The sequence below is a fragment of the Schistocerca serialis genome, chromosome 2 (genome assembly GCF_023864345.2).
Source record: "Schistocerca serialis cubense isolate TAMUIC-IGC-003099 chromosome 2, iqSchSeri2.2, whole genome shotgun sequence".
NCBI lineage: Eukaryota > Metazoa > Arthropoda > Insecta > Orthoptera > Acrididae > Schistocerca > Schistocerca serialis.
In genome coordinates this window covers 506719223-507007580 of record NC_064639.1, presented here as the reverse complement: position 1 = coordinate 507007580, position 288358 = coordinate 506719223, and the positions used below count along the sequence as shown (strand labels likewise).

Genomic DNA, 288358 nt, shown 5'->3' with positions numbered 1-288358 from the left:
CGGAAAGCGTTTGACTCAGTGCCCCACTGCAGACTCCTAACTAAGGTACGAGCATATGGGATTGGTTCCCAAGTATGTGAGTGTTCGAAGACTTCTTAAGTAATAGAACCCAATACGTTGTCCTCGATGGTGAGTGTTCATCGGAGGTGAGGGTATCATCTGGAGTGCCCCAGGGAAGTGTGGTAGGTCCGCTGTTGTTTTCTATCTACATAAATGGTCTTTTGGTTAGGGTGGATAGCAATGTGCGGCTGTTTGCTGATGATGCTGTGGTGTACGGGAAGGTGTCGTCGTCGAGTGACTGTAGGAGGATACAAGACGACTTGGACAGGATTTGTGATTGGTGTAAAGAATGGCAGCTAACTCTAAATATAGACAAATGTAAATTAATGCAGATGAATAGGAAAAAGAATCCTGCATTGTTTGAATACTCCATTAGTAGTGTAGCGCTTGACACAGTCACGTCGATTAAATATTTGGGCGTAACATTGCAGAGCGATATGAAGTGGGACAAACATGTAATGGCAGTTGTGGGGAAGGCAGAGAGTCGTCTTCCGTTCATTGGTAGAATTTTGGGAAGATGTGGTTCATCTGTAAAGGAGACCGCTTATAAAACACTAATACGACCTATTCTTGAGTACTGCTCGAGCGTTTGGGATCCCTATCAGGTCGGATTGAGGGAAGACATGGAAGCAATTCAGAGGCGGGCTGCTAGATTTGTTACTGGTAGGTTTGATCATCACGCGAGTGTTATGGAAATGCTTCAGGAACTCGGGTGGGAGTCTCTAGAGGAAAGAAGGCGTTCTTTTCGTCAATCGCTACTGAGGAAATTTAGAGAACCAGCATTTGAGGCTGACTGCAGTACAATTTTACTGCCGCCAACTTACATTTCGCGGAAAGACCACAAAGATAAGATAAGGCAGTCATTTTTCCCTCGTTCTGTTTGGGAGTGGAACATGGAGAGAAGATTCTAGTTGCGGTACGAGGTACCCTCCGCCACGCACCGTATGGTGGATTGCGGAGTACATATATACAGATGTAGATGTAGAAATTTCAATATCTAGCTACATTATCCGTAGCGTATAATCACATTTGGAGCACTGAAGGAATATCTGAACATCGGTATCAACCATTAGAACACAAAGGTTTACATTTACATCGTAAATGAAATGTAGAATCGAATGCGTCGATTCTTAATTGCAAACACAAACACTCCTGATGTTTGATGAAGGTTTCACGGGTCTCCAGCCGGGTGCTAGCGTTGATATATCAAGACGTTTCGGGAAGTGTCATACTACACATCTTCCGGCGAAGCGTCGAGATTGGCGGAGAGTGGGCTATTTATACGCGTGGTCTCCCCCCTCCACTAGACCTCGGGAGGCTGCGGTGGTCCGGCCGCGGGCGCGCGGTGGTGGGGGTAGCGGCCGGCCCGGATGCTGGCGGGCGTGCTCCCGACCGATTGCCGCTATCGCAGGGTTCCACGCTGTGCTTAGTTGGTGTCCTTCATCCCTGTTGACAAGGTTGTCGTGAACCCTTATTTCTAGGGGTGCTTTGATAATACTTTCCCAGAAGCCAGATGCTCGTCACAGCACCTTCGTGTTTTCGAAGTTAAAGGTGTGTTCTTCCTTTATGCTGTGTTCTGCTATGGTTGATTTTTCTGTGTGTCCTAATCGCACACATCTGATATGTTGCTCACAGCTTTTAGATATACAGCGCTGTGTTTCTCCAATGTACTGTTTTCCGCATTCACAGGGGATGGTGTATATTCCTGGCGTGTTAAGTTTCAGTGAGTCTTTGGAAGAACCTAGGTACTCCCTCGTCTTCGGTGGTGGGAGGAGAACGGTTTTGATATTGTGTCTCCCCAAAAGTAGTGCAATTTTGGCCGAGAGCGGACTCAAGTACGGAAGGTACGCGAGACGTTTGTCTTCTTCTTCTTCTTCTGCGGTTCTCACTAATTCTATCTTCCTTTTTAGTGCCCTGTTGATCTGCGTTTCGCTGTAGCCATTGTGGCGGAAGACCTCCCTCATGTGTTGCAGCTTGGGTGGTAGGCTGCCTTTGTCGCAGACGGCGCGCGCCCTATGTACCAGGGTGGTCAGCACTGTCTGTCTTTGTGCTGGATGGTGGCAGCTTGTTGCATGAAGGTATAGGTCCGTGTTTGTCTTCTTCCTATTCACTGTATGGCCTAGTGAACGGCCTGCCTCCGCTCTTAATTAGTATGTCAAGAAACGGGAGGCATCCATTTTCCTCCATTTCCATCGCAAGTTTGATATTCGGATGCATGCTGTTGAGGTGATCCATTCACTTATACTTCTGATATTTGTCAATTACATCTCCATCTACCACGAATGAGAACAACTGTTTGAGTACACCGTATGTATTTTTTGCCGTAGAAACAGAATATGTAAATAAAATGGAGGAGAGGTTTTCCAGTTGAAAATACAAAGTTCATCCCGCCTACCCACCAGGGGTGGTTAGGAGGTGGACAGTTGTAGCACAGATAGATGTCCCATTTACTAATACAACCTTTTCACCTACGACAGTTTTTTCTATTGTGCACCTTAGCTCGACGACCCTTCTTGAAAATCGGAAGAGCGGATATTTTCGGATAGCTTCGTTCCTCCTGCGACGTACAATACTCTGCCAACAGAAGAACATACATTATGCTGAACTGTAGAGGTATCTCGCTAGCCCTAGTCGCCCCTATTCTATTGAGCGGCTTTTATTTGCTATCCCGCGGGCACTGATATGTGTCGTCTTGGGACGATTGAATGGAGGAACAGTAGTATGATATTCAATACTTAACATAATTCCGGAAAATGGAATTTATTCTCTCTTTCTGTAACCGTCCGTTTCGGTGCGAGTATAGTCACTGAGTGCGTGGAGAAATGACTTTGAGACGTTAACTAGCTTACAGTAAGATCAAAACTTCTTAGAATTTCCAGTCAAATAGATAGGCAGAATTTATTTCGAATCCATTGAACGCTCTACGTTTGCAGCACGTTTGACTTGGTTTGGTTTTTAAACAAAAACCAACAAAACAGAACAGAGTTTTAACGCAGATTTTGGCTCAGTCTAAATCTGCTTTAAAAATCTATTCTAGGACTAGCTTTCTAACATGTCTATTGAACCACATTTTGCTCAGCACGTATCTGTCTAAGGCATATTGTACAATACTCTTGAACTTCGTCCATTTATATTGAACCTCTGTAGCCGCAGAAATGGGTGTTTGGAGTTGTCTGCTCAGGTAACCTGAGTTCTGTTTCTTGTAGGACTTACTAAGCAGCAACATGTTACTGCCTTTCTTTACATTCTTCATCATTTCAGTAGTTCTTGATGTTGTTGTTGTGGTCTTCAGTCCTGAGACTGATTTGATGCAGCTCTCCATGCTACTCTATCCTGTGCAAACTGCTTCATCTCCCAGTACTTACTGCAGCCTACATCCTTCTGAATCTGCTTAGTGTATTCCTCTCTTGGTCTCCCTCTTCGATTTTTACCCTCCACGCTGCCCTCCAATACTAAATTGGTGATTCCTCGGTGTCTCAGAACATGTCCTACCAACCGATCCCTTCTCCTAGTCAAGTTGTCCCACAAGCTCCTCTTCTCCCCAATTCTGTTCAATACCTCCTCATTAGTTATGTGATCTACCCATCTAATCTTCAGCATTCTTCTGTAGCACCACATTTCGAAAGCTTCAATTCTCTTCTTGTCTAAACTATTTATCGTCCACGTTTCGCTTCCATACATGGCTACACTCCATAAAAATACTTTCAGAAACGACTTATGACATTTAAATCTATATTCGATGTTAACAAATTTTTCTCTTTCAGAAACGCTTTCCTTGCCATTGCCAGTCTACATTTTATATCCTCTCTACTTCGACCATCATCAGTTATTTTGCTCGCCAAATAGCAAAACTCATTTACTACCTAAAGCGTCTCATTTCCTAATCTAATTCCCTCAGCATTACCCGACTTAATTCGACTACATTCCATTATCCTCGTTTTGCTTTTGTTGATGTTCATCTTATACCCTCCTTTCAAGACACTGTCCATTCCGTTCAACTGCTCTTCCAAGTCCTTTGCTGTCTCTGACAGAATTACAATGTCATCGGCGAACCTCAATGTTTTTATTTCTTCTCCATGGATTTTAATTCCTACTCCGAACTTTTCTTCTGTTCCCTTTACTACTTGCTCAATATACAGATTGAATAGCATCGGGGAGAGTAAAACCCTGGCTGACACACTTCCCAACCACTGCTTCCCTTTCATGCCCCTCGACTCTTATAACTGCCATCTGGTTTCTGTACAAATTGTAATTAGCTTTTCGCTCCCTCTATTTTACTCCTGCCACCTTCAGAATTTGAAAGAGAGTATTCCAATCAACATTGTCAAAAGCTTTCTCTAAGTCTACAAATGCTAGAAGCGTAGTTTTGCCTTTCCTTAATCTTTCTTCTAAGATAAGTCGTAAGGTCAGTATTGCCTCACGTGTTTCAACATTTCTACGGAATCCAAACTGATCTTCCCTGAGGTCGGCTTCTACCAGTTTTTCCATTCGACTGTGAAGAATTCGGTTAGTATTTTGTAGGTGTGACTTATTAAACTGATAGTTCGGTAATTTTCACATCTGTCAACACCTGCTTTCTTTGAAATTGGAATTATTATATTTTTCTTGAAGTCTGAGGGTATTTCGCCTGTCTTACACATCTTGCTCACCAGATGGTAGAGTTTTGTCAGGACTGGCTCTCCCAAGGCCGTCAGTTCCAATGGAATGTTGTCTATTCCCGGGGCCTTGTTTCGACTCATGTCTTTCAGTGCTCTGTCAAACTCTTCACGCAGTATCGTATCTCCCATTTCATTTTCATCTACATCCTCTTCCATTTCCATAATATTGTCCTCAAGAAAATCGCACTTGTATAGACCCTCTATATACTCCTTCCACCTTTCTGCTTTCCCTTCTTTGCATAGAACTGGGTTTCCATCAAAGCTCTTGATATTAATGCAAGTGGTTCTCCTTTCTCCAAAGGTCTCTTTAATTTTCCTGTAGGCAGTACCTACCTTACCCCTAGTGAGATAAGCCTCTACATCTTTACATTTGTCCTCTAGCCATCCCTGCTTAGCCATTTTCACTTCCTGTCGATCTCATTTTTGAGACGTTTGTATTCCTTTTTGCCTGCTTCATTTACTGCATTTTTATATTTTCTCCTTTCATCAATTAAATTCAATATTTCGCCTGTTACCCAAGGGTTTCTACTAGCCCTCGTCTTTTTACCTATTTGATCCTTTGCTGCCTTCACTATTTCATCCCTGAAAGCTATCCATTCTTCTTCTGCTGTATTTCTTTCCCCCATTCCTGTCAATTGTTGCCTTATGCTCTCCCTGAAACCCTGTACAACCTCTGGTTCTTTCAGTTTATCCAGGTCCCATCTCCTGAAATTCCCACCTTTTTGCAGTTTCTTCAGTTTTAACTGTAAAGTTCATGACCAATAGATTGTGGTCAGAATCCACATCTGCCCCTGGAAATGTCCTACAATTTAAAACCTGGTTCCTAAATCTCTGTCTTACCATTTTATAATCTATCTGATATCTTCTAGTATCTCCAGGGTTCTTCCATGTATACAACCTTCTTTCATGATTCTTGAACCAAGTGTTAGCTATGATTAAGTTATACTCTGTGCAAAATTCTACCAGGCGGCTTCCTCTTTCAATTCTTAGCCCCAATCCATATTCACCTACAATGTTTCCTTCTCTCCCTTTCCCTATTCTCGAATTACAGTCACCCATGACTCTTAAATTTTCGTCTCCCTTCACTATCTGAATAATTTCTTTTATGTCATCATACATTTCATCAATTTCTTCGTCATCTGCAGAGCTAGTTGGTATATAAACTTGTACTACTGTAGAAGGCGTGGGCTTCGTGTTTATCTTGGCCACAATAATGCGTTCACTACGCTGTTTGTAGTAGCTTACCCGTAATCCTATTTTTTTATTCATTATTAAACCTACTCCTGCATTACCCCTATTTGATTTTGTATTTATAACCCTGTATTCACCTGACCAAAAGTCTTGTTCCTCCTGCCACCGAACCTCACTAATTCCCACTATATCTAAGTGTAACCTATCCATTTCCCTTTTTAAATTTTCTAACCTACCTGCCCGATTAAGGGATCTGATATTCCACGCTCCGATCTGTAGAACGCCAGTTTTCTTTCTCCTGATAACGACATCCTCTTGAGTAGTCCCCACCCGGAGATCCGAATGAGGGACTATTTTACCTCCGTAATATTTTACCCAAGAGGACGCCATCATCATTTAATCATACAGTAAAGCTGCATGCCCTCGGGAAAAATTACGGCTGTAGTTTCCCCTTGCTTTCAGCCGTTTGCAGTACCAGAACAGCAAGGCCATTTTGGTTAGTGTTACAAGGCCAAATCAGTGAATCATCCAGACTGTTGCCCCTGCAACTACTGAAACGGCTGCTGCCCCTCTTCAGGAACCACACGTTTGTCTCGCCTCTCAACAGATACCCCTCCGTTATATTTGCACCTACGGTACGGCTATCTGTATCGCTGAAGCACGCAAGCCTCCCCACCAACGGCAAGGTCCATGGTTCATGGGGGGAGGGGGGGGTCTTGATGTTATAATGGCGTTATTGTGGATGATTCCCAGTTATACGTTAAATGAATCGAGAAGTTCGTAACTCTTTGTATCCAAGAGATATAAGATGTTATCCTTACGTGTCGATTCGCTCGTTAATTGCTTAATTTAATTTTCGGATAACTTCTCACGATTCCCTGTCGCTGCTAGCCACCATAACTCGTTGAGTTTCTCAGTCTATAACTGGTAAACTGAAATTTCCCTCTATCTCTATAACATGATCATGAAATTTACACGCAGACTTCTCCAAGGTTTTCCCTAAATTTGGAAGTTTGTGGTAAGGACTATGGGATCAAACTGCTGAGGTCATCGGTCCTTAAGCTTACACTCAACTTAATATAACTTACGCTAAGGACAACACACACACTCATGCCCGAGGGAGGACTGGAACCTCCGACAGGGGGGGGGGGGGGGGGGGGGGGGGAGCCGCGCGGACCGTGACAAGGCGTCCTAGACCACGCGGCTACCACACTCTTTTCCCTAAATGTTACACCACTAATCTTCGTGAGGCAGGATGCCTATAAAAGCTTCCAATTACTGTATTTGATCGAACTTTGACATTTATCTTAACCCATACTATTCCGCATGTGGAATATATAAGTATCTCTCCGTATTCACTGAAGAGCCAAAGAAGCTGATACACCCGCCTAATATTGTTAGGGTCCCCGCGAGCACGCAGAAGCGCCGCAACACGACGTGCATGGACTCGACTAATGTCTGAAATAGCGCTGGAGGGAAGTGACAACCATGAATCCTGCAGGGCTGTCCATAAATTCTTCAGATTATGAAGGAATGGAGATCTATACTGAACTGCACGTTGCAAGGCATCCCAGATATGCTCAATAATGTTCAAGTCTGAGGAGTTTAGTGGCCAGCGAAAGAGTGTTCCTGGAGTTACTCTGTAGCAATTCTGGACGTGTGGGATGTCAGATTGTCCTGGTGGAATTGCCTAAGTGCGTCGGAATGCACAATCGACATGAATGGACGCAGGTGATCAGATAGGATCTTACGTATGTGTCACTTGACAGTCAGATGTGTCAGGAGCGCCATATCACTCCAACTGCACACGCCTCACACCATTGCAGAGCCTCCACCAGCTTGAACTGCTCTCTGCTGACATGCAGAGTCCATGGATTCATGAGGTTGTCTCCATACCCGTACACGTCCATTCGCTCGACACAACTTCAAACAAGACTCGTCCGATCAGGCAACATGTTTCCAGCCATAAACAGTCCAACGTCGTTGTTGAGGCGCCAGACAAGACTAAAGCATGTGTCGTGCAGTCATCAAGAGTACATAAGTGGGCCTTCGGCTCCGCAAGCCCACATCGATGATGTTTCTTTGAATGGTTCACGCGTTGGCACTTGTTGATGGCCCAGCATTGAAATCTGCAGCAATTTGCGGAAGGGTTGCACTTCTGTCACGTTGAATGATTCTGCTCAGTCGTCGTTGGTCCCGTTCCTGCAGGATCTTTTTCCAGCCGCAGCCATGTCGGAGATTTGATGTTTTATCGGATTCTTGATATTCACGGTTCACTCGTGAAATTGTCGTACGGGAAAATTCCGACTTCATCGCTGCCTCGCAGATGATGTGTCCCATCGCTCATGCGCCGACTATAACACCACGTTCAAACTCACTTAAATCTTGATAAAATGCCAATGTAGCGGCCGTATACTGCCTGTTTAGATAACTCTGTATTTGAATACGCGTGCCTATGACAGTTTCTTTGGCGCTTCAGTGTATTATCGTATGATTTACAAAATTGTTAAGGCTTTCGTGGCCACTTGTTGACAAACTTCCTATTGGAGATCTCGGGTTCTTCGGCCGACGTTCATCTGATAATTTTACTGACGTTTCGCCAGCACGAGTGGCTGGCATTGTCAAAGCTTCACCCTCCATCGCCGGTGGTGAACTGGAGCCGAGCTCGCGGCCGCAGACTGTATGCACCTGGCGCTCCAACATCCGAGGGCTTCTCCGCGGTCATTTCATTGCTACCTGCGACGGTTGTTCGCTGCAGTACGGGAAGCCAAGATTCGAATGACTGGACGATCAATCAACACCCGGATCAAAGAACATGAGCGACATTGCAGGTTGGGGCAGGTGGAGAAATCGGTTGTGGCAGAACACGCACTGAGTGAGACCGACCACGTAATAAAATTCTCTGACACGGAAGTTCTGGCTGTAGAGAAGCACTATCACAACTGCTTGTTCAGGGAAGCTGTAGAAATACGAAAACACGCAAACAGTTTGAACAAGAAAGAGGAAAGCCTTAAGGTAAACGGATCCTGGCTTCCCGTACTGCAGCGAACGACCGTCGCAGGTAGCAAGAGGAGAACCGCACCGGAAATGACCGCGGAGAAGCCCTCGGACGTTGGCGCGCCAGGTACATATAGTCTGCGGCCGCGAGCTCGGCTCCAGTTCACCACCGGCAATGGAGGGTGAAGCTTTGACAATGCCAGCCACTCGTGCTGGCGAAACGTCAGAAAAATCATTAGATGACCGTCGGCCGAAGAATCCGAGACAGAAGCCAATAGGAAGTTTGTCATCGTATGATTTGCTATGAATGACAACACATACAACACTGTTGTAATAATGTACAATATTTCTTAAACCGGTTTTCGACTGTTACGCCATCATCATGTAAATATGTGGTGCAGTGAAATTTTGTTGGATCAGTGACTTGAAACTAGCGCATCTACAACGTATCTCCATTTCCAGGGATGAAAAATGTGAACGTTGGATTAAGGAATAAAACAAAAGGGATTAATTCAGTGTAAATGTGATGTAATATTATTTATCTACGATAAAATATGTGACACATTAAGTAATGGACTATATACAAAGTCCAATAGTTGTTCATAGAAGAAAATAAACTGAACAATAAACTTGTGCTGCTAAATAAAACAATGTAAATTACAAACAGATAAGACATACTAGTAAGATTAAATAGGTAAGTGAAGCAGCTGTGTTTATTGGAAGTAAGACTTTTTAACACAGCAAGAGAAATGAAGTAACTGAAACAAAGGAAAATGGGACATGTGAGTAAGAAGGGTAACGTACAACATGGTCTGGATGTGATTATGAGCAGAGTCTGCAGTTAGAGGTGGTGAGTAAGATAACAGTGTTCTAATCATTCAGTACTAAGCTCGGACTGACGAACATAGGTTTATTAATTTCCATTATTTCATCTTCCTTCCTTTATGGATGTGATGTAATATTTCATGTTTCACCTTCCAGCTATGGCCTTCTTTAAGCAGGTTGTCTTCAAAAGTAGAACCTCTTATTCTAAGCTTCCAGCTATTGTGGTGTTCCATCAATCGGGTGTACATTGCCCTACATGGCTACAGCTGGTCAATATAGAATTTGCCACAATTACAAGTGATTTAACACGTTTCAGATTCTTCCAAAGCTCGAGTGCAGTCGTTGCCAACGGGCAAAAAGTGTACAAACGGTTCAAATAGCTCTGAGCACTATGGGACTTAACATCTGAGGTCATCATTCCCCTAGACTTAGAACTACTTAAACCTAACTAACCTAAGGACATCACACACATCCATGCCCGAGGCAGGACTGTAGCAGCCGCGTGGTTCCGGACTGAAGCGCCTAGAACCACTCCGCCACAGCGGCCGGCGAAAAGTGTGCAACTGTGTTGTGTACATAAAATGGTGTTTTTACGTCCATGGGATTAAGCTTTCCGCCTATATGCAGTGAGACATATCCTAACTATAGGACTGTAGATCATTTAATAGTGGTGGGTAGAGAACAGGGTAAAGAAGAGAGTACACCTGTTTCTGCTTTTTGTGTATTATGGAGTCTATCAAGGTAGTGGGGTATCCATTGTTTGCAGCTATTTGTTTCATTGTGTTTAATTCAACTTGGAAGTCGTCTTCACTCAAGGGGATGGATCTTAGGCGATGTATCATTGAATTAAAAGCAGTATTTTATTAATCACTGCATGTTGAGAATTAGCAGGATTACAACATCTGTAATGGTAGGTTTCCTATGAATTTTGAAATTAGGGATATAGTCACTGGCGTATACTGTTATATTTAAATAATTTACGCAACTACCTCCAAATTCCATTGTGAATTTTATGTTGTTGTGTTTAGAATTTATTTGTTGTTCAAATGTGTGTGAAATCTTATGGGACTTAACTGCTAAGGTCATCAGTCCCTAAGCTTACACACTACTTAACCTAAATTATCCTAAGGACAAACACACAGACACCCATGCCCGAGGGAGGACTCGAACCTCCGCCGGGAGCAGCCGCACAGTCCATGACTGCAGCGCCCGTAGACCGCTCGGCTAATACCGCGCGGCGAATTGATTTGCTTGAGGCACTTTTGAAGTTGTCTGGTAGTTCCTGTCCATATGCACAACACATCATCAACATACATAAACCAGTATCCAACCTTGGAAGAGAGTGGATTATTTTCCCAAAATTGTTTTTGTGTATGTTTATTGCTATATTAACTTTCTTCTAACGGGCGTCCTACATATCTTTGTGATATATATCTAAATCCTAATTTAAAATTTCAAGACTTCTGGTTCGAGCCAGCTTTACGTCTGTAGTACTATGCGGACATTATTATCAGACACAGGTATACTGTCAACGTAATGCCGTGAGCAGCAGCGAGAACAGGGAAAGACAGGAAAGAGATAAGGGCACAGACGTCGCGGCACATATCTTCCTGGTAGCGCGGAGAGTGACGAAGCGTTTCGTGCGGTCACCAGCACCAGCGCGGCATTTATTCGGATGACGCACAGTGCTAACAGTGGGCGTAAGCTACGGTCACTGAATTCGCTGCGTCTGAGCTGACAGGCAAAGGTTCCGCATATTGCAGCTACATGGCGCTTCAACGCCTGCGTAATTCTCTGAAAGACTGCAACTAAATTACGAGGGCTGTTCGGAAAGTAAGGTCCGATACGTTGTGAAATAGAAACGACAGTGAAAATCCGATGAAGCTTTGCACCGATGTGTTGGGCAGTATCTCTAGTACGCTTGTCGATCGGATCATGACGCTCTTTTCACTTCTGAGCACACAGAGAACACGTAAATATGCCTAGAACAATAGTGTCTCCCACCAAGTATGGGTGCCCACAGCGAGATTTCTCCTGATTTCATACAACCCCAAATAACGTGCCTGCCATGCATTTCCTTCTTCGTGACAGTTCACGGCCGCACACAGCAGGGCCACTGAGGACGCCCCTACAGCGGTTTCGATGGGAAGTGTTTGATCACCCGCCTTACAGCCCGGACTTGGCTCCCTATGATGTTCATGTCTGCACTCATGAACCGCTGGCTATGAAGACAAAAGTTTGGCACAAACAATAAGTTGCAGACCAGCGTAGAGAAATGGTAGAAAGCACAGGCGGATGCGTTTTAAAACTAGGTTACTGGAAAGTTAATACAACGTGTAATATTAGTAATTTTCGCCTCACAAACATTAATATACGCTCAATAGTAAACGCCTGATGGCCTAAAGTTATCGAACAATTGTAAAGTAAAAGAAATGAATCATCGCATAGCAGCGACAGAACCTGTTATTCTTTATCTTTGTCGTTCTTGCGCGGTGCCAGTAAATCTCTATGTACATGTATCGATTAATGGTATAAAAAAGAATTCTGTTGTTTCAAGACAAATGAGGGTTTTGGCGCCTCACCCTTTACTGTTTGTATTCCATGAGACGCGGACGCGGACATGCTGCGTTCCACAACTGTATTTTATATTTGATGTGAAAATATTGAGTGAATATGCTAATTGTTATTTTTTCCAATCAGAAAAGATGTAGTTTCTTGTAACTGATATCGAACAGACAGCATCAAGAGGACATTTTGACTGTTATGTTCAAAGTATTTAACCACAATGGACATCTATTGTAATTTAATATGAAAAGGTACGTAGCATTAAAAAAAAAAGTGTGTTAAAGATAAGTGTGCTTATTTTGTAAATTAACCTTGATGAGTCCATCTCCTTATTTACTTAACTGTTAATTATTTTGTGTTACTTCATCATCAGAAATTACGATCACGCTGATGGGCCGAAGGAACATTATCGTTTTCCTATTATTTCTGAACCAACTTTTTTTTTAATTGTGTAGTGTTGCATTTCTTTTAAAGTCTATAAATCTTCTGGTCCCTTAGTGTTGTTCCGGGTATGACTGTATCGCGACTATAAAAATGCACAGAAATGATAATGTTTCTTCCGAGCGATCTCAAATATATATATCAATATGGTGCTCTTATTCAGGTATTTAATGGTCAACGTATGTTATTATAATAGCGTAATAAATCCCTGATTCTGTTGCCAAGTGGCCCACCAAAATATTCACTTTTTCGACATTAAAAAAAAGTAAGAACAGGGACTTGATCAAAAATCATTTCATGTATGTGTTTATTAATTTTTCAGTGCTTGTTCTAGTAATTGTTTCATTTTTTTCATGTGGATGCAATTCAACCGAGAAAGAGAATTGGGAAAACCTTTTAATTAATTCAGAAGAACAATTGATGAAATTACCGAAAAACGCGAGTATTCAGCCGTATCACCATCAAGACAGCCATAATAAGTCAAATTTTTATACGCAGTAGCCAAGCTTTCGTAGTGACGTAGCATCTTTCGAGTTGATCAGAACGTAAACCTGTCTTTCCTTGCCTTGAAACAGCTTTATCTCAATTTGTTCATAGTCCATTCTTATGTAGTTAAATTCAGTGAAAGTGTACCATTGTTGTCAGTGCAAAAAAAAAATTACGATATGGCGGATAACTACGCTCAAAACTGGTAAAACGTGTGATATTTCATTTGTTTGTAATTAGTAGGAACCATCTTGTCTTCTTGGCGTAAATGAACGTCAGTTGTTACCCAGAGTTAAAATTTCATCTTAGGTCCCAGTAAGCCATAGCACTACGTCACCGACAGACGACTGACGGCAGTGACAAACAGTATCTGTAGCATTTTGACGTTTGACAAATAATTCATGAACATGGCTGACGGTAAACAGCGGACACAAACAAAACCAGACGACAGCGGTGATGCGAATGGACCTCACTATCCATTACGATCACGCGCGATAGGTACACGAGCGGAGGCAGAAGCAGCCTCGACCGAAGTTTTAGAAGCTGGTCCTAGTGTGCAAACTATTCCCGCTTTTGAAAAAAATGACTTGGCTGCAATGATCGAAGCAATAATGGAACGCAAGTTCGAAAGTCAAAGACAGAGAGAGGCGCAAAGACAGGAACGTGAAAAGCAGGAAAAATTAGATGAAAAGGCCCGCGAAGAAAAAGAGAAGGCCGAAAGACGGCATAATAAAAATCAGGTCCTTACAAATCTGTGCAACTCAGTACAAGCAGACATAAATTCAGTAAAAACAGATCTGCAAACGGAGATAAATGACCTAAATACACGGTTAAATTCGGTAAAGGCCGAACTAAAGGCAGACATACCAGCTGATTTAAATACCCTATTGGGTAATGTCCAAAGCCAAATCAGTAGTCAGATCACGATCATGAGGCTAGAAATTGACACACAAGTAGAGTCAAAAATAGAGGATATTTCAAAACGGTTAGATGAAAAAATCGAAGCAGCCAAGGGAGAGATAAATTCGAAAGTGATGGAATATCAAAAACAAGCTGCGACCTTAAAAGAAGATTATACTGCAATCTCTGATGAGGTCAAAGGAGTTAAAACCGCAGTAGACACGATCGAGAATGTTGTTGATGATCTTTCCAAACAGATTGAGACTCTTAATGTAGAGGATCAAATAAAGAATACTGTTAAGGCACACGCTGAAGCATTGTCCGACCACTACCAAGAGTGGATTAAAAACAAAAACGGATTCATAGGAAACAAGGTCAAGAACGAACTCAGGGAAACGGTCAAAAACGTGGCCTTTGAAATATTGGCAGCCCCTGGAAAAACAGGAGACACGGTGATGTCAGAATTAGGCCAGATAAGACGAACGTTAGCTCAAGATTTACCTGAATGGCGTCAACAGATAGTTGATGAAGTTCGTACACTAAAATGTCAAGTTGAAAATTCCCCACCTCCCGTGTCAGGAGACTGGAATAATTCACCACGAAGTAATGAACAACAGAGGGTACATTACCGTTCACCATTTGATAACGCTCAAACTCATAGTTCTATAGAAGCACAAGTTAACCAGGGTACCAGCCCACCCACTTTTGTCAGTTTGATGCAGGAGGAAAGCGTGATCAAACATCGTATTTTTCCGACCTTTCACCCACAGAAAAGAGAAATTCATCCTATAGTTTTCCTCCGAAATTTTTCAGGAATTTTCCCGAATAGCTGGAGTGACCGCCAGCGAATTCAATTCGTTAGTGGATTTATCGTAGGCGATGCTGCCTTATGGGGAACCGAAATGGTCGACTCTTGTAAAAGTTACAAAGAGTTTGAACAGATGTTTTTAGCTAAATTCTGGAGTTCTGGTGTGCAGCAGCGCCTGAGAAAAGAGGTTTACAACGCCGAAGTGTTTAACAGTAAGCGCGGTAGTTTGAGAAAATATTTTGAAAAGTATTTAGCGAAAATCAAGTTCTGGGATTCGCCGATCACCGCCAAAGACGTTATTATGATTCTAAAAACTAAGCTACCGATTGCGATCAGAGAAAAGTTAGTAAACGTGTCTGAGGACGATACGGACACTTTCCTATCTGTGTTAGACTCGTTAGATCTGATTTACGAGGACGCTAGAGTTGATGTTGGCAACGCCCACTTCAGTGCAGGCGGCCAGCACAATACAGAATACGCAGGCAACAATGGTGGCCGAGAGAAAGCGCGTCACAGCGACAGCCAGTACCAACCCCACAACGGTTTCAAAAATAAACACACTACGTACTCCAACAGCAAATACAAAAATAAGTACAATAACGGCCAGAGATACAATCCAATATATAATTCGTCACAACCTCAGTACGAAAATGCACATTATAACACGCAGCCCCAGCAATATGGAAACACGCAACCGATCAACGGTAATCATCAAAACGATCAGTCTTACGATTCAAATCGTCAGTGGAAAAGAAATAAATGGCATAATCAAGGTGGAGACCAATGTACACCTTCCAGTAACGGTTACAATCAACACAAGCCACAGCAAAATACCTATCAGCCACAAAATATACACTTCACGCAACAAGCGAACGGACCTTCGGGAACTCTGAAGCCTAAACGCCCGCATAACACGCAAATTTATTATGCGCAAGCGAATACGCCAGGACAACAAGATCCGTTTCCAACCGAGTTCGTACCACAAAACCAACACCAGTTCCAGACGGAAGAAACATTAAGAAATATAAATCAGCAGGAAAGTAAGCGTCGAGCGGAAAATTAAAAGCAGCACCTTTGAGCCTCCTAGACCATGCTGCAAGTTTGAATGGGGGCACCCTGTCCCTTAGTCCACACGAAATTAAAGCAATTAGGTATGACATAGAGACAAACTTACGGGATGATCTAGTAGCAGACACTGAGACGAAAGACAATGATGACGTATGGGACGAACAAGTTCAAGCTTCCATAAGAGTATCAATTGCCAACATACCAGTAACAGCCATTGTAGATACAGGAGCTAATATAAATGTCTTATCTTTATGTTTATTTAAGCAAATATCCTCTGTATGCAAAGTTTTATCACTTCCAATTCAAGGTTGCACCGTATCGGGAGCAATTGGTCCACTAACACAACGTGTAAATCTTCAGACTCAGCTTCAAATCCAGATAGAGTCTATTTCAGTAACGTGCATTTTTCTTATTGTTAAAAACCTATCAGTGCCATGTATCCTGAGTATGGAATTCTTGAGGCAGACGAAAGCTAAAATTGACATCGAGTGTGGAATCTGTACTCTAGTAGCGAGCCAGCAACAAGTAACTGTAAATTTGTTAAGAAGTAAGGTGAAGACAAACTTTGGGGTGCTTCAAATAGCAGTACGGCCATGGACTAAAAGACAACAGTACAGTCAGACAGAAGACATGACAGATCTTGAAAGTGTTAATGACGATGAGTATAAAGACCTAATTCCCGGTCAGAATGAATTATACGGTAAAGCTAGTGAGTCCATTGAATTATCCAAACAACAGAAGAATGAGCTTTACAATTTATTAACAGATTACGTTCAAGTATTTTCTAAGAAACCTGGACTAATAAAAGGCTTTGAATATCGAATGGATGCCCTGCCCCATTCAACCTACTGTAGAACAAGCTATTCCATTCCATATGCGAGACGCGAAGCTGTCAAGTGCGAGATCAAGAAAATGTTACGCTGGAATGTGATAGAAGTATCTCATTCACCTTATTCGAGTCCTTTGTTGTCTGTGCTAAAATCAGATGGTAGCGTAAGGCTAGTCCTAGATGCAAGATTAATCAATAAAATTATAGTACCCATAAGAACGAGACCAGAGGCTCTTGAAGAGCATCTGCAGAAGTTTCTTGGAGTTAGTTATTAGTCAGGACTCACTTTAAACCATCCCTGTTGTTAAAGAAGAATCGTAAGTGGCAACACATTTATGAAGGTCCCTTTGTGATAATGAGGAAACCACACATTGGTAGCTATTTGTTATCTGACCTGCCACGAATAAAATCAAAGGATTGTTCCACCATCAAGATTTAAAAAAATTTTATAACGCCAGGAATTAAGTTAATTTAAGCTGTAAGAAAATTCTAAGGTATTGGAGATCAGGATGAGTAACAAGAACGGAACTGAACTGACTATGGACGTTAACCGGTGCTGAAAGGAAACCTTATGTATTAAAACAACGCGTCTGGAAAATAAAATACAGAATAAGTTGTAGACAAGTATTTACATGAATAATCTTTATGCAAACAGGAGGACATGTCCTAGAGGCGATTTTCAATTTTAGTTATAAGTTAGTATGTAAAAAAAAAATGGTGTACTCGAGAGGTATTAATTAGCCCCGAGGTACTAAAATGAGGAAAGAGGAAGGAGCGAATAATGCACTTCTCTCGCTAAATAGTAATTTGAGAATGAGCGGGAAGGAGCGAATAATGCACTTCTCTCACTAAATAGTAATATGAAAATGATGATTATATGTGCTTAGTATTAGTAAGTGAAATTTAATCGAGGGCAAATTAATGACCTGTTTTAAAAGGAAATACTTAAACGTCCAGACAAAAGAGGAAAGTTGTAAGAAAAGATTCGATTCCATGAGGTTATTCCCTGTTTTCAAATGTGACGTAAATAAGGCACCACCTGTTAGCGCAAAACAGTCGGTAGATTTAACTTGTAAATTCCAGCACAGTGCTGTGCCAGCGATAAAATAACATCTCTTTGAAGTGAACAGATACCTAGGATTAAGCATGAACAGATTGATAACGCAGTGCAATTGTTCTAAAAAGGCCTGACGTTAACCTTAAGTAAAAGCGTGATGGAATAAAAAGGAAGTTTATTATATAACGCAAAGTAAGATGAGTCCAGACTATAAACAAGCTGAGTAAAAGAAGATATGAGTAACAAGGTTTATTATGGCAACTTCACGGTACTATTGAGCATTAGCGATACTGCAAATTCACAAGCTAGCAGCACGTAGAATAAGGATCTCGCCCAAGCTTCACAGGTAGCGACAGCAGCAAACAACAACACTCTAGTGAGAGGCTTATATATACAAATGATAATTAATACCCAAATGCGTAATGCATAAACTTGACTTAGTCTAAGAAATGAGCAAAGAGTAGTAAGCAAGCTGCAGCAAGATACATATTAGATATACATGCTTGAAGTGATAGATTTTATTTTAAGTGTGCACTGCAATATTTATTGTTTTCTCTGTGATTATGTGATTATTGAATCCCTTTCCTAAGTGCAAATCCTTTAAGATCCTTGATCCTATCCACTCCTCAGGATCAACTTGTAAAGATGCACGTGTGCTTAGGAAGTGAGGCACTACATATAAAAATGAGTAGGTTCGCGACGCGCATATTGCTTTTGTAATGCGCAAGGTAAATTAAATTTTCGACCTGATTGAGGAGTAATTTAAATTCTGTCGACGATCAGCGAGTAGGCCCGCTTTTCCCACCTTTCTTTTTTCGACTGTTTGTATTTCTACACGTAACTCAGAGGCGGAATTGCTATTTTCAAATCTGTCCTCGAACTTTCTTTAAAGACAAGCACATACGAGAAAAACTTTTGACATAAATGAAGCTCCCCTCACAAGTCACTAAATAAGACGAGCACTAAAAAAAAATGTATTGGTCCTACAAAACGAATAAGCAAGCGTGATAAAGATTACTATGAAGGAAATTAATTTGTAAAGGAGATTGGAATGGATTTGGTCAAAGAAAAAGGACTTATAATAGCCTACCTGTGACCGTAGGCTTAAATAAAAAAAAGACTAATTAAGAAACAATTGTTTTGATTCAAAGTGGTCAATTAGATTATTTCTCGATTTAAATGAACTCTTGTAAATATTAGTATGTAAATCAACTTGTAAACACCGTGTGATGTTATGACGCGAGAATTTCTGTTAATACACCGTTCACGCAGACGCTCACCACAGTGCAAGTGAAGTTTTAAAGTTCGACGATTTTCAGTGGCAATATTCTACTGCACCACATGTGTGAAAATTTGGTTGATGTGTGCAGTGTGTAATAATCAGTGTCATTCCACACATGCAGTTGCAGCGGTAGCTACCACTTACCTGTGAATCCGTAACTGGATAGTGGACAGGAAGTGATGTGAGGCAGTTTCGGTGGCAGAAGCTCCCTCCAGCAATCTAAAAAGCACAAAGCCACGATCCGCCGAACAAAAGCGACGCAGGGCACCTCAAGCGCGAAATCAACGCTCTGCAAGAAAGCTCCGGTCACGTGCGCGCGCACAGACTGAATTTCAAGATTGCTCGCAACGGTGGAGGCGGACAGCCACCACGTGACGAAATAATGTAAACGTTCAACCGCCAACACAGTTGCTGTGCGCTACATTCTGTAGCAAAAACATTCACACCCAGTACTGAAAACATTTTGTATGTATCATAAACCTTCCGAGAGACTCTAAGATAGAGAAGTTAACGTAATTATTATAATGACTGATTGTACATAGAGACAAGTCACAAGGTCACCTCTGAACACTGTTGAAATGTAAACTTTGACGAGAGGTCACGATACGAATGAAAATAAGCACACGAAAATACGTCAAAGGATCCGATCCTTCCTATATCCCATCCCACATGTATATAAAATTAGTTTTGTAAGCTATTCTAATATAAGATATTTTATCTGTTTCATATGTGAAATAATTCGGAGAGCCACACTCGAGCCCTGAAAGTGAAAGATATGGACTTCCTTGTCGAAGCCATCACCAGTGGCCGCTCTACAATCCAAGTCTATCATAAACAGTGTATGTGCGACGAAAATAAATGTATAATTAAGTGCGACGACGGACAAGGCAATCAATCGACAAGACGATGACAATATAATGAATACTGTCAAAACAGAAAGTTGTGTACCAGTTGTGATAGTCAAATTACTTTTGCAACGATGAAAAATGAAGTGTGACTCTATTTCCTTATAAATTTTGTAAATATGTGTACTTATAGCCTTAATTTTAAGAATCATCAAGATAGACTGAATCCATACAAACACTGATAGAAACACAGAACAAATTCGCAATGATCCACCGTCAGTAATTACAAATTGAAACGTTAATTCCTTTATTATGGAATGAATATGAAATGAAACTTTTAATAACCTGTATGTTACATCCGCAAATTACAAATATTCCAATGGGCATGAGGATGAAAGTAATACCTTCGGTATTCCTTCCCTCCTCATGGGAGGCAGTGTAATATTAGTAATTTTCGCCTCACAAACATTAATATACGCTCAATAGTAAACGCCTGATGGCCTAAAGTTATCAAACAATTGTAAAGTAAAAGAAATGAATCATCGCATAGCAGCGACAGAACCTGTTATTCTTTATCTTTGCCGTTCTTGCGCGGTGCCAGTAAATCTCTATGTACATGTATCGATTAATGGTATAAAAAAGAATTCTGTTGTTTCAAGACAAATGAGGGTTTTGGCGCCTCACCCTTTACTGTTTGTATTCCATGAGACGCGGACGCGGACATGCTGCGTTCCACAACTGTATTTTATATTTGATGTGAAAATATTGAGTGAATATGCTAATTGTTATTTTTTCCAATCAGAAAAGATGTAGTTTCTTGTAACTGATATCGAACAGACAGCATCAAGAGGACATTTTGACTGTTATGTTCAAAGTATTTAACCACAATGGTCATCTATTGTAATTTAATATGAAAAGGTACGTAGCATTAAAAAAAACGTGTGTTAAAGATAAGTGTGCTTATTTTCGTAAATTAACCTTGATGAGTCCATCTCCTTATTTACTTAACTGTTAATTATTTTGTGTTACTTCATCATCAGAAATTACGATCACGCTGATGGGCCGAACGCAGCATGAGGCAGAAGGAACATTATCGTTTTCCTATTATTTCTGAACCAACTTTTTTTTTAATTGTGTAGTGTTGCATTTCTTTTAAAGTCTATAAATCTTCTGGTCCCTTAGTGTTGTTCCGGGTATGACTGTATCGCGACTATAAAAATGCACAGAAATGATAATGTTTCTTCCGAGCGATCTCAAATATATATATCAATATGGTGCTCTTATTCAGGTATTTAATGGTCAACGTATGTTATTATAATAGCGTAATAAATCCCTGATTCTGTTGCCAAGTGGCCCACCAAAATATTCACTTTTTCGACATTAAAAAAAAAGTAACAGTTCTTTTTATTTTCGTCCCCCAAGAACAACGCTACAAACGCTATGACAAATGTCTTAAGTCTGAGCGGCAATTATGTAGAGAATTACCTGGAAGGTGTAACAAACTGTTGGAAATAAAACATTTTTGACTTTCACTGTGGTTTCAATTTCGCTACCAAACGGACCTTACGTTCCGGATAGTCCTCGAAAGCCAGAACGTCCGAAGGGGGTGATATATTTTATGCCAATAAATAACAATATAGAGGTGCAACCATCCTTAAGTTACGATCGCTAGAACGTCACGTATTCTGAATGTGACAAATAAAACGAATTTAAACACTATGTTGGTGTACGATCTGTTAGCGTCTATGTTACTCTGGCATAATTTTTTCAACAGCATATTTAAACCTCAGGTCACACAAGTGGCATCATGACAGGTTTGGGTGTTTTACCAAGTCATCATGAGATGATCTGTTCAAACAGAAAGAACGGCAAAACTAAGATACAAGGAAACAAAAATTTCAAATCAAATTAACTGTTGTATGCAACCTTAGGCAGTTGAATGGCGTAACTTGGTAATCCATCAACCAGAGAGTTCTTCTGAAACTAAAAATACCTGCGTCGTGGTTGTTGGTGCTGACGGCTGTAGTGGTCTACATACAACACAAATTTGTTAACTCTTAAACAGTAAATGTAACATTAAGAATACTCACACTGTAAAACTGATTGCGAGTGAAAGCGTTCTCAAAGTGATAATTAGTAAAAAAAAAAAAAAACCTACCTAACCACAGGTGCAGATAGGCTAGACGGACACTATAAGCTGGATCGACGACGCTGGCCTTGAGAAACGATGCGCAAATAGTAGCTTCATTTATCATTTCTTTCCCATGCCTCTTATAGTAGAGTAACTTATCAGTTCTCTCATAATGACTGTTTAGGTTACACCAGAAAACTTTCTATGCATTGAAGAATCGAAGTCCCATATATAAAAACAGCTTGTAGCTACTGGTTACTTTGTAGTTGAAACAATGTGTTAAATATTTCAAGGTAAGCATATAAGTGAGAAAAGATTTCGAAAAGGTTCGAAATTATGTTTAAAGTTTGTTGGTTGTCGATAAGTGCTATTATTGTCAAATACTGAATAAGTATAGTCTGGGTAATATGCACTCGATTTCAAGCAAAAATTAGTTTTTCACGCATCTCAGAGTTCACGACGTCATATCTCCTGAAGTATGTGTCGTACAGTGACATAACTTTGCAGGTACATAAGTGATATATGTCGATACTGTCTGCAAAATTATTGCGCATAGAGGTATTAGAGAAGACGTAATAAATTTAAACGCCATACCTGATGTTGAAGTGTTACTGCATGAACAGCGAAAATGTAGTGAGCGATAAACTTTTCCCTTTTGGTTAATTTGTGGGGGTTGTTATGGAGATAAACTTTCTAAATGTTTTGAAATTATCTTTAAAATTCGTTCGACGTCGTTGAGCCCTCTCATTCTCCAATACTGGATGTCTATAGTCTGAGTAATTTGCGCGGCTTGAGTTACACTGCCTCAAAACGTATACCCACTTTTTGACTGCAATGCTTGACTTACTGTGTTAAGTCCTTAAATTAATACACTGTCGAAAAAAATCGCAACACCAAAAAATGGAAAGAAAGAGACTGGCATACTTAGCCTATGCAGACGACACCTGTTTACTCTCTAGGTCGGAAGAGGAGTTGGAGCAAATGACCAAAGCACTACAGGAGGCTGCCAGCAAATTTGGGCTAAACATAAACGAAGCCAAGACACAGTACCTCGTTATGACACGTGGTCATTGTCACACTGCCGATAATCTACAATCACTGCAGGCTGGGGACCAGTCCTACAAGAGAGTGCAAGAATTCAAATACCTAGGGGCACTTTCTACTGAGAACTCGTTATGTGAAGCAGAGATTAATGCCAGAATACAAGCAGGAAATCGATCTTACCACAGCTTAGCACAACTGCTTCGCTCCAGATATCTCTCCAGACAGTTCAAGATTCGACTGTACAAAACCCTGATCCAGCCTGTTGTTCTATATGGCTGTAAGACATGGAGTATCCGGAAACAGGACTTCCGTAAGCTCCCTGATTTTGAGAGGAAAGTGCTTCGGAAGATCTTCGGTCAGGTTCTGGATGCAGATACAGGGGAATGGAGGATCAGATACAACCAAGAGCTTGAGGAACTATACCAGCAGCCCAACATAGCAGGAACTGTCAAAGCCAAACGAATGCAGTGGGCCGGTCATGTGGCCCGGATGGAGGATCACAGATGGTCTCGGAAGCTCCTGGATTTCACACCTACAGGAAAGAAACCGCCAAGGAGACCCAAGAAGCGTTGGAGAGATAGACTCCATGAAGATTTAAACCAAGTGTCAATGGATGTGAACGGATGGCGGATAGCAGCAATGGACAGAATACAGTGGAGGAGGAAACTTGTAGATGCGTGCGGTCCACTGGGCCTGATCACGTAGTAGTAGTAGTAGTAGTAGTAGTAGTAGTAACATATTCACTTGATTACCATTGCAAGATCACGGGTTAATGTAAGCACGAGATAAGCCATTGCAAATGTGAAGTTCTCTTACATTAATAAACGATGTAGCCGCCAAAGAGTTGAATGCAAGCATGCAAACGTGCATGCATTGTGTTGTACAGCTGCCGTACGTCAGTTTGTGGGATGAAATTTCATGCCTGTTGTATTTGGTCGGTCTATAAAAAAATGGTTGAAATAGCTCTGAGCACTATGGGACTTAACATCTGAGGTCATCAGTCGCCCAGAACTGAGAAATACTTAAACCTAACTAACCTAAGGACATCACACACATCCATGTCCGAAGCAGGATTCGAACCTGCGACCGTAGCGGTCACGCGGTTCCAAACTGAAGCGCCTAGAACCGCACGGCCACTCCGGCCGGCGGTCGGTCTATACGGGGACGGCAAATGCTGTTTGTGGTTGACGCTGGAGTTGTCGTCCGATGATGTCCCATGTGTGCTCGACTGGAGACAGATATGGTTATCGAGCAGGCCAAGGCAACATGTCGACACCCCGTAGAGTATACTGCGTTACAACGGAGATATATGGCAGAACGTTATTCTGTTGGAAAAGATCCCCTGGAATGCGGTTAACGAATGGCTGCACAAGTCGAATCACCAGGCTGACGTACACATTTACAGTCAGGGTGCGTGGGATAACCACGAGAGTACTCCTTCTGTCAAACGAAATTGCAGCTGAGATCCGTAACTAGAGGTGTGCGTCCTGGCTGACAGGTTGGTTGCAGGCCCTCAACTGGCCTCCTTCCAACCAACACACGCCATCACAGGCACCGAGGCAGAATCAGATTTCAGCAGAACACGCAACAGCCCTCCACTGTATCCTCCAATGAACTCTCGATTGACCTCACAGAAGTCGTAAATGGCGGTGATTTGAGCTAGTGGAATGCAAGCTACAGGGCGTCCGTCGCAGAGCTGTGCTTAAGTAACCGGTTTGTAACAGTTCGTTGTGCCAACTGCTACTCAAATTAGCCGGCCGCTGTGGCCGAGCGGTGCTAGGCGCTTCAGTCTGGAACCGCGCGACCGCTACGGTCGCAGGTTGGAATCCTGCCTCGGGCATGGATGTATGTGATGTCCTTAGGTTAGTTGGGTTTAAGTAGTTCCAAGTCTAGGGGACTGATGACCTCAGATGTTAAGTCTCATAGTGCTCAGAGCCATTTGAACCATTTTTTTTTTTTTTTTTTTTTTTTTTTTGCTACTCAAATTGCTGCCTCAGATGCAGTACGATGTGCCAGAGCCATACGCCGAACAAAATGGTCTTCCCTCTCGGTGGTGCCACGTGGAAATGCGGAGCTCTCTCTTCTTGCGACCGTACATTCTCCGTGACCACAACTGCCAGCAATCACATACGGTGGCTACATTCGTGCCAAGTCTTTCTGCAATACTGCAAAAGGATCACCCAGCTTCTCGTAGCCCTATTACACGATCTCGTTTAAACTCAGTGAGGTGTTGATATGCCGTCTTTGTTGCCTGAAAGACATTCTTGACTAACATCAACTTACCAATTACATTCTCAATGGTAACTAACGCTCACGACCATTACAGCTTGCATTTAAAGCAGACCTGATTTGTATCCCCATACTGCCGCTCTTACGTCACTGCTGCTAAATCTGAATAGACATAATCTTTCAGATGTAGAAATCCACCTACTAACTTTCGTTTATGTCGTACAACTCCTTTGTGGAGTTGCATTTTTTCCGCCAGTGTATCATACCTCTAAAAGAGTAGATTATGACAGCATTTTAAATTTTTAAATTCGGTCAATAATTATGTGAAATATTGAAAATCAAATTTTTGTTGCTCTTGGAAGCCATCAGATAGCCAACAAGCAATTGGGATACGGTGACCGTCCACACGATTAGTCGTTTAGTGATACGGATTTGCGACAGCCATAACCTACCTTGCTTAGTGTAGGTGTAGACACAGACAAGCCGCTGCAAGATGACCAGACCTGCTTCTTAGAATTTCTTAGGAATACTGTAAAGTGCATTTAGAGTTTGGTGTCAGAGTGTAGGTTACCACTATCAGAGAAGAGATTATCACCTTTAGATATCGTACATACGAGGTGTGGCTATAAAATAACGGGAAATTTGCTGGAAAACATTTTACTTCAAAACATACAGGTTTAGTTATTGTCATCCTTGATATACTTCTCTCTTCTATCCATACAACGCTCCATGCGAATTTTCCATTGATGGAAACAGTGCTCGAAGTCTCCTGTATGAGCTCCTTGATGGCGTGTGCCGGCTTTTTTTTCACTGCTTCAACCGATCGAAATCTTATTTCTTGTAATGCAGATTAGACCTCGAATAAAAGATAAAAGTCAGATTGCTATGTCAGGCGAATAAGTTGGTTGATCTAATACTGGGATGCTATACTTCGCTAGAAACCTCTTAACGTACAACGCGGTATGAGGCGATGCATTGTCTTGAAGCAGAACCCATGACTTGTTCTTCCACAGTTAAGGTCGTTTTCTTTCTTATTTTCTTGCGGGGGTAAGCAAGAATCTCAAGGCAGTTATGTTGATTAATAATTCGAACTTCATTATCCCAGTGAACATACACAACTCCATGAATATAAAAAAAATCATCATCGCTTTGAATCTTCATTTGTTCATTGGAGCTTTTCTCGCTCTCGGTGAGGTTGGGCCCTTCCAATAAATGGACTGGCGCTTGGTTTCTGGATCATAACTGAAAAACCAAAACTCGTCCCACGGTACCACTCTTTCCCAGAAATTAGGATCATCGGCAGCGGTTTTAAAAATGCCAGTGCAAACATATTCAAATTGGTACAAATGGCTCTGAGCACTATGGGACTTAGCTTCTTAGGTCATCAGTGCCCTAGAACTTAGAACTACTTAAACCTAACTAACCTAAGGGCATCACACACATCCATGCCCGAGGCAGGATTCGAACCTGCGACCGTAGCGGTCGCGCGGTTCCAGACTGTAGCGCCTAGAACCGCTCGGCCACTCCGGCCGGCTAAACATATTCATAAGCTTATTTTTGTTCGATCGTCAGAATTTTCGACACCAATTTCGCACACACTTTTCTCATGTTATGGAATTGGTTATGTAACTTGCCTTACGCATTTTTGCCAGCTTCCACTGTTTCAGCAATCGATCGAATATTCAACCGACGGTCATATCGAATCAGATTACCTGCTTTTACGATATTTTCAACCGGTTTTAATGTTGAAGGGCGTTCCGGGCGTGAATGATCTTCAACGTCTTCGTGGCTATCGAAAACTCAAGTACCGTAAACCGGATATACTTTGATCGCTTTTCGGATTCAAATATTATTATCATGACTGTTTTTTAATTTCCGCGATATTTATGTCAGTGATCATAGGGGATAGTATGAAAGGTAGTACAATGCATTTTCTAAAATGCAGAGAAAGTAATAGAAAAACAATGAAGCTGGTCAAAATTACCATGGATTTGGGGATACATTGTTCGGCCTATATTTCCACCACAGTTGTCAGCTACCATTCCATTTATAGTCAATATTTCAAAAACACAATGAAACTTTGATCACCCATAAATAAATATGTTGATCTAAAGTTTTTCTTAAGTAATATATTAAGCCTCATAAAAGAAAAACACCTAGTACGGTACATAAATGGATGTAATCCATTATTAAAATTATAAATATATTGATAGGTATTAAGCAGGAGCACGACATGCATAGTTCCAAGTTTAGCTGAGTTTAATACAGCCATTTTAGGCTTGAATCGTCGTTTCAAAACATTCATTGCAGTTAGAACTAAGGTTATCTGTTCTTCATTTACAGAGACAATATCTGGCATTTGTGGCCTAACAAATTTCATTCCTTGTTTCCGAAGATATTTGACGTTCTCTGTTGAACCTGAATCACTGCTTGCAGTTTGAGGAATGTGTGACTGACATTTGTTTTTCTTAGTTGTAGCACACTAACAACTAAAGATGTGTCTTCGTCTGTATACTGATGGTTAGTGCATGTATTCCTTAATTTCACATTGTCACTGGCATCAACGCCGTTTAACAAATTGTGTAGCTGTAATCCAGGGATAATAATGACCAGTGCTCAAAGTAACCCCAAAACAGAGAAATCATGTACATCATCTCAAAAATAGCAATATAGTGGCAGAACAAAAAATAATCAGTTGTCTGTTTTGAGTATTTAATCGAGTAACATGCATGATATACTTCCAAACACCGATCGCTCTGCAGTAGGCCTAAATGATATCGGAGCATTTTTCACAACATATTTTCACACATTTTTCCGTATACAATTATAGGTCGCAACAGGTTCACCAACTGTTGCGCAAGAAAATCGGCACTACAGGGCCCCATTTAGAGTACATTGATGGGACTTTACCACCAAACAGTATATACGAGACACCCAACTGAGAGCCAGCAGAGAGCTGTAAGGCTTTTGGTGTGTGAGCGATCAAAGTAACCAAGGCGGTCAAAGTATAACCCGGGGTTACGCTACTTTATAAATAGTCGTCAGTAAAAGATTTCAGTAGCAGTATTTCTAAATTGTGAGTCAAACTTCAAGACAACTCGTTCCTCTGTTATTACACTTATCATTTTTGTGACAAAACAACAGCTCTTAAGAAAACGAAGGCCAGGGCCACACTGATTTATCTACAGAGAGCAGAGACGCCGCATTAGATGAGAAGGCTTCACACTTCACAGCAACTGGTCGTTCATCTTTGACACATTCGTACATATTCTGTGACAGCATCAGTCCAGTTATTATGTAGGCACACCTCGTATGTAAAACTGCCGGCACAAAATAACTGACAGCGTCTTCGGAGACAGTCCGCCTCCGAATCTGAGTGATCAGAGCGGTTAACTGCCAGGCGGACGACCCGCGTTCGATTCCCAGTACTGCCAAAGATTTTTTGTTTTTCTTTCTTGACAGGACTGGAAAGGGATACACTTAGCCACGGGAGGCCAACTGAGGAGCTCCGTGCCCGACTAGTAGTGACTTCAGGTCTCAAAAACTTACAACGGCCGGGACAGCTGTGTGTTCACCCCACGCCACATCCGATAACTCCGTTCGCGGAGGATGACACGGCGGTCAGACAGTACCGATGGGCTCGCCAGAGCTTGTGGACGAAGTTAGTTCTGAGGGACAGAATAATAAAAAAAAGCGAACTGAATTTACTGGAGAATGAGCTAAAACAAAACCGAAAATAAACGAACTGTGTCTTGCATATCGCAGACTTTCTTTGCTATCATCACAGAAAGCAAATATTTCTATTGTAATTGTGTCCTGCTAGCCTAACCCAACCCCCACGAGAGTGCGCAAGAGCTCGCAGCAGATTAAGCACCATATATTCGTCAAAAAGTAGAACTGACAGAGAAGTTGATAAGTCTTTGTTTAATTCTGTGACTAATTGTTCCTTTTTGGAGGAAAAGCTCCATTTCTGAGTAAAATATCTTGCGTGCTATCTAGGATAACAACATATCGTCAAGAACTGCAACGACGTACACAAATGTAACGAATCACAGAGGCGACAATGCATATTGTTTGGGCTTCAAAACATTACAATAGGTTAGATCCGTACAGCAAGAAGTACGAAAGTCCTTGTGGACGCTTCAACTTATGTACAACAGTACATTTGTAAGATTCCCTCTTGATTACATAAACGGCGTTGAGATTTTTTTTGGACTTCCAGGCTTCTCTTCATTCGAGCAATGTTTTCTGGTGTCACAGTCCGTTCTGGATGGTTATGTTTTTTATTCGCTACAAAGCCCGTTTCGCGCCATTTGGACACTACGTTGTGCATTACAGGCTTTTCTGGAGATTTGCCAAAACACCTTGCTTGTGCAAACATGTCTGCAGAAGTTTTTCTCGAATTGTGCTTCACACAACACGTGACAGTGAACATGCGCTCTTTTACCATGAGCACCATTTTATGTTGCATTCAAACTGCTCACTTAACTCCCCTCACTCATACAGGCGTAGTGACACAGTGATGCATTCGATACGGAGCATCTGAGAGATGCACAGGGCAAACATGCGATAGCAAGTGATTCGTCCATCGAAGTCACGGTTCCCAGCATTTTATGCAGTGGGCACTTTACCTGTTCATTAACAAGGTTCAAGCCCCTGTCAGTCTCATAAATATTTTCCAGCCAGTTTTTTTTCCCCAACAAGCTACTACTGGATAACGCTTTTCTAGAAGGGAACTGAGGAGTCCTATGAAATTTTCTAGAAGTGCACAAATGGTACTATTATTGTTTTCATGGAACTCTTTAGTCAAATAACAAATGGCTCTGAGCACTATGGGACTCAACATCTTAGGTCATAAGTCCCCTAGAACTTAGAACTACTTAAACCTAACTAACCTAAGGACATCACACACACCCATGCCCGAGGCAGGATTCGAACCTGCGACCGTAGCAGTCCCGCGGCTCCGGACTGCAGCGCCAGAACCGCTAGACCACCGCGGCCGGCAGTCAAATAACAACCATGGTAACCTCATAAGTTCACTGAACGACAAGTCGGGAACAGAAAAAGTCTTTATTTAAAAGCGAGCGCATCGTAATTTTTTTTGCGTTACTGATGCTGGTTTATTTATTTATTTATTTATTTTAAGATAATCGACAGTTCAACTGGCAGTGCGCAGGTACTTAGTGTTCACGCAAAACATTGTGGTCGGCGGATGCGCGGTCGCCAGTGGCGGGGCACTCATGGGGGGAGGGTGGCGGTGGGGGTGGGGGTTATGGGGAGGTGCTGTACGGGAAATGCCGAGCGCTGGAGGGGAAGTGCCGTTCTAAACTGAAGCTCACATTTTTTGTAAATATTAAGAGGAGCCCCTCCACATCCACACTTACTCGGTAACCATTTAAAAGGATCTGTCATCTCTTCTCTGGTTAATATCTAAAAATAATTCCAATGAAAATGCTGCAATTTATTTTTGCTTGTCTTGTTAATCATTTGTAACTTTCAGAGATGCTTCATGAGTGGCGAGTAAAACCAACATGTTTCTCTTGTAGATACATTAAAATCTGATTTTTGGCTTTAGCCAGAACACAGTGGAGTTCACAAAATGTCACCTTACTAAAATGTTGTGCAGATATGGCTGCGAGAGAATTCTGAAACAGATGTTTATTAAACGAGGAACTGAGGAAAAGTAAGGTCAGTAGCTTATGAGGAAGCACATCCTCACTACAAAATAAAGATATAATGTCTTCAGTTATGTTGTTCCAAAACCCATAGTATTTATCCTTTCACCAGATATTGATAGCCCTTAAAAATTTAATTCTCTCATTAAAAGAGTCTGTAGTTAGTGGAATAACATGGTAGATAATGAAGCTTCGCTTAATAAACATATGGCAAAGTAGTCTCCTCTTTGCGTGCTTCCATTTGCCAAAATCTCTTTTCAGTATCTAAAATCGTTTATGAAACACGAGGAACGTGGTAGATATTTCACTCTGGTTTAATCGCTGGCGCGGCGCGATCGCAAATGAGTGTGCTACATCAGATCAGTTTTCTCGAATCTGGTGACAGTTTGAGACTTGCACACAAAGTCTAAAGAAAAATTCGATATGTTACCTAAATGTTATAGGCAGCAAGGTATTATGTAATATTTATCACACGCAAAGTCATAGCGACCCTTATTTTTCATTGCAAACTTTTTAGAATTCCTCACAGTCTTACATCCACGTAAATATCGCAATAACTATTATCATTACCGACATGATGGTCACATCATCATTAACATGACATAAAAAGCCATAAGTAGCGCAAAAATGAATTTTCTTATGGAATAATTTCCGTAAAATCGTTTGATAAAAATTCCATGGCGTGTGCCTCGAGTCTGTCATCGCCTATCGGCCGAAAGATGGCAAACACTGCAGCCCCCCGCCCCCCTTTCCCCTTCTGAACAAACGAATGAACTCGCCCAGCGCTTTTGACGAAATTTGGTCACCGTGAGAACTCTGCTTGTTGTTACGCAACAACAACATGCGTTTTCTGCACAAATTGCAGATTTCAGTTTACTGGAAAGAGTTCCACTACAAAGAGCGCTTTTTACATTTGTACCCTCGTCAAATAATATTAAACTCAAATACGATCTTGAGAAATACGTCGTTGGCAATAAAGGCAGTAATGTGTCGCGATACAGACTAGGAGATACGTGGTAGACAGGTTAGAGTGAAATGGAACAACAAAAATGGAACAAGAGCAGTATGCGTATTTTATAATTTTTCTGTCATTGCTCCTCTGGCTGGCTTGATTCGGCTCGCCACCGCATTTCTCTCTCACGTATCAGTCTCTTCACCTTAGAGAAGCAGCAAGTACGTCAACTATAGGTATTTGAGAATTTTTATTCACTTGTACGCATTAAAGACAGAAAGCTCAATATTCAGGTGTCACATAATCACCAAGGAACCACATACTGGCCTGGTTAAGTAGTTGCACAAAGGCCAAGATGTACAGGTTTATTTTGTGTTTCTAATCGGGGAAAGCCACAAAACTACAAAGAGATACAACACAGTTCAAGATACAATTTTGGTCGGCGTGAATATGCTCATTCTGTGACTTGTTTAGATTTGATGTGATGATTAGGAAGCAGAAATTTTATTTGAGACATTCTTTTGAAGAAGTTTAAGGTGGTTGACTTTCGATGTACAGGGTGGAGCATAGGAAACACATGTTTTTTGAGCCGCTAGTACGCGGCGACGAGAGGGGGTATTGACCTTGAATGAATGTTAGCAGACTGCCCATACTATGTAATTTCAGTCGCTATGGAGCGTTGGAGCGTAGAGCATCGTGTGTTCGTTGTCAAGCAGTACTTTAGAAACAATGATTCTGTAGTCACAGTGCAACGTTTTTTCGTCAAAATTTTAGAGTTAGACGTCGAGGTGCAGTGCCTGGTCGAAATACTGTACTCTGATGGGTTGCAGTGTTTAGAAGTACTGGATCTGTGATGAAAAAAAAAAAAAAAACCACCTGGTCTTCCCAGTTCAGTTCGTACTTCGGAAAATGTAGACCGAGTGAGAACAGCAGTTCTTGCTAGTCCGAAACGATCGGCTGGACGACAGGCTGTAGCGCTGGGTATGTCACGTATTTCGCCTCACCGCATCTTACATGATGATCTTAAGTTTCACCTGTACAACATAATGATCGTCCAGCAGCTTAGTGAAGGGGATTTTGTGCAACGCAGAGAGTTTTGTCGCGTAATGGACGGAATTTTTACGGAAGATGCAGATGCTACAGCCTTCATGAGTGATCAAGTACATTTTCACGTAGAATGTTACGTCAATGTTCAAAATTGTCGGTATTGGGCGCCGAAGAACCCATATCAATTACACCAAAGACCTCTCCACAGTTGAATAGTAACGGTGTGGTGTTGCATTTCAAAGATGAGGATAGTTGGACCCTATTTTTTTGAAGAGGAAGGGACTGCAGTTACTATGACATCAGCACACTACGTTAAAATGTTAAACAACTTTCTTCGTCCAGAACTTGAAAGGTGTGAAGTGAACGTGAGAGAAATATGGTTTCAGCAGGACGGTGCCACAGCTCACACGGCGAGAGCATCAATGGAAGTGGTTCGACAAATGTTCCCAGGACATGTTATTTCGAGATATGGTGATGTTTACTGGCCCCCTCGCTCACCCGATTTGTCGATATGCGACTTCTTTTTGTGGGGATACTCGAAATCAAAAGTCTACATGAACAAGCCCGCACAATCAATGACGTGAAGAATTCCATTCGTCAGGAAATTGAAGCCGTGCCGAATGAAATGTTGGAGAGAGACATGCGTAGCTTTCGGGAGATGATCCAAATTTGTATCCAGCAAGAAGGACGTTATCTACAAGACATTATTTTTCGAACCTAATTAAAGTATGTATATTTCAAAACTACATTAAAAAGTCTATCACTTAATGCTTGTTTTTATTATTTTTATCAGATCGTGTACCAGTCATTCAGTAGTGAAAAGCATGCGTTTCCTCTGTTCCACCATGTAAAATGAGCAGGCGATTAACTTCATATTTAACTGATAGGACCCAAAGACTCATCGTAGATAACTGATGCAACTCTTATGATGAATCTCCTTCTGAATGGGGACAAACAGCCACTAGCAGTCCATAGATTCACTTCTGGAACCGCTCCTGTTATTGATATACATTGAGGTGTGAGGTTTGGGATACCACCTAATATCGTTCCAGACCTCCTTTTGCCCAGCGTAGTGCAGAAGCTCGACGTAGCAAGGATACAAGTTCCCTGCAGAAATAGTGGGCTGTGTTGCCTCTACAGCCGTTAGTAATTGCGAAACTGCTGCCGGCGCAGAACTTCGTGCGCGAACTGACGTCTAGATTATGTCCCATAAATGTCCAGTGGGATTCACTCTGGACGATCTGGGCGGCCAAATCATTCGCGCGAACTGTCCATAAAGTACTTCATACCAATCGTGAACAACTGCGCCGCATTGACGTAAGATCGGTGACTGTAATCATGACGTCCATAAATGGCTGCAAATTGTCTCCGGGTAGCCGAACACAACCATTTTCAGTTAGTGATCGCTTCAAATGGTCAATTCCTTGTAAATACAGCACACACACCGCCATGGAGCCACCATCAGTTTGCACAGTAACTTGTCCACAGCTTGGCTCCATGGCTTTGTGGGGTCTGCGCCACACTCGATCCCTACCCTCAGCTCTTACCAACTGAAATCGGACTCATCTGGCCAGACCAAGGTTTTCCAGTCGTGTAGAGTCCAACCGATATGATCATGAGCCCAGGAGAGGCGCTGCAGGCGATCTCGTGCTGTTAGCAAAGGCACCCGCGTCGGTCGTCTGCTACCATATCCTATCAACGTCAAATTTCGCCGCACTGACCTAACGGATACGTTCGTCGTACGTCCCACATTGATTTCTGCAGTTATTTCACGCATTGTTGCCTGTCTGTTAGCACTGAAAATTCTACGCAAACGCCACTACTCTCGCTCGTTAAGTGAAAACCGTCCGCCAGAGCGTCGTCCGTGATGAAATGTAATGCCTAAAATTTGATATTCCCGGCACACAATTGGCACTGTAGATCTCGGAATGGTAAATTCCCTAACGATTTCCGAAATGGAATGTCCCTTGCGTCTAGCTCCAACTACCGTTCCGCGTTAATTCTGTTAATTCCCGTCGTGTGACCGTAATCACGCTGGAGACATTTTCACATGAACCAGGTGAGTACAAATGACAGCTTCGCCAATATACTGCCCATGTACACTTGGTGTATGCAATACTACAGCCATATGCATACGTGCATATCACTATCCCATGAGTCATCACCTCAGTGCATATAAATGACTTTTCATGTTACATTCATAAAGCAGTTTGTTGACAATGCAAGCATCATAATTAATTCCAATAGAGCTGTACAACACAAAGAGCGATAAATGAATTATTGAAAAGTAGTATTGGTTCGCTCTCGGTAAATGCTCTATTACTTAAATTCGAAAAAAAAAAAATACCGTTCATTCAGTTCTGTACAAGCCAAGATATATGAGCATCAATAAGGACGCCACACTTGAGAAAAATTATATGTAAAACTCATTGTTCTAAATTCCTGGATGTGCTTATTAATCAGAACTTGAATTTGAAATTACGCGTCATGGAGCTTCTGAAGCGCTTGTATTCAGGAACATTAGCTCTACGTCTAATTGCTGATTTGGATAATGATACTAGGTAGTTAAGAATAAATGTTTGCCTCTCCATCACTTTGTTTAATGACAATATGAAGCTTGTCGTTGTTTGACACTACAATCTTCTAATGATGGGGTCACTGAATTTCACCCTCGTCACCTGTCAAATGGTTATGGTCAAGGCAAGACAATCTTTGTCACCGATTGTCCAACAAGCATATTTCCCATACTTATAGGCTTTCGAGAGAACTCATCCACCAGTTGTGCTTTCTTTGTTTATGTAGTTTCATCGTTTTCGTAATACGTACACATCATCATCCACAATGATGGTAGGAGCAATGCTATTCATATTAATGTACATGACTCTAATCCTCATGAAAGGGTGATAATGAGTGGAAGACTACGGAAAGACAGTTGCCTAGTTGATTATGTAGCTACAGACTGGCACTCAGTGGAATTACCAGTCAAGATCCTATTGTCTTGCAGTTGCTAAGGGACAATGGTGACGCAGTCTGATTTCCTGTATCAAATTGTGTGTCAGCCTTAAGACTTCATGCTTCGAGGAACACAGTGAACCTGCTCATGATGCAAATTAAGAGAATAACTTTGTATGATACGAGTATTTGAAGAGGTCTTGTCGGCATTGAGAAAGAAGTCGATTCTAGGGTTGCGGATCACCGCTACCCGACGACAAACATTTTGTGGTGACGCTTCGCGGTCCTGTAGCATATACGTTGCAATATGCAAGCACCAATCTTACCTTTGAAGTTCTTTATTTTCGCGCATGACGCAAACTGCTTTCCAGCTTTTGTATAATTGATGTCAACATGACTTACCTAGAAAAGAAGAGAAATGAGCTATTAATATATTATGCAAATCACTGATAGTAATAAAAAATGTATAAATATATCGTAGACTGATTACACATAATAAAAAGCTTCCTCATAGTGTTAACGAAATAAATTATGAAACTCAACCTTTCAAAACAGTGCAATAATTTTATTGAACATCTGTTAATATAATCGCAGGTATGCTCAATATTCTTTAATTCGAAGTACACATTTCCTGAACGCAACATGTACCTATTGCCCGCACCAGTAAATGTCGTACCACAGTAGTCACCAGGGCCGGTTTAAAGCCCAAACGACATAAGCCTCCGCTTGTAACGCCAAGCTGCGTGGGGCGCCAGAGGCGGCCTGCTGCAGGATTTTTATGCAGCGCTCTGGTAGTCACAGAAAAGAAACGTCAGTTTCTTAAGGAAAATATTATCCTATCTTCTTAGACGGCGGATTTGCATCCGTAAAGACCGTTATTTTCAGTATATGTGCACAGGCCCCCACTTGCTTTTTGTCCCTTAGGTACCGACCACGTAATTAACATAATTATTCCCGTGTATCACTTCCTGTTGCTATTGCTGGAACGTTCAATATTGGGGAAGGCTTTCAACTTTGTTCTGATGCACTCAAAGGGGTATTTGTTCCTATTCATCGTTCAGTGTGGCGAACAGTTGGTCCTAGGTTTTGGACGAATAAGCGCGCAGTTGCAGCGTTATGTCGTCTTAAAGGTTGTCAATAGATTTTCACGTCGGGCTGCAAGTATTCCAGTCCAGACGTTTTCCTCTGATCCACGATAGACTAGTCCTCACTTAAAAAGAACAGTAGCATCGTCATACTGATGTACAAAATATTAAATTGTTGCGAAAGGCAAGCAGTTGTCTACAATATTTTCGTGAACTCCATATTCAGGCTGCTATCGACCAAATTAACGGTGGCACAAGCCAGGTCACCATATCATCTCCACTGTGTTCCACCATGGTCAGGAGAATTGGAGTGATTGCCGTTGAACAGGCAGTAACCACAGAGCACACATGTAAACAGAGCAGCCTTCGGGTCGCGCTAGGCGTGTAGAGCAACCCATTACTATCTGGGAACCCACAACAGGTCTCTCCACGCGAAACGTATCGTGCGGTAGACAGAGAGAAACATCATACCGTCTGAATTGCCTTTAAAAAATTGTTTTCCGTAGATGAAGCAAAGCTACGTCCGTTTCTGTAGTTAGTTTCTCAGTAAAACTTTTAGTTTTCTCGTAAAAAAATAAAAACTATTGTTTTGGGATTTGCGTGTTCTCCGCTGTGCACTCTCTCTCATTCGATTTTGAGGAAACTATGCGGTAAAAAAATATTATTTTTCCGCAGCTTATAACCACACATTCCAACTTGATAATGAACTTGTTTTCTTTTCGTTACGGCATATAGTTATTGTGATAGTTGCAAGTAAAGTATAACACCACGTATATTTTGAAAAGTTTGTAGTGAAAAATTTAGTCGCCGGCCAGTTTAGGTTTGGTGGGTTTTCGGACATGGTTGCCGCATACGAAATGTACCTAACATATGGAAATTGTTTTTTTAACGGTGGAAGGAGGGCCATCTCTGTTTCCATTCTCAAGAAAATACGTGAGACGTATTGGAGATACCTCGCGAAGAGGTTGGCAGTTACACTCCACATGCGCGGCTGTTGCCACCTGCTATGCGAAGTGCGGAGCTGCCTCGCATATCTCTTCTTCGTATGCCGCCGATACAGAACGAAGCTGGAAGTGAAATAAATGTTTAATGACATGAAACGACACCGGAAGTCATTAGTTCATGAAGCTGACTGTATGTTTTTTTAAAATATATGCTGCCTGGTTTCAGGAAACAATGTTACCTGTGTTACTGAATTTATTCGCTCATTTATTATAACCTATTCATTTCGCAATTGTCGTTTTAGCTGAGTGCGCTGCGAACTGTTGGCATGTTCTGCTACTGGTTGTTTCGATATGGTTCAAATGGCTCTGAGCACTATGGGACTTAACATCTTAGGTCATCAGTCCCCTAGAACTTAGAACTACTTAAACCTAACTAACCTAAGGACATCACGCATATCCATGCCCGAGGCAGGATTCGAACCTGCGGCCGTAGTAGTCACGCGGTTCCAGACTGAAGCGCCTAGAACCGCTCGGCCACTGCGGCCGGCAGTTGTTTCGATTGACAACGAGCGATATAACTGTGCTCAGTCAAAATGTTAAAGCAGTTCCTGAACTGTACTTCGTATAAGTACAGAAAATGCAACAAACATACGTTAACTCACGTCTAGAGAAAAACAATCGAAATGAACAACTGGAAAAGAAGACTTGTTTTACTGTCGCAAAATGCAGCTGTGTGTGTAGGACACAACGCTACTTTCGGTTTTAAAATATTCTAGAGAAAAGCACAGGAAAGAAAAAAAAATAAAACGAAATTTGTGTTACTGTCTAATAACTTGAGTGAACGTATAGTGTATTAATGCATTATTCTAGAGAGAAGTGTATGAAATTAAGATGAAATTGTTGTTTTACGATCTAATAACTGGAGTTGGAGATAAAAGCTTTAGGTTTCTTCCCATTTTTCTCGTTTTCTCTCGTTCTATAGAAGTATGTGCACCATGCTACAATATCCTCTCTCTCAACCAGAAATTTCCTGTTTGTACACTTTTTTAATAACGAAGCAAACCTTTCTGTCTCTCTTCTGGACAGAAATGAACTTCATCGCTTATCAACACTTTTCCATTTGAGCATACTCTACGATAATATAAATTTTCATAAGGACTATCCATTTCAGCTGACGCTAAGCATACGCAGAAGTAGTAACGGACCGTGACTATAACGTGACTGTACAATGCCGAGGCACGTGTTTCAATCGTGTACTGTCGGATACTGTCGGACGCTTTTGGTCCTGCCTGTACGTAAAAAAAGTTTACTTTCACGTTCTGCCGTTTGCAATAAGTTGAAAACTAACAAATCTAAAGCAAACTCGACAGAAAAGCGAGAGAAAGCAGTGAATAAACAAGCAGACACAGGGAAAATAGCAGCGCGACTGGTGCTGCGCTAGGCGCATACAGCCTCCGGTCCTTCGCCACCGTAAAGGCCGCTGTAATTACTTTTATGCTCTGTGGCAGTGACTGAGTACAAACATGTTCATATACGTGCCAAACTGTCTAACAGGACTTCATCACTCCAGTAAAGATACTTCCACAGCTCAACAATCCAACGATGAACATTTTTCAACAACTCTACCTGTCAATCATTGTGAACTTCGTGCCAAAGAGTACTTTACGTTTTACAATATATTAAGCTTATTTCCTGCTCCATTCATAAATACTGTGTGGGAAGAAGGAGTGCTTTGATGGCTCTATGCAAGCCGTTATTTATCTGGTTTTACATGCACGATTTCTGCTGGATCGGTTCATATTTGGTAGAATAAAATTCTTAATTTCTACCCTGAAAGATGGTCCAGAAGCAGCTTCTCACGAGATGTACGACGTCTGTCTTCAAAAGTCTGCCAGTTATGCTGTTTTGGTGCTCCTGTTACACTCTCCCACTACTCAAACAAGCCCGTGACCATTCGCTCCAACCTTCTTTGAGTACGCTCAGTGTCCCCTGTTAGTCCGATCTGAAATGGGTTCCAATTATTCAATGAGTGAGACAGGAATTACATTGAAAACCATGTGAAAACTTATTTTAGTACTCAAAACGGATATAATCATGAACAAGTCAGTCGTGGGCGCTGCATTTTTGTGGATTCTAGATTTCAGTGTCATCATCATCATCACTATCATAATCATTAACACTATCGTGTCCACTGGACACTGAACTTCTGTTTATTGTACCGCCGCACATTGCAAATCGCATTCGTTGGCATCAGTGCCTAAAACCACGTGCTCCGAGGATATCTGAGGAAGCTAAGGGAACTAGCAAAACTTTAAAAGGTACATTAAAATGAAAAAAATCCGCGAACATACCCTATGCGTCTACTTTTCATGTAGCACACCCAATGCAGCCAAAGTGTAAAGACCCATTTTCGCTATAAATTGCTGCTCACAATAAAAAAAATCATGTTACAAAATTTCCTAAGTCGTAATCTCGTACATAACTGTACGAGCCTGACCGCGCCCTCGTACCTCGTACAGCAGGCCACAAATCTCGTATTTGTACGAGGAACCTCGTACGTTTGGCATCCCTGCTTCCCTCTCAGAGCTGTTGCGTAATTTCTTTATTGTTACACGTGACGGCGGCGCAGTGTCGAACTCTGCTTGCCGTCGTCACTGCTCTACCGTAATGTTTTTACATTTCCAACAATACTTAAAAAAGCATTTTCTTTGGTCCAAGGACAAGTTTCTAGCCCTCTTGTTATTTACGTGTAGTTAGAGGAACCAGAAAATAAACATAAGAGCAACAAATAAACGGCTACCCACGCTAGCGACGAGACTACCATGCTGCACAGTCGCAATTGGATCATATTGTTATATATGTGACGTCGGTTCTGTCGACCTTGTTCCTCAGAACAGACGCAACACATATAATAATATACACTCCTGGAAATGGAAAAAAGAACACATTGACACCGGTGTGTCAGACCCACCATACTTGCTCCGGACACTGCGAGAGGGCTGTACAAGCAATGATCACACGCACGGCACAGCGGACACACCAGGAACCGCGGTGTTGGCCGTCGAATGGCGCTAGCTGCGCAGCATTTGTGCAACGCCGCCGTCAGTGTCAGACAGTTTGCCATGGCATACGGAGCTCCATCGCAGTCTTTAACACTGGTAGCATGCCGCGACAGCGTGGACGTGAACCGTATGTGCAGTTGACGGACTTTGAGCGAGGGCGTATAGTGGGCATGTGGGAGGCCGGGTGGACGTACCGCCGAATTGCTCAACACGTGGGGCATGAGGTCTCCACAGTACATCGATGTTGTCGCCAGTGGTCGGCGGAAGGTGCACGTGCCCGTCGACCTGGGACCGGACCGCAGCGACGCACGGATGAACGCCAAGACCGTAGGATCCTACGCAGTGCCGTAGGGGACCGCACCGCCACTTCCCAGCAAATTAGGGACACTGTTGCTCCTGGGGTATCGGCGAGGACCATTCACAACCGTCTCCATGAAGCTAGGCTACGGTCCCGCACACCATTAGGCCGTCTTCCGCTCACGCCCCAACATCGTGCAGCCCGCCTCCAGTGGTGTCGCGACAGGCGTGAATGGAGGGACGAATGGAGACGTGTCGTCTTCAGCGATGAGAGTCGCTTCTGCCTTGGTGCCAATGATGGTCGTTTGCGTGTTTGGCGCCGTGCAGGTGAGCGCCACAATCAGGACTGCATACGACCGAGGCACACAGGGCCAACACCCGGCATCATGGTGTGGGGAGCGATCTCCTACACTGGCCGTACACCACTGGTGATCGTCGAGGGGACACTGAATAGTGCACGGTACATCCAAACCGTCATCGAACCCATCGTTCTACCATTCCTAGACCGGCAAGGGAACTTGCTGTTCCAACAGGACAATGCACGTCCGCATGTATCCCGTGCCACCCAACGTGCTCTAGAAGGTGTAAGTCAACTACCCTGGCCAGCAAGATCTCCGGATCTGTCCCCCATTGAGCATGTTTGGGACTGGATGAAGCGTCGTCTCACGCGGTCTGCACGTCCAGCACGAACGCTGGTCCAACTGAGGCGCCAGGTGGAAATGGCATGGCAAGCCGTTCCACAGGACTACATCCAGCATCTCTACGATCGTCTCCATGGGAGAATAGCAGCCTGCATTGCTGCGAAAGGTGGATATACACTGTACTAGTGCCGACATTGTGCATGCTCTGTTGCCTGTGTGTATGTGCCTGTGGTTCTGTCAGTGTGATCATGTGATGTATCTGACCCCAGGAATGTGTCAATAAAGTTTCCCCTTCCTGGGACAATGAATTCACGGTGTTCTTATTTCAATTTCCAGGAGTGTATATGCGCAATAGCGGAAATGGTAAATTCAGTGTGAACGCACATGCTGCCCAAATTCTCGCAGGAATCAGGTAAAGCTACGAGCAACGAGGATAATGGACGGTCGACGCTACGTGTGTAGTGTGCGACCAGTTGAGAATCTGCGTTAGAACGAAAGCGTGTCAGGATATCCGAAGCTGTTAAAAGGCTACTCGCCTAAAGCGGGAAATCCGGCTTCGAGTCGCTGTTGTGAAGATATAGATAATTATGAAAGATAATTTTTCTTCTTCTTTCTTTTCTTCTGCTTCATTTACTCTGTACATATGTCTCTGATCGTTTAGAATATTGGCTGTTTTCTTCTATAGTGTGGAATTCAGCTCTTTTTGCTTTATTAATGCATGAATTGTTTTAACTGAGTATGCAGAAGTGTCAGTGTACGTATGATTTTCTTTGTAATGCTTTTGTGAAATACGCTGTGTGAAATCAATTGTAATATTCAGCGCTATTGTATGAACTGTGACGCCGGAGCGATATCGCTATTAGCAGTCGAACATAAACGTTTGGCGGGTCAGCGGGTGTGCAGCGTCGTGACGTGCGCGGGTGTATGTTGTGTAACCATGTTAGACAGAAACACACAAAAATTAATGGCCGTGAGTGTTTTAAAACTGTACGGAACGTTAGGAACAAAAACGCGTGTGTATGGGACATTGCGATCGTGCGCTTGTGATTAAAAGAATACAACTGTAGATAATGTTATCGTCTGTAAAATAATTCATTGAGGAAGAGGAAGCATCAGTTGTAATTTCATGGCTGATGAAGTCACAATAATTACGCTGCCAGCATCACCAAGTCGCTGCTGACGTCGCAATGCTTCTCGACAAAAAGATAAGCTGCAACGCTAAGCGTCCTCTCACCGTAAAGACTCAAGGAGTTTCGTGTAGTATCAAATGTGATTTCTTTCTCTTTTACGACAAAGTTTTCTCAGCATTTGTTTTCCCGAGAAATAAATGGAATTTCTGTAAAGCGTGTTCACTACCAGCATTGACATTGTTAAGTCCACTACTAGTGGTTGTTATTACTATTTACTTTCTCTGTCTTATTTATATATTTTATTGTAGTTATTATTGCATGTGATTTGGTTCAAATGGCTCTGAGCACTATGGGACTTAACAGCCGAGGTCAGCAGTCCCCTAGAACTTAGAACCACTTAAACCTAACTAACCTAAGGACATCACACACATCCATGCCCGAGGCAGGATTCGAACCTGCGACTGTAGCGGTCGCACGGTTCCAGACTGTAGCGCCTAGAACCGCTCGGTTACCACGGCCGGCGCATGTGATTTACGTGTTCTTTTGGAGGGATGTGTTTTCATGAATGTGTGTAGTTATTTTATGCAGCACATTTACGTGTTTTTGTTGGGGTAACTCATTGGACAACACTATCCGCATATGTGACGTCAGGTTGACGTCACGCGCAATATCGACAATCGCAGGAACTGCTACCGACTTTTACTAGCGTTCGACACAGACCGATCACAATATTAAATGCACGCTTATCGATTTTATAAAAACACGTCATTCTTGGTGTGATTCATTATAATTATTGCTATAATTAAGCGTCTCATAATGATTTGTCAACGGTTAATGTGTTCATATAACAGTGCTGTCTGAGGAGTGAGTTGTTATCGTCAATATTTTACAAATTAAGCACGAAACACGCTTGTATTATAATCTGCAGTACATCGTCTCAAGGTAACGGAGCACTGAAAATTTATAACAGACGCGTCACCATGACCATTAAATGTCAGTTAATAATGCATTAATTATACAAGCCTTCAAGAGATACCATGATAATCAAGACATGAAACATGCACCGCCTGAGTGAGTGCTAGCGTAATGGATAACGTCGCGGTTTCTGGAATCATTTTTATCTCATGTCAGCGTTGTTAACACATCTGGGACTTCCTTATGAATGTAATACAAATATGTTCTGCAATATTGTATGTTATTTGCATTTTTGACTGTTTGGAGAAGAAAGGATGAAATAAATATTTAGGGCTTTCCAAGTATATGGTTAGGCACGAACCTAACAGGACACGTCAACTGCCGCGAGTGAAACGAGGAGCAATTACATTCACATTCTCCTCGTCACAAAAATTTCGCTATTTATTTCCGATTACGAAGCGATTTCAAATTGTGTGGTTAGGCAAGAACCTAAGAGGGCAGCTTAAATGGCTGCGAGTGAATCGAGGAGAAATAACACTCATATTCTTCCTTATCACAAAGTCGTTAAACAGCTGAACTATCGTCGATATTACGTCTGACGTCAAAATGACGGCTCGTATGCGGGAAGTGTTGTGGAACAAGTTCAAATGGCTCTGAGCACTATGGGACTTAACATCTGAGGTCATCAGTCCCAATCACAATTAGGCGGCTTGTCCGCTACTGATATAAGCCACGCTATAATGGGAATTTTGAATCTGACAGCTGTCAACTATATAAACTGGGTTTACAGTTGGTAAAACGTCATATTACAACATACTCATAACAAAGTACGAGTTTATTTGGCTGTTACAATTATAACTGAACAAAATTATAGCCATTTTCTTAATTATTTTCGAATTAATCTACAGAGATTTGGTTTGTAATGTTCTTTTGGTGTTTGCTTCCAAACTCTGACATGGTTATTTTCGTTAAGCTTAAAAGTGAAACTTTTTTTTTTATTAAGTAATTGAAATTCACGGTGAAAATTACACAATAGATCTGTGAAAATAATTTTCTTCGTATATGGCTCAGTTCGTGAAACGACTAGATAATACAGCATGTTATGACTTAATTTCGTTACACTACGAGTCATTTTCTTCGCACGGTCCGGCACAAATTTTAACTTGTCGCCGTTGGATTTAATTCTATTACCAAATGCCACTGTGATGTGCATTTACCTTAAGTCGTGACAACTGGATCAGGTTATCATTAGCATCTCCTCAATTATTACAGTGCAAACAGTGTAAACCTCTTTATGGGACACCCTGTATTTGTAAAACAGGTGCTGAGGACTCAACAACAGCTGCAGTTTCTTTCAGAAGTTTATCTGGTCAGTGATTTGGAATCTTCACCCACAGCCACATATTCTGCCGCCATTGAAAAAGCGCCACAGTGCTGTAATTTACTTTTCCATATAACTTGACCTCCATGGAACTCGAGGAGAAAGCCACTAGTTGATCGTCTTGCGCATTTATCCCCACCACAATCAGCACCACTGTAAGCTTTCATGCTACACTCCTCATTATTCTCAATTTTAATGCCCTCTCAAATAGTTGATTGAAGTTCTCTGACTACTCGTATGAGCAATGCAGAATGTCCGAAAGAAGAGACACCACGTATTCATATAATGCAGAATGTGTCTGTGCTGAATGCAGAATATGTCTGTGTTGGTGAGTCTTGAATTTCCGATGCAACGTAAATATCGTATGATATCTGCTCTTGTACCCATCGTTAAACGCACCAAAATTTCTCCATAGGGCTGAGTGTCATTAAAAGGAGGTGACTCACCCCGTATCCATCGTGGTTCATTTTATTGCTCTAAAATAAACTGATTTTATTTTAACACCGTCGTCCTGTTTCTTGATTTGTAAACTCAGTTAATAATCAACATTTTCTACAGTTATCTGAAAACATTTACCCGACTGTTCAACTGTTACATCAATGGAAACCATAGCCAAGCAGTCATCAACATAAAAAAACAGTATGAGGTTTTAACTATAGACGGATCTGAACAACTCTCCCGTAGATTACATTTACTGAGAAATTAAACAAGTCATTCATACCTGTATTTTGAGGGTTGTTTTGTACAGTACGGATTCTTCCGCAGTTAGCGTACAAGTACTGCACCGTCATCAGAGCCCTCTCGCTGATACAAGTAACTTTTTCCTGTAAAGTGCCATTGAAAAACTGACTGGCGAAGAAAATGGGACAATCGGACGGTTTATCCTGATTTAGGTTTTCCGTGATTTCTCTAAATCGCTGCCGGCCGCGGTGGTCTAGCGGTTCTAGGCGCTCAGTCCGGAACCGCGCGACTGCTACGGTCGCAGGTTCGAATCCTGCCTCGGGCATGGACGTGTGTGATGTCCTTAGGTTAGTTAGGTTTAAATAGTTCTAAGTTCTAGGGGACTGATGACCACAGATGTTAAGTCCCATAGTGCTCAGAGCCAACCCTAAATCGCTCCAGGCAAATGCTGGGATGGTTCCTTTGAAAGGGCACGGCCGACTTCCTTCCCCATACTTCCCTAATCCGATGAGACCGACGACCTCGCTGTTTGGTCTCTTCCCACAACCAACCACCACCACCACCGGTTGCGACACATAAAAACAATAGTCAGAGGACATCGCGTTTCTACGTTCCGCGAAGTTTACTGCTTTGTATTTTTCTCCATTAAGAGCTGCTTATCAGTGTTTGCACTAACCTGATTTTTTGTCGATTTTTTACAGGATATTACCGTTATTATTATGGGACAGAATTTGGCCCTTGATAACAATATTGTCTGCGAAAAGTTGGTGATTGCAGCTGTTACTACTCGCTGAGTCATCATTTTACAATTCGGATGACAACGGTTCTCTTGTATTACCTATCGGCACATCAGATATTACTTCAGCGGATGGTACTAATAGACTAAGAGACAACACCACGTAACTGATTCTATATCGATTTGTCGCGTAAAAGCAGAAGAATGCGCAACAATAGCACGTTGTTGTTGTTTGTTAGGTATCTCTTCGTGTTGGGAAGCAGTTCTCGAGTCAACACTTCAATTGATGGAAATGAAAGGCTTATCAGAAAACGATTTTTTTTAGCGAGAACAAAGTCGTTGAAAAAGGCGCATGAAAGTTGATGATTTGTTTTTAAGAGGCACTTTCAGTTGCCTGTCACTGCACCGTTCCGAGATCCTCTGAAGGCCTACCTTCATTGCCCTACGGCCTTCTGGCATGGCAGGGTCACTGAAGGCAACAGCATCCTCCGCGAACAGCCTTGCGGAGCTTCCGAAATTCCACTTAGGCGGTTCTGCATGTTAACAATTACGCGGAATTCACATCTTTTTGTACTGTGTTTCGCTTACATGATGTTCTTTCAGCTATGTTATCATTGCAAAAGGTGAAAATTCATCATTTCATCGGTTGCCATTTGATCTAAATGCAGAAAATTGGGACAGTCAATTATGAGGCATTGTTTTCTCAACGACAATTTTTTGATATTAGTACTGTTTCTTTATACGAAAATCCTGACACCTTGTGTAATCATTGCTACTATATCTTTCTTGATTCTTCCTACTTTACCTATTCTATGTGTCAGAAAAACCCATCCTTTTTGGGATTCCGTAGCTCATTCGGTAAAAAAGGAACCGCTGTAAGACCACATTGTTGTCTATCCATTTTTCCGTATGTTAAGACCCCTTCTTCTCAGGAACGGGTAGAGGTACAAAGTTGAAATTTATGTCAAATACTAATGTCGACCGTCCCGTGGCGCTGTAAATAATTGAAAGTTCTAAGTCAAAGCAATCAAAAGATACGGCCAATGTGACACCCATTTTGATACTCGCAAACTCATTCATCCAGATCTGTAGATGAACTGTCTACATACTTGTACGTCTCGGTCCTCGTGGTCCAGCAGTAAACGGCGAGCGTGGAAACTGAGGTCGCGAAGTCGAATCCCGGTAGGAGCATGGCTTTCTCAACCTACCCTTCACATCTTAACGATGTGAGGTGTCGCCAGAAACAAAACTTGGTTCGGATTCCACGATACAAAATAATTCCGGACTTGCACCAGGCCACTGCGCCTCACGAAATAACAAAAGTTATTATTAGTGGTATTATTATCATCAGTCTACACAACTAAGTTTGTACGCGAGTCCTACTCCCTCTCGTCTGGTTTTTCTCCCTTCTGTGTCTTGGCCAAGTTTAACGTTTAGCCATCCGGGAAGTTCACCTGCTGTGCAGACCACTGTGACTCAGATCAGCTTTGTGGTTACACTATCGTTGGTTCGATAAGCCTTTATGTGGTTTTTAAGTGTTTTCGATTAGGCTCTAGACAAATGTCCAGATGATTCTCCATTCTCTCTTCTGTATCTGTTGAAATCGAATACAGATAGGTCTGCAACGAAACTTAGCACGCATCGTTGGGAGACGGTACCCACAACATTGCTCTCTTGGGATAAGTGACGCTTTGTACCTGTAACGAGGGAATCCATGGAGCGATCGACCTACACGCTCGCGCGCATACACACACACACACACACACACACACGCACACACACACACACAAACACATCGTCTATTCCCGTTACTACGATATCTTGTCACATATGGGAAAAGACACTGAAGGAAAAGGAGAAGACTAACGCAGCTATCCTGTGCAATTCATAATTTGTGAAATCTCTCTTTGTCAGACGTAATTTCCCTTCGTGGTGTTCTCTACACTTGTTCTGCACTCAGATTCACTCAGTCCTCTCCGCTGACTCATCCTGACAACAGAAGACGCACCCATGCCGTTAACACATTACGCGTTTCCTTTCACACGCCTGGGCGCACACTCTGACGTAGCCTGTCTTGACGCAGCGTTCTCAGCGGAGTGACGGCATGGTATACAGCTGTGAGCTGCTCTTGTATCCTTTGGAGCACAGAAAGTGGCTGCGAAAAATCGTTCCAGAGGAATTTTCCGGCACAGCACTGACGCTAATGAAATGCAACATGCTGTTTTTTTGTATGGAGCTGAGCACACGCCGAAGAGCAATTATTATTCGAAACTTTACTTAAAAATTGCCGTTTTTGTTTGCTAGACCCATCCCAAGAAGACACACAAGCTTTTCTGCAACTAAAATACGCTGTTATCAGCCTTGGATACACCAAATAGATCCTAAACAGGGTTATTTTTGCAGGATGTCACTGTAACTGAAAGGTCAACCTGCATGCTTTCCATGAAAAGGAGCAGAGATTCGAATCCGTTTTAAGTTTCACCAGTTCTTTTTTTTTCTCTCCCTTAGTAACAGACACGTGCTATATAAAAAAAGGACCAGTTGCGGGTAGGACTCGCGAACTGGGGGTTCTGTACAAACAAGTTTATGTGTAAACACAGTTCATCCACACTGGCAATCGAGAGACTCGACGATTTTTGTCTGTTATCGACGCTGATACCGGAAAAAGATCGATCCCAGGGATTCTAAGACTTTCGAGAATGTTTCGATAACAAATGATAAAAGAAACTTTTTTCGTGTTATACAATTACAAATTACTTTTTTCCTTTACTTGTACTGTGAACTCTTTCATCTTGTCAAATTTCATGATTGTACGTTAGGGGAACAACGCTGTAGGTTTTTTAACTCGATACGTCTGCCCAGTCTCATCAAATTACAAATTTTTTTTTCGTCTGATATAATTACAAATTAACAATTTTCTGATTTTTTTCTTTGGTCCTATTGTGAAACCTTGCTCCTTCGAAAATTTCGTGATTCTATGTCAACAAGAACTACCCAGTAGGTTTCGATGACTAAGGTTGAGTGTGTCAAAATATGTGCCAACGGACGTATCTTTTGGATGCATTGACTTCGAAGCTTGCTTTTATTACACCGCCGAGTGACTATGTACCTTAGTATTTGACTTTAATTCCAACTTGATGCGTCCTTCCTGTGCTGAGAAAAAAGAGGGCTAAACAGACGGACGGACAGACATTTTTTCTCCTTATGAAATAATTACAAATTCTCAACTTCAGGTTTTTTTCTTTACTTGTACACTAAAACGTTGCTTCTTTCCAAATTTCATGCTTCTAGACTAAGAGTAAGTATCCTATAAGTTTTCACGATTGAGTTTGCGAGTATGAAAACATGTGACATAAATGGCCATATTTTTTGACTGCGTTGACTTCGAAGCTTACGCTTATTATACAGCCAAGCCACCACAGACCTCAGTATGTGACTAAAATTTAAAACTTGATACGTCTGCGCATTCCTGAGAGAAAACGGTCTTAAGAGACCGACGGACAGACAAAGTTTTATAATAAATGCTAAAAAGGTGTTTTTCGTGTTATATAAATACAAATTAGCAGTTTTCGGACTTTTTCCTTTGGTGTCAGTGTGAAACTTGGTTTCTTGGCACATTTCATGGCTGCAGGTCAACGGGAAGTACCCCATAGATTAAGATGAGTGAGTTTGCCACTATAGAAGTATATGACATGAATGGCTGTAACTTTGATTGCGTTGACTTAGAAGCTTCACTTTTTTACACCGCCAAGGCAACGCAGAGTTTAATATCCCACACAAATTGCAACTTGATATGTCTTCCCCGTTCCGGAGAAAAAGAGCTTTGAAAATACAGACAGACAATAAACTGATCCTATAGGGGTTTCGTCTGCACCTAATTAGGTACGGAATTCTAAAAATAGCGTTCTCTTCCGATGATGTGCAGTTAATTTTCCACAGTAGATGTGACATGACAAGTCAACGAGGATCATTTGAGGTGGCAAATGTGACCAAGCTGGCCGCAAAGTCTGCTGTTAGCCTGTAAGGTGGCAGATTCTAGCACCTTACATGAGATTTATTCAGAAAATAAATGACAAATACCATAAGGACAGGCATAGCCGTTAAACAGAACAATACTAATACCAACAAACGAACGTTCATACTGGTACGTAAGATTTTGAGAACTGTGCATATTATCACTGGGAAGGTGGTTTGGACGGACACAGGAAAGAGCTGTTTTGAGCTGTAGAACAAGCGAAGTGGCCGGCGGCTGGCCGGAGCTTCACACGGCGGCTGCTTTGGCGGCAGAGTGGCACCAGTGACCGCAAGGGGCACCAGACGAACCTGAGACCACACAGGTGGAAGGAGAGACAGAGCGTGCATGCGAGACAGAGTGTTACTGCCTCTCGCCGCTGCGGCTATACAACGGTTGGAACGGGACACAAATATGGCGCGCCCATGAAAGGTCAGAGAACCGTGCGAAATTTCAGAGTCCTGATTGGCCGAAAACGCGTAGGAATACATGTGAGAGGAACTGGAAGTCTGGTCAGTGAATGGAGGCCTAGACATAGACAGGCGTCTAAAGCTAGCGAAATGAGGGATGCTCAACTACCGGACCTACCGATAGATGGCTCTACCAGCAGATTACTGTAGTCTGTACTGTCCGCCATATTCGAATTTGGCAAGAAGTGTCTCTCGGTCTGTACGGTGTATAAGGAATTAAGGGTTATCGAAATGGTAATTTCTTGTTCCGTTTTCAATTGTACGAAGCGATGGAGTAAGGAAAGTGACTTACCATTTCACAGGTAATAGGACCACCGATACAATATGAAAAAAATACAGACTTAGTGCGTTTGCTAATTCGATGTTTTTGAACAGGTTTCCTCTAAAGCACCCAGAGCTGCTAAAGAAGTGGATTACTTCCGTGAAGCGGAAAGATTTTAATCCCACGTCTTGCAGTTTTCTTTGCGGAAACCATTTCCGACAAGATGATTACGTAGTGAGCCCTGGAACGTGGAAGAAACGTCTCAAATCCAAAGCAGTGCCATGAGTTTTCGACTTTCCGACACATTTGATGCCACCAAATAAACAGCCACGACGACATGTTGTTAGGATTTTGAGTGACAACGATGCTTCTCCATTTGAGGTAGCTAATTAATTTCCTTGGCACTATGTGTGTGCTTTTTACTTTTGTGAGTTTATTTCGTACGGACACAAATGGGCTACATAGGTCTAAGCAATGTTGTAATACAGGTCCATATTTTTGTTTTTAGCGTTCTGGCATGGAATCCGTGCTCGATTTACCCACTGCAGAAGCTACTGATTGCGTGGAGAATGTTGTCAATGAGAATTCTTCCGTGGAAAGCATGTCCCATTTGTCCAATGCAGAAACTTCGAATTGCGTCGAAAACATTAGTATAAGGATGTTTTCACACCCCCAAAGTTTTCTTATAATATCTTTTCATCAAGCCTTGAGTTATTTCAATAATATATAACGAAATTATTTCTTTATTTCAGAGTGCAGTTGGTTCTTTAGTAATTGATTGTGGTATACAGTCGAAAGTAGAAATGGAAGACAAGGCGACCGAAAATTGCAATTTTTTTCTCAGACATTGTGCATGAATTAAAACGTAAACTGAAGTGCGTCCGTGAAAAACTTCGAAGAAGAGAGAAGAAAGTGTTTTGCATGGATGACACAATAAGTTCATTGAAGGAGAAGGGGCATCTTCCTGAGAAGTTACATAACTTCCTCAGTCATCAGAAAGGAACACAAGTGGAATTAGTGCGCAATTTAGTGAAAAACTATCTCTCGTCAAAGGGTAATAGATACACAACAAATGTGAAAATGACTGTGTACTTTTATTCACAAGCAGCATATGAATACCTGCAAAAATTAATGCCTCTGCCCCATAAATAATTGATTTCCAAATGGGTGGCAAGTGTAGACTGTGTACCTGGCTTCTTAAAAGATGTTTTTTAAGTACATTGACTTGAACCCAATTGTAAGGGACCAATTCAGTGATTCAAGCCTAATTGTAGACAGTATGGCAATTAGGAAGGAAGTAGTATGGGACTAAGGAACTAAGTAATATACAGTATTTTTAGACTTTGGTGGGGAAGTGCCTCAGTAAAAAGAAGTAATTGAGGCATCTGAGGCCCTGGTTCTATTAAAGGCAAATTTAAATGCCTGATTGCATATTTCTTTATCAACAGTGTACAGGCAAATAATAAGGCCACACTGATAAAATCTGCTTAGAGAAGCTGTATAGTTCTGGCATTAGGGTTTGGTGTGTTACATGTGATGGCTGCAATGTCCTCATCCTGTGGAAAAATACAATGTTTATTGTATCTTGGACATGTGTCATATGATTAAGTTAGCCAGAAATGCTCTAGCAGAAGTATCTGCTATCGAGTCTCCAACTGGCATTATTATATGGCATTTCATTGAGCAATTGAGCAAGGTACAACAAGATGGAGGTATGACATTTGCCAACAAACTATCAGGACAACCTATAAGTTATGTAAATAGAAAAATGAATGTTTCATTAGCTGCACAGTCTTTGAGTTCTAGCGTGGCAGATAGTATAGAGTTTTGAGGAGGGTTGGTGAACCAAATTTTAAAGGAAGTGAAGCAACAGTAGAATATTTGTATTATATTGATAGGATTTTTGATATTCTGAACTCCAGAAATCCATTAGGTAAAGGGTATAAGAGCCCCCTGAGAATTGACAACAAATCTTATTGGCTTGGTATTTACAGAGACACTGAAAATTATATCAAATGCTTAAAAATCATTGGTGTTCCATTGCTGCTCCATGCAAGAAATACTTTTGCTTTTGGGATAATTTTCAATACGCAATCAGTCAGGCACATAGCTCTGGCAAGTATGCTTCGTGTTGAATCTCCTCTGAAGTATTTGCAAACATTTAAACTGTCACAAGACCACATAGAGCTTTTTTTCCTGCATTCGGTCCGGAGGTGGTTGGAACATCAATCCAATTGCATACCAGTTCAAATGTGCCATGAGAAAGTTGCTCTTGGGTAACAGTGTCACTGCAATGAATGGGAATTGCTCAAATTTTAATGTGTATTGTTTACCACCTGTTTATGATTTTCATGCAAGAAAGCATGTAGTAGAAAGTGATGAAAGTGCTGCGGAAAATGAAGTAGAGAAGTGGTGTGCACTTCTTGATGATAAGATTAAGTTCTCATTTTACAAGCATAACATACTCTATTATATTGCAGGGTATGAGTCATTGCCCTTTCAAGGCAGATCACATGCAAAGACTGTCTTCACATACTGAAGCCACCAGTAGTTAAATCTGCATTAGAATGTGATGCTCTCTATGCTTGTCCCAATATGGCCAATAAAAATACATTTGAAAATTTTGTTAACTGGGGAAAACTGGTTAAAACAAGTGACTGCGTGTACTCTGTTGTAGAATACTCAGAGAAACTGTTTCAGATGTTTGTGATTGTTGCGGATATGCGACAGAAATATATACAGGCCAAGATTTTGCATTGTGTTAAAAATAAATTTGTAGATTACCCATTTCTTGCTCTTGGTCATGATAACCATTATGAAATTGGGATTGAGGACTTACATCAGACTCAACTAGTTTGTAAGATTGCATCCCTATACTCCTGCATACACTTAAAAACATATGGAAAAAAAGTGTGCTGAGAAAATTTTAAACAAAAAAATCAAGTATAAGGCAGAAGTTAAATAAACTCATATTTTTTAATCATGTATAGTGCTCAAATAGGAAAAGATTATGTAATGGGACATTCCATGCAGATGGGTGTGACATTTTGACAGATTTTTTAAAACTATTTTGCCCATAGATTTGTTGTTGTGTAATGATGAACTTCAAAGGATGAATCACATTGAAGTAAAATTAACTCTTTACATCCTGTGTAGATATTGTAACAAAATTATAATTGTTTATTATATAAGCTTATTTTAAGATGTTTGGTGTTACAAAATATGCACTTGCATTAAAAACAGGTGATTTGTGTGAAATTAATGAAAAAAATATGCTATGAAACTTATTTGACAGATGGCTTTCAGTGTGAGAAAATAATTCCCTCAATAACTAATGTTAACTTGAGTTTTCACTTTAAGAAAACAGTTTAATCACAGGATGGGTGTGACCTAATGGAGTATGCAGTAGCCCTATGTTTCAAACAGTAATGTTTGTGGATACTCTGCAACATAAGAGCAATAAAATTGTTACTCTGTTAATTCTTGTTTTAATAATTCCTAGGAGGTCTTTCTATTATATTTTCCTGTGTTGAGGGGGGTGGTGGGGGGGGGGGGGGGGGAGAGAATGCAAATAATCATATAGAATTATCTTTCTAGCACTACAAAGTACAGAATACAGTGATTACAGTTACACTTGGAAATCTAGGAAATTTCAGTATTCATGTTACATGCCTAATTTTCATCAACATTTTCCTTAATTATAGAGTTACACTTTATGCTGATTTGAACTGTGTTCTACATGTTAAAAAGATTTTGTTTGGTCATAGTGATAAAAGCATTTCATTTTGTTAGTTCACGTGTCCCATGCGGAACTGAAATTATCAAGTTATGATGACAAAGGAAGGAATTAACATTAAGGAATCTTACTTCACAGAAATTATGTAACAATGGTTACACTTTTTGCTAGTTAACTGTAACATAAACCATTTAGTTTTCCATAAAGAGTGAAAGCAGTAGCATGAGTCATGTAAAGAACGAAGTTTCCCATAGAGAACTAAAGTATTTTACGTTTGAGTTATTGCAGACCCAAAGTATTGTGCTCTTCATATTTCATCTACATCTACATCTATACTCCGCGAGCCACCTTACGGTGTGTGGCGGAGGGTACTTATTGTACCACTATCTGATCCCCCCTTCCCTGTTCCATTCACGAATTGTGCGTGGGAAGAACGACTGCTTGTAAGTCTCCGTATTTGCTCTAATTTCTCGGATCTTTTCGTTGTGATCATTACGCGAGATATATGTGGGCGGTAGTAATATGTTGCCCATCTCTTCCCGGAATGTGCTCTCTCGTAATTTCGATAATAAACCTCTCCGTATTGCGTAACGCCTTTCTTGAAGTGTCCGCCACTGGAGCTTGTTCAGCATCTCCGTAACGCTCTCGCGCTGACTAAATGTCCCCATGACGAATCGCGCTGCTTTTCGCTGGATCATGTCTATCTCTTCTATTAATCCAACCTGGTAAGGGTCCCATACTGATGAGCAATACTCAAGAATCGGACGAACAAGCGTTTTGTAAGCTACTTCTTTCGTCGATGAGTCACATTTTCTTAGAATTCTTCCAATGAATCTCAACCTGGCGCCTGCTTTTCCCACTATTTGTTTTATGTGATCATTCCACTTCAGATCGCTCCGGATAGTAACTCCTAAGTATTTTACGGTCGTTACCGCTTCCAATGATTTACCACCTATGGCATAATCGTACTGGAATGGATTTCTGCCCCTATGTATGCGCATTATATTACATTTATCTACGTTTAGGGAAAGCTGCCAGCTGTCGCACCATGCATTAATCCTCTGCAGGTCCTCCTGGAGTACGTACGAGTCTTCTGATGTTGCTACTTTCTTGTAGACAACCGTGTCATCTGCAAATAGCCTCACGGAGCTACCGATGTTGTCAACTAAGTCATTTATGTATATTGTAAACAATAAAGGTCCTATCACGCTTCCCTGCGGTACTCCCGAAATTACCTCTACATCTGCAGATTTTGAACCGTTAAGAATGACATGTTGTGTTCTTTCTTCTAGGAAATCCTGAATCCAATCACAAACCTGGTCCGATATTCCGTAAGCTCGTATTTTTTTCACTAAACGTAAGTGCGGAACCATATCAAATGCCTTCCTGAAGTCCAGGAATACGGCATCAATCTGCTCGCCAGTGTCTACGGCACTGTGAATTTCTTGGGCAAATAGGGCGAGCTGAGTTTCACATGATCTCTGTTTGCGGAATCCATGTTGGTTATGATGAAGGAGATTTGTATTATCTAAGAACGTCATAATACGAGAACACAAAACATGTTCCATTATTCTACAACAGATTGACGTAAGCGAAATAGGCCTATAATTATTCGCATCTGATTTATGACCCTTCTTGAAAATGGGAACGACCTGCGCTTTCTTCCAGTCGCTAGGTACTTTACGTTCTTCCAGCGATCTACGATAAATTGCTGATAGAAAGGGGGCAAGTTCTTTAGCATAATCACTGTAGAATCTTAAGGGTATCTCGTCTGGTCCGGATGCTTTTCCGCTACTAAGTGATAGCAGTTGTTTTTCAATTCCGATATCGTTTATTTCAATATTTTCCATTTTGGCGTCCGTGCGACGGCTGAAGTCAGGGACCGTGTTACGATTTTCCGCAGTGAAACAGTTTCGGAACACTGAATTCAGTATTTCTGCCTTTCTTCGGTCGTCCTCTGTTTCGGTGCCATCGTGGTCAACGAGTGACTGAATAGGGGATTTAGATCCGCTTACCGATTTTACATATGACCAAAACTTTTTAGGGTTCTTGTTTAGATTGTTTGCCAATGTTTTATGTTCGAATTCGTTGAATGCTTCTCTCATTGCTCTCTTTACGCTCTTTTTCGCTTCGTTCAGCTTTTCCTTATCAGCTATGATTCGACTACTCTTAAACCTATGATGAAGCTTTCTTTGTTTCCGTAGTACCTTTCGTACATGATTGTTATACCACGGTGGATCTTTCCCCTCGCTTTGGACCTTAGTCGGTACGAACTTATCTAAGGCGTACTGGACGATGTTTCTGAATTTTTTCCATTTTTGTTCCACATCCTCTTCCTCAGAAATGAACGTTTGATGGTGGTCACTCAGATATTCTGCGATTTGTGCCCTATCACTCTTGTTAAGCAAATATATTTTCCTTCCTTTCTTGGCATTTCTTATTACATTTGTAGTCATTGATGCAACCACTGACTTATGATCACTGATACCCTCTTCTACATTCACGGAGTCGAAAAGTTCCGGTCTATTTGTTGCTATGAGGTCTAAAACGTTAGCTTCACGAGTTGGTTCTCTAACTATCTGCTCGAAGTAATTCTCGGACAAGGCAGTCAGGATAATGTCACAAGAGTCTCTGTCCCTGGCTCCAGTTCTGATTGTGTGACTATCCCATTCTATACCTGGTAGATTGAAGTCTCCCCCTATTACAATAGTATGATCACGAAACTTCTTCACGACGTTCTGCAGGTTCTCTCTGAGGCGCTCAACTACTACGGTTGCTGATGCAGGTGGTCTATAGAAGCATCCGACTATCATATCTGACCCACCTTTGATACTTAACTTAACCCAGATTATTTCACATTCGCATTCGCTAATAACTTCACTGGATATTATTGAATTCTTTACTGCTATAAATACTCCTCCACCATTGGCGTTTATCCTATCCTTGCGGTATATATTCCATTCTGTGTCTAGGATTTCGTTACTGTTCACTTCCGGTTTTAACCAACTTTCCGTTCCTAATACTATATGCGCACTATTTCCATCAATAAGAGATACTAATTCAGGAACCTTGCCCTGGATACTCCTGCAGTTTACCAATATTACGTTAACTTTTCCTGTTTTTGGTCTCTGAGGACGGACGTTCTTTATCAACGATGATAATGTCCTCTCTGGTAAGCCGTCAGGTATTTTATCGTTTCGCCCAAGGGGGGGTCACTCTAACCTAAAAAACCCCCGTGTGCACGCCACACATACTCTGCTACCCTAGTAGCTGCTTCCGGTGTGTAGTGCACGCCTGACCTGTCTAGGGGGGCCCTACAGTTCTCCACCCAATAACGGAGGTCGATGAATTTGCAACCATTATAGTCGCAGAGTCGTCTGAGCCTCTGGTTTAGACCCTCCACACGGCTCCAAACCAGAGGACCGCGATCGACTCTGGGCACTATGCTGCAGATATTAAGCTCAGCTTGCACTCCGCGTGCGATGCTGGTTGTCTTCACCAAATCAGCCAGCCGCCGGAAGGAACCAAGGATGGCCTCAGAACCCAAGCGGCAGGCGTCATTCGTTCCGACATGTGCTACTATCTGCAGCCGGTCACACCCAGTGCGTTCAATAGCTGCCGGAAGGGCCTCCTCCACATTACGGACGAGACCCCCCGGCAAGCACACCGAGTGCACACTGGCATTCTTCCCCGACCTACCCGCTATTTTCCTGAGGGGCTCCATAACCCGCCTAACGTTGGAGCTCCCTATAACTAATAGGCCCGCCCTCTGTGACTGTCGGGACCTTGCCGGAGAATCGGCCACTGGCCCAACAGGCGAGGCATCCTGTGGTGGCTCGGAAACGATGTCATCACCACTAGGAAGCACCCTGTACCTGTTGGAAAGGGGTAAGGCAGCCGCCACGCGGCCAGATCCCACCTTCGCCTTTCGGCCAGGCACTCGTGAGCCCACCACTGTCCGCCATTCACCCTGGAGTGATGGCTGACCGGTAAGATGCTCACTGCCGGAAGACGCAGCGACATCAGGGGTTCCATGTGATTCCAAGGCCACCGAAGTAGGCATAGGTCTCACCACAGTTGCCCCAACGCCACTACGAGCCGACGCCTGCGCCTCGAGCTCGATGAGCCTAACAGACAAAGCCTCCACCTGCCCCCGAAGAGTGGCCAATTCTCCTTGCGTCCGCTCACAACAACCACAGTCCCTACACATGACTATGTTTACCCTACTCTATACGGTGACAAATTCCCAAGATAATCTTCTGATGAGCTACTCTGATAATCAAGAAACACTCACTGAAATACGAGACGCGAAAACTACGCTAGGTTTTCCCAGAAAAACTATTTAAAAGCTAAGCGCAGCAAATAAGTACAAAAACGCTTTATACAAACAGTACTCGCTGCTGCTGGTGCTCTCGCTCTGGCTGTCACAAGACAACTGCTGATTCAAGTGACTAGTGGCTAACGGCCGCGAAACAAACAAAAGACGGTTTTAGGGCGCTTTCTGTTCTAAACGATCAAGAAAACACTAAGAAATCTAACACGAAAACTACGTAAAGTTTTATCAAGAACTGTTAGTTACTATGCAGAGCAGATAAACACAAATAGAATCCCTTCCTTAGTGGAAGGTCGTAAACAAAATGCAAAATAAACGCTTTATACAAACAGTACTCGCTGCTGCTGGTGCTCTCGCTCTGGCTGTCACAAGAGAGATTTTGGTTATTATTGCAGTACATACAGTATTAATGTAAACAGAACAGTATTCTGCATTTAGTACATGCATAAAAGTTATCTAATACAGAATTTCTGTTTTAAAAAGTTTGTAACTCAAATACACAGACATTTTGGAATCTGTATATACATGTGTGTAGCAAGGTACTTTTCATGTGCCATGTGGAACCTTTAATTTTCTGGTTTAAATATAATTTATATCATGAATTACCTTTAATACCAACAATGTCTGAATGCATTATTTACCATTTAGAAAAAGAAATATAAGTGTACAGAATAACAAACCTCATGAAAAATGCGAGAGATTTTTCTGTACAGAACTTGGAATGGCTCTTTATCAATAGCAAGTAAAAAGAAGGCTTCTATTAAATGTTCAAAGAAACCAGTCAGTACCTCTTAATTCACCATAGAGATGATACAGTAATAAAACAATTACTTTTTTGCAGAATTTCGGCTAAGTATTATAAGTGTGAAGACCTATTCAATTAGTATTTGCTTTACCAATAACCTGTAGTACAAGCCCACTTATAAGCAGGTAATTATGGGAGTCAAGAGTTATGTTACAATTAAAGATACTGACTGGGATTACGTGCTCACAAAACGTTGTAGTTGCTGTATAGTTTATGCTGTATGTGATGTACCCAATGTGATTCCTGGAGGACATAATATTCTGTTATCCTATGGGAGTGCACTGGTACCACACCTACTGAAAGAAAGTTTTGCTGTGGAATAGGTGTATCAGACGTCTGTGCCAGAAAACAGATCTCCACGGTGACACCCTCATGTTCTTGGTATGCTATTAGCTATTATTACAGGAATACTCTTCACATGGTGGAGGGAGGGAGGGGGGAGAGAGAGAGAGAGAGAGATGGGAGAAAATCATGTTCTTAGGAGGAGCAAGCTTTACAGCAGTATATGCTGTTAAAAGCATAGTGAGATTTTCTTTTTCATCATTTCCAACATTGTACACAACTTTCTTGCACTTTTATGTTATCACATTTTTCCCTCGAGAAAGGAGAACAGAGAGGAAACAATAAGGAATTTAAGTGAGCTTTCATAAGAACTGAAAACTTGTGTCATTTGTTATTTTCAAAATGTTACTCTCTTTCCAATTACTGTTCTATTTCTTAAAACCAATTCTGAATTTCTCAGGTTATTACATATTATTTACTGCACATTGTCCAGCAATACTTCTGTTGTTAGTGGATAGTTTGGCACTACCTTTGTGCCACTGGTATTGGCTAGTGTACTTTTGCAGATAAGAAAATTGACTGGACTAGAATGTCCTGTCAGTATAGGACAAATTCAGACAATATGGAACTTTTTACACTAAATTTGCAATATAATGTCACCATTATCTCACACAGATTGTAGCAGCCTTTTGGGGTGCCTGTCTGGCCAGCTTCTGCACATTTCTCTTTCAGGTTTGGCTTTGCTTGGGTCCTATACTGACAACCAGTCATTCCAGTGATTGACACCATGTCAAAGACTGGAACCAAGATTCACAGAAATCAAATTCCATAGTTGTAATTCGTAGTGTAATTAATTTTGCTCACTGACATGTTTTGAATTCAATTTTAAAATAAAACCATGGTACCAGTCATTGTTTGGGTGTCAGACTGGAAATTTACAGTTTTAAGAGACCCCAACCTTAAAATTAACAGCTGTGGCTCTGAGCACTATGGGACTTAACTTCTAAGGTCATCAGTCCCCTAGAACTTAGAACTACTTAAACCTAACTAACCTAAGGACATCACACACATCCATGCCCGAGGCAGGATTCGAACCTGCGACCGTAGCGGCCGCGCGGTTCCAGACTGTAGCGCCTTTAACCGCTTGGCCACCACGGCCGGCTTAACAGCTGTGATCGATGTTATTTTCAACAAGTTCCTTCACTTCCTACATCATCATGGATAAGTCCAATATAATATTATTACTAGACTTAACTTCCAAATGATACAAGTCATGCATTTAAGATGTGCCTTAACGTTGGCCTTTGTGTTTGTCTCATTTAAATGTACTTCTCGTCTCATATCAAAGACTGAAGCACTGTCAAAAACTGGTGCTTCTACCTTATCACTCAGTTAAAATACACCATGCCACGTACAGGCGTTAATAAAATCATGGCATTTAAATTTCTGATCAAAGAGAGAGCCAAATTCGTAAGTGAATGTTGCAATTACAGTGTCAGCATATATACAGATCGGTAATGCATCACTTCAGATAAAGAGAAATAACAATTTTTTTCCATTTATACGTAATTAATACTTTAATAGTTCAGTTGTAATTTCCGTTGTCAGTAAAGATACCCCTAAACAAACTATGTCAACTTTTTTTCAAGAGACATTACTGTTTTCCACACTTGATTTTCCGAATTATACCTGTAGTTAAAAGCTTTGGCAAGTAAGGTAATTTGTTGACACTTAAATAGTGTTTTAAAATGGGCTAATAAGCAAAGCACTCAAAAATTAATAGTAAACGATTTATAGGTCAGCTTGTCAAACTTCAAAACACACTCCAATTTTGGAATTTCATAGCAGAACTGTCACTGTTTTTTCTCGCTACATTAGAAACACTTCATTATGTTGATGTGTAGATATCTAGAACATCCAATATAAAAGACTTATGAGGGCGCAGAACGAAAAACATTTTCATCTGTGTTTTGACACTTAGTTTTTTGCCAAATTCAGATATGGCGGACACCAGTGATCTCTGGCAGACTCTCAGTGATATGATCTTTGGCCAGCACGCGCTAGAGCCATCTGTTGGTCCGGTAGTTTAGCATCCCTCAACGCCTGTTAGACATAGGTTCGGAGATATTGCTGGCACTGCGACCAGTGATCCCTCTCCAGTTGTTTAGACTTAGTGCATACGTCTCCACAAGAGCAGGCTCATCTCTTGCTCTGAGAAGAGAAAACAGATTTGTGCTCACTTGTGGCATTCGAATGCAACATTAAGTGTTCCTTTGCTGCTGCGTACCTGAGTCTACCAACTATTCCTGGCATTTGTGCAAGTAGATTGTGTATCGACTCGTGACGGACTCCGCAACTGAGGACTTTACGGTCAGGTGTTTTCGGACGGAAATCAGGTCCACGTTTTTAGATAAAGTCGAGCTTTCACAGGGGAAAGACGACATTACGCCGGTGCCTGGGACGACCGTCGTAATCTTTGCACTGAATTATGGTGATATTAGCACAAACAGCTGGCAAAGTAGGGCACTGTAATTGAAAATGAGTACGTGTTCCACTAGCTCTTTGCTTAAGCTCTCTGATTTTGTGTCCGTCTAGGTGTAGATTCAGTAGAACAGCGAATTGCGTGAGCAGTATCAACCAACATAAGTTAGGGAAAGGGGCACGATGAGGAATAGAGTTTCCATTGTGCCAATGGTAGGGTAGTTAGTATAGGGAGTTCATTTGATTGGTGTTGTAATGTCTTAGATTAGTAACATTGCTCATCCTGTGTTTAATTACTAAATCTGCTATTTGATAACATGTTGTTGTTGTGGCCTTCAGTCCAGAGACTGGTTTGATGCAGCTCTCTATGCTACTCTATCCTGTGCAAGCTTCTTCATCTCCCAGTACCTATTGCGGCCTACATCCTTCTGCATCTGTTTAGTGTATTCATCTCTTCGTCTCCCTCTACGATTTTTACCCCTCACGCTGCCCTCCAGTACTAAATTGGTGATCCCTTGGTGCCTCAGAATATGCCCTACCAACCGATCCCTTCTAATAGTCAAGTTGTGCCACAAATTTCTCTTCTCTCCAATTCTACTCAACACCTCCTCATTAGTTATGTGATCTACCCATCTAATCTTCAGCATTCTTCTGTAGCACCACATTTCGAAAGCTTCTTATTCTCTTCTTGCCTAAACTATTTATCGCCCACGTTTCACTTCCATACATGGCTACACTCCATACAAATACTTGCATTAACTACTTCCTGATACTTAAATCTATACTTGATGTTAACATATTTCTCTTATTCAGAAACGCTTTCCTTGCCATTGCCAATCTACATTTTATATCCTCTCTACTACGACCATCATCAGTTATTTTGCTCCCCAAATAGCAAAACTCATTTACTACTTTAAGCGTCTCATTTCCTAATTTAATTCCTACAGTATCACCCAATTTAATTCGACTACATTCCATTATCCTTGTTTTGCTTTTGTTGGTGTTCATCTTATATCCTCCTTTCAAGGCACTGTCCCTTCCGTTGAGCTGCTCTTCCAGGCCCTTTGCTGTCTCTGACAGAATTACAATGTCATCGGCGAACTTCAAAGATTTAATTTCTTCTCCATGGGTTTTAATACCTACTCTGAACTTTTCTTTTGTTTCCTTTACTGCTTGCTCAATATACAGATTGAATAGTATTGGAATTTGCGCAGCTGAATAAGTATTAAGGAGAAAAAAGGACGTCTTACTAATAACTATATTTGCACATTCAAGAACAAACAAAATTACAGCGAACACAACAGAATAATTAGCGCACACAAAGAGTGTTAGACAATGTCAAAGAGGTCTATTTTACACAGTGCACTTTGCGCCGTCACACACGAAATATATCGTTCACACAATTCCAACACCCATCCTTGAACTTATGTTTTGTGTGTTGCTTCCACAAGATAAACCAAATAGTCCCACAATCTTCTCAAACTTCTCCCTTTCCAAGGGTTTGGTCAGAAGGTCAGCTAACATGTCTTCTGTACGCAGATGTCCACGGCAATGTTCTGTCGCTCTACGTGGTCCCGAATGAAATGGTGCCGTATATCAATATGCTTTGTCCTAGCACTAGTAACATCAATTTTAGCTAGGTTTATGGCTCCCTTATTGTCACAGAAGATGGTTGTAGGTTCCTCAATTAAATTGGGTTCTATTTCACTTATTAATGTTCGTAGCCATAATGCTTCCTGTGTGGTGTAAGATAGTGCCATATACTCGGCCTCTACAGTGCTCAATGCAACAGTTTTTTGCTTTTGACAGGACCATGATGTGAGGCCCCCCATTAATTTAAAACAGCAGCCAGTGGTGGAGTATCTGTCTCCCAATTCACTCCCCCAGTCCGCATCGCTATATCCCTCTAGTTTTGCGTTACCCTCTATATGGTATTTTAACTCATAGCTTGAGTTTCCTCTTAGGTATCGGAATATCCTCTTTACAGCTTTCCAGTGCTTTTCCTTTGGGTCTCTGCAATATCTGCTCACTGCATTGGTGGCCAAAGCAATGTCGGGTCGTGACGTTTGAGACAAATATAACAGACTCCCTACTGCTTCTAAATAAGGAACATTCTTGTCACATTCCACATCAGTCTCATTTACACTTCACTCCTACTTCCATTGGAGTACTTATGGGTTTGCAATCACTCATGCCAAATTTCTTTAATATTTTTTCCATGTATGATGATTGACTTATGCTCAATTCTTGTCTTTCTTCATCCTTAGTAATCTGCATACCTAAATAACGTTTGACTTCTCCCAAATCATGCACCTTAAACTTGGTTTGCAGCTGTTTCTTGAAAATTCTCATTTGGCCTTCACTTTCAGTCAGGATAAAGAAATCGTCCACCCATATCGCCATTACTATTATTTCTTCTTTTCTCCCTTTATGGTAACTGCTGGGATCTGCCTTGGATTGCTTCATATTCATATTTATTAGAGTTTCATGTAGACATCGATTCCAGCAACGTCCACTTTGTTTAAGTCCATAAATACTTTTTCTCAAACGCCAAATCTTTTTACCTTCTGACCTGGTTTTTATGGCTTCCCTTGGTGGAATGACATATATCTCCTCCTCCAATTTCCCATTTAAATATGCCGTTTTAACATCCATATGATGAATTATTAAATTTCGTTTTACTGCCAAGGCTAAAAGGTATCTCAATGATGCATACTTGACTACAGGCGAAAAAGTTTCTTCGTAATCTACCCCATGTTATTGTGAATATCCATTTACCACAAGTCTTGCTTTGTATTTTGATGATGAGCTTTCAGGGTTCTTCAAATTGAATACCCATCTTGCCTGCAGTGGCTTCTTATCTCCTGGCATATCTACCCATTCAAAGGTTTCGTTCTGATATAAAGATTCTAATTCTCTCTTCATCGCTTCTTTCCATTCTTGAGAGTTTGGGCCACTCATTGCTTCTTCTGCTGTTCTTGGCTCATCATTAAAAGACTGTGCTGTATACATCTCAAAATCCGGATATTCCTTCGGTTTTGGCACACGAGAAGAACGCCTTACATTGTTTTCTTCATGTTTTTCATCCTCTAACTCATTGTCATCATAAATTGTATCCATTTGTCCTTGGCTGTCGTCTTCCTCTTCTTCACTTCCTATTTCCTCACACAAGGTTTCACCTTCTGAACTAGGTGCAGTTGACTTAGTGGTTTTGCTCTCTTTTGAATCCTTTCTATTTTCAAAGAATATTACATCTCTACTTGTGATAATCTTTTTAGTCAATGGATCCATTAATCGGTAGCCCTTTGAATTTTCACAATAGCCTACAAAAATATACTTTTTAGCTTTCGGATCCCATTTTCCTCTTAGCTGTTTTGGAATATGTGCCATTGCATCACACCCAAAAACCCTTATATTGCTTAGATCAGGTTTCTTTCCTACCCATATCTCATAAGGGGTTCTATTCTTTAATGCTTTTGTAGGTGATATATTGTTCAAATATACAGCTGTTGACACTGCCTCTGCCCAAAAATCTTTGGATAATTCAGCGTCAGTCATCATGCTCCTTGCTTTCTCAACAATGGTCCTATTAGCCCTCTCAGCAACCCCATTTTGAGATGGGCTGTACCTTACGATAGTTTGATGCCTGATTCCCTTTTCTGCCAGAAGTTTCTTCAATTTCTCGTTAATATATTCTCTCCCATTATCAGACCTGATGATCTTGAACTTCTTTCCCGTCCATCTTTCAACCATATTGCAATATTCCTCAAAGATATCTCTCACTTGGTCTTTAGAACTAAGAAAATAAACATGAGTATATCGTGAGTAATCATCAATAAACGTAAGAAAATAATTACTCCCACCTATGGATTCACACTCCATCGGGCCACATACATCTGTGTGGATGAACTGTAAGACTTCTGTGGATTTACTCTTACTAGTCTTGAAGGGTAACCTTGCGTGTTTTCCCTTTATACATGTCTCACAAGGATCCTTGGACACACTAAAATTCTGTATTCCCTTTACCATATCCTTTATTATAGACATACTCTTTCTATTTAGATGTCCAAGCCTCCGGTGCCATAAAAAACCTTCTGCTGAATATACTGAATCACTAACATTTTTGTGTTTACTGTCAATGGTATCCAACTTAAAAATACCCCTTTCGTTACTTGCTGTAGCTATAACTTCACCACTTTCACTGATTACTCTTGCACCCTGCATGTCAAAAGTGACTATTTCCTTTCTTGACAATTTCCCCTACAGACAGCAGGTTAGTTGCCACATTTTTCACATAATGAACATTGCGTGCTGTAACCATATCTGATTCACCATTTACACTTACATGTAGATCTACACTCCTGGAAATGGAAAAAAGAACACATTGACACCGGTGTGTCAGACCCACCATACTTGCTCCGGACACTGCGAGAGGGCTGTACAAGCAATGATCACACGCACGGCACAGCGGACACACCAGGAACCGCGGTGTTGGCCGTCGAATGGCGCTAGCTGCGCAGCATTTGTGCACCGCCGCCGTCAGTGTCAGCCAGTTTGCCGTGACATACGGAGCTCCATCGCAGTCTTTAACACTGGTAGCATGCCGCGACAGCGTGGACGTGAACTGTATGTGCAGTTGACGGACTTTGAGCGAGGGCGTATAGTGGGCATGCGGGAGGCCGGGTGGACGTGCCGCCGAATTGCTCAACACGTGGGGCGTGAGGTCTCCACAGTACATCGATGTTGTAGCCAGTGGTCGGCGGAAGATGCACGTGCCCGTCGACCTGGGACCGGACCGCAGCGACGCACGGATGCACGCCAAGACCGTAGGATCCTACGCAGTGCCGTAGGGGACCGCACCGCCACTTCCCAGCAAATTAGGGACACTGTTGCTCCTGGGATATCGGCGAGGACCATTCGCAACCGTCTCCATGAAGCTGGGCTACGGTCACGCACACCGTTAGGCCGTCTTCGGCTCACGCCCCAACATCGTTCAGCCCGCCTCCAGTGGTGTCGCGACAGGCGTGAATGGAGGGACGAATGGAGACGTGTCGTCTACAGCGATGAGAGTCGCTTCTGCCTTGGTGCCAATGATGGTCGTATGCGTGTTTGGCGCCGTGCAGGTGAGCGCCACAATCAGGACTGCATACGACCGAGGCACACAGGGCCAACACCCGGCATCATGGTGTGGGGAGCGATCTCCTACACTGGCCGTACACCACTGGTGATCGTCGAGGGGACACTGAATAGTGCACTGTACATCCAAACCGTCATCGAACCCATCGTTCTACCATTCCTAGACCGGCAAGGGAACTTGCTGTTCCAACAGGACAATGCACGTCCGCATGTATCCCGTGCCACCCAACGTGCTCTAGAAGGTGTAAGTCAACTACCCTGGCCAGCAAGATCTCCGGATCTGTCCCCCATTGAGCATGTTTGGGACTGGATGAAGCGTCGTCTCACGCGGTCTGCACGTCCAGCACGAACGCTGGTCCAACTGAGGTGCCAGGTGGAAATGGCATGGCAAGCCGTTCCAGAAGACTACATCCAGCATCTCTACGATCGTCTCCATGGGAGAATAGCAGCCTGCATTGCTGCGAAAGGTGGATATACACTGTACTAGTGCCGACATTGTGCATGCTCTGTTGCCTGTGTCTATGTGCCTGTGGTTCTGTCAGTGTGATCATGTGATGTATCTGACCCCAGGAATGTGTCAATAAAGTTTCCCCTTCCTGGGACAATGAATTCACGGTGTTCTTATTTCAATTTCCAGGAGTGTAGTTTCCCAGCCAGGTGACACTGGAGCTTGTTGCCATCAACAGTAGATATTCCCGTTTGAGTCTTATCTTTGATGTCATAAAGAAGTGATTTATCTTTAACAATATGCACAGATGCACCTGAGTCTAAAATCCATTCCATGTCACGATTACTCATCCCACCAAAAGAATGAAAACATGAGAGTGCCTTACCCTTGTTATTGATCCTTCTCTCTGGGCTATCAGTGACATACCTCTTTTGCTGAGTGTCTGATCTTGGGCTTACTTTATCTTTGCACTGAGACGCAATATGTCCCATCTTCTGACATTTATAGCACCTCACCGGTTCTCCCTTTTTATTTTTTGAGTAGAGAGCAGACGCACCTTCCTTCTCCAATATACAACAGCTTGGAGCACTCTTTACGTCCTGCAGGATTTTCACCTTAACACTGTCGCCTGTGATTGGTATACCCGAGCTTTCAAGTCCCATAATCATAGGTGCATACCTTTCGGGCAGTCCTGCCAACAGCAATGTTCCTATCCATTCGTCAGCGATCTCGAATCCGATGTTTCTCAGTCGGTTCGACGTGGTTATTATTTTGTTAACGTATTCGTCTACACTCTTACATTTGTCCAGACGAGTGGTAATTAACTCGCGTAATAATCCTATTTTTCTCGTAAGACCACCATCCGCGAATGCACTTCGTAAATTGTCCCAGACTTCTTTCGCTGTAGCAGCTTTTTCAACGTGAACATAATTCACCGAATCAATCAGTAATATCAATTTTGATTTTGCTTTCCTATCCTTACTTGAATAATTCTGATCTGTGGATTTCATTGTCCCATCTACCACGTCCCATAGGTCGTCTAAACGTAAATACGCTTCTACTGCGAACTTCCAGGTTGCATGGTTTTCGCGACCTATAAGTCTTTCAATCTGTGGAATTTGTGTCGCACTCATTCTTAACGGTAACTTGCTTTTTATTGCCGTAAAGAACACCGAAAAATAATGCGGAAAAAAATTGCGATCGTCTTGTAAGGATAACTCGCACTTCACGTAAATTGGAACTTTTCCAATACTTTCTCCCTACTATTTTATTGATATACTTATTCCAAATGCACGCTGGGTCCATAACCTATTGGAATTTGCGCAGCTGAATAAGTATTAAGGAGAAAAAAGGACACGTTACTAATATCTATATTTGCACTTTCAAGAACAAACAAAATTACAGCGAACACAACAGAATAATTAGCGCACACAAAGAGTGTTAGACAATGTCAAAGAGGTCTATTTTACACAGTGCACTTTGCGCCGTCACACACGAAATATATTGTTCACACAATTTCAACAAATAGCATCGGGGAGAGGCTACAACACTGTCTCACTCCCTTCCCAACCACTGCTTCCCTTTCATGTCCCTCGACTCTTATAACTGCCATCTGGTTTCTGTACAAATTGTAAATAGCCTTTCGCTCCCTGTATTTTACCCCTGCCACCTTCAGAATTTGAAAGAGAGTATTCCAGTCAACATTGTCAAAAGCTTTCTCTAAGTCTACAAATGCTAGAAACGTAGGTTTGCCCTTCCATAATCTAGCTTCGAAGATAAGTCGTAGGGTCAGTATTGCCTCACGTGTTCCACCATTTCTACGGAATCCAAACTGATCTTCCCCGAGGTCTGCTTCTACTAGTTTTCCATTCGTCTGTAACGAATTCGCGTTAGTATTTTGCAGCTGTGACTTATTAAACTGATAGTTCGGTAATGTTCACATCTGTCAACACCTGCTTTCTTTGGGATTGGAATTATTATATTCTTCTTGAAGTCTGAGGGTATTTCGCCTGTCTCATACATCTTGCTCACCAGATGGTAGAGTTTTGTCAGGACTGGCTCTCCCAAGGCTGTCAGTAGTTCTAATGGAATGTTGTCTACTCCCGGGGCCTTGTTTCGACTTAGGTATTTCAGTACTCTGTCAAACTCTTCACGCAGTTTCATATCTCCCATTTCATCTTCATCTACATCCTCTTCCATTTCCATAATATTGTTCTCAAGAACATCGCCCTTGCATAGACCCTCTATATACTCCTTCCACCTTTCTGCTTTTCCTTATTTGCTTAGAACTGGCTTTCCATCTGAGCTCTTGATATTCATGCAAGTGGTTCTCTTTTCTCCAAAGGTCTCTTTAATTTTCCTGTAGGCAGTATCTATCTTACCCCTAGTGATATGCACCTCTACATCCTTACATTTGTGCTTTAGCCATCCCAGCTTAGACATTTTGCACTTCCTGTCGATCTCATTTTTGAGACGTTTGTATTCCTTTTTGCCTACTTTATTTACTGCATTTTTATATTTTCTCCTTTCATCAATTGAATTCAATATTTCTTCGGTTACCCAAGGATTTCTACTAGCCCTCGTCTTTTTACCTAGTTGATCCTCTGCTGCCTTAACTACTTCGTCCCTCAAAGCTACCCATTCTTCTTCTACTGTATTTCTTTCTCCCAACTCTCTACAACCTTTGGTTTAGTCAGTTTATCCAGGTCCCATCTCCTTAAATTCTCACCTTTTTGCCGTTTCTTCAGTTTTAATCTGCAGTTCATAACCAATAGATTGTGGTCAGAGTCCACATCTGCTCCTGGAAATGTATTACAATTTAAAACCTGGTTCCTGGATCTCTGTATTGCCATTATATAATCTATCTGAGACCTTCCAGTATCTCCAGGCTTCTTCCCTGTAGACAACCTCTTTTTATGATTCTTGAACAAAGTGTTCGCTATGATTAAGTTATGCTCTGTGCAAAATTCTACCAGGCGGCTTCCTCTTTCATTCCTTACCCCCATTCCATATTCACCTTCTACGTTTCCTTCTCTTCCTTTTCCTACTACCGAATTCCAGTCACCCATGACTATTAAATTTTCGTCTTCCTTCACTATCTGAATAATTTCTTTTATTTCATCATTCATTTCTTCAATTTCTTCGTTATCTGCAGAGCTAGTTGGCATATAAACTTGTACTACTGTAGTAGGCGTGGGCTTCGTTTCTATCTTGGCCACAATAATGCTTTCACTATGCTGTTTGTAGTAGTTTACCAGTATTTGTATTTTGCTATTTATTATTAAACCTACTCCTGCATTACCCCTACTTCATTTTGTATTTATAACCCGGTATTCACCTGACCAAAAGTGTTGTTCCTCCTGCCACCGAACTTCACTAATTCCCACTATATCTAACTTTAACCTATCCATTTCCCTTTTTATATTTTCTAACCTACCTGCCCGATTAAGGAATCTGATATTCGACGCTCCGATCAGTAGAACGCCAGTTTTCTTTCTCCTAATAACAACGTCCCCCTGAGTAGTTCCCGCCCGGAGATCCGAATGGGGGACTATTTTACCTCCGGAATATTTTACCCAAGAGGACGCCATCATCATTTAATCATACAGTAAAGCTGCATGCCCTCGGCAAAAATTACGGCTGTAGTTTCCCCTTGCTTTCAGCCGCTCGCAGTACCAGCAAGACCGTTTTGGTTGTGTTACAAGGCCAGATCAGTTAATCATCCAGACTGTTGCCCTTGCAACTACTGAAAAGACTGCTGCCCCCTTCAGGAACCACATGTTTGTCTGGCCTCTCAACAGATACCCCTCCGTTGTGGTTGCACCTACGGTACGGCTATCAGTATCCCTGAGGCACGCAAGCCTCCCCACCAACAGCAAGGTCCATGGTTCATTATTGATTACATACCATAATTAAATTTATTATCATTCCGTAGGTTGTAAACCACTCATTGAGAATAAAAGTTTTATTGACAGAAATTATGTTTCAAAATTGATGGAAACGGTAATGGGGGGTATTATTCGCGCAGTTAAACAGAGCCAAAGTCGGATAGTACTAAATAAGTAAGGATGTTTAATATACATTATACTCCTGTACGTTGCAAGCCCACACATTTGGGGTTATTCTGACGGATGGTTATTCAGTCTATAATACAGAAGAAGCGTACATTGAGGTTTTTATGATGATTGCATTAATGATTCCAGCAATGGGAGGCAGCAATGAATGACTCATCAATGTCGATGCGCTTTAATACTCGGATTGGGAACGATACAAAAGTAGTTCTTCGAAACGGCTTCAGATCAGCAAGCCCCAGTTTTCGAAAAGAATAGAGTCTCGTATTATCGTTCAGGCGGTATTACGATTAACTACAGCTCTAAACTGTATTGTTATTATGTATGATATCTTATTCTGTAATTACTGCACTATGTAAACTTATTCCTAAATTTTAAATATTTTTAACTGTCCACATGACAAATTAAAAAGTTTCAGGCGAGGATTTGACCCCAAGACTTCGTGTTCGGCAAGCAGCAGATCTAATCGCTGCTCCAGTTATTCAGTTGAAAGTACAATATAAGCGCCAGCCAAGTGAAAACGAGATAGATGGAGAAAAGTATGTGAACAGTTTTATTGCGTCAAAAGTAATCGCAATAACTATTAATACATTTATCCCACTGTGAGACAAGACATTTAATACCTTCATGGAAAAATATTGGAGGCTGCATACGGAACCATGATTGTACGGAGAGTGAACGTCTTCGTTCGAAGCAAATCGACGGCCACGACTGTCTCCCTTCATGGTTCCAAAAATATGGAAATCGCATTGCAAGAGAACGGGACTTACAGAGAATGTGTAAGAGCCCTCAAGTATCTAGGGTTCTTTCGAGTACGCTGCAGAAGTTTGTCTGGGAAGCCCTTACACGTCCTCCATCAGTTCTGATCTCTCCCCATGCGATTTCCATATTTTCTTTTCTAGCACACACAAGCACCCTTTTGGGAGGTCCCAAGAACCATTTATCCATCATGACAAAGAAAGAGATACGAAATATTTGACTAATTTAAATTCCCAATATATATTCTGAATATAAGAGAGAGAGAGAGCAGGAATCAAATGCCGTTAATCACGCGGGGTAGAATGAATAATTAATGATCTAATACATTCGATTGACAGTTTTGACCCTGATAAATGATTTTCTTTGCAATGCTGTAGCGACCAAGACAGGGGACTATCGTAGGAGAAGGTCCGCATAAGTTTCAGCTTTCTGAATGCCAAATTAGTAATATAATCCCAAGATGATGTTGAAAAGACAGATGTTAGCCGCTGCATTCAAACTCGATTCTCAGTAATGGTCCGGCGGATAGTGACACTGTTTTTGGCGTGGGTCTCGTCTGGAGACTCTTCAGAATGACCAACGTGAAAGCTTCAGGGGTCACCCACGCTGTTCGTCTGACCCACCACAGGAGGAAAGCGCTGTCTCCCTAGTCAGGGTGGCAGTACATGACTATTTTTTACGAGTGTAGCAACACTAGCGTGTCGTACCAGAGGTGATAAAAGCGGGGGTCGCACACTCCGGTGCCCCACTCTGAAGCAGTTTCTGGTCGCTATCGATTGGTTACAGTTTATCGAAATACTGGCATCCAAGGCAGCATCCATATAAGTCGAAACATTTTCTCGATATCATTACACCGAAGCCAGACGTGTTCGGTAAAGATGCGAGTAAAGTCCGATCACATTTCTCGATAGTGCGCGCCAGGGTGGCGGTTGCGGCGCAAACACGACTTCATTTCTGGACCTGTGGGCGGTCCGTCGACGACCCTACAGTGCACTGATGATTACGAAACATGATTCGCAAATTGCGGAACTAAATCGATTTCACCTGAACTATTTACCTGTGACATACGAGAATTTGTGCCGGATTGGGACTCGAACTTGGATTTCCTTCTTAATGTGAGTGATCGTCTTAACCACTTCGGCTATTCGAGCATGCCTCCAAGGCCGACCCAAACTTGCATATGACACACTTGTCTTCACACACACACACACACACTATATAATTCGTGACAGAGACGAACAATCGATATGAATGTACTTGTACAATCTCTCTTTTGATAATTCACGTCCTTCAGACGTGCATGCATATGCGTGACCATCCACAGCTGCTGCTTAAATATTACGAAATTTGATTCATAAATTGAGAATCTAAATTGACTTCAGCCGCACTGTTTATGGGCGTCACGAAAATTTCTACCTGACCGGCACTCGACCCCGGATTTCCAACTTAACATGAGCAGTCGCCTTAACCATACGTTTTTGACGAGCAGCTATGGGTCATCATACAGTGTTTGTTTTGCATGTCTGAAGAAACATCGGTTAACGTGAATTGTCAACATACGACAATGTATAATTACATAATAAGTATTAGATTCCTCGTCGGGTTAACACGACGATCACATCAAATGTCCCTCTCTTGTGGGAATCGCATAATGTGTGTGTGAGCATTAGAAGATGTGGACAAGATTGGATGGGTTCTGGAGGCGTGTCCCGACAGCCGAAGGCGTATAACTGAATTGTCGGCACCGGTATTGTACGATAACGTTGTTTTTTCTAGATTGGTTCCTTCTAAATACTGCGTACGTTTTTTTTTCGGAACGTTGGATCAACTGACCCTGTTAATTACTTCCCTAATTCTTGCACTAATTTTCCGTGGTTAGGGTGCTGGAGCCATTTTTAGTCAGGAGTTGTGGATTATCGACTATTCCTGTATAGTGAATGTCATTTCATTTTTCTTGTATTGCCTGGCAGCAATACACCGATTTTAATTCAATCTGCAGCATTTCAGTTACTTTTCTGGCCCTTCACCTGTCCCTAAATAATCTTGATCATGATGCGCATGAAACACCTGTTTTCGTTTGCGAGTTCTGATGCTACCGATCATGGTAACATGCAGTTTTACAGTTATCTGTGGAATCATAGAATGCACTATCCGAGTTATAAGTACATTTTGATCAACTGTGTTCCATCTTTTCTCTTAATTAAACTGGACACGAAGAGTGGCGACTTTACGATGTAACCGCCTCCCTGGGCATCACAAGCCTGGAACAACTCAAGCATTGACAGCAAACGCTCAGGCGCTACATGCCAACTTGCTGTCACTATTCTGTTGGGTTTACTGACAGTCCCACTCGCCGTGATATGTCTGTCGTCGCACCGTTCGTTCTGTAATAGCCAGTGCCAGTGGCCGTGGCAGTGACAGTGACGATTCGAGGTCGGATACTTGAACTATCTCGTTTTCAGTCCGGCTATTTCATTCATCAGGCGTGCCTAATAGTCAATAGGCTGTTCGTGACCGCGTCATTGCTCTTGTGGAGAAAGGGAATTTGACAACGTCGGAGACTGGGGTAAGGCGTAGTGTTCCTGAATGCGCAAAGATCGAGGAAACAAAATCGGGATAGTGGAGAATCCAATTGTCTAGTGGGAATTGGACGATGGCATGTCACACCAGTCCAGAATAATGAACTTGTTGGGTAATTCCCCCCCCCCCCCCCCCCAAAAAAAAATTAAAAACATTAGGTGTCATGTAATATTTTGTGTAATGTAATATCTTGTATAGACACCTTTTATTAACCTGACACGTTCCACATCATTACGAAGTGTCGTATTCATGATCTGTGGACCAAGTACTAATCTAATCTAATCTAATCTAACACATCACGGCAAACCCTTTCTTAACAGAACGGATCTTCCAATTAGCTGGATTAGGAAGAAGTGAGGAGTGTTACCATTTGTCAAACATGCAAATCTAAAGAAAAGACTGGCACACTTCCTTACCATTAGTTGGTTATATTCAGGAAGAAATGGCGAAAGCCAAGAACAGTTTAGAAAGGCAAAGAGATGTGAGAGTAATTTGACATATGTGTCTCAGAATCTATGGGAAGCGTGAACAACTACCTTCTTCATCATCAGTTCTTCAAATTTTGGCACAAGTTTGAAAACTGTGACTCACATTTTTTTCAATATTCACTACGATTTATTTTTCGTGTTGATGACTGCCGATGCTGAAAAGCCTTTCTCACGTAAGTAGGATGTTGCAGAATTACCTGCTTGCGGATACTCCCGTGTCGCCGCGTTCCAAAACTCAAGCAGTGGTCAGGAAACGAACTTAGATTTCACTTTATTGTCTGAAGAAATACCAATAAACTGCTTATGTATTCAGTGGTGAATGTTGTTGGAAGGAACTTTGATACAGTTGTGTTGATCAGCGTCTTCTCGAAAGCACCTCAGAAAGCAATCACTGAGTTCATTTAAATAATCTGTGAACAACTGGAAAAATCAATTCCCAACAGCAGTACATGTAAAACCGAAGTTGAGGTAACTGTCGTCATAGTCACTGCATTTTCGTCTATTAATGTGTTTAGAACAACATCATACAAGAGCGTGCTGAAAAGGAATGCGTCCGTTTTTTATGTGAAAACTCGTAGAGCTTTTTAAATAACACAAACATTATTAATGCCCCTGGGAGCCGTGGCGTACAGTTAGAAACCGCTGCTATAGACAACAGCATCGTCCGCAAATGCCCACCGGAGCATCCAACAATCTCCACCAGATCCTTAATATAAATTATGATTAGCAACGTCCCTACAACACTCCCTCGGAGTACTACCGAAATTACCTGCACGTTTGTCGATTTTATTCTGTGAAGAATAGCGTGTTGTGTCTGCGCGGAAATCCCGTATCCAGTCGTAAATCTGGGCCGATACTCGGTAAGCTCGTATTCTGTGTCGAATGTCTTCAGGAAGTCAAAGAACACGGCGACCACTTGGGCCCCAGTGTCTGCGTCGCTATGAATCTCACGAAGTGATCTGAGTTACACAAGATCTCTGCGGAGTCCATGTAGGCTTTTATCGAAGAAATTTTAGTTCTCCAAGAACACGATGATTCTACAACAGCAGCAAACGACCATTCCCTTCCGCCTCCCACTGCCCCCATGACTTCTACTTTACCATTTACAGCCGTCCTACACACTTGGCTAACTGACTGCCTTTATCAGGGAGATTATTACGCAGTTATTATTATTGCAATGCTGTGGATCTGTTGTCAAAGCATTGAAAATTACGGACTGTCACGAGTTAAGTGATTTTTATAACGAACAACTATCCATCATGAAGTTACAATGAAAAGAGGAAATCGTCGAAAGCAAAATTTAGCAAAATTTAATTTATTTTCTTGAATAGCTATTTCTGTGTGAGTGGCGCACAGAATGTTACAACTCTAAAGGGAGTCGAATTACGCTCACACTCGGTGCCCATCGCGAATTTAATTAGCGCATCCTCTTTGCGTTGAATCGGTAGGCAGCCAAATAGGTAGGCCACTCACTTCGACGACGACATGCATGGCGGTCCTGTCGAGTGCTCGTTGACTCCCCCCGCCAACTGATTGCTTGTTAGTCAACGTTTGGATCGCAACACAACAATGATTCTGCGTCGCATGGATTCGGCAAGTCCTACATTGGTTGTCGGAGGTATGTGGCATCAGATGACCACGCGATAACACGACTGTAAATTACGGGCTGTGAGCTGCCGTCCGATAGCGTTCTAGACACATTCCGTCGGTTTCAGATCAGCTGAATTTGGTGGTCGAGAAATCAATGTGAGTTCACTATCGTACACCTCAAAGCAGTGTAGCACGATTCTTGTCATGCGACATTGTCAGTTGTCCTGATAGAAGATGCCATTGCTGTCGGGGATGACATCAAGCACGAAAGGGCAGATGTGGTCCATATTAATATTCACGTATTCCACAGCTATAACGCCTTGTATTACAACTATATGTCCTGTGGATGTCTAGGTGAATGTTCCGTGCAGCTTAACACTGCCACCAACCGGCATGTGCCCATCGTGTGTTCCATGTTTTGGCAGCCCTTCGCCTGGATGAGGGCATACATGGACACAACTATCGACATGGTGTAGCACGTGTAGCGAGAAACATGATTCACCCGATCCGGCGATATATTTACATTGATACACGACCCAGTCTCCATAATTCAGAGCCCTTTGCAAATCGTAACTGACGATATAGCTGAGTCAATATGGTAACGCAATGGTTGTTGATCGTCAGGTGTGAAGCCCCTCGTTCAATAATGTCCGCTGAACAATGTGCTCCGAAACACTTTTGCATCACCAGCATTGTACTCTGCCGTGAGATCTGCCACATATCGCCTCCGATCCTGCTTTATAGAGTGGGTAAGTCTGCGACCATCGTGGTTTGTGATGAGGCGTGGACGTCCAACACCATCCTTCAAACACTTACCATAGCTGCTCACGACTGCAGCTCGCGAATAGCGCTCGTTACCAGCGCCGGGCCGTAACAATCTGCCCTTTGTCACAGTCGCTTGAATCAGTGTATTTCGCTATTTGTAGTCCATACCGTCGCTGGAATTGCTCCCCATCCGTCTCTTCTCCTCTTGCAGACTTTCCTTACTTTGTCACGTGCCCGCAACGACACAAGGCGGTGGGCAGTGGTCACAATGTACTGGCTTATTATCAGCGTAATTCACAGACCATTTTGTTACAAAACGTACTAAGGCTAGTTTTAATAAGATGATGCAAGGCTAATACTATTTAATACAAGTCTTATGGTTCAAATTGCTCGAAACACTATGGGACTTAGCGTCTGAGGTCATCAGTCCCCTAGACTTAGAACTACTTAAACCTAACTAACCTAAGGACATCACACACATCCATGCCCGAGGCAAGATCCGAACCTGCGACCGTAGCAGCAGCGCGGTTCCGGACTGAAGCGCCTAGAACCGCTCGGCCACAGCGGCCGGATCAAGGTTTATTATTTAGTTAAACTAGACGTATGTCTTAATAAATTTGTGTTCTGAAAATAAATCGATTTTCATTGGCAGACCATGTTGTCCGGTTATAAGTCAAAGTTGTGTCTGAAGTGTTCTACATTTCCATACAGCCATCCAATGACCATACTCCCCTGTCGAGAGCACCGTCGCCATCGAAAAATCTACTGGCGCTGTTGGTCTTATGTGATAAATCGTTTATGGATCTTCATATCATTAACGCTGCCGTTAGACTTTCTTGGGATTCACCTATCATGACTCTCGTATCTGATGAGCATTCGAAGTCCAGTGTAATGTAGGGGTTTCTGAAATTCCAAAAGTCTTTGATTCTATATCATATCTGGGAAAGTACTCCATATGCTCGCATCTTCGTTTTCTATCGATAGTGCAGTACATAGCCGGGCGTGGTCGGCACTTGGATGGGTGACCATCCAGACCGCCATGCGCTGTTGCCATTTTTAGGGGTGCACTCAGCCTCGTTATGCCAATTGAGGAGCTACGCGACCGAATAGTAGCGGTTTCGGTCAAGAATACCATCATAACGACCAAGAGAGCGGTGTGCTGACCCCACGCCCCTCCTATACGCATCCTACCCTGAGGATGACACGGCGGTCGGATGGTCCCTGTAGGCCACTCGTGGCCTGAAGACATGAGTGCTTTCTTAATATAACAAGAATATTAATTGCATTACATCGCTTCATGGTACGTCCCTTAAGCATAACTTCCAAGAATTGCAGTTCAGTGAAATACATCTGTTGCAAAGTTTTCTTCCGGTTAATTTGAGAAGAGAACGCATTACGCAGTTGATTTGAGACTTACAATAGCAGCAGACTCTCAAAAGTTAGACAGAGTCTTCATTTACGTGATGTAACACCGAAGTGTGCACCGACTGCAACCTGTATTTCACTCAGATGTATGATCGTGAACACAGATCTGCAGACTATGTGAACCGTGCACACCTTCGCTACATCAAAGTACCAGGTAACTTATTTGGCGCCGGCCTCGCGACACACGGCGCGAGATGGCACGGGCGTGCCTGCCGAGCTGGCCTGAGTCTCTCTACGTTGGCTGAGGGGGAGTCCGCGCTTACGTCTAGCAGGAGGCAGTTCCTCGAAGAGCAGCAGCTGGGTGGGGAGGAGTGGCGCCCTTCCGCGACGGGACCGCGTCCATTATGCAAGTCGGGTCGCGGAGCTTGGCCGATGTAGACGTCGGCAGTAGCCCGAGAGATTGGTTGCCTGCAGCAACGGCAGCACGGCAGAGCGGTGCAAACACGAGGACGTATCCGGTGAGCATCGCATTCAGTGCTGCGGAACTGATTTTAACCCATGGTGTAAATCCCCTAGAATAAGACAGATTTTGCTCGCGGGTACATTCGTGAATCTGAATTCAGCCAGTGGTTATAGAGCGACGGCGGATGTGACCTCCGTGAGTTATGCATGTTGTTGTTGTTGTGTCTTCAGTCCAGAGACTGGTTTGATACAGGTCTCCATGCTGCTCTATCCTGTGCAAGCTTCTTCGTCTCCCAGTACCTACTGCAACCTACACCCTTCTGAATCTGTTTAGTGTATTCATCTCTTGGTCTCCCTCTGCGGTTTTTACCCTCCACGCTGCCCTCCAGTACTAAATCGATGATCCCTTGATGCCTCAGAATATGTCCTACCAAGCGATCCCTTCTTCTTGTCAAATTGTGCCACAAACTCCTCTTCTCCCCAATTCTATTCAATACCTCCTCATTAGTTATGTGATATACCCATCTAATCTTCAGCATTCTTCTGTAGCACCACATTTCGAAAGCTTCTGTTCTCTTCTTGTCTAAACTATTTATCGTCCACGTTTCACTTCCATGCATGGTTACACTCCATGCAAACACTTTCAGAAACGACTTCCTGACACTTAAATCTATTCAGCTGCTCTTCCAGGTCCTTTGCTGTCTCTTCCAGGTCCTTTGCTGTCTCTGATAGAATTACAATGTCAACGGCGAACCTCAAAGTTTTTATGTCTTCTACATGGATTTTAATACCAACTCCGAATTTTTCTTTTGTTTCCTTTACTGCTTGCTCGATATGCAGACTGAATAACATCTGGAATAGGCTACAACCCAGTCTCACTCTCTTCCCAACCTCTGCTTCCCTTTCATGCCCCTCGACTCTTATGACTGCCGTCTGGTTTCTGTACAAATTGTAAATAGCCTTTCACTCCCTGTATTTTACCCCTGCCACCTTCAGAATTTGAAAGACAGTATTCCAGTCAACATTGTCAAAAGCTTTCTCTAAGTCTACAAATGCTAGAAACGTAGGTTTGCCTTTCCTTAATCTATTTTCTAGGATAAGTCGTAGGGTCAGTATTGATTTATCTTTAACAATATGCACAGATGCACCTGAGTCTAAAATCCATTCCATGTCACGATTACTCATCCCACCAAAAGAATGAAAACATGAGAGTGCCTTACCCTTGTTATTGATCCTTCTCTCTGGGCTATCAGTGACATACCTCTTTTGCTGAGTGTCTGATCTTGGGCTTACTTTATCTTTGCACTGAGACGCAATATGTCCCATCTTCTGACATTTATAGCACCTCACCGGTTCTCCCTTTTTATTTTTTGAGTAGAGAGCAGACGCACCTTCCTTCTCCAATATACAACAGCTTGGAGCACTCTTTACGTCCTGCAGGATTTTCACCTTAACACTGTCGCCTGTGATTGGTATACCCGAGCTTTCAAGTCCCATAATCATAGGTGCATACCTTTCGGGCAGTCCTGCCAACAGCAATGTTCCTATCCATTCGTCAGCGATCTCGAATCCGATGTTTCTCAGTCGGTTCGACGTGGTTATTATTTTGTTAACGTATTCGTCTACACTCTTACATTTGTCCAGACGAGTGGTAATTAACTCGCGTAATAATCCTACTTTTCTCGTAAGACCACCATCCGCGAATGCACTTCGTAAATTGTCCCAGACTTCTTTCGCTGTAGCAGCTTTTTCAACGTGAACATAATTCACCGAATCAATCAGTAATATCAATTTTGATTTTGCTTTCCTATCCTTACTTGAATAATTCTGATCTGTGGATTTCATTGTCCCATCTACCACGTCCCATAGGTCGTCTAAACGTAAATACGCTTCTACTGCGAACTTCCAGGTTGCATGGTTTTCGCGACCTATAAGTCTTTCAATCTGTGGAATTTGTGTCGCACTCATTCTTAACGGTAACTTGCTTTTTATTGCCGTAAAGAACACCGAAAAATAATGCGGAAAAAAATTGCGATCGTCTTGTAAGGATAACTCGCACTTCACGTAAATTGGAACTTTTCCAATACTTTCTCCCTACTATTTTATTGATATACTTATTCCAAATGCACGCTGGGTCCATAACCTATTGGAATTTGCGCAGCTGAATAAGTATTAAGGAGAAAAAAGGACACGTTACTAATATCTATATTTGCACTTTCAAGAACAAACAAAATTACAGCGAACACAACAGAATAATTAGCGCACACAAAGAGTGTTAGACAATGTCAAAGAGGTCTATTTTACACAGTGCACTTTGCGCCGTCACACACGAAATATATTGTTCACACAATTTCAACAAATAGCATCGGGGAGAGGCTACAACACTGTCTCACTCCCTTCCCAACCACTGCTTCCCTTTCATGTCCCTCGACTCTTATAACTGCCATCTGGTTTCTGTACAAATTGTAAATAGCCTTTCGCTCCCTGTATTTTACCCCTGCCACCTTCAGAATTTGAAAGAGAGTATTCCAGTCAACATTGTCAAAAGCTTTCTCTAAGTCTACAAATGCTAGAAACGTAGGTTTGCCCTTCCATAATCTAGCTTCGAAGATAAGTCGTAGGGTCAGTATTGCCTCACGTGTTCCACCATTTCTACGGAATCCAAACTGATCTTCCCCGAGGTCTGCTTCTACTAGTTTTCCATTCGTCTGTAACGAATTCGCGTTAGTATTTTGCAGCTGTGACTTATTAAACTGATAGTTCGGTAATGTTCACATCTGTCAACACCTGCTTTCTTTGGGATTGGAATTATTATATTCTTCTTGAAGTCTGAGGGTATTTCGCCTGTCTCATACATCTTGCTCACCAGATGGTAGAGTTTTGTCAGGACTGGCTCTCCCAAGGCTGTCAGTAGTTCTAATGGAATGTTGTCTACTCCCGGGGCCTTGTTTCGACTTAGGTATTTCAGTACTCTGTCAAACTCTTCACGCAGTTTCATATCTCCCATTTCATCTTCATCTACATCCTCTTCCATTTCCATAATATTGTTCTCAAGAACATCGCCCTTGCATAGACCCTCTATATACTCCTTCCACCTTTCTGCTTTTCCTTATTTGCTTAGAACTGGCTTTCCATCTGAGCTCTTGATATTCATGCAAGTGGTTCTCTTTTCTCCAAAGGTCTCTTTAATTTTCCTGTAGGCAGTATCTATCTTACCCCTAGTGATATGCACCTCTACATCCTTACATTTGTGCTTTAGCCATCCCAGCTTAGACATTTTGCACTTCCTGTCGATCTCATTTTTGAGACGTTTGTATTCCTTTTTGCCTACTTTATTTACTGCATTTTTATATTTTCTCCTTTCATCAATTGAATTCAATATTTCTTCGGTTACCCAAGGATTTCTACTAGCCCTCGTCTTTTTACCTAGTTGATCCTCTGCTGCCTTAACTACTTCGTCCCTCAAAGCTACCCATTCTTCTTCTACTGTATTTCTTTCTCCCAACTCTCTACAACCTTTGGTTTAGTCAGTTTATCCAGGTCCCATCTCCTTAAATTCTCACCTTTTTGCCGTTTCTTCAGTTTTAATCTGCAGTTCATAACCAATAGATTGTGGTCAGAGTCCACATCTGCTCCTGGAAATGTATTACAATTTAAAACCTGGTTCCTGGATCTCTGTATTGCCATTATATAATCTATCTGAGACCTTCCAGTATCTCCAGGCTTCTTCCCTGTAGACAACCTCTTTTTATGATTCTTGAACAAAGTGTTCGCTATGATTAAGTTATGCTCTGTGCAAAATTCTACCAGGCGGCTTCCTCTTTCATTCCTTACCCCCATTCCATATTCACCTTCTACGTTTCCTTCTCTTCCTTTTCCTACTACCGAATTCCAGTCACCCATGACTATTAAATTTTCGTCTTCCTTCACTATCTGAATAATTTCTTTTATTTCATCATTCATTTCTTCAATTTCTTCGTTATCTGCAGAGCTAGTTGGCATATAAACTTGTACTACTGTAGTAGGCGTGGGCTTCGTTTCTATCTTGGCCACAATAATGCTTTCACTATGCTGTTTGTAGTAGTTTACCAGTATTTGTATTTTGCTATTTATTATTAAACCTACTCCTGCATTACCCCTACTTCATTTTGTATTTATAACCCGGTATTCACCTGACCAAAAGTGTTGTTCCTCCTGCCACCGAACTTCACTAATTCCCACTATATCTAACTTTAACCTATCCATTTCCCTTTTTATATTTTCTAACCTACCTGCCCGATTAAGGAATCTGATATTCGACGCTCCGATCAGTAGAACGCCAGTTTTCTTTCTCCTAATAACAACGTCCCCCTGAGTAGTTCCCGCCCGGAGATCCGAATGGGGGACTATTTTACCTCCGGAATATTTTACCCAAGAGGACGCCATCATCATTTAATCATACAGTAAAGCTGCATGCCCTCGGCAAAAATTACGGCTGTAGTTTCCCCTTGCTTTCAGCCGCTCGCAGTACCAGCAAGACCGTTTTGGTTGTGTTACAAGGCCAGATCAGTTAATCATCCAGACTGTTGCCCTTGCAACTACTGAGAAGACTGCTGCCCCCTTCAGGAACCACATGTTTGTCTGGCCTCTCAACAGATACCCCTCCGTTGTGGTTGCACCTACGGTACGGCTATCAGTATCCCTGAGGCACGCAAGCCTCCCCACCAACAGCAAGGTCCATGGTTCATTATTGATTACATACCATAATTAAATTTATTATCATTCCGTAGGTTGTAAACCACTCATTGAGAATAAAAGTTTTATTGACAGAAATTATGTTTCAAAATTGATGGAAACGGTAATGGGGGGTATTATTCGCGCAGTTAAACAGAGCCAAAGTCGGATAGTACTAAATAAGTAAGGATGTTTAATATACATTATACCCCTGTACGTTGCAAGCCCACACATTTGGGGTTATTCTGACGGATGGTTATTCAGTCTATAATACAGAAGAAGCGTACATTGAGGTTTTTATGATGATTGCATTAATGATTCCAGCAATGGGAGGCAGCAATGAATGACTCATCAATGTCGATGCGCTTTAATACTCGGATTGGGAACGATTCAAAAGTAGTTCTTCGAAACGGCTTCAGATCAGCAAGCCCCAGTTTTCGAAAAGAATAGAGTCTCGTATTATCGTTCAGGCGGTATTACGATTAACTACAGCTCTAAACTGTATTGTTATTATGTATGATATCTTATTCTGTAATTACTGCACTATGTAAACTTATTCCTAAATTTTAAATATTTTTAACTGTCCACATGACAAATTAAAAAGTTTCAGGCGAGGATTTGACCCCAAGACTTCGTGTTCGGCAAGCAGCAGATCTAATCGCTGCTCCAGTTATTCAGTTGAAAGTACAATATAAGCGCCAGCCAAGTGAAAACGAGATAGATGGAGAAAAGTATGTGAACAGTTTTATTGCGTCAAAAGTAATCGCAATAACTATTAATACATTTATCCCACTGTGAGACAAGACATTTAATACCTTCATGGAAAAATATTGGAGGCTGCATACGGAACCATGATTGTACGGAGAGTGAACGTCTTCGTTCGAAGCAAATCGACGGCCACGACTGTCTCCCTTCATGGTTCCAAAAATATGGAAATCGCATTGCAAGAGAACGGGACTTACAGAGAATGTGTAAGAGCCCTCAAGTATCTAGGGTTCTTTCGAGTACGCTGCAGAAGTTTGTCTGGGAAGCCCTTACACGTCCTCCATCAGTTCTGATCTCTCCCCATGCGATTTCCATATTTTCTTTTCTAGCACACACAAGCACCCTTTTGGGAGGTCCCAAGAACCATTTATCCATCATGACAAAGAAAGAGATACGAAATATTTGACTAATTTAAATTCCCAATATATATTCTGAATATAAGAGAGAGAGAGAGCAGGAATCAAATGCCGTTAATCACGCGGGGTAGAATGAATAATTAATGATCTAATACATTCGATTGACAGTTTTGACCCTGATAAATGATTTTCTTTGCAATGCTGTAGCGACCAAGACAGGGGACTATCGTAGGAGAAGGTCCGCATAAGTTTCAGCTTTCTGAATGCCAAATTAGTAATATAATCCCAAGATGATGTTGAAAAGACAGATGTTAGCCGCTGCATTCAAACTCGATTCTCAGTAATGGTCCGGCGGATAGTGACACTGTTTTTGGCGTGGGTCTCGTCTGGAGACTCTTCAGAATGACCAACGTGAAAGCTTCAGGGGTCACCCACGCTGTTCGTCTGACCCACCACAGGAGGAAAGCGCTGTCTCCCTAGTCAGGGTGGCAGTACATGACTATTTTTTACGAGTGTAGCAACACTAGCGTGTCGTACCAGAGGTGATAAAAGCGGGGGTCGCACACTCCGGTGCCCCACTCTGAAGCAGTTTCTGGTCGCTATCGATTGGTTACAGTTTATCGAAATACTGGCATCCAAGGCAGCATCCATATAAGTCGAAACATTTTCTCGATATCATTACACCGAAGCCAGACGTGTTCGGTAAAGATGCGAGTAAAGTCCGATCACATTTCTCGATAGTGCGCGCCAGGGTGGCGGTTGCGGCGCAAACACGACTTCATTTCTGGACCTGTGGGCGGTCCGTCGACGACCCTACAGTGCACTGATGATTACGAAACATGATTCGCAAATTGCGGAACTAAATCGATTTCACCTGAACTATTTACCTGTGACATACGAGAATTTGTGCCGGATTGGGACTCGAACTTGGATTTCCTTCTTAATGTGAGTGATCGTCTTAACCACTTCGGCTATTCGAGCATGCCTCCAAGGCCGACCCAAACTTGCATATGACACACTTGTCTTCACACACACACACACACACTATATAATTCGTGACAGAGACGAACAATCGATATGAATGTACTTGTACAATCTCTCTTTTGATAATTCACGTCCTTCAGACGTGCATGCATATGCGTGACCATCCACTGCTGCTGCTTAAATATTACGAAATTTGATTCATAAATTGAGAATCTAAATTGACTTCAGCCGCACTGTTTATGGGCGTCACGAAAATTTCTACCTGACCGGCACTCGACCCCGGATTTCCAACTTAACATGAGCAGTCGCCTTAACCATACGTTTTTGACGAGCAGCTATGGGTCATCATACAGTGTTTGTTTTGCATGTCTGAAGAAACATCGGTTAACGTGAATTGTCAACATACGACAATGTATAATTACATAATAAGTATTAGATTCCTCGTCGGGTTAACACGACGATCACATCAAATGTCCCTCTCTTGTGGGAATCGCATAATGTGTGTGTGAGCATTAGAAGATGTGGACAAGATTGGATGGGTTCTGGAGGCGTGTCCCGACAGCCGAAGGCGTATAACTGAATTGTCGGCACCGGTATTGTACGATAACGTTGTTTTTTCTAGATTGGTTCCTTCTAAATACTGCGTACGTTTTTTTTTCGGAACGTTGGATCAACTGACCCTGTTAATTACTTCCCTAATTCTTGCACTAATTTTCCGTGGTTAGGGTGCTGGAGCCATTTTTAGTCAGGAGTTGTGGATTATCGACTATTCCTGTATAGTGAATGTCATTTCATTTTTCTTGTATTGCCTGGCAGCAATACACCGATTTTAATTCAATCTGCAGCATTTCAGTTACTTTTCTGGCCCTTCACCTGTCCCTAAATAATCTTGATCATGATGCGCATGAAACACCTGTTTTCGTTTGCGAGTTCTGATGCTACCGATCATGGTAACATGCAGTTTTACAGTTATCTGTGGAATCATAGAATGCACTATCCGAGTTATAAGTACATTTTGATCAACTGTGTTCCATCTTTTCTCTTAATTAAACTGGACACGAAGAGTGGCGACTTTACGATGTAACCGCCTCCCTGGGCATCACAAGCCTGGAACAACTCAAGCATTGACAGCAAACGCTCAGGCGCTACATGCCAACTTGCTGTCACTATTCTGTTGGGTTTACTGACAGTCCCACTCGCCGTGATATGTCTGTCGTCGCACCGTTCGTTCTGTAATAGCCAGTGCCAGTGGCCGTGGCAGTGACAGTGACGATTCGAGGTCGGATACTTGAACTATCTCGTTTTCAGTCCGGCTATTTCATTCATCAGGCGTGCCTAATAGTCAATAGGCTGTTCGTGACCGCGTCATTGCTCTTGTGGAGAAAGGGAATTTGACAACGTCGGAGACTGGGGTAAGGCGTAGTGTTCCTGAATGCGCAAAGATCGAGGAAACAAAATCGGGATAGTGGAGAATCCAATTGTCTAGTGGGAATTGGACGATGGCATGTCACACCAGTCCAGAATAATGAACTTGTTGGGTAATTCCCCCCCCCCCCAAAAAAAAATTAAAAACATTAGGTGTCATGTAATATTTTGTGTAATGTAATATCTTGTATAGACACCTTTTATTAACCTGACACGTTCCACATCATTACGAAGTGTCGTATTCATGATCTGTGGACCAAGTACTAATCTAATCTAATCTAATCTAACACATCACGGCAAACCCTTTCTTAACAGAACGGATCTTCCAATTAGCTGGATTAGGAAGAAGTGAGGAGTGTTACCATTTGTCAAACATGCAAATCTAAAGAAAAGACTGGCACACTTCCTTACCATTAGTTGGTTATATTCAGGAAGAAATGGCGAAAGCCAAGAACAGTTTAGAAAGGCAAAGAGATGTGAGAGTAATTTGACATATGTGTCTCAGAATCTATGGGAAGCGTGAACAACTACCTTCTTCATCATCAGTTCTTCAAATTTTGGCACAAGTTTGAAAACTGTGACTCACATTTTTTTCAATATTCACTACGATTTATTTTTCGTGTTGATGACTGCCGATGCTGAAAAGCCTTTCTCACGTAAGTAGGATGTTGCAGAATTACCTGCTTGCGGATACTCCCGTGTCGCCGCGTTCCAAAACTCAAGCAGTGGTCAGGAAACGAACTTAGATTTCACTTTATTGTCTGAAGAAATACCAATAAACTGCTTATGTATTCAGTGGTGAATGTTGTTGGAAGGAACTTTGATACAGTTGTGTTGATCAGCGTCTTCTCGAAAGCACCTCAGAAAGCAATCACTGAGTTCATTTAAATAATCTGTGAACAACTGGAAAAAATCAATTCCCAACAGCAGTACATGTAAAACCGAAGTTGAGGTAACTGTCGTCATAGTCACTGCATTTTCGTCTATTAATGTGTTTAGAACAACATCATACAAGAGCGTGCTGAAAAGGAATGCGTCCGTTTTTTATGTGAAAACTCGTAGAGCTTTTTAAATAACACAAACATTATTAATGCCCCTGGGAGCCGTGGCGTACAGTTAGAAACCGCTGCTATAGACAACAGCATCGTCCGCAAATGCCCACCGGAGCATCCAACAATCTCCACCAGATCCTTAATATAAATTATGATTAGCAACGTCCCTACAACACTCCCTCGGAGTACTACCGAAATTACCTGCACGTTTGTCGATTTTATTCTGTGAAGAATAGCGTGTTGTGTCTGCGCGGAAATCCCGTATCCAGTCGTAAATCTGGGCCGATACTCGGTAAGCTCGTATTCTGTGTCGAATGTCTTCAGGAAGTCAAAGAACACGGCGACCACTTGGGCCCCAGTGTCTGCGTCGCTATGAATCTCACGAAGTGATCTGAGTTACACAAGATCTCTGCGGAGTCCATGTAGGCTTTTATCGAAGAAATTTTAGTTCTCCAAGAACACGATGATTCTACAACAGCAGCAAACGACCATTCCCTTCCGCCTCCCACTGCCCCCATGACTTCTACTTTACCATTTACAGCCGTCCTACACACTTGGCTAACTGACTGCCTTTATCAGGGAGATTATTACGCAGTTATTATTATTGCAATGCTGTGGATCTGTTGTCAAAGCATTGAAAATTACGGACTGTCACGAGTTAAGTGATTTTTATAACGAACAACTATCCATCATGAAGTTACAATGAAAAGAGGAAATCGTCGAAAGCAAAATTTAGCAAAATTTAATTTATTTTCTTGAATAGCTATTTCTGTGTGAGTGGCGCACAGAATGTTACAACTCTAAAGGGAGTCGAATTACGCTCACACTCGGTGCCCATCGCGAATTTAATTAGCGCATCCTCTTTGCGTTGAATCGGTAGGCAGCCAAATAGGTAGGCCACTCACTTCGACGACGACATGCATGGCGGTCCTGTCGAGTGCTCGTTGACTCCCCCCGCCAACTGATTGCTTGTTAGTCAACGTTTGGATCGCAACACAACAATGATTCTGCGTCGCATGGATTCGGCAAGTCCTACATTGGTTGTCGGAGGTATGTGGCATCAGATGACCACGCGATAACACGACTGTAAATTACGGGCTGTGAGCTGCCGTCCGATAGCGTTCTAGACACATTCCGTCGGTTTCAGATCAGCTGAATTTGGTGGTCGAGAAATCAATGTGAGTTCACTATCGTACACCTCAAAGCAGTGTAGCACGATTCTTGTCATGCGACATTGTCAGTTGTCCTGATAGAAGATGCCATTGCTGTCGGGGATGACATCAAGCACGAAAGGGCAGATGTGGTCCATATTAATATTCACGTATTCCACAGCTATAACGCCTTGTATTACAACTATATGTCCTGTGGATGTCTAGGTGAATGTTCCGTGCAGCTTAACACTGCCACCAACCGGCATGTGCCCATCGTGTGTTCCATGTTTTGGCAGCCCTTCGCCTGGATGAGGGCATACATGGACACAACTATCGACATGGTGTAGCACGTGTAGCGAGAAACATGATTCACCCGATCCGGCGATATATTTACATTGATACACGACCCAGTCTCCATAATTCAGAGCCCTTTGCAAATCGTAACTGACGATATAGCTGAGTCAATATGGTAACGCAATGGTTGTTGATCGTCAGGTGTGAAGCCCCTCGTTCAATAATGTCCGCTGAACAATGTGCTCCGAAACACTTTTGCATCACCAGCATTGTACTCTGCCGTGAGATCTGCCACATATCGCCTCCGATCCTGCTTTATAGAGTGGGTAAGTCTCCGACCATCGTGGTTTGTGATGAGGCGTGGACGTCCAACACCATCCTTCAAACACTTACCATAGCTGCTCACGACTGCAGCTCGCGAATAGCGCTCGTTACCAGCGCCGGGCCGTAACAATCTGCCCTTTGTCACAGTCGCTTGAATCAGTGTATTTCGCTATTTGTAGTCCATACCGTCGCTGGAATTGCTCCCCATCCGTCTCTTCTCCTCTTGCAGACTTTCCTTACTTTGTCACGTGCCCGCAAAGACACAAGGCGGTGGGCAGTGGTCACAATGTACTGGCTTATTATCAGCGTAATTCACAGACCATTTTGTTACAAAACGTACTAAGGCTAGTTTTAATAAGATGATGCAAGGCTAATACTATTTAATACAAGTCTTATGGTTCAAATTGCTCGAAACACTATGGGACTTAGCGTCTGAGGTCATCAGTCCCCTAGACTTAGAACTACTTAAACCTAACTAACCTAAGGACATCACACACATCCATGCCCGAGGCAAGATCCGAACCTGCGACCGTAGCAGCAGCGCGGTTCCGGACTGAAGCGCCTAGAACCGCTCGGCCACAGCGGCCGGATCAAGGTTTATTATTTAGTTAAACTAGACGTATGTCTTAATAAATTTGTGTTCTGAAAATAAATCGATTTTCATTGGCAGACCATGTTGTCCGGTTATAAGTCAAAGTTGTGTCTGAAGTGTTCTACATTTCCATACAGCCATCCAATGACCATACTCCCCTGTCGAGAGCACCGTCGCCATCGAAAAATCTACTGGCGCTGTTGGTCTTATGTGATAAATCGTTTATGGATCTTCATATCATTAACGCTGCCGTTAGACTTTCTTGGGATTCACCTATCATGACTCTCGTATCTGATGAGCATTCGAAGTCCAGTGTAATGTAGGGGTTTCTGAAATTCCAAAAGTCTTTGATTCTATATCATATCTGGGAAAGTACTCCATATGCTCGCATCTTCGTTTTCTATCGATAGTGCAGTACATAGCCGGGCGTGGTCGGCACTTGGATGGGTGACCATCCAGACCGCCATGCGCTGTTGCCATTTTTAGGGGTGCACTCAGCCTCGTTATGCCAATTGAGGAGCTACGCGACCGAATAGTAGCGGTTTCGGTCAAGAATACCATCATAACGACCAAGAGAGCGGTGTGCTGACCCCACGCCCCTCCTATACGCATCCTACCCTGAGGATGACACGGCGGTCGGATGGTCCCTGTAGGCCACTCGTGGCCTGAAGACATGAGTGCTTTCTTAATATAACAAGAATATTAATTGCATTACATCGCTTCATGGTACGTCCCTTAAGCATAACTTCCAAGAATTGCAGTTCAGTGAAATACATCTGTTGCAAAGTTTTCTTCCGGTTAATTTGAGAAGAGAACGCATTACGCAGTTGATTTGAGACTTACAATAGCAGCAGACTCTCAAAAGTTAGACAGAGTCTTCATTTACGTGATGTAACACCGAAGTGTGCACCGACTGCAACCTGTATTTCACTCAGATGTATGATCGTGAACACAGATCTGCAGACTATGTGAACCGTGCACACCTTCGCTACATCAAAGTACCAGGTAACTTATTTGGCGCCGGCCTCGCGACACACGGCGCGAGATGGCACGGGCGTGCCTGCCGAGCTGGCCTGAGTCTCTCTACGTTGGCTGAGGGGGAGTCCGCGCTTACGTCTAGCAGGAGGCAGTTCCTCGAAGAGCAGCAGCTGGGTGGGGAGGAGTGGCGCCCTTCCGCGACGGGACCGCGTCCATTATGCAAGTCGGGTCGCGGAGCTTGGCCGATGTAGACGTCGGCAGTAGCCCGAGAGATTGGTTGCCTGCAGCAACGGCAGCACGGCAGAGCGGTGCAAACACGAGGACGTATCCGGTGAGCATCGCATTCAGTGCTGCGGAACTGATTTTAACCCATGGTGTAAATCCCCTAGAATAAGACAGATTTTGCTCGCGGGTACATTCGTGAATCTGAATTCAGCCAGTGGTTATAGAGCGACGGCGGATGTGACCTCCGTGAGTTATGCATGTTGTTGTTGTTGTGTCTTCAGTCCAGAGACTGGTTTGATACAGGTCTCCATGCTGCTCTATCCTGTGCAAGCTTCTTCGTCTCCCAGTACCTACTGCAACCTACACCCTTCTGAATCTGTTTAGTGTATTCATCTCTTGGTCTCCCTCTGCGGTTTTTACCCTCCACGCTGCCCTCCAGTACTAAATCGATGATCCCTTGATGCCTCAGAATATGTCCTACCAAGCGATCCCTTCTTCTTGTCAAATTGTGCCACAAACTCCTCTTCTCCCCAATTCTATTCAATACCTCCTCATTAGTTATGTGATATACCCATCTAATCTTCAGCATTCTTCTGTAGCACCACATTTCGAAAGCTTCTGTTCTCTTCTTGTCTAAACTATTTATCGTCCACGTTTCACTTCCATGCATGGTTACACTCCATGCAAACACTTTCAGAAACGACTTCCTGACACTTAAATCTATTCAGCTGCTCTTCCAGGTCCTTTGCTGTCTCTTCCAGGTCCTTTGCTGTCTCTGATAGAATTACAATGTCAACGGCGAACCTCAAAGTTTTTATGTCTTCTACATGGATTTTAATACCAACTCCGAATTTTTCTTTTGTTTCCTTTACTGCTTGCTCGATATGCAGACTGAATAACATCTGGAATAGGCTACAACCCAGTCTCACTCTCTTCCCAACCTCTGCTTCCCTTTCATGCCCCTCGACTCTTATGACTGCCGTCTGGTTTCTGTACAAATTGTAAATAGCCTTTCACTCCCTGTATTTTACCCCTGCCACCTTCAGAATTTGAAAGACAGTATTCCAGTCAACATTGTCAAAAGCTTTCTCTAAGTCTACAAATGCTAGAAACGTAGGTTTGCCTTTCCTTAATCTATTTTCTAGGATAAGTCGTAGGGTCAGTATTGCCTCACGTGTTCCACCATTTCTACGGAATGCAAATTGATCTTCCCCGAGGTCGGTTTCTACCAGTTTTTCCATTCGTCTGTAAAGAATTCGTGTTAGCATTTTGCAGCCGTGGCTTATTAAACTGATAGTTCGGTAATGTTCACATCTGTCAACGCCTGCTTTCTTTGGGATTGGAATTATTATATTCTTCTTGAAGTCTGAGGGTATTTCGCCTGTCTCATACGTCTAGCTCACCAGATGGTAGAGTTTTGTCAGGGCTGGCTCTCCCAAGGCTGTCAGTAGTTCTAATGGAATGTTGGCTACTCCCGAGGCCTTGTTTAGACTTAGGTCTTTCAGTGTTCTGTCAAACTCTTCACGCAGTATCATATCTCATAAAGCAGGATTAAAAATGAGTGAGAGTGTGACGTCTTCTCGGGGCGAGAACTGATTCCTCTTAAGTGAGCCCACTGGGTCGTTTTGTTTAGTTCGAATCAAGTACGCAGAGTTTATGGTCTCTTTCATCTTAGGCTATTGATCGGAAAATTAAGACACGACATCGGACTGATTGTTGGAGCGTGCACATGTGAAATTTTGAGCTTGTTAATTACTAGTAGCAGATTATTTGGTGTTCAATCATTATTCCCCGTTAGACGTATTGTTCAATTAACAAGGCGTTATTGCTTGATTGTAATTGTTTGGTCTTTGCCCACTGTTCTCATGACCTATAATTACCCGACCTGAAAAATTATTAGGTTTCCATTTACATTAGTTGGTTTCTTGGCAACTTGTAAATGACCCTTTCCCTTCTGTTTTAGTTCTTAGTGTTCGTATAATTCAGGGCTCTGCGTGAAAGATACCTTTTCGGTTTACATATTTTTTTATAGTTTTCACGTGGTTTTATAATTCAGACAGGTCAGAGTGTAAGGTCTCTTTTGAGTTTACTGCAAATTGGTATCACTGACGTTCTTATAATTTTTTAAGGCAACGTTAATAATAAAATTAGGTATTTGGACCTTTAAAAATTGTATAGTTTGGTACAAACATTATCTTCTAGCAACTAACCACTACCAGATTTTCGCTAGCTGCGCCATTTCACTATCGTTATGCTTGCGTATAAATGTGAATATTGCTGTTTCTTTAAATTCATTTTCCACTACTTTCAGAAAAGTTAGGCCTCCTGTAATTTTTTTCCTCGGTTGAAGGTATTTACCTTTCTGCCTTGTCTTACTCATCACCATCCGGTTTCATGGTTATACCTGTGGACACAGCGGCAGTGTCGGATATATTGTTCACAGCTTATGAAAGAGCGCCTTTTCCTTGCTGGAATGTTTGGCCAGTCAGCCCACTAGCTCATCCATGTGGACTGGTCCTCAAGCAAGCAACTAAATAGAGCTTGCAATACAGTTCCTTAGTTTCCATGTTAATTATTCTGTGAAAGTTAACTGAGAAATTTTGAAATTGATATGCAGGGCCTTAGGAGTAAAGTGCAGATGTTGTGATAACTGGTACTTTAATATGTACCCACTTCAGTGTGTTGTTTCTTCTGTGCCTCTAACAGTCTTCCCCCAAACGTGTCACATAATTGACTACCATGTTTCCTGCAGTATCATAACTGTTCCACTCAGTGGGCATTACCTGTCAATGTAGACTAGCCGTTTTGCCTCTACGCATTCACACTTCAATACCTGACCTGCTACCCAGGGAAAATAAGCATTAATGTCTTGCTCTTGGCACATTTACTTGGAGGTACTAACCAACTATAGTTATTAGTCTGTAAATGAAATAAATACTGAAGTAATGTTGTTCAGTACACTGTCCTCAGTCATCAATAAAAGTACTTCACTGTATGAATATTAACAGTTGTGTCTGGTAACTTAGATGGAGACATACAGTACCAATCGCTGTCGCCAGTTCAGTATGAGGTCATACACATTAAAAAACCGCTGATTTCGCTGTCACTGATTACAAATTCGACGGAAAAGGCGACGCCGTCACACACTATCTGTAAGCGAACAGTGTCGTAATTATGTCGTATAACAGCCGCCACCAAATAACAACCAGAGCAAAGTTCCAGCCATAAGGAAAGTTCAACCGCTACGTCCCTCGAAACCACCGCCTCGAATTATCACCAGCCGACCGCAGGAATCATGAGATTGAGAACTATACTCAGATTAACCTTGTATACTAAAAAGGACTTCTAACAACTTTCTTGTATGTTATTGGTTTCCTTTTGTACATTTGTCTACATGTAGCTGAATGTTTGTTCTTCCATTTGTGATGTGTAACTGAAGATAAAGGTTCGCTTACAGCCGAACTGTCTGCTTTCATGATTCGTGGCCTGGAATACCATTTGTTTTCATAATAGGTTGAAGCGTAACTGGAGGATATAGGCGTCCTCTGTTTGACAAGTACATTAAGTGGGTCTTAGGAATTAAGTGTCTGTGCTCTTGAGCACGTTCATGTAAACTCGTGAAGAAGCATTAAAGGCAGACCAAAAAGCCAGCCCACTCTCATTTCCTAATTACCACCGTATCTACTTCGTTAGTCTGACATCGGAGTTATTCTGTACCGTCTCCAACCATAGAACTTGGAAAATCTCAGCTTGATGCACGTTTGTCTCTCTTCTTGTATTTAGCTTCTCACGTGCCTAAGACGGATTACCTCAAATCCTGCGTCATCCACAATAAGACTGAGATTCAATGTATATTGCGACCTGTATTGGGTTACAAGAGTATCAGTGTTATCTGAAATAAGGTAAAATGGTATAAAAAGTGTATTTTCCTATTGCGCTTACAATTGTATTTTTAGGCCTGTCGTTCATACGCGAGAATTGTACGAAAAGAGTAACATAAATTTCTTTTTCATTTATTTCATTGTATATAGCGTTAAAACCAACCAGCCTTGTGTGATAAGTGTGAATGTTGCCGAAGATTACTTAAACAACGAATAGTTTGCGAAAATTGCAGGTTGTGGATTCAATGGGACAGATGCAAGAAAAAGAGAATGGGGTGAACAGTGGGGCTCTTCCGTGGAATTATTGTAGGTTACGCCACAAAGACCGGAAAATCGAGGAACAGCAGGCCAAGATATGTGCCCTTCAGACAGAGTTAGCAAACACGAAATTTGAATTACAACAGCTAAAGAGGGAAAAAGAGAAGGGGTGCTGCGAAGAGGTAGCAAGTTGGCAAATTCTAAATTCTGTCTGGCAGTATATTTCGCTTGCTATCAGAAGTAGAGAAGGAAGCGCCTCATCTAGGTGAAGAGAAAAATATGCTAACAAACTTACAGATGAGTCAGGTGAAAAAAAGAACGCACCAAAACAGGGACATATTTCAAAAATTTAACCTATGCTGTTGGGGCCTGCCTAACCACACACGTGGAAATCACGACATGTTCGGAAATAAGAGTAAACAGCCAAATACTTTTCAAGGCAGAATATGGATGTCAATGCTGCTCGTTCCACTCGCACCAATTTGGGCTGTCCTCTTTGGTTTCTAAGTGAGAACACCCTCGGAAGAAAAGGAGCCAAATATTTGTGAGAACCTACACTGAAGAGCCAAAGAAACTGGTACACTTGCCAAATATCGTGTAAGACCCCCGCGAGCGAGCATGTAGAAGTGTGGCAACACGACATGGCAAAGACTCGACTGATGTCTGAAATAGTGCTGGAGGGAACTGACACCATGAATCCTGCAGGACCGTCCGTAAATCCGTATGAGTACGAGGAGGTGGAGATCTTTTCTGAACAGCACGTTGCAAGGCGTCCCAGATATGCTCAATAATGTTCATGTCTGGGGAGTTTGGTGGCCAGCGGAAGTTTTTAAACTCATAAGAGTGCTCTGGACGTGTGAGGTGTCGCATTGTCCTGTTGGAATTGCCCAACTCTGTCGGACTGCACAATGGACATGAATGGATGCAGGTAATCAGACAGGATGCTTACGTACGTGTCATCTGTCAGAGTCGTATCTACACGTATCAGGAGTCCCTTATCACTCCAACTGCACACGACCCACACAATTACAGAGCCTCCACCAGCTTGAACAGTCCCTTGTGCAGGGTCCATGGATTCATGAGGTTGTCTCCATACCCGTACATGTCCATCCGCTCGATACAATTTGAACCGAGGCTCGTCCGACCGGGCAACATGTTTCCAGTCATCAACAGTCCAATGTCGGGATTGACGGGCCCAGGCAAGGCATAAAGCTTTGTGTCGTGCAGTCGTCAAGGGTACACGAGTGGGCCTTCGGCTCGGGCCTTCGGCTCGGGCCTTCGGCTCCGAAAGCCCATTTCGATTATGTTTGAATGGTTCGCGCGCTGGCACTTGTTGATGGCCCAGCATTGAAATCTGCACCTTTTGCGGAAGGGTTGCACTTGTGTCACGTTGAACGATTCTTTTCAGTCATCGTTGGTCCCGTTCTTGCACGATCTTTTTCCGTCCGCAGCCATGTCGGATATCTGATGTTTTACCAGATTCCTGATGTTTACTGTACACTCGTGAAATGATGGTATGGGAAAATCCCCATTTCATCGGTTCCTCAGAGATGCTGTGTCCCATCGCTCGTGCGCCGACTGTAACACCACGTTCAAACTCACTTAAATTTTGATGACCTGTCATTGTAGCAGCAGTAACCAATCTGACAACTGCGCCAGACACTTGTTTTATATAGGCGTTGCCGACTGCAGCGCTGTATTCGGCCTGTTTACATATCTCTGTATTTCAATACGCATGCCTGTAATAGTTTCTTTGGTGCTTCAATGTAGATTAGATGTGTTGGTATAATTCCTGTGCCAAAAAGCGATGTTGCTATTGGCTGATAGGACCTCGTGTTTTGTGCTTTGACTCTGTGCTGCGATTGGCTGACGAGATCAAATGTCCTGTTCTGAGAGAGCTGACAAAAGAATATCGTGCATCGGAATCTCGATTTTACAGTTTCCGAAGTTAAGGTGACATATTTGGTTGATTTGGTATTTATACTTGAGTATTACGATAGTATGCAGTTTCAATGAAACGTTGCATTAAAGATCTCTCAATAACACGTTTTTAGAATAATATGTTGCAGAAAAGTGGCAGGAAGAGCGATGCGGTATATAATATCTCCAACAACACACTAAAAGTTGTAGTCCCATAATATTTAACGTTCTTAGTCACTTATCATTAACTCAGGGTGCTTTCCCTGAAATATTGAAGTTTGCCATTGTTAGCCATCTCTATAAAAAGGATGACTCCACAGATGTCAACACTACTACATAATTTTCTAACATTTTTGAGCAGGTGATGTACAGCATGGTTGCCAACTGTCTGTGTATTAATAGGGTACTTAGTCAATCAGTTTGGATTTCAAGAGGTCTAAACGACTAAGTCTGCGAATTTTACATTTACTGAGTACATAGTAAGATCTCTGAATGATAAATCACTTACTGAGATCTTCCGTGACGTATCGACGGTATTTGATTGTGTGAGTCATAACATTCTATTAGAGCAATTAAGTTTTTATGGAATGTGCCTGACATAGTTCTCATTTAAGAAACGGAATGCAGAAAGTTGACTTAAGCTGTTCTAGTAATGCAATGAGGGACGTCACATCATCTGCATGGCGAGAAATTATAATGGGAGTCCCACAGGGTTGTATCATTGGCCCACTATTGTTCTTGCTTTACGTTCGGGAATTGCCGTTTTGTTTGAATCAGCGATCCTGTCTGGAGACGTGACGAGCGTTATTGTGAAGCCGAGCAAAGACTCATCAACAGAGAAAGTAATAAATGACGTTTTATGCAATTTTGTCATATGATGACATAGTTGGAGACCGTCGCTGTTATTTGAAAACAAATGTTGATGGTGTTGAGACAGCAACCAGCCACAAATTTATTTTAAGTTTCTTTATTCAAAAGGTATCACTTCCGGTTTCCAATCATTAGAATTCATCGACAGACGGCTTTCATGATTTCATTAGAACATGTGGTGCGTTTTTTATTGATTAGTTGTCGTTAAATGTCTTGTCTGGAGTATTTTTTTCATAGTTTTAGTTTTATAATGAAAGCATGAAAGTCGTCTGACGATGAATTGTAATAATTCGAAACCGGTAATTGTACCTTTTGAATTAAAGAACTTAAAATAAATTTGTGGCTGGTTGCTGTCTCAACACCATCAACAATGATGTTTTTGTGATAGTATGTTGTGTAATACCATTCAGTAATTTACTTTCTGGGCCAGTGTTCTTATCTGCATACAGTGCATATCTGTGAGTGGGCTGTCAACTTGACAGTCTCTACACAGCTCAAAACTTGAATGATGCGTTCCAAACGAGCTCTTTCTGGAGCTCAGTTCTGTCTTTCGAACCGTAAAATGTCATTATTGTACGAGGGCTGTCCAGAAAGTAAGTTACGATTGATCGCGAAATGAAAATCACAGTGAAAATCAGAAATGTTTCATTTGTAACAGTTAGCTACACCTTTCAGCTACTTCTCTACGTAGTCACCATTCTGACTCAGACATTCGTCGTAGCGTTGTACCAACTTCCCAATACCCTCATCATAGAAGGCAGCCGCCAGTGCTTTCCGCCAATTCTCTACGCTGGCCTAAAGCTCGTTGCTGTGCCAAAATGTTGTCTTCATAGCCAGCGGTTCGTTTGAGCAGAGATGAAACTCAGTGGGAGACAAGTACAGGCTGTACTGTGGGTAACCAAACATTTCCAATTGAAACGATGCAGGAACATCTTCATTGCCCCTGCAGAATGAGGCTGAGAATTGTGTTGAAGAGGAAACCGCACGACAGTTATGTAATGTTGGTTGCATAGTTTCAGGGGAAAATTCTCACCAGGCCCTCGTACTTGGCGGGAGACACTATTTTATATAACATCTTTACGCGCTCACTAAGAGCTCAGGAATGAAAAGAGCGACATAATTCTACCTAGAGTCATACTAGAGACACTATCCAACACATCTTTGCAAAGCTTTATCGGATTTTCATAGTCGTTTCCATTTCGCGACCGATCGTAACTTACTTTCTGGACAGCCCTCGTATTTTTGTGAAAAATCATTTATATTGTTGTGCGACTCACGTGACCCATTTGCTTCACAAAGAGGTGTGCTTATAATTGTATTCTAGTAGGTACAGTATACGAGTGGACTTGAGAAAGTAAATTACACATTGTAATGGCAGCCTAAGTAACTTTCATTAATTGCTGCATTATACTTCGAAGTGACACTGTTACATGATGCTGATGCTTGTTACATGATGCTGATGCTATCTTGCAACATAGTCAACCAAGTCTCTGTAAACAACGATCGGAATGTTCTACCAATCGTTCAAATTTTGGATTATTATTTATTCCTGTCAAAAGTACCAGGACACAGAGTGTGCTGATTCAAAAATTTATATATTTGTAGACATGAGTAATTCAAAGACATATAAACGTAATAAAATTAACACACAGGGAAAAAAGAGTAAGAAATCAATATTTACATAATACACAAATAGTAAAAAATCAATATTTACATAATATGCACAGGAGTCAGAAATAAATTTTACATAATAAACACATTTACACTAGTTGTGTCCAGTATTTGGCAACGTTGACTGCGTTGCTACAAGCCAAGGGCAGTTCCAGTCCTGTACAAGAGTATGGGGAGCGACGACACTTCAGGATATGGATTGTAGTTTATTCATCTCCACACTCGCCTTGTGCGATGTCCCATTTCTTCAAGCTGTCCTTCGTTCTTGCAACGCCGGATCACAGTCTGTTCAAGGACTTCCATGTGCACTATCTTTCCTGGTGACCAGGTGGCAGAGTTTCTTCACTTACGTCTCGCTTTGGATGGACAGGATGTCTTTTCCTCCACAGTTCAACCCTGGCTATACTTTGCTCTCCGTCAATTGGAACAGAAGACTGTGTAAAGTTCTTCCTGGACTTCAGTCGAGGTGATGGTGACTGATGTTCGTGTAAGGGATGGGTCGGGTTATTTCAGACCTTTAGCCTCTCGTTGCTAGCAGCCATCTCGCGTCTAATATCGGGTGGGGCTGTACCTGCAAGTGTATACAGCTTCTGTATTGGCGTTGGTTCAGACAGCCTGTGATCAGCCTGCAGGTTTCGTTCAGGGCGGAGTCCACTTTTTTTTCATGTGAAGAATTGTACCACACTGGAGCGGCATATTCGGCAGCGGAGTAGCAGAGTGCTAGGGCAGTTGTTCTTATTGTCTGGGGGTGTGCACCCCAACCAGAACCAGTCACCTTGCGCAGTAGGCAATTTCGCGATGAAACCTTGGATTATGGTTGGTGCAGTGTGCCTTGAAGGTCAGAGAGCGGTCCAGGGTAACACCAAGGTTAACTGGAGCACTGCAGTGTTCCAACTCCTTTCCATTCCATTTCACATTCAGCTGTCGAGAAGCTTTTCTGTTCTTCAGATGAAAAGCACATGTTTTAGTTTTTGATGGTTTTGGCTTGAGATGATTTTCTTCACAATTTTCTGAGAGAATCTTCAGAGCAGCAGTGAGATTTTCTTCTACTGTCTCAAAATTCTTACCCTGAGTTGCCAATGTCAGGTAGTCTGCATATAGAAAGCTTCTTGTGTGGAGAGGAAGTGGTTGGTCATTGGTGTAGATATTAAACAACATTAGTGCTAAGACACTGCCTTGCGGGAGCCTATTCCTTTCTGTTCTCCATCTGCTCCATCCGCCTTGAAATTCTACAAAGAAACGTCGATTCTGCAACAGGGTGGCAACGATTTGCGTAATCCTGAGGTAAATATACCAATGGATAAATACGCACATCTTGATGAGCTCAGCATAATAAAACAAATCGCTTCAGCAAATGGCTATGATGAAGTGTTAATTGATAACCTTACGCAAAAAAGGAAAAACAATAATAAACCACCATCCACACATGAAATGAAAAAGAAACCCATGGCTTGCATACCTTTCACAGGAAAACTTTCCTACAAAATAGCAAACATTCTCAGACCACACGACATTAGCATTGCATTTACAACACACAACAAACTGCAACATACACCGAGACACAATATATAAACACAGACGGAGAAACACCCACAATAAGGCATCTACAAAATAATATGTAATACCTGCAGATCCCTCTATATAGGCCAAACTGGGAGAGACTATCAAACAAGATGTAATGAACACATAAATGTTTACCACACTAAAAAACATAATAGATCAGCAATAGCTACCCACATAAAAGACACAGGCCAGTCACTCCATGATATTCCGAATGATCTTCATATATTACATAAAAAGAGTAAGGAACACCAAATGGACTTATATGAAGAACTGGAAATCATCATTCATGGCACAGTACATGGAGATGTATTATTAAATGATAAGCTTGAAAGTAATAATGTTAACTTCTTCAAAAACTTCTCCAAAATTAAATGTTTATTTCATTAATTTAATAGTTTTAATTAAATATCGATGTAACATTCTCCATATTGTCAATACATCTAGATAAAAGTCCTTATCTTCACTAAAGGTATACAGGGTGTTACAAAAAGGTACGGTCAAACTTTCAGGAAACATTCCTCACACACAAAGAAAGAAAATATGTTATGTGGACATGCGTCCGGAAACGCTTACTTTCCATGTTAGAGCTCATTTTATCACTTCTCTTCAAATCACATTAATCAAGGAATGGAAACACACAGCAACAGAACGTACCAGCGTGACTTGAAACACTTTGTTACAGGAAATATTCAAAATGTCCTCCGTTAGTGAGGATACATGCATCCACCCTCTGTCGCATGGAATCCCTGATGCGCTGATGCAGCCCTGGAGAATGGCGTATTGTATCACAGCCGTCCACAATACGAGCACGAAGAGTCTCTACAGTACATTTGGTACCGGGGTTGCGTAGACAAGAGCTTTCAAATGCCCCCATAAATGAAATTCAAGAGGATTGAGGTCAGGAGAGCGTGGAGGCCATGGAATTGGTCCGCCTCTACAAATCCATCGGTCATCTGTTGTTGAGAAGAGTACGAACACTTCGACTGAAATGTGCAGGAGCTCCATCGTGCATGAACCACGTGTTGTGTCGTACTTGTGAAGGCACATGTTCTAGCAGCACAGGTAGAATATCCCGTATGAAATCATGATAACGTGCACCATACTGACTAAACTAAAATGAGCTCTAACATGGAAATTAAGCGTTTCCGGACGCATGTCCACATAACATATTTTCTTTCTTTGTGTGTGAGGAATGTTTCCTGAAAGTTTGGCCGTACCTTTTTGTAACACCCTGTGTATTACTGTCTTTGAAATTGTAAGTAGTTTAGCTTAGATTTTATCTCTCTGGAAAGATGTTAAGAGTCTTTGAAATTGTAAGTAGTTTATCTTAGAATTTAAAACTCTTTGGAAAGATGTAAACAGGTGTTTGTGAAAATGCTAAGTGGTGATTTACCTGTTACTGTGCTCTATGTGCCAGAAAATTAAATCGCCAACAGAAATGTAAGTAAACGTATTAATATATTACCTAATCATGCTATTGGCATAATGTACACACTGTAACAGATTTATCCTTCAACACAGATTTATTTTTCGACTCTTAATCCCACTGATACACACAGCTAATACGCATAACCTATCAGCTGATGTATAAGTAACTGTATAATGCACCTGATGATGGCAGCATGCTGCCGAAATGCATTGTGCTAGTAAAATATTAGTAAAAAGTGACTGGAGCAGTATAAATTATTTCACATAATGTTATAATACAGTCGCAGACTCAAACAACATTCATATAACATGGATAAATTTAAAAAAAATATTTTCATATTTCTGAGATGAAGAAAAGGAAGAAAATCCTTTGGTAAGTTTCCATTCCAATCGTTTACTATTAAAAATACGATGGGTTATAGGGTTCAGCCAAAATTGCAACAGAATTGGCGATTTATTTTATCTGAATTGTTCAATGTTTCTCATTTGAACGAACATCATCTGTTATGAGAGACGGCTACATTTCTCTTGCTGACTGGCTTGTCTTCTTTTGCCAAAAGACAGTAGAAATTCATAAACTCACCTTGCAATAGCTATTGCGACAGAATCTTAAAACACTGACGTGTTAAACAACCAAAAGGCGACCGGAGAGGTCAATAACTTACAGAAACCTCATTGTGTCGATTTGCTGTAACACAAGTAGAAATTTCATTTGTTTTCATATTAGCAAATTCTTTTTACAAGCTGTCAGTGACTTTTTAAAAATTACAATACGGGATTTCAAAAATTAAATAAAAACTGTAGGTTCAGCTATATCGGCTTAGATAAGAAAGTTCCATATGTTAATCATATGGAAAAATACTGTTCCCGTTGTTTGCTATCATTTGCCAAAACCTCGTTTTGATATTTCTAATGGTTTAGGAGATATGAGGTATGCTACGAATGTTTCATTCTCAAGCGTATGCGGTCGGAAGTGAACGTGCCACATAAAATCCATTTTCTCGAGACTGGAGACAGATGGAGACTTGCCAAGTCGACACGTAAATCCAATATCGTAGCTAAATTTCATTCACAGTGACATATGATGTAATATGCAAAACGCAAAAGCGTAGGGATCCATATTTTCCACTGCAAACTTTTTCGCGCGTCGCGCTCTCCTTACTCAAATGCTAAAATCACGGTGAGTATGACCATTGGCGAGATGAGGGGCACTTCACCATGAAGCTGGCGTATAAAGCTATGTGCAGCGTAAAAATAAATTTTTTTACCGAATACTTCCTGTAAAGTAGTGTGGGAAAAACTGCAAATCTAACGGAGAGCGCATGATGTTATACCCGTAATGGCACTGCAGAAAGCTACTACACTCCGCTAAACTCAGGACACTACAGTGTCGGCTCGCGTTCTAACGTCATCAAGCGTTCTGCCAGTTTCCCGATGCGCTGCACGCTAGCCATAGCCTAACACAGAAATAGTTCTCGAGCTTCTCAGAGGAAAAAAAAAAAAATATTTGCCAGTTATTTTGGTCTTGAGTTGCAGAGCTGAGTGACACAAATGGCATATCAGGCCTATCAAACGATACTGGAAAACGTCAGTGGGTTGCAGAGAATGTCATGAGTAACAAATTGAGGACAGAAACCCGCGTCCGGAAACATCATCCGTAAACGCTACAGATTATCGAAGCTATAGGCGCCGGCACTTGCCTCGGGAACAAAATATGACTTTGTACGGATCGTAGGCGGAACGTCTCTCAATGTTGTTTGTTATTCAGTGATCCCAACTGGCTGCCTTGATTGCCAGTACAGAAGACGGATCTAGCTGCAGCGTAGACAGGCCTTGTCTTTTGAGAATACGATGTTCGTTGCCTCATTGGATGGCGGTTTTGGGATTAGGTTTCTATTTGCAATTTATTTTTCTCCTATATACACTGGATATTTCAGAACGTTCCAGGAGGAACGTAAACTGCGGATGAGGACTTGTGTCCGAAACTGTGATCCACCGAGGCAACAGAGCATCGCAATCATAGGCGTCAAGGGCATCCGACGAAGCTGCTAGATCCATTTTCTCCATTGTCGATCGTCGCAGTCAGTTGCTATGGAAACTTGTGGTAAGGCCTTATGGGACCAAACTGCTGAGTTCATCGGTCCCTTACACACTACTTAATCTACGCTCATGCTCATAAATTAAGGATAATTGCAGAACGTAGTGCCACACAACGTGGAAAGTTGAGAAAACCGTCCCGAAACATATGTGCTACAAAACACCACTGTTTCCTGCACATGTACGCCGACATCAATATCGATATGACCACCATGCATACGTACACAGGCCGCAAAACGGGTTGGCATATTCTGGATCAGGTGGTCGAGCACCTGCTGGGGTATAGCCTCCCATTCTTGCACCAGTGCCTGTCGAAGTTCCTGAAGTGTCCTAGGGGTTTGAAGGCGTGCAGCGATACGTCGGCCGAGAGCATCCCAGACGTGCTCGATGAGGTTTAGGTCTGGAGAACAGGCAGGCCACTCCATTCGCCTGATATCTTCTGTTTCAAGGTACTCCTCCACGGTGGCAGCTCGGTGGGGCCGTGCGTTAATATGCATCAGGAGGAAGGTGGGACCCACTGCAGCCCTGAAAAGGTGAACATACTGGTGCAAAATAACGCCCCGATACACCTGACCTATTACAGTTCCTCTGTCAAAGACATGCAGGGGTGTACGTGCACCAATCATAATCCCACCCCACACCATCAAACCACGATCAGGTCCCTTTCAAGGACAGTAAGGGGTTGGTATCTGGTTCCTGGTTCACGCCAGATGAAAACCTGGCGAGAATCACTGTTCAGACTATACCTGGACTCGTTTGTGAACATAACCTGGGACCACTGTTGCAATGACCATGTACTGTGTTCTTGACATCAGGCTTTACTGGATCTCCTGTGACCAGGGGTCAGTGGAATGCACCTTGCAGTTTCCGGGCGAATAAACCATGTATGTTCAGTCGTGTGTGGACTGTGTACCTGGAGACAACTGTTCCAGTGGCTGAGGTAAGGTACCGAGCGAGGCTACCTGCTGTACTCCGTGGCTGTCTGCGGGCACTGATGGTGAGATATTGGTCTTCTTGTGGTGTTGTACACTGTGGACGCCCCGTTCTGTAGCGCCTGGACACGCTTCCTGTCTGCTGGAATCATTGCCATAATCTTGAGATTACACTTTGTGGCACACGGAGGGCCCGTGCTACGACCTGCTGTGTTTCACCAGCCTCCAGTTGCCCTAGTATTCTACTCCTCATAACGTCATTAATATGTGTGCTGCCACGTTCCACTTCAAGGTAGTGTGCTATATTTCCTGGCGTGAAAATTATGGCAGGAATGGAGACGAATGGAACCCCAAGTAAGAAGAAAACTGCTCACAATAAATATTCTGTTGGCGATACACACAAATGTGTTATTAACCAGCATGTTCTAAGACATTACAAACAACTATTTCACAGTTTCTGTTGCACAGAAGTGGGTCTCAACGGTGACTATAAAACTCCGAGAAAAATTATTCTTTCCTTGGGATTTCGTTTTAAAAGGTGCCTAGATAAACGAGACATTATGTGCGAAATTAGCTTCAAAATAGACAAAGTGCATTGAAAACTATATATTTAAAAAAAAAAAAACATCAGAACTAAAGCGGCCAATGGTTTCTTCCGACAAAAAGTGGATTCATACATATTACACTGTAAATATATTACTAGGAAAGTGATATTATGTGGGCACTATATCGTGGCAGTTTTAGGTGGGGAGTGTTGGTTGCGTAAGATACAGGTAGCGGTCGGGTCTGAGCTACCACTGCCAACCGCAGCGAACAGTTGCGCTGTAGCCACTACCGAATGCTTTGTGCACTCCAATTTGCTTCGCAATGTGGATTCTTGTTTTTTTTTATTTAAAAAAACTTAGAAATGAATGAAGAGACTAATCCTGATGCATAAAGGGTTTCTAATGTGATTTTCGTCACAAGAAAAGGAATCGGCGATCCCTATCACCGTTATGTCGGTTCTACTTTCGTGGAAGCGCAGAACGCGGACGTAGGATGGCAGCCCGTAGAGAGGGTTCCTCTCCCCTCGGACAGTCCAAGTTCTCGTTTGTTTATGGTTGCGGCTAACTGTCACGATATACTGTCCGCATAATAGTGTCCCACAGGTATCGGCAAACTAAAATGCCGGTCAGTGCTTAATTGTTATGCTTTACAGAGCTTTGGTGAATAAATATGTAGCGTGTGACGTCACTGCACTTGTAAGAATACGCTGCTACTTCCTAAATACGACACGTAAATACCCTGGACAAGTCTTGAATGTGACGAATTCAGTAAAAAAAAAAAAAAAAAAAAAAAAAAAATTGAACGCAACTGATTTAAAAATTAAATAATGATCGATGTAAAATGATAACAGAATCGTTGTGATCTAGCGATTCTATCAATATGTTACCACCTTATTGTGTTTTCGGGCTGTTAACCAATTCGTTTTTCATTATGTGAGATTCGTGCATGTGACGTTCAAAGTGAAACACACTCACATCACTGAGCTTTTTTTATGGTGGAAAACAATGAGCTGCAGCATCATACAAAATTTGATAAAAAATTTAAATATAATCAACACATCCTTCAAATTAATTACGTTAAGAAATGAATTAAATAATGGAAACAACACAAGTCTACGTTTTGTATGCCCAAGAATAGTTTTTAAACAACATTAATTGTTACTTTTTGCCGAAAATTTTCTCTGTGCTGTGTTGATATACTGTTTGAACTGTTTTAATGTCAATCAGAGTAGTTGTACTGATACAACTGCTACAGAACATGTGCTAGCTAGAAATAAAAATTTGGGAAATGTGCATGTGATATTTATTGGTGAAATGATTGATTTATTCAGATTTGTTATAGATGATATGATTCATCCCGATTTGTGTTAAGTAAACGTTATATGCAGGGTATTCACTAACACGTGGGAAACATCTTGGGAATGGACACAGGACTTAAAAAGAAGCAAAAAAGTCCATATTACTTACTGTCAAATCCTACCAGTTTCTTAGTTTCAAATACTTTTTTGTTGCTACATGTTTGTTTAGTTTGTCTTTTTGGTATAATTTCCAACTTTGGGGGCATTTAAGGGCATATTGCATTCACTACCAACTGCAAATGTTTGCATTCTCCGCCAGCGTGTTCAAGAGGGATTTCAGTAGATACAGTAGACACCAGGAATATGGGGGCGCATAAGGCGTTTAGAAGCCTGTGTTGCAGCTATTGGCGGAGATTTTGAACATTTAATTTAGCCATCAGAAGATAACATCTGAAAAGGAAAAATACATGCAGAACCAAGATGAAAATTTGAAAACAAAAAAAAAAGAAGGAAACGTGAAAAAAAATAAAATAAAATAAAATAAAAATTGACCCTCCTTATATATTAAATTTCTTGCTTCTTTTCAATTCGTAAATCGATTCCCCCGTTCCCCATCTTTTTTTAATACTCTGTGTAAGGTAAAGACGCAAAGTACAACAAACGTTGCCAGTAGACTCAATACTACACCTTCACTTACACTCCTGGAAATGGAAAAAAGAACACATTGACACCGGTGTGTCAGACCCACCATACTTGCTCCGGACACTGCGAGAGGGCTGTACAAGCAATGATCACACGCACGGCACAGCGGACACACCAGGAACCGCGGTGTTGGCCGTCGAATGGCGCTAGCTGCGCAGCATTTGTGCACCGCCGCCGTCAGTGTCAGCCAGTTTGCCGTGGCATACGGAGCTCCATCGCAGTCTTTAACACTGGTAGCATGCCGCGACAGCGTGGACGTGAACCGTATGTGCAGTTGACGGACTTTGAGCGAGGGCGTATAGTGGGCATGCGGGAGGCCGGGTGGACGTACCGCCGAATTGCTCAACACGTGGGGCGTGAGGTCTCCACAGTACATCGATGTTGTCGCCAGTGGTCGGCGGAAGGTGCACGTGCCCGTCGACCTGGGACCGGACCGCAGCGACGCACGGATGCACGCCAAGACCGTAGGATCCTACGCAGTGCCGTAGGGGACCGCACCGCCACTTCCCAGCAAATTAGGGACACTGTTGCTCCTGGGGTATCGGCGAGGACCATTCGCAACCGTCTCCATGAAGCTGGGCTACGGTCACGCACACCGTTAGGCCGTCTTCCGCTCACGCCCCAACATCGTGCAGCCCGCCTCCAGTGGTGTCGCGACAGGCGTGAATGGAGGGACGAATGGAGACGTGTCGTCTTCAGCGATGAGAGTCGCTTCTGCCTTGGTGCCAATGATGGTCGTATGCGTGTTTGGCGCCGTGCAGGTGAGCGCCACAATCAGGACTGCATACGACCGAGGCACACAGGGCCAACACCCGGCATCATGGTGTGGGGAGCGATCTCCTACACTGGCCGTACACCACTGGTGATCGTCGAGGGGACACTGAATAGTGCACGGTACATCCAAACCGTCATCGAACCCATCGTTCTACCATTCCTAGACCGGCAAGGGAACTTGCTGTTCCAACAGGACAATGCACGTCCGCATGTATCCCGTGCCACCCAACGTGCTCTAGAAGGTGTAAGTCAACTACCCTGGCCAGCAAGATCTCCGGATCTGTCCCCCATTGAGCATGTTTGGGACTGGATGAAGCGTCGTCTCACGCGGTCTGCACGTCCAGCACGAACGCTGGTCCAACTGAGGCGCCAGGTGGAAATGGCATGGCAAGCCGTTCCACAGGATTACATCCAGCATCTCTACGATCGTCTCCATGGGAGAATAGCAGCCTGCATTGCTGCGAAAGGTGGATATACACTGTACTAGTGCCGACATTGTGCATGCTCTGTTGCCTGTGTCTATGTGCCTGTGGTTCTGTCAGTGTGATCATGTGATTTATCTGACCCCAGGAATGTGTCAATAAAGTTTCCCCTTCCTGGGACAATGAATTCACGGTGTTCTTATTTCAATTTCCAGGAGTGTATTATGGAAGATACGATTATAAGGGGTACCAAGCGAAATTTCTGACTGGACTGAGGATTTCTTGGTAGGCAGGACGCGGTATATTATCTTGGAAGGAGAGTCGTCGATAGATGTAACAGTAACTTCTGTTGTGCTCTGGAGAACTGTCGGGACTCTTGTTCATGATGTTTACTAAAAACTTTGCAGAAAGTATTAGTAGAAACCACAGACTTTTCATATAATATGGTTATCCCCAATGGAGTATTGTCTGGATAGACGCACACCATGCCGTGAAGGCTCACTTACAAAGTTTCAGAACCCAGCTGTAAGCAAGGAACCTGGGAACACACGAAGGCGAGCTGAAAAACGATGCATAGGAATTATTTATGTGCAAACTCTGAAAGCTTTTTACATAAAGCAAACGTTATTAACTTTCTACATCCTTATCCCATAAATTTATTTCTCAACATAGCCACGCTGGCGACGAACACATTTCTCCCAGCGAGAGACCAGTTTGTTGATGTCGTGACTGTAGAATGTCTGACTTTGGTGACGGAGCCACAACCTCAGCTACGCTTGCGCCGCTTCGTCACTATCAAAACGAAGTCATCGAAGGTGTTCTTTAAGTTTTGGAAACAAATGGAAATCGGATTGGGTCAGATCAGGACTGTATGGAGAAGGGTCATTATAGTGAACGCGAGGCGTCAGATCTTTGCAGATGTCGCGGCGCTCGCGTGTCTAGCATTCTCGTGCTGAAGGAGACGGTACTCCATGTATGGGCGAACTCTTCCAATGCGAAACTCGATTACAGCACGCTGTTTCTCACGCACCGATGTACTTACTTTACACACCGTTACGTTACACACGTTTCTGAGCGGTCTAGCGGCACAGGGGTGCAAATATGCAGGCGTGAAGAACGAAGATGTAGATTGTATTAATAACTTTCGTAACTTTCGCGTTATTTAAAATCGTTTAAAAGCTTTCACATAAGAAATTCGGGGATTCGGGGGCATTGCTTTTCATCACGCCCTCGTACTGCAGTCTTTACACATCACTCCCTTAGGGATCGCAAAGACGATATTAGATTACACACATTGCGCCAGAGGTTGTTACGCAATCATTCTTCTCGCTCTCTAGGTGAATGCAACGGAGAAAAGCCCTAGTGACTGCTTCTACCTTGCGCTTCAGTAGTTCGGAGAGCTGTAGGCGTAGATGTAGATACATAGTGTGGTCAAAAATGGTCTGAAAAGCTTGTAAGGGTGGTGCAAGGTAGGTTATGCTGAGAAGTAAGTGATCAGAAAAAGTTTGATATATTGCGCCGTTTCCGAATTAATTTGCATTGACGCCGTACAGGTACAGATATCGGACCTATATCGGAAGGATCGAATCTACCCCTACACTCCTTTGCTACAGCGCAGCGGCATCGCCCCTTAGTTCCAGAAGAGAGAGATCGGCACTTGGAGATCTTTTGGCGCCAAGGACTCAATCAGTCAAGCAGGAGCAAGCCTGCAGGGCAGGTCACGAAAGCTCGTACTCGGCACATCACGCGTAAAAATGTGAATTACTTTTGCGATATTGTGGAATATGGTCACTCGAGGCTGAGCATGCTTACAAGGCAGATTCCGAGTGCCTGCGCTTCTCGCTATGGCGCATAAACCTGAAAGATTGTAATGCTAGTCGCAATAGAGTTAAAACGCGAGTGGAACAAGTATGTGTGTAAGTGAAGTTAGACTTTTGGACGTCAGAATTGTATTTCGTATCTGGGAGACTTCTTACGTAATGAAAAGGCGATCATACAGTAATGAATGCTTGTGGCGGCGATTGTAGTGTGAACGCAATTTGAACCACTAGCGACGTGTTACCTGAATTTATACTGAAATTCACTGAGGTGACACAAGTCATGGATTAGCGAAGTGCACATATACAGATGGCGGTAGCATCGCGTACACGGGGTATAAAAGGGCAGTGCATTGACGGAGCTGTCATTTGTACTCAGGTGATTCACGTGAAAAGGTTTTCGACGCGATTGTGGCCGCACGACGGATATGAACAAAGTTTGAATGCGGTATGGTAGTTGGAGATAGACGCATGGGACATGACATTTAGGAAATCGTTAGGGAATTCAGTATTCCGCGGCCGACTGAGTTAAGAGCGAGCCGAGAATAGCAGATTTCAGGCATTACCTTTTACCATGGACAACGCAGTGGCCGATTCACATAATGACCAAGAGCAGCGGCGTTTGCGTAGAATTGTCGATGCCGACAGACAAGAAACAATGCGTGAAATAACCACAGAAATCATGCAGGACGTATGACGAACGTATCCGTTAGGAAAGTGCGGTGAAACTTACCGTTAATGGATTAAGGCAACAGACGACCGACGCGAGTGTCTTTGCTAACAGCAGCAGCGCCTCTTGCGGGCTTGTAACCGTATCGGTTATACCCTAGACGACTGGAAAACATTGGATGATCAGATGAGTCCCGATTTCAGTTTGTAAGAGCTGATGGTAGGGATCGAGTATGGCGCAGACCCCACAAAGCCATAGGTCTAGGTTGCCAACAAGGCACTGTGCAAGCTGGCGGTGGCTCCATAATGATTTGGGGCTGTGTTTAAATGGAAGGACTGGATTGTCTGGTCGCACTGAACCACTGGGAATGGTTATGGTCCGCTATTTGGAGGCCACTTGCAGCCATTCATGGACTTCATTGGTTCGAAGAACATTCTGGACAATTAGAGCATATGATTCGGCCACATAGATCGCCCGACACGAATCCCATCGAACAGTTATGGCACATAATCGAGAGGTCAGCTCGTGTAAAACATCCTGCACCGGCAACACTTTCGCAATTATGAACGGCTAGAGACGCAACTAGACTTCAAACGACTTGTTGAGTCTATGCCACGTCGAGTTGCTGCACTACGCCAGGTAAATGGAGGCCCGACACGATACTGGGGCGTACCCCATCACTTTCGTCACCTCGGTGTAAATAACTGTACCGCAAAAAAATGATCACATATAACGTCTCCAATGTCAAGGTATATAATCATAGAAGAGTGTCGGAGCATAGATAGGGCGTGCATCGCAGGCTCACGGGCAGAAATTTAGTTGTTGGTGCATGTACCTTGGAAGTCAGTTCGCCCTCTACGACTGCCTGCTTAGTGATGTTTGATGCCTAATTTTACTAATCAGCCAGAGTACAGCAAGTCATAAACACCTACCTATAATCACCTTTAAGAAAGCAATAAAGTAGAGTGGTGGCTTACAGAGTTAGCCAATCAGGTCGGTGGAACCGCAAATCCAAGTGGCACGCCAAATACAATTAATGTCAGTTGTTCTCATAGCAGAATGATAGCGCACGAGACTGCTCAGCATTTGGTTCGGCTTCGATCCTTATTACCGTCCCATGAGCCATTACTGTCGCCTTTTTGTTCGATTTTAGGAAGCAAAACGAAGAACGCGTTTGGCGACGCTGTCTCTGGCGGGTCGCTTGAATTTGCGCGCTTAACGGCCTGACTGGCTAAGTTCACTGCTGATTAACTCGAAAACGGCGCAAAGTATCGGTTTTTTGCTTAACAATTATTTCTCAGCAAAACCTACCGTGTAACATCCTTACAAACTTTCCAGACTTCCAGACCACCCTGCATAGTCAGAAAATAGAGTAAATTTTAAGTGTGCTTTCTAAGAGTCACGCAGACAAATTTTACAGATGATACCGCAGAGCTGACAGTCAGCGCTTCTGCGACGATAAGAAGCGGCGTCGGGGCGAATGACGACGCAAACCGCCGCGAGGCGATAACGAGTGCTTCCTGCGGCCGTCCGCACCCAGTGCTCCAGTCGCGGCGGCCATGGCAGCTCGGCCGCCGACGCTGCACCAGCTTGTGGCGTTGTTGCTGGCGATGACGCTACTGCTGCCGCCTCTGTCCACAACAGCGAAAGCAGCTGCTGCTCAGCCTGCCGAACTCCGGTGCATCCCTCCGGGGGCAGCAACGGTGGCCGTCCCCGGATGCTCCTGGCGACAACACTCGCCCCATGTGGAGTGCTCAAAGTTCCCACCTGACGCGCCCGCTCCCGGTCGCGCCAAACTGAGCCTAGATGTTGGAGGCGGCAACTCTATCGACCCGAGGTCAGCCTTCTGCGTCACACTGACACGCTTCCAGAGAAACAGCTGCGACACCTGCTTCGAGAGCCTGGAATTCCGGAACTTCACCGTGGGTTGGGCTGTAATTGGCCCCCAGTGCAAGGAAAGGTGAGTGTGGCGGCTCGGCCCTCTGCAAGGGTATATTGATGAATCCAGTAAATTTCTATGAAAATGTGGCAGATTTTTAAAGCAATGTGTGCGTGTGTTGGTAAGTGTGTATCTTGTAAAGATTTATTCCAAAATTGTTAAGGCTTTCGTCGCCACTTGTTGGTGTGGCAGGGGGCGAAAGACATTCCGGAGGGCTGAACGGAAGGCCTCTCCAGTTTGTCTGACGAACCGGTTTCAGGTTCTGTCTCCGGCTGATACTGATCTTCGGTCAGACATGGCTGCTTGTCCTGTTCCAGAGGTTGCCCCTCAGGCTGCAAGATCCGGGCGGTCGCAGAGGGTGGGCTTACTGGTAGTTGGGAGCTCCAACGTCAGGCGCATAATGGGGCCCCTTAGGGATATGGCTGCAAGGAAGGGGAAGAAAACCAATGTGCACTCCATGTGCATACCTGGGGGAGCCATTCCAGATGTGGAAAAGGTCCTTCCGGATGACAAGAAGGGTACAGGGTGCACCCATCTGCAGGTGGTCGCTCATATCGGCACCAATGATGTATGTCGCTATGGATCGGAGGAAATCCTCTCTGGCTTCCGGCGGCTATCTGATTTGGTGAAGACGGCCTGTCTCGCTAGCTGGATGAAAGCAGAGCTCACCATCTGCAGCATCGTCGACAGGACTGACTGCGGACCTTTGGTACAGAGCCGAGTGGAGGGGCTGAATCAGAGGCTGAGGCGGTTCTGCGACCGTTTGGGCTGCAGATTCCTCGACTTGCGCCATATGGTGGTGGGTTTTCGGGTTCCGCTGGATAGGTCAGGAGTCCACTACACACAAAAGGCGGCTACACGGGTAGCAGGGGTTGTGTGGCGTGGACTGGGCGGTTTTTTAGATTAGATGGCCTCGGGCAAGTACAGAAAGGGCAACAGCCTCAAAGGGTGCGGGGACCAGGCAGCAATTGGTATTGTAATTGTAAACTGTCGAAGCTGCATTGGTAAAGTACCGGAACTTCAAGCGCTGGTGGAAAGCACCGAAGCTGAAATCGTTATGGGTACGGAAAGCTGGCTGAAGCCAGAGATAAATTCTGCCGAAATTTTTAGAAAGGCACAGACGGTGTTCAGAAAGGATAGATTGCAAGCAACGGGTGGTGGCCTGTTTGTCGCTGTTAGCAGTAGTTTATCCTGTAGTAAAGTAGAAGTGGATAGTTCTTGTGAATTATTATGGGTGGAGGTTACACTCAACAACCAGGTCGGGTTGACAGAGGAGATAGAGAAGATCCAAAGAATAGCGGCGCGTTTCGTCACAGGGTTATTTGGTAAGCGTGATAGCGTTACGCCGCTGGTGGCTGAGCGGTTCTGGCGCTACAGTCTGGAACCGCGCGACCGCTACGGTCGCAGGTTCGAATCCTGCCTCGGGCATGGATGTGTGTGTTGTCCTTAGGTTAGTTAGGTTTAAGTAGTTCTAAGTTCTAGGGGACTTATGGCCTCAGCAGTTGAGTCCCATAGTGCTCAGAGCCGTTTGAACCATTTTTGATAGCGTTACGGAGATGTTTAGCAAACTCAAGTGGCAGACTCTGCAAGAGAGGCGCTCTGCATCGCGGTGTAGCTTGCTGTCCAGGTTTCGAGAGGGTGGATGAGGTATCGAATATATTGCTTCCCCCTACTTATACCTCCCGAGGAGATCACGAATGCAAAATTAGAGAGATACGAGCGCGCACGGAGGCTTTCCGGCAGTCGTTCTTCCCGCGAACCATACGCGACTGGAACAGGAAAGGCAGGTAACGACAGTGGCACGTAAAGTGCCCTCCGCCACACACCGTTGGGTGGCTTGCGGAGTATAAATGTAGATGTAGATGTAGACAAACTGCCTATTGGCTTCTGTCTCGGGTTCTTCGACCGACGTTCGTCTGAATGATTTTACTGACGTCTCGCCCGAGCTCCCTCGGACATTGGCGCGCCAGGTACATACAGTCTGCGTTCGCGAGTTCGGCTCCACTTCACCTCCAGCAATGGAGGGTGAAGCTTTAACAACGCCAGCCACTCGTGCTGGCGAGACGTCAGTAAAATCATGAGACGAACGTCGGCCGAAGAACCCGAGACAGAAAGTAAGTTACGATTGATCGCGAAATGAAAATCACAGTGAAATTCAGAAATGTTTCATTTGTAACAGTTAGCTACACCTTTCAGCTACTTCTCTACGTAGCCGCCGTTCTGACTCAGACATTCGTCGCAGCGTTGTACCAACTTTCCAATACCCTCACCATAGGAGGCAGCTGCCAGTGCTTTCCGCCAATTCTCTACGCTGGCCTAAAGCTCGTTGTCTGTGCAAAAATGTTGTCTTCATAGCCAGCGGTTCGTTTGAGCAGAGATGAAACTCAGTGGGAGACAATTACGGGCTGTATTGTGGGTAACCAAACATTTCCAATTGAAACGATGCAGGAACATCTTCATTGCCCCTGCAGAATGAGGCTGAGAATTGTGTTGAAGAGGAAACCGCGACAGTTATGTAATGTTGGTTGCATAGCTTCAGGGGAAAATTCTCACCAGGCCCTCGTACTTGGCGGGAGACACTATTTTTTGTAACATCTTTACGCGCTCACTAAGAGCTTAGGAATGAAAAGAGAGACATAGTTCTACCTAGAGTCATACTAGAGACACTGTCCAACACATGTCTGCAAAGCGTTATCGGATTTTCATAGTCGTTTCCATTTCGCGACCGATCGTAACTTACTTTCTGGACAGCCCTCGTATTTATGAAAACCTAACGAAAATGTTTCTAAAGCTCTTACCGCCTGCCACCCTCCAAGAAAGCTGGAACTCCATCTAGTGGACGGTAAGGACCCGGTTGGGACTCGCTGTTCTAAGGGAACATCCTCAAGCATTCCTGCATGTTGACACCGCAGAAACCTCAAGTAATTCCGTCCATTGAGTTTGCTAGCATGTACAGCCCAATAAGACGATCATCTGTTACAGCCAAACGTACGTTTGTCAGCAGCTTGCTGTTGCATCCGCTGACAAAACACTAGTCTAAGACACAAGTCCACCTCACGAAGACATCGAACTCTTTGGGCGTGGTACGGGTACATTGCACTGTGATGCGTTATTCTCCAAACACTACTGTGGCTCCTTCCAGAAATTTGTGTGTCAAGTCTCCTTGCCGAAATTCCTGGGGAGCGTTCGACTGTTTTCAAATGGTTCAAATGGCTCTGAGCGCTATGGGACTTAACTTCTGAGGTCATCAGTCCCCTAGAACTTAGAACTACTTAAACCTAACTAACCTAAGGACATCACACACATCCATGCCCGAGGCAGGATTCGAACCTGCGACCGTAGCGGTCACGCGGTTCCAAACTGAAGCGCTTAGAACCGCACGGCCACACCGGCCGGCCGACTGTTTTCAGCACATCATCTTCAGGCACAGGTGTAATTCCCGCAAGCCGACCCGCTCTTGCAGCATATGCAAATCTCCCAGTTTCCCGTAAGCTCTGATGCACCAGTGTAAACGTTCAACTCTCAAACTCTCGGGGTGCTCTCGGGCACAGTATGTTTCTTGGTACAAGTGTGTAGTCACCCGTGCATTGCCGTTAGCCCTATCATACATGAAATCCTTTTTCGCATACTCCTCGTTAATATAATGTTCCATGTTACCAGCAACGCTCATACAATACAAGTGACGCTGCGCAAACAGTTCACATGAGTGGCGCATTGAAGGTGTACTGTATTAGTCGACTACGATATTATTGCACCTGGGAAGTGAGGTCGCTTCGCATTGTACCTCGCGAGATACATTGAAATACTTGATATATGTGTTACTGTGGAAGTAAGACGATTCGTAAATCCTTGAATTAACTGGTGAAATTTAAGACCTACCCTCACTGTGTGGTAAAAGTCCGAAATTTCTTGTTATATGCGAAGATTTCGAACTTTTACCAAGAGATGTTGGTAAATCTCAGAATGTAAACTGATAAAACCGTATTCATTAAAAATCATCTTAGCAATTTATTGAAATAGTTTGTATTTATTATAAATTTATGTATTCCAAACATTCTTGCATTCCAATGTGATTATAATGAGCAATATTCCATATTAGTGAAAAATGTTGTAAAAAATGTTACCTTGTGAACGTTAAATTTTGTTGCAACAAGGCTGACTAGTGTGGCATTTCGAATTACATAATATGAAAGATGATTTACACAAGCATTTTTTAACTGAAAACTTTTTTAAGCAACTGCACTTTTTGAACCCTTGTCCTCTACCAAAAGATTGTTTGGCAACCACGTCCCATAGGCTAATTTCTTCTCTTGCTACTTCTTCGATGTTGATAAAATTTTCCTTGCATAATGTAAATTGGTTCCTAGTGTACCATGACTTCCGTTTTCCAGCTTTGGTACCAAGTTGATAATATTCGTCATCCTGGATATTTATCACTACTGCTATTGTAGATTTTGCATCAATTTTTGCCCTAGTACTTTAATTCTCACATTCTGTCCAACTGAAGGTTTTGGAATTTTGTTACATGAGGCTGCTTCCATTTTCTTTACCTGCAATTGAAGACCTTCTTTGGCAGCTTCTTGGATCCGTTTCACTTTATGAACACTGTTGGAAGTTGTCAGCGTCTCGTCATAATAATCAGCTGATGCCGGTGTCTCGTTGTTAACTGGCGTCAAATCCTATGTCCATGGTGCTTCCTCACCTGCTGCAGCCGCTTTTTCTACCTAAGTTCCTTCTGTTCCAGTGCTTGATTCACAGACATAAATTCCTTGGCTGTCATTTTCAATTTCCTGTGAGTCAGTGGGAGTGGTGTTTAACATTGTTTCCAAGTCTTCTTCAGTGTTTATATTTTTTATTAAATCACGTGGAACAACTGAGGTCGCAATGCCCATTATCATTGGAATCCCAAACATGGCTTCATATGGTGAACATCTGATCCCTTCATGGTTAGCCCTATTTTTCATGGCTTCCACAAACCTCAGCCCTTCAGACCATTTTGAAGTTTAATTTGTTTCTCATCCAAGTTGATAACATATTTTCGATATCTTGATTTGCTCTTTCGACTGATCCCTGAGACTGACTGTGCCTCAGCTTCCATGGACTATCTTTATATCACTTCACAACCCACATATACTTTGAATGTCTTGGTTACAAACCTCTCTACCATTATCACAATGAAGGATACTTGGCGCATCAAAGATGGTAAAAACATCCAAATGGTGATATGCTTACTTCATCAACCCTTTTCGAAGTTAGTGCACAGAGGATAACAAATTTTGTCAAATGATCTTGGTATACAAGTATGAGCTTACAATTATTGTCCGGGTTTGCCTGCATGTCAATTAAGTCAATTTGGCATGTGAATTCATTTCACTGTGTATGATAGGTTTCACAACAACACCACTTTTCAATGTTTTTTGGTTTGTCTGCCATGGTTCACATAATCTCAAATAAGTAACGAGTGATTCAAAAGTCTCATTCTTGTACTTACGATTCATTTCCACAATCAACAGTTTTCGGCCGCCATGGTATAGCAATGTATGTCTCATGTAGTACGTTAAACAGTTCATCGAAACGATCGTAATAACGAATTTCTTCTTTTCCAGCAGACACCGATGCTATGAGGTTCTCTTTACCTCCGATGTTGAGAACATCATATCGCTTCAAACGTCTGTAGTGAACAGATTTTTGATTGGAAACGATTTTTACATTTTTCATTTTACTTAACAGAATATTATATCGCTCAGCAGTTGTCCTTCTTATTGACTGATTCACTTAAAAGTTAGTAAAATCTGTTTCGCATAACATAACTCATTGTGATGCAAAGCTGCAGAAGAAACACCATTAAAACGAGTCGCAAAGATGACCGTACGGACGGTGCTCGACTCTGACTGAAATTACGCAGCGGTGAGCGGACTGAGAACTCATAAGTGCCAACAAAGAAACTTATCTGAATACAAAATTGGCAACAATGAAACTTGTCTGAACCTGCACGACGGAGGCGGAAGTCTTCGATCCAGCTTTTACCAGTTTGCATTGGTAAATCCTCAGATTTACCAATTTCTCTCGGTAAAAGTTGGAAATCTATGCATATAACAAGAAATTTCTGACTTTTACCACGCCGCGATGGTAAGTCTTAGGTTTCACCGATTAATTCTAGAATTTAGCAATTATCTTACTTTTACAGTAACATGTGCACAACTGCCTTGAAATAATTCACATGCGTTTTCGTTAGTCACCACTGTAATTGCTTACAGTAAAAGCCACCACGTGTTTCCGATAATGGCCACGGGAGGCCAAGTGCAATAATATCCTGGTGGGATAATACTGCCGTATCCATTCTGTTTACAACTCCACGTCTCTAAAATATAAACAAATACACACCACGGACAGGCATGTAGGGTTTGCACAGAATCATGTCAGTAGTGTGTGGTAATCTTAAAACTTGCAGTTATCACGCAAACGGTTCGTTTTCAGACCTATGATTACCGGCACTTTTTTGCTTCTTGTTACATGTACTTTCGACCGTATGCATTTACGCCATTAATTATGACACATCATGTATATTCCGTAAGCCTTACGGTGTGTGCCCCAGGATTTCTGCTACCATTACCTTTTCACCGTTCCAAATTCCATTCACCAATGGCCCGTGGGATGACTGACTGTCGGCAAATTTCCGTATGAGGTATTATTTCTTTCATTTTTTCGTGATGGTCATTTCGTGAGACGTATGTGGGAGGAAGTAAAACACTGTGTGATCAAAAGTATCCGGACACCTGGCTGAAAATGACTTAAAAATTCGTGGCGCCCTCCATCGGTAATGCTGGAATTCAGTATGGTGTTGGCCCACCCATACCCTTGATGACAGCTTCCACTCTCTCAGGCATACGTTTAATCAGGTGCTGGAAGGTTTCTTGGGGAATGGCAACTCATTCTTCACGGAGTGCTGCACTGAGGAGAGGTATCGATGTCGGTCGATGAGGCCTGGTACAAAGTCGGCGTTCCAAAACATTCCATAGGTGTTCTATAGGATTTACTTCAGGACTCTGTGCACGCCAGTCCATTACAGGGATGTAATTGTCATGTAACCACACCGCCACAGGCCGTGCATTAGGTTAACAGGTGCTCGATCGTGCTGAAAGATGCAGTCGCCATCCCCGAATTGCTCTTCAAAGTGGGATGCAAGAAGGTGCTTAAAACATCAATGTAGGCCTGTGCTGCGATAGTGCCACGCAAAACAAGGAGTGCCAGCCCCCTCCATGAAAAACACGACCACACTATAACACTACCGCCTCCGAATTTTACTGTCAGCGCTACACATACTGGCAGATGACGTTCACCGCGCATTCGCCATATCCACACCCTGCCATCGGATCCCCACATTGTGTACCGTGATTTGTCACTTCACACAACGTTTTTCCACTGTTCAATAGTGCAATGTTTATGCTCCCAAGCGAGGCGTCGTATGGCATTTACCGGCATGATGTGTAGCTTATGAGCAGCCGCTCGACCATGAAAGCCAAGTTTCCTCACCTCCCCCTAACGTTCATAGTACTTGCAGTGGATCCTGATGCAGTTTGGAATTCCTGCGTGATGGTCTGGATGGATGTCTGCCTGTTACACATTACGACCCTCTTCAACTGTCAGCGGTCTCTGTCAGCCAACAGACGAGGTCGGCCTGTACCCTTTTGTGCTGTTCGTGTCCTTTCACGTTTCCACTTCACTATCACATCGGAAACAGTGGATTTAGGGATGCTTAGGAGTGTGAAAATTCGCGTACAGACGTATGACACAAGTGAGACCCAATCATCTGACCACGTTCCAAGTCCATGGGTTCCGCAGGGCGCCCCATTCTGCTCTCTCACGATGTCTAATCACTACTGAGGTCACTGATATGGAGTACTTGGCAGCAGGCGGCAGCACAATGCACCTAATATAAAAAACATATGTTTCTGGCGGTGTCCGGATACTTTTGATCACATAGTGTATGTTGTCCGACGCTTTCTGGAATGTATTTTCTCGTAATTTCGGTAGCAAACGTCTCCGTGATTCACTCTGCTTTTGTGACTTCTGTCACTTCAGTTTTGTTGGGAATATATGTAACGCTCTCACGATGAGTAAACAATCCACTGCCGAAACGCTCCGCTCTTCATTGGATCTTTTCTCTTCTGTTAATCCTACCTGGTAAAGGCATCAGACTGGTGAAAGTACTCACGAATCGGTCGAGTGAGTGTTTTTTAAGCATTTCTTTCATGCACGAATTACATTTCCTTATGTTTATCCCAATGAATCTCAGTCCGGCACCTGATTTTGTTACTATTTATTTTACGTAGGCATTTTATTTTAGGTCGCTCCTGATGGTTACTAGTGGGTATTTTGCAGTCATTTGTCGCCCTTAGTATACTCTAACAGTAGTATATCTCTACGTCTGTTAATGTGCAATACGAAACTTATGTTGAAGGTCAACTGTCAGTTCTTGCACCTATCGTCCATCCTGCGCACGTCTTCTTGACACCTTAATGCTTTACTGGACATAGCACTACTCAATTTGATATGCCGTTACCTTATCCGACCTTGTAATTGAGTTACCCAGCCCGTTGGAGAGGGATTTCAAGTTTAGCGTGAGCACCGTACTGTGGTTGAAATTGTCATATTTCACATTCACCAGTCGTTTTCTGAGGTGAAAGGACCAATAGGTGATAGAGAAGAAAAAAAATATAAGACTAGGATTGAACCGCAGCCTTCGTATTGTAGTCTGATACTTGCGCTCTTAGGCATAGAGCTATCTTCATCCATCTGATACCTCGTTTCCTTTTTATAATAAACTTGTTTCTGGATTTCGTGCATGTTTACTATACAAAAAACTTTATAAATTGTGTAATATCTGCAATTACAAAGTCAATCCCTGTCGCTTTGGATGTTCCTTATTTGGAACAACAGCCACCGTCTTCACTGCCCTGTACTTTACATTTTGGAACAGAAGTCGTGTTAGTGCACAGTACAAGTAAATACACAATAGCGTTTATTCTTGTACGCATGGAAAAACTGCTACAAATGTATTAAACTGCTATTCGAGGAGCCGGCCGGGGTGGCCGTGCGGTTCTAGGCGCTTCAGTCTGGCACCGCACGACCGCTATGGTCGCAGGTACGAATCTTGCCTCGGGCATGGATGTGCGTTATGTCCTTAGGTTAGTTAGGTTTAGGTAGTTCTAAGTTCTAGGGGGCTGATGACCTCAGATGTTAAGTCCCATAGTGCTAAGAGCGATTTGCTATCGAGGAACCTCATGTGATCATAATTAAGCTTCACAAAAAACCAAACGATACACCGAATGATGCACGATATTGCTCTCCCAGCATGTCGTATTTGAATTCTTTTAGCTCAAAATATTTATTGTTACAGCCTCAGATGCAATTAGTCACACATGATAAATAGTTTCGATCACGTAATGATCAGATTCAAATCTAAAAATAAAATTAAATAAAACTTTATTAAGTAGCTAGTTAAGGGGAGATGTAGCGGAAAATGTGAACGTTAGTTTAACAAATCTTTACGGGCATAGTAAGACAGAGATCTGAAATTTTACATGTGTAAAGGAAAAGAACTGTGTTTTAATAGAAAGGATGGTAAAAGAAAATTTTATTGTAGGTTCTAAGAACGTTGTAAGATTAAGATCATTAATTTGTATTTAAAACTCCATTATTTACAAAATTTTGAATTTTAGAAAATCAAAATTAATTATATCTTGCTAACGTGCAATCCTGTAAATCAGAATTTAGTTAAAGGGTGTTATATTTTTAATTTCACTGAGGCAGCTACATGTTGTCAACAGTTCCTGAAATATCATGGCATTATATACACTTTTTTATAAATGCTCCTAATCATGCAAAAAATGTAAAACGGGGAAAATGGAGTTTTAAGATGTAGTTCCTATGTTTCAACGTATAACAGGTTCATCTGTATTTTAAAATTGTCCAGCTTCTACTCTGTCTGGCCTGTATTTTGTATTTTTAGAGCAGGCAGAACTCTGACAGCTGCGGTGATCCCGCTCTGATCGATCATGTAAAATGCTTTTGCAATAAACACACCTGGACCTCGCCAGCTATCTGCAGCATTTCAGTTCCGCCAGTGTATCCGTCAGTGAAACATAAAATTGCATCATCGACACCTGTTTTTAGCACATTAAGTATATAGAATGCAGTTTTTGAGCATCTAATCGAAATTAAGTTATTGAGTCTGTCATTCACATTCTGAAAGTTCCAACGAAGTCACAAATCGGGATTTCCAAAAACTCTTAATGTACCGGTAGGCTTAATTGCCATCATAAGAGGAGCATAGTTTAAGAAAATAAATAGCCCACTCAATACGCTTAACTGCCTTTAAATCGTCTGAATTTTTCGTAATAGTTCTCCCACAAAACACACGAAGGAAATCCATTTTTTTTAGAGTAATCCTATGTTTCCCTCCTAGCAGTTTTTCCATCCTCAAGCGTATCACCTGCCTTCTGCTTTAACAAGCGACGAAACCTACTACCAACTCCTGTTTGGATGCGCACAACTCATTCTAAATTTACTATTGCGGTATTATGTGGTTTATTATCTTTTACAGCTTTGAAAGACGAAGAATCCCCACCACTATCACCATTTCACAAATGTCTGAAAAGGAGAGCGTGGCTGTGAATGCAGGGTTAAACAGTTTAATTTTCTAAATGCGTTTATAATACTGTTATCTTGATAAAATTTGTACCCAACATATATTAATCTCCGTAGATCAAGAAAAAATATTTCCGAAAAATTGATTTTCCGAATCTAAATGTATAGTATACTTCCTTAAGTAGATAACGAAGATAAAAAACATTTGAAATTTCAGATTCTTAAAATTGTAATCTATGTTCGAGATGTAAAATTTCTTTAAAAAGAACACAGTTGTACGCTACAAAATAAAAACAGGGCTATAGGTAGTAGACTTGCGACAACATGTAGGGGAATCTAGCGTTTTATTAATCTTACTCTGTGTCATACAGATGCTGGCGTTATAGACGAGAGCTAGGGGCCGGGCACGAGGGGGGGGTGGGGGGGTTGGGGGGGGGAGGGGGGAGGTGGGCGGGAGAGAGGATAATACTGTGTGGTAATGAAATGTTACAAAGAAAAGATGTAAAGCAATTAATTTTAAACTAAGACGCTATTTAGATAACTCACTTAATATTCGTATATGACACTTTTTAAAAATTCACGATTAAATTCAGACAATGATCAGAAACGTTGAGTGCGCTCTGTTTTCACCAGAGGGCGTCTGAGGTGTGCGTTTGCTGCATGTTTACATTGGGATCAGTCTCCCCCGGTCGCGCTGTCAACATCGCCGCCTGCTAGTGCTGAGGGCTGATAAAGCCGTCGGCACACGAACCGCCGTGCATCCGAGCGTTGAGCGTGCCGAGTTTCTGACGTCATAGCGTGGAACAGCACGTTCGGGAGTCTTTCCGAACGTGCAGAGCAATATCTAGCATGTGAGATATTCTCAGCGTGCGTCTGAGCGTTGACCAATCAGATGGCACAATGCTACCTACGTCACACGCACATCTCCCTTCAGCACACAGCTGTGAGGCGCCATATTGGCGTTCAGTTCAAGCCTATACGTATATATGCCGTTTCTGAGCACCAGGAAATTGAGAATCACTCGAAAACACCTTGATTAACTGTGTGACTCGTTGCAATAAAATAATGAGAAACGTCATATTCGTGGCAAAAGAATTATTGCAACTTGCGTATTATGAGATACGTTATTTGAAGGTAGCGACACACTGAGGATCCATCAAAATTCCATTGTTCTTGGTAAAATTTGTTATAATTAAATTTCAGGTAGTAACATAGCTACGATTAAATCATTTAGCATGTGGTAACATGTTAGAATTGGCCATAGATAAATTGTTGTCACTTTAGCGTAGTGGGTAGCGTCAATGATTCACAGCCAGAAGGGTGGTAAAATAATGCTTCGAGTCTCGCGAAGTTTAAATATTTTTCCTAGCATTCGCGTATTTAATGGGTTCTGATGCTTTATTATTAGTTTAATGTCAGTATATACCACATACTTGATGTTACATAAATATAAGTTCACCTTTTTTTGAGGAGTGAGTTTCTTCAATTGGCTTAATCTACAGGACTTGCATAAAGATATTTTGTTCCTTTCTCTTTTGAGTTTCGTAATTTACGTCTTTTAAAGATTCTGCTACTGGGTAGGAACAGTGAGCAAGTAAGAATGAATTACCTTAGGGTTTTACCAAAATTTAGCAAAAATAAAATAACGTTTATTTTAAGTGGAGAACTATTGCAAATTTGTGTCTCACTGTTTGTAATGGAACATTTATAAGTCTGTGTCCTTATTGATTGGACACGGTATTTTCCTTTTGTCTTAAAACATGTACATCGATATTGAATTTTTTGTGTCTATTACATACAGAGCAACGTGACCAGGATATGGACAATGGAGGAAATATGCGTTTTAATACACCTAACGTCGGAATTTTGAGCACGCCCGTTGAGTAAACAGAGTGGTTTACGAATAGAAACATCCCACAACTGCCGCTGGAGTGCGTCGCGATCGCGTGGACCACGTTGGGGCCCATGCACAGTATGGACAAGTCACATCGTTCCTGAGCGTTCAGCAGCACGTTGAACTCGGCACGCTCAACGTTGACGTTCGACAGCACGGTCCGTGTGCCAAAGGCTTAACGCCGTTTTCCGTCGAGAGAGGAGGCAGCAGCTGTGCAGGCTGCTGACCGAGCCGTCAAAGTACGTCGTCAAAGTTCTTGAAGTTACATTTGGCGAATGACTATTTCATCTGGTCCTTTCAGGCGATAATGTCCATAGATCTCAAGTTTTTCCGAACGTTCAAAAAACTTTCCTTTAGACGCCGTACTCAAAATTTCAAGATATGTCTCTGATGGTCCTGCCGACTGTTTAGTATCATTTACATGATCTCCAAATGCTGTCCCCGAAGAGAAGTGTGTACTTTAAATCGAATCTGAAATGTTCTGACAGTCCGACCTGAACAGGGTGTTTCAGTTGCTCCTCCCGATATCGTTTTATGCAAACCGCAATTCAGTATCTTTTCTTTAAAACCCACGTACGTCCTCGCTCGCTGCGGTCACACTGTTAGTCCTAGAGAAAAAAAATCAACAGGAACTTATTGTAGGAAATGTAATGTAGTTGAATTCTGTACTGAGATACATTTTCGCTGGAGGCCGTAGTCTTCGAGTTATTCTAGAAAAACGTACAAAATTGACCTTCAGACGCAGCCCCACTCACACGCTGATCTCCCACCGGTCAGGATTTCTAGCATGCTGTTCATGGCACATCCTCCTACCATTGTACAAAAATTTTCGACTGTACGAATTATTTCTCATATTCGACCGTTTTTTGATCTTCACTGAATAGCATTATTGCGCCACCTGCTTAGTCGAGCACTTAAGAATTGTAAACCTGACGTTTGCGTAAATTTTACCTAACAATTTTGTGAATTTTAGCAGCATACAATAAACAGTTATATAATTCTGTTCGTCAGGCCTTCTGATTGTAAGGGTTAAGTTTGGATCGAATAGTCAACGTGATTAGTTTTACTGTGACGTTCACAAAATTCATCTGCCTTTCATTACCCTGACGGGGACATTCAAATTAATAATGTTAACGAAATAGCAGATTATGCTGATGGCGCAAGAGCCCCACCAACGGAGATCGAAAAAGTCGAATATCTTGAATAGTTCGTGTAGCCGAAAATCCTTGAACAATGATAGGAGGGAGTGCCACGTACAACATACTAGAAATCGTGACTGCTGATGGATGAGTTTGGTGGTCGAGGTGCGTTTGAGGGTCAGTTTTGTACGTTTTTCTTGGATAACTGGAAAACCGTGGCCTCCATCGAAAAAGTATTCAAGTACAAAATTTAACTACATTAAATTTTCTACAAAAAGGTCCTGTTGACTTTCTTTCTGTAGGGTTAATAGTAGCGCATAGCGAGTGAGAGAATATGAATTTTCAGGCGTCGCCAGATATACATTGGTGTCCAGAATTAAGGCAACAAACAACTATTTCCCCTTCCTGTGTCTAATTCACGATATAATCATGCAACTGTCAATAGATGTCTCTACGATCGCTTTCTGCACGGAAGAGTGCATTCCGGTCATAGGACAACTGCACCAACGATGACTACAGGGAACCTGTCAAAGAGGGTGGTGTTTGCCATGTAGTCCCATATCCACAGTTGCCTTTGTACCCAGTCACAGACGATGCAGTATGGCACAGACAAGACGCCTACCAGGCTCTCTGCGATGAATGGCCATGGGAAGAATGGAAGCAGAACAGTCGCAAATTGATGTGGCCCGATGACTTAATGTGAATCGTTCTGTTGTTTCGCAGATGCGGTGACAGTTTATACAGACCGAAACTGTATTCCGAAGACCTGGGCAGAGCCGACCACGAGTTACACAGAAAAAGAGGACCGTTTTTTGGCTGTAAAGGCAGGACAGTACTCTCTTAGCGCTGCACGGCTACTGGCCTCTGAGCCCACACCATCCACTACACGTGTTGTATCGAGGTAAACGGTGTAGAGAAGGCTTCGGCAGAGTGGCCTTTGTTGTAGGTGACCTTCTGTATGTGTATCTCTGAGGGGTCTTCACAGGAGGGATCGTCTGAAGTTGAGTCGTTCACATTCCACCTGGACGGTCAAGCAATTGGCCAATGTTCTCACAGATGAGTCCCGACTTGGTCTGGGGAGTGGTTCTCGACGAATTCGCATCTGGAGGGAATGTGGAACATGATTTCGGGACCCAAACATTTTTTAAAGAGACCGACATCAGGAAGATCGCTAATGGTGTGGGTACAGATTATGTTGGTCACTCGAGCACGTCGTCATGAAATTGTACTGGGGAATCGGCAAGGTTTAATTGCTGTCAAGTATCGTGGCGAGAACTTGGGACCTCATGTGCGGTTACTGCGAGTTGCTGTGGGCCCAGACTTGGTATTACTGGACGATAATGTTCGACGTCAGAGAGTACGGGTGGTTGACGGTTTCTTGGATATGGAAGATATTGCCTGCATGATGTGACCTGCTCGCTCTCCACATTTGAATCCCATAGAGGACATCTGAGGTGCACTTGCGAGAGGGGTTGCACTACGTCCCTGCAGATCAACTACTCTGCAAAAGTTGCGAGCAGCTGTGCGGGAAGAATGGGTGTTATTGCCTGAACATGAGATTGGTGACATCATTCACAGCGTGGCCTACGGTTGTCAGGCCTCTATTGATACCAGAGATTGTCAAAGCCCATACTGAGCACATTAATCAGCTGTCGGAATGTGTGCAAATCCATTACGTTGAGAAAAAAAACAAAGAACATTTTTGTCTTCCGTTATGCATGTTACAGTTGTTTTCGTTCTGTATTCTTTACATTGTTTCTACTTTACTAGCACACGTTTACACTGTTTTGTGACAAAATAAATGCAACCTTGCAAAATTTCCGTGTGTTGTTCAAATTTGAACACAAGTTTAGAATTGCAGGTAGCATAAAACGACATCGGTAGGGGCAGCTGAATCATCCTGTAGCTGCTTGTGACAGTCGTTGCATTTAATATTATACACATCTGATGCACTAAATTGAGAACTTAGCTTAAAATCAATATTTCACTTGAGCAAAAGCCTATTCTTAACCCGACTGTTCAAAACTCTTGAGCTATTTTATCTGATACCCTCACTCTCCAGTCTATAGACATATAGATTTTTGCACTAGATGTTCCACTTTTAACGTTATCTATATGACGCAGAGTGAGATTAATAAAATGCGTGATACTATTGAATGTTGTCACAAGTGTACTATAGTGACTTTCCTTTTATTTTATAGCTGATGGCTGTGTTCTTTTTAAAGAAATGTGGCTTTTCATAGCTCTGATTAACTGGAGGCAACTTTTAAAATGATAAATACTACCAGCCTACGCTGTCTACTTATTTAGTTACAATTTATGGATTTAAAATTCAAAATATTTTAAATCTGCTTTATCTACTTAAATAGTCAATTTTCAAGGCTTTTTTTTATTTTATGTTTAGATCTGGAGTTGATTATTACGCGATCGAAACTTCTTATAATGTAAGGCTAATTGCAGCTGCCGGCCGAAGTGGCCGAGCGGTTCTAGGCGCTACAGTCTGGAACCGCGCGACCGCTACTGTCGCAGGTTCGAATCCTGCCACGGGCATGGATGTGTGTGATGTCCTTAGGTTAGTTAGGTTTAAGTAGTTCTAAGTTGTAGGGGACAGATGACAAAAATGGTTCAAATGGCTCTGAGCACTATGGGACTTAACATCTGTGGTCATGTCCCCTAGAACTTAGAACTACTTAAACCTAACTAACCTAAGGACATCACACACATCCATGCCCGAGGCAGGATTCGAACCTGCGACCGGAGCGGTCGCGCGGTTCCAGACTGAAGCGCCTAGAACCGCTCGGCCACACCGGCCGGCGGACAGATGACCTCAGATGTTAAGTCCCATAGTGCTCAGACCCATTTGAACCATTTTTGAATCGCAGCTGAGGCTGTTATAATAAATGTATTAAAAAAAAAATCCTTCACACTATCCGCCTGCGGGCTATGGAGAAACTCACGATATGGCAACAGCGGACCATCAGCACCTGTTCAGCTTCAATGTTTGAGCGGCGAATATTGGCGACTGCCTCATGAGACAAGTCATTATCGCCGCAGCAACTCACGCGCAAAGCATATACGCACACCCTGTGAGTGACCCTGCCTCTCCTGCTGGAAGCCGTACCTTTGGTGGTACGGAGAGTTACGTGGCTACAGCATGATGCTGCTCCAGCGCTCATTGCCTTCTTAAATGTGGAGATTTTTACACTGGTACGGGCAGAGCACTCCCACCTGCATGATGTCTTCACAGGTGTGCTTTCAAACATACACTGCCCAAGATTGTTTATCTCCACCTGCAAGTTGTTGCACCTGCTTTTGAGCGCATTTCCGGCCGTATGACAGCTTTTCGTCCTTATCTTTTCGGATAGCATTTCCCGCAGTTGGCCCCAAAAAATGGTTCAAATGGCTCTAAGCACTATGGGACTTAACATCTGAAGTCATCAGTCTTCTTAACTTAGAACTACTTAAACCTAACTAACCTAAGGACAGCACACAACACCCAGTCATCACGAGGCAGACGCGAATGGATGCAGGTGATCAGACAGGATGCTTACGTACGTGTCACCTGTCAGAGTCGTACCTAGACGTATCAGGGGTCCCTTATCACTCCAACTGCACACACCGCACACCATTACAGAGCCTCCGGCAGTTTGAACAGTCACCTACTGACATGCAGAGTCCACGGATTCATGAGATTGTCTCCGTACCCGCACACGTCCATTCGCTCGATACTATTTGAAACGAGAATCGTCCGACCAGGCAACATGTGACCAGACATCAACAGTCCGATGTCGGTGTCGACGGACCCAAACGAGGCGTAAAGCTTTGTGTCGTGCAGTCATGAAGGGTACACGAGTGGGCCTTCGGCTCCGAAAGCCCATATCGATGATGTTTCGTTGAATGGTTCACACGCTGACACTTGGCGATGGCCCAGCACTGAAATCTGCAGAAGTTCGCGGAAGGGTTGCACTTCTGCCACGCTGAACGATTCTCTTCAGTCGTCGTTGGTCCCACCCTTGCAGGATCTTTTTCCGGCCGCAGGGGTGTCGGAGATTTGATGTTTTACTGGATTTCTGATATTCACGCTCGTGAAATAGTCGTACGGGAAAATTCCCACTTCATCGCTACCTTCCAAGAGATGCTGTGTCCCATCGCATGTGCGCCGATTACTTCACGTTCAAACTAACTTAAATCGTGAACTAACTAAAATCTTGATAACCCGCCATTTTAGCAGCAGTAACCGATCTAACAACTGCGCCAGACACCTGTCTTATACAGGCCTTGCCGACTGCTGCGCCGTGTTATGCCTGTTTATATATCTCCGTATTTGAATACGCATGCCTATACCAGTTTCTTTGCCGCTTCAGAGCTGATTCGATCTATGAAAACATCTAGTCTTACGACACTAGATATCGATCAGGCTGCACTAAACAGCTAAGGTGCCAACAAATACCTCCAGCCTTACAGCAAATCAACTAGTTTATTATTCATACGTCTATTGCTCCATGCCTTCCATTATATAGTATCAAGCACCGAAAATTTTACGTTGCTGTACTGAAAGTTCCTTCACTTATCATACTCTGATTGCCCCAAAGACCACACATGTGTGCGTTATTTGAATTCATGTTATCATTGTCTGAAACACCAATGTTTGTCGCAAATTTGAGTAAACTTCTTTTCGGCCAAAGTATTAGAAACAGGTTTTGCTCAGAGAGTCGTCTCTACTTTTCCACTGCATCTTCAATAATGCTGTGGAAAAACTTTCAGCAACGTGCACGTGTGCTTGTAATTTTTGAAGTATATTAGCAGATAGAGATGATAATCATTGATAACTAAAAGCCGAAGATGGTTTGAACGTCACAGTGCTGTACTTGGCTCGCATTGGAGTTATGACCAAGCCTACCTACCGTCTCTGGATTGAGTTGCCGAGGTAGCTATAGAGCGACCAAAAACTTCACGTGGCCTCTGAACCACGGTGCAACTGGGGTGGGTAGTCTTAATCAAGGAAAAAGTAAGATTCTCAAGAGACTAAGGCGCTTTTATCAAATTAGAGTTCACCGCCCACTTCTTTCTTTTGTTATGCGGAGCTCAACGTGGACGCACCTGTTTTGTGAACATCTCTTCGTTTCGTTGCTGCCGTGTTGCAGGATCAGAGGGCCTTGAAGGAGCCTTACCATTTCGTTCAAATCATTGTTTTTTAGAGATGGTTTTCCATCAGCTACTCCATCTTCCCTCCAACGACGGTAATTTCTTACAACGATTCTCATACATTTGCTCCTGATATAGGTTGTTTTCGAGATTGATTGTCAATGTTTTCCCCGTTTTAATTTCCACTGTTCATATCCCAGATTTCTCTAAGTTGTGGAGTTCATCTACAATTGACCTAAAACAAACAAAAATAAGACCTCTCCTAAAGCGAGATACTTATTTTTGTTGTAAATCAGTGTACCCAAATCGAAAGGCTTTTAGGTTAATACAGTTTATAGCAGACAGATGTATTATTCACGATACTTTAAAACTTGGGCAGACAATAATAGAAGTGCAAATACGTGTTTGAGTAAGCTCTCTGTCGAACAGTAAACCTCTTTTGGCTAACATAAAAGTGTAATGTAGTAAAAGCAGTGCTCTTATCTTCTCCCAGTTAGGCTTCTTTCTCTTTTCCTTTCTCTGTGAATCACGCCACTTTCTTCCCCCTTATGTTCTTTAACTGGGTATGGCCATGTTCATCTTTCCCTCCTTCCTTCATCTCTTTCTCTAAGGGTCATTGCTGCTAGCACTCGTAACTAGAAACATGTGTGTATTTTATATGTAATATTATATTTATATGTAATATTTATATGTAATATTAATTTGTAAATATAATATAACATGCTTAACGTAGCATATGCCAAATAAAATGCGAGGGCTATCCAGAAAGTAGATAAGGTTTTCACCCGCTGCAAAAAGAATGGGCGGGGCTAGCGTGGCCACATTGTTGAGTGAGTGCTTGTCCGTTCAGTCGGCATCAATCCGCGCACAGTAATAGTTAAAAACTTTAAATAATAAGGCAAAGCAATCACATGAGGAACAGGAAAAATTAGAGTGTGAGGCCCGTATCGTTTCACGCTATTTCGCAATAAAAGTTTTAAATGCCGCAATTGAAAATCCCGTGAGTTCTAAATCGATGTCAGTAATCAGGCTTCTGTTGGCAAGAAACCACAAACCGATTGAAATTTATCGGCAACTGTGTGAAGTGAACGGAAACAACTTAATCACTGAAGGTGTTGTGCGCCAGTGGTGCATTAGGTTTAAAAGTGGCCGAACTAAGGTTCACGATGTAGAGCGGGGTGAGCGGCTAAGCATTGTGGTTGATGAACTGGTCGCGAAAGTCAAGAAATTAGCCTGTTCACAATCCCAGAGCTCTCGTCTAGTCTTCTACAAATTTCACGGAATTTGTTGGATCACATCGTTGCTCAGAGGCGAGGCTACCACAAATTTTGTGCAACATGGGTACCAAAAATCTTAACAGAAAACCACAAGAACCAGCGAATGGCTGGTCTTTAGTATTTCTGGACTCTTACGAAAAAGGTGGTCAATAATTATTTGATCGAATCGTAACTGGAGACGAGACCTATGTGAATCATATGAACTGCGAGACTAAATTGGAGTGGGGCTACGCAGTTCCTCCCCTCTCCCTCCCCCTCCCCCCCCCCCCAAAAAAAAGAACAAGAGAATGCAAGCAAACGTTGTCTGCAAGAATGCTCACGGCGACTGTTGTTTGAGCCAGGAAGGGTGTGCTCCTTGTCGTTTTTCTTGAGCGTGCCATAACAATAAACTCTGCGAAGTATTCGCAGACTCTGGATTACTTAGGAATAGCAGTTCAGAATAAGCGCAGAGGAAAGTCGAGCTCAAAAATTTTGTTCTTGCATGACAACGCTCGACCAAAGACGGCAAAAAGGATTTAAGAAGTACTCAATGGTTTAGTGTGGGAGAAGTTGCGTCATCCGCCGTACACTCAGGATCCTGCAGCCAGTGACTACGATCTGTTTCCAACGGTGAAGACCCGGCTCGCAACGCAGCGCTTTGACGACGATGTGGGACTAACTGGCTGAAGTCTCAGACGGCAGAACAACATGACAGTGGTATTTTAAAACTTATGCGCCGCCATGATAAGCGCCTAAATTTGTGCAGAGTCTCTTGAAAAGTAGTACTTCAAATGAATATAACAGCACTTTTCCCAGCATTATGTTGTTTTTCAATACGGAAACATAATCTGCCTTCCGGATAGACCTTGTATGTAGAACGCCTGGTTTGATGTAAGAGAGGATCTGAGAACCATAATGTTGCCAGGTTAAATAAATCTATACATAAAAAGTAAATAAATACGGAACTAAAACAACGTTCAGAACGAATTGTTAGCTACTCATATGGTATGCAACAATGGAATAGCTGCAGCACTTCCTGACTTAACAGACCAAGCGGCGGAATGCAGTGGATAACGCACTGGAATGGCATTCGGCCTTTGAAAGTGCACGCACGATTCTCCTTCCCCACCTTTGAAAAAGTCCGCGCTTGTCACCGTCTCTAATGACGTCGACGGGAAGTTAAACCCTGGTCTTTGTTCTTGCCTTAGTGGCACTAACGTAACATCACTGAGCTAACGAAATGCTTTCTACTCGTATAGACTGAGAAACACGACGTTCTAGTTACTGAACAGCAGTCCCAAGTCTTACAGGCGCCAAACATTTGGTAGAAGACAGTTATAGTATCTTACAGTGATAATACGTTATTATTCAAAGCAGTCCAGAGAAAAACTGACCGAAGTAAAGGATAACTAGTAATTAACGTGCCGTTGACGACGGGGCCATTAGAGACGGAGCAAAAACCAAAAATGGAGAAGGGTTTCAACGGAAATCGGCTATTTGTAACGTAGTTAGAAATTTTTTTGCTATTGTTACTTAAAAGTAGGTGAAATTTTTCATATGCTATTACGTTGCAGCTAAAATAGTGGGTGAAGGTGCACCGCAGAGAACGAAAAACGGTTCGCTTGGGAGGGAGGGAAGGTAACTCCATTTTGGGTCTCATAGGTTCCCACTGTTTGGAGGTTTTCATCAAATGAAGAAATTATATGACTTCTAATAAATTATCTGGTCGAGCTGGAAAGAAAGTACTACACGAAAATTTTGAAATCTCTCTTGGCTAAAATATTTACCTTGGCAGGATTATGTGGAGAGAGAAAAAACCGTTTTTGCAAAGTGAGTGTTCTTTATCTAATCTTTTACCAGAATTATCAGACAAACCTCGTATATGCAGGGTGGTCCATAGACAGTGTCCGGCCCATGAATGTTTTAGTTGGGCCACTTTTTTCGCTTTGTGATAGATGGCGCTGTAAGAGTCACAAACGTATAAGTACGTGGTATCACGTAACATTCCCCCCGCGCGAACGGTATTTGCTTCGTGATACATTACCCGTGTTAAAATGGACCATTTACCAATTGCGGAAAAGGTCAATATCGTGTTGATGTATGGCTATTGTGATCAAAATGCCCAACGGGCGTGTGCTATATATGCTGCTCGGTATCCTGGACGAAATCATCCAAGTGTCCGGGCCGTTCGCCGGATAGTTACGTTATTTAAGGAAACAGGAAGTGTTCAGCCACATGTGAAATGTCAACCACGACCCGCAACAAATGATGATGACCACGTAGGTGTTTTAGCTGCTGTCGCGGCTAATCCGCACATCAGTAGCAGACAAATTACGTGAGAATCGGGAATCTCAAAAACGTCGGTGTTGAGAAGGCTACATCAACATTGATTGCACCCGTACCATATTTCTATGCACCAGGAATTGCATGGCGACGACTTTGAACGTCGTGTACAGTTCTGACACTGGGCACAAGAGAAATTACGGCACGATGACAGATTTTTTGCACGCGTTGTATTTAGCGACGAAGCGTCAATCACCCACAGCGGTAACGTAAACCGGCCTAATATGCACTATTGGGCAACGGAAAATCCACGATGGCTGCAACAAGTGGAACATCAACGACCTTGGCGGGTTAACGTATGGTGCGGCATTATGGGAGGAAGGATAATTGGCCCCTATTTTATCGATGGCAATCTAAAAGGTGCAATGTATGCTAATTTCCTACGTAATGTTCTACCGATGTTACTACAAGATGTTTCACTGCATGACAGAATGGCGATGAACTTCCAGCATGATGGATGTTCGGCACATTGCTCGCGTGCGGTTGAAGCGGTATTGAATAGCATATTTCATGACAGGTGGATTGGTCGTCGAAGCACCGTACCATGGCCCGCACGTTCACAGGATCTGACGTCCCTGGATTCTTTCTGTGGGTAAGGTTGAAGGATATTTGCTATCGTGATCCACCGACAACGCCTGACAACATGCGTCAGCGCATTGCCAATGCATGTGCGAACATTACGGAAGGCGAACTACTCGCTGTTGAGAGGAATGTCGTTACACGTATTGCCAAATGCATTGAGGTTGACGGACGTCATTTTGAGCATTTATTGCATTAATGTGGTATTTACAGGTAATCACTCTGTAACAGCATGCGTTCTCAGAAATGATAAGTTCACAAAGGTACATGTGTCACATTGGAACAACCGAAATAAAATGTTCAAACGTACCTACGTTCTGTATTTTAATTTAAAAAACCTACCTGTTACCAACTGTTCGTCTAAAATTGTGAGCCATATGTTTGTGACTATTACAGCGCCATCCATCACAAAGCGAAGTGGTCCAACTAAAACATTCATATTTCTTTACGTAGTACGCGAATATGCAATAAAAATGGGGAACCCTATTTAAAAAAACGCAGCTGATATCCGTTTGACCTATGGCAGCGCCATCTAGCGGGCCAACCATAGCGCCATCTGGTTTCCCCCTTCAAGCTAGACAAGTTTCGTTCTTTGTAGTTCTTTCGTTTGACGCTTATTTCGTGAGATATTTGGCCCCGTCACGATCAATGGACCAGCCTGTATATTTTTACTTGGCAATTTACAAACGTGAGATGTGAGATTCGTTAGTTTATAGTTATTACATTTATTAACTCACGCTTGCTCCGGTAGGATTATGACAATGTTTATGTATTACCACGTCATTTGCAGGGACTGCCTGATTGAAGTGTACATCCTGGAGAGTGTTGCAGCCCTGAGTCCTCTAAAGTACAACAGTACTTCGACGGAGTTTTGGAATTTCACAAGCCCAGTGTTCAGAGAACATGAAAATTTTTTTAGCACTTTAGCTTTCAATGGCATTACCATGAGGTATACACGCTGTTCCATATCTTTAACGAACATCTACAATTTGGGAAAGACGAGCATCGAAAAATTGGTGCTCTACAACAATGACAATATCAGCACAGATCTGAAACTGGGAATGATGCCAAAGTTGAAGCAGCTCACAATCGCAAATAGCTCCATTCTAGACTTCCCAGAGGGTACGTATTACCTTCTTCTTAGAGCAGTTCTGCTTAGTGATGAGAAACACTAACACATGCATGCACACTTTCATAACTAATATTTACGCACTTCTCTGCCTTGCTCCTGTCCTGCGTACACCCAGGTCACAGGAAGGTGGCGATATTACTCTCTATGGAAAGAACAAATCTCAATATTTCAATAGATCAGTCACAAGGAATATCAAGCAACTTTCTTCGCAAAGTAAACTTAAAAGTTGGTAGTCCATCAGTGTTTCAGCATTTTCCAAACAGTCAGCCATGATGATACGTTACGGGTTCCAAACAACAGACAAAACTATTCCAGTCGACAACTGCCTCCGTAGCCATGGTCACCAACGTACACCGGAGTGGTGATGCTCAACTCTCAGGTCGATAGTTCAAATGCTGGTGCTGGAAAAAATTTTCACGCTCATTATTTGACCAGCAAGGTAAGGAGAAATAATAGATTAAAATTCCTGAACATTAGACTTCGTGCCAATGTTCTGGATCAAATTCCAAACGTCTTCTCACCGTCTGATGGAGCGAAGGCACATATCATTGATGGGTGATCCGATGGTCAGATTGGCACGTTGAGTTGTGTGGCCCCCTTGGTGCTATTCGAGATGGGTAGCCCGTGTCTTGACAAGCAGTATCACCCTCTTATACGCATCCAATAAAATACCTACACTCAACTAAGAGCTCTTGAAACTTAGCAGTCCCTCTGTAGTCTACAGTGGCGCAGAGTATTTTAGTGCTTACATTTTCCTGTATTGAAGATTAGCTGCTGCATTACGTGCGACATGATAAAATAAAGGCGAAAGGAAAAAATCGGTATCAGTATAGGGATTACAGGACATTACTGTAGGGAATTGCAACTCAGCAGTGACATTCATCATATCATTCCCCATTCTTTTGGCTAGAAAACCCTATTTTTCAACAAGATATCCCTTCAATGGAACGGCCTTACGCCAATTCTACTGCTCGGCACGGAGCCAGCGTCTGGAACCGCGTGGCCGCTACGGTCGCAGGTTCGAATCCTTCCTCGGGCATGGATGTGTGTCATGTCCTTAGGTTAGTTAGGTTTAAGTAGTTCTAGGGGACTTATGACCTCAGAAGTTAAGTCCTATAGTGCTCAGAGCCATTTTTGGAGCCAGCGTCTTGCGGCATAAATAACCTCCCCATCACCCACGTACTGCTACCCGCGGAATACATACTTCATTGAACCACAAAGATCGAAGTCGGAAGGTGCGAGATGAGGGAAAACTGTCCAATCAAGTTTTGTGAGCTCCTGCCGGGTGCGTATCCTTGGGTGAGGCCTTTGGTTGTCATGGGGAAGGAGCAGTTCGTTACCATTTTTGTGACGACGAACGTGCTGATGTCGTTATTTCAGTTTTATGAGGGTGGTACAATACACACCAGAGTTGATTGTTGCACCAGAAAGGAGGACCTAGAACAGAATAATCCCTTCAGAGGCTCAGAAGATCGTGATCACGAGTTTACCAGCTGTGGGTGAAGCTTTGAACTTTTTCTTCGGAGGAGAGGTGATCTGGCTGCACTCCATGGATTGCTGTTTTGTTTCCGGTTCGAAGTGATGAACCCATGTTTCATCGCCTGTGGTAGTCGACAAAGAAATTGTAACGATCAGCCTCACAACGCGCAAGTTATTCCGCACATATTGCTGTCCATGATCTCCTGTTAGGCGGTGAGAAACAAAGCGGGAACGCACATTTGAGTACCCCAACTGGTGGACCAGTGTGTCAGCACTGCCGACATGTTTGAGATGCGTCGATCTCCTAAAATTAGTGTCCGCCCGTTTCAGTACTGCAGGATTCACAGCTGTGTGCAGCCGGCCGTCACGCGGGAGATCCGTTGCGATGATGACAGACGACGACTCACCTTGCTTTTATTCAGTGTCAGGTCAATGTACACATTCCACAAGCGCCTACGAATATCTGCGATGCTCTGGCTTTCCATCAAAAGAAACTCAGTCACAGCTTTCTACACTACTGGCCATTAAAATTGTTACACCACGAAGGTGACGTGCTACAGACGCGAAATTTAACCGACAGGAAGAAGATGCTGTGATACGCAAATGATTAGCTTTTCAGAGCATTCACACAAGGTTGGCGCCGGTGGTAACACCTACAACGTGCTGACATGAGGAAAGTTTCCAACCGATTTCTCATACACAAACAGCAGTTGACAGGCGTTGCCTGGTGAAACGTTGTTGTGATGCCTCCTGTAAAGAGGAGAAACGCGTACCATCACGTTTCCGACTTTGATAAAGGTCAAACTGTAGCATATCGCGATTGCAATTTATCGTATCGCGACATTGCTGATCGCGTTGGTCGAGATCCAATGACTGTTAGCAAAATATGGAATCGGTGGGTTCAGGAGGGTAATACGGAACACCGTGCTGGATCCCAACCGTCTCGTATCACTAGCAGTCGAGATGACAGGCATCTTATCCACGTGGCTGTAACGGATCATGCAGCCACGTCTCGACAGATGCGGACGTTTGCAAGACAACAACCATCCGCACGAACAGTTCGACGATGTTTGCAGCAGCATGGACTATCAGCTCGGAGACCATGGCTGCGGTTACCACTGACGCTGCATCACAGACAAGAGCGCCTGCGATGGTGTACACAACGACGAACCTGGATGCACGAATGGCAAAACGTCATTTTTTCGGGTGAATACAGGTTCTGTTTACAGCAACATCATGGTCGCATCCGTGTTTGGCGACATCGCGGTGAACCCATATTGGAAGCGTGTATGCGTCATCACCATACTGGCGTATCACCCGGAGTTATGGTATGGGGTGCCATTGGTTACATGTCTCGGTCACCTCTTGTTCGCATTGACAGCACTTTGAGCAGTGGACGTTACATTTCAGATGTGTTACGACCCGTGGCTCTACCCTTCATTCGATCCCTGCGAAACCCTACATTTCAGCAGGACAGTGCACGACCGCATGTTGCAGGTCCTGTACGGGCCTTTCTGGATACAGAAAATGTACAACTGCTGCCCTGGCCAGCACATTCTCCAGATCTCTCACCAATTCAAAACGTCTGGTCAATGGTGGCCGAGTAACTGGCTCGTCACAATACGCCAGTCACTACTCTTGATGAACTGTGGTATCGTGTTGAAGCTGCATGGGCAGCTGTACCTGTACACGCCATCCAAGCTCTGTTTGACTCAATGCCCAAGCGTGTCAAGGCCGTTATTACGACCAAGAGGTGGTTGTTCTGGGTACTGGTTTCTCAGGACCTATGCACTCAAATTGCGTGAAAATGTAATCACATGTCAGTTCTAGTATAATATATTTGTCCAATGAATACCCGTTTATCATCTGCATTTGTTCTTGGTGTAGCAATTTTAATGGCCATTAGTGTACTTGGAACGCACCTCCGGTACAGATGCCATTTTGAAGACTATGTATAGGCCGGCACCTATTGGAACTTCATGAAACTATCGGAGATGAAGCGAGAATATTCCCCGATGTCCCGCATCAAATTCCGCGTCTTTCCGACCGTAACTGGCCGGGAAAAAATGTGATGCATTACTTATCGAACGCCCCTCGTAATACCATGTTCCTGACAATATGAGTGATTGTGGAATGAAACACCAAGAGAGTTAAACCTGCTGCCGGCAAGTAAGCAACCTCTCTTGAAAAAAAAAAGGAACGTCCAGCTTAACGTCCTCATCTGACGAACGGTTCGTTATTAGTAACATGATAAGGACGCAATAAAGGCGACAGAGTAGAGAAGTCTGGGATTTAACACAGCGCATTAGCGCACACTCTGGGGTTAATGAACTGCACACTGTAAATCAACACTGGTGACGACAATTACTTTCCCCAGCAGGACCACTGTCGACTGCCTCCAGTCGAAGGACACCGCGCAAGGGTGCTTTAAAAATCTTCAGACTGACTCATTGATGGAGATGAGAGACCAGATTAGTGGCCGTCCAGTAACCCAATAACGCCCAATGAGCAAATCAGGCCGTATAGGGAACTGACTGTCACATTTACAGTAATTTGCGAAGATGAACGACGAGCGCAGAGTCACTGTGTAGTGAGCAGGGATATAATGCTAAGGACACAGTGGAGGGGTTCTGAGGAGAAACGTCACGTCGGAAACCCGAAATATTATAAGTAGACCGCATGTTCTAGAACTTCGCATACCACAATTGTCTAATTAGAAAAGTAAGTACCCAGAAGACATGGTCGGATGCCAATGTAACTTCGTACACGTACATACCATCGGCGGGTATGTAAATGTTTAGAGTGGAAATTCTCTATGACCGGTAGGATGGCCAGCGGAGTTAGTGTTGCTCGCTTTTGGTTTTGGTACCTGCACTCGTAATGTATACAAGCGGCTCGAACAGCGTCAGATGTTGAGTCATTCCTGTGAAGGACATAGAGATGCCGCGTACTGGTGTGACACGGCGTTATCAGAACTTGCCAGAGTTTGAAAATGACCTCATTGCATGTTTCCATTTGGCCAACTGGTTTAAACGTCCAATATCCAGATTTGTGGGGCGCTGGGATACGACAGAGTCCTGAAGTTGGACTGAATGGGACGTGACAGCAGGCATACTCGTCATCAAGGTCTCATTCTGTCACATGAAACCACCAACGACATTGTAACCCCTTCTCATCTGCACCTGCCATCCAAGAAGAAGTAATGGACACCCTGCAATAATCTGAGTCTTTGTTCAGAGACTAGCTGCTGTCGGACTAGGGAATTGTCAGCCCATGCGTAGGCTGCCGTTAATACAACACAAACGACTGCCTTTGGAGTGTTGCCGTGACCGGGGAACATGATGGCGTCGCGTTAAGCGATGAATCGCGGTTCTGCTTTAAATCGGATTACCATACGCGGCGAGTAAGGCGGTGGCCTTGAGAGAGGTGCAAATCTTCTAATATTTTGTAGAGGCACAGCGTTGTTAATTTTGACGTGGGGAGCCATCGGGTGTAACATCGGCTCGCGACTGGTAGTGACTGCCGAAACTCGGCAAAGTGATACGCCACGGACATCCTGCGTCCTTATAAACACTGAAGAGCCAAATAAAGTTGTACACCTACGTAATATCGTGTAGGGCCCCGACCTGGCATGGACTCGACTAACGTCTGAAGTAGCGCTGGAGGGAACTGACACCTTGAACCCTGTAGGGCTGTCCATAAATCCGCGGTACGAGGGGGTGGATATCTCTTCTGAACAGCACGTTGCAAGACATCCCCGATATGCTCAATAATGTTCATGTCTGAGGAGTCTGGTGGCAAGCGGAAGTGTTTAAACTCAGAAGAGTGTTCCTGGAGCCACTCTGTAGCAATTTTGGACGTGTGGGGTGTCGCATTGTCCTGCTGGAATTTCCCACGTCCGTCGGAATGCACAATGGACGTGAATGAATGCAGATGATCAGACAGGGTGCTTAAGTACGTGTCACTTGTCAGTCGTATCTAGACTTATCGGGGGTCCCATATCATTCCAACTGCACACATTTCACACTATTAAAAAGCCTCCATCAGCTTGAACAGTCCCCTGCTGACATCAGGGTCCATGGATTCATGAGGTTGTCTCCATAACCGTACACGTCCATCCGCTCGATAAATCTATACGAGAATCGTCCGAGCAGGCAACATGTTTTCAGTCATCAACTATCTAATGTCGGTGTTGACGGGCCCAGGTGAGACGTAAAGCTTTGTGTCGTGCAGTCAGCAAGGGTACACGAGTGGGCCTTCGGCTCTGAAAGCCGATATCGATGATATTTCGTTGAATGGTTTGCACGCTGACACTTGCCGATGGCCCAGCACTGAAATCTGCAGCAATTTGCGGAAGGGCTGCACTTCTGCCACGTTGAACGATTCTGATCAGTGTAGTTGATCCCGTTCTTGCAGGATGTATTTCCGGCTGCAGTGATGTCGGAGATTTGATGTTTTACGGGTTTCCTATTACTCACGGTACACTCGTGAAATGGTCGTACGGTAAAACAACTGCGCCACACACTTATTGTCTTATATAGGCGTTGCCGAACGCAGCGCCTTATTCTGCCTGTTTACATATCTCTGTATTTGAATACGCAGGCCTATACCAGTTTCTTTGGTGCTTCAGTGCATTACCTCTCATTTGACTAATTGTGGTGTCATTTTGCAACAGGACAATGATCGTCCACACATGGCACTTGTCTCTATAAACTGTTAGAGTAATGTTGAGGTAGTCCTCTTGTGAACAGGATCCCCAATCTGTCCCTGACGGAACGTGTGGGGGTCCAACTCAAATGGCTCAAATGGCTCTGAGCACTATGGGACTCAACTTCTGAGGTCATCAGTCCCCTAGAACTTAGAACTACTTAAACCTAACTAAAATAAGGACATCACACACATCCAAGCCCGAGGCAGGATTCGAACCTGCGACCTTAGCGGTCGCGCGGTTACAGATTGCAGCGCCTAGAACCGCTCGACCACTTCGGCCGGCGGTCCAACTCGTACAGCAACTCCATCCCATTCCAGTGTCAAGGTTATCAAAGATCAGCTATAGTAGCCATAGGCCAGCTTACCTCAAGAAAGCTTACAAAAGAACAAAGTAAAAACCTTTCTATCTCATAAGTTAGAGGTGCCATGGCTCGGAAAGTGATAAAATGCTAACAACAAAGTTTATACATTTCACAAAATATTTGTGATATTACTGAAATGTAAATACTAATATTCAAACTTACTATCGGCTTTTCTTCTCAGAACAGCACTAGGTATTAACTGTAAAACTCGCTGCTTCTCGTTTTTCTAGCAATCTCTTCGGAGAGTGTCTTGCCGCAGCTCTCCTTGCTATCCTGGGCAAATCTTTTCGTATCTGCATAACTCTAGTTAGCATCCCACATCCATTTGAACCTGCTTACTGCATTCAAAGATTTGACACCCTTTACAAATCTTACCGCCCCTCCCCCCCCCCCCCCCCCCCCCCCGCCACTCAATTCTCTCCATTACCATAATAATTATTCCTTCAAACCTCAGGATGTCTCCTATCATGCTTCTTCTAGTCATGTTGTACATAAAAACTTCCCCCCCCCCCTTTCCCCCCAATTCGATTCCGCATCTGTTCGTAAGTTACACCATTTACTCACCTAATCCTCAGAATTCTTTTATATCAGCATATTTCAAAAGATTCGCACCTGGTCTGTTTATCGTCCGCATTACACTTTCCTACAAATAAGAACAACCAGGAAAGACTGCTCAACACTTAGAATTGTATTCGATAGTTGGTTTCTCAGTTTCAAAAACCCTTTTTTTATTTCTCTTCTATATTTTACATTCTCTATGGTCTGGATCGTGGAATGTCAGATCCCTTAATCGGGCAGGTAGGTTAGAAAATTTAAAAAGGGAAATGGATAGGTCGAAGTTAGATATAGTGGGAATTAGTGAAGTTCGGTGGCAGGAGGAACAAGACTTCTGGTCAGGTGACTACAGGGTTATAAACACAAAATCAAATAGGGGTAATGCAGGAGTAGGTTTAATAATGAATAGGAAAATAGGAATGCGGGTAAGCTACTACAAACAGCATAGTGAACGCATTATTGTGGCCAAGATAGATACGAAGCCCACACCTACTACAGTAGTACAAGTTTATATGCCAACTAGCTCTGCAGATGACGAAGAAATTGAAGAAATGTATGATGAAATAAAAGAAATTATTCAGATTGTGAAGGGAGACGAAAATTTAATAGTCATGGGTGACTGGAATTCGAGTGTAGGAAAAGGGAGAGAAGGAAACATAGTAGGTGAATATGGATTGGGGCTAAGAAATGAAAGAGGAAGCCGCCTGGTAGAATTTTGCACAGAGCACAACATAATCATAACTAACACTTGGTTTAAGAATCATGAAAGAAGATTGTATACATGGAAGAACCCTGGAGATACTAAAAGGTATCAGATAGATTATATAATCGTATGACAGAGATTTAGGAACCAGGTTTTAAATTGTAAGACATTTCCAGGGGCAGATGTGGACTCTGACCACAATCTATTGGTTATGACCTGTAGATTAAAACTGAAGAAACTGCAAAAAGGTGAGAATTTAAGGAGATGGGACCTGGATAAACTGAAAGAACCAGAGGTTGTACAGAGTTTCAGGGAGAGCATAAGGGAACAATTGACAGGAATGGGGGAAAGAAATACAGTAGAGGAAGAATGGGTAGCTTTGAGGGACGAAGTAGCGAAGGCAGCAGAGGATCAAGTAGGTAAAAAGACGAGGGCTAGTAGAATTCCTTGGGTAACAGAAGAAATATTGAATTTAATTGATGAAAGGAGAAAATACAAAAACGCAGTAAATGAATACAAACGTCTCAAAAATGAGATCGACAGGAAGTGCAAAATGGCTAAGCAGGAATGGCTAGAGGACAAATGTAAGGATGTAGAGGCCTATCTCACTAGGGGTAAGATAGATACTGCCTACAGGAAAATTAAAGAGACCTTTGGAGAGAAAAGAACCACTTGTATGAATATCAAGAGCTCAGATGGAAACCCAGTTCTAAGCAAAGAAGGGAAAGCAGAAAGGTGGAAGGAGTATACAGAGGGTCTATACAAGGGCGATGTACTTGAGGACAATATTATGGAAAGGGAAGGGGATGTAGATGAAGATGAAATGGGAGATATGATACTGCGTGAAGAGTTTGACAGAGCACTGAAAGAGCTGAGACGAAACAAGGCCCCCGGAGTAGACAACATTCCATTGGAACTACTGACGGCCTTGGGAGAGCCAGTCCTGACAAAACTCTACCATCTGCTGAGCAAGGTGTATGAAACAGGCGAAATACCCTCAGACTTCAAGAAGAATATAATAATTCCAATCCCAAAGAAAGCAGGTGTTGACAGATGTGAAAATTACCGAACTATCAGTTTAATAAATCACAGCTGCAAAATACTAACACGAATTCTTTACAGACGAATGGAAAAACTACTAGAAGCCAACTTCGGGGAAGATCAGTTTGAATTCCGTAGAAACACTGGAACACGTGAGGCAATACGGACCTTACGACTTATCTTAGAAGAAAGATTAAGGAAAGGCAAACCTACGTTTCTAGCATTTGTAGACTTAGAGAAAGCTTTTGACAATGTTGACTGGAATACTCTCTTTCAAATTCTAAAGGTGGCAGGGGTAAAATACAGGGAGCGAAAGGCTATTTACAATTTGTACAGAAACCAGATGGCAGTTATAAGAGTCGAGGGACATGAAAGGGAAGCAGTGGTTGGGAAGGGAGTAAGACAGGGTTGTAGCCTCTCCCCGGTGTTGTTCAATCTGTATATTGAGCAAGCAGTAAAGGAAACAAAAGAAAAATTCGGAGTAGGTATTAAAATTCAGGGAGAAGAAATAAAAACTTTGAGGTTCGCCGATGACATTGTAATTCTGTCAGAGACAGCAAAGGACTTGGAAGATCAGTTGAATGGAATGGACAGTGTCTTGAAAGGAGGATATAAGATGAACATCAACAAAAGCAAAACAAGGATAATGGAATGTAGTCTAATTAAGTCGGGTGATGCTGAGGGAATTAGATTAGGAAATGAGGCACTTAAAGTAGTAAAGGAGTTTTGCTATTTGGGGAGCAAAATAACTGATGATGGTCGAAGTAGAGAGGATATAAAATGTAGGCTGGCAATTGCAAGGAAAGCGTTTCTGAAGAAGAGAAATTTGTTAACATCCAGTATTGATTTAAGTGTCAGGAAGTCATTTCTGAAAGTATTCGTATGGAGTGTAGCCATGTATGGAAGTGAAACATGGACGATAAATAGTTTGGACAGGAAGAGAATAGAAGCTTTCGGAATGTGGTGCTACAGAAGAATGCTGAAGATTAGATGGGTAGATCAGATAACTAATGAGGAACTATTGAATAGGATTGGGGAGAAGAGAAGTTTGTGGCACAACTTGACCAGAAGAAGGGAACGGTTGGTAGGACATGTTCTGAGGCATCAAGGGATCTCCAATTTAGTATTGGAGGGCAGCGTGGTGGGTAAAAATCGTAGAGGGAGACCAAGAGATGAATACACTAAGCAGATTCAGAAGGATGTAGGTTGCAGTAGGTACTGGGAGATGAAAAAGCTTGCACAGGATAGAGCAGCATGGAGAGCTGCATCAAACCAGTCTCAGGACTGAAGACCACAACAACAACAACATGGTCTCTCCGTCGCCAGTTACTACTTTCAGTGTCTCAGTTTCTACTGTAGTTACTTCAAAATCACCTGATCTAATTCTAAGACTCTCCATACCGCTTGTTTTACATTTAGTTATGTTCATCTCATAAACTCTTTTCAGGGCACTGTACATCCCCTTCACCTGATCGTCTAAGTCCATTGCCATGTCTGACGGACTTACAATTTCGTCAGCAAATCTTTAAGTTTTTTTTCTTCATAAACTTTAATTCATTCTCGGGTTGGTGTTCGATTTCCCTCACTGCTTCCTCAGCGTTAAGATTGCATAATGTGAAAGGCAAGTCTCAATTCTTTTTCTATCACTGTCTCCATTTCACACCCTTCGAACTCTAGTGCCTCGAGTCTGGTTTCTCTACAAGTTGTAGATAATCTCTCGGTCACTGTATGTTATGCCTGATAACTTCACAGTTCCAATGAGTGTATTCCAGTCAACAATGTAGAAATCTTTTTCTAAATTTACAAATACTATAAATTCCAGTCTGCCTATTTCCTAAAATATGTTGTAGTGTCACTGTTTCTTCATACGCCCTTCATTTCTATCTTACGTATCCCACATATCAGGTGGAATATATGAATGAAGACTAGTTCTCGCAAGGATCTGGAGCCAAATGTTTATTGAATCGAACACTGGCAATAGCCACGAAAACTATAGGAAAGGACTTAAAAAAAGCATACTCTCGACCTTCTGTCTTTAACGCTTCTTAAATTTTGGCAAACGAATCCAGCAGTGTACACAGGTAACGTCTAGTACATACCATGTTACGAGAATTACCGTTTCTCGCAACGCTGATTCGGCGAATTGTGTTGTATTTACAACAAACTTTACAGAGAGTTAGAGTTAGTGCAAGAAGATGCAATTCAGTGAATCTCAAAATCGCAAACTCTTGTAGGCAGAGCAATCCTGCCTTGTCTATACTGATCTTCTATGAAGTAAGAACGGAAAAGGCCTCAATTTCATGGCTACCAAATAAAGAAACATTGTAGCCTACTAACATAAAGTTTGCAAACCGCTTAGGGAAAAATAGTTTTCATGGTCTTAACTATGTTGATAATGAATTGGCGCCTCTAGTAGTAGACAATCTCTTATTCAAAAGCGGAAAAAACTTTAAATATTAGCGAAATATTTTTCACAAATGCAGTGGCTTTGAATGTGAAACTGAGTTAAGACAGTCACCACTTCACAAACGATATTTAGTTTCGCTCACGTATTTAATGAAAACAGCCACTTTTAAAAAGAATCGAAATCTGATTGTCACGTCTCCACTATACAACAGTAATCTGCTACTCACACGGAGATCTAACTGCCGAGAAGAAGGCATAAGAAATAAAATGTATTGCCTACGGGCAGATCGTTTTAAGGAAAATGCTTGGCTCTCTGAGAGAGATTTACTCACGAGAGTGGAAAATGTTGAAGAAAAAACTACAAAAGAATTAATATCTTAAACCCCCTAACTGTCGGCAAAACAAAATAGAGAATAGTCATTTGCACAAGAAAGGCAATGTGGATGCCAGAAAGCAAAGTGACCATAGATACATTCTTGGTAGCAGTTCATTGCAGAAGGAAACAACCAAGACAATACTGACAAAAATATTTCAGAAATGACTCACGAAAAACGAATGGATAATGATAGCAGGACCAAAGAATTGTACTGGGGTCTGCAATTAGGCCGAATGATTGAAAACAATTTCTTATACCTAAAAATCACTTTATGATTACTGACCAATTAGCAACAACCTGTCGCCAAGAAACCTATGGGATACATTGTTCGCAATCAAATGTCTTATCGTTGAATATCTCCTAATTTTAATGATGATAACGGTAGACTTTCTTACGCAGCCAGTATGACATTCCAGCGACTTACGGAGAAGGATGAGAAGACAGCCTAGCGCGTGCAGTTTCAATGAAGCTCACAATTTGGCGCTTTCGTTCAGAGTCAAGTGGAAGGATTGAACCAGAAGAGACATCGAAAGTTCTGTGACAAGTTAGACTGCAATTTCCTTGACTAGCGCCATAGGGTTGAGAACTGTAGGGTCCCCCTAAATAGGTCAGGTGTGCACTACACATCAGACATTACTCAGGTAACTGACTGTATATGGGGTGCACACAACAGTTTTTTTTAGATTAGGCGACTCTCCATCCAATCCAGATAACGACAGCTGTAGGAAACACAGAAGTGTCAGTGTAAGATCTAAAGAAATGCCTCCCACAAGTAAGAGTATTAAAATCCTAATGGTAAACTACCGAAGCATTCGCAACAAAGTGCCAGAGTGGGAAGCGTTCATGATAAGCAGTGAAGCTCACATAATACTAGCTACAGAGAGCTGGTTGAAACGTGAAATTGATATCAGAGAGATTTTTGGGGAAAATTGAAGTGTGAAGCGGAAAGATAGGTAAATAGGAAATACGAGTGATGTGCTTGTCGCAGTTGACAGGAAACTCAGATCCAGCGAGATAGAAATTGAAACTGTATGTGAGATTGATTGGGCAAGACTCAGTATCAGGGGTGGGCATAAGATGATTGAATCCTTCTATCGCCCACCAGACTCATCTCCTGATGAAACCGAGAACTTTAGAGAAAACCTCAGTTCACTTGTACGCAAGTTCCCCCATCATACGGTAATCATCGTTGGTGATTTGAACCATCCAACGAGTAATTGCGAAAACTACAGTTTTCTAAGTGGTGGGCGTGATAAGACATCCTGTGAATCTTGACGAAATGCCTTCTCTGAAAATTGCCTAGAACAGATAGATAGGAACCCCACTCGTGATGGAAATATATTAGCTGTAATGCCAACAAATAAAACTGACGTCTTTGCGGATATCCACATAGAAACTGGTATCAGCGGCCATGACGCGGTTGTGGCAACAATGATTACCAAAGTAAAAAAAACAACTAAAACAAGTAGAAAGATATACCTGTTAAGCAAACTAGATAAAAAAATCAGTAGTGTCATATATCAACCAGGAACTTGACACTTTCAGCACAGGTCAGGAACATGTATAGGAACTCTGGCTCAAATTTAAAAGAAAAGTTGAACAGTTCACAATGGGAGGGAACCACCATGGTAAACAGTCACTGTAAAGAAACTTCTAAAGAAATAGAGGTTACTGCATAACAGATGTAAAACAAATCGTAGGGTTATAAATAGAGAGATGCTAAATAAAACGCATTTGGCTGTCAAGAGATGCCTTCAGATACTGCCGTAGCAGAATATTGTCAAATGATGTTTCACAATATCCAAAGAAATTCTAGTCGTATGTAAAGGCTGTTAGTGACACCAAACTTAGTGTTCATTCCATAGCGAATGAGACAGGGACTGAAATTGATGGTACCAAAGCTAAAGCTGAAACGCTTAACTCCGTTTTCAAATGCTTCTTTACGAAGGAAAACCCAGGAGAATTGTCTCAGTTTAATCCTCGAACAGCTGAAAAGACGAGTGAAATAAGTATTAGTGTTGAGAAACAGCCGAAATCATTAAAATTGAACAACGCTCCAGGCCCCGATGGTATCCCTCTCAGATTCTATACTGAAGGCGGCTGAGTTAGCCCCTCTTATAACTATTATCTACCGTATATCATTCGAACAAAAAACCGTGCCCAGTTCCTGGAAAAAGGCATAGATCACACCCGTCTACAGGAAGGGTATTAAAAGTGATCCACAAAGCTATCGCCAATATCCTTGACATCGGTTTGTAGTAGAATCTTAGAACATACTATGAGCTCAAAAATAACGAGGTATATTGAATAGAATGACCTCCTCAGTGCCAACCATCTACAGCTACATCTACACGATTACTCTGCTATTCACAATAAAGTGCCCGGCAGAGGGTTCAATGAACCACTTTCAAGTTGCCTCTCTACCGTCCGTTCCACTCTCGAACAGCACGCGGGAAAAACGAGCACTTAAATTTTTCTGTGCGAGCCCTGATTTCTCTTATTTATCGTGATGATCATTTCTCCCTATGTAGCCGGGTGCCAACAGAATGTTTCCGCAATCGGAGGAGAAAACTGGTGATTGAAATTTCATGAGAAGATCCAGTCGCAACGAAAAACGCCTTTGTTTTAATGACTGCCACTCCAATTCATGTATCATGTTTGTGACACTATCGCCCCTATTTCGCGATAATACAAAACGAGCTGCCCATCTTTGTACTTTTTCGATGTCATCCGTCAGTCGCACCTGATGCGGATCCCACACGGCACAGCAATACTCCAGAATAGGGCGGACAAGCGTAGTGTAAGCAGTCTCTTTAGTACCTTCTAAGTGTTCTGCCAATGAATCGCAGTCTTTGGTTTGCTCTACCCACAATATTATCTATGTGATGGATCCAATTTAGGTTATTTGTAATTGTAATCCCTAAGTATTTAGCTGAATTTAGAGCCTTCAGATTTGTGTGACTTATCGCGTAATCGAAATTTAGCTGATTTCTTTTAGTACTCATATGAATAACTTCACACGTTTCTTTATTCAGGGTCAATTGCCACTTTTCGCACCATACAGATATCTTATCTAAATCATTTTGAAAGTCGTTTTGATCATTTGATGACTTTACAAGACAGTAAATGACAGCACCATCTGCAAACAATCTAAGACGGCTACTGAGATTGTCACCTATGTCGTTAATATAGATCAGGAACAATAGAGGGCCTATAACACTTCCTTGGGGAACGCCGGATATTACTTCTGTTTTACTTGATGACTTTCCGTCTATTACTACGAACCGTGACCTTTCTGACAGGAAATCACGAATCCAGTCGCACAACTGAGGCGATACTCCGTAGCCACGCAGTTTGGTTAGAACGGTGTCGAAAGCCTTCTGGAAATTTAAAAATATGGACTCAATTTGACATCCCCTGTCGATAACACTTATTACTTCATCAGTATAAAGAGCTATTTGTGTTTCACAAGAACGATATTTTCTGAAACCTTGCTGACTATGTGTCAATAAATCGTTTTCTTCGAGGTACCTCATAATGTTCGAATACAGTATATGTTCCAAAACCCTACTGCAAATCGACGTTAGTGGTATAGGCCTGTAATTAAGTGAATTACTTCTACTTCCTTTTTCGGGTATTGGTGTGACTTGAGCAATTTTCCAGTCTTTTGTTACGGATCTTTCTGTGTACAAGTGGTTGTATATAACTGCGAAATATGGCGCTATTTTATCAGCATACCCTGAGAGGAACCTGACTGTTATACAGTCTGGACAGGAGGCCTTGCCTTTATTAAGTGATTTAAGCTGCTTTGTTACATCGAGGATATCTACTTTTGTGTTTCTCATCTTGGCAGTTGTTCTTGATTGGAATTCAGGAATATTTACTTCGTCTTCTTTGGTGAAGGAGTTTCGGAAAACCGTTTTTAATAACTCTGCTTTAGTGGCACCGTCATCAGTGACTTCACCGTTGTTATCGCGCAGTGAAGGTATTGATTGCGTCTTGCCACTGGTTTGCTTTATGTATGACCAGAATCTCTTTCGGTTTTCTGCCAGATTTCGAGACAGAATATCGTTGTGGAAATTATTAAACGCATCTCGCATTGAAGTACGCGCTATATTTCGAACTTCTGTAAAACTTTTCCAAACTTGGGGATTTTGCGTTCTTTTAAATTTGGCATGGATTTCGAAAACATCGATCATGTGGAACAACTCGCACTTTTCTCACATGACGTACTGAAAGCTTTGGATCAAAGCAGCCAGGTAGATGCAGAATTTCTTGATTTCCGAAAAGCATTTGACTCACTACCGCACCTATGCTTATTGTTAAAAGTACGATAATATGGAGTATCAAGTGAAATTTGTGACTGGATTGAGGACTTTCTGGTTGGGAGGACACAGCGTGTTATCTTGGATTAAGAGTCATTTTTAGATGTAGAAGTACCTTTGGGTGTGCCCCTGGAAGTGTCTTGGGACCCTTGCTGTTCATGTTGTATATTAATGACTTCGCCGACAGTATTAATAGCAAAATCAGGCGTTTTGCAGATGATGCACTTATCTATCATGAAGTACTGTCTAAAAGAAGCTGCATAAATAGTCAGTCAGATATTGATAAGATTTCAGTGTAGTGCAGAGATTGGCAACTTTCTCTAAGTGTTCAGAAAAGTAAAATTGTGCACTTCACACAACAAAACAATGTAGTGTCCACTGACTATAATATCAATGAGTCACTGTTGGAATCGGCCAACTCATACAAATACCTAGGTGTAACACTTTGTAGGGATATGAAATGGAATGGTCACATAGGTTCAGTCGTGGATGATACAGGTGGCAGACTTCGGCTTATCGGTAAAATACTGGGAAATTCAATCAGACGAAAGAGGAGATTGCTTACAAATCAATCGGGCGACCGGTTCTAGAATATTGCTCAAGAGTGTGGGACCTGTACCAATGAGGACTAACAGGGGCTACTGAACGTATACAGAGAAGGATAGCACGAATGGTCACGGGTTTCTTTAATTCGTGGGAGAATCTCACAGAGATACTGAAGGAACTGAACTCACAGACTCTTGAAGACAGACGTAAACTATCCTGAGAAAGTCTGATAATGAAATTTCAAAAATCGGCTTTAAATGGTTACTCTAGGGATATACTACATTCCCCTACGTATCGCTCACATAGGCATCGTGAAGATAGGATTAGAATAGTTGCCGCACGCACAAAGACATTCAGTCATTTTTCCCGCGCTCCATACGTGAATGGAACAGAAAGAAATCCTAACTGGTACAATGGGACGTACGCTCTGCCATGCACCTCATTGTGGTTTGCAGAGTATAGATGTAAATGTAGACGACCACATTGATTGAACTAATGATCTAAAGTATACCACAAACAATTGGCTGGCTATGCAATTTACGGTTCCCGATTTCAATAAGGCGTCTGGTATTGTTAGATGTATTATGTGATTTTTCCGGATGAGATTTTTTTTTCCAGTAGTACAGTCAATTGGTTTCATAGCTACATGAACAACAGACAGTACTACATTAGTGAATAATTGAAAAGTCGTGTTCTACGCTTCTTGTTTCAGGTGTTTCAGGCCGTTGCTCTACGCCCTATACCTCGATGCTATCTTGATTTTTCAATCCTTTCATAAGCTTTCATTTGTCTGACGATGATCACCAGCTACATTTTAGCTACAAACTTGGGGATGATTCGTTGTCTAGACTGGCAGAAAATCTCGGCTTAACATAACTTGCAAAGAAACCTCTGCTAGGTCCATTTGTAATCCAGACTCAAACAGTGCATATTTTCGCGACTGTTTGTCTCACTTTCTTCTAGATGGCACCCACTTTTGATAACAAAAACCAGCGTAAATTTTAGATACGATCGTAGAAGAGTACCTTACATGGGCAGGAAATAGGACGAAACATTATTTTCTGTTTGTGTGCTCCTCAAAGATTTCTTAAGATTTAGATATCCTTATTAATGCAGAAACTTACAAGAACTCGTCTTGCGAAATCTTCACCGCTGTAACGCAGTTCTACGTGTGCGATATGTAGGCTACAACTATCTGCTTCATCACCCTACTGTCTGATACGTTTAACTAGGCCGGAGTTGACCGGACAAGCAGTATGATTAACACTGTTCCTCAGCCTAAACTTACCTTGTATACCTCACCTCCTACCTCACGCACAGTATCTGCTGCATCAGCATGACAACAGTAGGTCTGGTATGTTAGCTGTACCTGTCCATAAGACAAAAATATTTTGAAACTACCTCTTCACGGTCACTATTAGTTTCTCTAAGCAACTAGCCCTTATGACCCAACACTACGATGGCATTAAGAAGAAACGGAACAACTTTCTGATAACGCCACACCAAGGTCGTCACAAAAACAGCAAAAATAATCTCTCTCACAGCGCAGGAGTGAAGGGAAGCGTGCCTTTTTATCTCATTGCTTTTTATTGCTCACTTTGTTTTTCGCTTCTCATTCACAGTTAATCATTCTATTTCATTACCTTCTTTCACAGTTAGTAATTCTACCTTATCACACTGGACTCGCATTCGGGAGAACGACGGTTCAGTCCCGCGTCCGGCCATCCTGATTTAGGTTGCGAGGTGCCGGGGCTAGCAGTGTATTTAACACTAAATTCAGGAATCTACATATGTAAATGATGCTCTAAGCCCCCCCCCCTATTCTAACTCCGACTTTTGCTGTTGCACAAGGATAAAAAAAATATACGCGAACTGACTGTAATCTACCCTGCAAGTGGAGTAGAAAAGAGTTTGGCACCTGCAATAATTTAATTTGATAAATAAGTTAAATAAAGGAAGGTTTCATTTAACGTAGTGAGAAATGATGGGTTGCTCCACCGATTAACAGAATGAAAGTTCTGTCCAAAATAACAATATGATTTATTAAGACTAAGCACAAAATAATAAACAACAACACATGCAACATTTATAATACATCAAATTGGCTCAAATTGAATACTCAAACAAACGCTGTGAAGGTGAAGTTGTCCCTAAACTAGATTGTGAGGTTTATGACGAAGTGGTATGTGGAGCCAATTTCTTGCCACTCAAATCCTAAGAGAGACACACAGCTAACCCAACATTAATTGCTGCTATTCAAGACACAACAAAGTTAGAAAAAAGACGAACAGGCGCGCTCTGCTGAGCTCTGATTATCATCTAGGAAAATCCCTATCTGCCGGTGCTGCGGACATACATTACCAAACTGTCTTCTTATCTGCCAGAACACGATCTGGCGTAACGGAGGCGAGGGCTGGTTGCTTCGACGTCCTCGACCGAAAGGCGAGAGCCGACTACTCCAGAGCACCCGTACATGCCGAACACAGAACATTCCCGCCCCCACGACAGTGGCCGTGGTTAAACGTTCCAATCAGCAACTCGAAAACCGGCGGAAAATTCCACTCCATTGCCGGAGCACTACCATTCCACCAATGGAGATTCTTGGCGCCAATTTCTGCGCTGATTTTTGCTGCGTCACGGAGCTATGCCCTGAGCAAGACAATCACAGTTACTATTTTGCAGAAAGCGCGGGAATTTTCCCGCCACAACTGCCTGGGTACACAAGTCATTCCCACGCCTCGCTGGTAGCCCGCCAGAAAGTGTTTTCGCTAAGTTTCTGCGAAGTAACGGAACCTCTAGCCCAGCCGCTACTTCAGGCCTCGGCGGGCGTGTCTCTTGACAATGTCGGCGTCTGCAAAGCATTCACTCAACTTCCTCACACCCGTCGGCTTAGCAGAGCCCGCCTGTCACCGGACCACCTGGGTGACGAGAGAAGCTGCGTGGGAAGTCCGCGCGTGAAGGAATAGCAGCTTTTCACCGGAGAATCGTAAGATAGAAATATGAGAGGGGGCTCATGCCACCTCTCAAGGTTTTCCGTGATTTTCCTAAATCGCTCCAGGCAAATGCCGGGATGGTTCCTTTCAAAGGGCACGGCCGACTTCCTTCCCCGTCCTCCCCTAATCCGATGAGACCGATGACCTCGCTGTCTGGTCTCCTTCCCCAAACAACCCAACCCTCTACCTTATCGTCTTCCTCTCTTGCCTCATCGTTTGCATTCATCTGTTTAATCTATTTGTATTCTTCACTTTTAGAGCTAATATAGTCCAGTCATATTATTATTATTATTATTATTATTATTATTATTATTAGAATTATTATTATTATTCCTGGCTGATACATCTGGAATTGCCCTGGCATTCACTTCGCCTATTTTCTATTAGAAATGAAAACAACAAGTCAACTGCGTTTGTAACGAACTATCGAAAAAGATTCATTTCCATGTATTCGTGAAAACACCTTTGCAATAATGAAACAGTTTCTGTACGCTTTGTGCAGCTGCTTCGCTTGTCTACAACGCGATTTTTAAAGGTCTGTATGGCAACATCTCTTCGTAGTTCTATAGACGACCATTGTTTTCACCTACAGACGTTTGTGCTATCAAAATCCTGCCAGGTGTCAGGGATTTCCTTAAGTTGACTCAATCGTAGGAGTGTGTTGGCAGCAAAGAATAAATGTATTAAAACTTTATGCATCATGTGGCATTTCTTCACGCATCTCACTGTTTATGTCGTCATACATCCTGAAGTATGATGGTTAGGTGGTTTTTATCCCCACAGCGGTTGTTGCCTGAGAATAAGGGATATGTTTACCAAGTTTGGTTGCCATCGGTCCAGCAGTATAGAAGATGCAGAACATAAACATATACATACATAAATCCATTTTTATAATATATTTTGATATTATTATTATTGTTATTATCTACATATTATTATTATATCTGATTATCTTATTATTATTATTATTATATGCTTGTTGTCTGATAGTTATTAACATTAATTTATTTTAGTTTCACTGCCAGCCTTATCATTTGCAATAACCAACGTGCGAAGGATGCATGAGTAGATATAAGGGAGAGCCTCATGGCTTTAGTTTTGCCATGTAAAATAAATGTGTATTAAAATACAAGTCACTTGAAATCAGAGATTCAGAAATTATAAAAGGCAAAGCTGAAGACTTTTGTCTTATAGGCAGTTAGGCCATCGTCTATGTTTCCGTACTTCATACTGAAGTAACCATCGTAAGGTCTAAAGACGCAGACAGTACTTCCCAAACTGTTTATACACTCCTGGAAATGGAAAAAAGAACACATTGACACCGGTGTGTCAGACCCACCATACTTGCTCCGGACACTGCGAGAGGGCTGTACAAGCAATGATCACACGCACGGCACAGCGGACACACCAGGAACCGCGGTGTTGGCCGTCGAATGGCGCTAGCTGCGCAGCATTTGTGCACCGCCGCCGTCAGTGTCAGCCAGTTTGCCGTGGCATACGGAGTTCCATCGCAGTCTTTAACACTGGTAGCATGCCGCGACAGCGTGGACGTGAACCGTATGTCCAGTTGACGGACTTTGAGCGAGGGCGTATAGTGGGCATGCGGGAGGCCGGGTGGACGTACCGCCGAATTGCTCAACACGTGGGGCGTGAGGTCTCCACAGTACATCGATGTTGTCGCCAGTGGTCGGCGGAAGGTGCACGTGCCCGTCGACCTGGGACCGGACCGCAGCGACGCACGGATGCACGCCAAGACCGTAGGATCCTACGCAGTGCCGTAGGGGACCGCACCGCCACTTCCCAGCAAATTAGGGACACTGTTGCTCCTGGGGTATCGGCGAGGACCATTCGCAACCATCTCCATGAAGCTGGGCTACGGTCCCGCACACCGTTAGGCCGTCTTCCGCTCACGCCCCAACATCGTGCAGCCCGCCTCCAGTGGTGTCGCGACAGGCCTGAATGGAGGCACGAATGGAGACGTGTCGTCTTCAGCGATGAGAGTCGCTTCTGCCTTGGTGCCAATGATGGTCGTATGCGTGTTTGGCGCGGTGCAGGTGAGCGCCACAATCAGGACTGCATACGACCGATGCACACAGGGCCAACACCAGGCATCATGGTGTGGGGAGCGATCTCCTACACTGGCCGTACACCACTGGTGATCGTCGAGGGGACACTGAATAGTGCACGGTACATCCAAACCGTCATCGAACCCATCGTTCTACCATTCCTAGACCGGCAAGGGAACTTGCTGTTCCAACAGGACAATGCACGTCCGCATGTATCCCGTGCCACCCAACGTGCTCTAGAAGGTGTAAGTCAACTACCCTGGCCAGCAAGATCTCCGGATCTGTCCCCCATTGAGCATGTTTGGGACTGGATGAAGCGTCGTCTCACGCGGTCTGCACGTCCAGCACGAACGCTGGTCCAACTGAGGCGCCAGGTGGAAATGGCATAGCAAGCCGTTCCACAGGACTACATCCAGCATCTCTACGATCGTCTCCATGGGAGAATAGCAGCCTGCATTGCTGCGAAAGGTGGATATACACTGTACTAGTGCCGACATTGTGCATGCTCTGTTGCCTATGTCTATGTGCCTGTGGTTCTGTCAGTGTGATCATGTGATGTATCTGACCCCAGGAATGTGTCAATAAAGTTCCCCTTCCTGGGAAAATGAATTCACGGTGTTCTTATTTCAATTTCCAGGAGTGTACTTAGCTGCAACTGGGAACCAAGAAGATGCGCCAGGAGCAGCAGAAGTTTTTTTACACACAGTATTTAGTTTAGTTTTCATTCTGACGTGCTTCTAAAAATAAATGAACTGGATTTGTGTATTTTACTGTGTTGACTGGTGTGTACCAACGTATTCTAAGTTCTTTCAAAAATTTTAATGGATTTGCATAACGTGAGCTTAGTTTGGAGTATAGTATAAACCAGAAGTGACATGGTAGATACATAGTGAATCTAGTGACTACTTGGGTCAATGTTGCATTCCTTGAGGTATAGGCGAACACTAATGAAGGATGGATAGGGACTGCACCAGTTGTGCACGGATGCACAGTGAACTGGTCGCTGTTTGTGAATAGCTGGAAGTTAAACTGGCCGCTGTGTGCACGCTTCAGACCGCTGCCCAGAGCTGCGGCGGCGATGGGCCACCTGAGACGAATGCTGTGGCACCTATAGTGTGCCTACAGCGTCACCTGGGATCCCCAATACCGCAGCACCTTCTGATTCACTGAACCTGGCTGGTCCACACGCACCTGACGGTGAACGGCGAAGCGTGGCAGGGAAGCGAGTCTCAGCACCGGAGGCGAAAATGAGTATTGGCCGCACCGCCGACCTCTTGCACCTTAAAACCAGTTTTGAGGTATTGCCCACTGCTGAAAGTATATCTGAGCCAGCAAAGGGCGCTTCGTCTGTTGGGACTGGGGCCGATTTTCCTGGAAGGCCCGAACAACGTATTAGATGTGTGATGAAGCCCCTTAGGATTGGATTGGATTTGTTGGGGAAGAGACCAAACAGCGAGGTCATGGGTCTCATCGGATTAGGGACGGACGAGGAAGGAAGGAAGGAAGTCGGCAGTGCCCTTTCAAAGGAACCATCCCGGTATTTGCTTGGAGTGATTTAGGGAAATCACGGAAAACCTAAATCAGGATGGCCGCACGCGGTATTGAAGCGTCGTCCTCCCGAATGCGAGTCCAGTGTTGCCCCTTAGGGAAACAGCGGACAGTTCGACATGGGAGGCCAGTGTTCACTCTGTTTGCTTGCCGGTGGTGTGGGGATTGGGTGTGGGGGTAGGGAGTGGGGGGGGGGGAGGGTTACATCCAAGATTCGGAGAATGCTCTGGCGGCAGTGCTTGAGCGCTCAGGGTGCACACGGCTGCAAATTGTGGTTAATATCGGCACGAATAACACCTCCCACTTAGGTTCAGAGACCAACCTTGGTCTCTCGGTTCCGGGACGTCTGCAGACACGTCTTCGCCCTGGGATCTCACTGACTGGAGGAGAACTGTCTTCGGTGTAGTCCACTTCGAACAGAGCATCGATGGCCAGTTATGACGTGTCGGGAGACGCCCCGAACAGCAATCGGATACTAAACTGACTGTCACCTACCATACCGCCCAACAACTAGGAATGATGATCCGGGTGCCATTTCATTTCGTAATAGGACCTCGTTGGTTGTCATCCACTGCATTCTCACAGCATAGCGTACGTCGACGATATTATATATATGTTATGCCCCGTTTTGCTGCCCCTCATGGCAAGCCATCCTGGGATTACGTTACCCGCACACTACGAGAGTTTCTAGTGCTTACCAACCGCTACATTGGCCAGCAATTGGGAATTTTGGAACGTTATTGGGCAGGGCTCCCCAAACAGATAGGGATTTTGGCGATTTAACAGGCCAATTAGATAGAATTTGGCACTAAATTTGATATGACCTCCAACAACTGTCAGTCAATGCCAAGCTGAATAACAACTTGCATAAGGGCGAGAGGTGGACCAGCGCGTTATTGACGTGCACGATTTCTTTCTCTGGAATAAATCATCCAAATTTTCTCAAACTGTAATCAGTTATTTGTCCATATATGTATGTCATGTCTACAGATTTCCGTCCCATACGGATAATTCCTTCGTGGTGCTTCTTTTTTTTTGCCTTGGAATGTACAGCGATACAAGAATCAGAGCATGGAACTGTTCGCACAGTGCAGGATAGTGTGTTCCAGAGGTGGGTAGCAGCAACGGAGGAGCAGTTTGCGAAAGTTTTCGCTTTATGGATGGCCACAGCTAGGGCACTAGATAAGTGAGACCTTCCGTTTCGATCATGATATGACGGGTGGGTAATCTGTGACCCGAGATACTCGTGTGCATGACCACGGAGGAGCCAATGAAGTAGGCTTAAAAGGAGACCGCGCCTACTCGTCGTCACCGATTTCGTCCACATTTATGGTATATGCAAGGCTTGGTCAGAAATGATAGTGATGGTAGTTGGAGCTCCAGATGGCCAAGCTTTTGGAAAAAGTAGCATTTTTGGTGATGGTTGGGCGAGGTATGGGCCATTTATATTACAGTAGTTTACAGGCAGCGGTTGTAGCGGCGGGAAGAGCAAAGAACGGAAATCCGAAGGTCGTAGGAAAGAGCCCCTACGACGAAGCCTTTTCTTAATCATCAATTTTTACGCTATTTATTCTGGAAATAGCCCGAAATATCAACAAATTAACCTATTCATATAAGCGCAATATGGTATACCCCTTTCTGCAACGTTATTGCCAGCAGACTACATATGCTTAAAACACAGTATTGGCTCTTTTTTGGACCAAGGGTTCAAAAAACGGTGGGTGAGTAGGCGGCGAAATATAGAAATGTCGTCATTACTTTGTGCACTATACAGAATTTTTTTGGCTGGTGCGATGAAGCCCTACGTGAAAGAGTACAGACTAATTCTGTTAATTCACCCGATGGGGAGACAAGCAAATCCACAATTATACGTCGTGGTCTTTCGAGATGTGGGCGAACTGTTATCGTGCAGTATTACAATGATTCTCCCCAAAAACACTCCGCTAGTGCAACACTGCGATGTTCACTTTTATTGTCAGATCAAGAATTTAATCAAAAAGCTGCAAAACTGCTCTCATCTCATCGAGAAAGAAAAAGAAATCGGACCCCAAGAAGGCTGCATCAAAATGCATTTAGTTGTATATCATCAGCTATCGTCGCCAATATTTGCCGAAATGATGCGTTACGCATGGTTTGATGCCAATTCGTTCGAAAAAAGACACCCATTCATGAGCTTAAACCAAGTTTGTTTTTCTATAGAAACTTTAAAAGAACTTTGTAATAGTAAAAATGCATCGTTTGTAACATGTCCAAGATGTCGAGAAAGTTACTGTTCCCTTTACTATGAACATCACCCCAGCATGTGTAAATCATCAACCATGAAATAATAAAAGTATCCAACTTTGTATACGAAGTTCACATGTACGCCTTATAATACCTTCCTGGAAATCTATTTCCAATCCCAAATTTTCCTTTGTCTTTTCTTTTCATGCCTTTTACGAAAATACTAGCTGGCGTACCTGGCTTCTCTCGGGGAGTTCATATGAGACTGTGTGGTAGTTGGAATAAGGGATAATATGTAAAGTATAAGAGGTAAAAGAATTTTATTGAAAACTTATTCTATTTACAATACTTTTCAAATCACAAGAGATAAAAAAATTGTTAAAAACGTATTCTAACTATTTACAATACTTGTTGATATTCGAATTTCCTACTTGCGAGCAAGCTACTTATAGAGGACAGTGAATGAAGCAGGAGCCTTCGCGGTTGTTGAAGCAATATTTTAAAGTATGTCCTTGCGCTTTATTAATTGGAGATCTGTAGGCTAATCTGATGGAAAATTGCAGTCTTTTAAATTGGAATGGCAGAGATCACTCGTATTCTCGGGATAAATGATGTGTGTCCTTTGTATTACCGAGTCATAAGTTCGGCTTCGATTATGTTATTCGATAGGTGTTTGACTATCATCTTTGTTCCATTACATAGTTTTGATGAGTTGAGATTTCTTAGTAGTGTGATCACGGGCGCTAAAGACTACAATGTTGAGCGCCCATAACACGATATCCATCCACCAGTGTGATCGGAGATGCAATTTTAAGTCGAAGGCAGTGTAATGGCATTCCTGGTACTTGGAAAGAATCAGAAAATTTGTAGGGAACTTCACACTTCCTTCAACGGTTACCATCGTGACGATCGATTTGTGTATCGTGTCTTCACCGAGAATCTTCTTTATAATATTAAAGTTGATATCGTCGACAATATTATTTTCAGTTGCCAAAATTGCCCTTTCAAATAGCCAGACCGGATTGGTATAGTCGTGAACAATGTTTGGATAAATTTGGTGGACGAGTTCATTTTCGGCAGTGGCTATGTTCCAGAAATCGCTGTTGAGTTTAATGAGGCCGCTCGTGTGGCCAGTAGGATATTTGCCCTCACCTATTTGTAAAAGCTGTTGAGGAAAATGTTTCATCTTTCGATAGTTCAACTCTCATATTTTTGGTTAGTCGTAGTATTTACATGTGTCACCAGAGATGAGATATTTTTAGCTGTTTTGCTGGTCTTGACTTGGGCATAACTGTAGGTGTTTAGAAAATCTCCTGACAGTACGAGTAGAGCTCCTCCCATGACTTCAGCGTTTCCTCACAAATCTCATAATGCACTATCCATTGCTTCAAGTGAATTTTTATGTGCCATTGTACATTCATCCCAGAAGATAATTTTAATTGATTTTGAATTTACCTAGTCCAGGTGCCCTCGAGATTTTACATACCGGGAATTATTCTTCTGCTATATTTAGTGATAGTTATAGGGCGGAATGTGGAGTTCGTCCTCTTACCATAAGTGTGACTGCAATGCCGGATGATGCTAGTGCAAATGTGATTTGTTGCTTAGTATCTATTTCCCCCAGCAGTAGATTTATTAGTAATGTTTTCCCGATGCCGGCTGGAGCGTTCAAGTAAATAACTCCGCCAGTGTTGATGTCGATCCGGTCCATGATAACGTTGTAAATTTCGTTTTGTCATTGAGCAGCGGTTTGTTGTGAGCAATGTATTGAAGAAATTCGTTGACGTTGTGTTTTTTTTTATAATTTCGAAGATTAGCACACTGACAGCATCTTTTCGTGGTGCTTGCAGCCCATGTTGTACTAAGCTCTTGTTGTTTATTGCTAAATATTTACATTCTAGGTTAGTGAGTGTTCCATTGAAGATGTTATTGTTTACTTCGATGGTAAGTTCAGGATGAGCTTGTCTGATTTGGTCGGTGTCATCACTCATTCTCTCTTTGAAGGAGTCCCATACATCTACATCTACATCTACATCCATACTCCGCAAGCCACCTGACGGTGTGTGGCGGAGGGAACCCTGAGTACCTCTATCGGTTCTCCCTTCTATTCCAGTCTCGTATTGTTCGTGGAAAAAGGATTGTCGGTATGCCTCTGTGTGGGCTCTAATCTCTCTGATTTTATCCTCATGGTCTCTTCGCGAGATATACATAGGAGGGAGCAATATACTGCTTGATTCCTCGGTGCAGGTATGTTCTCGAAACTTCAACAAAAGCCCGTACCGAGCTACTGAGCGTCTCTCCCGCAGTCTTCACACTGGAGTTTATCTATCATCTCCGTAACGCTTTCGTGATTACTAAATGATCCTGTAACGAAGTGCTCTGCTCTCCGTTGGATCTTCTCTCTCTCTTCTATCAACCCTATCTGGTTCGCCTCCCACACTGTTGAGCAGTATTGAAGCAGTGGGCGAACAAGCGTACTGTAACCTAGTGCCTTTGTTTTCGGATTGTATTTCCTTAGGATTCTTCCAACGAATCTCAGACTAGCATCTGCTTTACCGACGATCAACTTTATATGATCATTCCATTTTAAATCACTCCTAATGCGTACTCCCAGATAATTTATGGAATTAACTGCTTCCAGTTGCTGACCTGCTATATTGTAGCTAAATGATATGGGATCTTTCTTTCTATGTATTCGCAGCACATTACACTTGTCTACATTGAGATTCAATTGCCATTCCCTGCACCATGCGTCAATTCGCTGCAGATCCTCCTGCATTTCAGTACAATTTTCCATTGTTACAACCTCTCGATAGACCACAGCATCATCCGCAAAAAGCCTCAGTGAACTTCCGATGTCATCCACAAGGTCATTTATGTATACTGTGAATAGCAACAGTCCTACGACACTCCCCTGCGGCACATCTGAAATCACTCTTACTTCGGAAGACTTCTCTCCATTCAGAATGACATGCTGCGTTCTATTATCTAGGAACTCTTCAATGCAATCACACAATTGGTCTCATAGTCCACATGCTCTTACTTTGTTCATTAAACGACTGTGGGGAACTGTATCGAACGCCTTGCGGAAGTCAAGAAACACGGCATCTACCTGTGAACCCGTGTCTATGGCCCTCTGCGTCTCGTGGACGACTAGCCGTTTTTGGATCCGATGGGTTACATGTTGTTAGAATTACGGCGAATAGGTCTTTCATTTGTTCAGCTTAGGCTGTGAGTGAGACTTCTTGTAGTGTAAATCCCCAGTGGTTGTCGTTTTCCAGTAGTCCTCAGCCTTGGCATGCTTCTCTGTACGTCTGGCGTAGGTAACCGTCAGCAGCGTTGAGACCGTGGAACTTGTTGATCCCCGTGTTTCGCGTAGCAACAACCGGAGCTAAAAAACATTCGGCGTTGTTTGGATGTGTATACTCGGTCTAGTGCGCCAGTGTTCATGATATCTGAATGATATCCTACTGAAATTCCTTGTTTTCGTCGTCGAAAGATTTTTCTTGTTGTGTTCCAAGTAGCCAACGTCGACGTATAATAATGTTTTCACGAATGGATACGTTTGGCACAGTTTCTAAAAAGCTGTTAATGTTGTGTTCTGAGGTAATTCGCTTGCAGTTTTTGTGGCGGTATCTTCTGTGAATTAAACTTTCTGTCCATTCCTCAAATGTACTGCTGGATGTCGCACAGTTGGTTCGCGTTCGTGTAGGGGAAAACCGAAAATCCGTCACGATACTGTTGATGTATTTTCCAGTTTGGTACATGGAGACCTCGTCGTTTCTGCTTTGTTGTTCGCTATCTTTGGCTATTTGAAATAGTGCATTATCACTGCTTTTGTTCACACGCTTGCAGGCATATTTGATGGATTTCACTGAATTGCAGTATTGGTTGGTTGGTTAATTTGGAGGAGGGGCCCAAACAGCGAGGTCATCGGTCCATCGGATTGGGAAGGATGGGGAAGGAAGGCTGCCGTGCCCTTTCAAAGGAACCATCCCGGCATTTGCCTGAAGCGATTTAGGGAAATCACAGAAAACTTAAATCAGGATGGTCAGATGCGGGTATGAACCGTCGTTCCCCCGAATGCTACTCCAGTGTGTTAACCACTGCGCCACCTCGCTCGGTAATTGTAGTATTCTACATTCATGTGTACTTGGAACATTTTTGAAAGTAGTGTGTTTATGGTGCTACCCACTGATTTTCTGTTTCCAGTTCGTCGCTGCCTCATATTCGTATTTTTGTTGTGAACCCTCCGTTTGTTGGTGATCGTCTTCTGTATTTGGGATAGCCATCAACTCCGGTTTGTGTATCGTCCAAGAATGGTTTTGGTTTTTTTTTTGTACATTTTCCGTCATTCATACACGGCGAATTGGGGTTTAATGGCCCGCATGGTCGGTGAATCATGTTTTTCACTAGTATGTCGTACCGTTCCAGATGTTCTTGTGGATTGGGAAATTCAGCTTGGATGATTTTGTCCATATCTGTTGGATGAATTCTGTTGTGTAGCCGCCGCGCGGGATGGCCGCACGGTTTTGTGTGTGTGTTGTTCTTAGCACAAGGTAGTTTAAGTAGTGTGTACGTCTAGGGACAGATGACCTCAGCAGTTTGGTCCCTTAGAAATTCACACACATTTTTTGTTGTGTGGCCGTATGAGACTGTGTGTGAGAGGCAGTCCTTGTTTTTGCCATTCGATTATCTACATTCAGCATCTAACGGTTCCAAAGACGTGGTATTTTGTGATGACTTCAATAAATGTCGTTTATTTTCGTCGGAAAACTCGGCTTGTGTTGATCCATGAGGGATTGTCTGTATCTTTGTTGTTCTTTGATTTCTAGCCACGACGAGTTGCGTGTGCATTTAATGAAGAGGTCAGGTCATCCATAGTTTCTTATATAAGTCATGGTATCTTCAGTGTATTTGTATGATGAGGGTGAGATCACCATTGTTCCAATGTCGTCAATGTTTCCGTGATTTACGGTTGCGTCTCGAAGGTGGATGTATTATTCCGTGCATAGTTTCTTCTGATTCTGTCTTATGTAAAACATCCGTTCCGCTTCTATTTTTTGTCTACATACCCACCAGGAATTGTTAGAACAAACGGCGAGTGTTGAGAAAGTGGTTGTATATTTCATTGTCTCTTATCATTGAGTGGTAAGCATAGAACTCCTTGGAAGTGACTTCTTTATTTGTTTCTACGCCTGTTTCAGGTTAAACTTGTTTTACATTAGAATGTTATCCGTCCTCTCCGTCCAGAAATATTGATGTATATAGCGGGGCATCATATGACCGGTGTGTTTCTACAATGCATTGTAGTCCTTCTCTTCTTCGCTGTACAATTGTCACGGCTTGTGTTTTCGTTGTCAACGATTAAGATGGCGACTTCGTCTGTGGTGCATTAAACCGAGTTCGTGTTCTCCAGTGGTCTTTTGTCAGCTCGAATCACAACTTTATAGTCATCAGATATCATTCGGCCTCGAGCTGATTTGAAGACGTTAACCAGTTGATTGCATTCGTGTAATATCCTCTGTACATCTCGGACTACTTCTCGTCTCAGTCCACTGATATTTGTGCATGGTTGATCAATTTCTAAAAAAAATGGCTCTGAGCAATACGGGACTTAACATCTTAGGTCATCAGTCCCCTAGAACTTAGAACTACTTAAACCTAACTAATCTAAGGACATCACACACATCCATGCCCGAGGCAGGATTCGAACCTGCGACCGTAGCGGTCGCGCGGTTCTAGACTGAAGCGCCTAGAACCGCTCGGCCACTTCGGCCGGCGATCAATTACTATTTCTCAAATTCCGATGACATATACATGCAGAAATTTATGGTCGTTTTGGGCAGTGATAGTAACGATTCCATGTTGCGATAGATTTGTCCTTCGATAGAAAAAAAACATAGTCGATTTCATCTCTGTTCGTGTTAATCGAAGTGGCGCCGAAAGAAGTCATTTTGAAACAGGCGTTATACGCTTTTATATTTTGAAGAAAGTGTTTTGATTCTGGAGCTTCCCCGGTCATATAATGTAAAAATCCTGCGGAGATGCTTCCAGTGGTGGTAACTGAATTTTTCCATTCATGCAACAGAATCCTCACGAGTCGGCCAGAGTGGCCGAGCGGTTCTAGGCGCTTCAGTCTGGAACCGCGCGACCGCTACGGTCGCAGGTTCGAATCCTGCCTTGGGCATGGATGTGTGTGATGTCCTTAGGTTAGTTAGGTTTAAGTAGTTCTAAGTTCTAGGGGACTTATGACCTCAGCAGTTGAGTCCCATAGTGCTCAGAGCCATTTGAACCATTTGAAGAATCCTCACGACCCTCTCTTCTCGCGCACCAACCGCTCCTTGGAACCTCCGCTAAAATAAATGGCAGATGTTTTGCTCGACCCACGCCAGAAGTAATATTTTCTCTAAACGCTTGGCCATCTGGAGCTCGCACTTCAGCCACTTTCATTTCTTGCTGAGCCCTGTGTATACAAGGGGATTTCGGATAGCAATACAACACGCTCTTTTCTCGGCCAGTTTCAAGTGAAAAAAAGCAATATTTGTTGTGGGCCATCTTGGAATGTACAGGCTTCAGTTCCTGTAGTTTAATGGAGTTCCGATAGGTGGCGACGCTGTTGGTAGCCTTCTACATGGTGTCTGTAATGGAAGAGCGTTACAAGCAGAGAGCTGTCATGGAGTTTCTTTTGGTGGACAACCAGAGCATCGCTGATATTTACAGTCACCTGCATAGTGTCTACGAAGACCTGGCAGTGAACAAAAGCACAGTGAGTCGTTGGGTGAGTCCTCTGTCATCATCGAAGCAAGGTCGCGCACACCTGACCGATCTCCCGCGTGGGCCGGCAACACACAGCTATAATGCGAATGAGTAGGAAAATCAAACCCGTAATGTTCGAATACAGCATTAATAGTGTCCTGCTTGACGAAGTCACGTCGTTTAAATATCTGGACGTAACGTTGCAAAGTGATATGAAATGGAATGAGGATATGAGGATTGCGGCAAGAAAAGCGAATGATCGGCTGCGGTTTATTGGGAGACTTCTAGGAAAGTACGGTTCATCCATAAAAGAGGCCGCATGCATCCTGTTTTTGAGTACTCCTCGAGACTTTGGGATCCGTACCAAGCCGAGTTAAAGGAAGACATCGAAGCAATTCAGGGGCGGGCTGCTAGATTTGTTGCCGGTGCGTTCGAACAACACGCAAGTGTTACGGACGTGTTGCGGGAACTGAGATGGGATTCCCTGGAGGAAAGGCGACGTTCTTTACTAGGAACACAATCGAGAAAATTTTTAGAATCGGTTTGTGAATATGACTGCCGAACGATTCTGTTACCTCCAACATACATTGCGCGGAAATACCACGAACATAAGATACGATAAATTAGGGCTGGTACGGCAGCATATAGACAGTCGTGTCTCCCTCGTTCTGTTTACGAGTGGAACAGGAAAGGAAATGACTAGTAGTGGTACGGGGCACTCCGCCACGAAACTTAGGTGGATTGCAGAGTATCGATGTAGGTGTAGATGCGGATGTGACTCCTGTGATACTGGAACGTGCGGACACTCTCATTCGAAGTGATCTACGTATCACATTCAAACACGTCGCTAACTGGACGTTGGTAGAGCTGACACATTCTTCCACCAGCTGGGGTACTCGAAGGTGTGTGACCGTTAGATTCCTCGCCGCGTAACATAAGATCACAGACAGCAACGAAAGACCATCTGTTTAGACCAATGAAGGATGCACTCTGTGGGAAACAGTTCGTAGATGATTAGATGGTTACTTATGCAGCAAAACGGTGTCTCCGACCTCGACCTGTAGAGTGTTACCATGCGGACATAAGGCCCTTCCAGGAATGTGACATAAGGCCGTCGCTTTCAACGGAGATTGTGTTGAAGAATAGGGTTTTATAGCCAGAAGAGTGGGGAATAATGTTGTGTATTGGAATCCGGAACAAAATCACTACAAAAAAAGTAAAATTACCAAATAAGCAGTAACCAGTCGCAAAATCATGTTTTATTTATTTACTTTCGCAAATGCTAACACCGTTTTACGTTTTGGCGTTATGATTAACTTTTGCTCTTCGATAATATGATAAATAGTTTTAAAAAATTTTTAAATGCTTTTTAAAAAATTTTCTATAGTGTGCTTCTCACCTATGTTTGTTCCTTTTTACTAATTTGTACTTTCGGTTTTTGGCGTATATAACTGTACTATGTGGTTCACAAAATCTTTGTCAATATATCCATTTTTTGTAAATATTTTAGTATTTTATCATTATATTTTATCTCACTTTGTATATCATTTCTTCTTTTCATTTTTATTTTAGCTGTATCTTTTCGCATAGAGGGCGGGTTTGCTTTGCAGCGCCCCCTTATGTTTTCTCGTTGTTATAGTTAATTCTCGATGTATCACTTTATGCTTGTCCTCTGCTTAAGACTGTGTTACTACTCACGGCACATATTCGTTGAAAGGTAAACTTATATGTGCATTTTAAATGGTTTAATGCGTCTATATACATTTAATTGGTTTTACGTTGTTTTATGTACATTTATTCATTTGGTCACTGTATTCGTAGGACCGATGATGGCTGTTAATCACTTGAAATCGATTTAAAAAATGCAAAAGTAAATAAATAAAACATGATTTTGCGACTGATTGCTGCTTATTTGGTAATTTTATGGTTTACGGTCGCTGCACAACTTGGGAACCACATGGAGCCCACCATTCATTACAAAAAAAAGTGTTGCATTACTTACTGAACTCCTCTCGTACTATTAAAATCGGCGATAAGGAGTAGGCGTAGTCCCCCTGTTAGGGTGCGGCAGTCACGTAACTCGTCTGTCCGCAACAACCTGAGTTTATGTAGTACTGACGCCGTAAAATGGACAGACGTTACGGATGTAACGCATACAAGCATTCATGGTTAGTTCTAACCGAGTAGAGGTCTCACTATTCGTGCCAAGTTGGGTTATATCACGACAGTGGAGGTCCGGTATAAAGAGTGATTGCACATCTTTACGTTTTACGCCCCGTAGAAATACGTTCAGAAAGTGTTGAAGGCATAAAGGTAAGCAGAAGTGTCCGTGCATGTGGCCGCAGTATTACCTGCCCAGCTGAGATGCTCATCTGAAGTTACATCTAAGTTCTTCCCTGTTTGGTGATGGATATTGGAATGCGGTCGAGAAGAAAGGAGCGAACAGTTCGCAGAATTCAAAACAAATAATTTGTAATGGGATACTACAATTACTTGGGACATTTTCACATTTAGGTTAAGCCCTCAGTTCTGCGCCCATCGTACCACTGAAGACAGACCAGCATCCATCTGGCCGAACGCAGTACTGACATCTACATCTACATCTACATGGATACTCTGCAAAACACATTTAAGTACCTGGCAGAGGGTTCATCGAACCACCTTCACAATTCTCTGTTATTCCAATCTCGTAAAGCGCACGGAAAGAATGAACACCTATATCTTTCCGTACGAGCTCTGATATCCCTTATTTTATCTTTGCGATCGTTCCTCCCTATGTAGGTCGGTGTCAACAAAATATTTTCACATTCGGAGGAGAAAGTTGGTGATTGGAATTTCATGAGAAGATTCCGTCGCAACGAAAAACCCCTTTCTTTCAATGATTTGCAGCCAAAATCCTGTATCATTTCTGTGACACTCTCTTCCATATTTCACGATAATAACAAAACGTGCTGCCTTTCTTTGAACTTTTTCGATGTACTCCGCCAGTGCTGTCAGCAGTATTCTAAAAGAGAACGGACAAGCTTAGTCTAGGCAGTCTCCTTAGTAGGTCTGTTACATTTTCTAAGTGTCCTGCCAATAAAACGCAGCCTTTGGTTAGCCTTCCCCACAACATTTTCTATGTGTTCTTTCCAATTTAAGTTGTTCGTAATTTTAATACCCAGGTATTTAGTTGAATTTACGGCTTTTAGATTTGACTGATTTATCCTGTAACCGAAGTTTAACGAGTTCCTTTTAGCAGTCTTGTGGATGAATTCACACTTTTCATTATTTAGGGTCAACTGCCACTTTTCGCACCACCCCGATATTTCTTCTAAATGGTTTTGCAGTTCGTTTTGATCTTCTGATGACTTTATTAGTCGACAAACGACAGCGCCATCTGCAAACAACCGAAGATGGCTCCTCAGATTGTCTCCCAAATCGTTTATATACATAAGGAACAGCAAAGGGCCTATAACACTACCTTGGGGAACGCCAGAAATCACACCTTTAGGTCTGACACTTGAAAGGGGACCATCAGACGGATTTCGATAAGTCCTCGGTATATTGTAGAGACTCATTTCTTGAGTACCTGGGTAGTGGCTTTTAATGCGATATCTTCGACGCTGAAGAGTTTTGCGTACCTTCTATATCCATTAACAATAGCTAAGTTTTGACGAAGCGAGCGTAGTGCAGCGGCCACGGTTCATGCCTACCGCGCTGGAAGTACGTGTTGAAATACTGTCCACGTACTTCTTTTCTTTCAATTTCATCGCTCAGAATATCACTGAATAGTGTATATCACGCAAAAGTATTCAAAAAATAGTCATTTCAGCTGAAGTAATTTCGTTAATAAATCAGTCATTCCAGCACACTTTCTTCCAATGTCTAATCCGTTTGTACTTCGTAGTTCAAACATCTGAAACGTTCTAAAGAATTCGCAGCGATGGACGCTCCATTAGCAGCCGCTACAGACGAAAGTACTCATCCATATTTAAGACCTCCATTATGTGCTATGTTGGTGTATAAGTTCATAGTATTTTTGCTTTGCGTGTTGGTTATTCCCTATGGCTTCATCTATCGATTATCCCTTTTTATTTTTAGTTCACTATTGTTATTTGTCTTTACGTATTGTCACTTTGTTGTTTGAAGATAGCGAGTGGATCTGTGGACTCTAGAAAATGGCGTGCCAAGTGGAGAAATCGGAACATTTCGGACATACCCTTCCGTTTGAGTTCAGTTGATGGGTAACACCAGCGGAGGCAGCCAGAATCGTTTGCGCCGTTTATGGAGATAATGCCATTGGACAGATCACGGTAAGAAAATGGTTTTCTCGTTTTACGGAGGATAATTTCGAAATTAGCTACTGTCCACTTTCAGAAAGACGATAGGGGTCTAATGAAGATCGTTTAAGCGCATTAATCCACAATCATCCATATCAAAGTAACTGGCATATGTTGACGAACTGTTATCATTCCATCATCGTGTGAAATTTTCATGCAGAGGAGATGCTAAAAAATCGGGTGTACGGTTAGCGCGTGCTCTAAGCTAAAATCACAACAATCAGTGGGTGGCCACATGTACCTCTGTTTGCTCGTCATTAGTTGGCTGGTGAACACCGACCATTCCCGTCCTGAATTGTCACTGGTGACGAGAAATGGCGTCTTTATGCTAACATAAGAAAAAGAAGGGAATGGTTGAACCCAAACAAAGCAGCAACGCCCCGTACAAAGAGCTGCGCGCATCCACAAAAATAATGATATGCATCTGATGGAACAGTGACTGTTGCGTACCACGAATTGCTTCTCCGGGTGTAACCGTCACTGCTCACATTTACTGTCAACAACTGAGACCTCTTGGTGATGCAATCAAAGAACAACGACCAGGAAGACTGTGTGAAGTGGTGCTACTCCACGACAATTCCCGCCCGCATTCTGCAAGATTGAAGAAAAACGCTATACAGGAGTTGGTTAGGAAGTCAGTCCGCACCCACTTTATGCACTTGACCTTGTATCCTCCGATTGTCACCTTTTCCGATGTCTATCTAACAACCTTCAAGGAACTTGTACTCAAAACCACGTAATTTCTACAGTCATTGAATCGAAAAATTACCCCACCATTGGCAAACTGTTATAAATAGTGAGGGGAATGTATTATTGACGACTAAAGTCTCTGTTATTTGTATTTGCTGTGTTTATTAAACTTACAGAAAAACGCTGTGACCCTGTGCACCAACCAAGAATTAATACTGATCAAACAGGATGCCAGTACCAATTGACGTACAATAGGTCCCTTGCGTAACACGGAGCGAAAATCTTCTCTGTGCAGAAAAGAGTTGAACAAGATTAGGCATTCCTTTAAAGTAGAATGTCCTATAATTGCGTGTTCTCGTATGCGGTAACTGCTCGGGAAATTTCGTCGGATTGTCCAAAAAAGAGTTCACAAGTTGTCTCACAAATTAAAAAAATGAAATTGTGACCTGCATGAAGTCAGGACGGTTCACTAAAGTGCTGTACGAAGATTTTTTAAATCTGTCATTCTTCCCCACATGCCACAAGATGAATTACTTTACCGCATTGATTTGTGGGGAGGGCAGACTGATCAGACACTTTACAATCGAATCTTTGCATATGAAAGAGAATCATGCATCTGCACCGTAAGAATGATCCCGCCAAAATGAATCTACTCTGCTACCTGCAGACAGGTCAAAATTCCCCCCCCCCTCAAAAAAAAAAAAAATACTACCGACTTGCTCAAGACTAATAGAGAAATCGCGTCGAGGGAAGATTTCATAAAAACGCATTGCTTAATTCTACATCGGTTCCGTCCATCAGCTTTCACAGGAACGATCAAATACGAGTGGTTTGCATCGAAGCTGTTCGAACAAAGAACAATCTTTTTGATTAAAATGAACGTATTTTCCGGTAATGTTTCTGAACCATCGCATGCCTGCAAGGCAGTAACTTCCATTATATTTGTTCTAACATTCTGCGTGGTGTCTGTTGTTCTATGTCGTGTCTCCCTACCACTTTCGCGCAACGACGCTCTGAGCGTGTTTTTTTTTTAGGGAATTGACTAGTTTGAACCTGGAACCTATTGCTGGTAAGGAGACGCCAGACCACACATGACATGTAGAGTTCAGAAGAGTTCAGTGAGACTAGCGATGATATAACCAAATACTTAATGATTTCAGCGTCAGCGTAAAAGAATCTTAATACTAACTAAATTTAGTGGAAGGGGTTCAAGGCTTACCTATTTTTGGTTAGCTGGTAAAATAATGTCGAAAAAGCAGTTAAGTTTAGCATTGGAAATTTTATTCTACTCACAAAACATTGTTTATAAATTGCACTATTGATAAAAGGAAGTGTTTTAATACAGGATGATAAAAAGCAACTGCGTTCAACAAAAATGTGAACGGATATTCCCTGAATGGGTTTCCAAGTTCTACAATGGATCGAAGGATGACCTATGCCATATCACATCTATAATCTAGGTATAAATTAAGCTTCACAAAAGAGAAAACTATCAAAATGGTCTACAGTGACCCTCAATTATCTTTAATTACTTATCTAACTTATCTAACTTACAGTGGCTGATGTGGCTTCTCAATAATTATAAAACAGAGAAATCATCGCATTTCAGATTTTAACTTAACGTAGCAAAAGTGAATACCATGAGATTTAATTGACGATCGACACTAGTATTACGTAAAAAGGGGATGTAACAGATGAGACTTCTGCAGTTCTGAGTGAAACCTTACGCGCTTAAAAATGCGGCATCGCATGTGTTCATTACCTTGTCGGTGTTCGTCAGGGGGCGGCGGCTGGCGCAGCTCCATACAGCTCGCCGTCTCGGAAGCAACTCCCTCCTAACTTCTCCTTACCACAATTTACCGAAGTTGGTTTAAAAAAAATTATCTGGCTGTGTTTTCATCTGACCAATCAGGGTCTCAATGTTAACCTTAAGCTCCGTCTATCCAATGAGGAAAGTTATACTTTTCGTGGTGGGGCAATGTTTTTAAAGTTTGCAACGTAACAGAGACGCGAAAAAGTCTCACGCTAAAACTTGCAGCTGGTGTGGCCCTTTTAGTGTTATCATAAGATCTATACTGTTCCTCTGGAGGGCTCTATCTTTTAGCATGGGCTGGGGGGTGGTCCTGGCGGTTACTTTTCGTGGTGAGGCAATGTTTTTAAAGTTTGCAACATAACAGAGACGCGAAAAAGTCTCACGCTAAAACTTGCAGCTGGTGTGGCCCTTTTAGTGGTATCGTAAGATCTATACTGTTCTTCTAGAGGGCTCTATCTTTTAACATGGGCTGGGGGGTGGTCCTGGCGGTTAGCTGGCAACGTGGGTGTCCGTTCCTTATTGTAGGGCCTTCTAGCTTAACATGGTTCTGCTCTCGGCTTCTGTTTTCGTTTCTCCCTCGGAATTGCGTCTCTCTCACGGTGGGAAGGTTTGACATGCATTTCGGCATTCTTGTGTTAGTCTGTGGTATTCCATTTGCTCACTCGTTACTCATATTACTTTGGTTAATTTAATGTCATGATTTATTCGGAGCTATGTGACATACTACTGGATTTGCTTATCATGTCAGTGTTTTCATGGAAGGAGTTGGATTTGCCTGACAGCTTACATATCACCACCTTTCGAACTTAATTTTTGCACTGAAGTTAAGCAATGATTGAATTGTTGTCTAAGTCAGTCAAAAATTATTCCTTTATCTAAATTTTGTTGCCTTCTGTTCAGCCACGTTATTCTGGTTCTATGCTAGTTTATATTACTGATTTATATTTTTATATTCTTCCACATTATTCTCGAAAATATGTTTGTATTGACAAGAGAAGAATATTTTTATGCTATTATTATTATTATTATTAATTTATAATTATTTTCTTTCTTTATTTAAGTGTGAAGTTTGTTTTTTAAGAAGTTTGTTATCGAAAGTGAGGATTCTTTCACATCGATTTTCTTAGAAATTTTTTTTTATAAATGTAGTAATTAAGTAAAATCTATTCCTAACACATTTTCTAAATATCATGTACAAGTAAAATGTTTTTGTTTCTTGACACTCATTTCAACATTGTTACAGTAACAAATAAGAATTATTTCCACGAATTGCTTTGACAAAGAAATATACATACACAAGTATTGAGATATTATCCTAACAAATGGTACAAATGTTAAAAAGAAGGGAAAACATCCAACAAGATAATTTTTTATTCTTTGTTGTTATAAGGAGAAAATAAGTAAAATATAATTATTCTTTTATTTTTATTAGGTGAAAATAAGTGGCATATAGTTTTAGTGTTTATTATGTCTTACTTTTGTTCTTTATATACTGTACATTTCAGAACTAAAGACTCATTTTAATCAATAGTCTCTTTTTACTTACATCCATAGTCAATGACTGTTTTTTGTAGTTTATTAGCTGTGTGGTGTGCTTAACTTATTTAGTTTTTCACACATTTCTTTTGCACAATTCCTACATCACATAATTTGATTTCACACATTCACATAATCCTATGAATGTTTAAGCATGAAGTTGGCAAATATTTTTGCACGAAGGTGACGGACTTGAGCGAGATGGATGTGGACAAGTATTTGATGTACAGCTTTGTTCGTCGTTCCTTGTTGGCTTTGCAAGTGTGTGTTGCTGTTGTGGAGGTCGCATAATGGAATGGAGCTGTGAGTGCAGAATCTCATGGTTTACTGGCTTTGTATGTGTGAAAGTCATCGTTATGTGTCGCTGAAAGCCATCGTTTTTCATTGTAATACTTTGCAGACGACTTGTTTGCAATAGGATAGGAATTTGGGAAGGTATGTCATCTATTCTTCACCCATCTTCTTTCTTGGTCTCAATCTTGCGAATCTTCAACTTCTGTTCTTCCTGCTTTTTCTCTGCTTCTTACTTGATTCTTGGTTCTTCTCTGAGCAGGATACGGAAATATTTATTGATAACTAGTTGCTTTGAAGTTCTCCTCTTAGTAACAGTTTGATAAATTGTTTGGGCATGTCATTTTTACTTAGTGGAAGTTTTCTTCAGTTTTGTGCATCAGCGTGCTGTTTAATAGCAGTACTGTGACTTTACACATATTTTTTTGCCAGTGGTGTCTTGCCCAAGCGGTCTTCTCGTCACGCCGTTTTTTGCTCGCTCCGCTGAGTGGGGGCGTTCCAAGACCCACTTTGCCTTCCGTGTTCCGCCACTCTGTGGTTCCGTGTTCTGTCCCAGCAGGGTTCCGCCACTCTGTGGTTCAGCAGATTTACTGCCCACTTTGGCTACAAGGGCCCTGTGTTGGTCTTGCTGTCCTTTCCCTTCTCTCGACGCTTCTGCCTTGTAGGAATCGTGTCTTGCTAATTACATCTTTTTCTTTCTTGATACTTCTTGCGTTGCAACTTGTGGGTCATTGCATCTGGTCTTCGCTGGAGTTTTTACAATGGCTCTTCCAAAAAGTTTTATTTATAATCATCTAACATATGTCTAGTACCTACATTGTTTTATGCCTTCTTAAAAAGCTTTACAAATTTCGGCGCCCTTTCCATGTTACAATTCTAAGATATTTTGAGTCTTAACTTCAACAAGAATCCTCAAATTCGTTTTTTATTTTGTGTAGTGTCGTGGTGTATAGCATTTTAGTATTTCATGCTGTTAGACTATCTACGTTTTATCCCTTCACCTTAATCTATGGTACTATTGGTGTAATTTTTGTTTTTGTTTTTATTGCAACTACTTTCTTTTTCCCACCTTCCTCTCTCTTCATTCTTCTTTCTCCTGACGATCTTATCTGCAACATAATCTTACCTGATTATTTACCAGTAATAAAATTAATCTTCAAACTTTTTGATATGGCTCACATGGTGAAGTCCTAAGGTTTTGCCTGTTTTTGGGTTCATTAGTTCCACAGCATTATCATGAGCAATTCAGCTAATTATGACTGGTCCTTTGTATGCAGCGTAAAACTTATGTATTTTGTGTTTCTGTTTCCTGGAAAGATGGTGTGTTCTTACAAATACTTTCTGGCCTACTTAGAACGTTCTTTTAATTGCTGTTCTATCTCCTCTTTCTTTTCTTTTAATGGCTGCCTTTCTGACGTTGGAGAGTGCTGTTGCTATGACTTGTTTGTGCTGTCTGCTTGGTACAATAGGAAATCTAACATTTTCTCTGGTTATGTTTGGGGGTTCAATATTTTTAAGTACAGTAACTGGAGGTAGTAGTGTAGTGCTATGTGGCATTTCATTTATTACTTCTTGAAAATCTTTAAGGTATATATCCCAAGTGCTGTGTCTTTTGCCTGCATATAATCGGCATACAGTGTCTATGTCTTTCATAGGTCGTTCTGCTGGATTTACGCAAGGTTAGTACTTAGATATGTAGATGGGTTTTATTTTGTGTTGTTTTAAAGTGTTCTGCCATTGCACTGATTTGTATTGTGGGCCATTACCCGAAATTATTCGTTCCACTCGACCTACTTGTCTGAGAAAATCTTGTCTAAATGCTTTACTTGTAGTAAGACCTGTTGCCCGTTTTAATGCTGTCAAGGTAACATATTTAAAAGTAAGTTCCAAAACGACAAATATGAAAATATATCCATTTTTTGTATGTGGGAGGGGCTCCATCAAATCTGTTGCAGCTATTTGTTTTAATTTTTTAGGAATTATTGGAAACATAGGTGGTTTGGTTTGGAAAGTGACGTGTTTAGCCCTCATACATTTTTTGCATTTGACTAATACTGTTCTAATTCGTCTTTCCATATTAGGAAAATGGCTTATTTGTTTTATTTTTAAAAAGCATTTCTTTGGTCCAAAGTGGCCATTACTTAAATGTGTATACCATATGTACTTATTAATTAGTTCATCTGGGATATAAATTAACCATTCATTCGTTGCAACATTTCGTCTAAAAAATAAAACATTGTTTTTTACAAGATAGTGCTGTCGAATGTCTGGAAAATCCTTACTTCTAAACTTGTGTTTGATTCCTAGTATTTCGTGATCCTTGTCCTGTTCTTTGCCTATGTTTTTCAATTCTGTCGTAATGTAGTTTTCGAAAGGTACTTGTTTCATATAGTACGTTGTAAACTGGTCTTCTGCTGCTTCTAAACCCATGTTATTGGATGCACCCTGTGGACATCGTGATAAAGCATCTGCTAATACATTTGCTGGTCCTGGTATGTGTGTAATAGTGAAGTCAAATTCTTGTAGTATTAACATAAATCTGGCTAACCTCCGATGAGTTAGTTTGGTGGATAACAGAAATTCTAATGCTTTGTGGTCAATGTATACTTTTGTTTTTCTTCCGAATAGGAAGTATCGAAAACGTTGGAAGCCCCATACAATGGCCAATGCTTCCAGCTCCGTGACTTTATAGTTTTTCTCGCTTTTTGTGAGTACACGACTGGCAAATGCAATTGTTATATATGATCTTAGCCCTGCCTGTTCGTATTCTTGGAATCAAACAAATAAATTTTTCATAGAATCCGGTGAGACCTAGAAATCCTCTGAGAGTTTTCTTATTATATGGAGTACAGAATTCTTTGATTGCCGTTAGTTTTTCTGGGTCGGACATTACCCCTTTCTCTGAAATTATGTGTCCTAGAAATTTGACCTCTCGCCTTCCAAATTTGGATTTTGTTATATTTACTGTGACCCCATGCTCTTTCATGATCTGTAAAAACTGATTTAATGTGTCGTTGTGATGTTCCCAACAGGGTTCTGCTATAATCACGTCATCAACATAACAAGTAATTTTTTGTAAAATTTCAGGACTGAGTATAGTATTAAATCCCCTAATAAACGCTGATGATGATATGTTTAAGCCAAATGGCAATCGTTTAAATTGGTAACATCTACCGAATACGATAAATGCTGTAAATTTTCTACATTCTGGGGCCAATTCTATTTGCCAGAAACTACTTCGTAAATCAATTGATGAAAATATCTTAGCACCGTGGAAGTTTTGCATCAATTCCTCTAATTTTTCTGAGCGATCTGTCTCAGTGATTATGACTGTGTTGATCTGTCTGGAATCAAGCACTAACCTGATGCTCCCATCTCGTTTTTGTACAATATGGAGCGGGCTGTTATATGTGGAGGTAGCTGGTTCAATAATATCATCATCTAACGTTTTTGATATCTCCTGGAATACTTTATTCCTGTAGCTTAATGGGATTGTATAGGGTGGCACTCTAAATGGGTTGTGCTGTTTTACTTCAAACTTGCACTGAAAGTGTTTAATACTGCCAGTCTTAGGTAAAAATACCTCTGCTTTATCTCGTAAAATACCCTCTAATTCTCTTTTACTGTGTTCCGAAATACCTTGAACTACTTGCAGTTTTCCGTCGATTTCTTTATGGACTTCTAACATGAGTTGAGGCGATTCCCCTTTTTGTGCATACCATTCTAATTCTTCATCCTCTTTATCTCGCATCATTCTTAATTGTTTGTTTATTTCTTCTAATTTTAGCTTTTGCTCGAAGAGAAGTGTGATATTCCCGAATGTTACGCTACCTTTCCCCATATCTATTATCGCTAGTCTCTCATTTAAAAAATCTGCACCTATAATCGAATCTACAGTTAGTTTAGGTATAATCACGAAATTGGCTTCGATCTTTTGACCTTGACACGAAAGAGTTAACCTTGTTTGTCTCGTAACTTCCGCAGCATTGTTTCTAAAAGGACCTCTTACTTTAATCTTACGTGTTTTCAGAACTGACATTTCCTCATTGGCATTACACTGCATGAATAAATTTTCTGAGATCGCAGTCAGTTCACTTCCGCTATCAATTACAATATTGACTGGGATATGCTTTACCATGGCCTTCACAATTGGTTGAATGTGAAAGGGTTGGTTCTGTTCTTCTTCTAGCATCAACGAATCCTCCACTGAATCATACATGAGTATTTTCAGGAATTTCCTTTGTGAATTCGAACTTTCTGTAGGATAAGCTTCGACTGCTACTTCTCTCTCTTTTATTTCCTCTTCTATATTTCTTCCTTCATTTACGCTTTCTTCAACATCCTCTACATTTTCCTCATCCTCGTCTATCTTCTCCTTCTTCGTCGCTACTTCCACATAATCGCATCTAAATGCTCTAATTATCGCTTCATAACTTCCTTCATTATATACGTTGGGTTGTGTGCCCACTCGTAACTTATTTTCAACTTCTGTCGACTGCGCGTTATCCTCAATGAATTCGCTTTCCCTGGTTTCCATCTCAAATAGCTCTGCAATACTCATTACTTCGTCCTTTCCTCCTACATTCGTTGTGCATGCCTCTGGTAACTCATCTTTCTCGTCAGTATTCTCCCAACACGATATTGTTATTTTCCTGTCTTCGTTTTCATCTGGGCCCTGCGGATTTGTTTCCTCCTTCTTCTCTTCTCGTGATAAGATACTTACTTCTCTGTTCAACGTGCTGCAATTGTCCTGGGTCGGTGCGTCATTCCCTTTGGCATGGGCGCTTAGCTGTCAATTCGAACGTTTTTCGGGGTTTGGTGGTCTTACCTCCACCTCTTCTATCTGTATTCTCTTTTCTTGCTCCGCTTGTTGATACTGGTTTCTTTGTTGGTCGGTCTATTGGCGCTCCAATACTCATTCCGGTTGTCGTTATTCCATCTGTGAAGGTTGTTGCCGTTCCTGGGTGAATTATAGTTATTGCCATATTCTCTTCTAAATACATAACCGGTTCTTTGTTGAAATCTATTGTCGTTTCTTGGTGCGAAGTCATCACGTGGTTCGTAATTATTGTTTCTTCGTACTGTGTCTTGTGGATTCCACTGCTTTTTGCTTTCGTTTTCACGTGCGCTTCGTCTTTTTCTTGCGTCATCTTCCGAAAATGTGAACTCTAGTTCCTTTAGAATACCTTTAAATGCTTCGACGTCATTGCCTCCGCGACCTACTAATGATTGCTGGTATTTCAATGGTAACTTCATCGCGCATAATTTAATCAACTCTCCGTCACTGTATGGTACATCTAAGCATAGATTTTTCTTTGCCATTAATTCGAAAAATTTCACGGGACTCTTCTCTCCTGAATTTTCAAAATATGGGTTCTGTAATAATTCGTACTTCACTCTGTTCTGTGCTTCACTGGACCAATATCGTGAGAGAAACTTCTCTCTGAACTCTTCGTACGATCGGCATGTCGCTGCAACATTCTGCATGGTTTCTGCGACTGTTCCTGACATGTGTGCACATATAAAGTCTAATTTGTGTGCTAGCGTCCAGTGTTCTGGTAATCCTACTCGGAATTGATCAATAAAAATTCATGGATGTAATGAGTTTCCTTCTCGAAAGTGTTGAAATTTTCTGACTGTGAGGAAATGATCGTTGTCGTACTTCGTCATATTTCCATATGAAATTCGCGATTCTTCGCCACTTTTGTTTCTGATCATTTCTCCCGTCGCTCTTTCCGGTTGTGGTCGATCTATTGGATATTGTCCACTGTAACTTTCGCGTACCCTTGCGTAGTATCGTTGGAGCGGTACGCAATAATTTTCTTCCATCGGTTGTGAACGTTTAGCTGAATGCATTGCACTGTACTCTTCGCGACCTGGCTTTCCATGTCAGGTGTTGGTTCGGTATCTTGTCTGGCTAACCTTGCCGCTTCATTGCTCGATCCAAACTGTCTTGAAACATACATTAGTGGTTCTGCATGTGTTTGTGGTGCCGTTTGTTCATCAAGAATTACGAAACGTGTTTGTTGCGGTGCAGGCTGTCTGATTTCACGTATGTTATTTTCCGCCTGTGATTGGAATCGAAAATGCATGATATCTTCGTTAATTGCTTGTTTTTCCGGTGCTGTTACAGATACGGATGTGGTCGCAGACTCAGTGCTTGTTCGATCCTGTTCACTAAGCTCTTCAATGGTTTGCAACAACTCTATTCGCAATTTCTGAAATTGTTGCTTCGTTTGCACTTCTATTTTGACTATGCGGTTGTCATATCTTTTCAGCGCTGCTTTTGTGATACGTTTGTGTAACACACTGTTTTCAACAATTTCACGCGCTGTACCTGCTGCTTGTCTAGTAATTACGTTTATCTGTTTCTCTAGTTTCTTGACTTCTCCCTGGGTGTTGTTACGTAATGTTTTGATCTCGTACTGAGTGTCATTACGCAATGTTTGTACGTCCGCTTGTACCTTGTCAATGTCTGTTCTCAATTGATTGTGACCTGTTACTAAGTTTCCTATCACTTCTCGAGATTCTTTTGCCTCGTCTTCAATATAACTTAGGTGTAACTGAACTTTTTTGTTTTGTTCTTTAATCTCACGCATTTGTCTCGTGGTTTCTGCACTTTGGTTCGTCGTTTCTGCATCCTGAATTTTAATTTGGTTCGCAATTTCTTTATTTTGTCTTGTCATAGTTTCCGTCATTAATTGTAATAATTCTGCCAGATTGGTGGGTCCTATTGCGTTTTCTTCCGACGTCCTACGCTCTGTGTTTTCGCCCAAGTGTTGGTTTGCAACCGATTGCATTGAACTGTGCGGTGACACGTTTCTGCTCGAATTCCTTGTACTCTGTGGTAAGGGAGCTCTGATTACTTGTACTATGGGTTCTACATATTCAAGACGCAAGTTAGAATCCTCATCGGCTGTCTCTCTACTTTCCTGCTCCTCTGTCGTATGCTGACCTAGGTTTTCTGTGCCTTGGCGTACATTATCCTCGTTATGGTGCGTTATCTGTCCTATTTCTCGCGATACTGCATCGTCTGTTGTATTGTCCTCTATTCTCTGTCCATCTTCATGTTGGGTCTCTACCTCAATTCGGTCAAGGTCTCGATCTGCCATTGCTAATCTTTCCGAATCCCTTATTTTCTGTTTTAAAACCAATTCACGCGCCCTACTTCGCGTCAACATGCACTCATACGATCTCGCGCGTTTCATAAACTTTTTGCACACACGACTTGACAATCCATTCACTTACTTGTTGGGTCAGAACCAACTTGTGAACGATGTATCCGCCACCTGTGCACTTGCATTGGAGAGAAAACTTAATTCTAACAATATTAAAATTCATAACATAATTATGCTATTGTCTCTGCTAGAGTGTCTCACGTTCTATTGAATACTTTCTTACTATCTATCACTGAAGCTACTGTTTTCGACTACTTATAACTTAAGGAAAAAAATTTTGTTACAAAAATTTTTCAACAAGACATTTTTCTGACCTAGTTAGGCATGTGGTCGACTTTCAATCATGGTATTTTACCATCCTGGCAGGGTCGCCATTCTCTAACATTCTGCGTGGTGTCTGTTGTTCTATGTCGTGTCTCCCTACCACTTTCGCGCAACGACGCTCTGAGCGTGTTTTTTTTTTTTTTTTTTTAGGGAATTGACTAGTTTGAACCTGGGACCTATTGCTGGTAAGGAGACGCCAGACCACACATGACATGTAGAGTTCAGAAGAGTTCAGTGAGGCTAGCGATGATATAACCAAATACTTAATGATTTCAGCGTCAGCGTAAAAGAATCTTAATACTAACTAAATTTAGTGGAAGGGGTTCAAGGCTTACCTATTTTTGGTTAGCTGGTAAAATAACGTCGAAAAAGCAGTTAAGTTTAGCATTGGAAATTTTATTCTACTCACAAAACATTGTTTATAAATTGCACTATTGATAAAAGGAAGTGTTTTAATACAGGATGATAAAAAGCAACTGTGTTCAACAAAAATGTGAACGGATATTCCCTGAATGGGTTTCCAAGTTCTACAATGGATCGAAGGATGACCTATGCCATATCACATCTATAATCTAGGTATAAATTAAGCTTCACAAAAGAGAAAACTATCAAAATGGTCTACAGTGACCCTCAATTATCTTTAATTACTTATCTAACTTATCTAACTTACAGTGGCTGATGTGGCTTCTCAATAATTATAAAACAGAGAAATCATCGCATTTCAGATTTTAACTTAACGTAGCAAATGTGAATGCCATGAGATTTAATTGACGATCGACACTAGTATTACGTAAAAAGGGGATGTAACAGATGAGACTTCTGCAGTTCTGAGTGAAGCCTTATGCGCTCAAAAATGCGGCATCGCGTGCGTTCATTACCTTGTCTTTGTTCGTCAGGGGGCGGCGGCCGGTGCAGCTCCATACAGAGCGCCGTCTTGGAAGCTACTGCCTCCTAACTTCTCCTTACCACAATTTACCGAAGTTGGTTTAAAAAAAAATTATCTGGCTGTGTTTTCATCTGACCAATCAGGGTCTCAATGTTAACCTTAAGCTCCGCCTACAAAAATTCTGTCTATCCAATGAGGAAAGTTATACTTTTCGTGGTGGGGCAATGTTTTTAAAGTTTGCAACGTAACAGAGACGCGAAAAAGTCTCACGCTAAAACTTGCAGCTGGTGTGGCCCTTTTAGTGTTATCATAAGATCTATACTGTTCCTCTGGAGGGCTCTATCTTTTAGCATGGGCTGGGGGGTGGTCCTGGCGGTTACTTTTCGTGGTGAGGCAATGTTTTTAAAGTTTGCAACATAACAGAGACGCGAAAAAGTCTCACGCTAAAACTTGCGGCTGGTGTGGCCCTTTTAGTGTTATCGTAAGATCTATATTGTTCTTCTGGAGGGCTCTATCTTTTAACATGGGCTGGGGGGTGGTCCTGGCGGTTAGCTGGCGACGTGGGTGTCCGTCCTTTATCGTAGGGCCTTCTAGCTTAACACGGTTCTGCTCTCGGCTTCTGTTCTCGTTTCTCCCCTCGGAACTGCGTCTGTCTGACGGTGGGAAGGTGTGACATGCATTTCGGCATTCTTGTGTTAGTCTGTGGTATTCCATTTGCTCGCTCGTTACTCGTTTTACTTTGGTTAATTTAATGTCACGATTTATTCGGAGCTATGTGACATACTACTGGATTTGCTAATCATGTCAGGATTTTGATGGAAGGTGTTGGATTTACCTGACACCTCACAATGTGTGGTGCTCTATGAATTTGTGATTTCGTTTTTTTGCGAAAAATACCATCCAGAATTCTGTTCTACCACAGGAAGCGAAGCGAGCAATGGTGAGTAAGACGATTCTGTAATCACTTCTACAACAAACGTGATACACGTTTTAGAAAGTCTGTTATGGACTAATTAATGAAATTACCACGGCGAAAATGACTACTTTTGAGTAAGTTTGCATGAAGTATACATATACTGAAGCACCAAAGAAACTGGTATAGGCATGCGTATTCAAATACAGAGTAACAGGCAGGTCGGCAACGCCTATATAAGATAACAAGTGTGTGGCGCAGTTGTTAGGTCGGTTACAGCTGCTACAAAGGCAAGTTATCAAGATTTAAATGAGTTTGACCGTGACGCTATAGTCGGCGCACGAGCGATTGGACACAGCATCTCCGAGATGGCGATGAATTGTGGATTTTCCCGTGCTACCATTTCACGAGTGTACCATGAATGTCAGGAATCCGGTAAAGCATCAAATCTCCGACATCGCTGAGGCCGGAAAAATATCCTACAAGAACGGGACCAACGACGACTGAAGAGACGCGTTGAATGTGACAAAAGTGCAGCCCTCCCGTAAATTGCTGCAGATTTTAATGCTGGGCCAGCAACAAGTGTCAGCGTGCGAAACATTCGACGAAACATCATCGATATGTGCTTTCGGAGCCGAAGGTCCACTCGTGTACCTTGGCGACTGCATGACATAAAGTTTTACGCCTCACGTGGGCCCTTCAACACCGGCATTGGACTGTTAATGACTGGAAACATGTTGCCTGGTCGGATGAGTCTCGTTTCAAATTGTATCTAGCGGATGGACGTGTACGGGTATGGAGACGATCTCATGAATCCAAGGACCCCGCATGTCAGCAGGTGGAGGCTCTGCAATGGTGTGGCAGTTGGAGTGATATGAGACCCCTGATACGACTCTGAGGTGACAGGTATGTAAGCATCCTGCTGATCACCGTCATCCGTTCATGTTGTAACAACAACAACGCTGTACTATTGTACATATAAATATTATGTTTTTTTTTCTCTTCTGATTCTTCGATAAATTAGTGTGAGTGATGTTCTGATTTCATTTCTTTTTTTTTTTTTTTTGCTTTTTTTGTTTCTTGCCATTGTGTTAAGAAAACTGTAAACAAATTTCGATGTGAATATTAATGTTTATGTCAAATGTCAAACAATATTGTAACAGAATTGAAATGTAAGAAACGTTGAAACTATTGTAAGATGTTAAAATTGTAATCGTGCGTCTGGTCCATACAATAGGCAATGTATTAGGATATGTAGAATGCAAAACCTCGGGTGAATACCCTGTCTGTAGGGGAGCGGTAAAAGGTGGATGGCAGGCGTAGTTGGGCATTGGCCTGAGCAACACGTTCTGGATCGAGGAGGCTCTCCTGAAAGACGTAGTTTCATTGAGATCGGATATGCTGTTCCGACGCCTATACAGCATGGCAAAATTCCATAGGCACTAAATGGAAAAGTATTGCGACGCTATGAAGAAATAAAGTGCCGATACATCAAGAGCTATAGCTGTGGTTGTATGTGTGCTCTATGCCCGCCATCTCGCCGCCCGCCAACCGCCGCATCGATACGAACAGGTTAAAAACTTTTAGTACTGTATTCGTGTGGACCAGTGTTACTTTTGTTCCACACTGTTCAATAACAACTTAAATTTTACCAGAACTATCCTATCATTTAATTATCCTCACAACTAACCAAGCCAAGGTCCTTTCCATATGTTGTGCAATCCGAGTGTCCCGAAATGAAGAATTAAAGTTTATGTTAATAATAATTACCTGCAGACCTAGCTATGTTAGAATGATGTTTAAAGAACTTTTTTGTTAATGAACAATAGACGAATAACAAAGGTCTGACAAAGTTGGAAGATAATTTTGATATTGATTTAGTAATGAAGCTTAATTATTTCGAGACAGATATAATGGTATTTAAATGAGCAGGAAATAAGAAAAAAGGAGTAGTAAATCATATATTGGAAATCTTGAGGGCATAATGATTTCAGTAATTAATTGTTTTAATACAGTGATCATAACAGTTTCAAGGTCCCCCCCCCCCCCCCCTTTTTCTTATTCGTTTGAATTCTGAAGTGTACTGAACTGATTTGACCAGCAAAGTTAAAGTCAATTTAAAATCCAAAATTTATCAGTGTTTTACCTTTATCAAAATTGACATAGTGTGTGTGTTTCGAAAGTGCTATTTCTAGGGTAACCTATGCCCGATTTTAATCAGATCAATAGACAGTACGAAGTTTTGTAGAAAACATTATAGTGTAATGTTGTGTATTTATGGTTTATCCATATTAGTACAGAAAGTGAAATTATCAGTTCAGTAGATTTTCTGGTTCTAGAATTTACCATATTATGCAGTGTTACTACGTGTTGTTTTGCACGAACGTACATCAACTTGTACAGGGAAGAAACTCAGTTAATGCCTAATTAGGCTGGCGACCGTATTATTATCAAATTGGTAGCATCTGCTGTGTTGTTTCTTGCCCGTCCTGACGTGCAGTTGCATTTCAAACTTGCTTGACGTATCATTGTTACTACAGAGTGGGTGTAAGTCTGATTTTGCCTCCATTCAGGTACACGCGGTCAACATATATCCGAAAATCCTTTCTCATAAGGTGATGCCCGTCAGCTTACCATAGTACAGGCTTTAAAGAGTATCGTGTGCCCAAAGCGCAGCGTTACAATGTCCATTGTGCATTCCGACGGACATGGGTAATTACAGCAGGACAATGCGACACCCTAAGCGTCCAGAATTGCTACAGAGTGGTTCTGAGTTTAAGCGCTTCCGCTGGCCACCAAACTCCCCAGACAAGAACATTATTGAGCATATCTGGGATGCCTTGCAATGTCCTTTTCAGAAGACATCTCCACTCCCTTGTACTCTTACGGATTTATGGACAGTCCTGCAGGATTCATGGCGTCCATTCCCTCCAGCACTACTTTAGACATTAGTCGAATCCATGCTACGTCGTGTTGCGGCATTTCTGCTGGCTTGGTCGAAATATAACTAATGTTATGGAATGTCGAATCCATGCTACGTCGTGTTGCGGCATTTCTGCTGGCTTGGTCGAAATATAACTAATGTTATGGATATACGAGGGCTCTCCGGAAAGTTGGGAATGACCGATCGCGAAATGGAGAGTACAGTGATATTCCAATGAAACTTTGCACAGATATGTTGGGCTGTATCTCTAGTATGCATGTTGTTAGCGCCACGTCGCTCTTCTCCGTTCTGAGCTTGTAAAGGTACGTGGAAAATAGCGTCTCCTGCCAAGTATGGGTGCCTGCCGGGAGATTTCGGATTTAATGCAACCCCACATTTCCTTCTACAAGGCAGTTCTCGGCCGCACACTGCCTGGCCAATGAGGACGCCTCTGCACCAGTTTCAATGGGAAGCGTTCGATCACTCGCCGTACAGCCCGGAATTGGCTCTCTCTGATTTTCATGTCTGCTCAGATGGACCAGCGGCTATGAAGGCAACATTTTGGCACAGACAACGACCTGCGGTCCATTGTACAAAATTGTCAGAAAGCACAGGAGGCTGCTTTCTATAACGAGGGTACTAGAAGGTTGGTATAATGCTATGGCAGTTGTCAAGTCGGAGCGGTGGCTAACAAGGGAACCTCCCCATCGCACCCCTCTCAGATTTAGTTAGAAGTCGGCACAGTGGGTAGGCCTTGAAAAACTGAACACAGATCAATCGAGAAAACAGGAAGAATTTGTGTGGAACTATGATAAAAAAGGCAAAATATACAAACTGAGTCGTCCACGCGCAAGATAGGCAACATCAAAGTAGTGTGAGCTGAGGAGCGCCGTGGTCCCGTGGTTAGTGTGAGCGGCTGCAGAATGAGAGGTCCTTGATTCAAGTCTTCCCTCGAGTGAAAAGTTTAATCTTTTTTTTCAGATAATTATCAAAGTTCAGGCACTCACACATAATCAACTTCGCTCTCCAAAATTCCTGGACATGTTCAGATTTGCTTGGACATATGCAGGATTTGACGGTCTACACACGGAAAAATTTGAAAACGTTAAAAACATATGTTCTGACAGAGCACACGGAAAACTGTACGACTGTGAAACTGTTGCAGTAATTTGTTGCAATTTATGTGACAAACTCTTATGTTTTCATCACTTTTTTGGGAGTGATTATCACATCCACATGAAAACCTAAATCGGGCAAGGTAGAAGAATCTTTTTACCCATTCGCCAAGTGTATAAGTTAAGTAGGTCGACAACATATTCCTGTCATGTGACGCACATGGCGTCACCAGTGTCGTATAGAATACATCAGACGTGTTTTCCTGTGGAGGAATCGGTTGACCTATGACCTTGCGATCAAATGTTTTCGGTTCCCATTGGAGAGGCACGTCCTTTCGTCTACTAATCGCACGGTTTTCCGGTGCGGTCGCAAAACACAGACACTAAACTTTTACAGTGAACAGAGACATCAGTGAACGAACGGACAGATCATAACTTTGCGAAAATAAAGAAAGTAAATTTTTCACTCGAGGGAAGACTTGAACCAAGGACCTCTCGTTCCGCAGATGCTCACGCTACCACGGGACCACGGCGCTCCGAATCTCACTCAATCCTTGATGTTGCCTATGTTGCGCATGGTCTACTCAGTTTGTATATTTTGCTTATTTTATTCATAGTTCCACACAACTTCTTCCTGTTTTCTCAATTGATCTGTGTTCAGTTTTTCAAGGCCTATCCACTGTGCCAACTTATAACTAAATCTGAGGGGGGTGCGATGGGGAGGTTCCCTCGTAAGTAGAGGCATAGCTGGAAGATGTAGGCAACTGTTGCAAATAAAAAAGTTTTGATTTTCGCTGTGATTTCCGTTTCGCCAGGAGTCACTCCTTACTATCCGAACAGCCCTCGTAGATGGTACGCACAAAACGTCAACATTGACTTTCTAGGAAACTATAGGCCGTCGCATTAAAAGTCGTTAGCCAGGCACTCATGTTAGATCCCTCTACAACATTTCTAAGAGATATCAAAATCCGTGATTAACAGGTGTGATGGTGCTCTTGTCAGATGAAGCTGGAGATCGCCAACAAGAAATGGTATTTACGGGACGACAAGGTGGTGTCATTGATCTACATGGAGAACAACAGTGGGCCCACGACTAATGTTCAGAGGTGTGTGAATTCCTCAGGGATCAAACTGCTGAAGTCATCCGTCCCTAGACATACACACTACTTAAACTAATTTATGCAAAGAACAACACACACACACACACACACACACACACACACACACACACACACACACACATGGCCGAGGCAGGACTCGAACCTCCGGTGGGAGCAGCCGCGGAATTCGTACATGGCGCCTCAAACCGCGCGACAACTCCGCGCGGCCCCAGGACTGACTGTTGTGCCATTCCTGAGGTAGCATCCTTCCAGGATAACTTTTTATTCCTACAGAAAACACGATAAACTGTCGACATATACATTACTATATATTTATATGGGTATGGTGTCAGTTCTTTCGTCCATGTCCGAAACAACGGACACCATATCCATGTAAGTATATAGTTCTGGCAATACCGGCCACGACCTTCTTCTTATGTGCGGATGCACACATATTCCCCGAACTCTTACGGGACTTGGTAAGAATTTCTTCCACGAGTAATGAGTGTTTTGGGGTGGGACACTACGAATGTAGTGTGTGGACATAGAAGGTGAGAATGTGGGTCTCGCGGGAGGCGTGCACGAGATAGTCCCTGCAGTCGCACTATCCTCTGTGCCCTCGGTGGTGTGTTTCTCCTACCTTCCTTAATAAAAAAAAAAAAAAAAAAAGAAATGGATAAAGCGTCTGTCATGTAAGCAGGAGATCCCGGGTTCGAGTCCCGGTCGGGGCACACATTTTCACCTGTCCCCGTTGAGATATATCAACGCCCGTTAGCAGCTGAAGTTATTAATATAATTCTAATATACATTACTGTTTGTAAAAAGTGAAACACACAGAAGCAATGGCCTGTGACACGCCCAGTAAGTGGATCTAGAACAGGTGAACCAGTATAAGTGATTTACATGGCACAGAGGTGGTGTGCACGTAGGCCCAACAGCGCTCTCTTTTGTGTGGCCAGACAGATAGTTGTTACGCAACGCTCAGTCAATGCGGAACTGTCATACAGAACAGAAATGTGAAACAAAGTTCCACTTTGTCCCGCCGGCATCACAGTGTGGAATATCGGCACGTGAGTGCATTCGAACGGGGCATAATTATTGGTCTCAGGGAGGCGGGTGTGTCGTTCCATGACTCTGCGACTCGTAGAGGGCGCACTGCTTCAGCAGTGAGGCGCATGTGGTATCTGTGTAGAGAAGAGGGCCGTACACAGAACTGACAGGGACTGGAAGACATAATGCGACTGCAGCGTGAGACGCCTGTCATGTTGACCGCTTGGCCGTAATGGACAGAACAGCTTCATCCACAGTGCTGGCGCGACATTGGAGCACTGCATCGGATGTGGATATGTCTGCGTCGATGGTCCGAGCCGTCTACATCTACATCTACATCTACATCCATACTCCACAAGCCACCTGACGGTGTGTGGCGGAGGGTGCCCTGAGTACCTCTATCGGTTCTCCCTTCTATTCCAATCTCGTATTGTTCGTGGAAAAAGGATTGTCGGTATGCCTCTGTGTGGGCTATAATCTCTCTGATTTTATCCTCATGGTCTCTTCGCGAGATATACGTAGGAGGGTGCAATATACTGCTTGACTCTTCGGTGAAGGTATGTTCTCGAAACTTTAACAAAAGCCCGTACCGAGCTACTGAGCGTCTCTCCTGCAGAGTCTTCCACTGGAGCTTATGTATCATCTCCGTAACGCTTTCGCGACTACTAAATGATCCTGTAACGATTCTTCCAATGAATCTCAGTCTGGCATCTGCTTTACCGACGATCAACTTTATATAACCATTCCATTTTAAATCACTCCTAATGCGTACTCCCAGATAATTTATGGAATTAACTGCTTCCAGTTGCTGACCTGCTATTTTGTAGCTAAATGATAAGGGATCTGTCTTTCTATGTATCCGCAGCACATTACACTTGTCTACATTGAGATTCAATTGCCATTCCCTGCACCATGCGTCAATTCGCTGCAGATCCTCCTGCATTTCAGTACAATTTTCCATTGTTACAACCTCTCGATACACCACAGCATCATCTGCAAAAAGCCTCAGTGAACTACCGATGTCATCCAAAAGGTCATTTATGTATATTGTGAATAGCAACGGTCCTATGACACATTCCCCTGCGGCACACCTGAAATCACTCTTACTTCGGAAGACTTCTCTCCATTGAGAATGACATGCTGCGTTCTGTTATCTAGAAACTCTTCAATCCAATCACACAATTGGTCTGATAGTCCATATGCCCTTACTTTGTTCATTAAACGACTGTAGGGAACTGTATCGAACGCCTTGCGGAAGTCAAGAAACACGGCATCTACATGTGAACCCGTGTCTATGGCCCTCTGAGTCTCGTGGACGAATAGCGCGAGCTGGGTTTCACACGACCGTCTTTTTCGAAACCGATGCTGATTCCTACAGAGTAGATTTCTAGTCTCCAGAAAAGTCATTATACTCGAACATAATACGTGGTCCAAAATTCTACAACTGATCGACGTTAGAGATATAGGTCTATAGTTCTGCACATCTGCTCGACGTCCCTTCTTGAAAACGGGGTTGACCTGTGCCCTCTTCCAATCCTTTGGTACGCTACGCTCTTCTAGAGACCTACGGTACACCGCTGCGGGGCGGGCTGGACTTGTGGCTCGCATGCCGCTGCGTCGGCTTCCATTGATCAGAACCCTCCAATGCCGTAAACTGGAATGGGCACGTGAACGCCGAGACTTGCGTGCTGAGTGGCAAAATGTAGTGTTTTTGGAGGAGTCTCGCTTCAACTTGTCCTACAATGATCGCCATACACGCGTTCGACGCAGCCGTGATGAACGCAATCGGGCAGACTGTATCGTTGAGCGTCATAGTGGACACACGCCAAGTGTGATGGTTTAGGGCGCTATGACCTGTAACAAACGATCTCGCCATCTATGCCTTGCGGGAAATCTGAACAGCTACCGCACTGCTCCTCCTGCAGGCCGTTCCACATGTCACATTTCAGCTGGACAACGCTCAACCGCATGTGACGAGGAATGTGCAAGCCCTCTTCGACGAATGACGGGTACCACTGCTTCCATGGCCTACCCATTCGCCTGACATGTCGCCTATCGAACATGTCTACGATATGGCCAGTCAGCAATTTGTTCATTCAGGACCTCCGCCAGTCACAGCTGAAGTTTTGTGGACGCACATTCAAACGGCATGGCAGAATATTCCCCAGCAGCCTATTCAAGCGGTCCTAGATTCCATGCCACGACGCGTAGTGGCTCTCACTGTAGCACGTGGTGGCGCTATTCCATCCTGAATTTCCGTAGTCACAGTGCACGTACAGGTCCGTAATGCCAAATGTTTGCATAGCGTCATGACCCAAGTCAGTGGAATAAATTTTATTGTGATCACATCTGTCGGTCTTGATGTGTCTCTCTCTCTCCAAACAGTAGTGTAGTTCAATATTACTGACCTGTTGTTGTTGTTGTTGTTGTGGTCGTCAGTCCTGAGACTGGTTTGATGCAGCTCTCCATGCTACCCTATCCTGTGCAAGCTTCTTCATCGCCCAGTACTTACTGCAACCTACGTCCTTCTGAATCTGCTTAGTGTATTCATCTCTTGGTGTCCCTCTACGATTTTTACCCTCCACGCTGCCCTCCAGTGCTAAACTTGTGGTCCCTTGATGCCTCAGAACATGCCTTACCAACCGGTCCCTTCTTCTTGTCAAGTTGTGCCACAAACTCCTCTTCTCCCCAATTCTATTCAATACCTCCACATTAGTTATGTGGTCTACCCATCTAATCTTCAGCATTCTTCTGTAACACCACATTTCGAAATCTTCTATCCTCTTCTTGTCCAAACTATTTATAGTCCTCCATACATGGCTACACTCCATACAATTACTTTCAGAAACGATTTCCTGACACTTAAATCTATACTCGATGTTAACAAATTTCTCTTCTTCAGAAACGCTTTCCTTGCGATTGCCAGTCTAAATTTTATATCTTCTCTACTTCGACCATCATCATTTATTTTGCTCCCCAAATAGCAAAACTCCTTTACTACTGCAAGTGTCTCATTTCCTAATCTAATTCCCTCAGCATCACCCGACTTAATTCGACTATATTCCATCATCCTCGTTTTGCTTTTGTTGATGTTCATATTATATCCCCCTTTCAAGACACTGTCCATTCCGTTCAACTGTTCTTCCAACTCCTTTGCTGTCTCTGACAGAATTACAATGTCATCGGCGAAGCACAAAGTTTTTATTTCTTTTCCATGGATTTTAATACCTACTCCGAATTTTTCTTTTGTTTCCTTTACTGCTTACTCAATATACAGATTGAATAACATCGGGGAGAGGCTACAACCCTGTCTCACTCCCTTCCTAACCAATGCTTCCCATTCATGCCCCTCGACTCTTATAACTGCCATCTGCTTTCTGTACAAATTGTAAATAGCTTTTCGCTCCATGTATTTTACCCCTGCCACCTTCAGAATTAGAAAGAGAGTATTCCAGTCAACATTGTCAAAAGCTTTCTCTAAGTCTACAAATGCTAGAAACGTAGGTTTGCCTTTCCTTAATCTTTCTTCTAAGATAATTACTGACCTAAAAATGATAAATTAAGGAACTTGAATTAGTTTGAGGAAAACAAAAAAGTCAGTCTCGTTTCAGTGTCTGATTACTGTTTTTGACAGATGCGCACGTCCTGATGCCGGCGCTGGAAAGACTGGACCTGAGAGACAACCATCTGACATCGATACCGGCGGCCATTGCGAGCATGCGGAAGCTGGAGGAGCTGAACATGTGCGGGGCGAGGCTGCGCCGACTGGCGGGGCAGCTGCCGCCGCTGCCGCGCTTGAGGGAGCTCGGCCTGCGCAACACTGGCCTGTGCTGCCTGCACCAGGAGCAGGACGCCTTCCGGGGGGTCCCCAACCTCGAGCTGCTCGACATCTCGCAGAACCAGCTGACCTCACTGGGAGGGGCACTGCGTGGACTCAGCCAGCTGCAGTACCTCGACGTCTCTAGAAACCAGCTGACCGAATATCCGCAGCTGTGGATACAGGACTGCAGGGACGGACTTCTCAGCTTTGCGTTCAATCACCTGCGAACGCTACCAGACTGCAACAGTTTCTGCCAGAGCAGTAAAGTGCTGCTCCTTGACGTCGAAAACAATCAAATTTCTTCCTGGGATGGCAGTCCTGACATGCTGAGGTAATGAGATTTATGTCTAATGTATTAACCCAAACACATGATAATCTACTGTCATTTACGAGAACACGCATAGGAAGCTCTTGCGTACCCAAGGACTTCATTAAAACACTTCTACATCTACATCTACATCTACATCCATACTCCGCAAGCCACGTCCGGTGTGTGGCGGAGGGTATCTTGAGTACCTCTATCGGTTCTCCCTTCTATTCCAATCTCGTATTGTTCGTGGAAAAAGGATTGTCGGTATGCCTCTGTGTGGGCTATAATCTCTCTGATTTTATCCTCATGGTCTCTTCGCGAGATATACCTAGGAGGCAGCAATATACTGCTTGACACCTCGGTGCAGGTATGTTCTCGAAACTTCAACAAAAGCCCGTACCGAGCTACTGAGCGTCTCTCCTGCAGAGTCTTCGACTGGAGTTTATCTATCATCTCCGTAACGCTTTCGCGATTACTAAATGATCCTGTAACGAAGCGCGCTGCACTCCGTTGGATCTTCTCTATCTCTTCTATCAACCCTATCTGGTACGGATCCCACACTGCTGAGCAGTATTCAGGCAGTGGGCGTACAAGAGTACTGTAACCTACTTCCTTTGTTTTCGGATTGCATTTCCTTAGGATTCTTCCAATGAATCTCAATCTGGCATCTGGTTTACCGTCGATCAACTTTATATAATCATTCCATTTTAAATCACTCCTAATGCGTACTCCCAGATAATTTATGGAATTAACTGTTTCCAGTTGCTGACCTGCTATTTTGTAGCTAAATGATAAGGGATCTATCTTTCTATGTATTCGCAGCACATTACACTTGTCTACATTGAGATTCAATTGCCATTCCCTGCACAATGCGTCAATTCGCTGCAGATCCTCCTGCATTTCAGTACAATTTTCCATTGTTACAACCTCTCGATACACCACAGCATCATCCGCAAAAAGCCTCAGTGAACTTCCGATGTCATCCACAAGGTCATTTATGTATATTGTGAATAGCAACGGTCCTACGACAGTCCCCTGCGGCACACCCGAAATCACTCTTACTTCGGAAGACTTCTCTCCATTGAGAATGACATCCTGCGTTCTGTTATCTAGGAACTCTTCAATCCAATCACACAATTGGTGTGATAGTCCATATGATCTTACTTTGTTCATTAAACGACTGTGGGGAACTGTATCGAACGCCTTGCGGAAGTCAAGAAACACGGCATCTACATGTGAACCCGTGTCTATGGCCCTCTGAGTCTCGTGGACGAATAGCGCGAGCTGGATTTCACACGACCGTCTTTTTCGAAACCGATGCTGATTCCCACAGAGTAGACTTCTAGTCTCCAGAAAAGTCATTATACTCGAACATAATACGTGTTCCAAAATTCTACAACTGATCGACGTTAGAGATATAGATCTATAGTTCTGCACATCTGTTCGACGTCCCTTCTTGAAAACGGGGATGACCTGTGCCCTTTTCCAATCCTTTGGAACGCTACGCTCTTCTAGAGACCTACGGTAAACCGCTGCAACAAGGGGGGCAAATTCCTTCGCGTACTCTGTGTAAAATCGAACTGGTATCCCATCAGGTCTAGCGGCCTTTCCTTTTTTTAAGCGATTTTAATTGTTTCTCTATCCCTCTGTCGTCTATTTCGATATCTACCATTTTGTCATCTATTGCACAGGAGCTTACTAGAGAGAAGGTTGGAGTCAAATAGGGATACTTACACAACTTTTATTGCTATAGAAAAGGTATTTGACAGTATGAGCTGGAAACTATTTAATCCATGTATGGATCAGATCACATAAGATGAACGACTGTATCGACATTTTCACCAAGACGGACCAACAGCACACACTGACTTGACAGCCTCGTCAGGAATGCATAGGGTTTTTGGTGAAGAGAGAACAATCAACAGATACTGTTTAGTTTCCTGCCCATCCAGATCGCCTGATACCTTTCCCTATGAAAACTCTTAAAGATCTTGGAAGATATACATTTACACTGGAAACATACGGTAGATGAACAATACTAAACATATAAAAAAACAAACAGATATGGCGAGAACATTACAAAGCCAAAATCAGAAATAGGCTAAGACAAGGATGTTTAACATCTTCATGGAAAGGACTATAAGGATCTTTTAAGAAAAAAATATCAGGATTTAAAGTGAAAGGAATTCCTATTCACTCACACAACTGCAAACAGATGAAAATAAACAGCAGCAGCAACTCATGCACTCAAAATTTTGAACAATTATTAAGAAATTGGTCAGGTGTGATTAATACTCGCGCACTGATGGTTCCATGTATGTACACAGAAAGTTTGTCCATTCGCGGAATCGAGCGTATTGACGCTTTTAGCCTTTTTGGACAGTAATACTGGCAAGATATCGGTCCCAGGGATTCCAAGACTTTCGGGAATGTTTTAATGTCAAGTTTGAAGACCGCTAAAAAGTGACAAAGGAAAAATTCTTCTCACGATATAATTATAAATTAACGATTTCGGATTTTCACCTTTACTTATTCTGTGAAAACACCTTGCCAACCTCATGAGTTTATGTCAAGGGGAAGTACCTTGACAGTCTTGATAAGTGAGCTTTCGAGTATCAAATTGTGATATAAGAGGTTGTATCTTTTGATTGAAGTGACTAACAAGATTAACATTTTTGCACCGCCAAGGGATCGTAGACCTTAGTATGCGACATAAATTTGAGCCTGATACGCTAAATTATCAGACGGAGAGACAGATAAACAGATGGAAAAAAAATCGTGTTATATAATTAGAAATTCAGAATTTTCGGATTTTTTCCACTTAACTCTTACTGTGAAACTCTTACTGTGAATCCTTGCTTCTTACCAAATTACATGATTAGAGGTCAAGGGGAAGTACCCTATAGGTGTTTAAGAGAGAGTTTTGAAGTATCAAAATATGTGACATGAATGGCCTTATGTTTTGACGGAATTGACAGAAATTTAAAATTTTTTCACCAGCAAGGGAAAATAGACCTTAATATGTGACATGAATTTCAACTGATACAACTTCTCGTTTCTGAGAAAAAGGGCTCTTAACAGTACGACAGAGACAGACAACAAAGGCACGGAACCCTGAAAGTAGCAATCAGAAAACCCCTATCAGTAATTTCTAGAGCCACTGCATAATCTCAAGATTAGTAATTGCTGAGCAATGTCTCCTGTCAGAATCACAACAAAATTCTTACATCAAACTGTCCACGGGATAACCAGTATCCCCAAGAAAGTATTTAACCCATTTGCGGATCAAGATGAACGACTGTATCAACATTTTCGTCAAGACAGAGCTACAGCAAACACCGACTTCACAACCTTGTCATGAATGCATGGGGTATTTGGTGATGAGAGCACAATCAACAGGTGCAATTAAGTTTCCTGCCCATCTCGTTCGCCTGAAACCTTTTTCTGTGATTTTTACCGGTGGGACAAAGAATGGTCAGGTGTACTCAAATAACCACTGGCAGAGGAGTAGCCAAACACTGCAAACGCCGTTGCCGCTGTAAGCAGCTACAGTTATCTCAAAGACTGATGAATCCAACACAGCACCGCATCGACGTCAATGGTTGCCACTTCCGGCATCTTCTGTGATGATCATCAGCGAGGGTCAATCCTGCCGTTCTAGGCAGTGTTATTTTCTCTCCCCTATATAGGACGATGTCAGATCATAAAAATTGCCTAAGACTCAGGCACCAACATCCAAATTAATTTTTTGAATGTATCTATATGTACGGTAATAATCGAAGCTGACAAAATAAATTAAAATTTGTACAAGGACGTCCCATTACGTCCAATGCTGAAGTGCTTGTCAATATCGGAGAGCTCTGGCAGTAGTGACAATATGTAAGGGAAAAACGAACTGAAGTTTGTGTTGGGAAGGGCAATAAGCTTGGGTAGTACGTGGAGGAGTGTTGACCATCGTACTGAGGTGGTGTAATGGTTAGCATTTCTTCCTAGCAAGCACGAAAATCCGGGTTTGAGTCCCGGTCACAGCATAAATTTTAATTCATTTCGCCTGCTTCGATCATTATAGTAGGTAATAAAAGGAGACTGAAATGTCTCAGGGAGACATTTAATTATAATATCTATATGTAACTATGTACATACGCAGATGAGCCAAAACATTGTGACCACTTCCCACCACGGAGTTCTTAACTTTTCATGCGCTAGTAGCTTCCACTGACCACTCACCTACTTGGTCGCAGGCAGTCTTATATATGATTATCAAAAATGAATGTAGAAAATGAGAGGGCTGGTATAGTGGGTCATAATAAGCACATTTCACATAGCATGTCCGCATCTCTTTACGTACGGCGCTAGGCGTCGTTGACGATCGTCGAGCTCCACCAAGAGGACACACACCACATCCATCCGAGCCGTCATAGTAGCAGGTCTGCAGGCCAACGATTTCAATGTGTTTGTGACATCAAGGTAAAAGAGAGGTTGGGTTCAAGGTTTATGATCTTTATTTGCAAACGCTGTAGTCGACATAGCTGTGGGTATTCCAGGCGGGACAGCACTACAGGTTTTCTTACTGGAACGTGAACGTGTTGCTTTTGGCTGTGCAAATGCCTGTTTCCTAGTTATTGCACAGAGGGTAGCACCTGTGCACACTGCGGGGTCTGGTTCGCCCTTCATCAGTTTGCTATCAAATGAGGTCAGTCTTTCGTTCGTTACTGTGTTGAGCGGACAGGAAACGAAGGACTCGTGAGAGGACAGACCTGTGCTTACGGGGCGGCGGATGGAAATGCTCACGCTGCGCGACGTTTGTACTTTCGGAGGTTATCGAATCATCGAGTGCCAGATCCACGCACATGTACTGTCATTCTCAGGTCCCTACGACAGACAGATTCACTTGAGGTACATTTTCTTCACTGTCATACTCTCGTAATGACGCATGAGCATTTAAGGCCTACTTCGGAACAGGTGTATTCTTTTGTCGTTACAGGCGTGAATGTCCGACGGACGAGGTCGTCAACGCACAGTGCGTACACCAGGACTTCAAGAGGAGGAGCCTTCAGAAGGTTCACGATCTTAACCCAGACGTTTTTCCACGTCGAACTGAATTCTGCCAGTGGTTTTTGCAAAGGAGTGCGATTCAGCCGGACTTCACGAACCGTGTACTTTTACGGATGAGACATCCTTTACACGAGAGGGTTTGTTTAACAGCCGCAATCAACACATGTGGGCACGGGAAAATCTGCACCAAGATCGCCTTGCTGTCAACATTTCTGCCGGCTGGGTAAGCGATAGTCTGGTCGGTCCATACGTGTTCCCCTGGCGACTGAACGCAAACAAATAATCTTTTTACGAGAAACTCTGCCAGAGTTGTTGGAACATGTTCTGCTCAACATGCGACAGCGAATGTGCACCTGCGCACTTCGCGCATGCAGTGCAAATGCGTTTGTGTGACAATTTTGTTGAGAACTGCATAGGGCTCGGTGGCATGGCCTGTACATTCTCCCGACTTGACGCCCATTGATTTTTTGTTCTGAAATCTGTTGTCAATGGAACACCCACTGACGATGACGAAAAGCCGATAACGCGCGTTATGGCGGCCTCAGATTCAAATTCCACTTTGCCAGAAGTGTTTGAAAGAGTGCAACAGTCACCCCAGCGGCGTTGCACGGCGTGCATTCAAGCAGGACGTAATTTTGGGCACTTCCGTAATATTTCCAAATAAAGGTTATAAAACTTCACCCTGATTTCTCATTTACCTTGATGCCACAAATACATCGAAAACGTTGCCTTGCAGACCTGCTACCATGGCAGCTCGGACAGCATGTGAACATGGGTTGCTCTATACGAAATATGCTGATGACCCACTCTACCGGCTCTATCATTTTCAAAATTCATTTCAGGTACACCGTATATACATATATATAATTTCTGTGGTATCCTGTCCGAAGTGTCCGAGATAACAGAACCACATTGTTTTATACAGTGGCCTTAGATATCACATTTCGAAGAAGAGACCGACTCCAGCCGTAATCAGGCCTTTACCGCTTCAACCATCTGGGCACGCTTCCCGTCTGACGCCAGTTCTCGATTTGCGATACGCTAGTACTGTCCACAATCCATTTACCTACTTGCTAGCAACATGTTCTATATTCTCGCAAGTGGCACGAACCCAGTTGTGCATCCGCACTGAAGTTATCCTCTTGCTGGAACACAGGACTCGGTGCGAGCAAGTAGGTGGATGGACGATGGATGCTACTACCATATGACAAGATGACCATTTGTGTCGGACCGAAAACATGTGCGGACGTCAGAGGCGGTTAAGGCAATTGTTCGCGTTAAGCGGTAGGTCCGGGTTCGAATCCAAGTCCGTTGATGCCCAATTTCTTCTGGAGCTGATCTATCCTTTAGAATGTTATATTTATGGCCGCTGTATTAAACGACAGTGCAGTGTCTGTTGTGTTGAACATACCCGACAGAGCAACCACCACACACACATATAAACTGCAGAGCCAAAGAAACTGGTACACCTGCCTAATATCGTGTAGTGCTCCCGCGGGCACCCAGAAGTGCCACAACACGACGTGACATGGTCTCGACTAATGTCTGAAGTAGTGCTGGAGGGAACTGACACCATGAATCCTGCAGGGCTGTCCATAAACCCGTAAGAGTACGAGGTGGTGGAGATCTCTTCTGAAAAGCGCGTTGCAAGGCATCCCAGATATGCTCAGTAATGTTCATGTCGGGGCAGTTCGGTGGCCAGCGGAAGCGTTTAAACTCAAACAGCGTTGCTTGAGCCCCTCTGTAGCAAGTCTGGACATGTGGGATGTCGCATTGTCCTGCTGGAATTGCCAAAGTCCGTCGGAATGCACAATGGGCACGAATGGATGCAGGTGATCAGACAGAATGCTTACGTACATGTCACTTGTCAGAATCGTATCTAAAACGTATCAGAGGTCCCATACCATTCCACCAGCACACACCTCACACCATTACAGAGCCTCCACCAGCTTGAACAGTCCCCTGCTGACATACGGGGCCCTTGGATTCACGAGGTTGTCTCCATAACCGTACACGTCCATCCGCTCGATACAATTCGAAACGAGACTCGCCACACCAGGCAACATGTTTCCAGGCATCAACAGTCCAGTGTCAGTGTTGATGGGACCAGGCGAGGAGTAAAGCTTTGTGTCGTGCAGTCTCAAGGTTACACGAGTGGGCCTTCGGCTCCGAAAGCCTATATCGATAATGTTTCATTGATTGATTCACACGCTGCCACTTGTTGATGGCCCAGCCTTGACATCTGCAGCAGTTTGCTGAAGGGTTACACTTCTGCCACGTTGAACGATTCGCTTCAGTCGTCGTTGGTCCCGTACTTGCAGGATCTTCTTGCGTCCCCAGCGATGACGAAGATTTGATGTTTTACCTGATTCCTGATACTGACGGCACTAGAGGGAGCTGTAGAGGGTGAAAACTGTAGAGGAAGGAAGAGATTGGAGTACATCCAACAAATAATTGAGGTCGTAGGATGCAAGTGCTGCTCTCAGATGAAGAGCTTGACACAGAAGAGGAATTCGTTGTGGGCTGCATCAAACGAGTGAGAAGACTGTTGACAAGAAAAGAAATGAACACGTGTCAGCTGTTTTTGAAGCCTTGTTCTCCCCACAATAGTTATATGTGGGAATGTGCAGTTCCACTGGTAGTTTATTGAGAATACTACCACTGCCTCTGCTGATGCGACTCCTGCCACTCATGCTGTGCTACAGCAAGGTTTGAAGTTTGTGCACCCTGTTGTACATCATAACACTTGCATCCACCCAACTGTTGTGCAAAGCAAGGAAGCCAAGGACTTCAATTAATGCCTTGTTCCCTCGACGTTTTATGACATGATCTGTGACAGACACATCTGGTTCAGAGTTTCTCTGTAATTCTTCTGTATGAAAACTCCCGGCAACTTCTTCACCTTCAATGTCCTTTGAGATTTAAGTTCTAGGAGTTTTTTGTTGCACTGTAAATACATCAGCAACCTGTTCGGTAGGTACGATTCCTAGAATTCTATCTTTTACTTTGGAATACATGCTATATCATCTATATTAAATTTCTGCTTATGTGTATCCAGCATTTTTATCGATTTTATAGTGTATTTCGAAGCTCATAATAGTAACTGAATTCGTTTCATTTTTATTGCATGGTGTGTACTTCATTTATACAGTCAAATTATATGTGGGAGAATATCTAGCCATCTGTATGATCCTCAAAGTGTACAATGCGTCCACATTTGGTGTTTTATCATTCTGTTTAAACATTCCATGATATCGATTTCATGTTGAAGAATGTTAAGTAATTGTGTAATCCATACCACCCCATTACCGTCTTGAAGTACCTATTACAGAACTCACCTCCATGATTGGGTTGAAGGTTGTCTGGGCAACGATAAGTTCCTGTCTGCAGCAATTGTTCGAATATCTGTGCAAATTGTTTCCCCATTTTGTTTACCACTTACATTCAGGCAAATTTATGTATCAATAGCCATTAATATATATTTGAAACCTTTATTTCTGTTTGAATATTGCTTCATATCTACAATATGTGCTTGCCAGAAGATGTGCAATCCTCATATTGTAACATGTGTTCGTGGGAATGTTTTGCATGTCAGGTTTTGGAGTTCTCAAACTACTATTTCTGTAATTATTCAATGATGTGTCATTCTCTTAACTCACAAATGGTTGATTTGATTTCATTCATGTGTACTGTATTCCCAGCTGATGCTGTGAGCAGTCGTACCTGTTCTGTTTTTTCGCTGGGGTTATCATAGTATATATACCGTAGGGATCGATTGATCATCTTTTTATGTTTAAAGTATATACCTTCGATGCTGTTACGTGTATTATCTGGTGTCGGATCAGTAATGGTTTTGTATTCTACACTATTGGACGTTTTGGCCCTCTACTGGTGTTCTTATCACAGAAGTCAAGAGTAATATTTTACCATACATTTGTAGCTATTTCAGTAAATAATTCTCAAGTCTTCAAGCTCTTAGGAATATTAGATTCAGTAAGCTAGGTGTTTTTCCAAATTGTCTTCCAACAACCTGTCTTATGTACTCAGTTAAATTTATAGTTTGTGTTACCAGATATGTGGCTTTCCCTGCTGACTCCATGTATTTTATCTGTCTTAGCATTGCTGTGACGATTAATGATTTCGGCAATGGCATTTTCTTCTTCTTCTTTCATTTCGAGAGGGGATCAAGAGATTTAGCAGCTGGTTTAAAAATTTCTCTGAGAAACTGGTCACATTCCAAATACCCTAACCTTAGCAACCGTAATTTAAAATTATTTTAACTACTTCACCTGATGTCCCTGTCAATTTATTCTTTCATTCAGTCTCTGTTAATTCTTAACATCCAGAAGTTTTTCAATTTCGATTAACTTCAAAATGGGTCTAATAGCATTAATATAATTTTCTATATCTGCTAACGGATTTCCAATTAACACAGTCCTTGCAGCAAACATACTGACTGTCTTCCCCATGTCCATGAATTTTGAGATAAGTTGCTCCCCAGTCTTCTGTGTACCAATTTGCTGATTAGTTATCACAAGCACCATGTCAACCAGTCTAGTCAAGTTTGCCTTGATATTTTAAATACCTTTTCCAATTTTCCAATCATGATATTTAATACCACGCATACTGTTTCAACTTTTGCACCCACATTTGTATCAATATTCTATCTAAGTATCCCTCATCTCCCAGACTGAATGCCTGACATGGATATGATTTGTTTGTGGTGTAATGGTCACTGATGTACTTACTTCATTGTTTAGTGTATATAGTAGTTTAAAATAAAATCATGGAAGTTTCGTCTATACAATCTGTCATTTAATTCTCTTGTTTTATCAGAAACCTGTTTCTTGCAATTCCAAGAAACTCTTCACAGAGTTGTAAATATAATGTCAGTTCCTATATGCACTTGATAAATGTATTTCAAATTCATATTATCCAGTGTGAAAGCTATAATAAGATTGGAATCATCCCGTACTAATCGTTTCAGAGTCCTCGAATATATCTGACATCAACCCTCACATGATACCAAAATAGAAATATTTCCATATTTGATCCTGGTTTTCCACAGAAACATCATCAGATATAAATACAGTTAGATATTCCTGCTTTCACTGAATGTGGTGTATGTTACGCCGTTGATGCCATTCTATATCTCCTGTAGTAGCTGGTATCTGGGCTAAAATAATATCTTTTTTAAAAATACTGGCTACTTCAAGTGTTTCAGAATGATGTACTTATTTCTAAATATGAATCTTATTATAAACTTTATGATTTGAATGTGGGCTGTGAAACTGATGGACCTCCTCCTATAGTGAGGGTTGAAAGCAGGATAAATAATACTAATGTTTCTCTTAAAAAAGATGTGCAGTCACTATAGTGTGTTTCGGACTGACGAATGGTGGCATTGTACACAATAGACCTTGAGCAGTTTTGTGCCTCCTCTAACAAATCAGCTACTGCTGCACTTTGGAAAAGAAGAAAACCACAAGTATTTGTGAAATTACATATACACAATGACCAATGAATAATGAGAGGAATGGTTAGTACTTACATGACAAATGACCTACTGGCTTCTGTCTCAGCTCTTCGGCTGAAGATCGTCTGATGATTCTTCAGACGTTTTGCCAGAGTGAGTCTGGCGTTGTCAAAGCTTCACCCTCTATTGCTGGTGGTGGATTTGAGCTCGCAGCAAAGATTATAAGTGTCTGGCGCACCAGTGTTCAAGGGCTTTGCCATGGATCTCACGTTGCTACCAACAACAGTCATTTGCTGCACCACAGGAATCCAAGATACATTCAACTTGAGGGTTCCTTCCCTCCTGTTGAAGCTCTTGACAAGTTTTTGTATTTCTATAGTTCCCCTGAACAAGTGAGTCTGACAGTCCTTTTCTACAGTAAGAACTTCCATGTTGGCAAATTTTTCAAGTACTATGTGGTCAGTCTCACACAATACATGCTTTGCCATGGCTGACTGTTTCACCTGCCTAAACCTGCAGTGCCATTTATTTTCGATGATCCTGGTGCTGACTGACTGTCCAGTCATTCGAACATACACTTATCCAAATGTGCATGATACGGAACTACCCGTGATCTAGGGGTATTCCCTGGTTGATCCTGCGGCCGGCCGCGGTGGCCGTGCGGTTCTAGCGCTGCAGTCCGGAACCGCGGGGCTGCTACGGTCGCAGGTTCGAATCCTGCCTCGGGCATGGATGTGTGTGATGTCCTTAGGTTAGTTAGGTTTAAGTAGTTCTAAGTTCTAGGGGACTGATGACCTAAGATGTTAAGTCCCATAGTGCTCAGAGCCATTTTAAAATGCCGGCACGGTAGCTCAGCGTGTTCGGTCAGAGGGTTAGCTGCCCTCTGTAACAAAAAAACTGAGTTAATGGATCAACAACGAACTGAAACGGGTGTCTTTCGATGTCCGCGCCGAGCAGATACAACGAACTAAAATGAACAAAATGAGATTTAAAAAAAAGTGATGAAAAAATTAAAAAAAAAAGGGGTAGCGTCTTTGATTCATAATCAAAACGTCCTCGGTCCCGGGTTCCATCCCCGCCACTGCTCAAATTTTGATAAATAATCAGCATTGGCGGCCGAAGACTTCCGGCATAAGAAGTCAGCCTCATTCTGCCAACGGCCTTGCCAAAGAGGGCGGAGGAGCGGATAGAGGTTCAGGGCACTCTCTTGTCCTATGGGTGGGAAATTGCCCCTAAAGGCGGAAGACTCAGCAATGATCAACGACATGAGGATGCAGAAGGCAATGGAAACCACTGCATTAAAGGCGAAAGAATCAGCAATGATCAACGACATGAGGATGCAAAAGGCAATGGAAACCACTGCATTAAAGACACGTAACGTGTATCCACAGGACATGTGGCCTGTAATTGAAGAAGTGTCATGATGATCTCTCCATTGGCAAAAGATTCCGGAATAGTCGTCCATTCGGATCTCCGGGAGGGGACTGCCAAGGGGGAGGTTACCATGAGAAAAAGATTGAATAATCAACGAAAGGATAACGTTCTACGAGTCGGGGCGTGGAATGTCAGAAGCTTGAACGTGGTAGGGAAACAAGAAAATCTGAAAAGGGAAATGCAAAGGCTCAATCTAGATATAGTAGGGGTCAGTGAAGTGAAGTGGAAGGAAGACAAGGATTTCTGGTCAGATGAGTATCGGGTAATATCAATAGCAGCAGAAAATGGTATAACAGGTGTAGGATTCGTTATGAATAGGAAGGTAGGACAGAGAGTGTGTTACTGTGAACAGTTCAGTGACCGGGTTGTTCTAATCAGAATCGACAGCAGACCAACACCGACAACGATAGTTCAGGTATACATGCCGACGTCGCAAGCTGAAGATGAACAGATAGAGAAAGTGTATGAGGACATTGAAAGGGTAATGCAGTATGTAAAGGGGGACGGAAATATAATAGTCATGGGCGACTGGAATGCAGTTGTAGGGGAAGGAGTAGAAGAAAAAGTTGCAGGAGAATATGGGCTTGGGACAAGGAATGAAAGAGGAGAAAGACTAATTGAGTTCTGTAACAAGTTTCAGCTAGTAATAGCGAATACCCTGTTCAAGAATCACAAGAGGAGGAGGTATACTTGGAAAAGGCCGGGAGATACGGGAAGATTTCAATTAGATTACATCATGGTCAGACAGAGATTCCGAAATCAGATACTGGATTGTAAGGCGTACGCAGGAGTAGGTATAGACTCAGATCACAATATAGTAGTGATGAAGAGTAGGCTGAAGTTCAAGACATTAGTCAGGAAGGATCAATACGCAAAGAAGTGGGATACGGAAGTACTAAGGAATGACGAGATACGTTTGAAATTCTCTAACGCTATAGATACAGCAATAAGGAATAGCGCAGTAGGCAGTAAAGTTGAAGAGGAATGGACATCTCTAAAAAGGGCCATGACAGAAGTTGGGAAGGAAAACATAGGTACAAAGAAGGTAGCTGCGAAGAAACCATGGGTAACAGAAGAAATACTTCAGTTGATTGATGAAAGGAGGAAGTACAAACATGTTCCGGGAAAATCAGGAATACAGAAATACAAGTCGCTGAGGAATGAAATAAATAGGAAGTGCAGGGAAGCTAAGACGAAATGGCTGCAGGAAAAATGTGAAGACATCGAAAAAGATATGATTGTCGGAAGGACAGACTCAGCATACAGGAAAGTCAAAACAACCTTTGGTGACATTAAAAGCATCGGTGGTAACATTAAGAGTGCAACGGGAATTCCACTGTTAAATGCAGAGGAGAGAGCAGATAGGTGGAAAGAATACATTGAAAGCCTCTATGAGGGTGAAGATTTGTCTGATGTGATAGAAGAAGAAACAGGAGTCGATTTAGAAGAGATAGGGGATCCAGTATTAGACTCGGAATTTAAAAGAGCTTTGGAGGACTTACGGTCAAATAAGGCAGAAGGGATAGATAACATTCCATCAGAATTTCTAAAATCATTGGGGGAAGTGGCAACAAAATGACTGTTCACGTTGGTGTGTAGAATATATGAGTCTGGCGATATACCATCTGACTTTCGGAAAAGCATCATCCACACAATTCCGAAGACGGCAAGAGCTGACAAGTGCGAGAATTGTCGCGCAATCAGCTTAACAGCTCATGCATCGAAGCTGCTTACAAGAATAATATACAGAAGAATGGAAAAGAAAATTGAGAATGCGCTAGGTGACGATCAGTTTGGCTTTAGGAAAAGTAAAGGGACGAGAGAGGCAATTCTGACGTTACGGCTAATAATGGAAGCAAGGCTAAAGAAAAATCAAGACACTTTCATAGGATTTGTCGACCTGGAAAAAGCGTTCGACAATATAAAATGGTGCAAGCTGTTCGAGATTCTGAAAAAAGTAGGGGTACGCTATAGGGAGAGACGGGTCATATACAATATGTACAACAACCAAGAGGGAATAATAAGAGTGGACGATCAAGAACGAAGTGCTCATATTAAGAAGGGTGTAAGACAAGGCTGTAGCTTTTCGCCCCTACTCTTCAATCTGTACATCGAGAAAGCAATGATGGAAATAAAAGAAAGGTTCAGGAGTGGAATTAAAATACAAGGTGAAAGGATATTAATGATACGATTCGCTGATGACATTGCTATCCTGAGTGAAAGTGAAGAAGAATTAAATGATCTGCTGAACGGAATGACCAGTCTAATGAGTAAACAGTATGGTTTAAGAGTAAATCGGAGAAAGACGAAGGTAATGAGAAGTAGTAGAAATGAGAACAGCGAGAAACTTAACATCAGGACTGATGGTCACGAAGTCAATGAAGTTAAGGAATTCTGCTACCTAGGCAGTAAAATAACCAATGACGGACGGAGCAAGGAGGACATCAAAAGCAGACTCGCTATGGCAAAAAGCATTTCTGGCCAAGAGAAATCTACTAATATCAAATACCGGCCTTAATTTGAGGAAGAAATTTCTGAGGATGTACGTCTGGAGTACAGCATTGTATGGTAGTGAAACATGGACTGTCGGAAAACCGAAACAGAAGAGAATCGAAGCATTTGAGGTGTGGTGAAAATTAGGTGGACTGATAAGGTAAGGAATGAGGAGGTTCTACGCAGAATCGGAGAGAAAAGGAATATGTGGAAAACATTGATAAGGAAAAGGGACAGGATGATAGGACATCTGCTAAGACATGAGGGAATGACTTCCATGGTACTAGAGGGAGCTGTAGAGAGCAAAAACTGTAGAGGAAGACAGAGATTGGAATACGTCAAGCAAATAATTGAGGATACTCTTTGATCTTCTTAGTCTTTACACCATGTCAGCACAATATACGGCCGATTCAGTCTTTCACTCTGGGAATGTATGGCAGAAAGTCTGCACCTGGCATAATAAAATTTGCCGATATCGAAGTTCTTGCTGTAGACAAGAGCTGTCACATACACTTGTTTAGGGAAGCTATACAAATACAGAAACATGATAATAGCTTCCACACGAAAGGAGAAAGCCTCAAGGTGAATGGATCCTCGATTCCCGTGCTGCAGTGACCGATCTTTGCAGGTAAGAAGGGGAGAACAACAGAGGTAACGACCATGGAAAAGTTCCTGGACGTTGGCACGGCAGATACATGTAATCAGTGGCCAAGAGCTGGGCTACAGTCCACCAGCAGCTTCGACAACGCCAGCCACTAGTACTGGCGAAACGTCAGAAAAATCATCAGACAAATATTGGCTGAAGAACCAAGTGAGAAGCTAACAGGCAGTTTGTCAACAAAATGGCAATGAAAGCCTTAACAGTTATCTAATACTTCCATGTTAGTTTTCCTCCCCTGCCTGGCTGCTTTTGATATTGCTGGCGCTTGATCCTTTCACTGTGGTATACAGATGACCAGTGACGAGGCCCACCTAATTGTCCTAAAGAAGGGGGAAGGAGAGAGTGAACCAACAGGAGGCCTCAAGAGAAGTGGGAACCATGTTAGCTGAGCTCGTTTCTCCAGCCAAGAGGACAGTAGCCCTCTGATCTTCCTGCCATCTTTAAGCGACCCAGTTCGCCTAGAGAAGCAGGTGGGGTAGAGGGGGGAAGGAATGAGGGGGAAGGAAGAAGGAAGGAAGGGGAGGGGAGGAAATGTGGCAGCAATGCAGAGTGATATGAAATGCCTACTGGACACTATTGCCTTACTTGTCACTGCTGAAAATCACATAATATAAAGACAATACCAGCAATGTTGCTGAATGCACAAAATATTTGCAGAGACTGGTATTATTAAACAGAGCATATGGAGTATATCATCGCCAGCTACAGTACATGACATTATTTAAACATATGGTGGAGGGAAAACAAAGGACGTCTTGTAAAAGCAATTGTTATAAATGTGATCTGTTAGAAAAAGAACGTTTTCTGCAAGACAAGCAGTTGTACAGTGAGGGTTGTTAATTAAAACCGATATTCAAACAAGAACAAAAGTAGCTAACTAACAGAAATTATTCAAAATACTACTTTGTAAGAGTCGAACTGAATTGCTGCCACTTAGGTGAGGGCAATTATATACATATATACACTCTGGGCTAGAACGGCGATGCAGTATGTGATTCACGTAGGCACACTTCACAAAGCTTAAGGTCTGGCTTCAATCGGAACCCAAGAGAAGAATGAAATGATTTATCGGACGTAGCTGAGCTCATCTCAGTTTAGTGCAACAGATTGAAACTGCAGTGCATTCCCTAAATCAAGAAGTATGTAGAGATCTCACTGGCAGTGACAGCAACATTAGTTTAGATAGCTTAGCGACAGGTAGATGATGACAGTGCGACTAACCAGAGACAAGTACGAGCGTAAAGATGCTAAATTTTGACTGTTGTAAATCCAATTCTTACAACAAAGTGTCTGATTGGCCTAATGTATCCAAAGAGTGTCACGTAAGGCATGTCAGTCGTCTGGATACCTGGCTAGTCCAACGAGCTAAGTGAAGTATTCTTGCCACCCCAGATCATGTTCACAAAAAGATGCTTGCTTCTTGGGAGTTGACATATTAGCGTCACCTTAGTGTGTTAATGAAACAAGGCAAAAAGCAGACTCATTTCAGGCTTAACGGCTGCTTAGAACTTGACATGTAGACGTGTTGCGAACACCTGCTCTGATGGGCGAACATTAATAAAATCGACAAACTGTAGGGGCGGATTAATGCCTTAAAATGGACGAAAAAAGGTCTATGGACAAGTATCTGGAAATGGACGGTGTGCGTGCAATGACAGCAGACCGTCCCAGAACACAGTACAGAGCTATATCGCGTCCATGTCAAAACAGATCTTCAAAGTGGCCTCCATGGGATGCAGTGCTCTCATTCAGACTTCGCATCATGGATTTCCGCACTATTTCGCACATTCTGCCCTCTCTCTTAATAATGTCAGAGGCGTTGTGAACACGCTGTTGAAGGGTCTGAACATGGGGAACTGGTTCAGCATACGCAGCGCTTTTTAGATGCCTCTGCGGTAAAAATCAGGGGATTTAAGTCTGTTGATCCAGCAAGCCATGCTACAGGGCATCCACATCCCATCTGACTGGGTAAGATGATGTTGACGTGTCAGTGAACTGTAATGCAGAAGTGGGGTCGTGGCCCATCATGGAGAAACCCAATGATTTGTCATATTGCCAAAGGCACATTCCGAAGCAGTCCAGGCACAGTATTTCCCAGAAAGTCCAGATACGTTCCTCCATCAAGATGCTGTGGAATAGTAAATGGTCCAGTTATTTGGTCACCAAAAATCTCTGCCCACACACTGATGCTGATGAGATATGTCAACCAGTTACTGAAGTTTTTCTGTAGCCGATAGATGACGATTATGCAATTGATGATGCAACTTATGGTAAAGCTTGCTTTGTCGATAAAGAGGACTGAGCCGGCCGCGGTGGCCGTGCGGTTCTAGGCGCTCCAGTCCGGAGCCGCGCTGCTGCTACGGTCGCAGGTTCGAATCCTGCCTCGGGCATGGGTGTGTGTGATGTCCTTAGGTTAGTCAGGTTTAAGTAGTTCTAAGTTCTAGGGGACTAATGACCACAGCAGTTGAGTCCCATAGCGCTCAGAGCCATTTGAACCATTTGAAAGAGGACTGATGACACAAGTCCCATAATTGTGATGGTCTTGTGTAAAAACCATCGAAAAAATGTTTCCTGTAGAGGGAAATCTGCTGCTGATAATCCATGCACTCATTGCATGTGATAGGGATAGTAGCAGTTGTCATGGAGGATACACATAAGCGTACTTTGGTTTACACCATGTTGGTGGGCAACATGCATGGAGCTTATAATAGGGTTAATGTCAATAACCTGGAGAATCCAGTCCTGCAAATCTGGTGTACGGACAATCTGCCACCTCCCTGTCTGTTCGTCTGTCTGAGAGGACCCATGATCACAGAAACGTCCAAAAAGGGCTTGAAATGTTGAATGATGTGGCTGGTTGGTGCCTGTGAGGGGACTTGTTTTGGTATAGCCATGCTGCCTCTCGTCCATTCCCAGCTGCTGGGCCGTGCACAGAGATCATCTCGTCTTGCTCCCGACACGAATACCGAACCATTCTGTTGCTTATGGTATGCTACGTCAGTCACACGGCCCGCAACACACGAGGAATACACGGCACGTTGTCAGAGGAACTACCATTCGCCAGCACCATGTATCGTGGCAACGATACATTTCTGGACATATATTCGTAGGACCCTTTTTCTTCCGTTTCCAGTCATGAATCCGTCCCTGCAGATCGTCGGTTTTATTAACGTTCACCATACATAATGCGAAAAGATGCAACGTGTGCACGGCTGAAAAGTAGTAGTCTCCGTACGATTTTCAGGTGCGTCTCGGCGCTGCACTTGTCGAACAACACGGTGTCGGAGCTGAGCGCGACCATGCTGCGCACTCTGGACGCGGTGAGCGAGGTGGAGCTGGCGCACAACCCGCTGCGGTGCGCGGGCTGCCCGCTGGTGCGGCTGCAGCAGTGGCTGGTGGGCACGGCGGTGCGCGTGCTCGGCACCCCCGGCGGCGGGTCGGCGGGCCAGGCGCTGCGCTGCGCCGCGCCGCGCAACGTGGCCGGCATGTCGGTGGCGGCGGTGCCGGCGGACCCCGCCTCGTGCCGGCCGCCGCCGCCGGCGGGCGCGGCGCCGGGGCTCGCGCTCGGCCTCTCCCTGGCCGGCGCCGCCGCGCTCAGCACGGCCGCGCTCGCCGCCGCCTGCTACCGCTACCGCTTCGAGGTCGCCTACGGAGCCCACCTGCTCAGGATGCGCATGCGCGCTAGCAGTAGTCGGCGACGAGCCAAGGACGTCTCCGGCACCCCCTTCGTGTTCGACGCTTTTATCTTGTACAGGTACGAGATCCCGTCGCTTGTCGATAAGAAATTTTGAGAACAATGAACCGAGCGATATCATTCGTGTGAATTGACAACAGGCTACATCAATGTGGCGGACATAGACCATGCGTCTCAATCCATTTAATTACCCGAGGGGCAGGTAAACGCCAAAAAAATCTACCCTAGACAATCATGAACGATAATTCACATATTTGAAATTTGATCCACTAATAACAGTTTAATTTTACTGTTGTGATACGTTTTCTATAGCTGTTTGTAAAAATTTACCTTAAGAACAACAAAATGTTAGTATTAAATGTGGTCACCACAGCTAACCAACACCCCCTTACAGTTTACACTAACGAGCCAAAACATTACGACCATCTGCTTAATAGCTTGTTGTGCGATCTTTGTAACACAATAGAGCAACGTTTCTGCGTATCATCGATTCTACAGGTCGTTGGTAGATTTGTGAACGTGTGTGGCACCAAACGTCAACGCACAAGTGATGTGATCCCCTTAAATAAATGGCCGCTGATTTTTTACAAGGTTGTGACGTCCGCTAATGGTCCATACGGCTTCCAATGGGTTCATATCAAGCGAATTTGGTCGCCGACACATCAACGTGAGTTCATAATCGTGCAGCTGAAACTACTGCAGCACGGTTTTGGCTCCAGGAGTACGGTTCTGACTGAGAGACATAGACAGTTACACTGCTGAAAGATGATATAGGCATCCGGGAAGATCAAGCATGAAGCGATGTAGATGGTCAGCAGCTGTCAGCTTCTCTTCGCTGGCTACCACGGAGCAAGAGAGTGTCTCTCACAGGGCAATACTATTCCCAATGGCCTGTGACAATGGCGCGATACACGTTTCGAGCCACTGTTCGCCTGGAAGATGCGTTTGTGGAATGTCCATCGACTTGGTGTAGCAAAAACGTGATTTATCCGGCGAGCCGAGACGTTTCTATCCATGCACGGTCTAATCTCGATCATCCCGTACCCAGTGAAACGGTAATGGGCGATGTCGTTCGGTCAGCATGGGAACACGCAGGGGTCGCCTGATGCAGAGCTCAAACGCGGACACCAAAACTCTTGTGGGTGCACCAATATTGTACTCTTTCGGCACAGATGCCACACATCGCCACCTGTCCTTCTTTACAGAGTAGGCAAGCATCCGAACCCCACATTCTGTGAAGAATCGTCGACATTCAATCATTTTTCTTCACTTTCTGTAGATCATCACGATGCATGCATGCATCATATGAGGTTAGTGGTGTATGACGTCATGTGTCCTGTGGTGTGATTGGTGATAGTTCAAGCCGGGCGGGTGCCGTGTTGGTGTTGTGTGTTTGCAGAAGTAAAGTACAGTCTTTCGTCTATGTATTCATACTCACAGACTAAAAACATGACAAGTTTGGTTGATGCACTGCATTAAAGACCTCTCCAAAACATGTCGGTTTTGGTATGATTTGCTGTCTAAAAGTGTGGTGAAAAGTGGCATTGGTGAATAAGACTTGTCATTTAATGGTTTCATCTGACATCACATCTAGGGCACAAGTTCATTTGTCAGGTAATGAATGTTCATTTTAAGGTGATGTTTGAATCTCAGCCTTGAGAAGAAAATTGACGATCCAGTTTCAACATTAAATAACTATCAGCTGCCTATATTAGTAGGTTCAATGAACTCTCTGCCAGGCACTTTATTGTGAATAGCAGAGTAATCACGTAGATGTAGACTGTAGCTCGTTAACATTCGACAAGCTTCGCCATTTTCGACACACTCGTTCACAGGCTCCGAGTAGCAATAATCTGCCCTATGTCCAAATCACTGATCTCCGTGGATTTTCCCATTTGTGGTCCGTTTCGTCTCTAGCATGGTACTCCAGCCCCCTTTGCTCCGCTAACATTCATTCCTTACCGTGTCACGCTCCTACAACGCCAGCAGCTGGCATCCAACTTCGCGGCGGGTAGTGGTCATTACGTTACACCTTATCAGTCTAAAAGTTTGATAGTCGGTGGTTCAACATTGGTATAACTTCCTTTTAATTTTCGTAGTATCTCTTGAAACAGTTCTTGCCTGCTCCCAGACAAAAAAAGTTATTTGCACACTCAACGTATTCACACAGTTCGGACCAGGGTTTTTTCCTGAATTGCAAACTGCACATCTTATAGATAATGAGTGAATAAGCTGATGTTCACTGCTTTCGTGCCAAATACGTTCGTCTACGTGTGGCTTGTGTGCCTTGATTTGAGATGGTGAATTATTTTGGTATAGAGAGGATGAAGCAGCAGCCAATGAAACTATTTTTGGAGCCAAAAAGCTTTTTACACTTCAGAGTTGGCGGTAGTTCCTAGAACAGACCAGAAATTGATTTTTTATGCACTTCGCAACAATAAAAGAACTAACTGACAGCACGATAGCAACAGCGCTGAGGTGTCAAAGTCATTGGATGGCGATACTCAGATATGCAAATGGCGGTAGTATCGCGTAAACAAGGTATAAAAGGACAATGCATCGGCAGAGAGCTATCATTTGCACTCAGGTAATTCAAGCGAAAAGATGTCCGACGTGATTATGGCCGCACGACGGGAATTAATAGACTTTGAATGTAGAGTGGTAGTTAGTGCTAATGCATTGGTCATCCCATTTCGGAAATCATTAGGGAATTCAATCTTTCGAGATCTACAGCGTCAAGAGTGTGCCGTGAACCAAATTTCCGGCATTACCTCGCACCACGGACAAAACAGTGGCCGAGGGCCTTCACTTAACGATCGAGAGTAGACGCGTTAACGTAGTCATGGCTAACAGAAAAGCAACACTCCGTGAAATAAGCGCAGAATGTGCGATGAACGATTCCGTTAGGACAGTGCGGCGAAATTTGGCGTTAATGCGCTCTGGCAGCAGGCGACTGACGCGAGTGCTTTCGCTAACAGCATGACATAACCTCCATCACCTCTCCCTGGCTTGTGACCATAGACGACTAGCCTGGTCAGATGAGTCCCGATTTCAGTTGGTAAGAGATGAGTCCCGATTTCAGTTGGTAAGAGCTGAAGGTAAGGTTCGAGTGTGGCGCAGCCACAACGAAGCCATGGACCCAAGCTGTCAACAAGTCACTATGGGAGCTTGTGCTGACTCTTTAATGATGTGGTCAGTGTTTACAATGGAATGTGCTGGTTCCTCTGGTCCAGCTGAACCGACCATTGACTGGAAATGGTTATGTTCGGCTGCTCAGAGACTGTTTGCAGCCATTCATGGACTTCATGTTCCCGAACAATGATGGAATTATTTTGGATGACAATGCGCCATGTCATTGCGCCACAAATGTTCGCGACTGTTTTGAAGAACGTTCTCGACAATTCGAATGAATTGATTTGGCCACCCAGATCGCCCGACAAGAATCCCATCGAACATTTTATGGAAATTTGTGTTAAGGTCTTATGGGACCAAACTGCTGAGGTTATCGGTCCCTAAGCTTACGCACTACTTAATCTAACTTAAACTAACTTAAGCTAAGGACAACACACACACACACGCCCGAGGAAGGACTCGAACCTCCGACGGAAGGAGCCGCACGGAGCGAACATTTGTAAGACGTAATCGAGAGGTCAGTTCGTGCACAAAATTTTGCAACGGCAATACTTTAGCAATTACGGACGGCTATGTAAGTACCATGCCTCAGTATTTCTGCAGCGGACTTCCAACAACTTGTTGAGTTCCATAACACGTCGAGTTGCTGCACTGAGGCAAAAGAAGGACCGACATGATATTAGGAGGTGTCCCATGACTTTGACAACTCAGTGTATGTAAGGCTACTACACTGCATTAGAGCCTACACGTTACTACCGTTATTATTATTGGCGGCAGTGGTGGTATTCGCAGCTTGAAGACTTCCAGTTTCTGTCAGTCCAGAAGTAAGGAGTCCAGCAATCAACTGATTTACAAATGACAAATGAAGTGCATAAACTGTAATTTGGTTGATTTTAAATTTGTATGTAGGGTGTGGGTGAAGCAAGAGTCAGTAAGGAGAGGAATGGTGGAGCGGAATCACGTTTTGTGACAAGTGTTTACCCTCAATGTGGATAGTTAGCTTCCTCTTCCGAAAAGGAGTTGTTGGTAGCACTCACTATGCTCTGAAAATTGCTTCACTGTAGTATAAAAAGGGTTATTAGGAATAAGCGGTTCCAGAATTGCTACACTGTAGTATAAAAAAGGGTTATTAGGAATAAGCGGTTCCAATTGTCTCATTGATCAGTAGTTCATGGTTAAAAGAAACAGCTACCAAAAGGGAATATCATTTATATTTCACATTTTAGAAACGGAAATGTACTAGCTTATACCTGACTAAATTCAGGGATAACGGTCTCAGAAAGGTTGGGGCTACTGCTCGATGACCAGGACTGTCTCCAGTCAAGCACATGTGGGACATTATCGGACTACAACTCCAGCGTCATCCACGAACAGCATTAACCTTCCCCGTATTAACGGGCCAAGTGCAACAGCCATAGAACTTCATCCCACAAACCGTACAACACAATGCATGCACGTCTGCATGCTTGCATTCAACACTCTGGCGGTTACAGCGGTTACTAATGTACTAGTATTTCACATTTGCCTTGGCTTTTCTCGCGCATACATTATCCTATGATGCCGAAATGTCACTCACCTAGACAAATTTGTTCCCCAAATTTCGTTACTCTACATTAACTACTTTTTGTTGTTGCGATTTTTTTTCCGTCTGTGTATAATAAGGCGGTAGAAAACCCAGAAGAATTTTAATCATCATAGTGACAACACTGTCACCAGACTGCGATGGGAGCACTTAACTCTTGGAAGGGTGGGCATCATTGTAACCTATCACATAGGTAGACACTATGAAAAAAATGGCTCTGAGCACTATGCGACTTAACTTCTGAGGTCATCAGTTGCCTAGAACTTAGAACTAATTAAACCTAACTAACCTAAGGACATCACGCACATCCATGCCCGAGGCAGGATTCGTACCTGCGACCGTAGCGGTCGCTCGGCTCCAGACTGTAGCGCCTAGAATCGCACGGCCACTCCGGCCGGCAGACACTATGAAAAGGGCAGTGGTCAGTGCTGCTAAGCACATATTTTTCTCAGTCTACCACTCAGGGGCATTTATTCCGTCAACTAACCATCTAATTGTTCACTAAAGTTTCAGTAGATGGCACGAGAATCACAGTGCAGACTTTCGCCGAGTATTTATGACACGAGCTGATATTCAAGTCTTGTTGGTGTTGTTAGTGGAAGTGTCCTGCATTTCTCTAGCTCTTCTTTATACGTCTAATTTTTGTAGCAACTGACATTCCATAAATCTACATGTAATATTACTTTTTATTCGAACAGAATTTTCTATACTTCACAGACGGGTTTTCGTGTGGTTAGTGGCGCTAACCACCGCCATTCTTCTCCATCTGGTATGTCTCGCTGAAAAAACGAGGAACAAAGGAATAACGCAATGATGAAAACGGAGACAATGACTCGACTAAAATATGTGGTTAGGAAAATGTTGATAAATTCATTTGAGAATGTATACTCTCCGGCACACTGTGTCCTTTGTAAATGCTAGTATTTTAAAATAAATTATGATTATTGGTAACTTATGTAATCAAAATTACAGACTTATGAAATAGTGATAATAGTAATGGTCTTTAAGATTGTTTAACTTCGTGACCAAAACGCAACTGCGCCGGCCGCGGTGGTCTAGTGGTTCTAGGCGCGCAGTCCGGAACTGCGGGACTGCTACGGTCGCAGGTTCGAATCCTGCCTCGGGCATGGATGTGTGTGATGTCCTTAGGTTAGTTAGGTTTAAGTAGTTCTAAGTTCTAGGGGACTGATGACCACAGAAGTTAAGTCCCATAGTGCTCAGAGCCAAAACGCAACTGCGCCGTTACAATTTTTGTACCTTAAAAAATTCTGTTTTACCCCTTAGGGGATAATTACCACCAGTTTGGGAACCCCTGCTGTAGAGCATGTTGGGTTACAACAGGCCGCGCGGGTTTAGCCAAGCGGTCTAAGGCGCTGCAGTCGTGGAGTGTCCGGTTGGTCCCGGCGGAGGTTCGAGTCCTCCCTCGGGCATGGGTGTGTGTGTTTGTCCTTAGGATAATTTAGGTTGAGTAGTGTGTAAGCTAAGGGACTGCTGACCTTAGCAGTTAAGTCCCATAAGATTTCACATACATTTTTTTTTGTTACAAGAGCAGTATGTGGCCGAGCGTTATCCTGTTGGAAAACGCCCCCTGCAATGCTGTTCATGAACGCCACCACAACAGGTCGAATCAGGTTGCGTGGGATAAACACAAATGGCTCAAATGGCTCTAAGCACTATCGAACTTAACATCTGAGTTCATCAGTCTCCTAGACTTAGAACTACTTAAACCTAACTAACCTAAGTGCATCACACGCATCGATGCCCGAGGCAGGATTCGAACCTGCGACCGTAGCAGCAGCGCGGTTCCGGACTGAAGCGCCTAGAACCGCTCGGCCACGAGGATAACCACGTGGGTGCTCCTGCTGTAATACGATACCGCACCCCAGACCATAACTCCAGATGTAGGTTCGGTGTGTGTAGCATGCAGCCAGGTTGCTGCAGGCCCTCAACTGGCCTCCCTCTAACCAACACACAGCCATCACTGGCACCGAGGCAGAATCAGCTTTCAACAGAAAACACAACAGGCCTCCATCCTGCCCTCCAGTGAGCTATTCCTTTACACCACTGAAGTCGCAAATGGCGGTGGTTTGTGGTAAGTGAAATGCACGCTACAGGGCGTTGTTATTCGATGTCACTGAAGTAGCCGATTTGTGACAGTGCGTTGTCTGACTGTGGTGCTAACAGCTGCTCAAATTGCTGCTGCAGGTCCAGTACGATGCACCAGAGCCATACACGGAACACGATGGTCTTCGCTGAGGTGTTGATACTGGACTCGTTGTCGCCTTAAAGGCATTCTTGACTAACATCAGCTTACCACGTCCAGTCTCAAAGATAACTAACGCTCACGAACGTTACAGCGTATATTTAAAGCATTTTGATTTGGAACCCCATGGTGGCGCCACTCTTATGCGACTCGTGTGAAATCTAAATAGACAGCATCTTTCTGATACAGACACTCCTACCAACTTTCGTTTACGTCACGCAACTCCTTCGTGTTGCGATTTTTTTCCGTCAGTATATAAAATACTTTAATTATCAACTGTAAAACCAACGTTTCGACCGTATTACAGCGGCCTTCCGTAGGACAAGACTGGTTTTCGTGGAGGAAAGGTGCCTCTATGTATTGCAGACGATCAGTACGTCATTTTTGTGAAACTTTACTGACCCTAGAATATAATCTACATCTACATCTACATCTACATCCATACTCCGCAAGCCACCTGACGGTGTGTGGCGGAGGGTACCTTGAGTACCTCTATCGGTTCTCCCTTCTATTCCAGTCTCGTATTGTTCGTGGAAAGAAGGATTGTCGGTATGCCTCTGTGTGGGTTCTAATCTCTCTGATTTTATCCTCATGGTCTCTTCGCGAGATATACGTAGGAGGGAGCAATATACTGCTTGACTCTTCGGTGAAGGTATGTTCTCGAAACTTTGACAAAAGCCCGTACCGAGCTACTGAGCGTCTCTCCTGCAGAGTCTTCCACTGGAGTTTATCTATCGTCTCCGTAACGCTTTCGCGATTACTAAATGATCCTGTAACGAAGCGCGCTGCTCTCCGTTGGATCTTCTCTATCTCTTCTATCAACCCTATCTGGTACGGATCCCACACTGCTGAGCAGTATTCAAGCCGTGGGCGAACAAGCGTACTGTAACCTACTTCCTTTGTTTTCGGATTGCATTTCCTTAGGATTCTTCCAATGAATCTCAGTCTGGCATCTGCTTTACCGACGATCAACATTATATGATCATTCCATTTTAAATCACTCCTAATGCGTACTCCCAGATAATTTATGGAATTAACTGCTTCCAGTTGCTGACCTGCTATTTTGTAGCTAAATGATAAAGGATCTATCTTTCTGTGTATTCGCAGCACATTACACTTGTCTACATTGAGATTCAATTGTCATTCCCTGCACCATGCGTCAATTCGCTGCAGATCCTCCTGCATTTCAGTACAATTTTCCATTGTTACAACCTCTCGATACACCACAGCATCATCTGCAAAAAGCCTCAGTGAACTTCCGATGTCATCCAAAAGGTCATTTATGTATATTGTGAATAGCAACGGTCCTATGACACTCCCCTGCGGCACACCTGAAATCACTTTTACTTCGGAAGACTTCTCTCCATTGAGAATGACATGCTGCGTCCTGTTATCTAGGAACTCTTCAATCCAATCACACAATTGGTCTGATAGTCCATATGCCTTTACTTTGTTCGTTAAACGACTGTGGGGAAATGTATCGAACGCCTTGCGGAAGTCAAGAAACACGGCATCTACCTGTGAACCCGTGTCTATGGCCCTCTGAGTCTCGTGGACGAATAGCGCGAGCTGGGTTTCACATGACCGTCTTTTTCGAAACCCATGCTGATTCCTACAGAGTAGATTTCTAGTCTCCAGAAAAGTCATTATACTCGAACACAATACGTGTTCCAAAATTCTACAACTGATCGACGTTAGAGATATAGGTCCATAGTTCTGCACATCTGCTCGACGTCCCTTCTTGAAAACGGGGATGACCTGTGCCCTTTTCCAATCCTTTGGAACGCTACGCTCTTCTAGAGACCTACGGTACACCGCTGCAAGAAGGGGGGCAAGTTCCTCCGCGTACTCTGTGTAAAATTGAACTGGTATCCCATCAGGTCTAGAGGCCTTTCCTCTTTTGAGCGATTTTAATTGATTCTCTATCCCTCTGTCGTCTATTTCGATATCTACCATTTTGTCATCTGTGCGACAATCTAGAGAAGGAACTACAGTGCAATCTTCCTCTGTGAAACAACTTTGGAAAAAGACATTTAGTATTTCGGCCTTTAGTCTGTCATCCTCTGTTTCAGTACCATTTTGGTCACAGAGTGTCTGGACATTTTGTTTTGATCCACCTACCGCTTTGACATAAGACTAAAATTTCTTAGGGTTTTCTGCCAAGTCAGTACATAAAACTTTACTTTCGAATTCATTGAACGCCTCTCGCATAGCCCTCCTCACACTACATTTCGCTTCGCGTAATTTTTGTTTGTCTGCAAGGCTTTGGCTACGTTTATGTTTGCTGTGAAGTTCCCTTTGCTTCCGCAGCAGTTTTCTAACTCGGTTGTTGTACCACGGTGGCTCTTTTCCATCTCTTACGATCTTGCTTGGCACATACTCATCTAACGCATTATGTACGACGGTTTTGAACTTTGTCCACTGATCCTCAACACTATCTGTACTTGAGACAAAACTTTTGTGTTGAGCCAACAGGTACTCTGAAATCTGCTTTTTGTCACTCTTTCTAAACAGAAAAATCTTCCTATCCTTTTTAATATTCCTATTTACGGCTGAAATCACCGATGCCGTAACCGCTTTATGATCGCTGATTCCCTGTTCTGCGTTAACTTTTTCAAATAGTTCGGGTCTGTTTGTCACCAGAAGGTCTAATATGTTATCGCCACGAGTCGGTTCTCTGTTTAACTGCTCAAGGTAGTTTTCAGATAAAGCACTTAAAAAAATTTCACTGGATTCTTTGTCCCTGCCACCCGTTATGAATGTCTGAGTCTCCCAGTCTATATCCGGCAAATTAAAATCTCCACCCAGAACTATAACATGGTGGGGAAATCTACTCGAAATATTTTCCAAATTATCCTTCAGGTGCTCAGCCACAACAGCTGCTGAGCCAGGGGGCCTATAGAGACATCCAATTACCATGTCTGAGCCTGCTTTAACCGTGACCTTCACCCAAATCATTTCACATTTCGGATCTCCGTCAATTTCCTTCGATACTATTGCACTTCTTATCGCTATAAAAACGCCTCCCCCTTCACTGTCCAGCCTGTCTCTGCGGTATACATTCCAATCTGAGTTTAGGATTTCATTACTATTTACGTCTGGTTTCAGCCAACTTTCTGTCCCTAGTACTATATGAGCGTTGTGACCGTTTATTAATGAGAGCAGTTCTGGGACCTTTCTGTAGACGCTCCTGCAGTTTACTATTAGCACATTAATATTGTTATTCCCTGTTGCATTTTGCCTACTCCTACCTTGCTGCGTCTCAGGAGGCGTCTTGTCGGGCCTAGGGAGGGGATTCTCTAACCTAAAAAACCCCCATGTGCACTCCACACGTACTCCGCTACCCTTGTAGCCGCTTCCGGCGTGTAGTGCACGCCTGACCTATTCAGGGGGACCCTACATTTCTCCACCCGATAGCGGAGGTGGAGAAATTTGCACCCCAGATCTCCGCAGAATCGCCTGAGCCTCTGGTTTAAGCCTTCCACTCGGCTCCAAACTGATCATGACCAAAGGGAGGGGATAGGAAAGTAGCTATTCGTGGGGCAGCCGGCTTTGAAGTGATTCGCGACAGTCTGCAAGCCAGCCCTTGGTTTCTGGTTGGCATGTCTTCCTGGTGTGCGCGGAAATACACTTGACAGTCCCTCTAAACGTGAGACCGCACTGAGCAAAACTACACTTCAGCAGAGCGGCGCGGCACAACGCCATTAGATATTGTTTCTAAGTAATCGTATGAAACAGAATGCACTAGGCAGCAGCGGAACTGCCCCACGCAGCACTGCGAAGCAAAGTTGACCAACTGGCCAACAGTGACGCGCCGTGCGGAGTCGCGTGCTTCCGTTGTTGCTAGTGCGGAGTAGCAAGTGTCGCAACACTGCACGTCACTCAGATCGAATCTCTCTTGGCTTGCCAAACGAAAGTCTGTTTACCAAAACGGCGTTAGACGAGGAAAAGCTAATTGTATGTATAAGCGAATATCCAGAGTGATATGGCCTTTAAAAGGAGCGTTATAAGAATAGTACCAAAAAAAGAAACATTTGGAAACACATTGCCAAGGAAATGGGAGTAAACATAACGTACGAGTACCTGCAAATCGAATTTTATTTTATTTTGAGAAAAGAACGATTAGTACTCTATTATTTAGTATCACGTGCCTATTATTACATTTTTTTACTGCTTATTGTCTGTTCGACGATATCCCTTGTTTATCATATCGTTTTGCCAGACCAAACTATCTTGCGTGGAACTGAAATAATCTGTGAATCATCCCGCATTTGGATAACATTCTCTGTAGTTCCAGACTGAGACAGATTTTGCGATAGTAAATCATTAATTTTATGACACAGTATTCCAAAAGCGTTTTCTGCTCTGTTACGTCTGGGGCGTCATCTAACTTCGTACCAAGATAAGATATCATCAGACAAATTTTTAATAGAAAAGCTTCTCCGACAAACATGTGAGGCAGCCGAAGTCTCGTACCTGATAATTCTTTTGGACCTGGTAGTTCTTTGGCTAAATCTCACCGAGAAAAGATCCCCGCATCACTATTCTTTCAGAGGTCACCACCAATGTTCGCATAAATATCATTATAGCCTTCTGCCTCACATAAAAAAGAAATTATTATCACATACATGTCACTTTTAGAACGACTCACATACTAAATTCGCAATGTATTGTCACGCCCGTTGCATTTCAGATGCTGTACACTAAATAGAGCGGCGGTTTTCTGTTCAGTACGGTCTTACCTTAAAGCTGTTTGTTTACCCTGTCGCGTCCATGTCTGGTGTGGCTTCTGCCCACCGACCGCTCGCGGCCTGTTGGATAGGGAGAGCCGGCAGCCAGGACGCTGGAAGTTTGGAGTCATCCTCTCTATGGATATTGTGAGGCTCCTTAATAATTTTTATCGCCTCTCGAATTTTCCGTTGGCGCTTCCACGACTCTTTTACCAGAAAACAACGTTGTGTTACCATTTCTGGATGTGGAGGTGCGTAGAACTGCGGACTGCACACTGGGACACAAAATGCGCCCGAAGCCAACCCGCACAAATCGCTACGTAAACTCAGACAGCTACCATGACCCACCTCAAAAGTATTCATTTCTGCACAGTCCGACTGTCCGTGCCTACTATGTGAGTGACACCACCAACATCAAAGAAGAATTGAGGGTGCTACACGACACATTTCGCGCCAACGCTTATGACAACAGTGTTATAAGAAATGCGACCGAGGCCAACCGAAATAAAACATGAGAAGAAGACAAGGAAGAGAAGCTACCGCTAGTGCACTTACTAAATGCGTCCATCAACGGCTAGGCAATGTCCTTCACCGACGAGGTTTCAAACCGATTTTCCGCAGCAGCCACAGGAGCCACAACATGACAGGTTCAACCAATGATGCGAAAGGAAAGTAGATGGTTCAAATGGCTCTGAGCACTATGGGACTTAACATCTGAGGTCATCAGTCCCCTAGAACTTAGAACAACTTATACCTAACCAACTTAAGGACATCACACACATCCATGCCCGAGGCAGGATTAGAACCTGCGATCGTAGCGGTCGCGCGGTTCCAGACTGCAGCGCCTAGAACCGCTCGGTCACACCAGCCGGCGGAAAGTAAATACTGCAGGGGTATGTTAACTACGTTGTAAGTGCGGAACTGCCCACACAAAGGAGATCATAGCACACGAGAAGCAGAACATGAATGCTATGTGCGATTAGCACAGCACAATAAATCGGCGATAGAGGAACACCGCCTCCATTGTCGACAGCCTCTCTTGCTCCAGGAAGCCTGTGTGCTAGCGAAAGACTTGTACACGAGCCGACGCAAAATTCGAGAGGCGATAGCAATTTTGAAGCAGTCTGAGATCAGTAGAGAGGACGGCTAAAAACTTCCGGCGTCTTGATTGCCAGCTATCCCTGTCCAGCGAGCCGCGAGCGGTCGCGGGACAAAAGCCACACCGTACACGGATACGACAGCCTAGACAAACATCTTTAGAGGGTCTGTCAGTGCATTTCCCCGCACACCAGAAACCAAGCGCTGATATGAAGACCGACCCCAATCACCGAAAAGCCGGCTACCCCACGGATAACTACTTTCCTACTCTCTCCCTTTCTTAATGAATAAGCCGACTGTTGTGGCCTAGCGGTTCTAGGCGCTTCAATCCGGAACCGCGCTGCTGCTACGGCCGCAGGTTCGAATTCTGCCTCGGACGTAGATGTGTGTGATGTCCGTAGGTTAGTTAGGTTTAAGGCTAGGCGCAAATTGAGACGCGTATAGCACGTGTGACGTGACACGACACTACAGCGCGACACGCACGTGCCGCACGAATCGCGCGGGTGCAGCGCATATTGCGACGCGTACACCATACTTCGCACGCGCCGACTGGCGACGCTCTGCGCTGACAGAACCGAAGCGCGCGCAACCTCTTATCTTTCTCAAACGATTTTACGGAAACTATTCACTGAAAACATATGATTTTTGCCTTACTTCTAGCGATATATGTCAGCTTTGTGGTCGTCATCTCGCTAATGACCGTTCTTACTGTGATGTGCACATTTTAGTAAGACACTACGCAAAACTCAAAAAGTTTGCAACGAAAATTAGGGGTCGCTATGATTTTCCGTTTGGTGCCTATTACACAATAGGTTGCTGCGTATGAAATTTAGCTAACATGCTGAATTTTTGTTTAGACTTGGAAGGAGGTCTCTATCTGTCTCCGATCTCGAGAAAATGAATCCCATGTAGCGCGCTCACTTCCGATCTCACGCCCGCGAGAATGAAATACAACATCTCTCATATCTGCTAAACCGCTCGAAACATCGAAACGAAAGTTCGGCGAATGATAGCACACAAGGAGGAAAGTGTTTTGCCAATTCTTAAACACACAGAACTTTCTTATCTATGGCGATGTATCATTACTTATGCTTCCCTTTTTATATATTTCACTCCAGTGACTGTAATTTTTTAAGAGTTATCGACAGCTAGCGGAACAACAGCTTCCTAGTATGAAAATAAACATGAAATTTCTTCTTTTATGTTATTGCAAACCGACACCATGAGGTTTTTCGTAAGATATTGAGCTCTGTGATTGCCAATTACTTGTTTGATGAGGCACTCCGTTTCGGAATTCTGTCTCAATAGCTGCTGTGAGATGAGTTTGGCGAATTACACTGTGACAAAGGAAGTACAATTAAACTAGTCACCAAGAGCAATGTGGCCGTTACTCACAAACGGTGATGCCTCTTCGAATGAGACAAGGTTAACAAATCACACAAAAATAGATTGCCAGTTCTGTTGGAATTTTTGTGGAATCCCCGTAACCCATCGTATTTTTATCGCTGAGCGACTGGAATGGAAAGTTACCAAAGAACTTTATTCCTTCTCTTGATCTGAGCAGTATTAAAATAATGACGAGCGTTGCTTCAGGCGGAATGATAGGCAAATGACAGATACTGGTTACTCACCTACGGCTTGCCAAACTGACAATGTGCGATGGCGAATAAAATAGTTGTTATTGAGAAAAATAAACAATTGATCTGTTGCACAACACAATGGTCAGTGTATTGTCAGCAGCGGAGGATAATGCGCGCGACAGCAATGCACAAGCTAGCCATGTGTGCCTTGTGAGTTGCAGTTCGAAAAACATTGTCATGAAAGTAGATCTGCCATTGTCAGCAGTACATTTCAACAAATTAAATATATCTAATCATAGCACTCTTTTAGGATATTCCTACTTTCGTAATAATACCGACCATTTTCTTCATTTGTGTAGCCTGTTGTATAATTAGTTTATTAATGCTGATAATGTGCATGCAACAATTGAAATGCTTTTTCTCATCACGGCGAACCAATTAAAACATTGTTAATTGTGACTGCTTTTCAACTGTTTCTAGCTTGAAGTGGAAATGTGATGTTCACATGCATGCAGTACAGTGTGTCGTATTACATTATTACAGGCATATCTAAGTAATCACAGTGAGACTTCAATGCTTCAGATCTTGGACACTTTTTACCAGGACCAGAAAAGGGATCATACCTGTGGAGATTATCCCTTTCTAAAGTTTTGTAACAGATCGTACAGATACGCCAGCATACTAGGCAGCGAGAAGATAACCTTGTTTTACTTTCCTGCCTTGGTTCTTAATCACGTGATTTTATAATATTCCTTGCTTCCTTATTCACTACCCTCTGGCCCTCCTTGCGATCTGAAAACATCGCGAAGCCATATGATACAATTCCAACAGCCAATGGCTCATCAGTTACTGAAGTATGCATTTTTCTTGACAGAAGAAAAACAAAACAAAACTATACAGATATAAATAACAGAAAAGTATAATGTACTACCGAAGAAAGCTGGAGCGTTTAAATGGCGAAAAACGAACCACTACCCAAAGGCAATAAAATTTAGTACACAGTAAGGCAAAATTTATCGTATGGGAAATACTACCACTGCTCATATGCGTCGTTCCGGTGTGAGCATATGGCCGGGCTACTTTTCCGCTCCCCGCCTCAAATTTCCCACGGTGCTAGCGAGGCACGCGCAACGCGCGGCGCGAGAAACTGTGCCTAAACCACAACGCCACGCGACCTGGCGCAGGCGCGTGTCGCGTCCCAGTCGCGTCGCGTCGCAATTTGCGCGGTCGCATTTGAACCTGGTATGTTACAAAAACGCGCGCTGCGCTGCGTCGCGCCACACGCGCTATACGCGTCTCAATTTGCGCCTAGCCTGCGTAGTTCTAAGTCTAGGGGACTGATGACCTCAGATGTTAAGTCCCGTAGTGCTCAGAGCCATTTGAACCAATTTTTCATGAGTAGCCTGCTATATATTAGGGTCAATAACTCCTCCTCCTAAACAGGCCACGAAGGCCCAACGGTACTGACCGGCCGCCGTGTCATCCTCAGCTCATAGGCGTCACTGGATGCGGATGCGGAGGGGCATGTGGTCAGCACACAGCTCTTCCGACCGTATGTCAGTTTCTGAGACCGGAGCCGCTACTTTTCAATCAAGTAGCTCCTCAGTTTGCCTCACAAGGGCTGAGTGCACCCCGCTTGCCAACAGCTCTCGGCAGACCGGATGGTCACCCATCCAAGTGCTAGCCCAGCGCGACAGCGTTTAACTTCGGTGATATGACGTGAACCGGTGTTACCACTGCGGCAAGGACGTTGGCAGGGTCAATAAAGTTTCACAAATATGACGTATTGATGCCGATCGTCTGCAACAAATAGAGGCACCCTTTCTCCACGAAACCCACTAAGGGAGGCTGTTGTAATACGGTAGAGACGTTGGTCTTACAGTTTATAATTAAAGTATTTTATACAAACCCTAGAAAAATGTTAAACATCATGACACCGGTCGCGGAAGCCCATGTAGTTATAATCTGACTGTTTCAGAGCAATAAATAAAACCCCGGAAAACGTCCCTGATATTTCCATCAGTATAACAGGCATGTTATTGTTTCTTGTTTACATCTTACCGATGAAAACAGTCACCCGGTTTCATAATCGTATTTTGTAAAGGATAAATGAATCTATCGTTACGATTCGTCTGTTTTGGCACTGAGAGCCATCGAAATGTCGCATATAAATCACTCATCGAAATCGGCTTAAGCAATCCCGTCACAGTTTGTCTGGCGATGTTCTCACTGTCTCAGAACAATAAATAAATCCCAGGAAAACGATCCTGATATTTCCATCAATATATCGGGCATATTACTATCTTGTATATATATTCTTTTCATTTTCGTAGTACTGACGGAAATACTGGGTAATTCCGTGATGATGTTACAAACTGTCGGGGATGGTGGAGTAAAAGTATCAATGTGAGGTATGGGACACTGCTCCAGAAACGACTGGGTCCAAAGCTATAGCGTAAATTGTCGGACACCTCTTTTATTCTAATCTCTTTGCTTTCCATATTTTGGGAGGCGGTAGTATAGGCCAAAACGAGAAAAAATTTCCGGGTAAAGATGGATCTAAAGTGCGTACCTGTTCATCTTTGCTACTCTGAAACACATGTCTTCTATTAAACATGACTCTCAATGTATGCATTTTAGAGCCTATCTGACCTGGATGTAAGGTAATCCAGAATGCCGAGACTACAGTCTCCTTACGTAAATCTGCTGTGGCAGCATTGCTGCAGCCCTGGCGGCTCTCGTCGAAATTAGACATGTGGTAACTTGTCCCGGGGCAGTGGTTCTCGCTCTGTTAGCAAAATTCGCTTGTAGCTTCTTGCGAAAGTATGTCTTACTGACTGCCGTCTGTATGATCTCTCTAAGGTTTCTTGTATCAGCCGCGGTAACGTTTTCTGATAACGTGGCCGCCAAGCATTGAAGCCGTGCTGCAACCATTGAAAAAAAAAATCGTAAAGCAACATCCTCTCCAGCTCCAGATACACACTCCTATAGACATATTGTGCAGACCTCTATTTATAATCGTGGTGCTAATTGAAATATTCACATTGGTGAGTACACTCGTCGATTTTAAACTGATCAGCCAGAATATTAAGACCACCGACCTACTATCGATATAAACCCGTCCAGGCGACAGCAGTGTCACTTGGCGAGGAATGACTGCTGCTCAGACACAAGCTCGGTGCATGTAGAATCAGCGAGCGTGCTGTCCTTGTGTAGAATGGGGGAAGCGTGCGATGTATCTGAATTTGACCGAGGACAGATTGTGATAGCCGGAGGCTCGGCAAGAGCATTTCGGAAACGGCATGATTTGTCGAGGAATGCTGTGCTGTGTGCCTTCAACAGGTGCCGAAGGCAAGGTAAAACCACGTCCAGATGTCGTGGGGTTGGGCGACCACCCCTCATTCCACATGTCGGACGTCGTAGGCTGGTCAGACTGATAAAACAGGATAGGCGGCGAATTGTGACGGAACTAACATCATATTTTATAGCTGGGCAGAGAAGAAGTGTGTCTGAACATACGGTACACCAAACACTCCTGACGATGGGCCTCCGCAGCCGACGACCTATGCATGTGCCAATGTTAATACCACGGCATCGGCACTACTGAAATGGGCACGTGACCATCGGCACTGGACATTGGCGCAGTGGCGAAGCGTTGCATGGTCTGATGAATTCCGATACTTTCTTGATCATGCCGATGGGAGGGCGCGAATCCGTAGTCTTCCAGGGGTATAGCTCCTTGACACCCGTATTGCTGAACGGAGACAAGCTGGTGGCTGCTCCATTATGCTCTGGGGAACATTTACATGGGCGTCCATGGGTCCAGGGGAGCTCGTGCAAGGAACCATAACGGCCAAGGAGTATCGTATACTGGTTGAAGTCCACCGATACCTCTTTGTGACGATCATGTTCCCCAACGGCAATGGAATTTTTCAGCAAGGTAATATGGCTCGTCACAAGTCCAGGAGTGTGATGGAATGGTTCGAGGAACACAGTGGCGAGTTCCAGTTCATGTGCTGACTCCCCCATCGTGCCAGATCTGAGCCCAGTGGAACACATCTGGGATGTGACTGAACATGGCGTCGGAGATGATCGCTCCCGTCTTCGGAATTTACGGGAATTAAGTGACCTGTGCTTGCCGATGTGGTGCCAACTCCCTCGAGCGATCTACCATGGTCTCACTACTTCCATACCACAATGCGCCGCCGCTGTTATCAGTGCCAAAGGTGGACATACCGGCTAATAGTCAGGTGTTCACAATGTTCTGACTGATCAGTGTACGTCATGTAAATCATGACGTCAAGGTAATGAGAGTTCGTTCCTATTATTGTTCTTAAATCAGCTGTATTTAAAAAATACTTCCCTACTTGTAATTTTCGGACGAGTACTTTTTAAATGATGAGTTTCTCTGAATTCAAATTTTTTGATACTTACGCTCAAGCAATGTACTAAGCGTTGATGTCAGAAAATTTCTATTTATTTATTTATTTATTTATTGCTATTATTATGCAAATCTTAGGTGCCTGTGGCATATTAATTTTGGAAGTGACTGCAAGTTCCATTCGTGGAGGGGAGAGGGGAGGGCAGTAACGAGCTGTGACCCCCTCCAGAACTTAACACTGGATTGTTGCCTGCCTAGTAGTCCCTTCAAAGGTCCACCCTACCTCAGAACTTGGATCTTGCCGTTTGTTGTGTCCATAATTCACAATTCAACGCTCTATACACTGATGAGCCAAAACATTATGACCACCTACTTAAAATCGTGTTGGCCCACTTTTGGAGCCCAGTTCAATAGTCATTACGCTTGCCATGGATTCTACAAGTACTTGATAGGTTTCCAGAGGTTTGTGGCATAGTTCACACACCTCCCGTAATTTACGAGCGGTTGGTTTGTGCGCGCAGAGCTGGCGCGTGGCAGCGACCCAGTTGCGTTTCATCCAGTCAAGACAAGCCGAATTTGATGGTCAGGATATCAACGTAAGTTCACTATCATGCCCCTCAAACCACTGCAACACTATTCTGCCCTTGTGACACGGACAGTTATCCTGCTGGAAGATGCTGTTGAGGAAGACATCAAGCACAAGGGATTACGGGTGGTCCCTAATAATATTCTCGTAGTTCACAGCTGGCATGGTGCCTCCGATTACTATCGCAGGTCCCATGGAAGCCCAGGTGAATGCTCCGGAACATAATATTCCTCCCACCGGCCTGCGTCCATGGCGCGCTGCATGTTTAGAGCAAGCCGTTCGCCTGGGTAACGGCGTATCTGGACACGACCATCGATCTGGTTTAACAATAAACGGGATTCATCCTACCGGGTGACACGATTCTATTGATCCGCGGTCCAGTCACTATTATCCCATGCCCACTGCAATCATAACTGACAGTCCTTTCTTACAGGAGTGCTAGTTCTGCAAGATTCGCAGGAGAGCTTCTTTGAAGTTTCGAAGCTAGGGGACGAGGTATTGGCGGAAGTAAAGCTGTGAGGACGGGTCGTGAGTCGTGCTTGGGTAGCTCAGTTGGTAGAGCACTTGTCCGCGAAACGCAAAGGCCCGATTTATAGTCTCGGTCCGGCACAGAGTTTCAATCTGCCAGGAAGTTTCATAACTGACAATGTTGTTGGGTAAACATGGGAACACGTAGGGGTCCTCTGCTGCGGAACTGTATGTTCAACACTGTGCGTTGAACGGTATTCTCCAAAACACTTGTGCCTGCGCCACCACTGCATTCTGTCGTCATGTCTGCCACAGATGGCCGCCTATATTGCTTTAGGCAGCGGGCAAGCCTTCGATCCCTAAGTTCTGTGATGAGGTACGGACGTCCAACTTCTTGTCGCCTACTTGTGATTTCAGCATTTATCAACCACTTCCCGTAGATGCCCACGACAGTAGAAAGCGAACAGCCGAACAGTTCCACCGTTTACGGGATTCTCGCTTCCAGGCACTGGGCCACTTTTGTCAAAGTCGCTGAAGTCGTTGGATTTCCGCATTTGCGCCATTTGTTGCCGCAAGAATGAGTCCACATTCGTCTCTGCTCCGTTCAAATAATTCTTTTTCCGCGTCACGTGTCCTCAGCCCCACCAGGCAGCATACAACCTCGAGGTGGGCAGTGATCACAACGTTTGTCTCATCAGTGTATATTTTCCCAAGGGTGGAAGGCGGAAATTTGCGTCTTCCACGCTGCCTGCCTCTTGCAGCTAGCTCTCCATTCTACATTCCTGAAAGTCGTAGCCTCGCTCTCAGATCAGTACAATTACAACATGTTTAAATAGAGCTTTACTTGATCTATCTTTGCGTCCATTTCCTTTAGTTTTCTAAAAGAAATCGAGCGCTTAACAATACCTTTCGGCTTGGAATCCTTTAGGTAATACCGTTCTCCCACCCGTAAATGATACGACCTGTATGAACAGTTATACGCAAGTTCAGATGGGTCCTCCACCCAAATTCCGTCTGATTGGTTACAGCAGCAACGACCGCCCCTGGGTGGTGGGCACGCTGGTGCCATTGCTGGAGAACGGACCACAGCGCTACCGCGTCTGCCTTCACGAGCGCGACTTCCAGTTGGGCACCGTCATCGTGCAGAATATCTCCAAGTCCATGGATCACAGCCGGCACACCATCGTTGTCCTCTCAAAGAGCTTCCTCTCCAGCAGGGTGAGTTACCTGCAGTAACAATAATTTTCTTTTTTTGAACATCTTTATTTCCCTACTCCCGAAAGTTGTCCTTCTGGGTCACACATCCCAGTAGGTTGGGGGTAGGGCGGAAGGGTTCCCAGTTGAGAATATTTGACAGAGAGGGGATTTGCAGTTCCGGAATTCGCTTGATAATCCAGGAAAAACTCCCGGAAACTTAAAGTATAGTACTAAAAAGTCTGCTGACAGATGCTATAACATTAATCACCCTATAATTGCTCGGGTGTTTCTTGTTTCCTTGTTTTTAAACATAGCAGATATGTATGACACCATTCTCTTTGTATTTCCTCTCACCCCACAATCTGACTGGACAATTCAAATTTAAGTCTCACCATCTAAAGGGGCCCATAATTGCACAATTCTGTCACAACTCCACACGGTCCACTTGTGAGGCTGCAGCATGTTTAAGGCCTTCTCATTACATTTTATCCTATTTACATACTGAATTTACATGCAAGTGTCTCTTGCTTCATTTAATTTCCGATTCTGTTTTTATTTGTCGACTTCTCACTTGTTTTGTGTGCTGACTACATGAGTGCTTAGGCCATAGCTTGTAGAAATATACATAACTCATCTCCCTATACCTAACCTAATATTTCATTCTTGTAGTAGTTTCTCTCTTTAATGTATCTGGACTTGATCAAGGGAATTCCTCTCCTATGGGGTCAGAAACAGGTGGAATGTTTTGCACGCTCTTGAGGAGCTTCTGTCACTCAAAGTGTAGGTTTCACCTTAGCGGGACTGGACGGGCAGCCAAGCAAGCCTTTCAGGAGTTATCCTGGAGGTACCTCGAACAATGGGCGGTGAAACGGTCGACTAGAGTCCTCTATAACAGAACCGGAAACCAATGGTGTAAGGGGTGAGGACTCCGCTTGTCGGCAAACTTTCAGCGGGGTCCTCAGTTGTCCACTTGCCGTTATCGCCCTCTGCGGTGGTCTCCAAACACAAGCTATGTATATGCTCGCCTATGGGTCTACGAAATTTACAAACTCTGCCGTTTCTGTGGGAGCTCTTTGCGAAGCTCTACAAAATTTCCAGAATTTCCCACAAATGTTACCGCCCGTAGGAACGTGGCAAAATTTTGTTCTCGTTTCCATAAACACGAATCTCACTGATGGATACATCTATTACGTGATGCTGAAAGGTAGTGAGCGGAGTTCCAGACGCCTCATTGGAGGAGCATTTAGCCCCTTTCTGGAATTACTTCGAACAATGGGCGGTGGAACGGGTGCTTCCAGAGGTATAAAGGGATGTCATCAAAATTTAGAGAGGTGATACTTTTTGCGATTCTCATTAGGATGCTCATTCTGTTTCGGATTCCGCACTTGAACACATCTTCTTCTACTACGGCCCTCTGCCAAGTTTTCGAAGTTCTACTTTGGACTTACTGGGACCTGCGACCGGTAAACAGGAAGATGATGAGATACACCATTTACGATCACAGCACATCGGCCCACGCCAACAACGGTTAGAAGCCTCTACACCACAGCACGCGGTGATACGTCTGGAGCCATTTTGACCGTAGTCACGGTGGGCCGGATCTGCAGTGTGCACTTCTCCTGACTTCGGTCATCGCTATAGAATGAAAGGAGACGAGTCCACTCTCGTTTTTCCACTCTCAGTTTTCATAATGTAACCTAAGCTCTTCACGTACCAGTATGCATGTTTTCAGCAGTAGAAGTCCTTTTTCAAAGAGCATTTTCTTCCGTAAACACTCATGTGTCGTTTCGGTATTGAGTTAATTCAGTGTTCACCTGTCTGGTTATGATTCTTTCTGTTCTTTCCTTTATTCATTGATCTCTTGTGCACTCTGTCTGATGCATGCTCTGCTTTTTATATAATAATAAAGTTTTAAAATCACGATTCAAAAAGTTTTTCGTGTACTTTGAGTGTCTGTGCACCATCTCATCCGTGGCTGTTCAGCATCATGCTGGCGGAGACCGTAATAAGCATTCCTTTTTATGATCACTGTTTATTTTATTTATGTAAAATTCATTCTCAAGTTGTTTGTAATCACGATGTTAATGTGTTATGAGTAAATTTCATATTGTTTAGATAGATCTTATGTTTAACAGATCAAATTCTATCATTCAGCAACCATAAGATAAATTATTCTATTCAAATGTCCAGGTCCTCCAACCAAAAGCAGCAGACGAGGCCCCTGGCGAGTTCAGGATCTTATCAAATAACGTTCCCAATGCGTTCAGCAGTTGATTTTTCAGGTAGCCTATTAACTTCTTGGAGTAATCTATCGTTTTAATTGGTCTGGGGAGATAGAATCAACAGCAGTCTACTCTGAATACCCACGGAGCACCTGATGAGCAAGTTATTGTGTTCAAAGAACACCTGGCTTCTAGCAACCTTGACTTCCCATTTCTTGCACTTTACATCATCTCTTTTACTGGATAAGAAGTGATTAGAGCTTATGTTCTGTTTTGGAATGGAGTGAAAAATAAATACTTGAGCAGATTCTGGGTTATGAGTTCTTATAAAAAGGAAACGGAAACAGAGAATAAATGATTGGAAGGAAGGGTGGATGAAAGAATAATCGGTGTAACAATAAAAATTCATGGAATAAAACAGAAATTCATTGATGTATATGGCCATAGCAGAGATGCCCCTGAGGAGAACAAGGGATGACCTACAAGAAATGGCTGACGGATGTCTAGGTGGACGTGAATTGTTAATAATGGGGGTTTAAATGGTCGAACTGGAAAAAGATTAAATGGTGACGTTACCGGACCCTGAGGAGACGACGTAACGAATGATAACAGTAGGAGATTGGTTGACTTCTGTAAGGGTCAGGAGTGTACTGTTATGAATGCTCAATTCCAGCGTAAAGAACTTCGTAAATAAATGTGGGCTATCCCGCCAAGGGACCTAAACTCGGTCATAGACTATGTAATAGTGCAAAGACAGCGGGTGTTTAGGTACAATACAAGGGGAATACAGTGTGGGTCCGATGATTACATAGTTACTTCAAAAACTGCTTTTCCGATTAAGACAAAGATAGCAGAGGAGGAGGAGGAGGAGAAGGTGGAGGATTCTGGAAGTATAATTATAGTGGAGCCAAAATATAAGATACTTCTCTTACAGGAAGGAAGTATGAAAATTTAGTCTCAGTAAATGTTAAATCTATGCCTGGAAGCAGAGGAGGAGAACTGGAGTGCAAATGAGTTGTATGGTTTTCTGAAACAGTTGATTAAGGAAGCAGCGGAGGAGACTTTAGGAAGGAAACAGGATAGATGAGTAAGAATTGAATGGATGACCATGAAGTTGTTGGAGATGGCTGAGGAAAAGAAGAAGCTACATCACATATAGTTAAGCTATGGGACTGAAAGAAGAAAGCTATCGAATTAACAAGGAAGTGTAAGGAAGAGGCATGGGCAAAAGTATGTGGGGAAACGGGTATAGGAGACTGATGGAGGCACGGAAGATGATAAACAAGAATAAAGCGACTAGCCGTCTCACACACACAATACAATCTATACCTATTGGACAAAGGAAAAAGCATTTTGAAGAATTTCTAGCAGAAAAAGAGAAAAGACCAGGTGACATGTCTACAAGAAAAGCAGTACATTAGGTTATACAGAACCTACAATTGAGGAGGAAATAAAATAGTGTGCTTCTCATTCAGAAAACACATTAGAATATGGGAAGGTCATATTATGCGTCGTGTAATAAGCAGAAACACTCACCAGTGTGTGTTGATACTCAGCAGCAGCAGGATTGTGACCTATTGAGTGAGCAGTTTCTCGTTCCACGGTATCAGTGATCACGATGGTCTGGGATCCCACGACTGTAATGTATGAGGCTGCGAAGGCGATACTCAATAGGATGCAGAATCTATGCCGCCCACACGTCTAGCGCCGGAGAGGACAGACATACTGTTAACTCGGCCATGTAGGACTGTAGAGCCACGCCACGTGTATTGTGTCAGGAAATGAGCTTGCCTCCAGCAAGACAACTGCCCATACGTTCAGAGCGGCTGTGTTCGGGGAAACATGGATTGCCAGCACAGCGACCACTGTTGCGGTACCCTTCACATGGCAGCAGCGTGTGTTGCGGCCAACGACAATACTGGATGCATGAGTGGCAGCACGTCGTCTTTTCAGACGAGTCCCACTCCTACGTACGGCATCACAATGGACGCATCCGTGTATGGAAGCTCTGAGAAGAGCGAACGTTGCCAGATGTATTCGTTATCATTATATGCGAACGTTGCCAGATGTATTCGTTATCATTATATGCCCACCATGAACCATGGACCTTTCCGTTGGTGGGGAGGCTTGCGTGCCTCAGCGATATAAATGGCCGTACCGTAGACGCAACCACAACGGAGGGGTATCTGTTGAGAGGCCAGACAAACGTGTGGTTCCTGAAGAGGGGCAGCAGTCTTTTCAGTAGTTGCAGGGGCAACAGTCTGGATGATTGACTGATCTCGCCTTGTAACAATAACCAAAACGGCCATGCTGTGCTGGCACTGCGAACGGCTGAAAGCAAGGGGAAACTACAGCCGTAATTTTTCCCGAGGGCATGCAGCTTTACTGTATGGTTAAATGATGGTGGCGTCCTCTTGGGTAAAATATTCCGGAGGTAAAATAGTCCCCCAATCGGATCTCCGGGGGGCGACTACTCAAGAGGACATTATTATCAGGAGAAAGAAAACTGGCATTCTACGGATCGGAGCGTGGAATGTCAGATCCCTTAATCGAGCAGGTAGGTTAGAAAATTTAAAAAGGGAAATGGATAGGCTAAAGTTAGATATAGTAGGAATTAGTGAAGTTCGGTGGCAGGAGGAACAAGACTTTTGGTCAGGTGAATACAAAGTTATAAATACAAAATCAAATAGGGGTAATGCAGGAGTAGGTTTAATAATGAATAAAAAAATAGTAGTGCGGGTAAGCTACTACAAACAGCATAGTAAACGCATTATTGTGGCCAAGATAGACACGAAGCCCACGCCTACTACAGTAGTACAAGTTTATATGCCAACTAGCTCTGCAGATGATGAAGAAATTGATGAAATGTATGATGAGATAAAAGAAATTATTCAGGTAGTGAAGAGTGATGAAAATTTAATAGTCATGGGTGACGGGAATTCGAGTGTAGGAAAAGGGAGAGAAGGAAACATGGTAGGTGAATATAGATTGGGGGTAAGAAATGAAAGAGGAAGCCGTCTGGTAGAATTTTGCACAGAGCATAACTTAATCATAGCTACCACTTGGTTCAAGAATCATAAAAGAAGGTTGTATACATGGAAGAATCCCGGAGATACTAAAAGGTATCACATAGATTATATAATGGTAAGACAGAGATTTAGGAACCAGGTTTTAAATTGTAAGACATTTCCAGGGGCAGATGTGGACTCTGACCACAATCTATTGGTTATGAACTGTAGATTAAAACTGAAGAAAGTGCAAAAAGGTGGGAATTTAAGGAGATGGGACCTGGATAAACTGACTAAACCAGAGGTTGTATAGAGTTTCAGGGAGAGCATAAGGGAACAATTGACAGCAGTGGGGGAAAGAAGTACAGTAGAAGAAGAATGGATAGCTCTGAGGGATGAAGTGGCGAAGGCAGCAGGGGATCAAGTAGGTAAAAAGATGAGGGCTAGTAGAAATCCTTGGGTAACAGAAGAAATATTGAATTTAATTGATGAAAGGAGGAAACATAAAAACGCAGTAAATGAAGCGGGCAAAAAGGAATACAAACGTCTCAAAAATGAGATCGACAGGAAGTGCAAAATGGGTAAGCAGGAATGGTTAGAGGACAAATGTAAAGATGTATAGGCTTATCTAAAATGGCTCAAATGGCTCTGAGCACTATGGGACTCAACTGCTGTGGTCATAAGTCCCCTAGAACTTAGAACTACTTAAACCTAACTAACCTAAGGACAGCACACAACACCCAGCCATCACGAGGCAGAGAAAATATAGGCTTATCTCACTAGGGGTAAGATAGCTACAGCCTACAGGAAAATTAAAGAGACCTTTGGAGAAAAGAGAACCTCTTGTATGAATATCAAGAGCTCAGATGGAAACCCAGTCTTAACCAAAGAAGGGAAAGCAGAAAGATGGAAGGAATATATAGAAGGTCTATACAAGGGCTATGCACTTGAGGACAATATTATAGAAATGGAAGAGAATGTAGATGAAGATGAAATGGGAGATACGATACTGCGTGAAGAGTTCGACAGAGCACTGAAAGACCTGAGCCGAAACAAGACCCCGGGAGTAGACAACATTCCATTGGAACTACTGACGGCCTCGGGAAAGCCAGTTCTGACAAAACTCTACCATCTGGTGAACAAGATGTGTGAGACAGGCGAAGTACCCTCAGACTTCAAGAAGAATATAATAATTCCAATTCCAAAAAAAGCAGGTGTTGACAGATGCGAAAATTACCGACCTATCAGTTTAATAAATCACACCTGTAAAATACTAACGCGAATTTTTTACAGACGAATGGAAAAACTGGTAGAAGCCGACCTCGGGGAAGATCAGTTTGGATTCCGTAGAAATATTGGAACACGTGAGGCAATACAGACGTTACGACTTATCTTAGAAGAAAGATTAAGGAAAGGCAAACCTACGTTTCTAGCATTTGTAGACTTAGAGAAAGCTTTTGACAATGTTGATTGGAATACTCTCTTTCAAATTCTGATGGTGGCAGGGGTAAAATACAGGGAGTGAAAGGCTATTTACAATTTGTACAGAAAGCAGATGGCAGTAATAAGAGTCGAGGGGCATGAAAGGGAAGCAGTGGTTGGGAAGGTAGTGAGACAGGGTTGTAGCCTCTCCCCAGTGTTATTCAATCTGTATATTGAGCAAGCAGTAAAGGAAACAAAAGAAAAATTCGGAGTAGGTATTAAAATCCATGGAGAAGAAATAAAAACTTTGAAGTTCGCCGATGACATTGTCATTCTGTCAGAGACAGCAAAGGACTTGCAAGAGCAGTTGAACGGAATGGACAGTGTCTTGAAAAGAGGATATAAGATGAACATCAACAAAAGCAAAACGAGGATAATGGAATGTAGTCGAATTAAGTCGGGTAATGCTGAGGGAATTAGATTAGGAAATGAGACGCTTTAGGTAGTAAATGAGTTTTGCTATTTGGGGAGCAAAATAACTGATGATGGTCGAAGTAGAGAGGATATAAAATGTAGACTGGCAATGGCAAGGAAAGCGTTTCTGAAGAAGAGAAACTTGTTAACATCGAGTATAGATTTAAGTATCAGGAAGCCGTTTCTGAAAGTATTTGTATGGAGTGTAGCCTTGTATGGAAGTGAAACATGGACGATAAATAGTTTGGACAGGAAGAGAATAGAAGCTTTCGAAATGTGGTGCTACAGAAGAATGCTGAAGATTAGATGGGTAGATCACATAACTAATGAGGAGGTATTGAATAGATTTGGGGAGAAGAGAAGTTTGTAGCACAACTTGACTAGAAGAAGGAACCGGTTGGTAGGACATATTCTGAGGCATCAAGGGATCACAAATTTAGTATTGGAGGGCAGCGCGGAGGGTAAAAATCGTAGAGGGAGACCAAGAGATGAATACACTAAGCAGATTCAGAAGGATGTAGGTTGCAGTAGGTACTGGGAGATGAAGAAACTTGCACAGGATAGGGTAGCATGGAGAGCTGCATCAAACCAGTCTCAGGACTGAAGACCACAACAACAACAACAACAACATTATATGGGCTCAGTAGCTAAAGTTATGGCATGGGATGTCATTGAGAACACTACATAATCACCTGTGGTTCACGTTACGGTTATGTGGGCAGCAGCCTTTATATTTCTTCAGTGTTAAGACCGGTAGCTTTGCCCATCTTCGAGGCCACCATAACATTGTATTTCAACGTGGTAACACAAGACCGCATTTAGTTTGCAGTTTTCTGACCTACTTTGATAGGGAAGGTGTTATGAGACGCCTTACCCACTAAAATATCTGTTCATGGGTTGCCGAGAGACTAGACCGACATCACCTGCTAGCCACTAAATCAGATAACCTTCTGGGATAGAGCTGAAGCAGCATGCAATGACATAACGTGTCTGTCATTCGAACCCATGCCCCTGCAGCTGAGAGCCTCTGTTGCTCTGTATAGTAAATTTGACAACCTGGATACGCCAAACCACGTACAAATTAAATCGTGTGTTCTTCCTACTATACTGTGTACTAACCATAAGTAAAACTTCATTCTTTACTATCCTTCCTGATGTTGCGCTGTTAATAGCCAGAAGCGTAAAAACAAAAACAGTAACCAGATTAAAGACACTCTGGACAGAAAGCCCATCTTAATACACATATGCGAAATCAAGTTCTGTGGGTAGCTAAATTCAACACCGTATTCCTCCACCCTGTGCTTTGCAACAAGTTTGAGTCCTCCTGGGAATGCTGTGCAAAATGTTGTCGAACGTTGCTGCTCAAGCCGTACTACACGGTAACGGCGATTCCCCTAAGGTGACGAAGCACTCCGATGTCAACTGGCCCTAAACGTGCTCAGTCGGGTTCATGTCAGCACATTCCGTTGGCCATAGCATTCGGATGCTTCCAGCCTGCTGGAGGGAGGCGTTCATGAGTGTGGGGTCATGCACTGATGTGGGACCTCATCGTCGAAATATTGTCTACAGGAATGGCTCATTTTGTTCCAGTACGGTGCAGCCCTCAAATCGCCCTCGAGAGTGATGGGAGTCTAGCGACATATGTACGCAATGCCATCCCAAAACATGGATGGACCAGACCCCTGCTGAACCCGTGGTATGAGTATATTGATATCTGTTCACCTCCACACTCTTCTTTGGTTTACTGCACAGGTTCGTAGCGTTTTTCCATAAGTTTAAAAAACACAACAGATCACATAACAGTCTGGCAACGCTGGGGTAACTTTTCGATTTCACAACTGTAGAAATCAGGAGGCGAAGCACTCGTCGAACCGTGTTCAGAGCCCTTTTTCATCCGGAAAGTTCCTTGAAGTCTGTTCGATGGAGAGCAGACAAGGTGAAAATCTGAGGGTGCAAGATCAGGTGAATAAAGTGAGCGCAGTTCAGCAGAATGTGGGTACTATCGTGGCGTAGCATCACTTCACATAGTCTTCCTTTTCGTTGTTCTCGGATTGTGTCTGCAAGCCGTATCAGTTGTTGACAATAAAACAATAAATATCAGCGGTGATGGTTACACAGCGGGGAAGCAATTCGTAGTACACCACACCGTCGCTTTTCCACCAGAAGCATAACACTGTTATTCACGGATGCACGCAGGTCTTTGTACGGGGAATTGCTGCTTTCATTAGACTCAATCGCTCCTTTCTTCTCCGTATGTTAGCGTAAAGACACAATTTCTCGTCAACAGTAACGATACAGGATAAGAATGGTTGGTGCTGTTCACGAGCCAATTGACGATGAGGAAGCAGAGATGCAGACCTGACCACCCGCTGGCTTTCGTAATTTTGGCTTAGAGCATGCAGTACCCATATACCCGATTTTTTAACCTTTCTCATTGAACGAAAATGTCGCACGATGGTGGAATGATCACAGTTCATCACATTTGCCAGTTCTTGAGTACACTGACATGAATCATTGTCGATTATAGCGTTTAAACGATCTTCATCAAAACCCGAACATCTTCCTGAACGTGGAGAATCACCAATGGCAAAACAATACTTCTTAAAACAAGGAAACCATTTTCTTGCCGTGCTGTTTCCAATGGCACTATCCCCATACACGGCCCAAATGTTTGGGGCTGCCTCCGCTGCTGTCACCCCTCTACTGAACTCAAACAGAAGAATAGGTCGGAAATGCTCCGATGCGCTCCATTTTCTAGTGTCCATAGCTTCACTTACTATCTCCAAACGACAAATGTAAATTCAGCTAATGACAGTGGTTTACAAATAAAAGATGGCATTCAATAAATAGCCCCACAGCAACCAGGATGCAAAAGAAAACGCTACGAACTTACGCACCAACCTAATGCTATGAGTATTAGTCGCTAGAAATATGGGTGTTAGCAGGAAGGATTTCTTGCCTTTATTATTTTCTGAAATATTACTGTGAAATTAACATTGTGTCTCATTATATAGTGGAACCCATCCAGTGGTGAAACAGTCACCCCTCTGAAGGGAACACTGGTCTCTGTCTGAGGCTGTTGGTAGTGTAAAACTGGCACAGGATGGTTATATGATCACCCACCGCTGGCGTAAATCGTGTGAGTGGAGTGGTGTTAGACGCCAGTTAGCTGTAGGGAATCAGCGCATTAATTTGTTTCTCGGGGACGTGACAGAATGGCTGAAATGTGTTATCATATTTTGACGTGCCCATGACGAAACCGTGAATGAAGTTGCCAGAACTCTTTATTTCTCACAGTCGCGAGCACAACATGTATACAAAGAATGATGTACCACTCGCAGTCATCTAACACGGCATTTGAACAGTAGCCGCAAAAAGGTCACAACCAGAGGAACCAAAAAAGAGTGAACGCTTGCCAACGACAGTAGTTTCAAATCCGACAGAGATCGTTGCTGTTGGAGAAAGCAGTTCCATCTCAGCCGGTTTCCGGACGAATATTGCGAAGTGAACTGCATGTAACGGACATTTAGAAACAGGTACCTCTCAAAATGTTCTCACAGTTCACCTCTGCAGTCGGCCAAACAGCACAGAAACCGGACAGTATCCCAGTGGAGGCATATAGTGAGGTTGGATGGGTCGAGATTTTGTTTCTTTTCAAGTGATGCGAGGCTTCGCGTGCACCGAAACTCCAAAGAGGCGTTTAAACAGCAGAGTGACTTTTCTCTTTAGTCGGTCTTCGATATCTGGTTGTGCCGTCCTCAAGGCGGTGGTTCAATTCTGTGGACTCACACAGGTACCTGACAGAAGAAAAACGAACCGAACTCCCTTACTAGTCCGCAGCTATAGGAAATGGCGACATCTCTTACCACTAATTCTACAAAACACAAAAGTCCCTTCCTTTCCCTCTTCGTTTGGTATTTCCTTCAATCCAGCCCTCGCGTCGTACTTGCCGTCCGGTTTCAGAAAGGAGACGAACGTCAGCCTCGACCTAGAGCATTTCCTTATCCGACATTGGCCATATTACGCTTGCATCCACATGGGTGGCTCTAGAACTGAGGCGGTTGTGGCATATACGTTCTTCAGCCCCTCTAGCGGCTTCTGCCAATTGTTTGCACTTTTGTCTGAATCGTTTGTCTTTAAGGCGGCGTCACTGGTCATCATGGAAGCCATTTGTCACAGCACACAACAGACGTTAGGGCTTGTACTGCTCCTCACGGGCTTCCCAAAGTGCGTTGCGGAAACTGTAATATCCAGTATTTGATAAAAGATTAACGAATATGCTTCGGATATCTTGGCGTCCATAGCAGACGCGCGGACATTGAGCACAGACGTTCGCTTCCTCTGGATAAAAGTGCACCACGGTATTCGCAATGATGAAATTGTTGACCGTCTAACCAAGAGAAGCATTACGGAAGGACAATTAGGCCCAACACCGATCCCTTATATGGATCTCAAATCTACGATTCAGAAAGCTGCTTATGGAACTGCGAATGGCACATATCCCAGCACTATAACACCGGTCACCTCGCGGCCGTATATTTAATAGACTTTGCTCGCGGACTGTTTAGAAGATGCCGGTGTCCAGCTTCAGACCATACGTTGCAGTAGATTTCATCCCCACCTGAAACCAGGCCGATCGGGAAACTGGGGTGTGTTTTCATTTTACGAACAGAACTTACCTTTGCTCGTCAAGCTTTCGTCATTGTTCTGTTGTGAATTTTACAATTCCGTTAACTTCGCACTAATGTAGCTACTGCTGCCTGTATGATGTTCGTCCCTGTGGGTTTTATTTGATTTTACGAACTTATGTTAGTACGTCAGAGTCTCATTATTGTTTTGCGGTGAAATTTTTAGTTACGTTAACATGGCTCCATTGTAACTACTGCTGGTTGTATGTTCATTGCTGTCCAAAGCAAAAATAAAAAAGTAAAAAAAAAATGCAGAGTATGGAGGATGTAGTTCAAACGGAGGTGCTTCTGTGACGTTTTAGACGTGTTCTCGTGGGCCTTTATCCATAAATGCCACCTACAGAGGGACGATTAAGCAATCTGCAGACCCAGTTGCTGTTTACACTGCTGAGTAGGTGAGTTGTATTTGGCCCCCCATATGAACGGAGGATGGTTATTTGTCAACAACACTGTCCCCATATTCCTAGAACGTCACGAGCTGTCTGCAAGTCAGCAGTTAATAAATTAGAGTTTCCTGTTTTCCAACGAGCCACGATACCTAAAGCAGTTTACTGTCCAGCTTCAAAACTAGAACGAGTTGCCGTTCCATAGATTCGTTACATTACGTTTATGGAACAATGACCCACAGTTACTTGTATCCGTATGAATACTAGTACCAGACGCTTTTGTCTATTTGTGTCAGCAAAGCCGTACGTATTAGTAATGTGACTAGTTAATGTGTCTAGCTGACGTATCAGTGTAATAACAGCATTTTTTTCTTTTCCTCGTGACAAATTCGTGATTTTGTCTCATCAAAAGATTTCCCTGTGATTTTCAGATTTTTCTGCTTGAAATTTCAAATTTCCCTGAACCAATTTTTGTTCTATGGAAGAGCAGGTTCTACTTTACTACATTTTATTGGCACAAACGAAATTTTTCTAGTAGACACGTTATTTATTACGGATCATTCCTAGTTCAGTTAGGATTTGCCGTTTTAGCAGAACTTTCGTAAGTTACAAGGCACTGCTGCCGCTGCAAACTCTTTCGTTGCCGTCGTCTGTCACCGTTCCTTGGCGTGCCATGCCATACTGCGATAACAAATCTCCTCAGGAACACACTTCTAACTGTTCTCATTGAAATTTAATGTCAATAGATTTTGATTGCAAGGACGCAACGCTTTTCTCACTACGTTGACTGTTGACTTGAAACATGAAAAAGTGAGAAAGCGCGGAAAGTGCTACTGTCAACGGAAACTATCAAAAAAGAACTGAAGCATGTATATTGAATACTGATCTATAAAACAGTCTAGTGCAAACAAGGAATTTACATTTGTTTTTGTGTGAAGGACAAATTTACAGCTACATCAGAAATTCTTACTCGCATTCATAATCATGGAATGGTGAGCGAACATGATAACGAAGATCCTTCATGTCGAAGAACATGCCGGAGGTAGCTACGAACGCTAACCAACGTTACATAAGTTCAATGCTCTCTTTCATCTTTTGTTATACAAGTCTACAGTCGATAGAATTGGAAGCAGAATCTAAGAGTAAATTGTAATAAAATGACAACTTAACTTACCTTAGGTCTCTTAGAATTTCCTGAGCCGTTCAGAGTTATCTAAAATTCCTCAAAATTTTCCAGTTAGTCAAGTTCCCTTTAGACTTCCAGAATTTCCTGGTTTTCCAGACAAATCGCCACCCTGTGCAGTGATGGTAAGGAGCTAATCAGGAAACTATCCAAAGCATATCTTCCACCTCAGCAGGTCGCTCGAAGCTGTCGCCAGCATGTGTCCCGATGCCTTGACTGATTTTGTAAACTTACTGACCCGAGGAGAGTGATCTGAACAACGTGAGCCACGCGCACGCCGGCTGTTGCAGTGGTGCCTGTGGGAGATGGATTTGGCGAACCACCGTACGCTGGACCCGTCGCAGCGCGAGTTCATCATCCTGCTGGAGCTGGAACCGCTGGAACGTTCGGCGCTGCCGCGGCACCTGCGGTTCCTCATGGATACCCGCACTTACGTGGAGTGGCACCAGGCGGGCGACGTCCAGTACGAGGAGCAGGCGTACCGCAGACTCAAGAGGGCGCTGGGGGCCAGCTGCTTCACCTGCTCTGACGTCAGCCGCTGCTGACAGCATTTGTGTCAGCAGTCACCTCACTGCCAGAGCCATCTGGACGGCAGCGGTTAGCGCATTCCACCCAGAATCTATCCGGAAGGGATTATCTGCCGATGAACAAAGCCTTTGGGCCACGCACCTGCTCTCCCATCAACGTAACTACTGAAAATCCATTACCTTTGTACCCTTTGATGTCAAGAAAGCCTACGACCATGTATAGTATTCTGGTCTCACTTTCAAGCTCCAAATATTTCCACTTCCAGTTTCCTATATCTGCCTTATTGCGTTACCTCTGTTATGACCAACAACTATTCTTCCTTCTGTCCCTTCACCTCATGCCTAAGGGCTCCATCCTCTTCCTACTCCTACAACTCATGCACACTACGCGTATACAGGGTGAACCAGAACTTCATTGTTACTGTTCGTGGATACCTTTTCACTATTTTGGTAGAAGGGGTCCAGGGTCTCTGACGGCTCGTTAAAGCTATTGCATTTCGTTCGGTTTCTTGCCCAAATAGGTTTGTATCTAAAATAGTGCACAACAGTGCAATGTCGAAGATATGCACTGTGTGTGTATCTTATTTCTACCTGATTTTGACAACCGTGATGCCCTTTTTAACTCGGCTTGCATTCAGTACTGTTGGGTTCCGTCTAAGGTTTTATTTTCCAACAGCGTTAACAATGAAAAACAGCAGTACTGTGAATAGGTTTGCTGATGAAGCATTGGCCGACGGGCACCTCGTGTATAGGTTCACTGAATGCAATGGAAGAGCGACACAACGACGCAGTGGTGGGCTGTTCCCGCAGCGACGGCAAACCACATCACAGTACTGTTTCATCTCTCTGAGGATTGATGCATACCTCTGTGTTGTGTGTTGCAGTTGTGTTTATTGCTTCGCTGTGAAGGTAATTTCACGGAAACAGGGGTGACTGCACTAACAAACCGAATAAATCACAATCACTTCATTACACTGTAAAGAGTCATATCCATTCTACCGATCGCCTATTGCCATAATTCCTGTCTCAGTAACATACTAAATCTTCTCAGAGTAACCGTTAACACTAAAGTGACCTGAACCACCAATCACTGATCACGTAAAGAGGACCAACAAAAGAGTAAAACCAGTTACTGGATGAATATTGGAATTGAACTCTTCCACCATACTCTACACGCATACAACTCTAATCCATCCCATCGTTTCTTTTGTCAGTGTAGCATAATTTTCTGCAGATTCGAAATTCTACAGATACCTCCATATCACTGACTACCAAGTGCTCCACCTTCCCTTCCAGATTAGTTTACCTTCTCCAACGTCTGTCCTTAACCAACTTATCAGATTTATTTCTTCCCCACATTGAACACTTCTGAATACTCCACACCTCCGATAAACTTAATAAATGTACAATTCCCACATCTTCCCCAACTCAACTTTGCAACCTTTCACCAACACAAACCAGGCATCCTCTCTTTGTAATGTGTCAAGCACCTTCTCCTCGCAGCCCACGAAATGTATACCTTTGTTCGTCCATCCTACCAACTCTTGACCGTTTCTCCTCTTCCACATCATGACTTCTGTGACCTGTTTTCCGTCTGACTTCAAAACCTTCCACCTAAGATCTACACGTAAATCTCCCAAACTGGCTGCTGAGACACACTAGAAATATTCCTATTGATACCACTAATCGCTATTGTCTTCATCTTCCGTAACCGACAAAACTATGTCAAACTTTATTGTAAACCACCATGAATCATGACATTAAAATTAAATCATAAAACTTGTAACCGCATTTGTATTTACCATTTTTAAAATATGTGTATTATATACAATTATTGGGTTCTTATTTATAAAATATCATGGGAGAATGGCATGTCTTTTGTACCTCTACCAGCTAACTCAGCCTGTGTAAAGAGACGAGGACGGGAGAACAACAAAGGAAAAAAAATGCTAACCCTTAAATGTTTTCCTTTTACATTCGTGTCGGTTTTAGGGCTCACGCCTCTGAACCTGGTTTCACGCATTTACTCCCCCCTCACCCTGTTTTATCTGTACACTTATTTCTGGCATGATCTCACGGTTAGAATTTAAGAGTTTTAAAAGTCCGTCACCGAAGAGTCATTACAGATGGTGCACCGGCTTGGACTGGGTACGGAAATCGGCCGAGCTATTTTTAAAGGAAATATACCAGATTTTGCCTTAAATTTTTTAAGGTAATCGTGGAATACGCTGGAAGGGTAATGAAACTCCAGATGCGACTCGTAGGTTTTAACCAATGCGCCTCGTGGCTCGGTTCCGGGCTTGTAACTCAGACGAAAGGGCTGCAGTTTCTTTAATTTCATAGCCTTGTACGTTTGCATATGAAAAACGACCAGTTCAAGTACTGCACATGCACTATGTTTACTACAGATGTTCGAGTAGGCAACCAACTTCTGCATTCGTCTGGAAGCAATCGTGTCATTATGCACACTGTTTTCTGTTCCATGATCGAACAAACCTCCGAAATACAGCAATCAGTTTTGACCGTACAAGCGTTCCGAGTACATATAGTGTACTCAACTTACTCTCACTAGCCACAACAGCGCTGAAAATCTTCAATGGTGACTTTTTCAGAACCAATGGTTCAAATGGCTCTGAGCACTATGGGACTTAACATCTAAGGTCATCAATCCCCTAGAACTTAGAACTACTTACACCTAACTAACCTAAGGACATCACACACATCCATGCCCGAGGCAGGATTCGAACGTGCGACCGTAGCGATCGCCTAGTTCCAGACTGAAGCGCCTAGAACCGCTCGGCCACACCTGCCGGCTTTCAGAACCATTTCTACTATTTATGTCTAGTCTTTGTCCAGTCCACTGAAAATGCTTTTGCGACTGTCATCCTGTGCTGCAAATATTTCAACCCATGTTCTGAATCGGCTGTATGGCAACTTCTCAAGAGGTATGTGGAATGAAGTACGAGCACTGTGATTAGCTATGCCTCTCTGATTCTCTAGAGGTGACCATGTACCATCACAACATGTTCCTGAAATTTGTTATCTGAAGTTACCTAAGTTGAATTTAATTACAGAAATCTAGGCTCGCGACTAAACTGACTTTTCCAATACACAACAAATCAATCAGGAAAAACGATCAAAAAGTTTTGGAGTATCCTCATGTCTGTATGTTTTTTTCCTTAACGAAATCGTTTTTCTCGTTGGAGACCACTACGTCCAGCTACCTCTGTCACGGAGATTAAAGTAAACCTGAATTTACCGTGTGGTTCGATGGAACGAGCTGCGTCTCTAGCCGTGAACCGGACAATGCGACTTGTTACACCATGCTGTCTATCGACATTGCTCTAATGCTCATTTCACTCTTAGATCCTCAGCGCTTTGTTTCTGAAGTAAGAAGATTCGGTCACCGAATTGGCATACGCCACAATCACGTCATTCGAACATTCGGCTGCCATCATCAGCCGCGAAAGATCGAAATTCTGCCTCGTAGTAATCGTCGACAGTCAACAACACAAGCTCATGAGTGTTAGTTACAAATTATGGTTCGTATGCACTCTGACGAAATTGCGACGGTAGCGCGCACTTTCTTTCTGCAGTCAACTGTGGGGATTGTTTAGAGCCACCCAGTAAGCAGGCGTCTCCACACGATACGCTGTACTCCAGGCGGCCATAACACAGAACAACTCAAAAGCCCTACTACCTTGTGTGAAGAACATGGGTAACAATAACTGTAATGTAACCTGACTCGGTGGTGTCAGTTTCCCTTCAGTGACGAGAGCAGGATTTGTTAGACCCCTGATGATCGTTGTAAAAAAGTGTAGAGGTGGCCAGGTGCATAGGCACACCTCAGGCAAGCAGTTCCACGATTTCAGCAGGGTTGGGAATCATCATATATTTTGGTCCGCCATCACGTACCTGCTTTCGGACGCCTGTCATCACTTTCGAGTAGAGTGCTGTATCCGGATACAATCCACAGCATTGGCCAGCGCTATAGGCAACATTTCGGTGATGAGTTCGTCTTTCACACCTGTAAACACGTTTCTCCAGAAGGCAACATTTCTGCGATGGTTTTTTGTGGTTATTGTTTTTTTTTAATTTAAATAAAGTTATTTACTTAAGGCCTCAGATCGAAGCTGCAGTGTCAGAATGTTCACCCATGTTGTTAGATTTTCTAAAATACACGTACATAGGGTTATTTCTGGGAATATGCACTTACGGAAAATTGTTAGAACAGGTATGTGATGTAGAGTGTTAAAGAGCTTTATGGTGACACTTGACTAAAGTTAGGTACAACGTATCAGGATATATCCAGTAGCATCGAGGAATTGTTAATTTGTTTGGCACTGGGGGGAAGAGGGAAGAGTGAGTGAGTAAGTCTGTGCGCTTGTTAGGAGTGGATTGACAAGGGGGGGGGGGAGAAGATGGAAGATAGGGGTGAATTGTAGAGTGAGACCAAGGCATGAACACAGTAGGAAGCTCAGGTGACCGTAGATAGGTTGCAGTAGTTAGGCAGAACCGAAGGCACTGCATAGGACATACTGTCATGGAGAGCTGCATTAAGACAGTCTTTGGACTTAAGAATAACAGCAGTCACTACCGGACTAGTTGAGTTGAGCTACAAAATTAATTTCTGTCAAACTAAAACTGACACCGGCCACCGCTGTGACAATGAATGACGCTCCTTGAGCGCTATCGAATCCTCTTGAGATGTCTACGATACAGTAACTAAATTAGCCGTCGGAAGTGGCACAAGGGTAATGAAATTGAATATATAATTTACAACCAATTAAGTACAGGGACACAAATACACGCTACAGCAATTGATAAGATTAGCACATACTAGTAAGAACACAGCTTCATATTTATCGAGTCACCTTTTCTTGAGATAATTACACATTTATGGAACATAAGGACGAATATTTAATTACAGGCACCATAGAAAAGGCAAGGAAGAATCTTTTCAGTATATCTGCAGTCAGTTTTACACAAGTTTCTTTTACAGTTCAAAAAAATCACGTTGAATGAGAACACGTAGAATTTACATCATTTGGTGTGGGAAAATTATGTTGTTGACACCATTTTTATAAGCACATCTAAACTAAACTCCGTCCGGACAGGTCTCGGAAGAGCCAACGGTACTGGCGACCGACCGCCGTGTCATCCTCAGCCTATAGGTGTCACTGGATACAGTCATGTAGGGGCATGTGGTCGGCACACTACTCTGCCAGTCGTTGTCAGTTTTCACGACCGGAACCGCTACTTCTCATTCAAGTAGCTCCTCGATTTGCCTCACAAGGGCTGAGTGCACCCCGCTCGCCAACAGCGCTCGGCAGACCAAACTGTCACCCATCATGGTGCAAGCCGGGCACGACAGCGCTTAACTTCGGTGGTCTGACAGAAACCGGTGTTGCCACTGCGGTAAGGCCGTTGGCTTATTAACACATCAATGTGCTTATTTTCGTGTATTTTGATATACTATTAGTTCTATAGCTTAAGTTATGTAAAATAAACTGCTCACTGGTGCAGTTAAAAGAACAGAGGCTCTCCATAAGAGTTTGTACGAATCAGATAGAACAGAACAGTGTAACGAGTGTTGGTTAGAGGAACTTTGCGAGTCTGAGTGCCGATGAAGTGCACCTGTTAGCTTCACGTTGTGTAATCTGGTTATGTATTTTAATGTTCTAAAACAAAAGTCAAGCTGTATTACTTCTGTAACAGGTGTATTTCCAGGCAATACTCACGGTTACGAACTAATCAAGTATTTCTTCGTAAAAATGCCTATCTTAATATAGCGCATGCGTCGATCGATGCGGGAAAACATCAACAAAAATGATTCAAATGTCTCTGAGCACTATAGGACTTAACATCTGACGTCATCAGTCCCCTAGAACTTAGAACTACTTAAACCTAACTAACCTAAGGACATCACACACACCCATGCCCGAGGCAGGATTCGAACCTTCAACCGTAGCGGTCGCGCGGTTCTGGACTGAAGCGCCTAGAACCGCATGGCCACACCGGCCGGTGAAAACATCAACAGCTTACTTACCTCTCAACCAAAAATTTAAGACAGCACACGTATGCCTTCCACACATTAATCAACAGTAAGATCGACATAAACAAATAAATAAGCCAATAACACAACACAAAAGAAATAATATGTTAAAAGAATATTGAAACATGGTGTATATCTTTCAATAGGCAATCTGAGCATGCATTATATAAATAAAAAGAAAACTGACATTTTGGGCATAACGTTGGATGGACCACGATATACTCACTCGTTCGGATCTCAACATGGTGATGTGCCATTTGATATAGTCTACAGAAAGCACAACAGTCATTAGCTTCGAGTACGCTAACACACGTCAGAATCGCGGTCTGTCTTATGATTCCCGCTATCGATAGTCACCGCACACAGTTCTTTGTTTGGCGCTGTTACTAGTACAGAACTGGTCACGATTTACAGGTAAGTCTTAGCGTTTGCAGCAGCATGGGCTATCGCGTATGGACTTTGATTTATTTCTGAATATTCACATTGAGACAAACATTTGACCACGGTGTTTTGAACTTACAGACTGGAATGTGTGAAGCTACTTCGCGCTTAGAAAGTGTTCTAGCAACGCACTTGCAGTGTTACCGGGGCTTAAATAAGTTGAACATTTGATGACTATTATTAACGTGTATCTTATAGATTATTCATCCCAGTTTTCACGCAATCGAGCAGCTGTGTCCGCTCGCCAATTATTGTTTCATGGACATAAGCTGTCACCTAACGTTAATATTAATACAAATCACCACACCTGTATTAAGTTACACTTATTACGTCACTACAGGTTCCATTCAATTAACATCATCAGCTGATACTGCCTGTTGTCGACACAATTCCTCAAAGAACTGTCCTGGTATTATGGCTCAAGCTGTCATCAACACTGCTCAAAAACATGTTGCAATACACGCATATCTGTGAACATGTGTGGTGTTAGATAAAAGGGAAGCAGGTGAAAGGTACTTGTTTTATTACGATTGACAGTAGTACAGATTGTCGTAGATGTCTGGGGGTAATCAGTGGGATAACTTGAGCAGAGTTAGCAGGTAATCGTTCCTGTCCTATGTGAGTATATCAATATCTTCCCTCATCAGGCATCCCAACCATTCTGTTATAATTTTAAATCCTTCGTCAAAGCTAAGTGCAATGGCCGTACCAAGTTGTATCTACAGACAATGAAGTGTTTAAGCCCTGATTGATAATAGAGAGATCTTAATAAAAAAAAAATTGTTCAAATGGCTCTGAGCACTATGGGACTTAACTTCTGAGGTCATCAGTCCCTTAGAACTTAGAACTACTTAAACCTAACTAACCTAAGGACATCACGCACACCCATGCCCGAGGCAGGATTCGAACCTGCGACCGTAGCGATCTCGCGGTTCCAGACTGTAGCGCCTAGAACCGCTCGGCCACCCCGGCCGGCTAGATCTTAATCCAACTACACGCATTAGTACTGGGAAACTGGTAATTTTAAAGGAGCATTGCAAAATAAAGCGTTTATTTACATTTTCATGTCCAGTTGACATGGACTTTGACAGTAAACGAACGTAAAGTGAGTTCATTTAATTGTCCCGTACACATTCACAGCTGAGTGAAACGAAGTGGGAGAAAAATCAGCATGGGGTGTACTGTGTGCACGGAGGGAACGGGGACAATGTTGGAGGGGATGTTACTCAGGCAAATACGAGACTCGCTCCGTTAAAGGAAAATATGAGACACGAAAGCGAACACTGATATTTTAGCAATTAAAACTCCAGAGCATGTACGAAACAAACTAAGGGAGTTGAAGCTCCGCTAATTAAAGCATCCGCAGTTAATAACAGGATGGACTATTCTGGGACAAAGTAGTTCTGAAAGAACAAATCGTACACTCACACGAGCTGAAACCAAGATTCTAAATCTTCTCATAATTTGTCATAGAAAGGAGGAAAGGTGAAAGTGCTGTTGAAGCTATCAGTTACTTCGCAGTCCATAACTCATAGCTAGCCACACTTGTAAGTACTTGTTTCTTACTATTTCAGCGTGCTGGCTGGAACAGTTTTGGACGGCAGCGACCCCTGTGGTCTTCCATCGCTCATCTACTACATTTGACATGAATCTACTTTGTGAAGCACACCAAATTTTTTCTGAGAACATTAGCATTGAATTATCTCCAAGCTTTTATCTCACCATACATTGCAATGAAATTATTCTTCATAATTTCTATAATTTCCCGATTTAATTACACATATATCTTCACTGCACTTTCAGCGTCCCACAAAGCTAACACGACCGCCGTCCTTGCGTCGCCAAAGGTACCTGTCTTTACTACAGCGGCCAAGATGCCACCTTGCACGCGTTTTTCGCAATCGACACCGACCAATCCTCTGTCACGCTTTTCTGCGCGACAGTACAGGCCTATCAGATCCCGAGAAGAGCTCATAGGAATACATCTTCTTTGGAGCCCTTTTGCCGAGACAAAGCTAACAGGAACTTCTAGAAACTTCTCCCGAGGAATCGGGCGGACCAATGAAACGCCTCACCTGCAAATTTCGCTATTGTGTTACGAAACCTAACGGTACCTCCCTGCGTTCCCTCACCAGGGCAGAGCAGACACAAGAAAAACTCAGCTAAACGTACATACTCATGCACTACAGTGAACCGACACACAACTGAGATTTGCTGATCCGAAGGGACACTAAAAAATTAAAAATAAAACGCAGGTTAAGCGGACACTTCCTTTGGGTATCGATATTACTCCACAGCAATGAACACAGGTGAAAAACATAATATGATACCAAGTTCAATTAATCGATCGTAGAATCAATTTAAAGAGGTACGAAAGCAACGTTCATCTTACACAGCGAATGAAAGAATGATCCTTACGAAACTAAGAAGTGCGTTAAACAGCATCCGGACGTTGATCGTCTTAGGCGTGCCGTTTTTTCCAAGTTTTACAAAATATTTTGCCAAGTGTCAGTGCCCTACTCTCTGTGAAAGCACAGAAAGTGAATGACTAGTGTCTGGGTTTCACGTGATGGTTCTGGCGTACGTCCGTTACGGAGGACTGGAAAGCCCTCAGACTTTGGGTGAACTCCGTACTGTCTTCCTAGTCGTGCACTCAAAACGACCTCTGATACCTCCACACTCCAACACCTCTAACGACTGCACCAACATCAACATTTAGCCACCATATCTTGATACCTAAATTTTCGAACTTCTGACTTGGTTTAACTGATATGGTAAACTTTCGATCTGTACATCGGCGTGAATCTGTTGATCACGTAATTCTGTTCACATGTAATGTACTCTGTAGTACTTTTTCTGTGTAACCTGCCGAACATAACTTTAACAGTCCGTCTTCTACGTTAGCATCCACAACACTATTTTTACACACATCTTTCTTTTCCTGGACTAGATACACTTTCATTAGTGAAGACGTAGTGATGACAGTGAACTGTGACCACCTCCATTGAGTTGAAAGTAAAACACCATTTAGATCACTTGTTTTGTACCCAGTTTCGCCCTCTTTTAAGGTCATCCTCATTGTCATTAATTACCAATTACCGCGAGGCGCAATTCGTCAACTGGCTGGATTTTAGTTCTAACCATTAACTTTTTGTGTTAAGTCAGCTGCTGAGATTATCGAAATTATTGTAAAAAGTCATGTTGTCTGCGGAACTATTTTCGAAACTGTTGTATATATTGGCGTCTCCGAGAGGATTTCAAAAAGTAAGTTACGAGAGTAATCACAAAAGTAAGGTCTCCAATTTTTTTATAAGCACATAGACCTGTTTATTTGTGCAATGGTTTACATCAGTTTACAGCTTGAACATTTAGCAATTTTTCGAAACAATCACCATTTCTGTCGATGCATTTCTGTAGGAGCTGTTGCAGTTTTTGTACGCCCATGTCATACTAGCTCGCCGCCATGTTGTTCAGAAAATTATTAACCTCTTCTTTCACCTCGTCGTCGGAGCTGAATCGCTGGGACCACAATTAACGCTGACAGGTACTGTGAGACTCTGAAAAAACTCAAACGGGCAATTCACAACCGGAGAAGAGGAATGTTGAGCAAGGGCGTACACATTCTCCTGACAACGCTCGCCCACACATCACTCGGCAAACCGTTGCTGTTCTGCAACAGTTTCAGTGGAACATAATCACCCACCCACCCTATAGTCCTGACTTGGCGCCCAGTCACCATCACCTGTTCCCTAGGTTAAAAGAACGTTTGGCCGGAAAGCGATTCATGATATATTTAAAAAAAATAGGATGATTTATTCAAGAGAATGAGTTTCACAAATTGAGCAGGAAATTAATGCTTTGGTCTACATTTGTCTCTTATACAAGCAGTTATTCGGCTTGGCATTGATTCTTGGATGTCCTCCTGAGATATAACGTGCAAAATTATGTCCAATTGAGCAGTTAGATCGTCAAAATCCCGAGCTGATTGCAGGGCCCTGCCCAACTGCAGAAGGATCCGCGACCTCTCTGGTCAAGATGGGGCTAAGAAAGGCGAAGAAAAGCAGCAGAAACTCTCACCGTGTGTCGCCGGGCATTATCTTGCTAAAATGTAAGTTCAGGATGGCTTGCCATGTAGGGCAACTAAACGGGGCGTAGAATATCGTCGACGTGCCGCTGTGCCGTGGATGACAACCAAAGGGGTCCTGCTATCCAAAGCAACGGCACCACAGACCGTCACCAGGCCGTATGGCGAGCGGGAAGCACGTTGGTATCCCACTGCTGTCCGGGGCGGCACTCATCTCTGATTTCCACTCCACTCAATGAGATACCAGGGCGAAGACGACGAGAGTGTCTATTGTTTATTGTCTTCGTGCTTGCCAAACCCTGTCCTGAGCAGCAAGGTCATCGGATCTCTCCCCAACTGAGAGCGTTTGGAGCATTATGGGCAGGGCTCTGCAGCCAGCTCGGGATTTTGATGATCTAACGCATCAATTGTACACAATTTAGCAAAAAAAAAAATGGTGCAAACGGCTCTGAGCACTATGGGACTCAAGTTCTGAGGTCATTAGTCCCGTAGAACTTAGAACTAGTCAAACCTAACTAACCTAAGGACATCACACACATCCATGCCCGAGGCAGGATTCGAACCTGCGACCGTAGCGGTCTCGCAGTTCCAGACTGCAGCGCCTAGAATTAAGCACGTAGATTTTTTCATTCCAATCATGTGCAAACAAGTAATGTGTTTCTAGCGTAATATTGTATCGTACTATCTAAATTCAGATGCCACGAGAGTGCACGGGAGCTCTCCAGCACATAAAGTGTTATAAACTATGTGATCAAAAGTATCCGGACATCGCCAAAAACATGTTTTTCGTATTAGGTGCATTATGCTGCCACCTACTGCCAGGTACTCCATATCAACGACCTCGGTAGTCATTAGACATCGTGAGAGAGCAGAATGGGCCGCTCCGCGGAACACACGGACTTCGAATGTGGTCAGGTGACTGGGTGTCACTTGTGTCATACGTCTGTACGCGAGATTTCCACACTCCTAAACATCCCTAGATCCACTGTTTCCGATGTGATAGTGAAGTGGAAACGTGAAGAGACACGTACAGACCAAAAAAGTACAGGCCGACTACGTCTGTTGACTGACATAGACCGCCGACAGTTGAAAAGGGTCGTAATGTGTAATAGGCAGACATCTATCCAAGCCACCACACAGGAATTCCAACTGTATCAGGATCCACTGCAAGTGCTATGACAGTTAGGCGGGAAGTGAGAAAACTTTTTCATGGTCGAGCGGCTGCTTATAAACCATACATCAAACCGGTAAATGTCAAACGACACCTCGCTTGGTATAAGAAGCGTAAACATTGGACGATTGAACAGTGGAAAAACGTTGTGTGGAGTGACGAATCACGCTACAGAATCTGGCGATCCGACGGTAGTGTGTGAGTATGGCGAATGTCCAGTGAACGTCATCTGCCAGCGTGTGTAGTGCCAGCAGCAAAATTCGGAGGCGGTCGTGTCATGGTGTGGTCGTGTTTTTCATGGAGGGGGCTTGCACACCTTGTTGTTTTGCGTGGCACTATCACAGCAAAGGCCTACACTGATGTTTTAAGCACCTTCTTGCTTCACACTGTTGAAGAACAATTCGGGGATGGCGACTGCATCTTTCAACACGATCGAGCACATGTTCATAATGCCAGGCCTGTGGCTGAGTGGTTACACGACAATAACATCCCTGTAATGAACTGGCCTGCACAGAGTCCTTACCTGAATCCTATAGAACACCTTTTCGATGTTTTGGAACGCCGACTTCGTGCCACGCCTCAGCGGCCGACATCGATACCTCTTCTCAGTACAGCACTCCGTCAAGAATGGGCTGCCATTCCCCAAGAAACCTTCCAGCGCCTGATTGAACGTATGCCTGCAAGAGTGGAAGCTGTCATAAAGGCTAAAGGTGGGCCAACACCATATTGAATTCCAGCATTACCGATGAAGGGCGCTACGATCTTGTAAGTCATTTGCAGCTAGGTGTACAGACACTTTTGATTACATAGTATATAATTGTGAAAAGCAGAACTGACACGGCAGTCGATTTTTTTTGGTGTAATTCTATGACTGCTTGTTTGGTTTTAGCTTTGGAGGAAAAACCTCGCTTCTGAGTTAAAACTCTGGCCTGCTATATAGGATAACAACATCTTGTCTATAACTCAGATCGTTTGGTCTCTAAACTATTACCTCCAGTTACGCTGATCCAGGTCTATATAGTATGAAACGCGAGAGTTTAGACTCTATAACTCACTTAAAATAGCAAATTTGTAAGGATGCAGATGTAGATCGTTTTTGAAAATGTCTCCACACGACGATCTCTTAATTTCCATTTGCACAGATAAACGATACTGAGATTTGTTCGGACTTTATCCCAGGCTTCTCTTCACTCTAGCGGTGTTTTCTGGTTTACGAACCCGTTTCTGATAGTTACGGTTTTTGTTCACTGCAGAGTCCGTTTTGCGCCATTCTCCCACTGCGTTCTGCACTGCAGACTTTACTGGAGCATTTACCAAAACATCTCCAAACTTAACCTCTTGTGCAAACACTTCCACACACGTTTTCCTCTAATTGTGCTTCGCACAACACGTGACAATGAGCTCGCTCTCAGCCTGCCGGTGTGACCGAGAGGTTCTAGGCGCTTCAGTCCGGAACCACGGGGCAGCTACGATCGCAGGTTTGTATCCTGCCTAGGGCATGGATGTGTGTGCTGTCCTTAGGTTAGTTAGGTTTTAGTAGTTCTAAATCTAGGGGACTGATGACCTCAGATGTTAAGTCCATAGTGCTTAGAGCCATTTGAACAATTTAAGCTCGCGCTCTTTTATCGTGAGCACCATTTTATGTTGCATTCAAGTGGCCACTAAACTCCTCTCACTCACTCAAAAACGGAATGACACGGTAATGTATTCCGTACAGAGCATACGGGAAATGCACAAGGGCAGACATGTGACAGAAATTATTCCTGCATCGAAATCACGGTTACCAACATTTTCTGCGGTGGGCAGATCTCCAGGTCATTAACCAAGCTCATTTGCGCGTCAGTTTCAGCAATATTTTCCCATCCGCTTTATTTTCCCCATCTGGCTACTACTACAGAGCGCTTTACTAAAAAGAACTGACGAATCCTTCGAAATTTTCTAGAAGTAGGCAGGCGTACTATTATTGTTTTCATGGGACTCCACAGTCATATAACAACAACCACATACATTTACTGAGCGGCATATAAGAAAGAGAAAAAGTCTTTATTTGAGAGCGTGCATATCGTAATACTTTATTGTTTACTGAATCTGTTTTCTGAAGAGCATCGACATTTTAGCTAGGAGCTCGCAGATACATGTTGTTACACAACAACAATAAGCCTTTTCAAATTAGGTTTTGGGTTTGGTTCAAATTGCTCTGAGCACTATGGGACTTAACTTCTCAGGTCATCAGTACCCTAGAACTTAGAACTACTTAAACCTAACTAACCTCAGGACATCACACACATCCATGCCCGAGGCAGAATTCGAACCTGCGACCGTAGCGGTCGCGCGGTTCCAAGCTGTAGCGCCTAGAACCGCTCTGCCACTCCGGCCGGCTTTTGGGTTTATTGCACAAACTGTAGGTATCAGTTTATTGGACAGAATGTTAATACTTTGTACAATGTGTACTTTTTACATTTGTGCCGACGGTAAACAATATTCAAGTCGCTACCAGCATGAGAAATACATGGCCCATTCACATTAATGTTAGTTAGTTAGTTACTTCCATGTTCGATGGATCATTTTTGCCTGATAAATCATCATGATGTGGAACGAGTCATTTTACATTCATATTGAAAATTAATTTGTACATCTATTTGTACTCTAAACACCACCATATTATTATTATTTTTTCCCAAAATGAAAAGATGGTGTACAGACGGAGTTAGAAATTCCTACCCACCACCTGCTACACATTACAAACACGGAAATTCTTTTACAAATTACAAACATAGAATTTTTTTTACGGAATAGAAGGAGTTGTCAACGAGAAACATTTCCAGTTTATCTTCAAATTTTACCTTGCTTTCTGTTAGACATTTTATATCGCTGAGTAAGTGGTCAAAATTTTTTGTTGCAGGGTTGTGCACCCCTTATTGTGCTTAATGTTGAGCAATGAATGTCATTTTTCTTCTTGTGTTGTAATTATATACCTCATTATTCCTTTTGAACTGTAATGGATTATTTACAACAAACTTCATGAGGGACTAAATATACTGTGAAGCAGTAGTCAGAATGCCCAACTCGTTAAACAGATGTCTACAAGGTCATTGCGGGTGAGGACCACATATTATTCTTATAGCACGTTTTTGGGCAATGAAGTCCTTTCCTAAAGATGAGTTACCCCAGAACATTATTCCATATGGAATTACTGAATGAAAATAAGCAAAATAGTTATGTCAGCTTACTGATTTCGCTCTCCCCAAAATTTGCTATGATTCTAATTGTTAACGTGGCTGAACTAAGGGGTTCCAAAACGTGTTTTTTCCAATTTAAATTCTCATCAATATTGACACCTAAGAATTTAGAAGTTTCCATCCTGTGTGTTATATCATTAGCATGTGTTACACTTATCACTGGTGCAATACCTCCAGAGGAGCAGAACTGTTCGTGATAAGTCAAGATGAGACCATTCGCAGAAAACCAGTCAATGATACTTTTGAGAACTTTGTTCACCATTTCTTCCATTTATGTATGTATACTGGGAGTGATTACAATACTGGTGTCGTCTGCAAGAAGAACTAATTCTGCTTATTGTACATTATACGGTAGATCATTTACATATATGACAAGCAGTAGTGGGCCTAAGATTGAGCCTTAGGCAGCCCCCTACGTAATTTCTTCCCTGTCAGAATTATGTCCGTGGATTCTGTTGGTTGAATTACTACTAAATACAGCTTTCTGCATTCTTTTGGTTGGCTGTGACATGATCCATTGGTTGGCTATACCACCAATCCCATAAAACATCAATTTATCTAGGAGTATACTATGATTCACACAATAAAATGAGTTGGACAGGTCACAGAAACTACCTGCCGCTGCTATTTTGTTATTTAATGCTTGTAATATCTGGTGTGACCATCGCCTATTTTCGGCGTCAACCCATAGACGGTAGGTGGCAGTACTAGCAACGGAAGGTGTGCAAAGCGTGTCGGGGAGAGGAGAGGACGCGGAAAAAAGTGCAGTCGTTCTCTCAATGCGGAAATGGAGCAATTTATCTGACGTCCAAAAGGGGATAATCATTGGCTTTCGGGCCATGCTTATAAATTATTCGCGTGCCGCCGAGGTTAAACTATACCGTGTATGACAAATGGCGCTATCCAGAACCGCGGCCGAGGCAACTGCGATGCACCCCGCGGCATAGATGACAGTGGTGAACGACGGCTGTGGAGATGTGTGCGGGGGGAAAGACGTCCAGCTGTTGAGCAACACACCGCCCAGACGAACCAAGGGACTGCAAACAGTGCCTCGTCAACGACTGTTCAGTGAACGTTGCTGCGTTGTTGCGACTGTTCATCGGCGTCAAAGGCTGGAAATTTCACGAGAATACCGCAAGTGGTCGTCCAATGAGTGGCGACAAGTCATCGTCTCAGAAGATTCACGTTTTCCGCTTGTAATGGTTCTTTATTTACTGTAACCTCCCCACAAAATTTTAAAAGAAAAAAAAGACAATACTTAATAGAAATGGGAGCCGAGTGTAACCTCCCCACAAAAATTTACATGAATGACAATATTATTTAAGAATACTAATGGACATTGCGCTATGCGTAACCTGCGCACAATGAAATGTACTGACAATGGGAACAAAAATGTGAAATTCGCAATCTGACTCAAATATAAATTCCTCACGAAAAATTAAAGTCCATTCAGTGATAAGAAAATTCAATTAAACCGAAACATCGGTCTTTGGCCCTGTGTAAAACAATCATAATTAAAGTCTTACCTCAGAATAACTGGATGTCAAATTTCTGCTCTTATTTCTGCGCACGGCTTGGAGGAACTGCATTGCAAACAATAATATTCCTTTTTTCTGTGGATTTACTGAAATTTTTCTTCAAAAGAAGTGGAATGAAACGGGAAGTGCAACGAAATCTTTAGTTCAATAAAAAATAAAATTTTTTGAAAAATGCTTTTGAAATCAAAATTATTATTGGGGGACTTGTTAGAGATTGATTACAATAAATAAGTTTTACATTGTCTAATGATTATATTAATTAACAGTGTACCTCATTCAGCATCTTGACCAGTGTTGCCGACCGCCTACATCACACAACCGCACTGGGCTGCTACTACTGACCGACCGCTCTGCATGACGACTACTAGCGTACTGCACTGCACGACTACACAGAGCTACAGACTCGCAACGACTGCTAACAGAGAACTGAGAACCGCTCGCAACACTCGCGCGGTCAAGCGCAAACTCTCTGGTCACAGATGCTACAATGCCTCGCCATCGCTGCTATGTTACATACGTGTTTCATAACCCTCCACTGGGGGGGCAAAAATTTGGCAGCGATGGTGAGTCATTTGGACTTGCCAAGCGCGGCAAAATTTTTCTTTAATTAACAAAATTCTTCAACTTACAGAATATTTAACCGTTGTGTACACGCACTAAGTACAAAATATATCAGACAAAGACAAAATGTGAGTACAAAACATAGTAGCAAATCAGAAAAATGTATATACAAATTATTTGACAGATAACAAAGTGCACAGGCACTGAAAAAATTCTTTAGCATATTCAGAACAAATAAACAGACTGGTAAGAAAAAATATCATGATGACAAGTGACATAAGTGTACTCGCATTGGAGTTCAGCGAATCGAAAAATGTATAACCTATGAACATAAATGATGTTACCAAAAAAATTTTTTTCTTTATGTGACAAGAATTAGGATAGGAAAGGGAAGGATTGCATCATGGTTGTAGCACTTTAGATTGCACACAGCTGTTCTGAAAGTCCATATCTTTCCACAGAAGTACAACACCAAGTGACACAACTTGAAGTTCTTTTCCCATCAGAATTTATCAGTGTAGCCAAGACACTGAACTGTCATAGTAATGTTCCATGTTTTCATTTTGGCAGTACCTTACGTACACCAAACAGTGGGACCATAATAATGTCTTCATCGCTCACGGTGGTGGACAGCATGTCGTGTCAACACCACGCTCTTACAAGGCACACCAACGTAGAATTAGTGCAAAACCAAATATAGTGCTCCATGATCACTAGGATAAACAGGACAAATGGACATTGCAATAATTCAGGGTAGTTAGCTCATGAGGTGAAGGACATTATGTCACACACCATTGACAATTACAGTCTTCATTAGTAGTTTGCGGCATTCATAGCCCAGTTATTGAACATTTCTGTACTAAGTATGCAGTATTACAGAAAAATGTTCATTAATTGTTTTACATAGAATCAGTAGCCTTCTTTTCCTGGTTACAAAGTATTATGAAATAATCGCATTCTTTTCAGTTACAGAGTATAATTAAGAATCATTAACCTTCTCTTAATTACAATTAATTAATCATTTGTCATTCCAATAATACTCATTATCCTTTTCCTAATTACAGTTGATTAATCATTTGTCTAATTACAGTTAATTAATCATCTGTCTAATTACAGTTAATTAATCATTTGTCGTTAATTAATCATTTGTCTAATTACAGGTAATTAATCATTTGTCGTTCCAATAATAATCATTAGCCTTTTCCTAATTACAAAGCATTATTAAACAGTCACATTCATTTCCAATTACAAAGTATGAACATTGAAAACAAGAGTTAATTAATGGCATAATTAATAACAATTCGTGGAGTGACATTAATTATTGGCACTCAGTGGCCAGCAAGTATTGAATAGAATCATCATTCAGTATTATTCAGATTATTACGAAGTCATTATTAAAAATCAGCTAATTAGTCATAGCATTAATAATCATGGGCATTGTAAGTAGTCTCATTACAATAAACAGTGTTTCTCCTTCAGTAGTATTCAGATCATTACAAAGTCATTATTAAAATCAGTTAATTACAATCATAGCTATTAATAATCACAGGCATTATAAGTAGTCTCATTACAATAAACAGTGGCAGTTATTAGCTAGTGACAAAGCATTATCTTAAATATATACCTTTTTTTTTTGTCTCATTAAGAAGTCATTACTCAAGTGACGTACTATTCAGAGCTAATCAGTATTATTCAGAATTTTTTTAAACTGGTATCACTACTTGGGATTGGTAATACATTTTTTTGTTAGCAATGCATTGCGTTGGGATCGATAATTAATTGCTGAAACATAACACTATTTGCTTTTGACCTATTGCAGCAAATGAGGATAGGTAACGTCATTCGTCATGAGTCAGCTGTAGCAAGATTTTGTAACAAGGCAGTATATGTGATCACATTTATAAATGATAAACACAAATGGGTAAAAATACAAAAAAAAAATGCAAGTACTAGAACAGGTATAATAAGTAACAGGTTTAGTAAGTATCATGAAAAGCTTCTCCTGGAAAAAATACAAAATGGATTATTGACCATGAAAGAAGAAACGCACACTATGCTGAAAAGTAGTGAACTTCGAATTAACAGGTAGTGAAATGTGTATAAAAATGTGTTCCATAGCTGTCCTTTCCAAAACTTTCCGTCATCCTACTATGCAATATAACACCTGCTGTCAAAACAAACTGCAACAAATACTTAAATAACTACATAGCATAAATATAAAACTTCAACATTATCCTCATCTGTAAAGAAAAAACTTCATTATCAATCACTTCATTATCCACATTATCATAACTTCATTATTATCATCACCTGTAAAGAAAAACTTCATTATTCATAACATCATATCCTTCATCATTATTCATCAGTATTCATTATCATCTGCAAAAAATCACTTCATTACTCATTATACAACTATTCCTTATCTCTAGCATATTTCATCACTAAAACTAAGATGTGTAGTTCAGTCTGACAGCCTGCATCAATCACCTTGTATTCTGAAAGAAATAATTAGTTAAGACTGCTATTCTGTGATGAGTATAGTATAGTCTTGTTAATGCTTGTTAATCCTGATCCATTTACTCTTCCTCATAAAGTTATTGCATCTCCTTTCGTTTATCCCGTAGGTGAAATTCCCATTTCTGTTGAATTTATTTCTTACATGCATCATTTCTTTCTGAAATTGATGACAGAGATTAATGTCCTGCATTTAAATCATATACCCACTAAATAAGGACTGGTTTATGGTAACATACTTAAGCATACAGCATAACATGACAGAAAACGTAATATGTCAAAAACATTGACAGTGTTCAAATGCAAAAATATACACAGAATAATATAATGCAGTAGCAAAAAGAAAAATGTAAAACACTCACGATGTTGAGATATCATAGGGCAAAAAAAAAATGTCAAAGTCGACTGGTGTGTGTTATATCTTAACTATTTCACAATGCATATAAACAAAACTGGAGTACAATCATATACACAAAAAGTGAAAAAATGTGCACGGTCTGATGTGTAACGACAAGAAAAGCGACTTGCTAACCTTACCTTGCCGGGCACTTGCCAAGAAAAATACGATAATCATCAGTAATTAGTCACGTGAAATAATTGCATTAGTAAATGGCATCATAGTGTGTTGAATCATACAGTGGTTTCACTCAATAAACGGTTTAATGTTTGAGATATGGTGATTGCCTTTCGATTTTCTAGTTCTCAAAGTTTCGACGTGTACAACATTGGGGTGAGGGATGCTGCGAATCCGATACGGACCTGCGTATAGAAGTTCAAATTTACGGCACTTACCTTTTAATTTGCTGGATAAATAGTGTGTACGTACTAATATCTTCTGTCCAACGTGAAAGTCTCGGCGTGTACAAACCTGTTTTTGCTGTCTTCTCCGGCGCTCTGCGGCACGTTTTATGTTGTTCAGCGCAATGTCAATTATTTCGTGGTGTCGTAATCGACGAGATGTAGGAAATGTTATTAATTCTTTAGTTTTGTTAGGTGGTTCAGCATTTTTCAGTATAACAGACGGAGATAGCATAGTGGATTCATTTGGAATGGAATTAATTACATCTTGGAATGAGAATATGTGTGTGTCCCAATCAATATGTCTTTTGTGGCAGTATATTCGGCACAGTTTACCAATTTCTTTCATTAATCTTTCACAAGGGTTCGAAGAAGCGTGGTACTTGGATATATAGATCGGAGAAATGTTTCTAGCTCGTAACATGCGTGTCCATACGCTACTACGAAATTGAGATCCATTGTCAGAAATTACTTTCATTACATGCCCTACATGAGATAGAAAATGTTTTACAAATGCATTTGAAACAGTTTTAGCAGTAGCTTTGCGTAACGGAGTGAAAGTAACAAATTTTGAAGTGAGCTCAACAGCGACAAAGATGTAGCAAAAACCTCTGTTAGTTCTCGGAATCGGACCAAAAATGTCTACAGCGGCCATATGTCTTAATTTAACAGGTATAATGGGATATAATGGAGGAATATGTGAAGTGGTGTCTGATTTAGCTTTCTGGCAAATTTTACAAGACGCTAAAACTCGTCGTATACGTTTTTCCATGTTAGTAAAATAACAGTTCTGTCTCAGTATAAGAAAACATTTTCGTGCTCCGTAATGTGCGTAGCTTAAATGAGTGTACCAAATTAATTTGTTGACCAGTTCGTCAGGAATGCATAATAACCAATTGTTGCTGTCAGGATGAGAGCGGCGAAACAGAATGTCATTGCGTACTGTGTAGTGGTTCCTAATCGTAACATTATTCTTATCTTGCCAAAGGTGTTTAATTTCTTTCCACACATTGTCCTTATTTTGCTCTTGCGCTATGTCCTGTAATGACGATGAAATAAAGTTTTCAAATGCAACTTGCTGAATGTACATGACACTGAAATTTGTTTTGCAGAAGTTGGTTGCTACGTCTTGCTGATTGTTGCCGAGAGAACGCGATAGTGCGTCTGCTATAACATTTTGTGTGCCGGGAATATGGACAATCGTAAAATTAAATTCTTGTAAATATAGCTTCCATCTGCTTAACCTGTGGTGAGTGAGTTTAGCCGAAAGTAAAAATTGTATCGCTCTGTGGTCTGTGTAAACGGTGGTATGTCTGCCATAAAGAAAGTGCCGAAATCTCGTAAAAGCCCATACAACACATAATGTTTCAAGTTCTGTAACGGAGTAATTTCGCTCAGCAGGTGACAGAATGCGGCTTGCAAATGCGATGTTTTTGATTACTATTGAACCATCTTCTTCAATTTCCTGGAAAATATGTACGCCTAAGGCGGTGTTGGAACTGTCGGTGGCAATGGAAAAATTTCTAGTAAGATCTGGGTGCGATAATAGTGGTGCATTCAACAAAGCATGTTTCAGGTTCATGAATTCAGAGTGTGCTTGCTTATCCCAAGACCAAATACTGTTTTTACCTGTTAATTGGGATAGTCTAGGCGTGTCTAAAGCAGAATGGTGAATAAATTTACGAAAAAAGTTAATTAAGCCCAAAAAACTGCGTAATTGCTTCTTCGTCGTAGGAACGGTAATGTCACGTAGAGCTTGAAGTTTTTCCGGATCAGGTGAATGCCTTCTGCTGAAATTACGTGTCCAAGAAATTTTATGGAAGTTTTGCCAAAGTGCGATTTACTAAGATTAACTGTAAGTCCTTGTGCATGAAAAGTTTGTAACAGTTGTTCAAGAATCAGATTGTGTTCGGACCAGTTAGCTTCTGCGATAAGAATGTCGTCTACATACGTCGTAATTCTGTCTTTAAGTTCTGTCGGAAGTATAGTGTTCAAACCGCGAATAAAAGCTGCAGAAGAAATAGTTAAGCCGAACGGTAGTTTGCAAAATTGATAACAGTCGCCGAAACAGAGAAAAGCTGTATATTTTCTGCAGTTCGGATGAAGTTGAATTTGCCAAAATCCCGATTTCAAATCTAGTGTAGAATAAATAGCTGTACCATGAAATTTCTGTAAAAGTTCCTCTAGTGTCTGTGGTCGATCTGTTTCATTAATAATAATGTCATTAATGTGACGTGAATCAAGTACAAGGCGAAGTGAGCCATCTTTTTTCTTAACAATATGCAGCGGGTTTATGTACGGACTAACTGCTGGTTCAATAATTCCTTGATTAAGCATATCCTGCAATTCTTTTTTAACCTGTTCTCTGTGAATGTATGGAATAGGATAATGCTTTGCTTTAAATGTGTCGTGCGGTTTGACTTGAAATTCATACATAAAGCCGGACATAGTACCAGGAATGTTGTCAAAAACTGGAGCTTGCTGTAAAAGAATTTTGTGTAATTGCGTTCGTTCGTCGTCTGTAGTTGCACTGCTCTCTTTAACCTTATCAGAAATCAATTGTATTACGTCGTAGTCAGCTTCGTCTGGAGTACTATAGTTGTGTACGTACGTATCCGTTAACAATGTGGGATTACAGTCTATGTCACGTGTTGCGGAAATGACCTCTGTGCCGTTGATTGTTTGTTCTTCCGCAGATAATGAGTGCTGAAATTCTAAAGCAAGTTGTACATTTTCATCCTTTAACATTAAATAAGAATTCTTAAAATCGATAACTGCGTCGTGTTGTACCAGAAAATTCGTGCCTAAAATAACGTCTGTTGTCAATAAAGGAACAATCCAAAAATTAGAGTGGAAAGTATGACCTCCAATACAAAATGATAAATGCGTCTGTAATTTAACGTCTACACCTTTACTCGATACTGCTGCCTTCACTTTTGTTTTGCCTAAAGGTAATGTCGGATAGGTATTCTCTTTGTTGCACTCGTTGAAAGTCTCCTCATTTATTACTGATATTGGTGATCCGGAATCAATTACTGCTGAGAATTTCGATGAACCAATTTTAATTTCGATAACAGGATGTGAAATGGTTTTCTGAATAACTGGTCTTTCCTGTAAAAGAGTGTCTCTGATGTCGTCAAAAGTAATTACATTTTCATGAACAACATTTTGCGTGTCTAAAGTAGTGCTTGTATTATTGGAAGATGCGATCTGTGCAGTATCTAGTCAGATTCTATCTGACGCGTTATTACTATTAGGAGGATGTTGTGGCATTTCGACTATTTGAACTGTCCTATTACTTCTTCCAGACGTATTACGTTCTGGATGGTACCTACTGTCGGGTTCATTCATGAGAATAGGTCCTTGTTGATTATTTTGTTCCTGGTGAGACCGACTGTTATTATATGTACGCTGATAATTCTGCTCATCGTTTTTACGTCTGTCGTGATAGTCATTCCTATACGGTGTATTGCGATAGGAATTGAAATACTGTCTTCTTTGTACGTAATTGTTTCCTTGTTGCCATGCGTTACTATTTGTTGCGGCTGGCACTACACGTGCACGCGGCGAAACATTAAAGCCTGGTTGACCTTGTGTATTCCATTGTTGGTTAGGTATGTTAACCGGCTGACTTTCATGCTGTTGTGGTGGAAAACGTCTATTGTTACCAAAATGTGTTTCCTGTTGCTGAAAATTTTGACGATATTGATAATCTGAATTCTGTCTGTTATTAAAGTTTTGGTAGTTGTCGTTCCTAAAACGTCTGTTATCTTTCCGATTGGAATTACGTCCCTGATCATAATTGCAGTACGGTTGTTGACCTTGGTTGTTACTCAAAAAGTTTTTGTTTACAAAAGAATAATCAGATTGCTGTACTTCCAAGAGCTGTAAAAGATCTCTGAATGCTGAAATGTTTTCTTTTTGCTGACCCGTTAGAAGTGACACTCGTAATGACCGTGGTAATTTGGAAATGCATAATTGTATAAGTGCGGATTCACTGTACGGTTCACTCAGGTATTGGTTTTGTTGTACCATGAGCTCAAAAAATTGCGTCACACTGGGAAAATTTGAGTTTTCATAGTTTGGCAAACTAATTAGTTGGTCTTTAATTCCGCGCTGTGTCGTCTTCGACCAATACGCAGATAGAAAAGCATTCTGAAACTCTTCTACTGAATAGCATTGCCTCGCGATCGGTCTCATACGAGTTGCCGGTTCGCCTTCCAAAAAACTGCAAATAAATTCAAGTTTATGCGTTACAGGCCAAGTCGGTGGAAGAGCAAAGCTAAATTGTTGAATCCAATCCAGTGGGTGAATCTGCGTTCTATCGTTTTTGAAAACCTTAAACTTTCTCACTGACAGAAAATGTTTGTAGTCGAAATTATCATCTCTGTGTGATGGAACAGGTTCAGGATCGTAAGAGAATCTATTGAACTGTGGTTGATCGGAATCTAAGTCCCGTACTCTCTGTAGATTACCCAAATTATACGCGCTGCGTGAGTCTGACACATGTTCATAAAGTGGCGTCTGTTGCGGTATGTTATTAACTGAAATGTTTTTGATCTCTGTTACTTCTTGTTGTAAATTTGACAACTTCCTACGTAAAGTATTGTTAGATGAATCGATCTCATTAATTGTCTGCTGTAAATTTTGAAATTCAGGTGTTTGGTTAAATGAAACCGGTGCAGTATCGTCTGATTTATTGTCATTAGCACTTTCGATAGCATCAATACGACTGGCCAATTCATCATATTTTTCTGTCAGTATTTTTGCCTGATCATCGGTTTTAGAATCGGACGCATTAATCTGTTTTTGCAACTTACGCGTAGTTTCGCTCAGTTTTTTAACATCAGCTTTGATGACATCGCAATCCTGTGTTAGTTCTAATTGTTCGAATCTGTCTGTCACTGTTTGAATATTTACTGTGTGTGTATCTGTTTTTGATTTAAGATCAGAAATTTCATCTCGTAATTCCGCGTTCAATTGTTCTATGGTATTAATTTTGTCGGACACTGTAGTAATATTATTGTCTACATACGTCTTCGCTTTCGCGAATATTTTACGTTTGTCCTCTTGTCTTTGTGCAGTGATTGTTTCCATGACTTGTCGTTTTACTTTGTTTTGATCTTGAATAAATCTGCGGAAACGCGTATCACTGTTTTGTATGTGCTGATTAAAGCGCTCGTTTATCTGAGTGTTCTGCTGTTCGAATTTCGCGTCCATCTTTGCGTCCACTGAGCGCGAAAGTTCTACCGTCATTGCTTTAAACTCGTCCCGTACTTGTGTAGCTTTTTCAGAGCATTGTTTAGCGACTCCGCTAATTTCGTCTCTGAGTGTTTCTGTTGCGGCTGTTTGCATTTCCCTTAATTCTTGCGCAACAGACTTAATTTCTTCGCTATTTTTTTGAGAACAAGCCTCAATTTCCACGCGCAACTGTTCCTTAGTGTCATGGCACTGCGCAGCAACGTCTCTAATTTGTTCACTAAGCTGTCTGGAATTGTCGTCTAATTTATCATTTAAGTGTTGTTTGAGATTTTCATTATCTTGTTTGTTCTGTTCCCTAAGTTGTTTAAAATCTTCACTCTGTTGTCTGACCTGTTCACTAAGTTGTCTGAGATTTTCGTCATTTTTATCTTGTTTTTTATCTAGTTGTTTGACATCTACACTAAGTTGTTTGCAATTTACAGTAAGGTCGTTCTTAAATTGTAGCATTATTGCCATAAATTGATTCAAATCAAAAGTAGCAGTTGCATTCTCAGTGCTCTGTGATGGAGTACTTGCAATTGTCATGCTCTGTGCGACCATTTGGTCATTCTGTATTTTAGAAAAAGGTTTGCCAGTCAAATGTACACTATCAGTCATTGTTTCGGAATTAAATAAATCCGCCCTACTTTGTGTGATCTGTTCATATTCATTAGACAAATTTGTCTGTTCGTTACTTGGGTTTTCCAAATCGGGTGTGTTAAGCTCTGCAGCGCTCATTACAATAGAGCGTTCTGCGTCATCAATTGTCGTCAAGTTAACAGACGAGACAATTGAGTTCGTTTGTTCATCATTAAGGTGAAAGTCATCATTAGTGGTTGGAATGCACTGATTGTTAGTGGACGCAGGATTGTCATCATTACACTGCGTGTCACATGTCCTATCGGTAAAGTCATTTGAGCCGGTAATTTCGTTCGTAATACCTCGCGATACACTATTCACAGTCTTTCGCGGCATTTTTACAATAGTCAAAATTTTTCACAAAACAAATAAACACAATGCAAAAGCAACACACAAATACAACAAAGCAACAAATTGCCGTTGACCTGTAGAGAGAAAGTCACAAGATTAATAAAAGCGTAGCGCCAAATCCTAATTATACTTAAGCAAATAAGAGCAGATATCTGACTGTTGCTCAAAAGACTCTCAACGAAATACGATCCTGGACTGGGTGTCGCCAAGTGTAACCTCCCCACAAAATATTTAAAAGGAATGTAATGACAATACTTAATAGAAATGGGAGCCGAGTGTAACCTCCCCACAAAAATTTACATGAATGACAATATTATTTAAGAATACTAATGGACATTGCGCTATGCGTAACCTGCGCACAATGAAATGTACTGACAATGGGAACAAAAATGTGAAATTCGCAATCTGACTCAAATATAAATTCCTCACGAAAAATTAAAGTCCATTCAGTGATAAGAAAATTCAATTAAACCGAAACATCGGTCTTTGGCCCTGTGTAAAACAATCATAATTAAAGACTTACCTCAGAATAACTGGATGTCAAATTTCTGCTCTTATTTCTGCGCACGGCTTGGAGGAACTGCATTGCAAACAATAATATTCCTTTTTTCTGTGGATTTACTGAAATTTTTCTTCAAAAGAAGTGGAATGAAACGGGAAGTGCAACGAAATCTTTAGTTCAATAAAAAATAAAATTTTTTGAAAAATGCTTTTGAAATCAAAATTATTATTGGGGGACTTGTTAGAGATTGATTACAATAAATAAGTTTTACATTGTCTAATGATTATATTAATTAACAGTGTACCTCATTCAGCATCTTGACCAGTGTTGCCGACCGCCTACATCACACAACCGCACTGGGCTGCTACTACTGACCGACCGCTCTGCATGACGACTACTAGCGTACTGCACTGCACGACTACACAGAGCTACAGACTCGCAACGACTGCTAACAGAGAACTGAGAACCGCTCGCAACACTCGCGCGGTCAAGCGCAAACTCTCTGGTCACAGATGCTACAATGCCTCGCCATCGCTGCTATGTTACATACGTGTTTCATTACGTGACCATTACGGCACTCCAACCCAGTTCTCGATACCAGTAATATCGTACAATTTTTCTGCGAAGTAACAGACATATTTTTGTGATAATATTCACATCTGGTTTTAGTGATGTATAGGTACTCGGATGTATCGATATATTACAGTGATATGGTTCTTGTGTGTATTCATTTCTGTGAGACTGTCATAATCTTTGACTTAGTTGTAACCGTTTTGGCGCGAATGCGCACAGAGCAGTCTTTGTTTCACTTTGCAGAAGTTAAGTTGTTATTTCGCTCTGTAAAAGAACAGTCAAGTCTTGTCTTTGGTTAAAGTGGAAATTAAATATATGAAGATTGATACAAAACTGTTTTCTTGATGTAGTGACAATTAAGAAGAAGTATATGTGAATTTACAAGAAGTTTAATAAAAATGTGGATAGTGAACACCAAGTCAAAAATTATTTCTGCCATACCATTGTTCTGATATGGGATTGTTTGATCATTAAGAATTTCCTGAAAACGCATTTGTTAGGTCTTCAAATATTGCTAAAATACAGATCTAGACCTTCTAGCAGTCAAAGTGGATCACCCTAGAATCGACAAGATGAGCCATAACAACTTCGACGAAATCTACGTGGGAATCCATTCAAGATAAATGCCAAAATTAATTACTTTTTTAAAGTGACTTCAATATTTCCATTCTGACGATACCATCCACAGTCAATAACTTTGTTGTTGCCCGATAAAGCGAACATACGCTGCGTGAGCAACATTATTAATCTGATTTCTAACCTACTTTGCAAGTGGTGGTATTGTTAGACGCTCCATCGGACGGAATGCCATTGGCGAATGGGTCTTCCTGTATTAATCAGTGTGTGAACTTCAAAACTTCATGGTTCGAGGAACACATTAAATCAGCTGATAATGCAAATCAAGAGAATAACTTCGTGTAGGTTTGAAGAGGTCCTGGTTCAAATGGCTCTGAGCACTATGGGACTCAACATCTGTGGTCATCAGTCCCCTAGAACTTAGAACTACTTAAACCTAACTAACCTAAGGACATCACACACATCCATGCCCGAGGCAGGATTCGAACCTGCGACCGGAGCGGTCACGCGGTTCCAGACTGAAGCGCCTAGACCGCACGGCCACACCGGCCGGCGAAGAGGTCCTGTCGGCATCGGGAAGGAAGTGGTTGTGGATCACTGCTGCTTGGCCACAAACATTTTGTAGTGGCCTTCTGCGGTTCAGTAGAATCTACGTTGCGGTATGCAAGTGCCAGTCTTACCTTTGACGCTTTTAACTCTCGCACATTTAGTAGGGATGAGGCCAGTTCGCAGCTTTTGTGTGAGTGTTATCAACATAACTTACCTAGAAAAGAAAAGAAACAAGATATTAATATATAATGCAAATTACTCATAGTAATAAAAATGTGGAAATATAGATTATGTGTAACAACATGCTTCCTCATATTATTAACGAAATAAATTATTTAACTTGAACTTTTAAAACTTACAGTTATTTTACTAAATCTCTATTAATATAATGGCGAGTCTGCTCAATATTCTTTCATTCAAAGTTCACTGTTCCCCCAATAGAATATGTACCTACTGCCCGCACCAATAAATATTGTACCACAGTAGTCACAGCTTTGAAACGTGAGTTTCTTACAGAAAAGTAGTTCCCTATTTCAGTAGACGGCGGTTTTAAGTAACATGAAGCAGCTATTTTCATTACATGTCCACAACTCCCCCACTTGCTTATCACCCTGAAGGCAGCAGCCAAGCAATTGGCGTAATGACTACCATGTGTCAGCTCCTGCCGCTGTTACTGGAAGGTTCAACCTTGGGGGAAGGCTTTCCACTTCATTCTAATGCGTTCAAAGCGGTATTTGTTCCTATTCTTCGCTCAGCATGGCGAACAGTTGTTCCTAGCTTTTGGACGAATACGCGCATTTGCAGCGTTACATCCTCTTAAAGGTCGTGAAAAGGTTTTCACGTTGGACCTGCGAGCTATCCAGACCAACGAATCCATTTTCCAGTAATCCACGATCGACTAGTCCTCGCTTTAAAGAACAGTACCATTATCATACTGGTAAACGAAATGTTTAACTGTTCCGAAAAACAATCCACTGTCTACAATATGCTTGTGTTCGGATTTCTAACAACCAAACTAATGATCCGATCACAAAACAGGATAAAAAGCCCCATGACACATCAGCATCTCCACTGAGTTTCATCTTCGCCAGAAGAACTGACGTGATAACCGTTTAACAGGCAATGACTGAACACACACTTGTTCATGTACGTACTAAACTGTGCAATGTAACTTCACATGTTCAGTAAACGGAGATTCAGTATCTATATTCTGCCAATCGCTGGGAACTGCTTTGTAGATGATACTTTTTTTTTTACCATTTATTAACGTTAGTTCCAACTCCGTATATGAACAGCGTGTGACATGAAAGATGGCTACCAGACCTATACTTATTTATCAGAATAACGTTCCTAATATCTACCCCGAAAGAAGATCCAGGAAGCAGGTTTTCACGAGATGTACGACATCTTTCTTAGAGTGTCTCTCAGTTAAGTGGTTTTGGTATTCCTGTTACACTCCCCCACTACTCAGACAAGCCTGTCACCATTCGCTCCGCCCTCCTCTCTGTACGTCCTAACATGGGCCGCATGTAATTTGTCGTGTTCGAGTAAGATTGTACAAGTGTTTCGTATGCAGTCTCCTTTGTAGATAAACCGTTGTTTTTTAGTATTCTACTAACGAGGCGTAGCCTACGATAAGTCTTACACACAACTAAGCCTTTACGATCATTCCACACATTATGCTTCTACACAATATTCCTGTTACCATATACAGGCCGTTAAGAACTTATATTTTAAGCATCAAATGGCTCTAAGCAGTATGGGACTTAACATCTGAACTCATCAGTCCTCTTGACTTAGAACTACTTAAACCTAACTAACCTAAGGACATCACACACATCCATGCCCGAGGCAGGATTCGAACCTGCGACCGTAGCAGCAGCGCGGCTCCGGACTGAAGCGCCTAGAACCGCTAGGCCACAGCGGCCGGCTTTCATGAATCAAAAATACATCCATCACATCATATTTCTCCAACATGTTCTTCACATATGTAAACTGATTTATTTGTGTAGTATTGTCAACTTCCTTGATTTATAAATTCAAGAAGTAATCAACATTTTCTTCGGTGATCTGAAAACTTTTATCCAGTTGTTCAATGAATTTATTAGCCACGTCAGTAAAGACAATAATCAAACAGTCATCAACATACAAAAAACAGCATTAGATTTTCACTCAAGATCATAAATGCATCTGGACAGCTCTCCCTTAAATTATATTCACTGCGAAATTTAACATGACATTCATACCAGCATTTTGAGGCTTGCTTTAATCCGTACAGACTCTTCCGCAATTTACAAGGAGCGTTCAGCAAGTAATGCAACACTTGTTTTTTCTCGCCCAATTTCTGCCAAAAATGCGGAATTTGTTGTTCGACATAGTGGAATAATCACGCTTCTGCCCCTGTAGTTAGCTTCATGAAGTTCAGATACGTGGCCTTCGAAATGGCCTCTGTAACGGAGGTCCATTCCAAGCAGAGAAACGTCATTGAGTTTTATTTAGTGGAAAACTAGGGTATCGCCAATATTCTTAGGCGCTTGCACAATATCTACGAAGACCTGGCATTGAACAAAAGCACTGTGAGTCGTTGGGCGAGGCAAATCGTGCAAACCTGTTCGGTCTCCCACTTGCGTGAGGCCTTTGTTGTCATAAAGAAGGAGAAGTTCGTTTGTATTTTTTGTAGCGGTGAACACGCTCAAATCGTTTCTTCAATTCCCGGAGGGCAGCACAGTACACTTCTGGGTCTATCGTTGCACCATGTGGGAGGACATCAAACAGAATAACCGCTTCAGTGACCCAGGAGACCCTCGCCTGTCTTTACCGGCTGAGCGTGTGATCTTGAACGTTTTCTTCAGAGAAGAGATGAGGTGCCGCCACTTCATCGAAAAAAATGGTTGAAATGGCTCTGAGCACTATGGGACTTAACAGCTGAGGTCATTAGTCCCCTAGAACATAGAACTACTTAAACCTAACTAACCAAAGGACATCACACACATCCATGCCCGAGGCAGGATTCGAACCTGCGACCGTAGCGGTCGCGCGGTTCCAAACTGTAGCGCCTAGAACCGCTCGGCCACTCAGGGCCGGCCCACTTTATCGACTGCCTTTTTGTTTCAAGTTCGAAGTGATGAACCTTATTCCGACAGTCGCCCCGCCCAACGACTTACCGTCCGTTTCTTCACTGCCAGGTCTTCGTAGACATTCTGCAAGCGCCTATGAATATCTGCGACGCCATCGTTTTCCGCCAAAAGAAACTGAGCGTCAGCTCTCTGCTTGGAACTTATATCCCTTATAGGCGCCATTTTGAAGACTACGTATGGTGCCGCCAACTATTGGAACTTCAGATATTCCAAGATGTCCCACAACAAATCACGCATTTTTTTCAACCGAAATCACAGGAGAAAAAATAGCGAAGCATTATGTATGGAACGCCCCTCGTCTATCCTGTAACTGCCCACAACCTGATGCCAGGAACTGGAGAGGTACGGGTCTCACGAATCGCTGTTCCTGTGACACTCCACCGCGTCGTCAAAGGAACACGTTGACGTCGTCGGTCTGACGGCCACAAGCAGAAGAGAGACTCACCGCTTAACTATAGACATGAATGGTGTCTGTTCTGTCGAACATGTCCCACAGAACACGCACCACTCATCTCTATAATGTCCACCCCCGGTACCTGAGCGAGTGTGAGACAGATTGTCAATCCTAAAGGCCTGCGTTCGATTCCTAGCTGGGTCGGAGATTTTCTCCGCTCAGGGACTGGGTGTTGTGTTGTCCTACTCATCATCATTTCATCCCCATCGACGCGCAATTCGCCGAAGTGGCGTCAAATCGAAAGACTTGCACCCGGCGAACGGTCTACCCGACGGGAGGCCCTAGTCACACGACATTTTATATTTTACCTATATAATTCTACGGGCGCGACGGCTGTGACAACCAACGTCCGAACTACTATGGGAATCAGAAATTTGCGAGTAGGGGGTTAATAGGTGGAGGTACAAAATACCGAAGTTGTGTTGTTCAAAAAATGCCTCTGAGCACTATGGGACTTAACATCTTAGGTCATCAGTCCCCTAGAACTTAGAACTATTTAAACCTAACTAACCTAAGGACGTCACACACATCCATGCCCGAGGCAGGATTCGAACCTGCGACCGTAGCAGTCGTGCGGTTCCAGACTGAAGCACCTAGAACCTCTCGGCCACTCCGGCCGGCGAAGTTGTGTTGTATTAGTCGACAAAAAAGTCAGAATTTTTTTTTATAAGACAGAGGAGTTTGGTGAGGAAGTCTGCTCCCACCAGTGCTTATCAATGTAGTCATCGACAACGTCATAAGGGCGGCGAATAGGAAGACGGGGATTTGAGTTTTACAGGAAGCGTGTCCTAATTCCGAGGCGGTTGAGGCAACTGTTTTAGAACAGCGAAGCATCCGGGATCGAGTCCCGGTGCGGCAAAAATTTTCATTTCTCGCCGTTGCATTGCCACAATGCCCTGTGTGGCCGGAAGTTATTATTTCCTTCCTATCTCTTTCCCATCGCGTTTCCTTTCGATTGATATCACTCTAATTACTCATGTCATCGCTGAACAGGCGGCCGGAGTGGCCGAGCGGTTCTAGGCGCTGCAATCCGGAACCGCGCGACCGCTACGGTCGCAGGTTCGAATCCTGCCTCGGGCATGGATGTGTG

At 42.7% G+C, this 288358-nt stretch overlaps 1 protein-coding gene across 2 annotated transcripts; it reads left to right on the top strand.

Annotated features, from left to right (window-relative positions):
* Positions 1-80909: 80909 nt before the first annotated feature.
* Positions 80910-256631, top strand: LOC126457470 (toll-like receptor 2). 2 transcript variants are annotated; one of them, XM_050093762.1, is made up of 6 exons: positions 80910-81014; positions 116086-116625; positions 140401-140732; positions 200610-201126; positions 240767-240956; positions 254609-256631. In XM_050093762.1, exons 2-6 carry the CDS (start codon positions 116225-116227, stop codon positions 254861-254863), a joined length of 1695 nt encoding a protein of 564 aa, XP_049949719.1. In that variant the 5' UTR covers positions 80910-81014; positions 116086-116224; the 3' UTR covers positions 254864-256631. The 2 variants fall into 2 exon arrangements, with proteins under 2 accessions (XP_049949719.1, XP_049949718.1); XM_050093761.1 differs by lacking the exon at positions 80910-81014 and adding an exon at positions 93819-93923.
* Positions 256632-288358: the final 31727 nt, after the last annotated feature.

Coding starts and splice junctions, on each gene's coding strand:
- LOC126457470 (XM_050093762.1), top strand. CDS start 116,225: ATGGCAGCTCGGCCGCCGACGCTGCACCAGCTTGTGGCGTTGTTGCTG. Junction 116,626..140,400: donor GGCCCCCAGTGCAAGGAAAG/GTGAGTGTGGCG, acceptor CGTCATTTGCAG/GGACTGCCTGATTGAAGTGT. Junction 240,957..254,608: donor AGAGCTTCCTCTCCAGCAGG/GTGAGTTACCTG, acceptor CGGCTGTTGCAG/TGGTGCCTGTGGGAGATGGA.